Genomic DNA, 288,358 nt, shown 5'->3' with positions numbered 1-288,358 from the left:
GCCAAGAATGCGAATTGGTCCATGAATAAATAGTATCCTTTTCTTGTGTTTTTCAGGGTCTTCACAAGGACAGCAAATGTAACAGGGCATTCATGAGGACAGTTCCTCAGAGGAGCACATTCCTTCTGAGGGTGCACCATCCCAGAACCTATAGCCATGCACCAGTGCAAATACCTCCACAGTGGTGGGTTCACATAGACAATTTGTTGGGTTTTCACCTGTTGTTTCACACCTCAAAGTGAGCATGTGTAGAAACTGGTGGCAGGGACAGCTGTGGAGTGTCTGCTTGAGGGGAGTATAATCCTCTCCAAGCTCTGTTCAGCTAAACACAGGTATTAAACTCCAGGGGCAATCATTAAGAAGGAGAATGCTAGAGATGTATCAGCAACTTTACAAGTTACTGGCAGGCTTGCCACCAATACTCCCCTTAGTATTGTAGAAGATGCAGGAGTCCAACTCAATTACTGTGAATTGGTGGTGTAGGGAATTGTGAAAATATCTACTAAAGATAGTGCCATCCTCCACGGATCTTCAATGAAGTCTGTTAGATGAATCCATTTAGGCCTTGACCTCAGGCATGCAGGACATGTTTTCCACCTTAATAGGATGTTAAGATACCTCATCCATTGATTATAAAGAGTTAATGATATCCATCAAGCTGCTCTTCAGCAGAGTGGCATTTGTGTTAAAAGCAATAAACTGCGGATGCTGGAAATCCAAAACAAAAATAAAAATAAAAATACCTGGAAAAACTCAGCAGGTCTGGCAGCATCTGCAGAGAGGAACACAGTTACCGTTTCGAGTCCATATGACTCTTCAACAGAACTAAGTAAAAATAGAAGAGAGGTGAAATATAAGCTGGTTTAAGCGGGGGGGGGGGTGTGGGACAGCTAGAGCTGGATAGAGGGCCAGTGATAGGTGGAGATAGCCAAAAGAAGTCATAGACAAAAGGACAAAGAGGTGTTGAAGATGGTATGTGTGATGTTGTGCTAGCACAGGATAAGGATGATGGCAGAAGGGGACATGGAAATGGGAACTCCACTCAAAGCGCTCTCACTTCTCATTTGTTTTCTCCTTCTCAACCAATACCTGACATGTTGCCTCTTCTCCCAATGGCTGAGACGGCCCCTGCACAAATTCAGATAAAGCAGTCCTTGGCAGAGGCCAAAAGGGCTCCAGGAATCAGAGCTTCTTGGCTAAAAGCATCTCAGAAGTCAGGAGAGGTATCTGGGATGCCTGCCTTTATTTCTGCTGAAGCCACATGGAATATGCCACATAAAAGCAATAAGAAACGTAAGTTAAGTAAATTTAATTCACCATGGGTATGGACATGGTTGTTTTAAAAATGTTATGCTGGTAAGTTTCCTTTTTTTATAATGACACACAAAATTTATTGATTAGCACCACTTACATATCTTGCCCATTACTGTCTGATTGTCAACTCGCCCTTTTGCTTGCTTCATGATAAATGGCAATACATGACAGGATCCATTAGGTGCATTTGCGTTGGATGTATGTGTGATTGAAGGATCTTTATTTGCAAAGGGTGTGGGCAGATGAATCAGTGAGGACAATGAGAACGGGACAGAGGAATATAATTTTATATTTCTTCCTCTGTGAGCCAACACTAATAGGCCCTCCCTAGCATCATGGCACCAATGGACACTACCAGTGTGACACTGGGTGCCCCATCTTCATTGTCCTTGTTCTCCTCCTGTTCTTCAATGTTCTCCTATTCAAAATATGCTTAATGAGCACTCTAGTGGTCTTCCACATCTTATCCTCTCTGCTGACGCATACTGAAGGGCACTTCCAGACCTATCTGGGCACCGGAAACTCATCTTTAACATTCTGATGGCTTGCTTGATGATACATCTGGTGATCATGATGTGTATTGCTCTCACACCTCAGTGGTGGGTTCCTCACAAGTGTCATGAGCCAAGTTTGAAGGGCATACCCCTGTCTCCTATGAGTCAGCTATCAGTCTGTAGACTCTCTCACGTGACAGTATTTCCTACAACCTTGGTCCTCTGTTGCTTCCCACTCTGTTTTTCATATCCAAGTTATTCAAATCAGTTTTGCTCACTTCCCTCTTGTGTATTTCTCTTGTACATCTGCAGATAGCACCACAGCACAATGATTCTGCCACAGGTGGTGATTGTTTTCCTCCTTTGATGTCCTTGCAAAAACATCCATAGCACTCCATCACCACACATTCCACCCAACCCTGCCCTCTCATCCTACTGTTGCTCATTTGAAAGCCTACAAACATGTCAAAAACTTTTGTATTCACAAGAACCATTTGTTAAACATTTGCAAGAAGAAACAGACAAAGCAGCTGTAAGCACCTAGCCTCTATTGAGATCAGGCAACCTGCATTTTAAACACCCCCATGAGTTCCACCTAAATGGTACCTCTGTTTCACTGGTCCCAAGCACCAGGAAACCTGTGCTGGAGCTGTTAATTAAAATCCCTCTTTAAATAATTTGCTCCATCATCATGTCCTGACAATTGCAATGCTTGGCCTACTGATTGGCATGACTGAGCTAATGATGAACCAGCTACTGGTAAGCAGGTTGCTTGCATGTCTGCAGGCACTCCTGCTTTGAACCCAGAAATGGCCATGTTGGAGATGGATATCGGTCATGCTTGAAATCTATTGGGCCAGAACTTCTGAGGAGTGGCAACCACAGTTGGACTGCCACTTCTCTCCATTTAACTCACATTGGAATACAGCTGCACCTTTCCCGCCCGACCTTCTGGCTCGGGCTGGGTGAGAAAAGTGCAGTGCTGCGGGTTGCCAAGACCTTTGGTTGAGTGCAGCTGTGCCAGGGCAAAGGAAGCCATGTCCCCTTATAAGGTATTAGTTTCCGTAAAGCAGGAAAGTTTAAAGGTCCTGGCCACTTTGGGAAGACATGGAGGACATAAGTGTGTAAGGTAAGTGGGTAGGGTGGTTGGGGGTGGGGAGTTGTTGGGTGGTCAGGGGGTGGGGTAGGATGAATTGAGTGACCAGTGGGGGATGGGCCCGGGGGGGGTCAGGTAGTCAGCGAGGGTCTCGGATGGTCAGTGGCTGTAGGAAGGGTCAATGGGGTTCGGTGGTCAGTGGGGGGTCCAGGCTGGTGGGGGGGCTAGTTGGGGGAGGCTGAGAGGGTAGTAGATGGGGTGGGAGGTAGTGGGGGTGTCAGGAGGGTAGTTGCAGGGTGGGAGGGTAGTTTGGAGTGTTGTGAGGGCAATCGCGGGTGGGTGGTAATCGGGGTGGAGTGTGAAGATTGTCAAAGGGTGGGGAGGGTGGTCAGGGGGCCAGGAGAGGAGTCAGGGAATTTGTGGTGGGGGGGCAATTTTATAGTTATCAAAGAGTTAAAAGTGTTTTTAATTCTTCTGACTTTTCTTAGGTAACTATTCCGGTAAGACAGTCCGAACCGTTTGACCTCTCCAATTAAATCGGAGTATCAGATGGCTCGCAGTGCAGGGTAATTGCCCATCAGAAGTTTGAACTTCCCGGGCAATTACCTCCTTGCATGAGGACTTCTAGAGGGCTCGGCCAGCGCATCTTCTGTGGCACCTCCTGGGTATGACCCTCCAAAGATCAGAAGTTATGGGCCATTATATTTGCTTCCCTCCAACCAACCTCAACCCACCAATTCTTGGAGGTTAAAATTCTTCCCAAATATTGGCACGTATGGGCAACAATTGCAAAAGTACTGGCCATAATCTTCCAATCCTCCTTATATGCAGAGGTGGTGCCAGAGGACTGGAGAATTTCAAATGTTACATTCATGTTCAAAAAAGGGTGTAAGGATAAACCCAGCAACTATAGGCCAGTCAGTTTAACCCCAGTGCTGGGAAAGTTTTCAGAAACAATAATCCAGGACAAAACGAACAGCCACTTGAAAGGGCAGATTAATTAAGGAAAGTCAGCCGAGATCTGTTGAAATCAAACCATGTCTGACTAGACTCATAGATGTCTGCAGCACGGAAGGAGGCCATTCGGCCCATTGTGTCCATGCCAGTCAACAAAGATTTGACTACTCTAATCCCATTTTCCAGCACTTGGCCCATAGCCCTGGAGGCTATGGCGATGCAAGTGAATATCTAAATACTTCCTAAATGTTACGAGAGTTTCTGACTTAACCACCCTTTCAGGGAGTGAGTTCCAGACTCCCACTACCCACTGGGTGAAAACATTTCTCCTCAACTCCCCTCTTAGCCTTCTACCTCTTACTAACTTGGTTGAGTTTTTGATGAAGGAACAGGAAGGTTTAATGAGGGTAACGCGGTTGATCCACTGCATATGGACTTCCAAAAGGCATTAATGAAGTATCACATAATACGCCTGCTAGCAAAATTAAGGCCCATGGAGTAAAAGGGACAATGGCAGTATGGATATGAACGTGGCTCCTATAATCCTATATCTGTCCTGATTCTCTCTTGTACATCTCCTCTATGCACATGTCCTCAAAGCTAGGACAAATGAAACCCTGTCAGAAACAACGTCTGGCTCCAATATTAATTTTTTTGGGCCCTAGCACAGCTGCTAATTCTCATAGGGTATAACTTTAAAATATTTTACAACATTGTGCAGGTTCAAGCTGGTGTCCATCACATCACTGAAAAAATGTAAGATTAGTTTCAGCCCAGTGATTTCTGTATTCACACTCTGATCTGTGTTGCTGACCATAGATTTCTATAACTGACAGAGCCACAACTCAAGACAATGATCTCAAGTTCCCAGACTGTGTACATATATAGCATACATTCATCTCTACTATGAAAGGTTGATTTTTTTGTTAGAAGCATTTTTTTGTTTCCAAAGTTCCTTAAATGTGAATACAACATAAATTATACATTTATAATCTTGTTTGTAGGTTATTAGTAACTGTGTAAACATTGCAATTTGAAAATAAATCTAAATAAAAAGAGACTAAACTCAGGAAATCATTCATGGATTCATAATTTCTTTAAGGAACATCTTCACAATTGGTGCTTCCACACTTTTCCCCAGCTCTAGGCTTGTCCAGATATATTGATAAGGAAGGCCTCACATTTAATCTATCATATGTGCTGATATAATTTATATTAACATCAATGATGTATTACAGGTAACTTCAGAGATCTGGACGATGAAAGAAACAAACATCTTCCAATTAGTACCCAGTGAATCCTGTTGGAATTGTACATATTGATGCTAGGTCAGTAGCGTATTGGTTCATACTGCGTTGCTGCCTGTGTGTCAATACCTTAAGGTGACGAGTGACAAAAGAATATTGGTGGGGAGGCAACTTCAATTATGACTTGTTTTATAACAAAGTAGAAGATTTGTACAGATTAAATAATTGATATTTTCCAGAAGTCTTTAAATCATCCAGAGGAACTTTGGAAAGAAGTTCCTTAAAGCTGCTTCTGTTCCACTGCCAGAACACATTTTATTTGATCGTGGGCTGCGGGCATCACTGGCAAGGCCAGTGATTAATTGCCCATCTCTAATTACCCCTGAGAAAGTATTGGTGAGCTGCCTACTTAGACCACTGAAATACAGGTACAGTGCTGTTAGGTAGGGAGCTCCAGGATTTTGACTCAGCAATATTGAAGGAACAGCGATATACTGTATTTCCAACTTAGGATGATACATGACCTGGAAGGGAAAACTAAGGCTGTGGTGTTCCTATGCACCTGCTGCCCTTGTTCTTCTAGATGTTAGAGGTTGCATGTTTCGAAGTTGTTGAAGAAGACTTGGTGAGTTGCTGCAGTGCATCTTGTAATGGTACACTCTGTAGCCATTGTGTGCCTGTGGTGGAGGAAGTGAAGATTTAAGGTGGTGAATGAGGTGACAATCAAGTGGGCTGTTTTCCCTGGATGATATGGAGCTTCTTCAGTGTTGTTGGAGCTCCACTCATCCAATTGGTTGGATTGGATTTGTCCAGCTTTTTGTGGACAGGACATACCTGGGCAATTTTCCACATTGTCAGTTACATGCCAGTGTTGTAACTGCAGTGGAACAGCTTGAATAGAGGCACAGCTACTTCTGGAGCATAAATCTTCAGCACTACAACTGGGTGCTGCAGTGGGGGCCCATAGACTTTTCTGTATCCAGTGCACTCAGCTGTTTCTTGATATCATGCTGAGTGAATTGAATTGGCTGAAGAATTGTATCTATGATGGTAGGAACCTCAAGAAAAAGGCAAGATGGATCACCACTTGGCACTTCTGGCTGAAAATGCTGGCAAACACTTCAACCTTGTCTCTGGCACATTGCTGATCTCCCCATCATTGAGGACAGGAATGTTCATGGAGCCTCCTTTTCCAGTTAGTTGCTTAATTGCCCACCACAATTTATGACTGGATGTGACCACAGCAGAGCTTTCGTTTGATGGGTTGGTTGTGGGATCATCTAGCTCTAACACAAGCTGCTTTCGCTATTGAGCATACATGTGTTGTAACTTCACCAAGTTGGCATCTCATTTTTAGGTACATCTGGTGCTATGCCTGGCTGTCTGCCCCTCTCACTGAATCAGGGTTTGTCCCCTGGCTTAGTGGTAATGGTAAAGTGAAGGATATGCTGAACCATGAGGTTACCAATTGTGGAGGAACACATTTCTTTTGCTGCTGATGGCTCACAGCAATTCATAGATCCCCAATTTGAGCTGTCAGGTCAGTTCTGAATCTATGCATTTTGCCTGGTGGTAGTGCTGTGCAGCACATTGAAGGGTGTCCTCAATGTGAAAGTGGAGTTTGTCTCCGAAAGGATTCTATAGCTGTCACTCCTACCAATACTGCTGTGGATAGATGCATCTGCAACAGATAAACTGGTGAGGATGAGGTCAATTAAGTTTTTCCCTTGTGTTTGTTCTCTTACTACCTGCTGCAAGTCCAGTATGTCAGATGTGTCCTTTAGGTTTCAGCAGTCAATAGTGGTCTATGAAACCAATCTTGGTGATGCATATTGAAGTCCCCCCCAGAATGCATTCTACCTTGCTACCCTCAGTGCTTCTAACTGGTATTCAACATGGATTACATGCCTTTCAGCCAAGAAATAGATGGTCAACATGATCCCAAGTTGTTCCTGGGCTACCCCTAAGGAAATATACAAGAATAACAAGCTAACAAATTACTTTTTCATTGGGTCAGGAAGATACCATTCAATCTTTTTCTCCATTTCCTTTAATACCCTTATTTCCTAAGTAAATACGTTTTTTAAAAACCTCAATTAACTTTGCACCTATAGCCTTCCGGGACAGAACAGCCCTTTGTATGAAGAAGTAGTTTCTAGATTTGATTAACCGGTTTAGCTGGCCTCATAAAATCAACCCATATAGGATTAGTGCATGGATGTTTAATTTCATGAAGGTACAGTGCCAGCTGCAATTTCACAATGACTGACAAAAGCAATTATTTGTGACAGAACATCAGATAGAGGCTTTATCACTGATGAGATTGGAATAGTGGAAAGGATGTTACTGCACTTGTGGAAGCAGCTCATTCTCTGCCTTCAAACTGAAGCTGGACTTTGGTCCATCAGCCCTTTTGCAATCAATATGGCATTTCAGGCTTTCTTTAAGGACTTTAACAGTGTTCCATATATATAACTTTTATTTTTCTGAAGAAGCGTCTTTGAATTTCAAAACATTATCAAAGAAAGGCAGCTTTGTATAAAAGGCAAAAATGAAAGCTCTGAAGATCACTTTGTCAATTTGAAAAACAGGCAATTTACACTAGAAATGAAGCAGCACTAGTTCTTTGAATGCTTGTAGAATATTTGTCTCATTCGCCAATCTTTTGCAGTAATTTCATGACATGTCAATATAAAAAATGGGAAAAACATTCTGAAACATTCTTCCCCAAATCACGTCATAATAAGGGTAAATGTCAACAGCTTGACAAGATTTACAAGTAAAATAACTTTTGTATTCCATTACAAATGCAGTTTGCAAAGCAAATTGAAAGTTGAAGGCTGCCATGAAATGTTAATTCTCTTTGTTACAAACCAAAACTAAAATAATCATTTGATTTTTATTATGAACCAAAAGAGGTATAGTGATTTAATGTTGCTTCATAATGTGACTGAAGCAATGTGTCCTATCCAATTCTTTTCCACACAGTTCAGTAGTTACAGATAAAAGCAAAATACTGTGGATGCTGTAAATCTGAAATAAAAATAGAAAATGCTGGAAAAACTCAGCGGGTCTGGCAGCATTTGTGGAGAGAGAAACAAATAACATTTTGAGTCTGTATGACTTGCTACCCTCAGTGCTTCTAATCTGAAGAAGAGTCATACGGACTCGAAATGTTAACTCAGTAGTTAGAGAGACTGTTATTGAAGATATTAGATGGCAAATTTAATATTTTTAATGCTTTTAAAGTACTAACGTAACTCACTTGGTCTTGTACACAGATAATTTGGAATCTGGAGCATGGTTGCGATATTTAGTTGCTAAACTGACCTGTCCCTGAAAGAGCAGACTTTTCAGAGATTCTCTATAGGATTCCTAGACTGTTGTTCAGAATGGCTGGATGGGGGAGTACAAAGAAAAACATAGAGAAGCTGGTTCCTTTCTGGCCACAGCTCTTCCAGGGGTTATCTGTTGTGCAGAGATGAAATTTGTAGAGTTTAATAGGATGTGGAACATTCAATGTATGATCTTGAACTGTGCAGTTTGTTTTCCTTGGTACAGTAGTGTTGAGTATCTGAGATTCCATAGCTCTCGCCACTTCTCTTCCTTCAGATGGCCAAGATAATATTTTCAAATTTCTCCTAGATTTGCTGTCCTTTGTGTTAAGTCTTTCCAGTTTGTACTCTGTAGATACCTGGATTTGTTTGATACACGTCACCAGAAGTTCAATGGTTGGGATGAAGAGAAGGGAAGGTAAGGAGCATCCCTATGTTGTCACAAAAATAGAAAATGCTGGAAAACTCAGCAGGTTTAACAGCATCTGTGGAGAGAAAGGCAGAGTTAATGTTTCTGGTCCATATGACTCTTCTTCAGAGCTAAAGAGAAGTAATTATTATTTTACTTCTCTTTAGCTCTAAGGAAGAGTCATACGGACTCGAAACATTAACTCTGGGCAGAATTTTGCCCTTGGTGGGCGAGCGGGCCCCACCGGCTCAGCAGTGGGCGGGCAGCCGACCCCCGCTGCCAAAATAGGGCCCACCGCCATTTTGAGTGGGCGGGCCAATTAAGGCCCACTCAGCAGCCTGCCCGACAGGAAGCGCATGGTGGGGAGGGAATCCCCAACTGTCAAAGTGCGCTCTTTCATGCATGCACGCGAAAGAGCGCACTGCTGCCTGAAGCAAAGTATTGTCTCAGGGAGTTTACTGACAGGTAAGAAAAATCAAAAAATAGAGAAATATTAAAATTATTAAGATGTCCCCCTTATGTGACAATGTCACACGAGACGGGACATGTTAATATGAAACACATAAAGTTTATTAATTTTTTTAAAAACGGACATGAAACTTCATTCCGCCAGTGGATGAAGTTTCTTGAATAATCTGGAGCCCGCTGGGGCTCCTGGCCTGCCCGCCAGCCTTAAGCTTGAATGGGCAGGATCTTTAACAAAGTTAATTAGCCTGTCAATGGCCTTAATTGGCCATTGACAGGTCTGCCCGTCTTCCTGAAGATTTAAATGGACCGGGATGAAGTCAGGTGTTCCTCCCGATGTCATCCCGCATCATTTTCCCCTCGGTGAGCAGGCCCCGCCCCCAAATCACTGAGGGGGAAATCCTGGCGAGCTGTTAGACCTGCGGAGTTTTGCCACCATTTTCAGTTTTTGTTTCAGATTTCCAGCATCCACAGTATTTTGCTTTTACCTCTATGTTGTCCCTTGGTGGAAACGGAGATGAGACTATTGTTGAACACAATGGAAGTGAGGTGTGAGTGAAAGATTTTAGTGCACTTCCTGAATATGACATCAAAAGCCATTCACTTGAATGTCAGAAAGATTTTTACTCTAACCAACCGAGTGACATTGCCGTAGCTGGGGATAGTTTTGGTGTTATTACAGAGATGCGCTATACAGAACAGCTGCCTAATCTTGTCCTTCAAGAGGGAGCGCTACTTAGACAATATAGGTCATCACAGAAATAATTGCGTCTAGTATGGAAGCCAGGATTTCAGGTGTTACTTTGACTGTATGATGAGTACTGGGTTGAATATTTTGCTGGGAATTCCTATGAGTTGTTTAATTTTACACTTTACAGTGACTATCCATTTTTAAGCTGTCTTGAATCTGGATTTAATTGACACTTTTTACTTTTCTATTATAAAATCTGACTAAAATTTGGTGTGGAAAAACAATGCAAAGGATTGTTGTTTCACTTGGATGCCTCCTATGCTATTTCACAACTAACTTGAATGTTTCCTACATGTTGCTTTTGAGCTAAGTAAAATAATAATTTCACTTAAGAGAAAGCACTCCTCAATTTTTTTGGAAAACAGAATACAAAGGAGACAGCTGAGTTATGTTACTTGTTTTCCTTATTTTTGGTGTCAACAAAATAAACAAAATTTTAACATTTTCTATGGGCTGTGGTGTGGGCCAGGGTCTGGGAATTGTGGGCTAAGTAAATTATCTAGCCTAATCAGTTTAACCAAACACCCAGCTAAAATGAATCATGTCTCTTTGCTGGAAATGCTTTAAACTTGAACCTCAGGCCATGATGGCTATCCTGCTCAGTTTTGCATGATCTCTTGCGAGAGCTACCTTGTCTATAACTACAACTCCTCCACTATGTTGGAGACAAAGAACCTGCCAAACAACTTCAATGTTATCATGTTTGTTCATAGAAACAGTCAGGTATTTCCTAAGGGATTTGCCCTATTGACTATTGTAACTTTGGCAGACGATTGGTGGTACTTCTAAAAACACTTCCTTAAATATTGAATATAATTGTATTTTTGGTACTTTTTGTACGTCGTATTCGTGCCCCCATTTGTTCGTCTGTTTGTCTGTAAACAATAAATCTGTAGAACTAATGGACAGATGAATGGGAAACTATCTTCTAAAAGTAAATTTAAATGTGATTACATGAGTCGTGTGCACAACAGTTTTCATGACTCCGTGCAGATACTGCATATCGCTGTGCTGGGAGTATGTGATCTCATACATTTGTTTCTATCCAAATACAGGAGTATTAGCAGGATTGGGGAACACAGAGGTCCAGCACAGTCTAACAATTATTTGGAAAATTGCAATCTCAAATTAATAAATTAAGTTTACAAACACCTACTTCAATTAATTTAAAATGAAAAGTAGAGGAAATGCGTTCTATTCAGACAGAGACATAGCTCTGCATATCCTATTCTACTTTCATAGTTGAAAAGTATCTGCTTTTTACATGAAAGTTCATTTTTTGAGTCCACTTATATGGTACTCACACTGGGCCAAAATAATCACTGATTTTTGGACGGTCTAAGCTTTCTCTTAATCAGTATACTTTCCCTACTGTACATGTGTGTTGTAGCAAAAGTATGGAAGGGTGACCCATGACGTATTACAGAGCGAGTTCTGCCAGCTGTTCCCAGGAAATAGCATGAATGAGGATCAAAGATTGGAAAGTATGTAGCATTGCATGATAGATTTTTTACAAAACAGAGTATATGGGGAGAAACTATTATCATTGGCAGAAGGATCAAAAATCAAAGGACACCAACTTAAGTGACCGGCAAAAAAAGCGATGGTGACATGAGGAAAATCTTCTTCAATTTCTAATTTCTGATAGAAGTTGGGTACTTAAACCCTAGTTTGAAAGTGCTTCAATACCATCCCTAATTATTGTTTTATTAAGGAGTGAAAATACTTCCTGGAGATCATTATAGTGGTCTTATCCCTTAATAATTGGCTTGATTACTCATCTAATTTTGTATCCTTAATACTATAGCTGCATAGAGAGTAGGTATACAACTTCCCTCACTACTGTTAGATTTATTAAACTCAACATCCCGCCATATTGGTTGCACTAAATCCTGACTGACTGATTAGCTAGTGATAACTCTTAGCTGTCTTTCAAAGATTAAAATTAGTACACAACTCAATTATAGAGTAATGGGGCCATCCTAATGTGGTGCTGTAAATATCAACAGAAAGGAGATTCAAAGTAAGTGAGAACTTTACTCAAACACAAAGAGCTAATGTGAATAAAGACCCCTTTTTCCCCTCTTCCAAGTTAAACCTAAACATAATTCTAGAATAAGAGTGCTAAAATTTCAGCTTGTGAATGGACTCATATATCTGTGGTCCATATGGTTTTCACAAGTATTTTCTGTGCTTCTAACCTACATTCATGTTGTTCATATTAGCTGGAAATCAGCTGAAAATGGTTGGCATATATGTAAGATGCATTTGTGGCTGAAACTTCAGCCCCTTAAAATGTCTTTTAAATATAATGAAAGCAAGAGGTGGCTGCAAATTACTAGTTATCAAAACCACACAGAAGTTGTTAATTGTGTTTAATTGTACACGGGTCGTAGGTATTAACATGTGCTTCTATAAATAGGAACAGGATCAAATGAGGTATAAATAGCCATGATTGAATCTGCCTTCATGACACTCTCAGGCAGTGCATTCCAGATCCTAGCCGCTCACTGCGTTGAAAAGTTTTTCCTCATGTCACAATTGCTTCTTTTGCCTGTCACCTTAAGTTGGTGCCCTTTGATTTTTGATCCTTTTGCCAATGGGAATAGTTTCTCCCCATATACCCCGTCCAGATTCCTCATGATTTTGAACACTTCTATCAAATCTCATCTTAATCTTCCATTCTCAAAGAACAGCCCCACCTTCTCCAATCTATCCTCATAGCTGAAATTCTTCATCTCTGGAAGCATTTTTGTGAATCTTTTCTGCACACTCTCTATTGCCTTCACATCCTTCCTAACGTGTGGAGTCCAGAATTGGACACTATGCTCCAGCTGAGGGTGAAGCAGTGTTTTATACAGGTTAATCATACTTCCTTGCTTTTATACACTATGCCCGTATTTATAAAGCCCAGGATCCCAAATGCTTTATTAACCTCTTTCTCAATCTGCCCTGCCACTTTCAAGTGATTTGAGCAGATACCCTGAGATCTCTCTACCCCTGCACATGCTTTATTTTAAATTGCCTTCACTTGTTCTTCCTACCAAAACAAATCATTTCAGTGAATTAAATTTCAGCTGCCACTTATCCAATTATTCCACCAGCCTATGTCCTCTTGAAGTTCATCACTATTGTCCTCTCAGCTCACAATGGTGCCAATAACTGGATATTAACTTTCTGAGATTCGTGTACAAGGATACCCAGCCCCTCTGAATAAAACACCTGTTCCTATATTTTCTACTGATATTCTGTTGAGGTTATGTGCTCAAGACCTGGAGCAGGGTTTCAGCCAACCATCTTCTGCCTGACAGATGAGAGTAGTAGGCCAAGGTAGTGGAAGAGAGTTTGTTTGACATCCTTCCATCTACTGAAGACAATGGACATGCAGCAAATCAAATTCGTTGAGGTGGGTAGCTTCATCTGCTGCACTTTTGCTAATGGCTGGAAAGACCAATCCATGCGGGGCAGGTCTGCATATGAAGTGGGTATCAGGTCGTTGTAGGTTGTTGTTGTTGGCACCTATTGCAAAGTTGTTATAGCCACTGATATTTATGGTGAAGCATACCCCACTCACAGGTGATGCCACTGTTCTTCCTTGTCATCAGCTAATGTCTCACAGGTGCGAAAATCGATGTTACAGCCTTCATATTATGCTTATAAGTGAATCTTTGGGTGTCCTACTGGCTCCAGTTACCTTGCCATACAGAAAATCCTTGGGTATGTAAATATCTTCTATCCTGCAAACAAACCCAGGCCAGCAAAGTCACTTCTGCTTGATAAATGTCAACATATGTGGGAGATTTGCCTTTGAAAGGACTGCCACATTCATGATTTTATCCTTGCATGAGATGCCCAGAATGCATGAAGATGAAGTTGTTGAGTTTCCTTTCTTGATAGCTGTAAGTCATCTACGTTTCACCACCATATAAGGTGCTGAGAGCACGGGCTTCATAAACTAGCATCTTGGGCTTATGAATAGGGATCATGGACTGACCCACCTAGGTGGCAAGATTCACCATTGGAAACACCTCAGGAGGCAGCTTTCTATTGGTATTGTATTCCATTTTACTCATATCTACATGTTTGGTAATCCAGACTCTGCTGGATGGTGCCTTTAATAATAACAACATCATCAATAGTTAAAGGTTAAGGGAGTAAACTGAACCATCCATACAAATACTGTGGCTACAAGGGCAGGTCAGATGCTGGGAATTCTGTGGCAAGTAACTCACTTCCTGACTCCCCAAAGCCTGTCCAACATCTACAAGGCACAAGTCAGGAATACTCTCCGCTTGCCTGGATGAGTCCAGCTCTAACACTCAAGAAGCTCAACACCAAAGCAGCCTGCTTGATTGGTACCCCATCCACCACCTTCAACATTCACTCCCTCCACCAATGATGAATGGTAGCAGCAGTGTGTACCATCAACAAGATGTACTGCACCAATCCAGCAAAGCTCCTTCGACAGCGTCCTTCAAACTTGCAACCTCTGCCACCTAGAAGGACAAGGGCAGAAGGTGCATCAGAACACCATCACCTGCAAGTTCCCCTCCAAACCACATGCCATTCTGACTTGGAACTATATCGCCATTCTTTCACTGTTGCTAGGTCAAAATCCTGGAACTCCCTTTCCAACAGCAGTGAGGGTGTACCTACACCACATGAACTTCAGTGGCTCAAGAAGGCAGCTCATCACCACCTTCCCAAGGGCAATTAGGGATAGGCAATAAATGCTGGCCTAACCAGTGACGGTCACATCCCATGAAAGAATAAATAAGAAAACCCAACACCAAATCTGGAGCGAAGTCCCACAAAGCAGTGGGTGTTTCCTTCAATTAAGCACCTTGCAGCAACTCCTGCAACCGACTAGGCCACAGACATATAGGCTTTTGTCTTTTCTCTGAATATTAGTGTATGAGGTCAAGATGGGGGTGGAGGGGTGGAATTCAGGTGCTAAGCAAGTCTGAACCTCCTAAAACTGTGCGTAGGATAGGCAGCAAAGGAAGAAAGAGAAATTTTCCAGCTTGGAAACTGGAAGGTCAGGTCTACATGCCCTGGCATGAACATTGACTCACTTCCACAGCAAGTGTATGCCAAACAACACTGATTAACCATGACTTATGCAAGTCTGATGTTGGCATTGCTGCTCAACAGGAAAAGCAGATTAGTTGACTTAGCCTCATGTATTGAGCCTAACTATACCAAGGAGCTAATGGGAGGAAAGATTTTGTAACAGTCTCTATCAGTCTCTATTAGTATTTGACAAACTAATGGGACTAAAGGCAGACAAGTTGCCAGGACCTGATGACCTGCATCCAAGGGTTTTAAAGGAAGTCGCTGCAGAGATAGTGGAGGCATTGGTCAAAATATTCCAGAACTCACTGGATTCCAGGAGGGACCCAGCAGATTAGAAAACCATTAATGTGATGCCCCTGTTCAAGAAGGGAGTGATACAAAATGCAGGAAATGATAGGCCAGTCAGCCTAACATCTGTGGTTGGGAAGGTAGCAGAGTCCATTATTAAGGAAGAAATAGCAGGACATTTAGAAAAGTTTAACGCAATCAAATAGAGCCAACATGGTTTTGTGAAAGGGAAATCATGTTTGACAAATTTGCTAGAGATCTTTGAGGATATAACAAGCAGAGTTGATAAAGGGGAAATGGTAGATGTAGTTCACTTAGATTTCCAGGACGGATTCACTAAGGTCCCACATAAAAGGTTATTGCACAAGGTAGGAGCTCACGGTATTGGGGGTAATGTATTAGTGAAGGGTTCTCAAAATTCCTAAATTTTTCATATCATCAACAAGGATATGACTTTTGGATTTTTATGGCAGAGGACCCAATGGCTGAGTTAAGTGTAGAACCCTGCAGACAGGAGACTAGGAATAGAGGAGACATAATATGCATTCTTCCCTTTAAATCAATCAACCCAGAGAAAGACTTCATCTTACACGAAACTAAAGCCCATCAAAATCTTGCATAAATAATCGCTACTAACTACTAAGGCAGGAAGGCCGCAATCAATGCAATTATGCAACCCTATCAATACTCCACATATACAATGGCTTTCAGTTCAAGACTAGTTACGGGGGCAGGAAGACAATGATAAACGTCATGCGAGCCCATTAAAAACGATGAGACAAGAATTACCTGAAGAAGCCCAAATCAGACAAAGAACCTTGATTTGGTTTCAGATAAGAAATTTGAAAAAAACAGTATAACTGGGCCACCAGTTACGATGGTGAAGCTGTGACAGGAGGGTGAGCAGTTTTAAAAGCTGACACAGGAGGGTGAGCAGTTTTTGGAGTGGTTAAAAACAGAGTTTAAACAGGGAGAGGTAGCTCAGCCAAGTGGAGGGAGGAGATCTAGAGGTTTGCAGGCCCGCAGACAACATCACGGCAAGGGGAACGGGGTGGCAGGCTCAACCAAAGACAACAAGGCCACAACCACAGCCCTTCATAAAGATCGACCACCCACAACCGCGCCCTCCACCCAACTGAAGAACCTTCGCAGATTCCACAGACCAGGACCACGTGGGGACGGCAGGCCCCAGAGAACACAAAGAGCATACCCCAAAACTGCAACCAGCTTATCTAGCTGGATTTCGAACTGTCAAGGAACCCTGGTTGGTGAGCATGATCTCTGACATCTCCTAGTTCAATTTAGTTAGGTTTTGGGGGTGGGACAAGGGTAAGCGTGATTTTCCCTCATTACGCCGTGTGTTCCCCATTCTTAACTAAGTGTACTTTGTAGGTCTGTATAATCTCAGTGTAATCCTAATGTTATAAGTTCATTTGTGACTTCAATAAACCCAGTTTCTTTTCTTGCACCAAAACCAGTTGTCTGCTGCACTTTGTCACAACCCCCAAATAAGTCCAAGGTCTAGAACCCAGCGAGTGGAAGCGATTCGGATCGTTCAGAAGTCAGAGGTGAAGCTGACACACACCATCACCCCCTACATAATGGCGACCACGGCAGGATCTTGGCAAAAGGGATGCGATGCAGTGGACACTGATTTGGAAGAGAGAACTGTAATGGAAGAGAGGATTTCAAATTATGTGTTCAATAAGGTGAATATGGAAAAAAACTGGGTCACTAATCTGTTAAAGGCTAGGCACCCGGTAGATGCTGCAGCTAAATGGACAGAAGGGAAGGATCATAAAAAATCCATAGAAAAGGCCGTCTGGCTGATGTGCTTCAAGAAACAGATCCAGCTTTTGGACAGGCCCGTTGAAGCACAGGCAGCTGAGATTCGGGAGTCAGCCCTGGAAGTCCAAACAAAGGCCCTAGCAGGGGAGAAGTTACTGTTAGCATTGCAGGCTCTGAACCAGGAAAGGGTGCAGTTAGTAGGGGAGCATAAGACCCAGCAGGAATATTTACAGTGCCAGGTCACCGAGGCCAAGAACAATGAGCTGGGGTTGCGGGAAAAGAATGCCCACCTAGCAAGACAAGTAAGAGAGCAGGAGGAGAAACTAAAAGGCTTACAGGCAGCCCACAAGATAGTGAGCGCACAGGGATTTGAGGATGCTGACCATGGCCCTTGCCAGAAGCAGATAGAGAGTCTGAACTTTGCTCTAAGGACAGCAAAAGGCATGGTGTGCCTCATAAACCCTAGTGCAGCTCACATCGACTTCACAGTGAACCTGGGGAGGACAGTTCAGACACCACAGGTAGTGCCAAGGGACTACCCGGTTGAACGGCAGGAGGGCCCCACAACCACCACCCGTAGCGCCAAGCTTTAGCGAAATCTGGCGGGGTTGGGGGTGGTGGAATTCGGGGCAGACGCTGAGGAGGAAAACCCCCAGCAAGAGAGGCTGGGACTGGGGCCGATGTGCCCAGCCTGGCAGCAAAGGTTCAGCCCGTCTGCTGATAATGGGGATGAGGGACCCCTCCAAAACCAGTTCGTAGTTCCCCACGGCACCCAACGGCTTAGGGCCATGGTAAGCCATTTAACTAAACTTGCGGCAAATGGGGATCCCTTGGTCCACTTCAGGGAAGTGGAACAAGCAGCAAGCATCAGCGAGTGCAATAATGCTGAACAGGCCAAAATGCTGCTATTCTCCCTGCAGAGTAAACTCTTCCAGTCCCTCTCTGACCAATGTAAGGTGGGACATTGTGATTATGAGGAGCTCGAGGAGGAAGTTCTTGAGGCCATGGGGATGAATGAAGGAAGTCCTTTCTCCTGGGTGGAAGAAACAGTGCAGCTCATAGAAGAACCCCCGCAGGCTTTTGCAAACAGGTTGTGGCCAGTGTATAGGAGCACATGCAGTGGGACGCCTAAACGGGCTAACCTGGACCAGGATCAGCGGGCCCACTGGCTCCGTTGCCTGGTGGCAAACAGCTTGCCACAGGTCAGGGCCGCGGCAGGAATGTGGTTTGACCCTAAGAATCCCCTGACTACCGAACTCACAGTGATCAGACAATTGACCATAGCTTACCGTAATGGTAAAGGAACCGATGCACACCCAGCTAAAGGGAAAGTGCATGAAATGAAACCCGGCCAGGGTAGGAAGTAGTGGCATCAGGAAGGGAATAACTCTTCCAGCACAAGGCTCAACTGTTATGGGTGTGGGAAGAATGGACACTGGAGGAAGAAGTGTAAGAATCCTTGGAAAGATAACAAGGGAAAGAATTCCTCAACCCCGGCCCAAAAGGCAGAGACAGGAATCCATCCTGCCATGGTTGAGTCATTTTTGGACGCCATGAGAACCCTATTGTCTGGCCCAGGGAAGGCAGCAGCCACCACCAGCGCGCTGACCCCATCAGCCGCATCTAACCCACAACCCTGACTAGAGCCAGCAGCAGTGGGGGAGGAAGGGGAGGTTTACACACATAAGGTGAAAGCCCATTCCTCCGCAGAACCCCAGAGTGAGGGCAACTGGCAGGCCGACGTGCTAGCTAAGCAGGGTGCCCACACAGGCATTTTCTGGGACCCATTGGGTCCCGTCCTATAGCAGCAGCCACGGGTAGGAATGGGACATGGGGGAGTGCAGGGGTAGATTTAACCCCAGACCTTAAGATGGTCCAAACTCAAGACCTCGTCCTCAAGGCAGTCCTCAGTGCAGTGGCAGAAGGGAAAAGGGTAGGGGGCCCTTACAGCACAGCAGCCCTCTCTGTAAAGGGAGGCATGCTGTTTAAGGGAGAGCAATGGGTAGTACCTCAGCAGCACAGGAGGGAATTCCTTCAACTGGCCCATGAGGGTCCAGGAGTGGGGCATCCCAGACCTGAGACCACCTGGCAGTGGGTGGAACAGGCAGGATGGTGGCCAGGACTCAGGGAAGAAGTCCGCGAGTTCTGTGCCAGCTGTCTGGTGCGTGCTGCTAACAACGCTGACCCGCTCAAAAGCAAGGTACCTATGGGAGACATGAAGAGTGTAGAGAGACCATGGCAGTCGATCCAGGTCGACTACATCGGGCCCCTAGCCACCGCCCAGGGAGGCTATAAGTACTGCCTAGTCCTGGTGGATGTGCTCACAAAGTGGGTAGAAGCCTTCTCCTGCCGAACAGCCACGGCTCTGAGTGCAACCAGGATCCTGGTCAGGGAGGTGTTCTCACGATGGGGGCTACCACAGTACGTGGAGTCCGACCAAAGGAGCCACTTTACTGGGCAGGTCATGCAGAACACCCTTATGGTACTCGGCATAGAGGGGAAATGGCACATTGCACACAACCCACAGTCCTCAGGGGTTGTAGAGAGGATAAACAGAACCTTGAAAGAAAGGCTGAGGAAAGAGATGGTAGGCTGACCTAGAAAGTGGGTAGAATACCATTGGTCCTAATGTGGATCCGAGCCAGCCAGTCAAAAAGCACGGTGTATTCCCCACACGAGCTCATGACTGGTAGGGTTATGCGGACGCTCACCCATATGCTAGCCCCGGTGCTCACAGAGGGTCAGCTCAAAGAGGTGAATCGGGACAGCTTCGTCAGGAATCTTTTTGAATACCTTAAACATTTCACTGGCAGGCTGCTAGCAACATGGGAAAACAGCATCGGAGTAACCGACAGCTGCTAGAACCCCGTACGCACCACGAGTGGGAGATAGGTGATCAGGTTATGGTTAGGAATTTTGCTCAGGTAGGCAGTCTAGAACCATTATACATGCGGCCCTACAGCATTGTAGATAAGGCAAGCCCCATGGTATACGCCATAAAGCTGCCTCGGCGCACCAAATGGTTCCACATTAACCAATGTAAGTTGTTTAAATCCGAGAGAAGGGAACAGCCAGTTGGAGCAACTTCTGAGAATAAAAATCCTCAGCCTGCAGCAGGAGCAAACTCACAGACTGCACAAGCAGGTGCAGTGGCTTGTTTTAAGGGAAGGGCCATCCCACCCACCGTTTGGGACACTCCCCCACTCATCTGCGACTCAGACGAGGTGGGACCTGAGGGCAGAGAGTTACCTGCCCCTGACACAGGTTTAGAAGAGGTACAGCCTGAGCATAGAAATCCCCAGCCAGCGGCAGTGGAGATTCCACAGACCGCACAAGAGGGGACAGTGGCTTGGGTTGAAGATCCACCAGCCAGAAAATCCCCACCAGCCGGAGTCCCCAGAAGGTCCCCACGAATGCCACGGCCAAAGAAACCATGGTCACCACCTCCCCAGTTTAAAAGGGCAGCCCCTCAAGGCAGGGATCGATCTAAGGACAGAGGTCCTCAGTCAGCAGCCACATGCTGCGAGGGACCAAAGGTACAGGACAGGGCGGCCACACCAAAGGGAGTAGTGTGCTGTAGCCCAAATGGGGATTAACCTGGCCGCCTGGGGATGGGTGGTGGATGTACATAGCTTCTGTTATTTAATTTTGAGATTGTTAAGTTTGGGTGTTTTAGTTAAATTTTAAATAAGGTGTTTGGTAGTTTAAGTATTATTGTTTAAGAGTGTTTGTATTGAGTTGAGGTCGCAAGACACGACTATGCTTTACCCAAGCCAGCGAATCTGTTCAGGACCCGGCTATATGCTCTTACGTCTCCCTACAGAAAGGATTTCGATAGGATGGGGGGGTATACTCCTACTCGCCCTGATAGGAATGGTCGCTGGGAGGCGAGGTGACGTGGAGGACTCCTACATTTTTGGGTGTTCAGGGGCGAGAGCACCGGTTGTGACTGCGAAGGGCAGCAAAGGTAACGTGGAGGAGATCACTACCTATTCCCACGTGGGAAGATGACCAGGGTGTCTGGGATCTAACTCCACCTGATACTCCAGTCAAACTGGGTTCATCTACAGGGAGGCCTCCCTCCCCTGCCCCAGCGTACAGGTTGTGGCCACACGGGTTGGGGTCACTGATGGGAAACCTGCAAAGGACAGATTCCCCTGGGAAGGTGGTGGTGGCTCAGGAAGCTGAGCAGAGACATGGAGGATGGTGCAGCTGACTGGGAGCGACTGGGAAACGACACCCATTGGACCATTACCGGGAACCATGGAGGGGTGAGTGTGTGCTGGGACAAGTGGTGGAAATCGGAACAGGGAATCTATGTCTGCATGTGGGGATCACGGAAGACCTGTCCCACGGGCGTATCCATTATCTTTTCCGCTGCATGGCTGGACAAGGGGAAGGGAGTGGAATGGGATTCCCACCTAAACACTTGCATAACCCCATCCTCTCCAGCCTCAGTTAAGGCCACTGAACTCATGGCACGCACCCAAAAGCCCCTGCCCACGGCCCTGACAGTAAGGACACATATGGAGAAATGCCCTGTGACTACCAAAGGACCAGGGAATGAGCTGGTGCTAGTGCCGACCGAAAAGGTGCTATACCAGGGGGTACACTACGCCGTAGCTTCCATGATTCTAAACCTCAGAGAGGTACACTTACCTGAGTGGTGTCCCAAGGAGACAGAATAGCTATACCAGGCCCTGTTAAGAGAAATGTTCAGGAAATTCTATGAGTTCGATTTTGTCAAGTAGACAAAACAGTGTGTACACTACCCACACTGAATACTTTAGCAATGCGGGGAGACAAAGAAGGGGAACCCTGGAATGATGTTTTCACAGCGTATAATACAGGATCCTCTGTGATAAACAGTCTGGATGATATAGAATTGCAGACACAAATAAACGGTTTAAAAACACAATTAAGAAAAATCTTAACAGAGGAGAACACAGAGATAGGCTCAGAGCTACACGAGGACCAGGCCATGATGGTCCATTTAAAGGAGATTGTTGCTGAGTTGGAAAGGCACACCAAAACAGTGAATGCACTCATTCGAGAAGATAGGAATGCATCAGACCAGGCTGCACAGAATGAGGTGTGTGTGCTGTACGGGGCATGGTTGCTGGGTGAGGGCCGCAGCAACCTGGAGGATTTAAAGCAAGGTTTAGTCCCCTCCTGGATCGGCAACAAGCACCTCGCAGCCCTCCACCCATCTGTGAATTCATTAAGCCCGTGTCAGTTCCGCCTAGCCTCTGAAGCCTACCTTGTCCCAGTAGATTCCCCTGGGAAGGTGGTGGTGGGTCAGGAAGCTGAGCAGAGACATGGAGGATGGTGCAGCTGACTGGGAGCGACTGGGAAATGACACCCATTGGACCATTACCGGGAACCATGGAGGGGTGAGTGTGTGATGGGACAAGTGGTGGAAATCGGAACAGGGAATCTATGTCTGCATTTGGGGATCATGGAAGACCTGTCCCATGGGTGTATCCATTATCTTTTCCGCAGCATGGCTGGACAAGGGGAAGGGAGTGGAATGGGATTCCCACCTAAACACTTGCACAACCCCAGTGAGGATGCCGGTCATGGGTAGGACAGCCTGACCTGCACCAGTACATATGGTGAAGAACATTGGAGTCATTCAAGGGGGTGCACACGTCCGTTTTGCAGCAGTCCCACCTTACGTCATAAAGTGGGAGCACATGATGAAAGGTACAGACCTCTCTGGGTGCCGGAGCTGAGGTGCACACGTCGTACTGTGTCCCCAGCACTTGAACGCCTATTCCAGACCACAGTGTGGGTTTAAAACTGCTGGTGCATGGCCTATAAACTGTACCACGGAGGTAATGGCACAAGGCCATGTTCCCCCACAGGTAGCATATAAAGGGGGTGGGACATATTGTGTCACCACAAGTGCGCCCACTACCAGCGTGGACAGCACATCCGGTGTCCGGTAAGTGACAGCAGTTTTTGTTTTAATTCCGAGGCAGAAGTTCAAGTGGCCCAGGAACGGATTGTCCCCATTCCTGAACCCTCCACTATTCACCTCACTGTTAGGGAAAACATTACCAACCTGCAGAGCTCTGTCACACATTTCAGTTACGAAATTCCCCCTCTACCAGAACATCTTACTAAACTACTAAAAGCTGTGGAGTTATCACAAAAGTATTTCTATACTTTGGAACAGAAAACACACGAGATAGAGGGAGAGATTCAAGGTATCACAGTTCCACCCTGGTGGGACATTTTCGAAAACATAGAGGTCCCTTCAGGGTTCAGAATGGCTTCCCACAGCCTTGTGGTTTGCCAGCTGGGAATAGTGTTGTACCTGTGGTGCTCTCAGTGCAAGGGAAAAGGCAAAATCCTAGAGTTCCAAAATGAAAGGACCTGGAAGAAGCATTATGCTAAGGTAGAGAGAGATACACCTGTTTGAACCTTTCTTTTTTTTTTGTTCCTGAATAAAGATTGTTTTTTTTTGTGTTCGGTTATTTTTAAGAAAGACTTTTATGTGTTATTTTCTTTTTATAAAGATGTATGTGCACCAAGTTGTGTGTTGGACCCCCTAAATGTTTGGATGTATTAAATAACTGTATTTTGCCTATGCATGCTTACGTACACCATATTTTAAAGAATGGGGAATGTATGTGTCATGAGATCTTAGATAGGTAATTACATGGGAAGGTTGACTATGGAGGGTCGGGAATTTTGTTTTTTTTCCAGTATGATACTTGAAGCAAGGTTTAAGTATCATAGGGGTGTCTGAAGGGTTCTCAAAATTCCCACATTTTTCATATCACCAACAAGGATATGACATTTGGATTTTTATGGCAGAGGACCCAATGGCTGAGTTAAGTGTAGAACCCTGCAGACAGGAGGCTAGGATGAGAGGAGACAGAATACACATTCTTCCCTTTAAATCAATCAACCTAAAGACTTCATCTTACATGAAACTAAAGCCCATCAAAATCTTGCATAAATAATCGCTACTAACTACTAAGGCAGGAAGGCCGCAATCAATGCAATTATGCGGACCTATCAATACTCAACATATACAATGGCTTTCAGTTCAAGACTAGTTACGGGGGCAGGAAGACAATGATAAACATCATGCGAGCCCATTAAAAACAACAAGACAACAATCACCTGAAGAAGCCCAAATCAGACAAAGAACTAACCTTGATTTGGTTTCAGATAAGAAATTTGAAAAAAACAGTATAACTGGGCCACAACAAAAACAGAATTACCTGGAAAAACTCAGCAGGTCTGGCAGCATCCGCGGAGAAGAAAAGAGTTGACGTTTCAAGTCCTCATAACCCTTCAACAGAACTGAGTGAATATTAGGAGAGGGGTGAAATATAAGCTGGTTTAAGGTGGGGGGGGGCGGTTGTTGGGGGAAGAGAAGTGGGGAGGGTGTGGTTGTAGGGACAAGCAAGCAGTGATAGGAGCAGATAATCAAAAGATGTCACAGACAGAAGAACAAAGAGGTGTTGAATGTGGTGATATTATCTAAATGAATGTGCTAATTAAGAATGGATGGCAGGACATCAAGGTACAGCTCTAGTGGGAGTATAACTGGGCCACCAGTTATGAAGGTGAAGCTGTGACAGAAGCGTGAGCAGTTTTGAAATCTGACACAGGAGGGTGAGCAGTGGTCAAAAACAGAGTTTAAACAGGGAGAGGTAGCTCAGCCAAGCGGAGGGAGGAGATCTAGAGATTTGTAGGCCCGCAGGCAACATCACGGCAAGGGGAACGGGGTGGCAGGCTCAACCGAAGACAACAAGGCCGCAACCGCAGCCCTTCATAAAGATCGACCACCCACAACCGCGCCCTCCACCCAAATGAAGAACCTTCACAGATTCCACAGACCAGGCCTCAGAGGACACAAAGGGCATACCCCAAAACTGCAACCGGCCTATCTGGCTGGATTTCGAACTGTCAAAGAACCCTGGTTGGTGAGCATGATCTCTGACCTCTCCTAGTTCAATTTAGTTAGGTTTTGGGGGTGGGACAAGGGTAAGGGGGTTAGTAGCGTGATTTTCCCTCGTTATGCCGTGTGTTCCGCATTCTTAACTAAGTGTACTTTGTAGGTCTGTATAATCTCGGTGTAATCCTAATGTCATAAGTTTATTTGTGACTTCAATAAACCCAGTTTCTTTTCTTGCACCAAAACCAGTTGTCTGCTGCACTTTGTCACAACCCCCAAATAAGTCCAAGGTCTAGAACCCAGCGAGTGGAAGCAATTCGGACCGCTCAGAAGTCAGAAGTGAAGCTGATACACACCACCACCCCCTACATTAGCATGGAATGAGGATTGGTTAATACATAGAAGACAGAGAGTCGGGATTAATTGGTCTTTTTTCAGGCTGGAAAGACATAACTAGTGAAGTGCCAAAAGGATCAGTTCTAGGGCCGTAATTATTTACTATCTGTATTAATGACTTGGAGGAGGGGGCTGAGTGTAATGTATCCAAATTTGCTGACGATACAAAAATAGATGGGAACGCATGTTATAATGAGGACGTAAGGAATCTGCAAGGACATATAGATAGGTTGAGTAAGTAGGCAAAAACTTGGCAGATGGAGTTTAAAGTAATGGGGGGAAAAATTCAAAGGCAGACTATTATTTGAATGGAGTGAGGCTCCAAAAATGTGCAGCACAGAGGGATCTGGGTGTTCTTAGTGCATGAAACACAAAACGTTAGCATGCAGGTGCAGCAAGTAATTAAGAAAGCAAATGGAATTTTGGCCTGTATTGCTAGGGGGTTAGAGTTTAAAAACAGGGAAGCCTTGTTACAACTGTACAGGTGTTGGTGAGGCCGCACCTGGAGCACTGTGTACAGTTTTGGTCCCAGTATTCAAGAAAGGATATACTGGCATTGGATGCAGTTCAAAAGAGATTCACTAGGCTGATTCCTGGGATGAGGGGATTGACTAATCAAGAATGGCTAAACAGATTAGACCTTTATTCATTAGAATTTAGAAGAATGAGGGGTGATCTTATTGAAATGTACAAGATTCTGAGGGGGCTTGACAGGGTAGATGTTGAGAATATGTTTCCACTCGTTGGGGAATCTCAAACTAGGGGACATAGTTACAGAATAAGGGGAGATTCATTTAAAACTGAGATGCAAAGGAATTTCTTCTCTGAGGGTAGTGAATGTCTGGAATTCTCTGTCCCAGAGAGTTCTGGAGGCTAGATCACTGGAAGTATTTAAAGAGGGGATGGATAGAATTTTGAAATATCGGGAAATTGAGGGCAATGTGGAGCTGGCATGAAAGAGAAGTTGAGGCCTGGGGCAGATCAGCCATGATCTTATTGAATGGCGGGGCAGACTTGAGGGGTGGAATGGTCTACACCTGCTCCTATTTCTTATGTTCAGTTGTCATGTCAAGGGCCCAGACCAGCATCAGTATGGTGTAAGTTTCGCAGACAGCAACAAATTATCAGTCAATTGAGCCACCTGACTTCTAAATGCCTCATCTTTGACCGTATCAGTCATCAGACGCTGTGAATATAATCTGCGTTTATGCAGGAGCCTTGAATGTCAACGTCTCAAAGATCAGTTCTATGACTCTCTGCATAAGGTTCTGAGGCACGTATCAAATGGTGAGAAATTATTTGTTCTAGGCGATTTCGTGTTGGGTCAGACAGAGATTCATGGTCAACGTGCTTCGCAAGAAGACCTACAATAATTATAAACAAAACAAAATTACCTAGAAAAACTCAGCAGATCTGGCAGCATCTGCAGAGAGGAACACAGTTAACGTTTCGAGTCCAAATGACCCTTCAACAGAACTAAGTAAAAATAGAAAAGAGGTGAAATATAAGCTGGTTTAAGGGGAGGGGATGGGTGGGTCTATTTTTACTTAGTTCTGTTGAAGGGTCATTCGGACTCTAAACGTTAACTGTGCTCCTCTCTGCGGATGCTGCCAGATCTGCTGAGTTTTTCCAGGTATTTTTGTTTTAGTTTTGGATTTCCAACATCCGCAGTTTTGTGCTTTTATCTACAATAATTATATATGGATGAAGGTGGAGTGGGCTTGATGGCCTTTCCTCACCATGGAATTTACATTTGGTCCTGGCGGCCTAAGCACCAGAATACAATCGGGGCTTTGTGCCTCCAAACACTGTTTGTACGGATCAGAGTTCACGCACGAGAAAGAAGGCGAAAGGTCGGTTCCAGACAGCAGGCCCGTCGGTATGGTAACCCTCACTTCCGGTAGGAGACGTCAGCAGGAACGCGAGACCGGAGCAACCGGAGGCGGGGGCGGCGATTGGAGGCCGAGGCTGAGGCGGTGATTGGAAGGAAGTGGTTGGAGCCGTCGCCCCGCTTGTTTTGCGCAGTTGATTTGATTGCGGTGAGAAGAGGGAGGTCAGCGCATTGAGGCGATGGAGGTGAGTGGATGGCGTGAGGTGCCACTGGGCCTGGGCTCATACCTAGCGACTCTGTCAGAACGGTGTGAAATGGAAGCGGGTGCACGAGTCTGGGGTGAAATGAGTGAGAGCAGTGATAATTCATTCAGTTGTTTTTATTAAATTACGACGCAGTAAAGGGTTTGGGTGAGAAGAAGCCGAAAAACCAAACGCATCACTTGTCGATAAGGTTGATCTGCGGCAAAACCTCCCAGTTGAGCTTCCTTATTATGAAATCTAGTTTCCAAAGTTGCCGGTGAACAAAGTACATTTCAAGCTGTAAATTGAATCACTAGTAAATATTTAATTTGCAGTGGTTATTCGCTGTGCCAGCACCAAGCAGCATATTTACAAAGCAAATCCTATTGGATGCCTCATTCAGTCATTTGAGATCAGCAGTCGAGCATTGTACTAAATGGGACGGCATCACTATCTTGGTACCAGGGTAGTTTCTGTTGGGATGTCACAAGGTAGGTCTGTCTTTGGTAGCAAACTCCAGAGGCTGAAATTTCCTTTTCTGAGCTATGGGCTAAACACGTCTACAGTTCTGACTGTCTTATTTCCTGTTCAGTTCACATTTCCTGAGTCATTCAACTGCGTTAAACTGTAAAAATCGCTGTATCTAACAGGCTACATATAAGCAGTTTTTGTTGATGATGTGGAACTTGCTCCTGAAATATACGAACAAGGAGCAAGAGTTCCTATTCGGCCCCTCGAGCCTACACCACCATTTAATAAGATCATGGCTGAGCAAGTAACCTCAAATCTGCATCCCGTCTACCCCGGATAACCCATCGCCCCCTTGCTTACCAAGAGTCTATCCGCTTCTGCCTTAAAAATATTCAAAACCACTTTTCAGGAAGGGAGTTCCAAAAATTCATAACCCGAGAAAAATTTTCACCTCAGCACCGTTTTTAAATGGGATACCCTTTATTTTTAAACAGTGACCCCTAGTTCTAGATTCTCCCACAAGAGGAAACATCCTCTCCACACCTATCCTGTCAAGACCCCTTAAGATCTTATATGTTTCAATCAAATTGCTTCTTACTCTTCTAAACTCCAGCTTTCGGATGCCTCATTCAACAAGCCTAGCCTGTCTGACCTTTTCTCAGGTACTAGCCTGGTAAACCTTTTCTGAACGGCTTCCAGCACATTTACATCCTTCCTTAAATAATACTGTACATGGTACTCCAGATGTGGTCTCATTAGTGCACTGTGTAATTGAAGCATAACCTCCCTACTTTTGTATTCAATTTCCCTCGCAATAAATGATACCATTCTACTGGCTTTCCTAAATACTTGCTGTACCTGCATACTAGTCTTTTGTGATTTATGCACTAAGACACCCAAGTCCCTCTGCATCTCTGAGCTCTGCAATCTCTCTCCGTTTAGATAATATGCTTCTCTTTTATTCTCCCTGCCAAAATTGACAATTTCACATTTTCCCACATTTTGCTCCATTTGCCTGATCTTTGCCCACTCACTTTATCTATATCTTTTTGTAGCCTCCTTATGTCCTCTTCACAACTTACTTCCCTACCTATCTTTGTATCATCAACAAATCTGACAGCCATCCCATCCATCGCTTCAAGTCATTTATAAAAATTGTAAAAAGTTGAGGTCCCAGCACTGATCCCTTTGGCACACCACTCATTATATCTTGTCACCCTGAAAAAGCCTACTCTCTGCTTCCTGTTAGCAAGCCAGTCTTCTATCCATGCCAATGTTATTCCCTGTACCATGAGCTTTTATTTTCCGCAATAGCCTTTGATGTGCCACTTTATCAGATGCCTTCTGGAAATCTAAGTACAGTACATCCACCAATTCCCCTTTATCCACAGTACATGTTCTTCCTTAAAGAACTCCAATAAGTTGGCTAAATATGATCTCCCTTTCACAAAACCATGTTGACTCTGCGTGATTATCTTGAAGGTAGCAAGTGCCCGGCTATAGCTGCTCTAATAATAGCTTCTAACATTTTCCTATGACAGATGTTAAGCCAACTGGCCTGTAAATTCTTGCTTTCTGTCTCCCTTTTTGAATAATGGAGCTATGTTTGCTATCTTCCAGTCTAATGGGACCTTCCCTGAATCTAGGGAGTTTTGGAAAATTAAAAGCAATGCATCAAATATCTCATTGGCCACTTCTTTTAAGATCCTAGGATGAAGTTCATCAGGACCCGGGCACTTGTCAGCCCGTAGCTCCAACAATTTACTCGGTACCACTTTTCTTGTGACTAATTATCCTGAGTTCCTCCCTCCCTTCCATTTCCTGATTTATAGCTGTCTCAAGGATGTTACTTGTATCCTCTATAGTGAAGATTAATGAAAAATACCTGTTCAATTCATCTACCATCTCCTTGTTTTCCATTATCACTTCTCCAGACTAACTCTCTTTCGGATCAGCGCTCACTTTAACTCATTTTTAAAAATATTTATAGAAACTCTTACTATCTATTTTTATATTTCTGGCTAGCTTTCTCTTGCACTCTATTTTTCCCTCCTTATTAATCTTATAAACAATGCATTCCATATCTCTGGGGACCTAGGGTGATTCTGCAGTGTAAATCAAGCACTGAACCCACTATTGTGCATTATTGATATAGAGCTTGTTGTGATGTGATCTATAATTCCCCTAATCTATAATTTACATTATAGAATAAAGAGGGAATTTACTTGCATTTACATGGGACAGCACTTTATCTAACTAATTATCTTTGAAGTGCAGATTATTATGTGGGCAAATATAGCCACCAGTGTGGTGTTGCTTGAGGAAGGAATGTTCTGACGCTGGAAGAACTCCCTTCAGATCTTAGTACTATTTTCATGTGAAGGTCAATTCTTATAAAGTAATGTCTAGTTTACAATCCCTTCAATGTAACATTGCCCAACTTCTCCTGTCTCACTCCTCCACTTCTGCCTCAGTTCATCTGTTGCAGTGCAAACTGTTGTGACTCTATTCCCCCATGATGTTCCAGCATATTTCCAGGCCAGGTTCACACTGGTTTTTACTTTTTTGGCCAGTACTGATGAGATGAGACCAATAAGTTAGTTTGCCTGAGGTGACACCCAGGTATTTTATATGGTGGTCATGAGTAAGTTGCCTTCCACAGAAGGAAACACCGAGTTCTTTCCTGGTGGCATTGTTCAGATGGGATGTTGACACAACTGTCTTCTGAAGGTGTCACCTCTGGAAGTGGCATTTTAATAATGTCCTACCTGCTTCCTCTGGTGTCAATCCCTGCATCACCAGTGTTATGTCATTGGCATTGATGAACTTCCAGGATTTGGTGCAGGGCATGTACATCACAAACCTATTGAAAAGGGTCATTGCAAGAACCGACCCCTGTGGCAGACTATTATTGAATGTTTGTGTTCAGCTGGTCTTGCCACCAAGACAATGCAGAACTTATGGTTCCTTGTTAGAGTGTTGATAAGTGTTAAAGGTTTTACAGCAATGAATGATAGATGAAAACTTCAGTACCAGGCCTTTGCATTGGTGCTGTATGCCCATGCCCAGCTCCAGTCTCAGCTGCTTCTGGAACCCCGCCTCACTTTTGATAGTGAGTGCAAGGATCTGGTTGGAGCAGCTTTTTCCTTTTGCCCCTCTTCAAACCATATAATAGGAATTTGTACATCACCTGGAAAGGTAGGTGGGGCCTCACCTTAATATCTCATCTGAAAGGTGGCACCTCTTACAATGCAGCATTCCTTTAGTTGTACTCTCAGTCCGGATTGTGTTCAAATCCTGGAGTGGCAGTAATAAGACCACCAAATCTCGAGAGGCTTTTATAAAACTAAAACATTTATTAATACAAGAAAGATTGTATGCACATACATATGTCTATAAAATTACTACTATAATAATTACAAAAATCTCCTAATTAATCTGACTCTCAGTTAGACTCCTGGTAAGGCAACAGTAAAACACACCGATTTAAACAGACCCATGGCAAAGCTCACCCTGGACAATAGCATTCAAAATGAGTTTCTTTCAGATCTGGGTCCTTGCAGACAGACTTGAGGCTTACAGGCTGGAGGCTTTAGATCTTAGAATCCCTCCTCCTTTTACAAACAGCCTTCTCTTCCTTTTACGTATTTTCCTCTTTGAATGCAAATTCTCATTGTCACTAGGTTTTTTTTAACTTTAACTCTTCTAACAGTAAAACCCCTTTATAATACACACCTTACTAGTAAGCTTTTAAAAAAAATAAACACCTTGTTTCTGAGCTTTACCTGGTTAGTTATAATATTTCACCTGCTCTGAGCCTATCAGCAGCAAGTGTGTGTGTGTGTGTGTGTTGGGGGTGGGGGGGATGTCTGTGATTGGAGGAGCAGCAAGCAGTGGGAAGGTGAGTGATGGTGCATAAGCCTGAAACTGGAGCAGTGGAGGTGAGAGAGACTCCGGGGTGAGAGAACAGTTTTAAACCTGTAAAAGGAATACTCAACTAACTGCGAGCCAGGAAAAACTTGAAGTCGGAGGTAATAAATGCCTTGCAAATGAATGTGTGGAATCTCTAGCTTAAGGCTTCATGAGCTCAGGAGCTACTATATGGGGGAAAAATATAGTGGATGTTATTGTAATGAATACTTTGTTAATTGGATAATTTAATACGGAACAGTTTTATTTCATAACACAAGTGCAAATCTTTCTTATCACATCTCAAAGCTTTTCACATACTGTGAATTACTTGAGGTGCAGTAACTGTGTTAGAGACAAACATGCAATGATGTTGCATAAACTAAGATCTCAAAATATAATTTGATTTTTATATTAAATTTGAACTGTAGTTTTAGGATTTCTCAATTATCCGTTAGAGGCAAAAATGAGGTGTTGATTGCAAGATTGATATAGTTGTTTGTTAGTTGATAATGTTTTTTGCTTTTATATTATATTGATATAGTTGTTATTGGCGCGATGTGAGAACACTGCAACCAATTTCTCAGTTGTAAAGCTTCTGTTTCTGTTTAACAGGAGAGTAGTCGGGATGGTATGCTTTCACCAGCAACCCCTGGATCAGGGAAATCAAAGGTTTGAAAGAAAAAAAATTTTTGCTTAAAGATTAACTTATGATCCCCGTAGAGACTGATAACTTTTAAAAGATTTGAATTCCCAGTGACCAACTTCAAGGAATCACATGTCAATATTTCAAGTTTTAAAACATTTACTGTAACAAAAAAATTAAAATCAACATCTTCTAAACCTTACTTATTAGGCAGCTAACACTCACAACTGCAGAACAGATGACTCTTAACACAACAAATAACCCCATGCCGCATCTAAAAATAAGGTAAAGCACACTCGGCAGAATTGTAGTCTTTGCAGGAAACAGTCCAAAGTCACTCACAGTTTCCAATGAGTTCACTTCCTCCAGTTGCGGAGTTGTAATGTCCAGTAAGCATCAAAGGCCCTGTTCCTCAGATTTCCGAAAATTCCCAAACTGTCTTCCGGCAACAACATTCGCTTCTGTGTTTCCTTCTCTCAACCTTGCCAGGACACATCTTCCAGTGCCTTAAATTTCTGCAAGTTCCTTCTCTTCACCTGGAGGACATGCTTTCACTAGCATTCTGCCTGATAATTTGCGAAGAACTGCTGCTTGCAATGGCTGCTGTCTCCCTTTCTGCGTTCAGGATTTTTTTCAGACTGCCTGGGAGTCTGCACTAAGCATAAACAGCTGCCTCAGAGTGTGCAAGTTTATCCATGCTCTGTCCTTTGTTTTCAGGTGTTAAACCTGGCACATAGATTTCAATGAAGTTTAACCTGGGCCACCTGTACCCTGGTAACCAGGTCACACCAGCTTATCACCGGGCAAAACTAGCAGCAGGTTACATGACCTTTTCATTCCATCCTTTTACCATGAATTTAAGGAGATGGTCCAAAACATTACCATCTTATAAAAACCTTGCATTTGTAACAAACTGCACAGTTTTTCAGAACTTGTTTTTAAAAAGCATCTAACTATTAATTCTTTGTGAATTAATATTGCAATATGTTGAGTCCGTACTAACTGTTTTACTGTATTTACAGCTGGACACTCTACCAAAGGAAGACCTCATTAAATTCGCAAAGAAACAGGTTATGCTTTTACAGAAGGCAAAGTCGAAATGCACTGGTAATGTATATAGTTAAAACAGATCTTTGAACAGAAAATTCACTATTAGCACCCTTTTTTAAATAATTAAAATGTGCCTTGTTTTTTCTACTCACTAATATACTGAATGCTGATCCAGCACACTAAATAGGAAGGTCTACAACACCTGATCTCATGAAGAAGTTCAGAATTACAATAGTTGTTTTGTACTTTTATTCCTCTTCACTGAATAGTTTAATTCTTAGTAAGGAACTATTTACTTAGATTTGATGGTCCCACCTCATGCCATTCAAACTCTACAACACCTGGCATTGTGGATGCAGTAATAAATTCACTGACCTCTATAGTACAAGTTGCCTGTATAATGTGCTAAGGTTTTACATGATTAGGATCATATATTCTGATCAGCCTACTAAATACAAAATGACAACATTGCTTTGAGAATCGGTACTCCTCTCTTGAAAACTTGACCCTTTGTGAAGTTTAGTTTGCAGAGAGTGGCATCCATGCACTGGCTTCTTGCACTTCCTTTACTAAAACTGGCTACCTAATTCCAAACATTGTTCTGTAGAACTACTGTTAATATAGGAAGTTAATTTTAGCTATCTGTACCTAGAGTTTGTGTGTGGACATCACTTTTGGAAACTGAGCTGCAGCAATGATTTGCATTTATAGAACACCTTTAACATTTTTAAAACTCCCAAGGTACTTCAGAGGAACAATTAATGAATCAATCTCTTCCTTTCTAAGACAAAAACAGAATTACCTGGAAAAACTCAGCAGGTCTGGCAGCATCGGCGGAGAAGAAAAGAGTTGATGTTTCGAGTCCTCATGACCCTTCGACAGAACTTGAGTTCGAGTCCAAGAAAGAGTTGAAATATAAGCTGGTTTAAGGTGTGTGGGGGGGGCGGAGAGAGAGAGAGAGAAGTGGAGGGGGTTGGTGTGGTTGTAGGGACAAACAAGCAGTGATAGAAGCAGATCATCAAAAGATGTCACCAACAATAGAACAAAAGAACACAGAGGTGTTGAAGTTGGTGATATTATCTAAACAAATGTGCTAATTAAGAATGGATGGTAGGGCACTCAAGGTATAGCTCTAGTGGGGTGGGGAGAGCATAAAAGATTTTAAAATATTTAGAAATAATGGAAATAGGTGGGAAAAGAAAAATCTATATAATTTATTGGAAAAAAACAAAAGGAAGGGGGAAACAGAAAGGGGGTGGGGATGGGGGAGGGAGCTCAAGACCTAAAGTTGTTGAATTCAATATTCAGTCCGGAAGGCTGTAAAGTGCCTAGTCGGAAGATGAGGTGTTGTTCCTCCAGTTTGCGTTGGGCTTCACTGGAACAATGCAGCAAGCCAAGGACAGACATGTGGGCAAGAGAGCAGGGTGGAGTGTTAAAATGGCAAGCGACAGGGAGGTTTGGGTCATTCTTGCGGACAGACCGCAGGTGTTCTGCAAAGCGGTCGCCCAGTTTACGTTTGGTCTCTCCAATGTAGAGGAGACCACATTGGGAGCAGTGAATGCAGTAGACTAAGTTGGGGGAAATGCAAGTGAAATGCTGCTTCACTTGAAAGGAGTGTTTGGGCCCTTGGACGGTGAGGAGAGAGGAAGTGAAGGGGCAGGTGTTGCATCTTTTGCGTGGGCATGGGGTGGTGCCATAGGAGGGGGTTGAGGAGTAGGGGGTGATGGAGGAGTGGACCAGGGTGTCCCGGAGGGAACGATCCCTACGGAATGCCGATAGGAGGGGGGGTGAAGGGAAGATGTGTTTGATGGTGGCATCATGCTGGAGTTGGCGGAAATGGCGGAGGATGATCCTTTGAATGCGGAGGCTGGTGGGGTGATATGTGAGGACAAGGGGGACCCTATCATGTTTCTGGGAGGGAGGAGAAGGCGTGAGGGCGGATGCGCGGGAGATGGGCCAGACACGGTTGAGGGCCCTGTCAATCCACCGTGGGTGGAAAACCTCGGTTAAGGACGAAGGAGGACATGTCAGAGGAACTGTTTTTGAAAGTAGCATCATCGGAACAGATGCGACGGAGGCGAACGAACTGAAAGAATGGGATGGAGTCCTTACAGGAAGCGGGGTGTGAGGAGTTGTAGTTGAGGTAGCTGTGGGAGTCGGTGGGTTTGTAGTGGATATTGGTGGACAGTCTATCACCAGAGATTGAGACAGAGAGGTCAAGGAAGGGAAGGGAAATGTCAGAGATTGTCCACGTGAAAATGATGGAGGGTTGGAGATTGGAAGCAAAATTAATAAATTTTTCCAAGTCCCGACGAGAGCATGAAGCAGCACCTGAGTAATCATCGATGTACCGGAGAAAGAGTTGTGGAAGAGGGCCAGAGTAGGACTGGAACAAGGAATGTTCCACATACCCCATAAAGAGACAGGCATAGCTGGGGCCCATGCGGGTACCCATAGCCACACCTTTTATCTGGAGGAAGTGAGAGGAGTTGAAGGAGAAATTGTTCAGCGTGAGAACAAGTTCAGCCAGACGGAGGAGAGTAGCGGTGGATGGGGATTGTTCGGGCCTCTGTTCGAGGAAGAAGCTAAGGGCCCTCAGACCATCCTGGTGGGGGATGGAGGTGTAGAGGGATTGGACGTCCATGGTGAAGAGGAAGCGGTTGGGGCCAGGGAACTGGAAATTGTTGATGTGACGTAAGGTGTCAGAGGAATCACGGATGTAGGTGGGAAGGGACTGGACAAGGGGAGAGAGAAGGGAGTCAAGATAATGAGAAATGAGTTCTGTGGGGCAGGAGCAAGCTGAGACAATCGGTCTACCGGGGCAGTTCTGTTTGTGGATTTTGGGTAGGAGATAGAAGCGGGCCGTCCGAGGTTGGGCGACTATCAGGTTGGAAGCTGTGGGAGGAAGATCCCCAGAGGAGATGAGGTCAGTGACAGTCCTGGAAACAATGGCTTGATTTTCAGTGGTGGGGTCATGGTCCAGGGAGAGGTAGGAGGAAGTGTCTGCGAGTTGACGCTCAGCCTCCGCGAGGTAGAGGTCAGTGCACCAGAGAACAACAGCACCACCCTTGTCAGCGGGTTTGATGACAATGTCAGGGTTGGACCTGAGAGAATGGAGTGCAGTAAGTTCCCACCCCTGCCTGTCCCTCCGTCCCCACCCCAACTTCCAATCCCAGCCCCAGCCGTGTATTCACTATACCCCCTGACTTTTCCTTCTCCGATGCTGAACGTTCAGTGCTCAGCAAAAGACTTCGTTTCATACCCTTACGCCCTCACCTAAATGAATTTCGGGCTCGGCATGATGCTGAACTCTTCTTCCGCCGTCTTCGTCTCCGGGCTCACTTCTTTGGGCAGGAGTCCTCTCCCCATTCAACGGAACCTTTCACCCACCTCCAATATTCTCCCTCCACCTGGACCCCTCCCTCTGGATTCTTACCTTCTCTTGATCTTTTCATTGAGAACTGTCAGCACGACATTAGTTGTCTCAATTTCTCTGCTCCTCTCACCCATTCTAACCTGTCTCTCTCTGAACTTACTGCACTCCATTCTCTCAGGTCCAACCCTGACATTGTCATCAAACCAGCTGACAAGGGTGGCGCTGTTGTTGTCTGGCGCACTGACCTCTACCTCGCGGAGGCTGAGCGTCAACTCGCAGACACTTCCTCCTACCTCTCCCTGGACCATGACCCCACCACTGAACATCAAGCCATTGTTTCCAGGACTGTCATTGACCTCATCTCCTCTGGGGATCTTCCTCCCACAGCTTCCAACCTGATAGTCGCCCAACCTCGAACGGCCCGCTTCTATCTCCTACCCAAAATCCACAAACAGAACTGCCCCAGTAGACCGATCGTCTCAGCTTGCTCCTGCCCCACAGAACTCATTTCTCGTTATCCTGACTCCCTTCTCTCTGCCTTTGTCCAGCCCCTTCCTACCTACATCCGTAATTCCTCTGACACCTTATGTCTCATCAACAATTTCCAGTTCCCTGGCCCCAACCGCTTCCTCTTCACCATGGACGTCCAATCCCTCTACACCTCCATCCCCCACCAGGATGGTCTGAGGGCCCTTAGCTTCTTCCTCGAACAGAGGCCTGAACAATCCCCATCCACCACTACTCTCCTCCATCTGGCTGAACTTGTTCTCACGCTGAACAATTTCTCCTTTAACTCCTCTCACTTCCTCCAAATAAAAGGTGTGGCTATGGGTACCCGCATGGGCCCCAGCTATGCCTGTCTCTTTATGGGGTATGTGGAACATTTCTTGTTCCAGTCCTACTCCGGCCCCCTTCCACAACTCTTTCTCCGGTACATCGATGATTACTTTGGTGCTGCTTCATGCTCTCGTCGGGACTTGGAAAAATTTATTAATTTTGCTTCTAATCTCCACCCCTCCATCATTTTCACGTGGTCCATCTCTGACACTTCCCTTCCCTTCCTTGACCTCTCTGTCTCAATCTCTGGTGATAGACTGTCCACCAATATCCATTACAAACCCACCGACTCCCACAGCTATCTCGACTACAGCTTCTCACACCCCACTTCCTGTAAGGACTCCATCCCATTCTTTCAGTTCGTTCGCCTCCGTCGCATCTGTTCCGATGATGCTACTTTCAAAAACAGTTCCTCTGACATGTCCTCCTTCTTCCTTAACCGAGGTTTTCCACCCACGGTCGTTGACAGGGCCCTCAACCGTGTCTGGCCCATCTCCCGTGCATCCGCCCTCACGCCTTCTCCTCCCTCCCAGAAACATGATAGGGTCCCCCTTGTCCTCACATATCACCCCACCAGCCTCCGCATTCAAAGGATCATCCTCCGCCATTTCCGCCAACTCCAGCATGATGCCACCATCAAACACATCTTCCCTTCACCCCCCCTCCTATCGGCATTCCGTAGGGATCGTTCCCTCCGGGACACCCTGGTCCACTCCTCCATCACCCCCTACTCCTCAACCCCCTCCTATGGCACCACCCCATGCCCACGCAAAAGATGCAACACCTGCCCCTTCACTTCCTCTCTCCTCACCGTCCAAGGGCCCAAACACTCCTTTCAAGTGAAGCAGCATTTCATTTGCATTTCCCCCAACTTAGTCTACTGCATTCACTGCTCCCAATGTGGTCTCCTCTACATTGGAGAGACCAAACGTAAACTGGGCGACCGCTTTGCAGAACACCTGCGGTCTGTCCGCAAGAATGACCCAAACCTCCCTGTCGCTTGCCATTTTAACACTCCACCCTGCTCTCTTGCCCACATGTCTGTCCTTGGCTTGCTGCATTGTTCCAGTGAAGCCCAACGCAAACTGGAGGAACAACACCTCATCTTCCGACTAGGCACTTTACAGCCTTCCGGACTGAATATTGAATTCAACAACTTTAGGTCTTGAGCTCCCTCCCCCATCCCCACCCCCTTTCTGTTTCCCCCTTCCTTTTGTTTTTTTCCAATAAATTATATAGATTTTTCTTTTCCCACCTATTTCCATTATTTCTAAATATTTTAAAATCTTTTATGCTCTCCCCACCCCACTAGAGCTATACCTTGAGTGCCCTACCATCCATTCTTAATTAACATATTTGTTTAGATAATATCACCAACTTTAATACCTATGTGTCCTTTTGTTCTATTGTTGGTGACATCTTTTGATGATCTGCTTCTATCACTGCTTGTTTGTCCCTACAACCACACCAACCCCCTCCACTTCTCTCTCTCTCTCTCCGCCCCCCCCACACACCTTAAACCAGCTTATATTTCAACTCTTTCTTGGACTCGAACTCAAGTTCTGTCGAAGGGTCATGAGGACTCGAAACGTCAACTCTTTTCTTCTCCGCCGATGCTGCCAGACCTGCTGAGTTTTTCCAGGTAATTCTGTTTTTGTTTTGGATTTCCAGCATCCGTAGTTTTTTTGTTTTTATCTTCCTTTCTAAGGCTCTGCTTAGAATCCATGTGTTTAATAAACTTTTGGTTTGGTCACACCTCTTAATACCTTATTCTTTGTATTAGTGTGGGTTTTGTTCTGATAACTGCTCTGAAATATTTTGGGCACTACTACATCGAAAGCACAATATAAATGCTAGTTACTGTGTCTTAATGTATTGTACTCTGGCAGCAATAAACCTTTCAGTGTATCTGACTGAATTATAGACCTAAAAACTGTACCAATTAAAACGGGCGTGACTATTGTTTCCTGGCATTTTGTAGCACTTCCCTAATTTAAACTCAAATTATATTTGGTTATTTCATAAATTGTGTATACTGTATTTCATTACTGTTTATCCTATAAATATTCATTTATTGTTTAATTTTTGCTTTGGCAGATTTAGATCTAATCGAACAGTTTATTTTTTAAAGGTTTTACAATACATATAATATCATTTCAGCACTGGAAAATGAAATTGAACAACTCAAAACAAAACCAACTTTTGAAGCTAATGATGCAGTCATCCAGGTAATTACTCATGAAGCAGATTTCAATGATTGTAACTTTCTGAATGCTTTTACAGCCAATCCTGCTTGCATGCACTTTTCACTTGCTTGATTAAAACTGATATACAAGCAGGACTGAGTATACTTGTTTAAATTGTGGAAATGATTTTTAGGGCTCCATAGCACAAGCAGAGCTATATCATTTTAATTAGTGTGAGTGGTAATCATTTGTAGAAGAAATGGTTGGTTGTTACACAGATCCATCAAAAAGCAACATTTTTTTTGTCTTAAAAACAAAAAACTGCGGATGCTGGAAATCCAAAACAAAAACAGAATTACCTGGAAAAACTCAGCAGGTCAGGCAGCATCGGCGGAGAAGAAAGGAGTTGACGTTTCGAGTCCTCATGACCCTTCCACAGAACTGAGCGAATATAAGGAGAAGGGTGAAATATTAGCTGGTTTAAGGTTGGGGGCGTGGGAGAGAAGTTGCGGGGAGGATGTGGTGTGGTTGTAGAGACGAGCAAGCAGTGATAGGAGCAGATAATCAAAAGATGTCACAGACAAAAGAACACAGAGGTGTTGAAGGTAGTGATATTATCTAAACAAATGTGCTAATTAAGAATGGATGGTAGGGCACTCAAGGTACAGCTCTAGTGGGGGTTGGGTGGAAAGACTAGCGGGGCATGAAAGATTGAAAAATAATGGAAATAGGTGGGGAAAAAAATCTATATAACTATTGGAAAAAACAAAAGGAAGGGGAAGAAACAGAAAGGGGGTGGGGATGGAGGAGGAAGTTCAAGATCTAAAGTTGTTGAATTCAATATTCAGTCCAGAAGGCTGTAAAGTGCCTAGTTGGAAGATGAGGTGCTGTTCCTCCAGTTTGCGTTGTGCTTCACTGGAACAATGCAGCAAGCCAAGGACAGACATGTGGGCATGATGGCAAGCGACAGGGAGGTTTGGGTCATTCTTGCAGACAGTCCGCAGGTGTTCTGCAAAGTGGTCGCCCAGTTTACATTTGGTCTCTCCAATGTAGAGGAGACCGCATTGGGAGCAACGAATGCAATAAACTAAGTTGGAGGAAATGCAAGTGAGAGTAAGTGGTGGATGGGGATTGTTCACTCATTTCTCGTTATCTTGACTCAATTCTCTCTCCCCTTGTCCAGTCCCTTCCCACGTACATCCGTGATTCCTCTGACACCTTATGTCACATCAACAATTTCCAGTTCCCTGGCTCCAACCACTTCCTCTTCACCATGGACGTCCAATCCCTCTACACCTCCATCCCCCACCAGGATGGTCTGAGGGCCCTTAGCTTCTTCCTTGAACAGAGGCCCGAACAATCCCCATCCACCACTACTCTCCTCTGTCTGGCTGAACTTGTTCTCACACTGAACAATTTCTCCTTTAACTCCTCTCACTTCCTCCAAATAAAAGGTGTGGCTATGGGTACCCGCATGGGCCCCAGGTATCCCTGTCTCTTTATGGGGTATGTGGAACATTCCTTGTTCCAGTTCTACTTCGGCTCCCTTCCACAGCTCTTTCTCCGGTACATCGATGATTACTTTGGTGCTGCTTCATGCTCTTGTCGGGACTTGGAAAAATTTATTAATTTTGCTTCCAATCTCCACTCCTCCATCACTTTCACATGGTCCATCTCTGACACTTCCCTTCCCTTCCTTGACCTCTCTGTCTCAATCTCTGGTGATAGACTGTCCACCAATATCCGTTACAAGCCTACTGACTCCCACAGCTATCTCGACTACAGCTCCTCACACCCCACTTCCTGTAAGGACTCCATCCCATTCTCTCAGTTCCTTTGCCTCCGTCGCATCTGTTCCGATGATGCTACCTTCAAAAACAGTTCCTCTGACATGTCCTCCTCCTTCCTTAACCGAGGTTTTCCACCCACGATCGTTGACAGGGCCCTCAACCGTGTCTGGCCCAAGTCCTGTGCATCCACCCTCATGCCTTCTCCTCCCTCCCAGAAACATGATAGGGTCCCCCTTGTCCTCATTTATCATCCCACCAGCCTCCGCATTCAAAGGATCATCCTCCGCCATTTCCGCCAACTCCAGCATGATGCCACCACCAAACACATCTTCCCTTCACCCCCCCTCCTATCGGCATTCCGTAGGGATCGTTCCCTCCGGGACACCCTGGTCCACTCATCCATCACCCCCTACTCCTCAACCCTCACCTATGGCACCTCCCCATGCCCACGCAAAAGATGCAACACCTGCCCCTTCACTCGCTCTCTCATCGCCGTCCAAGGACCCAAACACTTCTTTCAAGTGAAGCAGCATTTCACTTGCGTTTCCCCCAACTTAGTCTATTATATTCGTTGCTCCAAATGAGGTCTCCTCTATAAACGTAAACTGGGTGACAGCTTTGCAGAACACCTGCGGTCTGTCCGCAAGAATGCCCAAACCTCCCTGTCGCTTGCCATTTTAACACTCCACCCTGCTCTCTTGCCCACATGTCTGTCCTTGGCTTGCTGCATTGTTCCAGTGAAGCCCAACGCAAACTGGAGGAACAGCACCTCATCTTCCGACTCAGCACTTTACAGCCTTCTGGACTGAATATTGAATTCAACAACTTTAGATCTTGAACTTCCTCCTCCATCCCCACCCTCTTTCTGTTTCTTCCCCCTTCCTTTTGTTTTTTCCAATAATTTATATAGATTTTTTTTCCCACCTATTTCCATTATTTTAAAATCTTTTATGCCCCGCTAGTCTTTCCACCCAACCCCCACTAGAGCTATACATTGAGTGCCCTACCATCCATTCTTAATTAGCACATTTGTTTAGATAATATCACTACCTTCAACACCTCTGTGTTCTTTTGTCCGTGACATCTTTTGATTATCTGCTCCTATCCCTACAACCACACCAACCCCCAAATTCTGTGTCTCTCCCCCCGCCCCACCCCACCTTAAACCAGCTTATATTTCACTCCTCCATATATTCGCTCAGTTCTGTGGAAGGTTCATGACGACTCGAAACGTCAACTCTTTCCTTCTCCGCCGATGCTGCCATTTTTGTTGTCTTTATGACTTTTTATGTAAAATTGTTTTGCTTGCAGTAAGTTGATGTTAATGATTAGTTGTAAGATGATGGGCTGTCCTAAATCTCTTGTCCTGGCCACTTCTTAGTGGAAGTGATCCTTCCTTTTCCTGACTTCTTGCATTTTATCAGCATTATTTTTCCAACATCGGTGTTTTGTGGCTATTTTCTTTCCTTGTTTCCTCTTCTTTCCTTCGGGCACCCTTGCCAAGATATGGTTCTCTGGTGTAGGTGGCCCTCGAGTACTTCATCTGGTTAGCCATTCTTATTTTTTGGGCTTAGATAGCGAATGTCATCGGAGGTTATTCAACTGTGAAGAACTTAAAGCCTGTTCTTGCCAAGTGTCCGCTTACAGAACAGGGGCCATTATATGGTGATCGGGAATGGGAACTGTGGCTGACTTATATACTATTGTAGCACAGAATACAGTATAATATACTCTGGTCCTTCTAGTCTGTATGACTTAGTGCCACATCACAACATGCATTTTCTCACATAGCCATCAAGGGAGTTTCATTCTTTGAGTTTTCAAAATGGCATCAAGACTTATTCAAGCTTTTGCTCATTATGCTGTGCTTTCTTGTGCCCAGAGGACCATAAATAGGCATAGATGTCCTTTGAATACTATATTGGCTGAAGGGCAGTAAGAGCTTAAATGCGGATGATATGAGAGAAATAATTAATCACATTGTGAGGGAAAAATTGTCTATTCTCTGTATCATGGTGTTAGCTGCTTTGTAAAGTTATAAAAGGGCTTTAATTACACTAAGTCTGAGTAAACAATATCATAGTTGGGTAATGTTAACATTTTTGTGTGCTGCTCAAATACATGTAAGTGCATATTCCATTTAAGAGCAACTGACTAATTGAAATACAATTAATCTTAGGGTTATATGTCCATTTATATTTTGAAGACTTTGTGTTATGGAACTATACGTGATCTTTATTTATACAGGGATTAGGAAATTACTTCTGTCTAGCTGAATAAAATAATAAATCAGAACTTATAACATTTTTATAACTTTTTTTATTGTTGTAATTTATACTATTCGGTTTTTTTGACCAGGAACTGACAACAAGGCTGGATTCAATACTTTTGGAAAAAGCAGAAGCTCAGCAAAGTACAGTTTCTCTTAGAAAGGAGATTGAAAAAAATAAAGAGGAATTGAAGGTAGTGACTGATGCTTGATCATGTTTGTTTAAAAAAAGTGATAATTGATAATCTGTGTCCAAAGCTCTGAATTCCATTCCTAATCCTCTCCATTTCTCTCTCATCCTTGAACGCCCTCCTTAAAATCTACTCCTTTGACCAACTTTTTAATTGTCCCTCGTAATATCAGCTCAAGCATATGATGCAGGGAACCCTGCCTTGTACATGCCTCCCTCCCTTTCTCCTATCCCATCTTTCTTTCATTATCCTTCCCTCTCAACTACTGGCAGACATTTTATGTCCCAAGCTGAGTGTTACCTCTAATGCAGCCAACTCATGCCTCCTGATCATTAGTCCAGGCCTCTGGATTACCAGCTCATTGTTCTTTATCGTTGTGAGTGGTTGGGGAAGGTGCTGGGGTGGGAATGGTGCACACTAGCCTGATAGCAGGTGATGTCCATAAAGCCCACTGTAAGGCCCCAGTTAATTGAAAGGACTTGGTTTCCCACTTGTCCAGAGCTATTACCTGGCCAGGAAGCAACAATGAGAATTTGGCAGCATCCGGAGGGGCCACACCTAGGGACCCATGAGAGTGGCCCCAGCTGTCAGTGTTAGATGAAAGAGCAGCTCCAGGGCAATTGTGTGTTGCCAATCATCGGGGAAGCAGGGGCTGCTTGCGGGATGATTTCTCTCGTGATGAAAGATGGGGGAGTTCCATCTCGATAAGGATGGGTGGGTAATCCTCTCATGAATGGCAAAGGTGTCAGTTCTTCCTAACACCATTCTGCTATGGGGCAGCCCCTGGCTTGACATTAATTTTATGTTGTGGTGTCAATGATGTCATCAGGCCATGACTTCAACAGCTTTTGTTGCCCCAGGCTGTTTTAGTGGGAGCCTTGTTGATTCCCTAAATCTCTCTTGTTAATATTATGGTGGCTGGGAATGTTGGAAGTTGCAGGCAGGATTTTGATTTTCAAGATTATAACTCCTCACTGAACCCTTTCTTTCCTGTGGGGTTGTGGGTGAATTAAAATCTACCTGTTTCAATGTTATTTTGTACTTTCAGCATCGTGACTGTACTTGCCCACAGATTCAGAAAGCTCTGCCTAGCAATTTTTTTTGTTTGTTCGTGGGATTTGAGCATCGCTGGCAAAGACGATGTTGCCCATTTGTTGCCTATCTCTAATTGCCCTTGAGAAGATGGTGAGTTTCTTCTTGAACTCCTGACGTCCATGGACTTTAGGTACACCCACAGCGTTGTTAGGAAGGAAGTTCCAGGATTTTGACCCAGCAACAGTGAAGAGTCAGCAGTATTGTTCCAAGTCAGGATGACGAGTGACTTCGAAGGGCATTTTCAGGTGTTGGTGTTCCCATGTCTGCTGCCCAGGTCCTTCTAGATGGTAGTGATCACAGGTTTGGAATGTGCTGTTGAAGGATCCTTAGTTTGTTGCAGTAGTGCATCTTGCAGATGGTGCACACTTCTGCCACTGTGCTCTGGTGGAGGGAATGAATGTTTAAATTGGTGGATTGCCTGCTGATCAAATGGGGTGCTTTGTCCTAGATGGTGTCAAGCTTCTTGAGTGTTACACTCATACATCACACTCCTGACTTGTGCCTTGTAGTTGATGGTCAGGCTCTGGGAAGTCAGAAGGTGAGTTCCTCGCCTCAGAATTCCCAGCCTCTGACCTGCCCTTGCAGCAGTAGTATTTCCATTCCTGGTCTAGCATTTCTACTGAATGGTGACCTCCAGGATGTTGATAGTGGAGGATTCAGCAATGTTAAAGTCGTTAAACGATGTTCAGAATTTCTCTTGCTGAGGATAGTCATTGCCTGGCACTTATGTGGCATGAATGTTATTTGCCACTTATCAGCCCAAGCCTGAATGTTGGTCAGGTCTTGCTGCATGTGGGCAGAGAGTAATTCAGTATCTGAGGAGTCTCAAATGGTGCTGCACATTGTACCATCATCAGTACATGATCCTATTTGTGACCTTATGATGGAGGGAAGGTGATTGGTGAAGCAACTGGAGATGGTTGGGCCTAGGACACTACCCTGAGGAACCCCTGTAGCGAAGTCCTGGGGCTGAGATCATAGGCCTCCAACAATCGCAGCTATCTTCCTTTGTCCTGGTTATGATGCCAACTTGTGGAGAGATTTCTCTGATTCCAATTGATTTCAATTTTGATAGAGCTCCTTGATGCTGCACTCATTAAACGCTGCCTTGACGTCAAGGCCAGTCACTCTCATCTCACCTCACCTCTAGAATTTCAACTCTCTTCTCTATGTTTGGACCAAGGCTCTAATGATGTCAGGAGCTGAGTGTCCCTGGCAGAAACCGAATTCAGCATTGGTGAGCAGGTTGTTGCTGAGTAAGTGCCACTTGGTAGCACTGTTGACAATACCTTCCATGGCTTTGTTGATATTAGAGAGTAGACTAATGGGGTAGTAATTGCCCTGATTGGATTTGTCCTGCTTTTTGTGAACAGGACATACCTGGGCAATTTTCCACAATTGTTGGGTAGATGCCAGTATTGTAGCTGTACTGGAGCAGCTAGTTCTGGAACACAGGTTTTCAGTGCCAGATTGTTTTCAGGACCTGTAGCCTTTGGAGTATCCAGTGCCTTCAGCCATTTTTGGATTTCACATGGAGTGAATTGAATTGGCTGAAGACTGGCACCTCTGATGTTGGCGACCTCAGGAGGAGGCCGAGGTGGATCATGCACTTAGCACTTCTGGCTGAAGATGGTTGCAAGTGCTCCAGCCTTGCCTTTTACAGTGATGTGCTAGGCTCCTGCATCCTTGAGGATGGGGATATCTTTGCAGCTTCCTCCTCCAATTAGTTGTTTAGTAAGACCATAAGACATAGGAGCAGAAGTAGGCCATTTGGTTCAACGAGTCTGCTCCGCCACTCAGAGATCATGGCTAATCTGATAATCCTCAACTCCACTTTCCTGCCTTTTCCCCATAACCCTTGATTCCCTTACTGATTAAAAATCTGCCTATCTCAGCCTTGAATATAACCTCCACCGTTCATGACTGAATGCGGCTGGATTGCAGAACTTTGATCTGACGCATTGCTTGTGACATGGCTTTACTTTGTTTATCACATGCTGCTTCCATTGTTTAGTGGAAGTGTAATCCTGTGATATAGCTTTACCTGGTTGACACTTCAGTTTTAGGCAACTCTGTTGCTGCTCCTGGCATGCTCTCCTGCATCCCTTATTGAATCAGGGCTGATCCTCTGGCTTGATGATAATGGTAGAGTGAAAGATATGTCAGGCAATGAGATTACAGATTGTGGTTGAATACAATTCTGCTACTGATGGCATACAGCAACTCATGGTGCCCAGTTTTGTGCAGCTTGATCTGTTCTGAATCTACCCCATTTAGCACGGTGGTAGTGCCATGCAACATGATGGAGGGTATCCTCCGTGTGAAGATGGACAAGGACTGTGCAATGGTCACCCATACCAACACTGTCATGGACAAATGTATTTATGACAGGTAGATTAATGGGGGCAAAGTCAAGTAGATTTTCCCCTCTTACTGGTTCCCTCACCACCCACTGCAGACTCAGTCTGGCAGATATGCCCTTTAGGACTCGGCCAGCTTGATCAGTACTGGTGCTATTGGGCCTCTCTTAATGATGGACAATGAAGTCCCCCACCCAGAGTACATTCTGTGCCCTTGCTCCCCCAGTGCTTCCTCCACATGTTGTTTAACATGGAGGAGTACTGATTCATCAGCTCACAGAGAATGGTACATGGTAATTAGGAGATTTTCTTGCCCATGATTGATCTGATGCCATGAGACTTCATGGGATCCAGAGTCAATGTTGAGAACTGTATACTACTGTGCCACCGTATCTGGTGGATCTGTCCTGCCTGTGGGACAGGATATATCTAGGAATGGTGATGGAGACATCTGGGACGTTGGTGACTGTGACTATGTCGGGCTGTCTGTGGGACTGCTCTGGAATTTTGGCACAAGTGCCCAGATGTTGGTGAGGAGGACACTGCAGGGTCAACAGGTTAGGTGTGTCGTTTCTGGTGTCTAGGTCGATGCCAAGTCACCCACTGGTTTTATTCTTCAACTTTTCTTTATCAATTTTGATACAACTAAGTGACTTGCATTTCAGAGGGCAGTTAAGAATCTACCACATTGCTGTAGGTCTGGAATTACGTGCAAGCCAGACCAGGAGCTCAGATTTCCTTCCCTGAAGGACTTGAGTGAGCTAGACAGGTTTTTATGACAGTCCTGTTGCTTTCTGGTCATCATAACTGAGATGAGTCTTTTATTCCAGATTATCATTAAGAATTTAAATTTCACCAGCTGCCATGGTAGTATTTGAGCCCTTGTCTCCAAAGCATTAGCCACGCCTCTGGATATTATTCTAGTAACTTTACCACCCTGCTACTGTTCCCAAAGTTTACCAGTGTACTTCCCCATTCTTAAAAAGTGCAACCGTAAGTCTGTTTGAAGCAAGAGAATTTTGTTATTGTAATTTATTTTTTTAAACAAGTAGAATTTTAAAACATTAATACCATTATTTGTTTTTCTGTCCTTCTGATCTAAGTTTTGTTAAAGTATTGTGTCCTTTTAGAAAATGCCACAAACATGCAGCCTGTCCATCAGCATCTGAAAAAGACAAAGATAGATTTATCTTTCAAAGAATCTAGACTCAATTTTAATCCATCTTTCTGCTTTGCAAGTGCTGGGACATCTATTCCAAGCATTTTTTTTACTATGTTGTTACCTCATTAGGCGAACTGATTTGGATGAATACTGCACCGAGAGTGTAGCTTGTTTTGGCTCAGTAGCTGCTTCCTATTTATGCTCTGATATGACTATCCCTGTTCAAACAGAAATATTCCACATTTAAATATCATAGATTGCCTTTGCGGGAGAAATGCATTGCCTTTTTGTTGGCATTTAGTAGCAAAATTTTATACTTAGACTTTTGAACACAAGCCCATTCTACAATGCTTACTGTTGTAGTGAAGTTTGTATACGCTAAGGTGCTTCAAATCTGTGAGGATCATTGTAGCTTCTGTGCAATATTTAAAAAAAACAATGGCTTCTCCATTAATCTTACTGAATATCATATTCTCCCATGTTTATAAATTGTTCAGATGAATATTAATATAACTTCAGTTTGAGGTGAATGCCATATTTCCATGAACTATGATTAAAATGTATTTTGTACTTTTAAGGATGCACTGTCAAGAGAAACAGAATTCCAGGAGGAGCTGAAATTGTTAAAAAACCAGCATTTAAACAAAATTGAAGCTTTGTATGGGGAATTGGAAGCTGCTCATGCAAAACACACTGAGGAAGTAACCAGGTTAGAAAATGAACTTCAAACATCAAATCTGAAGCATAGTACCTATATTGGACAACTTGAGCAACAACTTGAAGCCTACTCAGCTCAGCAAACTGAAGCAAAGAGATTGGGAGAAGAATTAAATGCAGTTAAAATTGCCTCTGCGGATCAGATATTACAATTGAAACAGCAATTAGAAACTACTGCTGAGAAGCAAAAGGGTGAAATTAGAAAGCTACAAGAAAGTAATGGGGATGCTGTTGCTGGAAAGGAAAATGAAATGAAGGAACTCCAGAAGGAGTTGCAAATAATCCAAGTCTCCCATCATGAAGAAGTGACAATGTTGAAGCAACAGTTTGAATCTACCGTCAAAGCACATGAGAGGGAACTTAAGAAGTTGGAACAAGATTTAACAGAGAAACATTCAATGAAAGAAAAAAGTCTGGAGAGTGAAGCGCTCACTAATAGGACCAACTATGAACATCAGTTGAATCAACTGAAGGAACATATAAGAAAAATTACAGAAGAGCAAAATGAGGTCCGAAAAGAAATCCCAAATGAAGCAGTTTTTGAATCGAATGAGAAGATGAAGTATCTTGAGAATTATGTGAAAAAATTAGAATTGCAGCAAAGTTTGTTACAAGATGAACTTTCCTATGTGAAAGATATAAAAGAGAAGCTAGAGATGGAGCTGCACCACACTAAAGAGGAGTTTTTCCATGAACAAGAGGACTGGGAGTTTAAGATAAATGAACTCCAGCTATCCAAAGAAGAATATATGAATGTGGTTACAAAATTGACAGATGAACTTCAATCTACTAATGACCGTTGTGAAATGGCAGTGGCCCAGCAATCCTGTGAAATGCAGATTATAACAGAGCAACATAAAAAAGACATTACAGTGCTCGAGCAAACTTTAGATGCTACAGCTGAAAAAGAGAAACTAGAATCACTTCTCGAAATAGACAATTTGAAGAGGAGGTGCCAAACATTATTGGAGGAGAAAGAAGAAACACAGTGTCAGTATGAAAATTTGCGTGAAACAATGGAAGTATTGCAGACTGAATTAGGAGAATCTGCTTCAAAGATCAGTTATGAGTTTGAAGTTATGAAGCAACAACAATCTGATGAAATTCATGACCTGCAGCAGAAACTGAGGAGAGTTTTTAATGAAAAGGATTCTCTTCTGGAAACTATCAACAGGCTGCAAACTGAATTTGCGGGGGTTAAAGAACTGAAGCAAACTGTAAGTAATTTTCAAGAGAAGAATCAAGAATTGACAAATTTAATGCAGAAGAAAGAGACAAACTTAAAGGACTTGCAAGAACAAATGGACACTTTAATCAGAGAGAAAGAGGAACTACTCACAGCAGTGAATGATTCTGAAGAGTCAATGAGTAGTTTGAAACAATCTCTTGTGGTGGAGCAGCATAAAGGTGCAGAATTTCAACAGCAAATGCAAGTATTGGACAAGGACAAATGTGAATTGCAGCAAAGATTGGATGAAATTGCACATCAGTTGGAAGAGGCAACTTCAGAAAAGGAGTCTACTTGTCAAAAACTAGGAGAGATGGAAAACAGACTAGGAGCTATTGTTACTGAGAAAGAATATTTGGACTCCCAAACAAAGAATCTGGGAAACTGTATTACAAAGTTAGAAAAAGAAAAGGAGGCTTTACAAAAAGATATAGCTATGTTCAATTTACAAAATGAAAATTTGGGAGCAAATGAAGAAAAACTTAAAGATCTCAATAAACAGCTACAAATTCTGACTCAGGAAAGAGACAAACTCCAACTAGCAGATGGAGCTGAAAAACAGAAACTTTGTGATGTTAAACTTGCAATAATTAAGATTCTTGAACAAGAAGTCTTCAGTTTTACAAGTGATACTCCTGAGTTAGACATAATTGAGGCAGTGCAAATACTGGAGGAATCTGTGAAAAAAATCATGGAGGAAAAGCATTCTGTGGTGCTGCAGTGCAATGAGCGTGTACAACAATTGCAACAAGAATTGGAATTACAAAGTAATGCAAATAGAGATCAGCAGACTGAACTCAGTTGTTTAATAGATGACCTCAGAAAAGAGAGAACTCTTGTGCAAAAGCATCTAGATGAAGCACTGTTAGATAAGGAAGGATTGCAAAGAGATTTGTTAGAGTTGCAGAACCTATGTGAAAAAATCACCCAGGAAAATGAAGATCTGCTCGTTCATATTCAGAATGTTACAGAGAAGCTTGAGAACTTGGATACAGAAAAACAGGAACAGAATGAGAAAGCTGAAAAAGAAGCAATAGAAGAAAAGGAGGAACAATTAAAGTGCCAGCTGAATGAAAAAGAGTCTGAGCTATCAAAGTTTAAAGAGGAGCTTCAAAAATTGAAGGTAACCATTTATATGAAAATTTAAATATATTAAATGAAACTGAAGTACATAATTAATGTGTCTGAACGGAGTGTGTTGTAATCCAATAGCCTTAGGAATTGTCACAGTCTTTTTTGTTACCTGAGAGTCTGGGTTTAAGCTGAGCTTCCAGGAAGTGTGTTGAATGCTTTTATCACCTGACTGAGAACTAGGAACTAGGAGTGATCAGCATGTATCTGTCACCCCAAGATGTCTCCCTCAGGTATGTTTATTAATATACTGAAGTAACTGTAGAAGATATGTGTTTAATTTCTCATTGTAATCTAGTTTATATGCTATGCATAAATTTCTTAGTGCTGAATACCTGCTTGGAAAGCAGGTTAACAAATTATTTCTGCACAACAGCCAAATTGATTTGTAAGTATTTTGTTCTTTCTAAAATCTTTCCAATCTGAAAGGAATTTGAATAGAACTTAAATCATTCATTTTAGATTCACAGCTCTTTTGTGGCTCTTTGTTGGTTTGCATTGTTCTGAAACTTTTTTTTATTTTAAACCTTTGCCCACCTCTGCCATGTCATGTCTGTGTACCATGATTAATTTTGCCAAAGAACTTAATTCCTTGAAAGATGCGGTCTGTATAGAATCTTTGAGGAATTATTTATTATGAGCAGTAGGCTTGACGAGAAGAAACTGCCTGCAACTGCCAGACAAAAACAATTGCAAATAAAATTGTTAATAAATGCAATATTTTATATCTATACTAAAATAAAAATTGGCCTTGTTGTAACTAATTGAACGTGGAATTAAGTTGGCTTTCTATCACTTCAACTGAGAATTTGAAGCTGTAGTTGGGGTACATATGAATAGTCAATTTTTTCACATTTGGAATCTAATATTGAGCAGTAAATTTTATATTTTGCAGAGGATAATGGTTGACAATCTTGCAGTTTGAAGGAAAAGGGTACTGGTATTTTGCTTGCTGTTTCAAGATACAGTATAATGTAAAAAATACTGAACAATGAAGAAGGGGGGTAACCTTTGTTTCCTTGCTTTCAATACAGGACTTGATGCAGAAAACATCCAATGAAGAGAATACCATACAAAGCACTGTTGTAGAACTGAATGACAAAATAGGTATGGTTTCCTTTCAGTTCCTATCACTTCTGTTGAAATTTAAAGTTCAAGTATTCAATATTGTATCAAATAGGAATTGAATAACTTTCCCAAAATATTTTTGACTATTAGTAGCTAAATTTGGCTCTGCTAAATTGTCCTACAACTTGGCTCTGTGAAATTGAACTGATTCTACTATATTGAACCACACCCAATATCCAATGTGCGTATTCTTGTTAAAGCAGTGTTATTTTACCCGTTTATGTGCATTTACTTTAACAGAAACTGTAATTGAAAATAAAACAAGTAAATTTAAGACTTTCACATGCACAAGTAGAACATAGTATTAAGCAATCTCCTATGCTTTGTTCCATTTATGTGTTACAAGTTCCTTGGTTTCACGTTTGTCTTTCAATTGTGACAGTTTAGTCAGTTATGAGGAAGTTTTACAAAAGCCATATACTACACGTGCTGGAAATCTGTGGAGAGACGGTGTTAAAAAGTTTCATAAGACCATAAAACATAGGAGCAGAAGTAGCCCATTCGGCTCATCAAATCTGTTCCGCCGTTCAGTGAGATCATGGCTGATCTGATAATCCTCAATTCTACTTTCCTGCCTTTTCCCCATAACCCTTGATTCCCTTACTGATTAAAAATCTGTCTATCTCAGCCTTGAATATAATTAACGACCCAGCCTCTACAGCCCTCTGCTGTAAAGAATTCCACAGATACATGACCCTTTGAGAGAAGCAATTCCCCTTCATCTCTGTCTTAAATGGGAAACCCCTTACTCTGAGATTATGCCCTCTGGTCCTAGACTCTCCCACAAGGGGAAACAACCTCTCAGCATCTACCATGTCAAGGCTCCTAAGAATCTTATGTTTCAATGATGTCGCCTCTCATTCTTATAAGCTCCAATGAGTACAGGCCCAACCTACTCAACCTCTCCTCATAAGAAAACCCCTCCGTACCTGGGATCAACCTAGTGAACCTTTTCTGGTCTGCCTCCATTGCCAATGTATCTTTCCTTAGATAAGGGGACCAAAACTGTTCACAGTATTCTAGGTGTGGTCTAACTAGTGCTTTGTATAGTTTTAGCAAGGCTTCCCTATTTTTATACTTCATTCCCTTTGGAATAAAGGCCAACATTCCATTTGCCTTCCCTATTGAACCTGCTGAGCTTATATGCTAGCTTTTTGTGATTCATGCATGAGGACCCCAAATCCCTCTGTGCTGTAGCTTTCTGCCGTCTTTCTCCATTTAAATAATATTCAGCTCCTCTATTCTTCTTGCCAAAATGCATAACCTCACATTTTCACACATAATATTCCGTCTGCCAAGTTTTGCCTACTCACTGTTTATATCCCTCTGTAGACTCTGTGTTATCCTCACCACTTGCTTCCCACCTATTTTTGTGTCAGCCGCAAGCTTGGTGATAGTACAATCACTTCCCTCATCCAAGTCATTAATATATATTGTAAACAATTGCGGCCCCAGTACTGATCCCTATGTCACTTCACTAGTTACATGTTGCCATCCTGAAACCTGTAATGGAGATCGAGTAACCTTTCATCAGAACTGAAGAAAGATAGAAATGTAAGAGCTTTTAAGCAGTGGAAGGGGTGAGAGATAAGAATAACAAAAGGAAAGCCCTGTGATAGGGTGGTGGGCAGAGGGGATTAAATAAAAGATTTCATGATGCAACAGCCAAAGGGAGTGTTAATAAATGTAGTAAAGAAACAAAGATTGTGTCCAAATGAGGCATAAATGGCTACATAAAAACCATCTGAACGCAACATGAATTGATACAGGATGAGACCAATCTAAGGAAAAAAAACAGAGCAAGATGGAGGCAGAGGATATGATTTAAAGTTGTGAATTAAATGTTTATCTAGAAGACTGTGGAGTGCCAAGTCAGAAGATAAAGTGCTGTTCCTCAAGGTTGCATTGAGCTTCTCTTGAAAACCAGCATTCCATGGGCAGAAAGGTTAGCGTGGGAGCAAGATGGAGAATTAAAATTAAAGTGACAAGTAACCCGAAGCTCATGTTTATGCTTGCGGACTGAAATGCAGTCACCCAGTCTGCATTTCGTTTCCCCAGTGTAGAGGAGACCACATCGTGAACAGAGAATACTGTATACTAAATTGAAAAAAGCAGAAGTAAATCTGTTTCACTTGGAAGGAGTGTTTGGGGGACAGTGAGAAGGGAGGAGGTAAAAGAATAGGTGTTGCATCTCCTGTGCTTGCATGAAAAGGTCCCCTAAGGAAGGAAGTGGTGTTAGGAGTGATTGAGGAATAGACTAAAGGTGTTGCAGAGGAAGCAGTCCCTTCGGAATGCTGAAAGGGGAGGGCAGGGGAAGATGCCTTTGGTGGTGGCATCATCCTGGAGCTGGCAGAAATGGCAGTGGATGATCCACCATACTCACTTTATTTCAGAGATTCAAGGTGGAGACTTCTACTGCAGACATGTTCATTTGGAACAATTTCACTGTCTGCAAGCTCCCACATACTACAGTTTAGACATGCAATGTGCTCTGCGATATTTTTGTCTAGATTCTTTTTATTTTTATATAATTTTTTTAATTTACATGCTTACTTAAACTAAGTTAAAACTCTGGACAAAAAATTTTACATACTGCCTCAAACTTACATTACAAGTATTAGAGGCTGTCATGAAGCTATTAATGTATATAATACTATTGGAAAATATTTTTCTTTTAAAATAGAGCTTTAGTCTGTGGGTGTGTCTTAATTGGATTAAAGCCAGCTAGTCTGGATGCTTTGAGGAATAGTTTGGATATGTAAACAGAGAAATAGAGGTGCATTTGCGTTTTGTTGAATAGAGCACTTAAGAAGTGGGGTGAAATCTGGCACCGAGATAGCAGAGACCAAGCAATGTTTATATTACTAAAAAAAATGGTACTATGAAAGGCGTTTCATTGTCAGATAGAGGCTGGTGATACAATGTGAATTTACATTCAATAAGATGTGCTGGATACAACGAATAGCAGCTTTTGTGTGTGCAGGAGCAGAGGCGATGTAAGGTCAAAGCAGCTGTAAGCCTCCAACTGTCTCCACAGGAACCAAAGTGAAAAGAACCTCATTTTGAATTCGTAAGATGATAATGTTTTGCCTGGTGTCTGGTTTTCGGTGCTGTTGCCTTATTGGAGACTGGGAATTTGTTAAAGATTATGATAGTAGTAATTTGTAGCCACATATATGTGTTTAATGTGTTGTAACTTAATCAAATGTTTCATTTAGTTTAATATAAAACCCCTAAAGAGCTGGTGGTCTGATCCCTTAATTTAGAGTTGCATCTCAAACATACCACTTAAAAATATAGGTTATGACAGTTATTTATAAGTTTTCCTCTGGGATTGTTAAATAACTCAGCTTTGCCAACAGCTGGGTCATAACAGAGGCAAAAAGCAATACTTCCCTCTTTGAATCAAATTCCACACTTGCCAAACTCCAAAATCTCTCATTTTCTTTTTTTTGTACTCCATTAGTGACCACTCTGTGTGACCCAAAGAGGAAACTCTTGGACAGCACCAATGTTTGCATTATTTTGAGAAACCCCATGAAAGTCATATTCTAAGAGCAATGCTCTTGAAAGAAAAATTGTGCTTTACTTGTAATGTTCTCATTTTAAACAGTCGCTCTAGAAAAAGTAAGCAATGACAAGGAAAACCGAATAAACAAGATTAAAGCTGTTGCTGTGAAAGCTAAAAAAGAACTTGATGCCAGTAAAAAACAGGTAAAGTACCAGTCAAAATTTTCAGTTTCCATTTAAAATTAGCGCCTACACAGTATGCTCTTTGATATAAAGAGATGTTTATTTCCAATTAGGTGCTACTGTTAACAGAAGAGATAGAGATTGTAAAGTCCGAGCGAGACAGATTGTCGTCTTCCATAAAAGAAATTATGCAAGGAGCAGAAAGCTACAAGGTACATTATTAAATACTTAAAATTGTGGGTGGGGAAAACAGCAATAGACAGAGAGAGTCTGATTTGTCTATAATTCATTTTTGATGAAGTGACATTCAAAGTGGTTATTGGAAAGCCCTATAATATACCTTTTCAGAAAGGCTTCAGTAAAGTTTCACATGAGGTGATGTTAAGTAAGCTTAGGGAAGTACATGAAGTAAAGCTTGGAGTTCGTTATGGAATTTACTGAAAAAGAGAAAGCACAGGTAGAAGTTCAACTGAGAAGACATATTGGGTAGGGTGCTCCTATTGCTTTTGACCTGGATAAATTAAGTAAATTTGAAAACTGGTGCATTGTGGTTGTTGTTATTCCCATGACACCCACTGTCTAAAAAAGAATGAAAATAAAAAACACTCCTACCAATTCCATTATTATAATTAACACAAGGGTATAATTTCTTTAGGTAATTTCTTCTCCAGAATTCAATGTTAGAGCTCACATTAGCTTTGATCTCTCAGATCGTATAGTAATTTGAACCAGACTATGAATTTCCTACTTCTAATCACTGCTAGACAGCTATTATTTACTGTATAGATATTGGTTCCAAAGATATTAAACTAGCCATAATTATAAGGTTAATTTTAACCTCGTCAATCGCTATAATTGTTACAAGAATATGTATTATGTTCATTAGAGCAACTTGGAAGATTGACTGGGCATAAAAATAGTCATAATTCGAAGACATTTCATTGAGCTGGGTCAATTCAGCATATTTATATTGCAGGATCTTCTGATTTCAGTTTCACCCTGAATCAGATTCCAGGTTGATGATTGATTGCAAGTTTTCAGAGTGAGATGTTTATAGTATCACAAGTGAGTTGAAGTTTGCTAATGGTAACACACATGGTCATATGCTGAGCTTTGTACTGCTGAGAAAGGTCTCTTCTCCATGTAAGAAAATGACACTTACTATTTTTCTTTCCTTTTTTTCACACATTTTTCTTCCCAAATGTTTTGATGGCATTCACTCTTTGTTGAGCTACGGTCCCACAGGTGCCACTTAGTTTCTGATGCCTCACCTGTATGGTTGTTAGCCGTGTATAAACCTTGAATGGCAGCCTACCTGGGGGCAGTAACAACCAAAAAGATTCTGTTCTCGACCAGCATATACACATGTGCATCCAGCTGCATAGAAATCAAGATTGGAAGATTTGCCTGATTTTATTTATTTATTTTGTTTGTATTTATTTTCCCAGCCTATGGCCTTAAGACATTCTTACCGCTGCCCCAACAGGAAACTGCTGAGTCAGGCGAGCATCAAGCCTTAGACCTGCCTTGTCTCAACAGCTGAGCTAATCAGTGGCAAAGCTTATTAAATCATTGTTTAAAATAACAGGCAACTAAATTGACAAAAAAGAATGTTTATAGTACAGAGTAACTGTTTAACAACTTTAAATGCTATAGTTTATTTAAGATCATGTTTCTTTGGCTCAGAACCTTTTGCTAGAATATGAGAAACAAGAAGAAAAACTGGATATGGAAAAGGAGCGAGCAAATAACTGTGAACGTCAGATGGAGGAACTTACACAACAGCTACATGCATGTCTTCACCAGGTGCGATGCGGTGTTCCTCTGCTGCTGCCTACTGAGCAATATTTTTTCATTGATAAAATAAAGAAGTTCACAATGCACCTTCGTCTGTTTCAACTGCGTAATTAAAATCTTTAAAGAACTATTTTGAAACCTTGTAACAGGATTTTGTAAGACCTAGTCAGTAGTGACAATAGCAATAATCTGTATTTCTATAGTCCCCTTAACATAGAAAACAGCCAATGATGCTTTACAAAGATGAAAACAGAGCGTGTGCAGCAATATGAATTAAGAAAGGTGTCAAAAAGCATGATTGGCATGCTAGGTTTTGCAAATAGTTGTAACTGCGGGGAGAAAAGTGGCAAGGTGAAAGGATTTAGGGAAGGAGTTAGAAATAGTGGGATTAAAGTTGCTGAAAACTCTGTCACAGTAGCAGAGCAGAGAACTTAGAGGGTGCACAGGAAGCTAGGTCACAAGCTGTGATGTGGGAGTGAAAGGTTGCAGTGGCAGAGTGGGATGAGGCAATGGAAGGACTTAATAAGGACAAGGATTTGTATACTCAGTGCAAACAAGGTAGTTCTGGATCATTTATGGGGGTTGAATCTTGGCAGCATAGTGTGGTCAGAGTTTTGGAGAAATGGAGTCTCCACATAATGAAAGCATGGATTAGGCTTTGAGCGGCAATGGGATGAGATAAGGACAGACACATGAAATCTTGCATACATGAAAATAAATGGTCTTGATGATGGGTAGCATCAGCTGCTTGAATCTTATTTCAGCAGACCAAGATTGTGTACCATGTGGTTAAGCCTAAGCAAGCAGCCAGAATGGGCGGTGGTGGGGAAACAGTTCTTCTAGAAAATCAATAAGATAGCTTTGGTTTTCCCAAATTCAATTAAAGGAAAGGTCTGCATTAATCATGACTCTATTCAACAGTAATCTGACAACACAAAAGCAGTCACTGAGTTGAGAATTTTATAGGGAGATAGAGCTGGGCGTCATCAACAGATGTATGGAAACCAGCCCAATCCCTATGGATAAATTTGCTCAGACAAGTGAGGAAACGGAGGGGACAGAGGGTGAAACCTTGGAGACCTCACAAGTTGCTTGAGAGCATGCAGAGATGCCGTTGATGGAGGTGTGTTAATTAAAATTGGAACGTGTAGGAGTGCAACCAAGGAATGGCAATTCTACCAATTATATCATTGAGAGGAGGTTTTGGAGCCAGAAAGAGTGGTCAACTATGCACATTGCTGCAGAGAGGAGGAGGAGAGGTAAGGTGCCATGAGTGAAACCGCAAAGAATCATTGTTGACTTTGTTCTTGATGGTCTCTGTGCTGTGGGCATGGTGAATGCCAGACTGAAAGGATTCTTGCAGAGTATCGTGGGAGAGGTGAGCACAGATTTGGTGGCAGTGACACTTAACAAATCAATTCAATGCTGCATGTTGCTGTGTGCAATTGAGCAAACCTTTCTGAATGGAAATTTTAATGAAGTGCATTTCTTTTACATAAAACTACTTTGTATAAATTGTTTTCAGTATATTACTTGAAAGTAATCTGTTGCAAATTATCATTGGTCAACATTATAAAATATATGGCTGGTATGTAGCTATAAATGACAATGTATTAAATAAGTTTTTTTTCAGTGCATTCAAATCCGCTGGGGGGGGGAGAAAGTGAAAATTGCTCTTTTTTGAAAAATAGTCCACTCGTGTCTTTAAGCCAAGGAAAATCATGGAAAACTCCTGCTGATTGCAAACTCTCCATCCCCAAACAACCTAACGTGCAAAAGGAAATGTTGAATATTGCTGAAAAGAAAAACATGTTGTCAGTTTTTCATCTTGCATTCATTAGGGTAAATGCAAGAATGCCAAATTTTGAACAATCACGACAATTTATGCTATAGGAGTGAAGGGTGCTGATTGTTGATCGCTTGAGGAGCCTATAGTTACCCATTGCTTTCTTTGATGCAAAACCTCAGCCAATCAGAATTGACTTGCCAACCAGTCAGCAGCCTTTGCTGCTGCAGTATAAATTGTTATGATCGTTTGAAATTTGACATTCTTGCATCTGTCCTGATGAGTGCAAGACAAGAAGCTTGGGCAACATGTCTCTCTTTTCAGCAATATTCAGGTTCTGCACTACCAAGTAGGAAAAAAAAAGTTGCTTCTCTGCATGAGGCACTGGAATGCTTTTTTAGCAATGCATACTTAAAGGTGTACTCACTGGAAGAAAAGTGCTTTGTTTATCACAGTTCTCAAAAATGATTTGCATTTTAAGTGAATGTGAGTACAATCAGTTGCCATTTCGTTTTGTTTGTTCACAAATGACTTAAGAATTATCTATTTCAAAATGCATGTAATGTTAAAATAGTGAAGAATATTGTCTCCTGAACTTGTATAAATTGTTCATCATATGTGAACAATAGCACATGAAAGTATTTTATATTTCCATGTTAATAACATCAGCTACAGCCAATGGAATTTTTGCCAGTTTCTATTCCTTGGTTTTTTTTTTCAAGTGGGGCAGGGTGCAAGCCTACTAATGTTGCCCAACTTTCTAGCATAAAATGAGTTAAATCATAGTCTTACCTATGCTTACCCTTGATTGTAGTTTAATTTGTTGTTCTTTGAAAGGTTGAGTAAATAAAAAGTAAAATTTCTGTATACCAGGGATGCAGGAGAGGTAGTTTAATGGATCTTTCAAAATGGATGAATTGAGGTAAACTAAGTGATCTTTCTGCAACAATCTTGTGAAGAGCTGGATTATATGACCTCCAGATTTTAAGAAAGATAGACGGTTCATTGTTTTGTTTCTCTTACCTACTGGAAGTAGGATATGCAGAGCAGCCTTCCTGAAATGTTCCATGAATAACACCCCTGCATTCTTTCTTTCTTAAGATCCATGTGGGATTGAGTTGCTTTGCTATGTCAAACTGCAAATTTAAACAAATTGCTGTTTGTAATGCAGTGAAATAAATCATCACTATTTAACTTTTTTTTCCATTTTTATTTTGTTTAAGGTGCAGTAATTTATAAAGTTAGGAATGTTAATGGAGTAGACAACCATTTTTGTTTCTGGGATTATATTGTAGTAGTGTACTGCCCATTATTAGGATTTTCAAGACTGCTCTGGAAAAAGAGGTGGATCCTGCCATGCAACAAATTGTATTTCATCCTTGCCGGACAATATCCTCTCTTACTCCAATGGATGTCAGTATCTGGATAAATTGCCTGGGTGCTATGGCACTACTTCATGGGTAAGAGAAGCAAAACAATGAACAGCCCATCTTGAATAAAGTTTGAGGCTATATAATCCAGCTCAAGTTCATTCTACTTCATCATTTGGCCCATTCTAATTCTTCCAAACGACCCATTAAACTATCTCACCTGCACCCTTGGTAGAATATACAGATTTTTAAAAATTTCTATTTACTCAACATTTGGGGAGAAAAACAACAAATTAATCTTGACAAGTTGACTTGAAGTAAGCGTTTGCAGTAGAGACAACATTAGAAAGGTGTAGTTGATCACTCTAGAATCTCCTGATTTAATACAATGCATAAAATGTTACCTGAGATACTTCTGTTTACATGTTAAGAGAAATGAGCTGCTGCCTTATTTCTGAATTAATCTAGTGTTATATTTCTAATGCCTTCTATTCAGCACAAACAGTTGGCTTCAGATAAGGAAGATATGTTTACTCATCTGGGAACTTTGCAGTCAAATGTCAGACAGCTGGAAGCACAAATATTAGAATCTGAGAAAGCTAAGGTAGCTGCTGAAAAGGAGCTCGAGGCCTTAAAGCTTCTTAAGGAGCAGACGTCCAAGGTAATGGAAGCATCATATGCCTTATGTTTTTAGATGCATTCTGTAGAACTGTCCAAACCGTTTTCTCAAGGATTTACTTTTTTTTCAAGTTGTCAATATATATAAAAAATGTATTCTTCAGGAGAATCATGTGCTGTCGAAAGAAGTTGAAGAACTTAAAAAGCAACTTCAAAATGAGAAACACCAGCTACAGCAAACAGCACAAGAACTGGCACTTGTGAGAAAGGTAGGAAACTTCAAAAGACCAAATACACTGCAGTTGGTGGACAGCATCATTTCAATTACTTGGCCTCTGCTTGGCTGGAGTTTAATTATCCTGTTTGGAAGTGAGCTTTATGCATGTCTGGATAAATGAATGTAGTTGTCACCCAAAAGTTAGAAATTTAAAGGTTAACAAGAATAGTGGGGGTGGAGGGGGCTGAAGGTGTATTTTTCCCCTCTACACAGCCAATAAATCACTTCTTTGAAGTGCAGTCGCTGCTTTTTGTAGATAGGCAATGAAATTAGATAGATAAAGAAAGAAGTAAGACTTGGATTTATATAAAGCGTTTCATGACCAGGGGACTTCCCAAGGTTTTTAACCAATGCAGTACTTTTTGGAGTGTAGTCACTGTTGTAATGTAGGGAAAGTGGTAAGACATTTGTAAATAATAAGCTCTCACAAACAGCAATGTTGTAATGACCAGGCAGTCTGTTTTTGTGATGTTGATTGAGCAATAAATATTGGGCAAGCAACCAGGCATAACTTACCTGCTACCCTTTAAAATATGGCTGTGGGATCTTTTACATCTTCCTGAGAGGACAGATGGGATCTCGGTTTAATGTCTCATCTGAAGACCTCCAACTGCTTCCTCAGTGCTGCACTGGAGTCTGAGCCTTGATTTTTTTTTTGTGCTCAAATCCTGGAGTGAGATCTGAGCCCAGAACCTTCTGACTTGGAGGCAAGAGTGCTACCAACTGAGCCACAGCCAAGATTTAATGGCCAGTTAATCTGCCCTTTTTGGTGGCATTGGTTAAATGATGTGAATTGATAGGACAATGGGTGACTGCCTGCTCAACTTCGGATAGTATCGTGGGATCTTTTAAGTCTGCTTAAACTGGCAGTTGACACCTTGGTTTAATAGTTCATCCACAAATTGGTACCTCTGGCACTCCCCTAGGCTGCACTGAAATGTCTATCTAGATTATGTGCTGAAACTCTTTAGTGGGACTTGATTTCATACTTGTGAAATAAATCCATCACTACATCACTAACAGTGCAATACACTATTTGAAATCTAAAAATGCAGTGCAGATAACTGTTACTCTGTTCAAATCAAACGCTTACTGTTCCAAATGTGGTACTAGGATGCTCAAAAAAGCACTCTAATGGACATGGAGATTGCAGACTATGAGCGTTTTGTGAAAGAACTGAACCAGAAAATTACTGATCGAGACAACCGGATTGTAGAAGTAGTAGAAGAAATGACATCATGCAAGCAGAAATTAGAAACCATGGAATATGAAATAAGTAAGTTCAGTAGTTTGAGTACTTGGTGCATTTTATTTTTTTGGTAATTAAACATGGAGAGTCAAAAAGAAACTTTGAATGACATGCTGCATTCCCACACTTTCCTGGTTTCCACTTTCATACCTTAAATATGCTGTAGCTTAATGGGGTAGTAGAATACTTTCCGGTCTTGAGCAATTCACAGGCCATTCCTAGGTTGTGGCTTGAAATGAATTGAATAGAACGACTTTACCTAGGTAAAGGCAGTTCCTCCTTGGCATTGATGTCACTTGAATCAAATAATAAAACCATAAAATGATCACAGCACAGAAGGAGCCCTATTGGCCTGTCATGTCCTTGCTGGCTCCCTGAAAGAGCTACATAGCGCCCACCCCCCAACGCCCCCCTTCTCTGCCTTTTCCCTATAGCCCTGCAATGGTTTTCTCTACAGACAATTATCCTGTTCCCTTTTGAAAATTGCGATGGAATTGCACACCACAAAACTATCAAGCAGTGCATTCCAGATCCTGACCACTCACTATGTTAAAAGAAGTTTTTCTTCATGTCGCTTCTGGTTCATTTGCCAGTCATCTTAAATTGGGGTCTCTGATTCCACCATTGAAAGAAGTTTCTCTCTAACTACTCTGCCCAGATCTCTTATGATTTTGTATATATCTGTTAAATCTCCTCTGGACCTTCTCTAAGGAGAACAGCCCCAGCTTCACCAATCTACCCATGTAACTGATGTGTCTCATCACCTGAAACATTCTCATAAATCTTTTCTGTACCCTCCCCACTGCCTTCACATCTTCCTAAAGTTGATGCCCAAAATTGGACATTATATTCCAGTTGAGGCTGAGCCAGTATTTTATAAAGGTTCACCATAGCATACTTACTTTTATACCCTGTGTATCTATAAAGCCCAGGATCCCTGTATGAATTACTAACTGCTTTTCTCAACCTGCCCTGCCACTTTCTGTGATTTTTGCACATATGGCCCCTGAACCCTCTGCTTCTGCACCCTCTTTAGAAATATATTCTTTAATTTATATTGCCTTTCCTCATTCATTCTGCTAAAATATATCACTTTACACTTCTCTGCATTAAATTTCATCCATCATGCGTCCATCTATTCCACCAGTCTGTCGGAGTCCTCTTGAAGTCTATCACTATCCTCCCCACAGTTCACAATACTTCCAAGTTTTGTGTCAGCTGCAAATTTTGAAATTGTGACCGGTACACCTAATTAAAATAATTAATATAGATCAAGAAAAGCAGCGGTCCTAATATTGGCCACGAGGGAACCCCACTATCTATCTCCCTCCGGCATGACAAACAAACATTCACCACTACTCTTTGTATCTGCCAACTTTGTATCCATGGTGCCACTGTCCCTTTTAGTCTGTTAAAGAGTCATGAGGACTCGAAACGTCAACTCATTTCTTCTCTGCCAATGCTGCCAGACCTGCTGAGTTTTTCCAGGTAATTCTGTTTTTGTTTTGTCCCTTTTAGTCCATGGACTTCAACTTTTTGGCACTTTATCAAACACCTTTTGGAAGTCCATGTATGGTAACCGTATTACCCTCATCAACACAGTCTTATCTCATTGAAAAATGTAATCAAATTAGTTAAACATGATTTGTCTTCAACAAATCCATATTTATTCATGTGACGGTTAATTTTATCCCGGGTTATTATTTTAAAAGCTTTCCCACCACCAAGGTTAAAATAACTGGCCTGTTTTTGCTGGATTTATTCCTACAACCATTTTTGAACAAAGGTGAAACTTTTGCAATTTTCTCATCCTCTGGTATCATACAGTATCTAAGCAGAATTGAAAGCTTATGGCCAGTGCCTCTACAATTTTCACCCCTGCTTCCCTCAGTATCCTCAGATACATCTGATCCAGTCTTGGTGACTTAACATTAAGTCCCATCAGCCATTCTAATTCCTACCTGCCTTTTCATAAGGGCTTTAGCAGCAGCACCTTCCCTGGTAAAGACAGACGCAAAGTACTCACTTTGTACCTCAGCCATGCCATCTACTTGGATTCGTAAATTCCCTTTATAGTTCCACATCACCTTTTAGTGGGAGAGGCAGTGGTATTATCACTGGAGTAGTATTCCAGAGACTTAGGGTAATGCTCTGGGGACCTGGGTTTGAATCCCACCACGGCAGATGGTGAAATTTGAATTCAATAAAAATCTGGAATTAAAAGTCTGATGATGATCATGAAACCTTTGCCAATTGTCATAAAAACCCATCTGGTTTCTTACCTGGTCCGGCCTGCATGTGACTCCAGACCCATAGCAATGTGGTTGACTCTTAAATGCCCTCTGAACAAGGGCAATTAGGGAACAACAATAAATGCTGGCTTAGCTAACGATGCCCACATCCCATAAATGAATTTTTTTTTTTAAATAAGTACCATTTTACTATATATATATATATATATATATATATATTTGCATATGGAAGACTTTTGGATTCCCTTTTCGATTTCTGCTTATACTCTCTCTTTGCTGCTTTTATATCATTTTCCACTTCCCCTCTGAGCTTGCTATATTTTCTATGTTCTAAAACAGCAGGTCCATATAAATGAGGAGAAATATACAGAGACTGAAATTAGTCTTTGGCAGTAGTGCAAACTGAGTGAGATCAATATAGAGGAAAACTCGTGGCACGTAAATTAGCTGCAGATTCATTATTGCTTATTTTGTACTACTATAAAATATCAATTTTACCACCACAGTGTTTTAATAGCTGAAGGGATTACTTAACTTTTCCATGTAGGCACTAGAGGGAGAAATTTACCCAGATTTGCATCGATTTGTTAGCAGACAGCACTGCGGGTCGCTTACCTGCACAGCTCTTCTTTATTCATAATTATTGAAGAACAGTGCACAGTCTACAGCTCTGCCTGCCGCACCCACCACCCCCCCCCCCCCCCCCCCCCGGAAATCGATGTAAGACTGCATAGCGCCACTAGAAACGATACTACAAGAACAAATTTCTCCCTGAGGACTTTGAATAATGCTGAATCTGGACATTTCTTCACCTTTAATACTTGTTATGAATTTAGTTTTATGCAACGTCTAGAATTTTAGTTTACTTTTAGAAAGGTGCTAAAACGCAATGTGCATGCAACTTGACAATATTTCTAATGCTTCTTCCAAAAATGCTGTTGGCTAGCAATTATTACGTAAGATAATAAATAAACTGTCATCCAAATGAAATTCTGTTTTCATCCTTTCAACAGATGACATAGTATGATCCCTGTAAGAGAAGTAACCTGATTATATGGTTATGTTGCAGAGTCTCTTCAGACAACCTTGGAAGAACACAAAGCGAAAAACACCAAGATGAAACAAATCCTAGTGAAAACAAAAAAGGAACTTGCTGAATCAAAGAGAGCTGTGAGTAACATGAGGTCCTACATGATCTTAATCACTGAAAATATATTTTGATTACAGACCTTTAATGTTTATAGATTTATTCATAATTAAGTGCAGTACATAAATGGCATCTTCATTTCCTATCAGCCACATTTCAGAAAGTGACTTGTATATCTGTGTAATGGTGTCTGATTGTGACAAAATGGTTGCTAACACTTGGAATATCTGCAGTTCTAAGGGAGGTTCTTACATATATGACAAGTATTCTTTTTACTTAAATGTGGGTGAAAGAAAGCAAGAAAAGTTTGCAGAGGGGAAAAGAAAAGGATAAGAGATAAACAAAGGAGGACCCAAAAGATCTCCAGATGAAACACTGGAGAGAACCACAGAAAAACCAATGCAAATGAGTATTACACATATTCAATTCAACCATTATTCTAAGATGGTAAACTGTTCAAGTTGACCATTTTTAAAATATAAACAGTTTCCCTGTGTGTAAAATAAATAAATTTGGGCAGGGTGTGGAGAGGAGATGGTAGAAAAACTTATACTGGATATTGTGATGAATGAAGTACTGTGGAATATTAAGTGCAGTATTACAGAATATTATACAAACTTTAATTGCATTCTTACTATTTAGCCCTTAAATTTGACTCATGTGGTTCAACAGACAATTATATAATTGACATGGTATTATGTTTTTAGGAAAGAGAACAATTGGCTCTCCATGCTTCTATTAAAGGAGAACTGGAAGCAAACCAGCAGCAATTGGAAAATTACAAGGTACCTTTTAATCAATGAATTTTCAATTAAATTCTTGGAAATGTATCCTTTCAAAACGGTTGTCATGAATAGTAATTAGTTTGGCCTTTATCAACCGTTTAACTTTCGTATTTTTGTGAAAAAGTTGATCTCCTGTTCTCTACATCAATAGCTTTTAAACGTCTGTGGGCTGAGATTTGTACAGATTTTTTTTGTTAGTGTTAGATAATGGGCCATACTTTGTATGTGCGTATGTAGATTTTTTATGGTATAAAATAGCACAGAAAGGGAGATCAAGAGAATTACAGGTCGAGTCTAAGATCTGATGTAGGAAAAGCATTCAAGGCACCTGAAAAAGAAAACAGAACACCTATATAGGTGCAGTGTGGTAAAAGGGTTGGAACTATGGGAAGAAGCCTTGCCTAGCAATTATTTTGAAGTTCCTGTAGAAGCCTTACTAACAGCAGAACTTTATTGGATTTGTTGGGTGGAATCTTCCGCTCCTGCCAGCAGCAGGAATTGTGGCGGATGGGAACACTTAATTTGGCATGAGGCAAAAAATCAGTTTCCCAATGGTGGGATAAACTGTTAAAATTTTGTTCTCCTGACTTAAAAGGTGGATTAAAGGTGGGTCAAGGTTCCTGACAATGTTGAGAACCCTATTCGCATGCATTAGAATGTCATAAATGCTTATTGAAAGGCCACCTTGCCGGAATCATGTTCCCCATCTAAATTAAGTTCCCTGCCAGCAGGCAGTTGGAATGTTCAGTTTTACGACTGTATCTAAGTGGTATTCACCTGGCGAGCTTCATTTCATCCATCACTTTGAAGTCAGTAGATGCTGCTTTCACCTTCCTGGTAACCATTCACTCTTTCATATCGGGTGCCAGTAGCATAAGCTGTGCCAAAGTTGGGCACGGGAAGCATGACCAGCAGCGAGGGGTGGGATGGATACAGGACCAGGTGGAGGGAGGACCAGTCGGGAAGGGTGAGGCACTGTCTGGGGGGTGGTGGGGGGGGCATGTTTAAGAGACTGTCTAGGGAATGAGGCCAGATTGTCTGGGGAGCAAAGTCAGACTGTCGGGCGCGTATTTAAGAGATTGACGGGAATTAAGCCGGACTTTCTAGGGCATCTTTTAGAGAGTGTCCGGGGAATGAGGCCAGACTGTTAGGGGCATGTTAGAGGGCTCAGCATGCCATATATGCCTTAGCCCCAGTCTTGAGAGGAGGGGAAGACCTCTCTGGGCAGTGACAGTCTCAGAAAAAGTGCGTAAAGGGCTTGGTTGACTTGGTCCTATGGGTTGGAAGAATGGTAGTGGAACGCAGAGGGCACAGTCACATTCAGGGGAGGTAGTTGGATCCGGTGCAGTGGAAGCTTGTCTCATGCAGGGGGTAGTGGATGGTCTCATGAAGAAGTTTGCTAAAACTAAGGCTGCAGCTGGCCTTGAATGGAAGGGGTCAGATTCACAAGGAGCATGGGGACGTAAACATTGAAGGGAACTATGGGGAAAGCAGGAATGCTGGCATAAATAACATGGGGTCAAGGTTAATGGGGGAGGCTGAATAACCACAATAGGGAGAGGAATTGGGAGCAGTGTCTGTAGACGAGGATGGGAGGAACTTGGTTGGTGATGGGGGAGATTGGAAGGTGCTGGAAGCACTCAAGTACTGAATATGAACCAACTTCTACTTGCGAAAGTAATGACACAGTTCGAAAAAGATTCAGAAAAACCAATATAGGAGGGGTCTCAAAGCAGCTGAGAGGAATTAATTACTCCTTGTTTTTTGGGCCAAGTGAAGGGGCACCCTGTTAATTAGTTGCTCAAGCCACGGCGAGCTAGGCTCAGCTGAGCGCTGCTGTTGAGAGTCAAATGCCCACTGAAGAAGCATTACTCCATGACTAATGGGTCAGATTCCTGAGAGAATCCATTAATGTTTGGAGCTGGAGTTGAGTAGGTGTGATTGGCCATCCATTCCTGACAGGGGCAGCAAAGAAGGGATGGAGGTGAATTCACCCAAGGGGTTCAGCAGCTAGAAGCACAGTTCAAATCTCCATAATCCCAGCTAAATGGTCATGGCTGACCAGGCATAATGCAGAAAATCTTTCCATCTTGCCAAGGCTGTGTTCTCTCTACAGAGGGCAGAATTTTCGATTCCAGGACTAGATCCTGTGCCCGGGACGGGAACAGGTAGAGTTTCCCATTGCGGAGGCCGGTGGGATTTTGTTCTGTATCACGTAACGCTGGCCTGATTAATTATGCTGTCAGGGATTTTCCAACGTTTTATGTGGTGGGGTGAGCGGGATGACTTGCACCCCGCCATCATATCCGGGTTCCAGGACATCAACTTACCCATTATTGAAGGAGAAGATACATCTCCTGGAAGCTCCTGCCCATAGAAGACCCACCTCCTGAAAGCTCCACCCACCTACTGCTGCACATGCTGTTCCAGGGTCCTCTCTCGCTGGAGGCCTCCATTTTCCCTTCCACTCATTGTAATCAGCCCCAGGCTGCCTTGCAAGTAAGTTCAACACATGCCAACCACGTTGATCTGGTGATATGTTCCGGGCCAGCTTGATACCGCTGGCAGCACAGAAAATCGGACAGAGGGGGACTATTCTGGTCGGGCCTTCATCTGCATCCATTAATAGGATGCAAAATGATTTTATGCCAGCCATTGGCAGGAATGGCGACCAGCCTTGATGGGCGAGAGCACACATTCCGGCCATCATTTTACACCAACTGGAAACGGATTTTTTAGCTCCTGCTGCATTGTCTGCCCGTCCGCCATTACATACACCACAGGGGGACTGAAAAATTCTGCCCAGTGTGTCTAGGGAGGCAAGCTGACAAGTGCATGCTGGAGGATTCTCGCACATGGCTGTTATCTGCAATATCTGCGTGTGCAGTCATATATGAATGGGAGGAACACCCATCTGTGGTCCTCCAGGATGCCTTTCACCAGAAACGGGTGGGCTGGGGATGTCATGTCTAGATGGAGACCGAGCTAACGACTTAGCACTGTCCTGCTGGCTTGGGGATGGAGGGAAATCTGTTGATGAAATGCTCAATAATTGTATCAAATCGAAGAGGCATTAAGAATGCAGGCTGTAGCCAACTCTGTTCTTGCTCTCATATGAATGAATAGAAGGGCCTGTTGTAGAATGGCACAGGTCCAGGAGGAGCAGCGTCCTGAGCAGCAATGGTGAGCAGGACCCCAAGAAGTCCAAGACGCTCTTGATAGCAGCAAATATAATGAAGATCAGGCGCCCAACCATAAGTATATCGCAGCCACTGCTCATAAATGGAAATGAGCGACATACGATGCTGCAGGTGCCATCACTTGTCTCAGAATGTGGTCGCTCATATTTGCCAAGTTCTCCAGGAAGAACTGCAGCCACAAGGACTTGAAGGGCACTCCATGTTGTTGGCATTAAAGGTCACCGCCGCACTGAACTTTTTTGCCAATGGTCCCTTCCAGGGCTGCACTGGGGAACCTGTGTGTCAAATCCTAATCGGCAACACAAATTCATATGGGAGGTGACAGATGCCCTGTTCACTAGAGCTCACCATATGCCCAGTTCTGCATGGCTGCTGAATTCCAAGCTGCTGGCACAATGGGATTCTCATTGATATCTGTTTTCCCATAAGTGCAGGGCGCCATTGACTGCACACATGACCTTGAGAGTTCCCTGGCAACAGTCTGAAAGATTCATCAATCAAAAAGGATTTCACTTATTGAATGTCCAGCTAGTTTCTGATCTCACAAGGCAAATTCTGCATGTTTGTGCTAGGTACCCAGGGAGCTCTGACGACTTACATTTTGACCCACTTCGCAGGTGTCACAGATCTTTGAAGGACCTAGGCGTTTAAAGGGCTAGCTCCTCGGGGACCAAGGGATATTCCTAGAAGATGTGGCTGGTAATGCCAGTTCACCGTCCACATAATGCTGCTGAAGAGAGGTACAATGCTGTACATGTCTCCACTGGGCTCTTGATAGAGCAGATGATAGGCCTTCTGAAGATGCGTTTCCAATGTTTAGACTACTCAGGTGGGGCTGTTCAATATCACCACTGTGTTCAGGATCATTGTTGTCTGCTGCTCCCTGTGCTGCAAAGGGCGGGCAGATGTAATGCCTGAGGGAGATGTGCAAGAGAAAGATCTCTGCTCCAACGAGGAGGACATTGAAGAGGATGGATTTGGCGAGGTCCACAATGTCAACGAGCCGTATGAAGAGGCCATAGCAGGGGTACAACTTGGCAGGCATGCCCGCGACAACCTGACAGCTACCAGATTTCAGGAGGAGTAATGTGCCAACACATTTTCACAATTATTTGTTTTATTCGCTTTTGCTGCTGGGAAGGCCCCAGCACCTTTTTGATCACAGACCTAATTTCTCTCAGAAGTTCCATGTTTTAGAGGTTAATGAAATATTAAGTACTCACTGTCTGCCCTGATGTTGGGTTGATCAATTAAATACACTAGCCACAGTTAAATGCTTGGCCCTGGCAGTACATAGTTGCTGTAGAACCTAAACAGCACTCCCTTCTCCCATGACCTTGGGCAACTTTAAATGGAATAGTAATTTCATCCATGCCCTCACCAAGTCATTGTGCATGGTAGCTTATCAGCAGTTTGAACTCATTTAGCTGGGGATGCACTCCTGTCACCCTGACATCTCCCAAAGAGGGGCCGACCAGACAGATCACTCGGGCATAAGCAAGTGGATGGCTCAACAAGGAGCAGCAGCATGAGAGCACCATATGTCCCCCCGCCACCTCTCCTCAGTGCAGATTGATGAGGCATGATCTTGCTCCTACTTGCGCCCCCTCAATCACCATTCGTACATAATAAACCCAGATTCTTCATGCAGTGAAGTTTCAAGGTTTATTTGTAGTGTCGTCCCTGGTGTGTACTTCCCCTTCAGTATGGATTGCTCAGGTGCAACCATTCGGGACCCTGCCATCATCCAAAACCTTAAGTCTCTTTCTAAGATGGCCTTTGCATCCAGGGGAGACAGTGACCCATCATTTTGGACACACCAGCCAAGGTCGAAGTGTTTCCTGCATGGACCCCCCAGAGGCTTGAGAGAGCTGGCTATGCATCACATTGATAGCATCACAGTCCTCAAGATGATATAGCACGTAAGCCCATTCTAGTCTTTCCTAAATCAAGAAAAGCCCTGTCATGTAATAATTTCCAACTTGATTTGAGAGCTACCCCTTTATCTACAACTACTGACACCCTTGATAAGTGGGGATAGATCTACCAATTGTCCATGTGAGGTCTGGCAACGGCTTTATTCAGATGCGCAAACTCACCTCCTAAATCCTACATTCAAACCCTTCTTGCACTCGAGGCTAATGTGCCCATTGTATACTTGCCTCGTTCAGCTGCATGGTCGCTGAAATTGACAAATCACCAAGGAAAGACATTCAGCATTGAATGTGCCCACCACACCTCCCTCCAGACAGTTAACCTAGTTTCTGGGTTTCGACTGTTATGATTACAGTGTCCAACTACGGGTTCTCACCCCTGAAACTGTGTTCATAATGAACCTTGGGATAAATGTAGCCGATATAAGTCGCCATGAGTAATTGTGCTGTCCACACACAACTGACATCAGTGCAACAACAGCAGTAAGTGCAATGAGCTTGATGGACACATCTCCTGAGGCCACAGCATAGTTAGTAGTAAAATTTGGTTAACAAGGGTATTGGCCAGGTAGCACACTGACAAATGAGGGCCATTACCTGATCTTTACATGTGGTATTATAGACTGCCCACTCTGATAATGTGAGAGAACTGAATCAGTAGAAGTTCTTGATTGAATTCAATTGTGACTCAACATTTTGAGCCTTATCTAACCACAGAACTTTGAAGCAATTATTAGAAAAGTGGAATCCATTAGACTTGGAAACAGGTAAATTCAATATATATTTACAAATGTGAAGACTATATGCAATGAGTGTACACTCATGCCGCCTGTGTGCATTCAATACTACTTAATCTTTCTTACTCCAACACTATGTCTTAGTGCAGCCTTGACATCCTCAGGTGGATGCAGCCTGCTGACTGGTACATTGAGATGACTTTGGCGGGAGCCCTCTGATGGCCTGAGGCCTAGAGGGCCTAGATATCCCTAGCATGCTAAGGATTTCCTGCTCAGGTGCAGGTGCACCCTCCTTGATCTGACCTGTTGGGAGGCCATGGGATCATTGGTGGAGGAAAGGTGGAGTGGCACGGCACTCTTGGTGTGACCTGGGTTGATGTCCCTGGGATGTCTGGCTGGTGCTCCTCCACCCTGTGGGTGCCTCCCTGTCTCCTTGAGGAGATGATGTACCTGGAGGGAGGTTGAAGTGCCCTGTCCCCCTCTTGCCTTGCCATTGCTGCACTGCACCCATGGCCAGACTCATAGAGTTGCAGTTCTGAGCGCACATCCGGTAGAAACTGTGTTCTGCTGGACATGGGTCTCCAAGGCGCCTGCCACCATTTCCATGGGACCTCCAAGTGCTCGCATGCCAGAGCCACAACCGCAGATGGAACGTGGACAGACTCCTCCAGCCTTCTGTCCAGTCTGTGCATGGCCCCTGGCAACACTGCCTGATGTTCCCCTGCCTGTCTCTGCACCTCCAAGAGGTGTCTCATGGCCATGTCCAGAGGCTCGTCATCAGAATCAGCTCAGCAGGGGTCTGTTCTGCAGCAGTTCTGAGTATCTTGGCTGTCATTGCCTCCGCCAGCTGTGGACCCATGTCTGTGAGGTGCTCACCAGATTGTGAATCCAAGTCTATTCTATAACTAGGATCCACAGAGGTGGGTGTATCTGCACTGGTGGAGGGTGCAAGTGAATGCAGTGACTGTGCTTCCTCAGAGGATACTGAGGCACCTTCCTGAGAGGTGGCCTGGGCTTGTGGCATGTCTGAGTTACTGTTTTTCCCCCACCCCCTTCTTTTCTGGTACCTGGAATAGAGAAAAGAGAGGTTTATTGATTGACTAAGCAGATTCTACGTTAATGATTACTCACAGTCAATACATGCATGTTGGAGATGGAGACTGGATGCATCCTCACTGGATTCTCGGGGGAGTTTGATCTCTGCGAAGGCATGGTCACGCTTCTTGCCTGAAAGCTCTGCGTCCTGCTCCTTGAAGATACTAAGGTGACGAAATTCAGCCGTTTCTTCTCAGGTCTTGGCCCGCTCATGTTTGTTATGCGCAATCTTGTCCTGCAGAAAGACAGAAGGATTGATTATGAGGCCATTGAGTAAATGAGCAGGTCAGAAGGATGCATGATTATTATCGATGCTGAGCCTTCCCCAGTAAATGAGTAAGAAGCCAATTGTTCTGGAATTTATATGAGATGGAGAGCATAAAGCGGCTGGCACACATACAGTGCTGATGTCCCATCTCCTGGTTGTGTGAGACATCCCTTTGCACTTTAGCTCTTATGTTGCCTAATGCCATTGAAAGTGAGAGTTGGCATTAAATAGATAGTGCACTTACCCTGGCAGACCGCAGCAGATCATTCATCCTTTTTCTGCACTGCAGACTGGTTCTTTTTGGACCCCATGGGCACTAACCTCCCCGGTGAAGACCTCCCAGGCTGCCACGGTCAGGTGGGAGGGCCTCCTGCTCCCAACCTGAGAAAACAAGACCTCCTGCCATTCTTGGATAGCCTGAAGGGGAATCTTCAGAGAGATATTGCTGAACCTTGGGGTCAAAGGCTGCTTTCTCATGGACATCTTGGTTTAAGCATAACCTGGAGCTCCTGGCTTTCAGTGATTGAATAGCTGTCCAGATACTCTTTAAATATGATGCCAGGAACTTCGACCCCAAGCGGTAATGGCAGGGCAGGTGACATCCTTCGTGCCTTGCCACAAGATTCGCCAAGCTGCTTGCAGATGCATAATTAATGAGCTGAACAGTGGAAGATGGCACGTGTTCAGCTGTCCCGCCACTCAGCTGGAATCACTCTGACTTTCCCACCTGGCACCAAACTTAGACTTCAGAGTGGAAGATTCCACCAGTTATCTTTAATCAATTTTATCTTATCAACAAAAGCTTTATTACTGAGCAACATAAGCTATGCCTATGCAAAGTAGTAAACACAGAAATTGAGCCTCTGAAGTGGATTAAAAATTGGCTTAATATAGTGAAGGATGATTGTGAATAGAGCTGTGCAGAAGAAACATTTTTTTTCTCTTTGGGTAAATGCAGGTTTAAAATCTGACTGATCATGAGATATCCTCCACAATGTGGTAGTGTTTTATTTTCAAATGTGATTTAATCGAAATTCCAACACTCTATCAGAAGCAGAGATCAATCACTCCAAAGATTCTTATCACAACCATTTGTTACTGCACTATTTTCTTCATCTCCACTGACTTGCACTGTGGAATAGATTTTGTTTGTAGTCCTTATCCAATTGGTCTATCGTGTCAGTGTGTTATTTCAAGAGGTACAGTAAAGTAGTCATCATGTTTCTGGACTATTAAGCCACTGCCTTTTAATAACAACCCCAAAAACATGGCCAGGATTTTATGCCCACCCCAAGAGCAAGCTGTGAGGTGGGGGGGGGCATAAAATATGGTGGGGGAAAGGGGTGCTGTGCTGTTCCTGTTGCCTTCCCACCACTGCAGAAGTTTTACCAGTGGCTGATGAGCACCTCACCATGTCAAGTAAATCATGGTGATCTCTCTGCGGGCCCTGGGGGAGGGTCCCTTGGTGGGTTACAGGTGCCCGATCACAATGCCCTTGCAAGTGCCTGTCTAGCTCTGGTGATCCCCCACCCTGCTTACCATCTGGGCCTCCTGGATCATCACTGTTCTTGGGGCCTGCTGCAGTGCCAGCTGTGGCCACTTTTCATGGGTGGCGCACTGCTGGGAGCAGCCCTCTGATTGGCTGGCAGCTCTTGAAGGCAGGCATTCCTGCCTTTAAGGGGCAGAAGCCAACGCTGCAAGAAACGTAAAATATAGTTGTAGCTTTCACGGCTGGCGGAAGGGGGTTGCCCTCGACTTTCTGGATGGTGGGCAGGGCTACCGCTGCCCCATGAAATCCAGGCCCATGTGCCCAAATACTACAATGACAGGTTGAGAATTTAAATTCAGTTTTTAAAAAAAAAAATCTATCCATAAGGAGATCTATCAGTAAAAGTAACATAAAGCTGTTGGATTGTCATAGAATGCCATTTGGTTTGCTAATATCGTTTGGGGAAGGAACGTCGTCATCAACTTACATTTATATAACACCTTTGTTGTAATAAAACATCTCAAGGAGGTTCACATTTTAAAATAACCGCATAAAGAGATACGGGTACCGTGTCTCAAGTCCAGCTATCCAAAAATTGACTGTCCAAAAATTAGACTTTTTTAAGCTGCCATACATGAATTTTTATTGTTGATAGGTATGTAAAAATACGTACCATCTTGATGGGCTTGGTGCTGCATTGGCACGGTGACCCTTGACTTCGCACTCTCGTCTTTTCCTGCGCCAGGAATGGTCTGAGCGACCCTCGACTTGACCTGATCTGGCACGAAAGACTTGACCCAAAAACTGGTTGGATCCAAAACTCGGCAGGGACTCGCTCCCATAGCCGCTGGTTTTAGACACTGTTTTAGGTTAGATGACCAAAAACTTAGTCAAAAAGGTAGGTTTTAAGGACTGTCTTAAGGAGGAAAGTGAAGTAGAGAGGCAGAGATGAGTAAGGTGGGTATTCCAGAGTTTGAGGCCTAGGCAACTGAAGACATGGCCACCAGTGATGGAGCAATTAAAACTGGAGAAGCACAAGAGGCCACAGTTAGAGGAATACAGATATCTAGGAGGCTTGTGGGACAGGAGAAGGTTACAGAGATAGGGAAGGGCAAGGCAGTGAAAGGATTTGTAAACAAAGATGCAAATTTTAAAATCAGGACATTACTTGACCAGGAATCAATGTAGGTCAGTGAACACTGATAGGGGAACAGGAGTTGTTAAAACACAAGCAGCAGAGTTTTGAATGACCTCCAGTTTATCAAAGATATTGTGTGGGAGACCAGCCAGAAATGCGTTGGAATAGTTGAACCTACAGGTAACAAAGGCATGAATGAGGGTCTCGGCAGCTGAGATGGGGGTGACATTGGGTGATGTTATTGAAGTAGAAATAGACGGTCTTAGTGATGGCAGGAGTGAGATTGGATGTTCATCACGGGATCAAATATAACACCAAGGTTGTGTACACAGGTCCCTGAAGGCAGCAGTTCAAGTAGACAAGGTTGTAAAGAAGGCATATGGAATGCTCACCTTCATTGGCATAGGTATAGAATATAAAAGTAAGGATATAATGTTGGAATTGTATAAAACACTGGTGAGGCCTCAACTGGAGTATTGTGTGCAGTTCTGGTCACCACATTACAGGAAGGACATAATAGCTCTGGAGAGAGAGTGCAGAGGAGGTTTACAAGAATGTTACCAGAGTTAGAAAAGTGTACCTACGAGGAGAGATTGGATAGGTTGGGGTTATTTTCCTTAGAACAAAGAAGGCTGAGAGGCGCCTTGATTGAGGTGTAGAAAATTATGAGGGGAATAGATAAAGTGGACAGGATAAAATTGTTTCCCTTGGTGGAGAATTCTAGAACCAGGGGACATAGATTCAAGATAAGTTGCAGAAGGTGTAGGGGGGACATGAGGGAAACTTTTTTACACAGAGGGTAGTGGGTGTCTGGAATTCGCTGCCCAAGTTGGTGGTAGAGGCAGAAACTCTAAACTCTTTTTAAAAAGTACCTGGATCTGCACCTTAAGTGCTGTAAGCTGCAGGGCTATGGGCTGGGTGCAGGAAGGTGGGATTAGAAAGGGCACCTGGGTGTCCTCGGGCTGGCATGGACAAGATGGGCCGAATAGCCTCCTTCTGTGCTGTAACTTTTCTATGGTTCTAACAGACTGGCTTCATCTCAGACCAGGGAGAGGGATAGAGTTGGTAGCTGGGGAATGGGGTTTGGAGCAGGGCTGAAAACGATGGCTTCAGTCTTCCCAATATTTAATTGCAGGAAATTTCTGCTCATCCAGTACTGGAAGTTGGATAAGCAGTCTGATAATTTAGCAACAGTGGAGGAATCGAAAGAGATGGTGGTAAGGCAGAACTGGGTGTTGTGAAAGCAAAGCACTGTACCATTAGATGACATTGTCAAGGGGCAGAATGTGGATGAAATATAGGAAGGGGGCAAGGATAGATCCTTAGGGGACACCAGAGGTAACGGTGCAGGAGAAGAAGAGAAGCCATTGCAAGCCTTTCTCTGGCTATGATTTGATAAATAATTTAACCAGGTGAGAGCAGTCCCACACAGTTGGGTGACAGTGGAGAGGCATTGGAGGAGGATGCTGTGGTTAACCATGTTAAAAGCTCAGACAGGTCGAGAAGGAAGAGGATGGATAGTTCATCTCTGTCACAGTCACATAGGATGTCATTTGTGACTTTGATAAGAGCTGTTTTGTGCTGTCACAGGGGCAGGAACTGATGGAGTTTCAGGAATGATGGGAAGGGATTTTGGAGAGGGAAAGGAGGTTGGAAATAAGACAGTAGTTTGCAAAGATGGTGGGGTCCAGGGTTGGCTCTTTTGTGGAAACCTGTCATCCTAATCCTGCCTGGCCTATATGTGAATTAGTCATACAATAATGTGATTGCATGACTTTTAACTGACTTGTAAAGAAGCTGAACAAATCACTGTATCAAAACTCTTGCAGCAGCTCAAAAAGACCCACTGCAACCCTCTGAGGGCAACAAGGATTGGAAAATAAACAATGTCTTACCAGCAATGCGCACAGACCACTGGAGCGACATTTCAACAAAGCATAATGCTCATTCATCCAATGTCGACATGTATGTGTTCTAAGCAGAAATTACTGAATAGGAGTGAAAATTTGGTGTTATTTTTCTCTGCCTAGCTAAGGAAACAGAATCTAATAATAGAAATCTCGCTATTGCTCCTTATCTGCCCCCCCCCCCCCCGCCCCCCCCAACCCACCCCGAGAGAGCATCAGCAAACTCAACAAATAGAAGGGATTTAACTTGAAAAGTCTGTCAGTTTTGGGTCAAGAATAAAACAGTAATCCATTAGGATAACACAATTCTTTGCAAAATCTGGTTTTGCATCTTCGTTTTATTTTTTTAACACAAAGCAATTAGGGCAGTGACTCTTGATAAAAATGTGGAAATGCTATCTTTTCTCAAGTTCCTGTGTGCATGTGCAATTCAGAACGCCAAAGCAGTAGTGATTGTAGAATGTAAAGACGGACTTGCAGAAAATCAGTAGACTATTATTGTTTAATGTTGCAGATTCAATTGGCAGAGTTAACTGCTGAAAACCACAAGTTTCAGGAACAATTACGTCAAATGAATGAGCAGAATCATCGTACAATGAGTGCATTTACACAAAAGATGGCAGCTCTTCAGGAAGAATGCGATATTGCTAAGGTACAATCTTGAGTGCATCCGGCGAAGTGTCTCACCAGATCTGAAACACTATCTTTGATACAGAATTGGACAATAACTTTAGATGTTTTTTGGCACAAACAAAGTGACTACAGCAGTGTCTCTTCACCCTGTGGTTTTGATACTCAAGCGGTATTTTTTTCCAGCCCTCAGTTGGTCTGTAGTTGCTATAATTACGTTACTATTTATGACTTTGATTCAGTCAGTGAATTTTAAGTTATTTCTAGTACCAAAGCTATAAAACATTCTGATTTTCTGAGAATAATGTGGTGAATTTTTCAAGTCGGATAGCGAGAATAAGAAAGAAAAGACAAGTTACGAGAAGATTTTATAAGTTTTAGGAAAATTAACAAGCGAAAAGTTAACATTCGCTGCTGAAGCCACTGCATGCCATTCATGTTAGTACAAGGGTTTTGCTGGGAGCAACTATATTTAATGTGGTGTTCACATTGATTAGTCATTCTTTTTGTTCACACCTACCCTGCCTGGTTAATTCTCATTTTTTGTGTAAGTTTTTTTCTCCCTTTTTTTTCCCTCCATTCCCTCTCTTTCTATTCCCCTGCCTTCCCTCTCTCTCTCCCCCCCGCCTTCCCTCTCTCTCTTCCCCCCGCCTTCCCTCTCTCTCTTCCCCCCGCCTTCCCTCTCTCTCTTTCTTCTCCCCCCTTCCTCCTCTTTCTTCTCCCCCTTCCCTCTCTTTCTTCTCCCCCTTCCCTCTCTTTCTTCTCCCCCTTCCCTCTCTTTCTTCTCCCCCTTCCCTCTCTTTCTTCCCCCCTTTACCTCTTTTTCTTCCCCTTCCCTCTCTTTCTTCCCCCTTCCTCATCTCTCTTTCTTTCCCCTGCACGCGGTCTCGTTGGGTTAAATATGTTCAGCATCCTAAGCATGACTACTATTTAATTTTGATATCCCTCCCTTTCTAAGCAAAGGAATGTATTTTCTACTTAATTTTGAGTGATAAGGGCATACTTAGCGAGGCTTTGTTCCCCAAGCAGAAACTTATTCAATGGCAGCATATGTCAAAGAATTTGACCTCCATTCCTGACTGAGTATTCAACACTTTCTGCTGAGTTAGAGTTCCTAATTCTCCAATGTGTGCTCCAGTCAAATAGGGCACTATGCTGGGAACCTCAAGTTACAAAATTAACCCTCATATGTTCACTACTTTTGGTAACAGGTCAGGAGATTTCTGGCATTACAAATAATGAAATAGCTAGAAATTAATTAATCCTGATTGGAGGGAGAAAAAATTTCAAAGTTATGAATTGATTTGTTATTCAATTTACTTACAAATGGTAGAGTTTAGTTTATTTGAAATTCATGTACTTCCATCAGAGTGATTTCATGTTGCCCTTACAGGCTGAGCAAACTGCAACTGCTGTGGATTTTGAAAGTTACAAAGTTCGTGTTCATAATGTTCTAAAACAGCAGAAGAGCCGGTCAGCTGCTCAGAATGAACATGAGTTGACCCAGCAAGAAAAGTAAGTTATAGAACCTAAGGGAATTTTCTCAATACAATCTTAATCACTGATGCATTTCTTGTGACTTGTAAAATTTACTTTTTTTAGTTGTTTACTTATAATTCCACACTTACTTAAAACTAGGGCAGTCGTTTATTCTAGGACCAGGGAACTATTAAGTACTGTATTAAATTTATAGTTCAACTAGCTAAACTAATTAATACAATTTCAATCGGGGGAAGTGATAACAGGAAGAGAATTAATATTAGAGTATTAAGCACAGAGCAGGTCTCGAGGCATTCATTAAAATTAATAGTTTATACCAGGTATTAACTAGAACTAAACGAAGGAATAGAGATGTGTTCTTAGATCATGGATGGGCATCTGAGACCTGTTGCTTGCAATTCCTGTGCCATTTGGGAACTTGATGTGTCATGGGGAGCCATGTGTGTAGGAAATGTTTCTAGCTGCTTCAGCTCAAGCTCAGGATTTCTGAGCTTGTTGGGATGCTGGAGTCACTGTAGGATCAGGGAGGATGAGTATTTCCTGGATGAGGCGTTCCAGGAGGTGGTCACCCACAAACAGTAAGAGTTCAGGATAGTAAATGGGTGGCTATCTGGAAGAGTAAAAAGAGGCTGGTGGTGCAGGAATCTTTGGGGTGCATGCCACTTTCAAACCTGTACTCAACAGCTGGGAGTGACAGCATCTTGAAGGAGGGAAGTTCAGACCATGGCATCACTGGGCAAGGGACTGCACAGGAGGGAACAGGAAAGAGTAAAAATACAGCTGTTATAGGACATTCCATAGTTAAGGGACAGACAAGCATTTCTGTAACTATTATCATGAGTTCCCGTAGTGTCTTGCCTCTCAGGTGCCAGGATAAAGGACATCATGGAGGGGGTGCAAAATATTCTGCAGGGGGAACAGAGCGAGCCAGAATCTGTGGTAACGTCGGTAACAATGGCACAGAGAAAGCGGATATTAAGTTCCAATGGTCAGATTCCTAGGGGCTAGGAAGGAAGTTTCAAAGGAGGACCTCGATGACAGTAACCTCTGGCTTACTCCCAATGCCACATACTAGCAAGAGTAGAAATAGGAAGATAGGGAGAATTGATGCATGGTTTGAAGCGTGGTGCAGGAGGGAGGGCTTCAGATTCTTAGAACATTGGGACTAGTTCTAGGTCAGGAGGCACCTATTCAAAAGGGACAGGTTGCAGCTCAGCAGGACTGGAACTAATGTCTTCATGGGGAGGTTGAGTAGTGTGATTGTGGCGTGTTTAAACCAAATTGGCAGGTGGATGGGCACCAGCATTTGGAAGTAGAAAAGAGGGGTAAGGTGCAGAAAGGAGTGTGTGTTGGTTAGCACTAGAGAAGGAGGTAGTATCATACTAAATAAGAGCCGACTACGAGGAACACAAAGATAGGTTTAGAATGCGTGTATCTAAACGCACAAAGTGTGATGAATAAGGTTGGTGAGCACAAGTAGCTGTGTGGGAATATGATAATGGCAATAATGGAGCATGGCTTAAAAATGTTGTGGAGCATAATATTCCAGAATACAGAGTGTTTCAGAAAAGATACGGAAGGTAAAAGAGTTTGCAGTACTGCTAGAGAAAACATTGTAGTGTTGGAAAGAAAAGATGTCCCTCGGGCAAAGACAGAATCCATTTTGTTAAAATCTCAGAATTTTAACAGCACAGAAGGAGGCCATCCATCCCATCATGTCTGCACAGCTCTCTAAAAGAGCATTATGACCTGGTGCCATTGCCTGCCTTTTCCCCATATCCCTGCACATTGTTTCTATTCAAATAATCATCTAATGCTCTTTTGAAAGCTGAGAAACAAAATTGGGATGATCATGATACTAGGGGTATTTTATAGACCTCCAAATAATGAGAAAGGGAGAGGCAACTCTGCAGGAAATCAAAGATGTGCAAAAAAAATAGTGGTTATATCGGGGGACTTCAATTACCCAAATATCAGTTGGGATAAGATTAGAGTAAAGGGTAAGGAAGAGGAAGTTTGGGGGATTTGTTTGAAATGTGTTTGGGGGGTCTTCCTTGACCATATTGCTCTCGGTCCAATTAAAAATGAGGCAATGCTGGATCTGGTGCTGGGGAATGAGGTGGACGAAGTTCCTGTGGGGGAACACTTGGGGAAGAGTGATCATGGTATCGTAAGGTTTAGATTAATAATGGAGAAGAGCAATGAACTATCTAAAGTAGAATTTCTAAATTGGAAGAGGGCTAAGTTCAATGGAATGAGGGGGTGTCTAGCTCCAGTAAAATGGAATCAAAGACTTACAGAAAAAATTATAATGGAACAGTGGATGATCTTTGAGGAGCTGTTTCAGGTACAGGTTAGATGCCTCCTAACAAGGGCGAAAGATAAGGGAACCATAGGTGGTGCTCCTTGGATGACAAGGGAGACCGAGAAAATGATGAAACAAATAAAGAGGATGTATGGTGCATGTCATGTGAGTTCTTTAAAGGAAAGCCAGGTCAAATATATATATTGAGAGGGGAAGTGAAGAGGAAAATAATACTGCAAAAGAGAGGTGATGAGAATAGAGTAGCAGTTAATATAAAAGATAATTAAAACTCTCTACATATACATGGTAAGTGAGCAGTAAAAGGTGGGTAGGCCCTATTGGGGAGAAAGAGGGTGATATATGCCTAGAGGGCAAGGCTAAAAGACTTAATGAGTACTTTGCATGTTGTTCACTAAGGATGCTGACAAAATATTGCTAGAAACAGATGGTGAAGCTAATGGATGAGTTGAAAATTGAAAGGAAGGATGCACGTGAAAGGCTGGCTGGCTTTTTATAATCCTCCAATCTTGTGACATCTTTATCCATGGAAAGGTGTAAGGACATTCCTAATAACTACATGCTGGTTAGATTAACATCAGTGGTGGGTAAGGTTTTAGATACAATAATCAGGGCAAATATCAACAGGCACTCAGAGGTTTGATTTAACTAAGGAGAGCCAGCATGGTTTTGTTAAAGGCAGGTTGTACTTGACTAATCTGATTGAATTTTCTGATGTAGTAGCAGAACAGGTTGATGAAAGGAATGCAATGTATGTTGTCTATCTGAATTTTAAGGAAGCATTTGAAAAAGTAGTACATAAAAGACTAGTTAACAAAATTGTGGTTCATGGAATAGAAGGGTCAGTGTCAGCTTGGATACAAAAATTGACTAATGGACAGACAACAGTGAGTCATAGTAAATGGTTGGTTCTCAGGCTGGAGATGTTCCCCAAGGGTTAGTGCTGGGACCAGTGCTTTTTTGTCATGTATAAATTATTTGGATATTGGAATACAGGGTAACATTTCAAAATTTGCTGATGATATTAAACTTAGAGGATTAGCAAACACTGAAGATGATACCAATCAGCTGCAACAAGATAAAGATAGGCTAGAAAAATGGGCAGACCAGTGCCAAGTGGAATTTCATACTGAAAAGTGTGAGGTGATGCATTTCATCAGAAGGGGTAGGGAGAGGCAATATAGACATAATGTCACAGTTCTAGAGCGAATGCAGGGACAGAGAGACTTAGGGGTTCATGTGCATGGATCTTTAAAAGTGGCAGGACATTCTGAGAGAGTAGTGAGCAATGCATATGGGATCTTGGGCTTCATAAATAGAGATATTGAGTACTTAAACTGAACCTTTATAGAGCTCCTAGTAGGCCACTATTAAATTATTGCATTCAGTCCTGATTGTCACAATTCAAGAAGGGTTTGAGGATCTTTGAGAATTTGCAGAAGAAATTTACTAGAATGGATCCAGGTGTGAGGGATTTTAGCTACTAGGTTAGGTTGGTGAAGCTGAGGGGGGCCGATGTGGGGTGCGCCGGGTGGGGGGGGTGCAACCCATGAAGCAAAGGAGATTATGGGGAGATTTGATAGAGATGTACAAGATTATGACAGATTTAGATAAAGTAGACAAGGAAAGTGCTCTCACTAGTTGATGGTACAAGGACTAGGGATTGCAGATTAAAAGTTTTGGGCAAGAGATGCAGCAGAGGTGTGAGAGAATTTTAGGCAGCAATATTTAATAACCTGGAACTCTCTTCCTATGAGGGTGGTAGAAGCAGTGACAATGATTCCAAAATTGGATGGTTATTTGAGGGAAATAAACTGGTAGGGCTATAAGGATACAGTGGGGAAATGGGACTGACTGGATTGATCTACAGAGAGCCTGCATGGACTCAGTGGGCTGAATGGCGTCTTTCTGCACTGTGACTTTCTCTGCCTATGAAGGTAGAACATTGAGTTCAGAATCACTGCATAGATACTTTATAATCATGTCAAGTTCAGCGGAGCTCCTATTCTGCTCATTGTTCTTATTAACACACCAGACTGGTACAAGTTAGGACTTTGGATGGGTATGGACGATTATCTGGAACACTGTTGTAGAACCCACCAGAAATAAGGCCTTACTACATTTAGTAATGATGACAAACCTTGACAATAGAAGTATGGCTTAAACGGGCTGGATGTAACTGTAGACTCATATCTGTCAATGTGGAGAAACAAATAGAATGTTGCGATACATATCTAAAATATTTTAAGTCACTGAAAGATTATCCTGAGACGATATAATGTCAGATCAACTTAGTGTTGTTTACAATTTTGATTTCTATGCTTCAAAAATGTACACTAGGGTGGGTCTGCAAAAAAACCCAACAAGGAATGACTCCAAATTTCTAGGGAAAACATGAGAAAGAAAAGTTTAAGCTGGGCAATAAAGAGAGAAGAAAGTTAAAGGATGCGTAGGGATGGCATCAAGGTGAACACAGAATATTGCTTCAGCGTAAATTAGACCTGTAAGATCAGAGAAGATAAATGTAATTTAAAGTAAATTTACAATGGATCTTATAAACATTTTCATTATTGAAAAACATTTGGAATAATCTGTTCCTTTTTTTCTCCTCTAAAATGTTTCATTAAAGGCACTAAATAAATACGTTCAATGTATGTTCAATATATGTAATATCTACTAGTAGCATATTGGATTCATACATTTGAGGATTCAAAATGCAGTAGGTTGTTCATTTGAATGAGTTTAAAATGCTTGAATGATAAGTTGTGATGGGCCGAATATCCATCTCTTGCCTTTGACTGATTTGTGCCATTGTCTGGTGTGAAATTCTGGTGTCTTTTTCTCTAGTCCGTAAATGTGGGGACGTGTTGTAGCAACCCCTGTTACAATCATTAACCTAGCAGGAAGTAAGGATTTGACTGCATTACTTTTTTGTGAAATTTCATTGTGTGTAATATAGGGTCGCATGGCCAATAGTATCCAAGGGATTTGTAAAACTCCAAGTAAGAATATTTTTGTTGAGGAATAACCACATTAGCAAAAAGGGCAACCACTAAAAATGCAAACTAACGAGGTCTATTGGACAATAAAGAACGATATGATTGATATGTAACATTACGTTAGTCAAGACATGGCACAGTACACAAATTCAACACTTATCTGTCTCTCTTTCCCATGGATCCAGGGACTTCTGGGCTTTTCCCTTCTTGCTTCCTTAAACCTGATCTTTTGACTCACGATGTCCTTTTGAGATTTTAGCTTAGCCAATTTAACTCTAACATACATACAGGTCTCTTTGCCGTTTTAAGACTTAAACTCCAGTGGATCATTTTTCAACTCCGCTTCCAGTCTTCCTTAACTGCTGAAGCTACACACTTCACAGCTGCCTGCTGAGTGTTTTCTTTCTCTCTCTCTTTTCTCTCTCTTTCTCTCTGGTGGATATAGCTTTCTAACAAAAACTATGGCTTTCCCAAAATGATTAAAACTGTACTTTATTACTGATTCTCCTAAGCTGGACTTTGAGCGATTCCTTGGGCAGCTAAGTGGTTATAGATTTTCTATTCACTCTCTCGAGGCTTTGACAATCCTGTCTATACTGGATCCACTGATCTCTAATACTGGATTCTTACAGCAGTCCTCAGCCCTGTGATAGTTACTTTAGTCACTATCTAGGCCTAATATTGGGTTCTTACAGCAACCTCTCAAAGTGACTAATACCCATTGACTGGCAATGTCCTATGCAAATGCTGATTTCCTAACAAGTGCCTTACTCCTAGAAAGTGCTTTCCTGGCAAGTGACCTACTCTACTCCTAACTCGGAATAAATGCCCACCAACAAGTATACTGTAGCAAATACTAACCCTCGGCAAGTGCAAAGATCTCAGTGATGCACCCCTATTTTTATATCCTTTTTGCATGTAGCTTTGCAACATTTAACCCAAATACATGCATCTGGATCAACACAACTGACAATTTCTAACCCAATATTTGCAGCTTTTGACCAATGGGAAGAATGCTCCTAGCATCCCCACAACAATCTATCTTTAATTTGTATCTCTACCTGGAGATCCTTGGAACATTCTAGGCCCAAGTCTATTCTAGCATATCAGTTTTAAAGCATTGGTGCCCCTTCTAACTGCTAAACTATAACTTGTATCTTTGACCAAAAGTCCTGGAACATCTTGTCCTCAAGCCACCTTCCTGGCCGATCAGCATTGTAGCCTTGGCTTCTCTTTACTGCTACGCTAAACTTGCTGGAGGCCAAAGCTGTCCTGGTTAAAACTTCAGTTCACTCCCAAAGGACCCACATGTTCTTTCTTAAAGCTACATTACAACATTTGGCAATTAAAGAGATGCCAAATTTAATTCCTTTTCTCGCCACAAATGCTGTCAGACCTGCTGAATTTTTCCAGCATTTTTTGTTTTTGTGCCAAATTTAAGACTTTCTTAACAATATTACCCAAACTTCACAAATTATCTTAACTTATCATCACTGAGCTTATGCTCTGTACAATTTGCTAATTTAAGCTTTATTAATTGCACAAATGTGCCAATGAGGTGAAATCTAACAAATGTGCCAAAAGCAATGGCTGTGCTGAATAAATGTAAACATTTCTTTTGCTTTAGAGAGCACCTCCAAAAGGTGGTTGACCAGCTGAAGGCCAAGTTACAGGAGTCTCAGTGCAACCTACAAGTCAGTGTGGGTGAGTTGCAGGCTCTACAGTTAGAGCATGATATGCTGCTGGAGCGACATAACAAGATTCTGCAGGAAACTGTGTCCAAGGAAGCTGAGATTAGAGAAAAGTATGTTTTTTTAAATTATTTTTCAAGCTCAAGTAGACATAATACAAGATGGTCAGTTTTTAAGTAGTTATAAGTACTGTAATTCATTTTCTTAAAGAAAATCTCTTGCTGAACTTGCTTGTATAACTTCATATACTTTATCATTTTGTTTGTACAGTTATAATTGATGTACTTTTCTGATATTGCATATTCTATACACACTATAACCAGGGGCTTTTCCATTAGTGACAAATAGAGCTGAAGTTTTGACATCATTCTTGAAGTTTGGGAATGAATTGATGTTTTTGCATGTCTGATATGAGATGAGTGCTAAATAGTTAAATATTTGGAAAATCTGGAAGTGCATTTAAAATACTGCAACAGCTATTTTTGTGTATTTTTAAGCATCGACGTGCTGCAACACAAGATTTTAAAATGTTAATTTAAACGTATTTGAAAGGAATATTTCACAAACTACTCAAATCCATACACGTAAACAAATTACAGGTAATATACTCAATTTTGCTCTTCACAAAACAAATATTGGATGTTCAGATCTGCTTCATGAAACTTAATTTTTGACCTTTTTTTTGTCCTCGTCCATTGTGTCCCACTGTAGTTTACAATCCTAATTATCATCATCTTTGTATTGCATATGAATAGCCTGCTGTTATTTGAAGTATGATGAAATATTTAATACCTTATCTCAAAGGTGAGATCCAGCAACATTTTGCATTAGCAACCTCTATTAAATACATTTGAAAGTCATTACAAGTGATCGTTTTACAGAAATATGTAGTTTTTAAAATGAAATCTCACCCAGAAATATATATTTATTATTGGTGTTTACCTGCAAGTGTACACATTTACATAAGGATTTCTTTTTGAAGCTTTGAGTTCATTTTAATCCAGGTTATAAATCAAATTATGACGCTTGATTTGAGATTTTTACAACCATATATTTAGCACTGCATGAACTAATACAGTATTTAATACTTATCCACTTACATAACAAATTACTTCACTAGTACTCTGGATTTATTTACACAGCACAAGAGTTTAATAATACCTCAGCATATATTGATAAATCCATATTTGATGAATTCCTCAATTCAACCCAAGTAATTCAACCAGAAAATATTTTTTAAGGCATAAAATTGAAAAATGTTGCCACTGTCTTGCATATCCTTAAACTAAGTATGGAGGAACAATGGCAGGAGCTAGGACAGTAGTCTCTTGCCTCTTAATGCATGGGGAGAGACCGGCACAAATTTTATAATGAAGTTTTATGTAACATGTCACAATTGTATTTTTAAACATTGCAGACTTTGCTGTGTGCAGTCTGAAAATGTACTGCTGAAATCAGAGCATGCTCAGACTGTGAGTCAGATGACTGCCCAGAATGAAGCAGCACATCAAAGCTTCCGTGAGCAAGTCCGGCACCTGCAAGAAGATCACAGAAAGACAGTTGAAATGTTGCAAAAACAATTAACCAAAATGGAGGCACAGATCTTCCAGTTTCAAGCTGAAAGCAGTTTAGCAAGTGAGTCTCAATTTAGAACTATAAAACAATCGTCTGTTAATGTGAGATCGCAGTAATTATACAGCATATCATTTTAGATGAATTTAGCGACAACACCCTGCTGATTTAAAGGGAGAGAATCAACTTCTTGTAATTATTTCAAAATGGTTCTAATGTAAGAAATGCTTTCTATTTTGTTATCATCTGCTACTTACAGAATATACTACTGATTTGTCTAAGTTGTGAAAATGGTACAGATCAGATAGATGTGCTTTTCTTTAAAAAGCTATTTGAAATGTATTATGTGCCTCTTTCTAGTGAGCTATAAATTGATATCAAATAATGAATTAATTTTTGCATGTTTTTCTGAGCATTATTTATCATTATTACTTGCGTTTTAAATTGACCCTTCTAACTGACAAATTTCTCCAAGACTAAAATATGTTTCATTGCCTTTATCCATTTCTTAAAGAATCCTTCCTCTTACAGTATTGTTTAAATGACAGCATCGTATAATCTATTTCAAAATTGTTCTTGTATTTAGGAGATTTTGTGTCTCTTTCTCTGGCTGATTTTATCTGATAGTAACCCCACTTGTTCTTGACTCCCAGTGTATAATGGGCTGGGTTTAACTGGACCAGAGTTAGGGAAGACTTGTACTAGAATATGCGTAAGAGCTCTTTTATTGTTTAAAAGTGGTCATGGTTATTCTTCAGGCGCATAGCAACTAAGCAGCAGGATGACCTGTTTATTTTTCTTACCATGAAGTATTTGATGTGGGAGGAAGGAAGGCTTGTTGGGTTAGACATATTTATCATACAAGCCATAAGGTGGTCAAAAGATCAAACAGCAGGAACAAAGCCAAAGTGAGAAGAAATGCCAAGAGGATTATATTACATGTGATGTAATTCCGTCCAATTGGCCCGTGCTAGTGTTTATGCTGCTCACAAGCCTCTTTCTACTTCATCTAACCAAATCCTTTCTCCTTTATATGATTATATGGCTTCCCCTTAAAGGCAGCTGTGCTATTTACCTGATATAGTCTGATTGAATGGAATAATTAAGCCTAGAGATGTAAATGTGAGGTGAGAGTGACTGCCCTTGGCATCAATGCAGCATTTAACCAAGTGTTACATCAAGGCGTCCTAGCAAAATTGAAGTCAGTGGGAAAAACACTCTATTAGTTGGAGTATTGTAGCAAAAAGGAAGATGATAGTGGTTGTTGGAGGCCAATCATATCAGCCCTAGGACATCATTGCAGGAGTTCCTCAAGGCAGTGTTCTAGGCCCAAACATCTTCAACTGCTTCATCAATGACCTTCCCTCTATCATTAGCTGAGAAGTGGGGATGTTCACAGATGATTGCCGTGTTCAGTACCATTCATGACTCCTCAGATAATGAAGCAATCCACCCCCACATGCAACAAGACCTGGTGCGCATTCAGGCTGGCGTTGATAAGTGGCAGATGTGTCAGGTGTCAGGCAATGACCATTTCCAACAAGAGAGAATCTAAACATCTCCCCTTTGACATTGATGGCATTATCATCATTGAATCCCACACTGCTTCCCCAAGACTAAGTTAGGCTGGTTGTTAGTAGTGACTTTACAACAGACCTAGCATGGTAGCTATGTTGTTAACTTTTTTTAACAAATATATTTGTTATATGCAATTGACATTAAAATATAAAAAGATTTGGGGCCACAAACTTATAGTTATTGCGTTTTCTTTCTTAGTTTCCATAAAATAATCACTATTTCACTATTTTCAGTTTATTTTATTTTTTAGTATAAAGAAGGGAAAATATCCTCAAGATGTACTGTTATGAGACAGTCTTTCGTTAAAACTGAGTTATTTAAAAATCCCAGAGGGAAACTTTAAACAACTGTCAAAACCTGTGTTTTTAAGTGGTATGTTCGAGATGCAACTCATAATTCAAGGATCAGACCAACATTTCTTGAGAGGTTTTATATTAAACTAAATGAAACATTTTATTAATTCAGACAAGTTAAATATATACATATGGCTATAAATTACTACTACCTTAACTTTAACAAATGCCCAAACTAATCTCCATTAAGGCAACAGCAACCCATAGATTTAACCAGACACCAGGCAAAGCATCTTCACCTTACAAATTCAAATGAGATTCCTTTCGCTTTGGTTCCTGTGGAGACAGTTGGAGGCTTACAGCTGTTTTGATCTTACATTGCCTCTGCATTGCACACATGAAAACTGCTGAAATTTTACCTAGTACAGCTCATTGAATGTAAATTCTCCTTGCATCACCAGCATCTTTGAACCCACTTCTTCTAACAATAAAACCCCTTTCATAGTACCAATTTTATTAGCAATATAAACATATTGCTTGGTCCCTGCTTGCTAGGTGCCAGATTTCACCCCATTTCTTGAATGGTCTGTTCAAAGAATGCAGATGCACTGTATCTCTCTTACATCTCAAAATTAACACACATCAAAGCACCCAGACCAGCTGTCTCTAAGCCAATTTAGACACACCCACAGCTAAACCTCTATTTTAAAAGAAAAATATTTTCCAATAATATCATAAACATTAATAGCTTCATGACAGTATTAAATGGTAGTTGTTTAAATCTTTAGAAAGGTGATTCTGTACATTTCTAAAAATAATTATAAAACTGAATTGCATATCTTAAAATTATCCTTTGAATATAAAAACTGCTATGAAACATCGTGGGGTTACCATTGATCAGAAACTTAATTGGACCGGCCACATAAATAGTGGGGCTACAAGAGCAGTTCAGATGCTGGGAATTCTGTGGAGAGTAACTCAGCTCCTGACTCCCCAAAGCCTGTCCACTATCTTACAAGGCACGAGTCAGGCGTGTGATGGAATACTCCCATTTGCATAGATCAGTGAAACTCAACAACACTCAAAAAGCTCAATATCATCCATTGCAAGCAGCAATGAATTGGCACCCCATCCACCTCTGTAAACATTAATTCCTTCCACCGCCAACATACTGTGGCACAATATGTATCATCTACAAGATGCACTGCAGCAACTCACCAAAACTCCTTTGACAGCACCTTCCAACCCTGTGAGCTCTACCATCTAGAAGAATGAGAACAGAAGGTGCATGGGAATATCACCATGTATAAGTTCTACCCCCACCTCCCATCTCTCCGCCATCCTGACTTGGAAATATATCACCTTTCCTTCACCATTGTTGGAACAAAAACCTGGAACTCCCTCCCAAACAGCATTGTGAGTGATCTACCGCAGGGACTGCAATGGTTCAAAAAGTCAGCTCACCACCACCTCGAAGGCAATTAGGGTTAGGCAGTAAATGTTGGCCTTGTCAGCTATGTCCACATCCCATGAACAAATAAAAATAATTCCCCATTCAGTGGCCAGAGCTTGCAACTAAATATTAGTTACTGCTAGAAACAGTACGGTGATAGGTGTTTAATATTTAACTTAATGTAAATAAGCACATTTACTCCATGATTGGTGTAATTTCTGATCAAAAACAAAGACTAACATATTCTGATTGTATACTATGCCACTTTGAGGAGATAAGAATGATTTTGATCTCATCCTTTACAACGTCACCCATCACATCTTGTATGAATTTCCATAGTGTCCATTTAGTGTTACAAGTAGCAATTCTTTTTCTCATGTTACACATCACCATGTGGAAGAACCAGTATGATTTTCCCCTTTTTTTTGCCTAAGATCCTCCACCACTTGAGCCACCAGGGAAGATTTTGCGTGACCGAAGAAATATGGACATATCCGTATTAGATTTAAATTCCATTGACCGTGGAGAAGGAGAAGGAATGGAGATGACTGAAACAGAGTCGGTATCTTCTACAAATACCCAAGTTGCATCTCTTGAGCAATTGCTCACTTCCCCTGAGACTGTGTTAGGTTGGTTGACAGTTGTGAATTTGCAACAGACCTAGAATTGTCATTAATATGTAAACTTGTCTTTTCAGACTACTATATTTGTACATGTCTGACATAAAAATGATCAAAAGATTTAAGGCCGTAAACTTAGTCTTGTACTTTCTGCCATAGCGATTAATTATTTTACAGAAAATTATTTCATTTTTAGTTTATTATATTTAATTACTTTTTTGGTATAAAGAAGGGCAACCATCCTTAAAACCTACTAAATGGTTCTTATTTGTCTGAAATAGTATTCTTTGCCTCTCAAAACTGCTATGGAAGGCAAACATTTTCTCAACAAAAGGAAAGGAAATAATAAGGATAAACCATTTGGGGCCCCACTTCTATGCTTCCTAAAGTTTAGATTGAGAACGGTATTAGTAGATGTCTAGAAACATGTCAACTGCTTTTGCTCTCAATCAACAACAGTGTAAGTTATGGAGGGAAGGAAATTGGGAGAAGTATAAAATTGTAAATTAAAAATACCTGCTAAACCTACTTGATTTGAATTGAGGAATTAGGAAAACTATTATTGGTTTTCTCTTGGGGAAAAAGGCTTAAGAAAAGCAACTAAAATATTTCTATATCTAGGTTAACTGGAAAATTGTCCTTACTGTTCCATTGATGATTTGCAGATGTTCCTCAATGGCAGCCAGAGCCAACCAAGGAGGAAATAACACAGAAATTAAGCACAGCTACTAAGAGTATTGACCATTTAAATGGGCTTCTACGTGAGACTGAAGCTACTAACGCCATCCTTATGGAACAAATTACGGTGGGTCCATGCACACAGTGGAATGGAGCACTAAAGTAACTGGCTAAATGGTGCAAGATCCATTTATTTTGAAGAATTTGTTCATGGAGTATAAAATGAAATGTGCTTCAGTTCTTTAATGAATCTGATATTTGTTTGAAGTTATCTTCATTTGATGCCAGGAGAGAGAATCATATGCAAGTAGGTTGACTTTTAAGATTATGTGGTCAGATGTGTATTCCTGTCTTGAAGTTAGTGTTTAAACCTAGAAGCTGCAGTCTGTTAGAATAGATATCTTCTGAAGAAGATAAGAATGAGAGAGGCCATTCACAAAACTAGATGGGAATGTGTGTTGTGTGGATGATGCAAAGAGGCTTCAAGGGGATTTGGACAGGCTTAGTGACTGGGCAAGAACATGGCAGATGGAATATAATGTGGATAAGTGTGAGGTTATCCACTTTGTTAGGTGGAACAGAGGTGCAGAATATTTCTTAAATGGTGAAATTGGGAAATCCAAAGAGTGTCTTTGTTCATAAGTCACTGAAAGCTAACATGCAGGTGCAGCAAGCAATTAGGAAGGCAAATAGTATGTTTGCCTTAATTGCAAGAGGATTTGAGTACAGGAGTAAAGATATCTTGCTTCAATTGTATAGGACCTTGGTTAAACTGCACCTGGAATATTGAGTACAGTTTTGGAACCTTCCTAAGGAAGGATATACTTGTCATAGAAGGAGTGCAGCAGAGCTTCATCAGACTAATTCCTGGCATGGTGGGAATGTCCTATAAGGAGCGATTGATGAGACTCTGCCTGTATTATCTAGAGTTTTGAAGAATGAGAGGTGACCTCATTGAAACTTACAAAATTCTTAAGGGGCTGGACAGGGTTGATGCAGAAAGGATGGCTCCCCTGGTTAGGTGGTTTAGAACCAGGGGAAACAGTCTCAGAATAAGGGGCAAGCCTTAGGACTAAGATGAGGAGTTATTTCTTCACTGAGAGGATTGTGAATTTTTGGAATTATCTGCCCCCGAGGGCTGTGGAATTTTAGTCATTTGAGTATGTGCAAGACAGAGATTGATAGACTTCTAGAGACTAATGATATCCATAGGGATATGGGGATAGTGTGGGAAAATGGTGTTGAGATGGATGATCAGCCATGATCTGGTTGATTGGCGGAGCAGGCATGAGGGGCTGAATGACTTACTCCTTCTCCTAAGCTTCTATTCCATCCACCTATAATTAGCCACAGTCCACAAGGGGTCATAATCATCTCTCTCTTTCTTCACTGAAATTCTGCATGCCGCTGTCATTCTGCCCTCCATCCAGTTTCTGATGATGTCCACCCAACCTGCCCTCTCCAACCTGGCCTCTTCTTTCCTGATGTTTCACCTTTGTTATGACACAGCAGTTGGTAAATGCTGAGTTGTTTAAATCTCAGAGGGAAACTTGAACAACTATCATAACCAATATTTTCAATTGGTATGTTTGAGAAGCAGCTCTGAATTCAGTAAAAAGACCACCAAGCCTCGAGGGTTTTTATATAAAACTAAATTAAACATTGTTTAAGTTATTGATAAATTAATAACATACGCATGTCTACAAATTACAACCATCATAACTTTTAAACTAACTCCCAAATTAATCACTCCCAGGTAAATCTTCACCAAGGCAACAATAATCCATAGACTTTAAACACACCAGGCAAAGCACATTTGACCTTATGAATTCAAAATGAGGTTCCTTGCAATTTGGTTCCTTTGCAGACAGTTGTTGGCTTTCAGACTGGTTATATCTTAAATGCCTCTGACTTACACACACAAACTCCTTTTTAAACCTAGCTTCCTCTTTGAAAGTACATTTTTAATATTACTAGGTTTTTTAATTTAACCTCTCCTAACAACAATACTTTCATTCCACCTATTTTATTAGTAATATAAACACATTGCTTGGCATCTCCCAACTAGGTGCAAGATTTTACACATTCTTTTGAATGGTTTATTCCACTAAAGCAAATTCACACTTTACCTTCTCCTCCTTAAGTTTATCTAATTAACATCTGAAACTTCTATACATCAAAGCACCCAGACTAGCTGGCTTTAATCCAGTTAAGACACACATAGACACAGACCCTACTATACCAATTTAAAAATAATTTCCAGTAACATTATAGACATTAATATTTCATCATGACACCTTCTTGTTGCCAACACCAGGCTCTCACTCCAGTTATCCTACAGACACATTCATTGGATCTTTGCTTTGTCCAGCTGATTCTAAGGACCTTTCACCTGAGCCACATGAAAGGCCTTTCATCTCAACTTAATTCATCCTGTGTTTCCTTTGTATCATGGTAGCCAGAACTGGACATAACACTGAAGGGTTCATGTCGTTAATAAACAAAAATATAAGTTTTTTTTTTCATGTTACCTCTAGTGCTTGGTAATTATTTTTATTATTAAGAACTTAAACTTCATACAAAGAAACATAGCTTTTTTATTGTCATGGACTTTGAATGAGGTAAAATTCTGAACCAATTTACACAAAATTCCACGTTTTCAAAGATTTCTTATTATTCTGCATAGGGTTGAATTATACACTGAGGGTGGGCTCCCCGCACCCCAGTGTAAAGTTTGGGGGTGAGCCCACCTCCATTTGGCCAGCTTGCCCCACTTTAATTTTTCAAAAACACCCTTAGATTGCTCTCCCCCAATGGCCCCATAAACCCTGGCAACCACCCCCCTCGCCAATCCCAAACATTTGCAAACTTTTGATCCATTTGCAGCGTGCCTCATCGCCTGACAGTAGCCGCCACTCCCCACTGGCGCCAAAGGTACATTGAGAGCTGCTGGCTTCTGACCCACAGCTCTCAGCAGGATATGCTGCTCAAAGGTAGCAACCCCACCTCCAGCCTATCAACATTGAATTGGTTATTAAATGACTGTGGGACAGCTGTTCCTTCCCTAGGTGAGCAACCCCCGCCCCACTGATTTTTTTTTAGCCGGGTGCACAGGGACCACAGCGCACCGCATAATTCAGCTCATGCCTGATCCTGCTCCAAACACTGGTGTACTCCCTGGATTGACGAATGGATGAGGTTTTGACAGTTTGAGAGCTTGTTTTGGCTGAGGTTAACCTGCATATCAGAAATGGATTTGCATTGGTGTCTTCAGACGTTTAGGAAGAGCACAGCAGTTAATTGATCTGACCTAACTTCTTTTAGCAATTGTTTGATACAATTTGGTAACATTTCTCTTGGTCATAAGCAAAGTCAATGAATTGGATGTTTCAACACCTCATATCCACACAGTACTTTCCACTAGGAGTCACAGGCTAGCAATTGGGCACAAATCCTGGCTGAGGTACTGAGGCCAATTACAATGCCCCAAATGCTGCCCTGACTGAGATGAGCTCATTCAATTACTTAGCATAAAAATTATTTTGTTTTAATTCAAACTTTGTCCTGAAAAATTGAATTACCCTTTAAAATGACAGTGCCAAATTCACAAGCAAAAAACCCATTATCTTTATTATAACTGGACTTCTGCCAATGTGAAAAAAGACAGCTGTGAAATCTGACCTGGGGCTTTGTGAAGTAACAGAAAATGTTATAACCCGTGGAATGCTCAAGTTCATTGGATGCTCCTTCCTGATTGTGTTCTGACTTGATATGCAATGTAAAGGAGTCTTCTTTTACCACATAGCTGCTGAAAAATGAAGTGAGGAGGCTAGAAAGGAACCAGGAACGTGAGAAGTCTATCGCAAACCTGGAGTATCTGAAGAATGTTATGTTAAAGTTCATATTCCTAAATGCAGGCAGTGAGAGGCAAAGCCTGCTCCCAGTAATTGACACCATGTTACAACTGAGCCCAGAGGAGAAAAGTAAGCTGGCTGCTATAGCTCAAGGTAAAGTTTGAAACTTAACGAAACTCCATGCTGCATGTTTCTATAAGTGAGGACTCCGAACAGCTTGTGAACAATCATTTGCATCTTAAATCGGTGGTTTTCAAACTTTTCTATGTGTAGTACCCTTGCAAATATTGGCCTGGATTTTCAGTGACAAACTGCATTAAGCATTCACTACACAAATGCTCACAGACATTCTTTGGGCTTTTGCACTAGAACTTGCAGTTGTTCAAGAGCCAAAACAGCTCTACAGTGGATCTAGTTGCTGCTTGAACAAGGCAAGCAACCGTGTATTTCCTTGGCCACCCCCAGCTCTTTCCCCATGACCCTGTAAATTGGTACGCTTCAAGTACATGCCCAATTTTGCCATTTGAAAATTCTTGTAGAATCTCCTTTCACCACCCTTTCAAATAATATGTTACAGTTCTACTACTTTATCAGTTATTTTGAAATATGACCTCTGGTTATTGACCCCTTGGCAGATGAAACAGTTACTTTCTATTTGTCCTATCATAGCCCCTTATTAGGCAGGATTTTGCAGTCAGCTCTCAGTAGTGAAAGAACAGCACCAGCCGTACATTACATTTACACATGCCCACAGACATTCTATGGGGTTTTGCACTCAAACTTGCTGTAATTAGAAAGCTGTTTGGGTGCAGGGCCCTCTACTGGGGATCTGGGACCTGTGTGAACATGGCAAGCAACTGTGTATCTCTTCAACCAATCAAATTTGAGAATTGTTACTGAGCACTGCAATGCCTGAATCAGGAAGTAAAAGTTAGGATCGTAAATTCAATGGCAAACCATGTACAAAAACCAAAAAAAAAACATTTGAGAGAGAGAGAAATAAGAACCAGAAAATATTTAGAAATTTACATTTCAATTTTTATAAATCTACAACTATTTTTAAAGCCTGAGAATATTAGACTCCATACTTATAAAAGTTCGTTTTCAGTGCCGGAGATGCTGTCTGGCAATAATCGAGACTTATCATAGTAAAATACACAAATTTGAATGACATTTTTAGTGAATAGATACCACAACTGGCCTGATGTTTTTACTCCAAATTTCGGACCGTTGACTCATCCCAGGGACCAATCCAAGCATTGTCTGCTACCCAAAATGCCATTATTGCAGAAAATCTATTTTTATTAATATGTATAGTACGGAAGGAACATAGTGCCAAAAATTCAGAAATTTCATCATCTGGAAGCACTTTCCCTAAAATTTGAGTTCACCAGTCTAAAGACTTAAAGAAGGAAGCTTTGTATCGAAGTATGCAATATTCTGTGCTTGGACAGGAAAAAGAAGGTTCACGCTTGTTTCTCACATAGTGAATTCTCAGTCTTTTGTGGGAGAGATGCTTTTTTCCAAATGGAAAATGATGAGAAGGCAAATCAGCCTACATCTCCCTCATCTACTGGCTGAAGGGCAAAATAACTAACTCATGGGAGATTTTTGTCGATGGTACAGGAGATTTAGCAGTCAGGGAAAAACTAACATTAAAATTTTACAATTTTATTTTGCTTGCTTATTGACTTCTCTGAAGTTAGCTTGTGCTGCCAAGGATAGTGAAGGATCAAGCAGAAACCCCGTGCTGCCCTTAAAGTGTGTGTGGTTGGTTGGTTGGACAGAGAAAGTCAGTGAGTCCTATATCTACCTGTAATTGTGCATTTCCAAAATTTGCAAGCAGCATTGGTTGTTTGCAAGTGTGTTACCCACTTGCTAGACCAAGGATTTTGCATGATGAGCAGTTTTTCCTGTTCAACCAAACAAAGCTACATGAAGTCATGCCATTTTCATTGTTTCCCTACCAACTTGCATAGTTTCCACCTCCTAATTTTAAGGTAGGCATCATTACATTCATTAATTTAGGTTTGTTTTATTTTTAGGAGAAGATGAAAGCACTTCACGATCATCAGGTTGGGCTTCATATTTTCATGGCTGGCCTGGACTGTGATAAAGATCGATGGGGCAAGATATTTAAGTTGACATTCCAGCCTTTTCATGAAGAGAAGACAGTTGTTGGCTTTGTGGAGAGGAAATCTGCCTTATGACCAACTTATTCTCAAAAGTTATTTGTCTACTGTGTTTCCTATTTGGCTTGTAAATACCTTTATTCACTATTTATTTTCTTCTACTTTTACAACACTTTTGGGAAGTACTTGCAACTGGAAGGAGAAATTTTAAGGTGACTTGCGCAGAAAGTTTATTGATCTTTAAGTTTGAATTCTTGATGAATTTTATTCCAATAATGTGAAAGCAATGTTACTATTCAGCTGATGACAGCTAAGCATGATGAGCTCACTTATATACTATTGTAAAAAGAGTCTAATGATGTTTGGAGTTGTCTTATATAAAATTATCTTATGGAAGTGATAATTTAGACAAAGCAAGAGCTATTCAACTAAAGTTGATTTCTGGAACTAAATATTTTGTGTTTAAAAGGTGAATGGAATGTAAAAATTGTTTATAGATATTCAAAATTAAGAGTTTACAAGAACTTCTTGACTTTGTACATATTATAAAAGTTGCAAATTTAAGTCTGGGCACTATATAGGTATAAAAGTATGGAATTCCATTGGTAATGGGATTATATATGTATATCATCACACCAGTATAAAGCTTCTTGGCAAATCAGTCTTGTCTTCATTGGGGTCAGCTGTATATTTGAAGTTGTTTAACTTCTATGAGCAAACGGTGATCTAAATGGAGTGAATCAACACCAATAGTAAACCATGTTGGAAAATGTAGAGAAATCAAAGTGATGCTCACCGAAAGGATTGAAGGATTTGCATACTATTGACAAGGTAAAGATTCAGTGGATTTCTGAAACCTCAAAAGGCTGTTGATTTATTTCGTAGTTGTATGAAACTTATACCAGTAAGTTTTGAGTTTTTCAGTCAAGGGATCAAATTAATTACTCGTAAATATATACCATGTACTTTATTCCTTTACATTTTCTGGAAATATACACCTATATGTTGCACAATTTGGGAAATGAAGATTCTTCTTTAAATTTTTATTGTTTATATCTATGAATACAAAACCTATCTGATTTCTCCATTTCCCAGATTTCCATTAGCCACTCACTAATGATGACCAAAAGGCCAGAAACTCATCTTGCTGCCTCAGCATCAAAGAACTAAAAAGTGTGAGAGAACAGCAAGGTGATAGGTCTCCTGATTTTCCCCTTTCATCGCCTAAATATATCTACAATTCCCTAGTTAAGTGAATTTTCAGCTCTGATGAGCTACTTTTTATTGTGGCACTGTATAGTCCCAATTGATTACCATGGCCTGTTAGAAACAATGTGCAGGGTTACAGGGAAAAGGCAGCAAATTGGCACTAAGTTAAAATGCTCAGGGAGCCTGTGCAGACACGATGGGCCTCCTACACCATAATTCTGTGATGAGCCACTGATCATCTCTCTCAACTAAACTGGGGAAGGGTGTACTGTTTGTACATATACAAATTAAGAAATTTGAACATTAATCTCAAAGGTTTTTAATTGCTTTTGCAAGCTTGTAAGTAGATTTTCAACTGTAGTCCACATACATTTTTGGCTCATACTAATTAAGCAATCTCCGTCACAGCTGTAATTTACCACTGACTATTGGGTTCTTTAATAAAACAAGAACAATTTTATTCTGGTGAATCAATATTTTTGCTATATAGATATTTTTGGAATGTTAGAACTAGAACACAGTTCTTTAGCTTGACAACTCCAATAGTATTCAATGTTTTGCCTATTTTCTTCATGATGAAATCTGCGCCTACATTGTAAGACCATTTAAAACCCGCTCAATCCTCATGCCAACGTAGTCTTTGAAAGCCAACTATTTGTGGACTTTGTGAATGTCCCATATAATATGAAAATTCCCAGGACTGTAATCAGTCTGCCTCGTGGTGCAGATAATATTCTTACAGCATGTTTATAATGAATTTTGTCTTGTGTATATAAAAGGGTACTAGGGAATGAAAATATTTGAGTTTCTTTTGATTCCGTTAATTTAAATTCCATCTTCATTGACAAATTGAGTAATACACTGTGTTTGCAATTTGTGAGATGACTAGTACTAAGGGAAGCTGCAATAAATGTAGAATCAACATGTAAAATGCTACAGCTTATGTGAACTCAAATAATAGCCTGTGAAGATTTTGGTGCATATTTTAGTTTCTTTTCATGAGGGTTGTTTTGTGTGTAATTTAAAGATTAGAGTTTTCTGATAAATTTCCCTTTCAAAATCATGCTCTGTTTTCCCAGAAGACTAATTTGCCAATCAGAGCCGATTATTAATTGCTATTATATAACTTTGTTCTACGTAATGGCTTTCCAGCTAATTCTGTAAAGCTAAAACTGCCTGTTCAATTCATTGCAGTCTTGTTGAGAAAAAAACTTTTTCATGCTTCAGCATTTTTCATTTTAATTTTTGAATGTTTTGCCTGTAATTTACAAATATTGTAACAAGCTGAACATTCTAGTTTGAGATCCCTGTTTTAAAGGTAGTAGTGGTGTGTTGATTAGTAAATGGTAATAGTCTGTCCACTTATACGTTTCGGGGACTGTGTTGTAATACTTATACCACTTATGAATTTTGGGTGCACTTTCTCAGATTTTCCAAGTTCGAATATAATGTATTTCTCTCTGGGAAAGGCTCCAGCAACTGACTAATTTATATGCTGCCGCTTAACTACATCATCTGCCAATATGAGGTCTACTTCCACATATACACATATACATGACAACCAGCACCAATTCTCAACCCTCTCACTGTTTGTTTGCTATCCATTCTTAAATGAGCCATAACTTGCTCCATGTAAAATGTCTGCACCCTCACTACCAACTACACCTCCCTGTGTACTGTCTCAGGCTGCACCATAATTGTCAGCCATGGTGCCTCGTCCCAAATTCAGACGTTCTTGTCACACTTGCATCTGTGACATTACCTACCTTAGCCTATCTCCTGCTGAAATCCTTCAGACTCCAATACTTTACAGACTAGTCTCCAAGCCATCAACTTCTACAAACTTCATGTCTCATAACTCTACTGCATCTATGCTATACAGCACCAAGTGCCATTCATCTGTATTCACTGGCCTACTCTAGTTCCCTGGCCTCCAAATTTAAAGACCAATTCTCCTGCTTAAATCTTTCCATGGCTTTACCTCTCCATAACCTCCACCAGCACCTGAATGTGCATTCCTCTGATGGAAGTTTCTATTGCATTTTCTACTAGAAGTGTGTATGTATATGTAATAATTAACCACTGATTTTTTACTCTGCCTTCATGGAGAAGCTGATGTGCAAATCATGAGACACAAATATTTGTGTATTATGGTGGAGACCTTTCAAAAAAATTAGTGTTTCTAAATTGTTGATCTTTATTAACCCCCCTATCTAAAATTAGAATTGAAGAGGCAACTTGACTCGAATTGAAAATGTCTTATTGTCTCTAGAATGAGCCAAGTAGTACAGCAGAAAGTTTAACATTTCCTTACCTTTTAATGGTTGTTATAATTTTATAGATTTTATGACCAACACCAGCCCAAATAACTGAGAGGATGGAGAAATGGAAAGTAGGTATCCTTAAAAAGACAGCCTGACATAATTTTACCAGTCTGGGCTGCTATGCCATCAAGGTAAAATGAAAATTTTCAGTTTGCACTTTCCACAATATCTGACTGGGGTATTGCTGAAAAAGGTGACATGCCATTAAAGTTTTCTCTTAGTATGATTCTTAGCACAATCAGTGTTGTTCAGCAAGTGCTGTCTAATCACGGAATCACTTCTCATGTTGGACGTGTTCTGAGTTTTAAAAGCACGTGTTGGTTGAGTACAGTCAGTATTCTGCCATTTGCGAACAGCCGAAGGCATGTGCTATTTGGTACAATCTGCCAGTCATCGGGATGTATGGCTGACGTACCAGGCATCGCACCGGCACTGAAATTCATATACCACATTGCTAATTTGTGTGGTAAGCAGAACATTTATTTGGCTTGATGGCAGCATCCTGTTAGTGGAAAATACCACGTGTTGCTACTGCATAGTTGCAGCGTGAAATGGCTTGTTTCACCTACTGCTCAAATTTTTGAGATACCTTATCCTTCTGCGGTAATTAGAAGTAAACTTGGGTCTGAAACTGGTGGCCTTGGGCCCATTTGTGAGTATGAGAGAGACACAGCGAAACGCACACCTGTTGCATTCTCTATCGTGACACCTTGACCAGAGTCAATTGCCAATCAATCAGCACCCTATTTTCATGCAGTATAAATTGATGCTACCTGTTAAATTTGGTATTCTTGCATCTGTCCTGATGAGTACAAGACAAAAAGTTCAACAGTGCCTTTTTTTTTCAGCAATGCTCAAGTTCTGTACTACCAACTGACCAATTAATACCTGATTAAAAAGATTGGCTTATAAACTCTGGGTACTGTACACAGTTCAGATTTGTGTTGTTGCATGAGGCTGTGTAGATTTGTAAAATGACTACAGGTAAGATTGATGCGCAATCATCCATTTTGTCAACAGCAAGTTACTTTTGATTTTTTAAAGAGATGGCCAGTTATACTACCATATCTATGCCTACCCTCATTATTACATCCTTCCTTGACAGGTTTTTTAAGCATTTCACAATTGCATTACACCACTTCATAAATTAGTCCTCATAACTATTATTTTTGGTGACTTGTGAACTAGATCCATCTGAGACTTAAACATATAGTAATACAAAAAATCCTTTATTTAAAAAAAACTGCAAACATAGTTTTTGTTTTTCCAATGTTCAGTCTCTCCTGAATACAGAAACCCATAGTTCCACAATCACTAGCAACTTCCAATAGCTCATGCAACTGGCCATTCTTTATTGGCGAGCCTAAGTTGTGAATGCCAGCAGTTTATTTGACGATGGGGATTTATTTTATTCATTCATGGGATGTGGGTATTGCTGGCTGGGTCAGCATCTATTGCTCATCCCTATTTGTCCTTGAGAAGTTGGTGGTAAGCTGCCTCCTTGAACTGCTGCAGCCTATGGTGTAGCTACATCCACATTGCTGTTAGGGAGGGAATTCCAGGATTTTGACCCAGCAACAGAAGGAACAGTGATATATTTCCAAGTCAAGATGGTGTGGCTTAAAGGGGAACTTCCAGGTAGTGGTGTTCCCATTCATCTGCTGCCCTTGTCCTTTGAGACCAGAGATCTTCACTATTTTTCAAGCAAGGGCCACTTTAGCAAAACGTTCTGCAATGTGAGAGCCACATCAACTACTATCATAATGGCTATTGCCGGATTTGCTCTCACGATAGCACAAAGGAAGAAAGGACATTAATTGAAAAGCAGAGTACATTGTTCTTTCGGGGGATTGCAGGCTTGAAGTGGACGGACTTGGCGATGCCTCAGAGCTAGGATGAGGGATTTACCAGCAGAGTGTGCTCTCTCCTGGTGAGCTGGTGGCGCACTCTTGTACACCACAAACTACTGCGATGACGGCTGCCCCTTGAACACTTCGGGTAGCCAACTGTATTGAAATGCCAAGTGGCGCCTGCCTAGGTGGAGGCAGATGTCCGTATCGGCTCACTCCTGTAGGAGCGGGCATGTTTCCAAGATACAAACGGATCTCACTGTCAGTCCCACACACGCTCACGCTCTCACTCTCACTCACTCACTCATTCCTGGGGACTCTCGCTCTCACTGCCACACACTAGCTCGTGGTCTCACTCTCACACACGCACACTCACTCACTCACACTCAGCAGTCAGCCGCTTGCTCACTGCCAACACCCCCCCTCCCCCAGCCCCCTTAACCATGACCCGGGGCCCTGCTCTACAGAGGCTCACTCCCAGACCTCTCAGCAGACTCTCCTCCCCAGGACCCCAGTACTCCGCTCCACTGCACTCTGCTCTCCTGGTTGGATGTGCCGGAGCTCCGTTTCAGCAGCACCACGCCACTGGTCGGGGAGCTGCTCTTAACATCGATGGGAGCTTGTAGGCTTTGCAATGAAGAACGCTTCTAGACGATAGCAATCGTGGGTTTGGAAGTTGCTGTCTAAGGAGCCTTGGTGAGTTCCTACTGTCTTTCTTGTAGATAGTACGCACTGCCACTCTGCAGTGGTGGTGGAGGGAGTCAATGTTCATAGATAGGGTGCCAATAAAGCAGGCTGCTTGTCCTGGATGGTGTTGAGCTTCTTGAGTGTTGTTGGAGCTGCATTCATCCAGGCAAGTGGAGACTATTCCATCACACTCCTGGTCATGTAGATGGTGGACAGGCTTTGGGGAGTCAAGAGGTGAGTTACTCATCGCAGGATTCCTAGCCTCTAAGTCTGCTCTTGTAGCCACAGCATTTATATGGCTAGTCCAGTTCAGTTTCTGGTCAATGAGAACCCTAGAATATTGATAGTGGGAGATTCAGCTGTGGTAATGCCATTGAATGTCATGGGGTAATGGTTAGATTCTCTATTGTTGAATACGATCATTGCTTGGCACTTGGGCACTTGTGTGATGCGAATGATACTTGCCATTTGTCAGCCCAAGCCTGGATTTTGTCTGGGTTTTGCTGAACTTGGACATGGACTGCTTCAGTATCTGAGGAGCTGCAAATGGTGCTGAACATTGTGCAATCGTCAGCAAACATCCTACTTCTGACCTTATGATGAAAGGAAGGTCATTGATGAAGCAGCTGAAGATGGTTGGGCCGAGGACATTACGCTGAGGAACTCCTGCAGTGATATCCTGAAACTGATAACACACACAACAACGTTCCTTTGTGCTAGGTTGGACTCCCACCAGTGGAGAGTGTTCCCCCGATTCCCATTGACTCCAGTTTTGCTAGGGCTCCTTGATGCAATGCTCAGTCAAATACGGCCTTAATGTCAAGTGCAGTCACTCTCACATTACCTCTGTAGTTCAGCCCTTTTGTCCATGTTTGAACCAAGGCTGTAATGATGTCAGGAGCAGAGTGATCCTGGCGGAACTGAAACTGAACATTAGTGAATGGCCTCTAGCAGATGAGCCCAATTCTGCATGTGTGTGTGAGTGAGTGAGTAAATACTAAGGTTTTCTAGCATACCTTAGATGATTAACAAGACATTGTAGTTGATTGAGTCAATCTCACAATAAACACTATTTCCTAACATGTCCTTCATGGGATTATGTATACAAATAAGCTAAGTGAACCCAGCCAAGAGACATGTTTCACTCTATGACACTGCCGGTTTTTTACCACTATTCAACTGCATTCTAATATTCTTTAAAGCTGGAATTGTGTTGACATTCAGTAAAACTCATCCAGATATGTGACAGGCAAGGTCACATTACTTAAAATCAAGCATCTGATCGGTTTAAGAAACACTTTTGAAATGGAATTTAGCCAATTGTTAACATTTAACATAATTAGATGAGGAAAAATGGCAGGTGAAACTCTGATGCAATGTTGCATGTCAGAAAATGGAATCATACTGAACTTGGGTGCTTTGTTCTAATTTTCCCATTTTCCTTATGTTTACCCAACCCTTTCTGGTTGATTGTTATTCTTTCCTCCACAGGAGTCAAAAACTAATTATTATCAAACATAATTTATTTCTATCAAAAATCAATTTGATTTTTAGATTATCTTTTAATGAATGAAATTGCAATTACTACAGCAAAGAGAAGAGCCTTGCTTCCTAAGCAGTAAGTAAACTCTAGCTCAGATCAGAACAAATTTCATGCAGTCAGTTGATCCTGGATTTAATCCACAGTCTGTGCTAAACTAGCTAATCCTTACTCTCACCTCACCGCTGGAGTTTAGCTCTTTCGGCCACGTTTGTTAAGAGTTCTACTTTTGGCCTCAGCACACCTGGCTTGTTCAGGTGAAATTGGTCAGAGTGCCTGCTTTTCAAATTATCCTGAAAGTATGTGAGGTGTGTTTGATGCCGACTGGGTGCAGCTTGGTCATGATGCTTCTCAGATTCAAAAGGCCTGATGACCAGGAAGCATCATAGAACAGTAGCCCAGGCACGGAATTATCTCCATCATGAGTAAGAGAGCAGAAAAAATTGACAAGAGAAGTATGTCATAAAATTAGATGATTAAAAAGTTAATTTTCTAAAAATGTAACACTTAGTATCAAAAATAATGCGGAAATGAAGTTGAATCTGAGGATGAACTAAAAAAGATGTACCAAATTATTATTTTCTGGAAATATCCACCAGTGAAAACTGGTGTCATCCTACATAGGAAGTTCCACAGAAATGTAATGGCTTGGTCAAAGCTCAGCACCATCCAGGACAAAGCAGTCCACTTGACTAGCATCCCACCCACCACCACAAACATTCACTCCCTCCACCACTGGCCCATAATGGCAGCAGTGTGTATTATCTTCAAGAAGCACTTCAGGAACTCATCATAGCTCCTTTGACAGTGCCTTCTAAACCTGTGACATTATTACCGAGCAGGACAAGGGCAGCAAACACATGGGAACACCACCACCTACACAAACCCCTCCAAGCCACCTGACTTAGAACTTTATCACCATCCTTACTTGTTGCTGGGTCAAAATCCTGAAACTCCCTAAAAGCACAGGGGGTGTACCTACACCACATGGACTTCACACTTCAAGAAGGCAGCTCACCACCACGTTCTCAAGTTCAATTAGAAATTGTCAACAAATACTGAGCTTGCCCGTGACACACACACTTTGAACCTACAAAAAATAAAATCACTTGTATTAACATACTATTGAGGCTTAAAGCAGGCTTGTTCAACCTGTGGGCTGGATTATGGTCCCCAAAACCATTCTATCTGGCTCCAGGAGTCACTGTTCAAAATGCCCGTCAAAGAGGTAAGTAAAGTTAAAGATTTTGCAAGGGCTGCTCCTCCAACCATAGGCTGTTACCCTCCCCTGTTTGCCTATCAGCAGCAAATGTAAACGAATAGTGATCACCGGTGGCAGCAAGTATGCTGCAGAGAGGATTTTGGGCAGGGGTGGGGGGCAGACAGAGAAGTTGCTGTGGGGCTGAGGGGAAAGAGGGAGGCTGTGGGGCCTGGGGAGAGAAGGTGCTGCAGGGCCCAGGGAGAGAAGGAGGCTATGGGGCCCGGGTGGGGAGTGAAGAGACTTGCTACCAGGGGTGTGAGGGAGAGGGACACAGTGAATGTGTAAGTGAGAGGGAGAGAATGAGTGTGTGCCTATGTGTGTGAGAAAGGGAGAGAGTGACTGTGTGTGAAGAGAGAGAGGGAGAGAGTGAGTATGTGTGTGTGTGTGAGAGAGTAAGTGTGTGTGAGAGACAAAGGGAGAAAGTGAGCGTGTGAGAGAGGGAGAGAGAGTGTGAGGGAGAGAATGAGTGTGTGAGACAGAGTATGTGTGAGTGAGAGAGTGTGTGTGTGTGTTATGGCACAGCTAATGATAAATGTTGAGCTGCCCAAATCCCAAAGGGAAGCTTGAAACAGCTTCCAAAATGTTTTTTGCAATTTGTATAGTATGAGGAGAGGTTCTGAAATCAGGAGATGATTTTATAGTAGAGTAAACATTTATTAAAATTAAACACATTTACACTTAAACACAGGAATGGTTTCACACAGTAAACAGCACTTTAAAACAGTTCCAAAAGATCTTAATTTAATTACCCTCAGAGCTAACCTTCTCCTTTTCTGTTCAGCAACTATCCTTCTTGATTTTAAAATCTATAGAATTCCAGTAATTTTTACCACAAAGTGCCTTTTACCTTGGGGTGTCCTCCGAGGCCGAGGCAACTGGCTCTCCAGGTCCGGCCTTGTTCATACTGTCTTCTAGGAGTTCTGACCAGCTATCCTGCTGTCTTCTGGGAGATCTAAACAGCCACCCCACATAGACTTCACTATTTCCTTAAATGTGCTCCTTCCCTTTGAACTCTCTATTGTCTCAACTGGTCTCTTTAGAAAAACTTTCTTCCCAGAAATGATTAAACTTGTTCCTTTACTCTAGCTCCTGGACATTAAAAAAATAAACTTACCCCATCTTTACCTTACACCTTTTATAACCTGCATATATGGCCCTTTGAACTAAAACAACTCAATTCAAAACTACTCCTGTACTCCTGTTATTGCTTAATGTAAAACCCTGATTGAATTTCCTCATGGTACATTAATATATCAAAACCACTTCCTACTGTTGGTTTTAGACTCTTGCAGTCACTCTGTCTCTTACTCCAGTTACCATACTTACAATCCCCAACAGCCTGTCTTCCAGTATATAAGAAATATGACAGTGATATTACCAACAGAAAAATATTAAAATTTCTTGTTTTCTTGGCTGTGTAAAAGAGGGGGAGTGTGTGTGTGTGAGAAAGTGAGAGAGGAAGAGAGTCAGTGTGTGTGTGTGTGTGAGGGAGATGGAGAGTGTGTGTGTGTGTCTGGCTCACTCCCAGGCTCAGGATTCTCAGCCACCCTCACTCCCACATACCAACACAAACTCTCACCCACTCTCACAATGGGTGAGGGTGACTGAGTGAGCACCCTGAGACTGGGAGTGAGCCAAACACATATTCTCACCCTCTTACACTTTAATGGTCATTTTTATTAATTACTCTTTTTTTGAAAATTATCAATTTATTGCTTTGACATTGCTTTATTTTTTTCTTTGTTTTTTTTCTTCATACTCAACTTTTTTTGAAATTCATGTATCTTTCTGAAATCTGCTCATCGGCCCCTTGAGTGAGAAAAAAAATGGAAATGTGGCTCCCCAAGCAAAAAGATTGGACAAGTCTGGCTTAAAGGTTTCCAAATTATAAATCCCCAATGATCCCCAATGCCACTGGATTGAAAGCAAGCTAACATCGTACCTATTTTCAAAAAAATCCATTAAAAAGAAGTTGGATAACTACAAATCTAGGTTTGCGAAATAATGGAACTCATCATTAGGAACAACATTGAGGAATGCTTATATTCCAACGTGGCTTCAGAAAGAACAAATCTCCCCTGACTGACCTCTGATATTTTGAGGAAGTAACATCCTAAGAAGGCATAGCATAGTCTAGTTATATATATAACTGGACCTAGAGGTCCAGAAAGCCTTTGATAAAGTTTCACGAGAAAGGTAGCTACACAAATTTAAAACAGTATGTGCCGGGTGAATCTTTGATGTAACAAGGAATTGACAGGGCAGAAGCATCAGGGCCTAATTAAGGAAACAATATTGGGCTGGGAAGATGTACCAGTGGAATGTACCAAAGATTGGTGTTACAGCCCCCACAGGTTCTAATCTACATTATTGACCTAGATTCAAAAATGCAAAGTATTTGCTCATATTTGCAAATTATTTTAAACGGTGACGTGGGGAGGCACTCAAGTCTGACTAAGCAGCTCAGGAATTACAGAGGCACAGCAGCTCAATGCAGTTAAGTGCAAGTTCTTACATATTAGGGAAAATAAGGGAACAAACTTAATGAATGGTATCAAATTAGATAGAAAATGTAGTATAAAGGGCTCATGTTAAATATGTAGTCTACATCATCAGATGTAAGATCTTGTGTCAACAGAGCATGGAGAGAGAGAATTCTATGTGCAGCCTCATGCTAAGCCTGTACTGTACGTAGTTAGAAGGTACAGTTTACCAACAGCAGTATCTGCAGGTCCAGATCCAGATCATAGACAACACCACTAAGACCTACAACGATGAGAGCAGAATTTTAAAAAATTCATTCAAGGTATGTGGGCATCACTGGCTTGGCCAGCATTCAGAGGGCATTCAAGAGTCAACCACATTGCTGTGGGTCTGGAGTCACACGTAGGCCAGACATCAGTAAACCAGATACAATGGTTTCACAGTCGTCGTTAGACTTTTAATTCATCCATCTGTCATGTTGGGATTCAAACCCAGGTCCCCAGAATTTCCGGGTTACTGATCTAGTGACAATATCACTATGCTACTGCCACTGTCTCCCGCTCATAGTGACAGTGGAAAAAATGAGGAAAGAAGCAACAAGTGAAAAGCCCAGTGACTGGAAGAAGTGGCAAGATAAACAACAACAGGACAAGTACAATGAAGAAATTCACCAACGAACTCCAGACACAACTACAGTAAAGGGGAGCTATGAATGAAATCCTGCTTTTACCGGAGTGCTTCCACCATGTGGAAGGCCTGGATCTTCTTTAAAATTCATTCATGGGGTGTGGGCTTCGCTGGCTGGGCCAGCATTTATTGCCCATCCCTAGTTGCCCTTGAGAAGGTGATGGTGAGTTACCTTCTTGAGCTGCTGCAGTCCATGTGGTGTAGATACACATACAGTGCTGTTAGGAAGGGAGTTCCAGGATTTTTACCCAGCGACAGTGAAGGAATGGCGATATATTTCCAAGTCAGGATGGTGAGTGACTTGGAGGGGACCTTCCAGGTGGTGGTGTTCCCATCTATCTGCTGCCCTTGTCCTTCTAGATGGTAGTGGTCATGGGTTTGGAAGGTGTTTTCTAAGGAGCCTTGGTGGATTCCTGCAGTGCATCTTGTAGATGGTACACACTGCTGCTACTGTGCGTCCGTAGTGGAGGGAATGAATGTTTGTGGACATGGTGCCAATCAAGCAGGCTGCTTTGTCCTGGATGGTGTCAAGCTTCTTGAGTGTTGTGGGAACTGCACTCATTCAGGCAAGTGGGGAATATTCCATCACACTCCTAACTTGTGCCTTGTAGATGGTGGACAGGCTTTCGGGAGTCAGGAGGTGAATTACTCATCACAGGATTCCTAGTCTCTGACCTGCTCTTGTAGCCACAGTATTTATATGGCTAGTCCAGTTCAGTTTCTTGTCAATGGTAACCCCCAGGATGTTGACAGTGGGGGATGCAGTGATGGTAATGCCACTGAACATTAAGGGGTGATGGTTAGATCCTCTCTTCTTGGAGATGGTCAAGCCTGGATATTGTCCAAGATTTGCTGCATTTGGACATGGACTGCTTCAGTATCTGAGGAGTTGTGTGTGGTGCTGAAAATTGTGCAATCATCAGCGAACATCCCCACTTCTGATCTTATGATGGAAGGAAGGTCATTGATGAAGCAGCTGAAGATGGTTGGGCTGAGGACACTACCCTGAGGAACTCCTGCAGTGATGTCCTGGAGCTGAGATGACTGACTTCCAACAACCACAACCATCTTACGATGTGCTAGATATGACTCCAGCCAGTGGAGAGTTTTCCCCCTGGTTCCCATTGACTCAAGTATTGCTAGGGCTCCTTGATGCCACACTTGGGTCAAATGTGGCCTTGATATCAAGGGCAATATTTCGGTCGGCGGGCAGGTGAGAGAGTCGACAGTGTGCCTGCTGACAATTAAAAAGCCTTTTTGAGGCCATTAACATGGTATTCAACTGTTATTTTTCACTGCCCCTCCAATGTTATGTTTGGTGGGTGGACGAATTGGGCTGGCTGCCTTTGCTTTTTTGAGGAAACCTCATCTAAGGGTGGGATGAGGTTTCTGATGCTAATTTAAAAAAAATGTTTGCACAGGATTTTCATCTTGTATGTGTTCAGATGACTGTTTCTGATGCGTGGGCATTTTTTCTGGATTTTAAAATCTGTTATTATTGGATTTGAATTCTTCAGCTCCCTGAGGGAACTGTCTGCCTTCAGGAAGCTTTCTGTGAACACGCTCCTGCGCCCATGCTGACCTCAGTGCTCGGCCTCCTCCTGCCCCCACCCTGGCAACACTGAGCTTTTCAGCGTGCCTTTCATGCTGGCTGGCTGTTAATTGGCCAGCCAGCATGAAATTGTGGCTAGGAGCCGACTGCGGGTTGTGGCCCATATCCCAGCCACTCTTGGGCCCCCCAACTGTGCCTGCATGCCGAACTCAAAATCCTGTTCACGTAGTTGCTGCTGCTGTCTTGTAAATAAAATTCAGTGTTTCCACCAAGAAAAGTTGCTTGGAAAATCAACTCTATAACAAACTGGTGACAAGCTTGGGATCAGATCCAGTACTGTCCCTCACCCAGCGATTGTGAGTATCTAAGATAATTAAAAAGAAAGGAAGATATACTCATCTGGGATGACAGTTTGGGAGAAGCGATTCTTCTGAGCCAGGCACAGATGGCTGGTCACAATATATAGAACGTCTTGCGTTCTACTTGCAAGCCAATGAAATTATGAGGGAGGAAAAGAGGAGAGCGATTCTCCTGGGTATTTGTGGGAGCAACACCTATAGTTCAATTTGAAGCCTGATGGCCCCCAGTGCCCGCGATTTGAAGGTCTTCAGTGAATTAGTAGACCTTGTTGTTGCCGGAGGTTCACCGGTAATGGTTGTTGGCTTAGTACAAAGAGGAGACGAGTCAATTCTCTCAACTCTAAATTCGCTTTATTCACGTCATTAGATCATCTACATATAGCTTATATGTCTGGCCAAATATAGACATGCAGTTTACAGCAGGTTATACAGTTTTATACCCAAAACTAGGATCTAACCGCACACCCACTAGGTTTCTCTGACACTCCCTGAGTGGTCACAGAATATAAAAGCTACTACCTGAAAATGAGAGCTGATGCTGGCCAGGTGTTCCATTCTCTCTCTCTTGCATCCCTACGTTGCTGACGTAGGTTCTTCTGCTTCTGCAATGGTTGGTCTCCGGAGTCTCGCTGCTTCCACATCCGAAATCCTTCGTTCTTATTCCGAAATCTTATCTCTCCAAGCAGTGATGTTTCTTTCCCATTGGTTTAGGCCTGCTTGCCTGATCTGTGGCATATTCTCATTGGCTCTCTTCCAAGACTTAGTCAGTATTACCTCGTTCCTCCTTTTCTAAATAAGGACTCATCACATTTCCTTTGTCTTCAAGACACACACTTACTTCAAAACCGGTTCTAGCCAGTTCAGACCAGTGATTGAGCTCAGGTTGTTTCAGGTCAAAAGTTGCTTTTGCCTGTGTCAGCAGTTCAGCTGCAGCACCTGGCCAACATTGTTAAGCGACATTTTCAATCTAAGCCTTCAGTCACAATGCAGAGGTTCAGGTTCAATTCACGGAATAGAGCTCTGGGGGAAACCATTGTTACCTACATGGCGAAATTAAAACAACTAACGGAATATTGTGATTTTGGTGAAACCTTGAATGATATGCTCAGGGATCGTTTGGTCTGTGGCAAGAGGTTTGCTGGCTGAATTAGATCTTGATTTTAAGAAAGCATTAGAAATAGCACTTGTGATGGAATGTATTGTAAGGGATTCACAAGCGATTCAAGGTGCACAAAATGGCACCATTCCCCTAGGTGGGGGGAACAGTCAGTTTAAAGTGGTGCAAAAAGCCGAGACTCCTCCGCAAAACAGTAAACAGCCCCCGCTAATCGAAAAATGAAGAAACAGCTTGGCAGCAAATTCAAAAACCAATTTTTATCGACGTAGAAACAATCATACTCCTAACAATTGGCAATTTAAAAAGGTGGAGTGTTATTTTTGCCACAAAAGTGGACACATATTGAAACATTGCAAAGAGAGATTAAAACAGGCTTCCACACAACAAATGAAGTCCAATGAAGCCCGAGTGTGAACGAGTCAGGAACAACCAATTCTGACATTTATTCCTTATTCAAGTTAGGAAGACAGAGCCAATTACTGTCACATTGCAAGTGAACGGTAAACCCTTAAAAATGGAAGTAGACTTGGGTGCTCCTACCACTGTAATAGGAGAACATACTTCCAGATATTTAAATAAAGGAGCTCAAGGATTAAATTTGGAACAAACCTCTGCCAAGTTGCAAAAACGTAAACAGGCGAAGAAATCTAGGTAAAATGTATCACCAGAGTAACTGTTTGTTATAGACACCAAACAGCACAACTACCATTGATGGCATTAGAAGGCAGAGGACCAAGTCTTCTAGGTTGAAATTGGTTGAAAGAAATTAATCTTGATTGGCCAGTGAGACTTCAAAAGGAAGCAGGAAGAGTTCTTGAGTTGGAAAAGGAACAAGGCAAGGTACTTCAGAAAGAGCCTGGAGAGTCAAACAACTACAACTGGATAAAAAAGGAATGTGTAGCCATTCAGCCCCTGAAGAAATTAAGACTCTTTTAAACAATGACATGGAAGAACAGCAGAAGAAACTCAAGGAGACTCTGCTGAATTACAGAATTCAAGAAGAAGCGAGAGCGCTTCGCAAAGAAAAGGAAAACCTGTTGAAAGACCTTCACACATTACAAGGATCCCTCAGGCCAAAGTTTGTGCCTCTGGAAAATTACGAAGAGAAACAGGAAGAATTTAATGTCACTCTAAACAAATTAACCAGTTGGCAGAGCAGAGGCAGCAATATTCAAGGTTCCAGGAGGAAGCAAACAGAAATAAGAAAGACACAGATGAGCTGAAGCATCAGCTGAATGAAACTAAAGAGGCTTTGAAAGCAAAAGTTGTAGAACTTTTCAAGGTGCGAGTAGATAATGAAGTCATGGGTAACTCAACTACCGAATTAAGACAAGTTGAGATTTCACCTGAGAGAAGTCTGGCTGACAGTGAAGTACGAAAAAAGGCTGAGACTAAATTCTGTGAAAGAAGACACATCGGAAGAGGATGCAGAATTACTGATAAGGTGCTGTCTTTGAACAAGCCTGATACTTCCCAATTTGGAGGGGAAGGTATAGAAAAGTCAAGGGAACCAAAAAGCTACTCATGATTGGCATAGTCATGGGCGATAATTTACTGTTGAAGAAGCATTATATGTAAGGAAATTTGGTGGAGGACCGAAGTGGTTACCTGATAAAGTAAGCTCTGTGACCGGACCATTGTTGTACCACGTGAAAGCGGAGGGCCGGATCACCTGTAAGCATGTGGATCATTTAAGAAGAAGGGAGATACCCCAACAAAATGATGAAATACATTATTACCCGTAACCATTACTGAACCTGTGGTTCCTGTTGAAGTTGCTGAACCAAGGATAGACAAACCCAAAACAAAAACAAAAATACCTGGAAAAACTCAGCAGGTCTGACAGCATCTGCGGAGAGGGATACAGTTGACATTTCGAGTCCGTATGACCCTTCATCAGAACTAAGACATATAGAAATGAGATGAAATATAAGCTGATAGAAGGGGGTGGGATAGGAGAGCTTGATAGGGGGCCAGTGATAGGTGGAGGCCAAGAAGAGATTGCCAAACATGTCATGGACAAAAGGACAAACAGGTGTTGACGGTGGTGATATTATCTAAAAGATGTGCTAATGGGGACATTAAGGGAAGCAAGCTAGTGGCAGATGGCCCTAGTGTGGGTAGGGTGGGTGGAAGGGATTGAAATGGGCTAAAAGGTGGAGATGAAACAATAGATCAAAATAAATTTAAAAATAGGAGGGTAGAGAAAAAAAAGTTGTAAAAATAAATGATAAATTATTGGAAAAAGGGAGATCGGAAAGGGTGTGGGGATGGAGGAGAGAGCTCATGATCCGAAATTGTTGAACTCAATATTAAGTCCGGAAGGCTGTAAAGTGCCTAGTCGGAAGATGAGGTGCTATTCCTCCAGTTTGCATTGAGCTTCACTGGAACATTGCAGCAGGCCAAGGACGGACATGTGGGCATGAGAGCAGGGTGGTGTGTTGAAATGACAAGCGACAGGGAGGTCTGGTTCATGCTTGCTGACAGACCGAAGGTGTTCCACAAAGCGTTCACCCAGTCTGCGTTTGGTCTCTCCAATGTAGAGGAGGCCGCATTGGGAGCAGCGAATGCAGTAGACTAAATTGAGGGAAGTGCAAGTGAAGCGCTGCTTCACTTGAAAGGAATGTTTGAGCCCTTGGACAGTGAGAGGGGGGAGCTAAAGGGGCAGGTGATGCACCTTCTGCGGTTGCATGGGAAGGTGCTGTGAGAGGGGGTTGAGGTGTAGGGGGTGATGGAGGAGTTGACCAGGGTGTTCTGGAGGGAACAATCCCTGCGGAAAGCTGCCAGGGGTGGTAAAGGGAAAATGTGTTTGGTACTGGCATCATGCAGGAGTTGGTGGAAATGGCGGAGGATGATCCTTTGAATGCGGAGGCTGGTGGGGTGATAAGTGAGGACAAGGGGGACCCTATCATGGTTCTGGGAGGGAGACGAAGGTGTGAGGGTGGATGCACGGGAGATGGGCCGGACACGTTTGAGGGCCCTGTCAACCATTGTGGGTGGAAAACCTCGGTTAAGGAAGACATGTCAGAGGAACTGTTTTTGAAAGTGGCATCATCAGAACAGATGCGACGGATGCGAAGGAACTGAGAGAATGGGATGGAATCCTTACAGGAAGAGGGGTGTGAGGAGCTGCAGTCTAGGTAACCGTGGGAGTCAGTAGGCTCGTAATGAATATTGGTGAACAGTCTATCACCAGAAATTGAGACTGAGAGGTCAAGGAAAGGAAGGGAAGTGTCAGTGATGGACCATGTGAAAATGATGGAGGGGTGGAAATTGGAAGCAAAATTAATAAATTTTTCCAGGTCCAGAAGACGGCATAAAGCTGCATCGATGCAGTCATCAATGTACCAGAGAAAGAGTTGTGGGAGGGGGCCTGAGTAGAACTGGAACAAGGAATGTTCCACATATCCCATAAAGAGACAGGTATAGCTGGTGCCCGTGCGGGTACCCATAGCCATACCTTTTATTTGGAGGAAGTGAGATGAGTTTAAAGAGAAATTGTTCAGTGTGAAAACAAGTTCAGCCAACCGGAGGAGAGTGGTGGTGGATGGGGATTGTTTAGGCCTCTGTTCGAGGAAGAAGCGGAGAGCCATCAGACCATCCCAGTGGGGGATGGAGGCATAGAGGGATTGGACTTCCATGGTAAAGAGGAGGCTGTTGGGGCCAGGGAACTGGAAATTGTTGATCTGATGTAGGGTGTGAGAGGAATCACGGATGTAGGTAGGAAGAGACTGGACATGGGGAGAGAGAATGGAGTCAAGATAGCAAGAAATGAGTTCCTGAGGAACAGGTTGACACGATTGGTCTGCCAGGACAGTCCTGTTTGTGGATTTTGGGTAGGAGGTAGAAGTGGGCCGTCCGAGGTTGGGAGACTATAAGGTTGGAAGCTGTGGAGGGAAGATCTCCAGAGAGATGAGGTCAGTGACAGTCCTGACAAACCCGATGTCTATGTCAGAGTGGAAGACACTGGACTGCCTGTGCCTAATGAGGTACCTGATGTTGATGTGTTTCCAGAGAATGTGGTTCCTGTCAAAGAATTGGAAGTTGTGGAGCTACAACATTCCACACAGATCAGGAAATCACCTGAAAGACTGAACTTGTAATTTCATGACCTGTGTAAATATTGTAATGTCATGAGATAAATCTCCTTGTAAATACAAAATGTACAGAAAAGTTAAAGGGAGGAATGTAATAATTATAGTTTTGATAAATGTAGGACTGTAGCTTTAAGAATAATCCAGTGTTGTATGATCACATGATCTGTGTAAACCAATGAGTGAGCAGGGTGGGGAACCACTAGGACAGAGTAATTTAGTTATAGAGTTAAATGCACACATGTAGTTGCTGTTTTGTAAATAAAGTTCAATGTTTCCACTGAGAAAGTTGCCTGGAAAATCAACTCTAACAGATTGCCACTTCTATATATAGTTTTTAACGTCCTTAATGTTTAGACAAATACTTAATATTTTGATAAATATGAATTGATATTGCATACCATCCATTATTACTAATACTACGCTGACATTCATTTTCCAGTCAGGTTAACCAATGTAAAAATAAAACTGCAACTTTTCTCACTATATATCAGTAGCACACTGCTGGTTCCTTGAAGTTCTCGCTCTGCATCAGTGTTCACATATAATACCCACTTATATGCCTGTATTAGTGATTTAGCTCATTGCTACTCCGCCTCCTGTGTTTGTTGGTGCGTACGGTCACAAGAATTTACCAATCGCAGTTTCTCTGCCATTCATTGACGATGCAAGCGGTGGGAGTAAGCGAGCCTGAGAATGAGTGAGTGAGTGATTGACAGAGGCCAGGTCCGGGAGAGAGCGAGCGGGAGCTGCAGCATCGCCATTGCCCCGGCCCCTCGCGGACAGCACTGACCACAGCAGCAGCAGCAGCTGAGTTAAATACTGCAGCGCTCAAGCGGGTGATGTTCGCCGTCGCTGGAATGACCGGAAGGTAAAAAAAATTGAAGGAACAACCAGCTTTTGTCTACCTCGATGTATTTTCACATTGCCTTGAGATTGTCTTTTTAAAAAAAAACAGCACATTCAAGCTACATCCACCCGCCAACCTCCGCGCTGCTCGATGACTTCATTTAATCCTCCTTGTTCGCAGTGTTTGTAGTTTGGTTCTCTTCATTCAATAAAAAGGGCGGAAAAAATAAGAAAATCTCCTTTCTTTTTAATATTAAACTACAAGTTCTCGTCCTGTTAGCTCGTTAGTTGAAATTAAAGTTAATGTTAGTGAGTTTATTAACTCTGCAGTCTGGGGATTGCTGAAAGTTGGCCCGAGCTGCTGAATTTAGTCACCCCACCCTTAAAATGAATATCCATTTTGACTTAAAAAGAGCTACAATGTATCAAATTCTGTAACTTGAGGCCTAAACTGGTGTAAACCTCGAGTGCAATGAACATCAGCAAGGGATCCGCGGTTATTTTCTGCAGAAGGTATCGACCAAACTACAGACGTAAAACTAGGAAGTGAATTCAGTAATGGGATATTTGGGGGGGGGGGGGGCGGGGGGAGACTGTGTGTGGAGCAGAATGGAAATGTCAGGCAAGGGGAAAAAAATTACACACCATGAAGCCAAGAAGTTACTCATCGAGTTACTAGCATGTAGTTACATTCAAGACTCTGAAATGAGAAAAAAAATCCTCACCATATAAGACCATTTCCATTTCCGGCTAAAATCTGGGATATGCCCCGTTTTGATGGGGGTGAGACCCCTCCCATGAACATTTTTAAATGTTAATCTATTCTCAAGGTGACCATGTGTAGGAAGAAGTTTTTAATTTATTTAACTTTCAGAAGTGTCATATATAATTCGCAAAGGATAAATTCCAATTGCAGCACCAAAACTTAAAATCAAATTAAAGTAAAACAATTTTATTATTGTCCATTTTTGTTTTAGGTTCAGTTTCAACAACAGTTTGTAATTCTTGAGTGTCTTTAATGGAGTAAAACATCTGGGGAGTGTAATGAGACAAAAGAAAATACACCAAGCCATAAAAGGAGACATTAGGATAGATGAGAAATAGATTTAAAGGAAGATCTTGCAGGAGACTGTTTTGTGGGGGAATTCCAGAGCTTAAAACCTAGAGGGGTGAAGGCACTGCAGTCAAGTGGGGAGTGCACAAAGGGCCAGAGTTGGAGGAATGCAGGGTCTTCCATTGATTTGTAGGGCTGGAGAAGCAAGGGCGTGGAGGGATTTGAACATGAAGATGAGTTTTAAAATCAGGAGCTGGTGGACCAAAGGCAGCAGGCACAGGGTTGATCTGTGAACATGATTTGGTGTGAGTTAAGATTTGGGTAGTAGCGTTTAAAATGAGCTTAAGATCATGGAGGATGGAATAATGCAAGGCCGATTAGCAGAGCTTGGTAACAAGGCATGAATGAGAGTTTCAGCAGAAGATAGGATGAGGCAAAGGCAGGTTTAGGTAATATTGAAGAGATGGAATTAACTAGAATTATATGCAATTTACAGCACAGATATGGTGGAGAGGATGATGAGTTAGAAGATTAGCTCTGGTCAAATAGAATGCTGAGACTCAATAATCTTCTCTAAGAATTAAAATTTTAGGACACTTTAACCCTTAAGTTTTGTTATTTTTCATTTATTGGGTACCAGCTGGTGACGCAAGGGTTTTTGACAGCCAAAGGGAGCAATAGGGTAAACTTGCTGGACTCATTAACTGGCTGATAGGAGAAGCCTCAGTTGTAAAATGGGTATTACATTCATAAACATTCTGATGCATTGGTTCCAAAATTTTAACCTTAATATGTCTCACTACTAAGAGCTGTATAATCAAAGTTTTTGGTCCTTGTGGAAGATTGGCCACCTTTGCAGCTCCCCCTCTAAAACTAAACATGACCATATTGCATTAATATCTGCTTCCCTCCATTAATTGAAAGATGTTCTGCCTTATGCCTTATTTGTCTTTACTTGAGCGCTTTTCTGTGTCCTTATTCTTTCCAAGAGCATCTTTCTAAAATCTTTGAACAATTACAGTATATTCCTGTGAGCCCAGTTTCCCTCTGCCCTCTCTCCAGTCCAGTGTGTGTGAACTACATGTTGATGAGCCAACGGTGTCCATCATTGTGACTTTGCTGGAAAATAGGTGTGACTCCACTAGGGTCACACAGCTTCAGTCCTCATTACAGCCTTGGTTCAAACATGGACAAAAGAGCTGAACTGCAGAGGTGAGGTGAGAGTGACTGCCCTTGACATCAAAGCAGTATTTGACCATGTGGGGCTTCAAGGAGCCCTAGCAAAAGTGGAGTCAGTGGGAATCATGGGGGAAATCTCTCCACTGGTTGGAGTCAAACCTAGCACAAAGGAGGATGGTTGTGGTTGTTAGAGGTCAGTCATCTCAACTCCAGGACATCACTGTGGGAGTTCCTCAGGATAGGCCCAACCATTTTCAGCTGCTTCATCAATGACCTTCCTTCCATCACAAGGCTAGAAGTGGTGATGTGCAATCAGCAGCGAACAATGTTCAGCACCAGTCGCGATGACTCAGACACTGAATGTCCAAATGCAGCAAGGCCTGGATAATATCCAGGTTTGGGCTGACAAGTAGCAAGTAATACTCGTGCCACACAAGTGCCAGACAATGACCATCTCCAACAAGAGAGAATCTAACTATCGCCCCTTGAAATTCAATGGCATTACCATCACTGAATCCCCCATTATCGACATCCTGGGGGTTAGCATTGACCAGAAACTGAACTGGTTGAGCCATATAAATACTGTGGCTACAAGAGCAGGTCAGAGGAATCCTGCAGCGAGTAACTCACCTCCTGATTTCCCAAAGTATGTCCACTATCTACAAGGCACAAGTCAGGAATGTGATGAAATACTCCCCACTTACCCGGATGAGTGCAGATCCAACAACACTCAAGAAGCTTCACACCATCCAGGACTTAGCAGCCTGTTTGATTGGCACCCCTTCCACAAACATTCACTCCCTCCAACACCAATACACAGTAACAGCAGTGTGCACCTTCGACAAGTTGCACTGCAGAAACTCACCAAGGCTCCTTAGGAGCACCTTTCAAACCCAAGACTGTTAACAGCTAAAAGAACAAGGGCAGCAGATACAGGGGATCAACACTGCCTGGAAGTTCCCCTCCGAGCCACTCATCATCCTGATTTGGAAATATTTCACTGTTCCTTCACTGTCACTGGGTCACAGTTCTGGAACTCCCTTGCTAACAGCAGTGTGGGGGTACTTGCAACACAAGGGACTGCAGTGATTCAAGAAGGCAGCTCACCACCACCTTCTCAAGGGCAATTAGGGATGGACAATAAATGCTGGCCTAGCCAGTGATGACACATCCCGTAAATATAAAAAAAGGCTGCATTAAGTGTGGTGACGTGTATAGCTGTAGTGTAGTCATCCAGTCCACTTCGAAAGTGCTTGTTTTTCCGGAGCAAAATGAACTCCATTTGCAATGTTTTATACTTGCATTCGGTAAGTTGTTGGTGAAATTATAATATGCAGCGTTCAGTTATAATATAATATTCAGTTCTGAAAACTGAACAGTTGAGTGGCACTAGTTTTATTCTTGAATGTCCTAAGTCTGTTATGTGAAAGTAATTTATTTTTGTAAACCACATTGCTTTGATATGCATTCTATTTAAACAATTGCTATGTGCATATGAAGTATTTTTATTTTAATTTGCTGTTGTTTTCACATATACTTCCCATTTTGGCATGCAGTAATCTATATACTAAGTGCAAATTTTTCTGCTGTTTGAAGCTGGACTTTAGAGGAGAGGCTATGTTTGTCAAAAGACTTGTGTCTCACTAGATCTTTGTGTGCATACGCTAATCTTGATTAACTTTCAAAAAATGTAGGAATTTGTTTTTAACATGAAGGTTAATTCTTCAATATAGTTGAATGTGCTAATTTTTTCTAACCACCCACGGACAACCAACATGTACTAACCAACCTGCTTTTGCTTGCCACCATAAAAAAATCATCAGAATTGATGGGAATAATGATACTGCTTTCGATGAGACACCAATGGGGATATATCAAAGCAAAATACTGTGGATTCCTGAAATCTGAAATAAAAACAGGAATTGTTGGAAATACTCAGGCCTGGCAGCATCTGTGGAGGCAGAAATAAAGTTAATGTTTTGAGTCAAATATGACTTCTTCAGAATTGAAGGAAGGTAGAAATGTGATGGGCTTCTTGCCATTAAAGGTTGGTGTAAGGATGAGGAAGAATAAAAGTCAAGGTTTGTGATAGGATAGTGGGCGAGAGACATTAAATAGCAAAGATGTCCCGGAGCAAATGCAAAGGGAGTGGTTATTGTTCTGGTAAAGGAACAAAGCATTTGTCCAGAGTGAGTGTGAATGGCAGAATAATGAATAGTTCTGCCCGAAAGCAAAAACATGAAAAACGAGATTAAGACTGGTACATGGCAAAAAAACAAAATCAAAATGAGGAATGGAGTTTCTTTTCTGAAATTGTTAAACTCAAATGTTGAGTCCAGAAGGCTGTTAAGTGCCTAATTGGAAGATGAGGTGTCATTCCTTGGGCTTGGATTGAGCTTCGCTGGAACACTGCAGCGATTCAAGAACAGAAATGTGAGCGTGAGGGCAAGATGATGAATGAAAATAGCAAGCAACCAGAGCTTGTGGTCATGCTTGCTAAGCGAGCAGAGGTGTTCTTCAAAGCATTCACCCAGTCTGTGCTTGGACACCCCAAGGTACAAGAGACCGCATTGTGAACAGCAAATACAGTATACTATATTAGAAGATGTACAGTAAATCACTGCTTCACCGAGACGGAGTGTTTGTGGCCTGGGCTGGTGAGGAGGGAGGAGGTAAAAGGTGATTCTACGGAAAGGTGCTGTGGGAAGAGGGTGAGATATTGGGTGTTGATTGAGTGGACCAAGGCGTTGCGAAGAGAACGGTCCCTTTGGAATGTTGACAGGGGAGTGGAGGGATAGATGTGTTTGGTGGTGACATCACGCAGGAGGTGGTGGATATGGCGGTGGGTGATCCTTTGAATGTGGAGGCTGGTGGGTGGAAAGTGTGGACGAGGGGAACCCTGTTAAAGTTCTGGGAGGGAGCAGAAATGTGAGAGCAGTTGTGTGGGAAATACCTATATAAAAATGTATCGAACCATGGAACTTTTATCAGGAGGGGAGTTCATTTGGTTCCCTTTGTTTTGCTGAATTCAGTCCCCTCAGGTCTACCTTCTCCCATGGCCACTGTATGTCATAGAGACTCAAAACGTTGACTCTGTTTCTCACTCCATAGATGCTGCCACTCCTGCTGAGTTTTACCAGCATTTTCTGTTTTTATTATAACCAGCCACATTGTGCCTTGCATTTGATCGCACTGACAACAATGTAAATGGGATAGATTTGAGTACCTACAATTTCAGCACATTGCCAAACTGTATCAGTAGAAAAAGCTCTGTAATATAAGTCCTCCCAAAGATCACATTCCACGTTCACAAATACTGTCATCCATGGAAGCTGGACTCTTCTGTGCATAGTATAAATGCAGAGGTAAGCAGTACCGTAGATGTGGGATACTATAGTGTACAGTAAATAGTGGACTTGCCAGTACAATTTAAGAAGAAACATGGTTTTAGTGCATTTGATAATCATTAACATGAGCTTCAAGACAAAAGTAATTGCTGTGTTGACCACGTTCTATTTTCCACGTAACAGTGTTACGGCCAAGATCAGGAGAGGACTGAAACCCTTGTGTCTTTTCCCTTAATGTTTGTAATGAGCATGCTTTTAGAAAAGGATGATGTATGTCTGTCTCTTGGTCCCCTGAGTCTGGAGTCAATTTTGATCACAGCAAGCAAGCTTTTGTGGGTTTAAATGAAGAGGGTTATTTATTCATGCATTCAACCCAAAAGTCTAAATGCTTCATCACACTCGCACGCAAACACATTTGAAAGATACAGTTAAAGAGACTAGTGCATTTTTATCGGTTGTAAGCAAAAGAACAGTTCATATTTCACAAGTTTGGTACATCATAGGAAAAACAGTCATTTTGGGCCCGGTAAAGAAACATTTCACTCCGAAAGAGCAGTCTAGGCAGTTTCAATAGCTGGAATGGTAATATCAGGATTATTTCAGGATATCCTTGAAGAGTTTTTGGTTCAGCAGGTTGCAAAGTTAGTCGCTTGTAGATTTTCTTACCAGGAAGTCAGGTTTCTTTCTAGGTGGACTTGGAGTATGAAGTAGGCTGAGAGGCTTTTAAGATACAACAGCCTCCAAGTTTAAAAAGGCTTAATTGTTATTGCCTTGATCTGCCACAGATATCCTGCAGTGGTGTTCTTTGCAGACTGCCTATTTCTCTCTGGTTCTTGGAGTAATACAGGATTTTGATATCAGAAGCCAGTTTTGGTCACATGACCAACTTCTGTTGCCCACCCAGAATGGTTTAAAGCTAAAATCCCCTGCTTTACAATGGAGAGAGATGATGGTTATTCACAGCTACTTGTGGTTAACTGATTTTCTGCAGTTGCCCTTTTGTTAAATTGCAGTTGTGGAGACGTGTTAGTGCCCGTTTTCAAAACTAAAGGATGGTTTATTTCCTGTGGGTGATAAAACATGATGCTGTGCTGCTTGAAGAGTTGATCTGTGCAAGATCCTGGTGTCTTTTTTCTCTGAGTTTTGTTACAAATTTTCTCTCCCCTCCTCAAAGTCATCGATTCCTTTATGGGCTAGAGGAGCCAGGTACACTGTGGTACTTCATCAAATGGTCTTTATTCATGAGTGAATAGAAAGATAAACGGATGCGCGGTGGACATGGTGCCTTTGACCAAGAATCTTCTTTCTCTATCCGGTCAGAGCATTCGTCAATTTGTAACAAGACAAGCTCACCACAAAACTGGTCTTGACTTTCATGACAAGTATGGAAATACAATCCTTGTTTGAGGATTAACATTCTGTGTTGCTGTCTGGAGTTATGTTGTGACGCAGGCTGGGCTCACATGGAACGTGCCTCCTATTGGCAAGACCACCCTTAATCCAGCACTTGGCAAATATGTGCACTGTGAGCAGGGCTAATTAGGCAGCAATTGCGAATGGGATGCCAATGGTTACTCTCCTGTTGACATTCCAGCTATGATTCACCAATTCAGCACCTGTTGGACCCTACTGATCATCCTTGCTTGGCCATGTGATAAATTTTGATATTAATTCTTCAATTTTTATTGATAGCTGAGGCATTTTAAAATTTATTTCTTACGTATTGAAGACATGCGTTTTGTAGTTATTTGTTTGAATAAGAATTTGAGCGCTTTGCTAAGCCTTTCATTAGTAGTATTTCAGAACTTTAACGAACAATGAACTATTTGTTAGCAAGGCAATAAATAAGACATTTCCAGCATTCCCATGTTGGTGTCTAAACAGTGGCCATTATTGTGGCCCTCTTGTCACATGTTTAGAATTTGGTCCTGCATTGTGATCCTTTGTGAACTTTTTGCGGAGTAAAACTTCATGGCATACTTTGTTGCAAAATATAGCAATCACGATCTTACTAAAGTTCATTAAACACGTTAAAAAGTTACTGCAGTGGAAATTGTGTGCTCAGCATTTCTGCAAATTGAAAATGACATGTTGAACATGGGATTGCTTTTGTGCTTTGTTTATGCAGTTTATATCTGCAGAAACTAATATTCAATTTATGCCCTGGGACATATTCATATTCATCCTGAATTTCAATCTAAATTAAATTAACTTTTTCTTCAATTTTTTTTAAATTACTGAATGATTTGCTTATTGGAAATCTTGTTTTGAAATGCATATGCACACAAAACGTTCACAGAACTGAAATGTCATAGTATTGTCGTTGGTTGCCTCTTGATTTGAAGATGTCCACTCGGGTGCGAGTTTCTGTTGTGGGTCTTAGAACAGACTGATTCTCAACCGGCATATGTTTGGGCACATGGAGCAGGATGTCCCAAGAGGGAGTGGGATCCAGAGTGCAGGATTTACTTCCTTTACTTTCCTTCTCTGCCGCTGCTCTGTTTCATCATTAAGACGTTGGGATTGAAAGAATGATGCAGCTTAATGAATAACTTGTGTGACTGCAAAGAGAAACTATGATGGTGGTAACTACGTTTTTCTTATTATTGAGAGTGGCTAGAGGAGCAATGAAAGACTTGGGGGTGCAGTATTGTGAGAATGAGGCGGGTTGCAAATATTAAAAGATGCTGAGGCAGCTAAAAATGAATATGTGCTGAAGCTTGTTATTATATTAACTGATTTATGCCATCATCTATTCACTAGTGAAGGCTTTGCGAACATGTCCTATTTAAGTATAAAGAATGTTGATATGCTGAACAGATTTTTAAAAAACTAGAAGCAGTAAAATCCTTAGAAATAATGGCTTTTATCTTAGATTGGAGAGCTAAATTGAGATTTAAGAGATATTGGCAGCTATGATGATTAAGTCACTGGACATTGGACCAGTAGAGCAATAAAGCAATTACAGATAGTGCAGTGAGTAGCATCCCTGCATCTGAACCAGAAGCTCTGGGTTTGAGTCCCAGCCGAGGACCTGATGGGCAAGGAAGTGCTTTCATAACAGCTTGATCCTTCTAACAAATGCCAATGGCATGCGCTAAGAATGGAAGAGAATCCTAGCAGCCATGTGATGGAAAGAACTTTGGAGCCTCTGCCATCACTATCCATAGCTCCAGACTACAATCTGCATATAAAAAATATGCTACCATAGCAATTTGGAACACCTCGGTGAACTGTAACACCACACACGAACGAACCAGTCTGACTTAAATACCAGATTAAAATAATGGAGTTTATTATTGGGAGTAAATCAAGAATTACCTGCCCAATAATGAGCAAGTATAAAGTAGAAGAGCGAAGATCCTATCTGACTAGCCTCTTGAATTTTTTTGTGGCTTGACATCTCAGATTTTAAAAAGCCCTAGGGGATCCTTATTTCCAAAAAAGCATTTGACAAAGTTTTGCATGATAGGCTATAAATTAGCTCAAAGGAGTGGTGGTTTAAAGTAAAATGGGTAAGAAATTTGCTACAATAATTATTAGATGAGTTGTGTCAGGGAGGATATACATAGGGTGCTCCTAGTATCAGTATTGGGTCCTTTTACTGTTTCTAACCAGCACCAATTATTTGGATTTAAAACCTGAATGCAAATTATATACCCAGCTAGGCGGAATAGATTTATGAAGGGGCAAATTAAGAATTACAAAATAAGTAGAGTTAAAAAATTCTACAGGTGAAATTTGATATGAACATATGTAAAATACAGTACACAGGAAGAAAAAAATGAATAGAATAAGTACCCTGTAACTTTCTGATTTTATTCAGAGGACATGGGCATTGCTGGGGAGACGAACATATTGCCCATCCCACATTGCCCTGAAAAGGTGGTGGTGAGCAGCCTTCTTGAACTACTCAGTCAATCTGGCGCAGGTGCTTGAAATGCTGTTAGTTAAGGAGTTTCAGGATTCTGATCCAGTGATGATAACAGCGATATATTTCCAAGTCAGGACTGTGTAACAGGATGATGGTAATGGTGGAGAAATAGCCACAGTTGGAATTGATAGTTACCGCAGGTTTCATTCAGAGTCTATGCTGAACGAGTCCACTGCAGAGTAGCAATCAAAATAAACAACAAAAATAGAATAAAATCATCACCCCCTACATCTCAACTCCCTCCCAAGGCACCTTCCCATGCAACCACAGAAGGTGCAACACCTGCTCCTTTACTTGCCCTCTCCTCACCGACCAAGGGCCTCAAACACTCCTTTCAAGTGAAGCAGCATTTCACTTGCACTTCCCTCAATTTAGTCTACTGCATTCGCTGCTCCCAATGCGGTCTCCTCTACATTGGAGAGACCAAACGCAGACTGGGGTGACCGCTTTGCAGAACACCTTCGGTCTGTCCGCAAGCATGACCTAGACTTCCCTGTCGCTTGCCATTTCAACACTCCACCCTGCTCTCTTGCCCACATGTCCGTCCTTGGTCTGCATGGGCATTATCATCTGTGTTTATCTGCTGCATTTGAGAAATCCAAGTGCCTAATAGCTATGGCTCTGTTAGAAAGTTGCAAAAAAGAGAGACGTAAACCAACAAGTGAAATGTAGTTTGGGTTTTCAATAATGTGCTTTAATTACCACATTTTTATTATGGTTCTGTTCATTTTGACATTGTAACAGTGATGAATTTTAAAATTTGTCCCTGCAAACAACCATAATTTGATGACTATAAAAATCCCATAAGCTAGACACTGGAATTGCAGGTGCTGTTTTATTGTCGCACCATGCCAACAAGGGAATCATGACATGCATTATTGTAACTTCACTTATTGAAATATTCAGTGCACCAAAACAAATGCTGAAATTGTTTACAAAGGTTTTTCTCCTGTGAGTTTCCACTGAGCATGAGAAAAAGAACAACAACTTAAATTACACTTTTAATGCAATTAAGCATTCAAAGGTGCTTCATAGGAGCTTTTAAAAAAAATCATGATTAGAGTTAGGAAGATTCCTTTTGGTGACAGAATAATGGACTGTAGGTTAATCTTTGATATTCAAAATTGCTGGCAGGGGGAAAAATGTATAATTCCTGATCCCAGTGCCTGTCGTCACATTAGGCATATCAGCTAAGATTCAACAATGTTTACTCTTTCTCTTCCCTAAAACAGTGCAAAGGGCCTAAGGCTGAAAGCATAGACAGTGAATACAACCTTTAAGCAACTATCTTGCACAGTTTCTGAATATATGTTGTTTTAATGTTGCCTCTAGTCTCCAGATCTGTCTTGTAGTATAAAAGGGCAAGTGTAAATAAGGTTTATAATCGAGACAAGTTGGAAAATGGCCATTTGGCCCAAATAACCCAACGCAAATTTACCTGTCCTGTTCCAATATCCCTTAACAACTTATTCTTCATTCTGTTATCCATTTTGCTCTTGAATGTTCTTTTCTTTTTTGCTTCAGCTGCTCACCTTGGAAGTTAGTTTCACAGGTTTGCAGCTTTCCATTTAAGGAAGTTTCTGTTGTTCTCCATTCTGAATCTCTTGCCTCGTTCTAGACTCAACTACTGGAAACAGTCTGTTTTCATCCACCCTATTACATCCTTTTATAATTTTAAACTCTTCTCTCATGTCATCCTGTAATCTCTATCATTCTAATGAAAAATGGAACATTTTTTCAAGTATGACTGTTTTTGTATTTAATAGGCAGCAACGTATCAAATCTTTGCTACATGTTCTCCAGAGCTTTAATATCCTCCCTATAGTGTGGAGCCCAATTCTGCACACAATGCTGTAAGGTTGTAATGCAGCTTTTTATAAGACTCATCATTAGCTCTTGGCTTTTATATTCTATATATCTTCTGATAAATTCTAGAATTTCATCATTTCTCTTTTCAACAATGTGCTGCCTTAATATCCTACGACCTGAACTCCCAAATCCCTTTGTTCTCCCAAAGTACTGAGCCAACTGACCTTTCAGAGTATACTGCTGTTTTTATTAAAATATATCACTTTATAACTGTCTTCTACTTTATAGCTCATTCCACTATCTTATAAGAAACCCTTTGCAGCTTCCATTGTTCTTTTAAAAATTATACCTCCTATTTTGGTATCTTCTGCAAATTTCAACACCATTCTCTTTCGGCCTATAGCCAAATTATTGATCAGTGAAAAGTAGCGGCTCCAGGACTGAATCTTTGTGGGACACCACAACCTACATCCAACCATTTTGAAAAAACTACCTGTTTTCTCCCTTCAAAACTATTTCTAGTCAAGTTTTTTTTTCTACATTCATTTTTCTTGACGATGACCTATATGGTACTTTGTCAAAGACTTTCTTGAAAGCCCACGTACCCTACATAACATTATAGTTTTCAACGTCTACCATGTTTTTGTTTTCTTCCCAGAGAGGTCTGTGTCAAGCACAATTGTTTCTTTTGAAATCCATGCTCGCAACTTCTAACTATTTTTCTGTAATTTAGATACATGGTAATTTTGTTCTTAATTAGAGACTCTAACATTTCTCTGGCAAAGATGTGAAGCTAATTGACATGTAATTATCTGGATTAGTTCTCTCCATTTTAAAAAGAAATGGATGCTACACTGGCCAAAATCCAATTCTTCAATTTGAAACTGAACTCCATACAGGGGAGGAACATATTTTATATCTTTTTGGTTTGTAGAAGGAAATCCAAACATTGTCTTGCTACCCTTTTACTATTCATATGCCTATAGAAAAGAGTGGGGCGATATAAGGAACAAAAATGGGAACTATACATGGAGGCAGAGGGCATGACTGAGATATTAAAGTAATACTTTGCATCTGTCTTTACCAAGGAAGAGAATAGTGAAATAGAAGGTAGTTGAGACACTAGCAGGGCTAAAAATTCATGAAGAGGTGATATTAGAAAGGTTGGCTTTACTTAAAGTTAATAAGTCATCAGGACCAGAGGATGGGATGTATCCAAGGATACCGATGGAAGCAAGGGAAGATATTGCAGAAGCCCTGCTCATAATCATCAATCTTCCTTGATACAGAGGTGGTGACAGAGGACAGGAAAATTTCACAAAAAGGGTGGTAAGGATAAACCCAGCAGCTACAGGCCAGTCAGTTTAACATTGATGATGGGAAGGCTTTTAGAAATGATAATTCGGGACAAAATTAATATTCATTTTGGTAAAGTGAGGTACCCTGTCTCTTTAAGAGAATGCAAGTGTACTGATCATGTGACAGCAATGACGAATCACTCTACAGCGTGGGAACTGTAAGTCTAGCTCTGGAGGTTTCTGAGTGAGCACGTATGATCTGGTGCTTTGCCCTATGTTTCAATAAACCTTCACTGTTTATTCTTACATCAGTCTCCCCATTATTGATTGCAAGCAGCAATTGATGAGAACATAGGAAGGCGTGCAGTTAGAGTTTGCTTGGCTAAGGAACTCACTTACCCAAGACATATAAGTGGCAACCAGGATAAAGAACAAAAAATAAATATCAAGACGAGTGAGCAAAGCATTGGAACGAGCACCTGTAGTTATCTTGTAAAATAGGCGACAGCCAGCAATTGGGGCAGAAAGCAGTGCTGCAGTTTAAAATAAAAAAAACTGCAGAATCGTGATTGCAGGGATCCCACCAAAACTCAAAGAACTTGAAACTCAGCAGAGAAAAGCTGACAGCTGCAGAGCCAGAGTTTTAAAAAAAAGTGTCCTTAAAGCAGCAATACATTTAAACTGGTAAATACATGAAAAATGGCTTTGGACAGAAAATTATAAGACACCCCGGAGAGAGGGCAACTCTGCGGAAGGCAAAACATGAATCGATCGACAACTGTCAAGAAAATGGAGGTAAGCCAAATACCTGAATTTGTCATTACCTGGAAAGCCTATCGGAAGTGGAGTCCCCTTGCATGTGTTCACGATGCTGCAGTTCGGGCGTGTTGATCCATTCGACCCCACTGCAGATGACTGGCCTCAGTATGTCGAACGCCTAGCATTCTTTTATACCACTAACAACATCACAGGGGAGGAGAAGAAGAGGGCAATTCTTTAGTCCTCATGTGGGAGCAAAACATCCAGGCTGGTCTGCAGCCCCAACTTGACACCCCTAACTTGAAGATTTTTGATGAATTAATAAAAATTGTACAAAGCCACCTGAGACCACAGCCCTCAGTGCAGTGCTTAAAGTTCAATTCAAGGAATAGGCTTCCAGGGAAGACAATACCTGACTACGTGGCCGTTTTAAAGGCATTAACTGAGCATTGTGAATGCGGAACGTCCATTAGTGATATTTTGAAAGACCAGCTGATATGCGGGATTGGAGATGATACTATCCAAAGGCGTTTGCTAGCCAAACCTAGTCTAGACTTCAATAAAGTATTAGAATTAGCTACTGCAATGGAGAGTGCTGTTAGTAATTCCAAAGTTATAAAACTTACACAAAATGGCACCATCCATCTGGTCAAGCGGGACAATCTGGCAACAGAAGGTGCGAAAACTTCAGACTCCACGGAAAGACGGGAAATGTTCTCTAGCTCTAGACCATTGGATAAACAGCGGTACTGCAGTGAAAATCCACAAAATGAATGAGAGAAATACATCCAGGCCTCCAGTGAGCCAACGACAACTCAAACAAGTCGAGTGCTTTTTCTGCCACTGCTATGGCCACATAAGGCGGCACTGCAGAGAAATGCTAAAACAACACTATAAAGGCAGAAAGAAAAATCGTGAAATATGCCTCATGGAAGAGCCAGGAGAAATAGAATCCAACTCCATTCGTTATATAACCTCAAAAGTGGGTAGAACTGAGCCAATCCAAGTAGTCATAACAGTTAACGGGCAACCCATTAAGATGGAAGTTGCTACAGGAGTGTCGACATCCATCATTGAAGAGCGTACATTTAGATATGAGTAAAGGAACCCAATCTTTGAAGTTCGAAATTTCGGACACACAGCTGAAGACATACATAGGCGAAGAAATAAACTTGAAAGGGGTATGTAAAGGTTCAGTATGAGGAACAAACTGCAAAATTACCCCTATTTGGAATGGTATGCAGGGGACCGAGTCTCCTTGGAAGGAACTGGCTGGGAGAGATAAACCTTGAGGGCCTGCTAAGTTCCCAATTTGAAACCAAAAGTGTTGTTGCAAGAAAAAATGAGCACGTAAAGGTCTAACAGGAGAAGCCCGTAGAAGTGTTATACCGGGACAGAGTTCAAGCTGAAGTCAGCATCCTTCGAAAGGAAATGGCAAATCTATTAAAGGACTTTTGTGAGCTACAAAACTGAATCAGCTCCCAATTTGTGCCATGAGAAAGATATGAAGAAGATAAGGAAGAGTTAAGCCTGTCTCTGGCCGGGTTAAGGAACGAATTAGCTGAGAAGGGGCAACGATATGTGATTCCCCAGAAACTATTAATGAGAATAGGGCTGTTTTCTAATTCTCCAAGCCACTAAATTGTGATTAACTGAAAGGAAGATTAGCACTAAACATGTTTTGAAACAAGATTTCTACCAATAAGGTAATTTTTAACATTGTTTTAAATCCTCACATTTGCTGTAGCAAATGGCATAGCTATAACTTACAGAATGTAGCATTCTAAAATCATGGGTACATTATCAGTAAACTAGCATTAGAAATGAGAAATTGATTAACCTGGGTTAATCTGAGACATGAGTAATTCTAATTGGAACCTGTTTTCACGTCTAATTTATTTTCTAATGAATATGTAGCACAGGTGGCTCTTGATGTAGGGAAATTGAAATATTTACAACAAAGAATATGTTCCCAAAATATGGGCCGTCTAAATGGAATAAAGATTAATTACTGGGGAGACTAATAAGATAAGGAAGAAAACGCAAAATAGATTTAAAACAAAAGTTTAAGCAACATCCATAGAGCTGTAAAATAGGTTAAAAAATTAAATGTTCATTTACATGCATTCAGATATCAAGAATAGCAGTTGACTTATTCTAGACCATACCATAATTATGAAAGTATTCATGTGAATAGATTTACCTATTGCAAAATTAAACTATTCATAAATTAATAAATCTAATAGAGGCCTTCTATTCTTCCCTGCCTTTTCCACATGACCCTGCAAATTTTCTTTCTTCCCTTCCAATTCTCTGATTAAATTTCCTTTCTTTAAACTCTAAAGTTGTACAATCCAGATTCTTACCACTTGTGGCATTTGAAAAAAACTTGTCCTCATGTCACCATTGGTTCTTTTGCCATTCGTCTTCTATTGGTTCACTTGTTCTTGACCCTTCCGTCAATGGGAACAGTTCTTCCTCATCTGCTCTGTCTAGGCTGCTCATGATTTTCAAAACCTTTATCAAATCTCCTTGCAACCTCTCTCCTTTTAAGAAGAACAATCCCTGCTTCTCCTGTCTATCCATGTAACTATCCCTCATCCGTGACACAATTCCCTTAAATCTCTTCTGCAACCTTTCCAAAGCTTTCACATCCTTCCTAAAGTGCAGTGCCCAAATTTGGACACAATATTCCAGTTGAGGCCGGAGCAATGATTTATAAAGATTCATAAGGACTTCCTTGCTTTTACAAAGGTATCTCTTGCCAGAATAAAAATATAGCCATTTCCTGGAGAAACAAAAGCTGTGTTTACAATCACCATGCTTCGTGCTTTTGTGGTCACAATTACACAGAACATAGCCTGAGGAAAGTAAAACATGGAGCTGACATTATTGCCTGGCTTATGGCTTACTGCCAGAATCAGATAATGAAGACATGGCAGTTTAAAGATGAAGATTTCAACTAAACAATAGATAGATATTGTACAGTGCGAAGTGACAACATTTCAACAGAATCTTTGTGAAACTGCCATTTATAAAGTTAAACTATTCAAATGACTCTCTTTAATCTATTTAGACTGTGAACCCTTTTCAAGGCTGCTTCTTTCATTCCATTTCAACATCCATCATTTTTAATAACTCTAAAAACCACAAATTGGAGTGAGTTTGATTTTTCTATATTTGAATAATGAAACACAATATGCAAAGTATCTTAGCCTGTTCTTGTACATAGTTAAATGGGAGGCATGATTAAACAGGTCAGTTACTGAGCAGTTTTTATGCAATGTTGGCACAAGGCAATCTATTTTCTACATTCGGCTTACTGCATGTTAATTTAGTGTATCTTGTTCATCCTTCAAGGCAAAGATGACCATGTTCATCATCTGTGCTGTTTGGTAGGGTCATTCCAATTGGAATGTAGGTGACTGCTATGGCTGATCTGTGCCTGGAGGGTTTTGCTGCAAAAAAGACAGGAAACTGCCGACAATTGCGTTTTAGACATGTTGATACTCAGGATTTCTTCTCCTTGTCTTTTCTGTTTGCTCTTGATATGCATCTACTTTTGAAGGAGGCCACACCACTTTTTATTTGGTTGCACCACGTGCAGCGATCTTGGGTAACTTTCTCCAGGACTCAAAAGTCGATACCAAAACTCCTAAGTGAAGCTCCTAGAGTGACTTTGTAGCACTTCCTTTGACCGCCATTAGAGCGCACCCCGACCCAAGTCCTCTACAGAAGATTGGTTTAGTAAGCTAATGTCAGGCATTCTCCTACATGACCAGCCCAACTCAGTTGTGACTGTCTCAATATGGTGTGGATGTTTGGTATGCCAGCTCAGGTGAGCACTTCAGTGTCTGGTGTTTTGTCCTGTCACCTGATCTTCTGAAACTTCCAAAGGCATCTTAAGTGGAAGTGGTTGAGCATCTTGGCATGGTGCTAGTACACAGTCCAAGTCTCTCATATGCAGAGCAGCGTGGGCACTATATTGCTTTGTTTGATAAGCAGACTTACTGCTCTTTGTTCCCAGACTGATGTTCAAAGTCTGTTTTGTCAATTCTTGCACATGCCTCGTCATTTAGTGTATAGTGAAGGAAATGTTACGAAAACCTATTTATTAGTGTGACTTAGTGATGCACTAGCCTCATGTTTTTGCACAAACTAATACCAGGTTTACCTGACACCATTTTTCCTTGCTTTATTGGATGACTAGTTGCTGCTAATCTATATTAGGTCAGTGAACAGTGTCAAATTGAAGTGAAGTTCTAAACCAATGAAATGAAGGGACTAGTAGTAGTGTCCCAGCAGTTTGCACTTGGGCACCTCCAGTACCTGAAAACTGGTCAAGTAGTGGCATTGGCACAAATTATAGAGATGGTCATTTAACCCTTCCAGCCTGTTCTGCCATTCAGTGAGATCATAGCTATTCTGCCATCTCCACATCCCTGCCTTAATACCTTTGGTTAACAAAAATCCATCAATCTCAGGTTTAAAGTTAACAATTGCCACACCATCAACTGCTGTTTGGTTAAGAGAGTTCCGGATGCCCCACACCCTTTGTGCAGAGAAGTGCTTCTTAATTTCACCATCTGAAAGGTTTGACTCTAATTTTTAGGCCATGCTCCCCCTTTATCTGTCTGTCATTTCACTGTTCCCCAGTTCTACACCCCCAAACAATAAGAACATAAGAAATAGGAGCAGGAGTCAGCCATTTGGCCCCTCAAGCCTGCCCTACCATTCAATAAGATCATGGCTGATCTGCCCCACGCCTCATTTCCTCTTTTGTGCCAACTTCTCATAACCCTCCACTCCCGATACTTCAAAAATCTATCTCCCTCCTCTTTAAATACTCTGTGATCTAGCTTCCACAACTCTAGGGTAGAGAATTCCAGACATTCACTACCCTCTGAGAGAAGAAATTCCTTTGCATCTCAGTTTTAAATGAGTGTCCCCTTATTCTGTAACTATGTCCCCTAGTTCGAGATTCCCTCACTAGTGGAAACATCATCCCAACATCCACCCTGTCAAGCCCCCTCAGAATCTTCTATATTTCAATAAGATCACCCCTCATTCTTCTAAACTCTAATGAATAAAGGCCTAAAAGCAAAAAACTGCAGTTGCTGGAAATCCAAAACAAAAACAGAAATACCTGGAAAAACTCAGCAAGTCTGGCAGCATCGGCAGAGGAGAGCACAGTTGACGTTTCGAGTCCTCATGACCCCTCATGTCCTCATAATCTGTTTAGCTGCTTTTGATAAGTCAACCCCTTCATCCCAGGAATCAACTTACTGAATCTCTTGAACTGCCTCCGATGCCAGTATAACCTTTCTTAAATACGGGGAACAAAAACTGTATACAGTACGCTAGGTGTGGCCTTACCAACGCCCTGTACAGTTGTAACAAGACTTCCCTATTTTTAAACTCCAACCCTTTAGCAATACAGGGCAAAAGTCCATTTGCTTTCTTAATTACTTGCTACACCTGCATGCTAACTTTGTGTTTCACGCACTAAGAACACTCAGATCCCTCTGTGCTGCACTTTTTTGGAGTCTCTCCATTTAAATAATAGTCTGCCTTTTGACTTTTCTTACCAAAGTGCATGACCTCACACTTTCCTACATTAAACTCCATCTGCCAAGTTTTTGCCCACTCACTCAACGTATCTGTATCCCCTTGCAGATTCCTTATGTCCTCATCACAACATGCCCTCCCACCTATTTTTGTATTGTTGGCAAATTTGGATACATTACACTCTGCCCCCTCCTCCAAATCATTAATATAGATAGTAAATAATTGAGGCCCTGGGACTGATCCTTGTGGCACTCCACTAGTTATGCCTTTCTGACCTGAAAAAGACCCATTAAACCTGACCCCTTCTCTACTGTGTTAACCATTCCTCATTCCATGCTAATACATTACCCCCAATACTGTGAGTTCCTATCTTGTGCACTATCCTTTTATGTGGGACCTTATCGAATGCCTTCTGGAAACCTAAATACACTACATCTATCTATTCCCCTTCATCAGCTCTGCTTGTTATATCCTCAAAGATCTCTAGTAAATTTGTTAAACATGATTTCCCTTTCACAAAACCATGTTGACTCTGTTTGATTGCGTTAAGCTCTTTTAAATGCCCTGCTATTTCTTTCTTAATAATGGACTCTAGCATTTCCCCAATGACAGACGTTAGGCTGACTGGCCTATAATTTCCTGCTTTTTATCTCCCTCCCTTCTTGAACAGGGACGCCACATTAGCGGTTTTTCAATCTGCTGGGACCTTTCGGAATCCAGTGAGTTCTGGAATATTTCGACCAATGCCTCCACGATCTCTGCAACCACTTCCTTTCAAACACTTGGATGCAGGCCATCAGGTCCTAGTGACTTGTTTACATGAGTCCCATTAGTTTGTCAAATGCTTTGTCCCACCTGATAGAGACTGCTCGAAGATCTTTCCTCCCAATAGCTCCTTGCTTATTTGATATCTTGGGGATGTTTATCGTGTCCTCCACCATGAAGACTGATGCTAAATATTGATTTAAACTATCTGCTGTTTCCCTGTTCCCTGTTATCAATTCTCCAGTTGCATCCTCCAAGGGCCCCACACTCACTTTAGCTACTCTCTTCCTCTTTATACAGCCGTAGAAGCTCTTGCTGTTTGTTTATATATTTCTTGCCAAGTTACTTTCATAATCAATTTTCTCCCTCTTTATTAGCTTTTTTAGTCATCTGCTGCTGGTTCCCCAAAAAAATTCCCAATCCTCTGGCTTACCACTAGTTTTCACCACTTTGTATGCCTTAGTTTTTGACTGGATACTCTCCTGACCACCTTTGTTAACCACGGGTGGTTCATCCTTCTCATTGAGTCCTTCTTTTTGACCGGGATAAATTTTTCCTGAGCGTTATGAAATATCTGCTTAAATGTCTGCCACTGCTCATCCACTGACTTCCCTTTAGTCTATTTTCCCAGCCCGCTTTAGACAACTCTTTCTTCATACCTCTGTAATTGCCCTTATTTAAGCTGAGGACACTGGTTTGAGACCCAAGTTGCTTGCCCTCAAACTGAATTTGAAATTCTATCATGTTGTGATCGCTACCTCCTGGAGGATCCTTAACTATGAGATCTCTTATTAATCCTACCTCATTACACATTACTAGATCTAAAATATCCTGTTCCCGGGTAGGTGCTGCAACGTATTGCTCTTAGAAATTTGTTTCTACATATTTACCTTCCATTTTACCCCTGCCAATCTGATTTGTCCAGTCAATATGCAGATTAAAATCACCCATGACAATTGTAGCACCCTTCTTACACGCCACCATTACTTCCCAATTTATACTTTGTCCTACAGTGAGGCAACTCTTCAGGGGCTTATAGACTTCTTCCCCTTGCCATTCCTTATTTCCGCCCAAACAGATTCCATATCGCGATCTATTGCACCTATATCACTACTCACCACTGTACTGATACCTTCCTTTATTAACGAAGCTACCCCACTTCCTTTTCCTTTTTGCCTATTTTTCTGGAACATTGAATACCCTTAAATATTGAGTTCCCAGTCTTGGTCACCCTGTAGGCATGTTTCTGTAAATTCTATCAAGTCATATTCATTTATTTCTATTTGTACCGTCAACTCTTATATCTTGTTAAAACTGCTGGGTGCATTCAGAAAAAGAGCCTTAAGCTTTGACTTTTTACCGTTATTACTCATTCTGGTTCTAATTTCTGCTGCACTCTTCTGCTTATATTTTCTGCCCTTTCCTGTCACACTTTGATTATCGTTTGCCCCTTCGATACCCTGCATCTTTGTTCTCTTGTTTCTTTTTGATTTTTTAAACATTCCTTCAGTTGAACCTTCCCCCCCCACTAATTAGTTTAAAGTCCTATCTACAAGCCTAGTTAAACGATTCACCAGGACACTGGTCCCATCACGGTTCAAATGAAGCCTGTCCCAATGGAGCAGCTCTCTCCTTCCTCAATACTGATGCCAGTGCCCCATGAATTGGAACACATTTCTCCCACACTAATCTTTGAGCCACACATTTACCTCTCTTGTTTTAATTACCCTATGCCAATTTGCACGTGGCTCAATTAGTAATCCGGAGATTATTGCCTTTGTGGTTCTGGTTTTTAATTTAGCCCCAAGCTGCTGGTAGTCCTTCAGCAGAACCTCTTTCCTAGCCCTACCTTTGTCATTGGTGCCTATTTGGACCACGACAACTGGATCCTCTCCCTCCCACTCCAAATTCCTCTCCAGTCCAGAAGAGATGTCCTTAACTTTGGCACCAGGTAGGCAACATGGCCTTCGGAACTCTCTGTCTTTGCTGCAGAGAACAGTATCTATTTCCCTAACAATGCTATCCCTTATTACTACATTTTTCTTTTCACCCCTCACTTGAATGGTGCTCTGTATCACGGTGCTGTGGTCAGTTCGCTCATCCTCCCTGTAGTCTGTGCCCTCGTCCACACCAGGAGCAAGATCCTCGTACCTATTGGACAAGGGCACTGGCTGAGGCTCCTCCAAAGCTAAATTGTGGATCCTCATACCTGCTTCACTCACAGTCATATCCTCCTTTCCATGACCACAGTTCAGATTTGGTGTAATTAATCTAAGGGGTGTGACTGTCTCCTGAAACACAGTGTCCAGCTAACCCCCCACCCACCCCCCACCCCCCGCAAACAATGTATCACAGCGTCCGCAGCTCAGACTCCAGCTCATCAACTCTGAGCTGAAGCTCCTTGAGCAGCCAACGCTTGCTGCAGATGTGATCACCGTGGATCGCACCGGCATCCACCAGCTCCCACATACTACAGCGGCAACATATCACCTGTCCAGCCACCTCTATTCTAATTAATTAATTAATTTGGATGTTAAATATCTTAAAAGTGAATTTCTTAACTGTACTCTTCAACTGTAATCACGTCTCCCGGGAATAGTTTTTTCTGTATCTACCCTACCTGTTCCCCTGAATATCTTAGAAACCTCAGTCAAAATATCCCTTAACCTTCTAAGTTCCAGGGAATATAATGCTAAATTGTGTAACTTTTCTTTGTAATTTAACCTGTAGAGTCCAGATATTATTCTGGCAAATTCACATTGCACTTCCTCCAAGGGCAATATATCCTCACAGTAGTACAGGTGTGGTCTAACCAGGACTTTATATGGCTGAAGCATATCTTCTGTCCCCATGTAATCTAATTTTCTAGTTATAAAGGCAAGCATTTTATTAGTCTTACCGATTATTTTCTGTACCTGTGCATGATATTTTAAAAATGTATGTATATGAACCCCAAGTCTCTTTGGACCTCCACTGTTTTTAGTTTTCCACCAATTAGGAAGTATTCTTTTTTGCCTTTGTAGGTCCAAAGTGGATAACCTCATCGTTGCTTACGTGCAAATCCAATGCCACACATCTACGCATTCACTTAATCTATTAATGTCTCTTTGGAATTTTGATTCTACCTGCACTGCTTGTAATGTAACCTATCTTTGTGTCATCAGCAAGTTTGGATATGTGGCTTTCTATTCCATCATCCATGTTGTAAGTAAACGTGAATAGTTGAGATCCCAACACAGATCTTTGCAAGACATGACCAGTTACATTCTGCCCATTGCCCCAAATCTTTGTTTGCTGCTCCTCAGCTAACCAGGTCATTAATTGGTCTTCAATTCCATGACCAGGTACCAGTCTCTTATGAGGATGATATCAAATGCCTTATGAAAGTCCATATAAACATCGATCGACATTCCCCTGTCCACTACTTCTGTCACCTACTCAAAAAAAAATCAGGCATGACCTATCCTTTACAACATCCATGCTAGCTTTCTTTGAAAATTCTGAAGCTGTTTAGTCACTCTGTCCTTAAATATAGATTCTAGGCATTTCCTGACAACAGATGTAAGGCTTAACTGGTCTATAAGTTCCTAGTTTCCGTCTCTTGTCTTCAAATAGTGTTCTAACCATATTAACAATATGGCTGTAAGAGCAGGTCATAGGCTAGGAATCCTGCAATGAGTAACTCACCTCCTGACTCCCCAAAGCCTGTCCACCATCTACAAGACACAAGTCAGAGATGTGATGGAATACTCTCCACTTGTCTGGATGAGTGCAGCTCCAACAACACTCAAGAAGCTTGACACCATCTGGGACAAAATTACCAGCTTGATTGGCACCCCATCCACAAATATTCACTCCCTCCAACACCGACGCACAGGACAGCAGTGTATACCATTTACAAGATGGTGTGCAGGAACACACCAAGCCTCCTTAGACAGGACCTGTGAAACCCACGTCCACGACCATCTAGGAGGACAAGGGCAGGAGACACATGGGAACATCACCACCTGGAAGTTCCTCTCCAAGCCACTCATCATCCTGACTTGGAAACATATTGTCGTTTCTTCACTGTTGCTGGGTCAATATCCTGGAACTCCTTCCCTAACAGTATTGTGGGTGTACTAACACCACATGGACCTCAGCGGTTCAAGTAGGCGCTCACTACCACCTTCTCGAGGGCAAAGAAAGAGGAATGAAACCGGACGGACCCAGCATCCACCTAGGCACCAGAAACAACACGGTTAACTCAGACCTGTCGACCCTGCAAAGTCCTGTTTACTAACATCTGGGGGCTAGTGCCAAAATTGGGAAAGCTGTCTCTCAGACTAGTCAAGCAACAGCCTGACATAGTCACCCTCGTGGAATCCTACTTTACAGACAATGTACCAGACACTACCATCACCATCCCTGGGTATGTCCTGTTCCACGAGCAAGACAGACCCAGCAGAGGTGGCGGTACAGCGGTTTACAGTTGGGAGGGAGTTGCCCTGGGACTCCTTAACATCGACTGCGGACCCGATGAAGTCGCATGGCATTAGGTCAAACATGAGCAAGGAAACCTCCTGCTGGTTACCACATACCGCCCTCCCTCAGCTGATGAATTCAATGCTGCTCCATGTTGAACACGACTTGGAAGAAGCAGTGAGGGCGACAGGGACACAGAAAGTACTCTAGGTGGAGGACTTCAATGTCCATCACCAAGAGTGGCTCGGTAGCACCATTACTGACTGAACTGGCCGAGTCCTAAAGGATAAAAACAAAAAAACTGCGGATGCTGGAAATCCAAAACAAAAACAGAATTACCTGGAAAAACTCAGCAGGTCTGGCAGCATCGGCGGAGAAGAAAAGAGTTGACGTTTCGAGTCCTCATGACCCTTCGACAGAACTTGAGTTCGAGTCCAAGAAAGAGTTGAAATATAAGCTGGTTTAAGGTGTGTGTGTGGGGGGCGGAGAGATAGAGAGAGAGAGAGGTGGGGGGGCGGTGTGGTTGTAGGGACAAACAAGCAGTGATAGAAGCAGATCATCAAAAGATGTCAACGACAATGGTACAATGGAACACATAGGTGTTAAAGTTAAAGTTGGTGATATTATCTAAACGAATGTGCTAATTAAGAATGGATGGTAGGGCACTCAAGGTATAGCTCTAGTGGGTTTTTTTTTTATATAATTATGTCCTAAAGGACATAACTGCTAGACTGGGTCTACGGCAGGTGGAGAGGGAACCAACAAGAGGGAAAACATAATTGACCACATCCTCACCAACTCGCCTGCAGCAGATGCATCTGTCACTGAGAGCATGGGTAGGAGTGACCAAAATGCAGTCGTTGTGGAGGTGAAGTCCTGCCTTCACATAGAGGATACCCTCCATTATGTTGTGTGGCACTACCACTGTGCTAAATGGATAGATTTGGAACAGAGCTAGGAACTCAAGACTGGGCATCCATGAGGTGCTATGGGCCATCAGCAGCAGCAGAATTGTACTCGAACACAATCTGTAACCTCATGGCCCAGCAATTCCGCCACTCTACCATTACCATCAAGCCCGGGGATCAACTCTGGTTCAATTAAGAGTGCAGGAGGGCATGGCAGGAGCAGCACCAGTCATACCTAAAAATGAGGTGTCAACCTGGTGAAGCTATAACGCAGGACTGCTTGCGTGCCAAGCAGCATAAGCAGCAAGTGATAGACAGAGCTAAATGATCCCACTACCAATAGATCAGATCTAGACTCTGCAATTTTGCCACATCCAGTCGTGACTTGTGGTGGACAGTTAAACAATTCGCTGGAGGAGGAGGCTCCACAAATACCCCCATCCTGAATGATGGTAGAGCCCAGCACATCAGTGCAAAAGACAAGGCTGAAGCATTTGCTAAAATCTTCAGCCAGAAGTGCGCATTGGATATCCATCTCGGCCTCCTCTGCAGTTCCCCAGCATCACAGATGCCAGTCATCAGCCAATTTGATTCACTCCGCATGACATCAAGAAACAGCTGAAGGCACTGGGTAGTGCAAAGGCTATGGGCCCTGGCCAATATTCCAGCAATAGTGCTGAAGACTTGTGCTCCAGAACTTGCCGCATCCCTAGCCAAGCTGTTCCATTACAGCTGGCATCTACCCAGCAATGTGGAAAAGTGCCCAGGTATGTCCTGTACACACAAAGCAGGACAAATCCAACCCGGCCAATTACCACCTCATCAGTTTCCTCTTGATCATCTGTAAAGTAATGGAAGAGGCATCAACAGTGCTATCAAGCAGCTTTTGCTTAGCAATAACCTGTTCACTGACCCCCAGTTTGGGTTCCACCGGGGCCACTCAGCTCCTGACCTCATTACAGCCTTGGTTCAAACATGGACAAAAGAGCTGAACTCCCAAGGTGAGGTGAGAGTGACTGCCCTTGACATCAAGGCAGCATTTGACTGAGTGTGGCATCAAGGAGCCCTAGCAAAACTGGAGTCAATGGGAATCAGGGAAGATCTCTCCACTAGTTGGAGTCATACCTAGCACAAAGGGTCAGTTATCTCAGCTCCAGGACACCACTGCAGAAGTTCCTCAGGGTAGGGTCCTCGCCCAACCATCTTCAGCTGCCTCACCAATAACCTTCCCTCTATCATAATGTCAGAAGTGGGGATGTTCGCTGCTGATTGCACAATGTTCAGCAGCATTCGCGACTCCTCAGGTGCTGAAGCTGTCCATGTTCAAATGCAGCAAGACCTGGACAATATTCAGGCTTGGGCTGACAAGTGGCAAGTAATATTCGTGCCACACAAGTGCCAGGCAATGATTATCTCCCGCAAGAGAGAATCTAACCATCGTCTGTTGACATTCAATGGCATTATCATCACTGAATTCCCCACTGACAACCTTCTTGGGGGGTTACCATTGACCAGAAATTGAACTGAACTAGTCATATAAATACTGTGGCTACAAGAGCATGTCATAGGCTAGGTATCCTGCAATAAGTAGCTCACCTCCTGTCTCCCCAAAGCCTGTCCTCCATCGACAAGACACAAGTCAAGTGTGTGGCTGGAATTTTCCCACTTGCCTGGATGAGTGCAGATCCCACAATACTGAAGAAGCTTGACACTGTCCAGGATAAAGCAGCCCATTTGATTGGCATCACATCAACAAACATTCACGCCCTCCACCACCATTGCACAGCAGCAGCAGTGTGTACCATCTACAAGGTGCACTGCAGGAATTCACCAAGGCTCCTTAGACAGCACCCTCCAAACCCATGACCACTACCATCTAGAAGGACAAGGGCAGCAGATAAGATGGGAGCACCACCACCTGGAAATTCCTCTCGAAGTCACTCACCATCCTGACTTGGAACTATATTGATGTTCCTTCACTGTTGCTGGGTAAAAATCCTGGAACTCCCTTCATAATAGCACTGTTGGTCTACCTATACCACATGGACTGCAGCAGTTCAAGAAGGCAGCTCACCACCACCTTCTAAAGGCCAGCTAGGGGTGGGTAATAAATGTTGGCCTAGTCAACGAAGCCCTCATCCCATGAATGAATAATAAAAAAAATTAGGGATGTGCAATAATTGCTGGCCCAGCCAGCGAGGCCCACATCCCGTGAATTAATTAAAAAAAAAATTTTTCAATCTAAAGTAATAGTTCCCAAACGTGCGGAACATCAGAACAGTGTATCTGCAATGCTCTCATCTACTCCCTTTAAATCCTGGGATGGAAATCATTTGATCCTGGGGATGGCTCCTGTTGACTGACAGTCCTCGTGCATGCATATTTCGGTGAGATCTTGGAGTCTGCAAAACGGGGTAAGTTCTTTTGACTCTACAATAGTGAACCCTGTCAAACTCCCATTTGAAGCTTTGTTTTGTGAGATCCTTTCTATTTGTTGGAAATATATGGTGTAAGTAATACTATGTGGCTGTATTATCTAAATAGGAATATCATCATGGTTTAAACTTCGAACTAATTATGATTTTAAACAGTTGGAAGTTTGGGCAATAAACACAGGTCTCCAATGTTCTGTGTTGATGCAGTTTTTGTTTCCTAACTGCACAGATAACTGCATCAATAAAAGTATACTGATAGGGCTGTATTAGATTTTAAGAAATTTCAATGATAATGAAAATTACCTTGATACTTCTGAAATCTAATTCTAAACAAAATATCATTGAATTTATTTTATGGACTTTTGTTATACCTATCAACTTGGTTGGATCACTGTACACTCACCTTTTATTATTTTTAAAATCTAGACATGTGGAATTTCAAGCTGAATTGCGTTTTAAAAGCCTTTGGGAAAGCTTTAGGAAACATTACAAAATTTTGTTCAGACCCTTTTGTTTCAAACTTTTGTGTTCCACTCTTAAATTCAGTATGCAATAATCATAATTAATGTTCAAGGCTGGCATGATGTCCAGGATTTATTGTGATTGTAACATGTTCATATAGGATATGAAAATACAAACACCAGACTAAGTAGCTGCAAGCATATACATACAAAGAAATATTTTTTCAAACATGGTTAGACACATTTTTTGGAAGCAAGAATATGATCTCTTAAATGTTCTCCTAAAATGTCATCAATAATTTACGTTATTAAGGATTCCCACAAAGTTTCTTTGACTGGATTGTGCTATGCTTCTCACAATGTGATTTAACAATGAGATTCTCATTCATTTCAGCGAAAGTTGGACCATGAGCATTGAAATTACATGGATGAATGTAAATCTGCTTGCGGACTTTTGTGAAATACCTGAAAAAAAGTCAACCTTCTCTCCCTTAACTGCTGTTGCATTGACAAGTCACACAACCCAATTGATGTCTAATTGACAAATAGTTATGTATACATAACATCAATGCTGTGCCAACTGCTGTGACAGCTGCAAAGTGATTCCTGTGTTTTGGCTTGGTTGTTTAGATCTAGTTCTGCAGAAGACACCTGAGTGTTGCAATAAAGCATGAACACCACCCTGTCTACAAATATCATCACTGGAACATAGACTTTGAGATCTGTCATGGAACCTCTTTTCTGCCTCGGATTAATGTGAGGAGATGTTTATCCTAATATTTGAAGGTGTAACCTGAATTCCCTCTGTCCATTCACAGCTCATTTTGGTTTCTGCTCTTGCAATTATCAACCCTCCACCACAACATCTGCCACTGCCACACACCCCCCCCCCCCCCCCCCCCCCCAACCCTCACCACACTGTGCCCATTCAGGCCCTTCTCTACTATTTCCTCCCCTTAATGCCAGCTTCCATTCCTTCCTTTTTGGGTATTTTGTTTCCTTCAACCATACCCCAAGTCATCATTGTTTCTTGGTACTCCTGCTGTCACCTCAGATTTGAGGTCCTCGCGGAAAAGCCCGCAGCTATCTTCTGTACCTGTTTCTGCTGTCAAACCCATCAAGGCATTGGTTACTGCTTCCTTATGAGCAGCAATCTCCAGCAGCCCCATGCTTCTCTCTTAAAGACCTTCCTGCCTTGTACAGAGATAAAAACAAAAACAAAAAACTGCGGATGCTGGAAATCCAAAACAAAAATAGAATTACCTGGAAAAACTCAGCAGGTCTGGCAGCATCGGCGGAGAAGAAAAGAGTTGACGTTTCATGAGGACTTTGAGATCTGTCATGGAACCTCTTTTCTGCCTCGGATTAATGTGAGGAGATGTTTATCCTAATATTTGAAGGTGTAACCTGAATTCCCTCTGTCCATTCACAGCTCATTTTGGTTTCCGCTCTCGCAATTATCAACCCTCCACCACAACATCTGCCACTGCCACCACACCCACCCCCCCCCCAACCCTCACCACACTGTGCCCATTCAGGCCCTTCTTCTCCGCCGATGCTGCCAGACCTGCTGAGTTTTTCCAGGTAATTCTGTTTTTGTTCCTGCCTTGTACCTTTGCTGCGGGGCTAATCTCACCAACCTCTTCCCACCCTACTCACTTTGCACACTGCTAATTCCTCAGATTCTGCAGCTGAACAATGGTCACTATGGACCTCCACATTTCCCTCCAGAATGTCTGTTCACTCACAATCTTATTTTGAATGATTACACTGATACTACGACTATAACTATGACTTTGACTGTAACTTGGCTCACAGGTGGTGGCTGCTTGCCTCTCACTGGCGCCACTTGTCTGCTTACACTTTCCAAAACCTTTCCTGACCAAAATACCATAGCATGGTGGCTTATCACTAAATCACACCTTGATCTCTCTCCTTACTGGCGCTTTCTCCTTCCAATACCTCACGTTTCTCCCTTTCCTCGTTACTGCTTCTGTGATGTTTGTCTGTTTATCCAACACCCAGGGCTGAATTTGACAGGTCACCCACAGGAAGGAAAATGGGTGGGTGGACCTATAAATTAGGGCACCTTGCCATTGGTGGCATGCCCACTCTAGGCCCGCCTGTCCTGCCATGATTTTACAGGTGGGTGGGCCACTAGCCCATAGCGCAATTAAGGCCCCAATTAAGGGTCTCACCCCACCGCTGTTCTGATTTAACGGGCGGTGGGAGAGGCCTGTGCCCAACATGTAGCGCAGCAGGTTTGACCCTGTGGGCTGCTGGTCATTGAAAGGGGGATGCCTCCTTTTCAGGCCTCCTGTGCCAGTTGGAGGTCCCTCCCCACTCCCCAAAATTTTGCCTCCCCACATCCTCCTATCCTCCCACATTGTTAACATGCTCCACCAGCACCATCACCGGGAACTGACAACCTGGCCCCAGTGAGATCACTGACGAGCCTGGGGTGGGAGGCATCCATGGTTCCTCTTCCTCCCAGGCCTCCTGGCCTCTCTAAGGTGAGGCAGGACTTTCTCCTAGAGATGGACGGAAGTCTTGTCTTATACTAATTAAAACTAGTACTTTTTTTTTTAGTGGTGCATAAAGCACACAGCACCAGCGTGTCATTATTTCTTAATTTCTAGCCTTGTAGTCTCAATGGTTCTGTTCATCAGTGTTGAATTTCAGCGTTGTTTTGTGCACTATTCCCCAGGAAACGGAGTTGCGAATACCCATTCTGGCTGTCAAAAAATTGGACTGAGCTTTGTGCTTGTCAGTATCAGTTTTTTGCACTTGTACTCAATTGCATATTGTTTTACATAGTTGCCTGTCAATTATCATTTATCTTGCAAGTTGTTGATGAATTTTTCACAACCTCGTTTTCACATTATTCCAATTTTGGTCCATATTTTTGAAATTCATTGTGGTTTCTGACTGATGGACTGATAAACTATAATTGAAAACATTTTAACTTTAAGCTGGAAGAAAACCTACAGCTGTTTATGAAATTTCCTTTTTTTTCAGCCATACCCTTGTATTACTTGTGTCTGTTTTACTTACAAATATTGGAATAGACCTGGTGCAATGTGTACTCCAGGGTTCCTGGTGCTGCCCACATGGTATGTAGGAAATATGTCTTTGTTTTTCTTTTTAATCGCCGGTTAGCATCTGGATTTCAGAGGGTAACTTGTCAACAACCAAACGAGGATAAATTTGTGATATGTGACTGTGGGAATGGGGGGTATTTAAGATCTGGTAGGAATGATTCTTTAGAGATTGTATGATGGAGGGAGTTACAGAGTGTACATTCTCATTTGGCTATAATTTGTTGTGGCAGTGACTTGCCCTTGCCCATTTCATCTCAATATTTTGCAGCACAGGTTTCTGGAAGTGCAAGCTGATAATGCAGCGAGGGAAACTGGCTATTTTGGATCTGAGTGAGCAGGGCGAGCATTTGAGTATCTCCTTAACCAATTATACAGAAAGACTGTGAAATAAAGGACTATGAGGAAGTATAGATTAGACTGGGTGAATTCAGTCAAATCATTGGAGAAGGAGAAATACAGAGAAGAAAAAAAAATAGATTGAGAGAAAAAAAAGACAAGTTTTTATAAACCAGTTTTCATTTTAAGTTTCAAACTTTTTAAAAAAAATCCAACTATAATTAAACCTTGCAGGAGTGAGATTCAACACTTGTAATAGTTCATTTTCAGATGCTAAAGAGGTTCATTGGTGCGAATTAAAATTACATTGTTAAAATAATCCGGTCTTAATTAATTATGTTTGCACCTTAAAATAGCTCCAAATCGGGCTCGCTCTCTGCATCACTTCAGTCGGCTCTAACTTTCCGTAATAAGTCTGATTTGTATCTACCATGCAAATACAGCACCTTCATATCACCCAATGGATTTTAATGGTGAAATGAAACTGAGACCGAGACAGCAAGATGCTTTTTTTGTAAATCGAATGTCAGAGCAGCGTATCTCAGAGAGAAACATTAGGATTTCCATTTTTGATCATGCCTTCACAGCCGCAGTAACATTTGTGCTATTAGTCTCGCCGTTATTTTGATAAATTATAAGCCAATGTGTTTCCCATTAGCTGCACTAGAATGTCATCCTCTTTCACCTTTTTCAACTTTTGTGTGTAGAATATGACATAATCATAAATGTTTTCAGAAACAGTGAGTCTCTTTGTATGTGACTTAAACCGATGATACCTCCCAGAACTTCACTAATCAGACCCTGCTTTCCCATCCTGTCCTGTATTTGAACTTGTTGCTTTCATGTGTTATCATATAAAATCTGTATTGATGGGTATCAGTATTATATTCCTTAGAAAATTATTTCTTTACAACATTAACCTTTACTTACTTGAATACGGCATCTATTCACAGCATTAGATAATTGTGTTTACACAAGTCCTATATTGGATAAGTTAATGTTTTGTCTTAGGCACACATGCACATACATGTATATGTTTTACTGCCAACATTACCACATTTCTCTTCATTGGCTAGGGAAGGGAGTGGATGTGTTTGTCAGGTGTGGGGCAGCATGTTATAAATCCCAATAGCTGAGCTGTATAATTGTTAAGGTTTTAAACTACATGCTAAGAGAAACAAATGATCAGAAATTTTATTACACCATTTGCTGATGTAGCAAAAGTGTTTAAATTCAAACCATTTGGCAGTTCTCCTTTCAAATTCATGTTCTTGTTGATTGTTTCTTGACAAAATTCTGGCTCATAGCAACCACCCACAAGAGGGCTATAAAGGACCTGGACTGAGTTTTAGTTTTGTTTGATATTTATTCTGCTCTCCCTTGGAGATTGAGGAGAATTGGGAGCTGGTTAAAATTGTATGTTTCCAGGAGGTTTTTTAACACCTGTGGACATTTCTGAACATTGCTTCATCCTGCCCATCTTTCCAAAATGTTGGTTTAGACTGTACTAGTTTTAAAATCCAAATTTTTAAAGTACAATATTTTTTCCTTCAATGCTTTTACAGCAAATGCTGTGAGTGGAACATGCCTGGGCATGATCCAGAAGCAATACTTGTTCATGAACTGAGAAAGAAGGGAGGGACATATTTGAATACCAGTGGCGATGCAAAGAAGAGTACACGAGCTGATGTATATAGTGTTGGCTCTCTGAATACGGAGAGATTTGAGTTTTTAGCCTGGAAAGGAAGTATCTGAAAGATGATCTTATAAAGACATCTAGATAATTTCTGTTCCCTTAATGATAAATCCAGAATACGAGCTGAAATTAAAATTGAGTAAGAGACAGGAAGACACAGGTTCAAAATAGTGAAAGGTAAATTTAAGATGTATATGAAGACGTTCCTATTCATGCACAACAATGATCAATATTTAGAATGTAGTAGTGAGGCAAAAACCCAAAACCATTTAAGAAATAATTGCAGCAATAGTTGGACGTTGGTGTTTGGGGTTGGAGCCGCCAGGCTCCTGGTCAGCCTCCTGGGATTCCATTCTCTAAGCTGGAGATGTGTGAGCCGTCCAACTGAGAATCCAAGTGGCCATGGGCCACTTCTGTGCTGGTGCCACTGTTGCTGTGGAACATGAGGAGCCCTCGATGCAGATCCAGCCAAACATGCTCTTGGCTGTCGGCAGGAGGAGTGGAGGCTGGAGACTTAGCGTGGGCTTGGGATGAGGAGTAGCCTGTGAGTCGAGGGAGGGAGGGACAACCTGCTACAGTGTAAAGGCGATGGTATCAGACAGCATGTTGTAAGGGGGTGGGGATGGGGGGAGGGAGTGGGAGATGAAACCTAAGCTGAATGTTCAGAGAATGGGAAACATCCTTTCACTGTTTCACCCAGCCGATAACTATGCAGATGGTTACAAAATAACTTTTGCACCCAGTTCCCAACAACTTTATCATGGGACAGTTATGAATAAATGAGTAGTCATTTGTTAACTACTGTATGATGAAACTACACTATGCAAAACAACTTAAAACCACATATGGGTATAATGTAGCCACTAATCTAAAAGGATTGGTGCATCTCAATAGTAAAATATCAAAATACAGAGCAAAGCCTTTACCAGCTAAAATAACATTTATTTATAAATTAAATTACATAACGAAGTATTAGAATTTGGCACTACAAAAACTGTACAATAATAGGTAGGAAGCCTCTGTAGAGTGTTACCTTAAACGATGGTCGTATCTCAAATTGATTGTAAGGCAAAAACCTTGTGATTGGCCCAAATGAGCACTTTCCATTAAGCTAACATACTTGTTCACTAAATGCAAAGCTATCAAAAACCACTTCTTTTCATTTTATTGGCTAGAAAATCTAACAGTCAGGCCATCCAATTGAACCTAGCAGTTTAGAGCTCCATTTTATTTTTTTTCTTGGATCCCTGCTACAAACTCCATTCCTTAGCCACTGACTACATCCCTCTCCCTAACCACTACCTGAAGCTGAACTAGACTGTTTACAACCTTTGAATTCTACTTGATTCTGAGCTGAGATTCTGACTTCTTCTTCTCACCAAGAATCATACAATAGCATATTCGATACTACAGCACAGAACAAGGCCATTTGACCCCTCAAGTGCATGTCGACTCTCCACATTCTTTCCCCTCAGATACCATGATTCAATCTGTTTCCACCGCTCTTTTAGGCAAAGTATTGCTGGTTGTAATCACTTGCTGTGTTTTTAAAGAAAAGTTCCTCATATTGCCTTTGGTTCTTTCACCATTCACTTCAATCCTGTGTCCTCTGGTTCACGACCCTCCTGCCAATTGGAACAGTCTGACTATTTTCAATTCCATAATGTTGCCCATCTTGGACCCTGCCTCAGTTCATCTGCTGCTGAAACTCTCACGCAAGCTGACAGCTCAGACAAAATTCTGCTGCCTGTATCCCAACTCATATAAAGTACCATTCACCCGTCATTCCTCTGCTCGCTGATCTACATTGGCTCCCGGTCTGACATCGCCTCGATTTTAAAAATTCTCATCTTTGTTTTCAAATCATCCGTGGACTCACCCCTCCCTATCTCTAACTTCCTTCAGCCCTGCAGTCTTTGCTCTTCAAATTCTAGCTTCTTGCGCATCTCTGATTTTCCCACTCCCACCATTGGTGGCCACATCTTCAGCTGCCTTGACATTGTGCTCTGGAATTGCCTTGCCAAACCTCTGCCTTTCTACCACTCTCTTCTCCTTTAAGGCCCTCCTTAAAACCCACCGTTTTGACTAAGCTTTTGGTCACCTGCCCTAACATTTCCTCATGTTGTTCGGTCAAATTTTATTTAATAATTCTCCTGCCCCAGGGGATATTTTACTACATTAAAGACATGATAATGCAAGTTATTAAAAAAGCTGAAGATAACTTTCATATAAAACGCAAAAGGAATCTGGTATATGAGGAAATCAGAGGAGTGGGATTAAATGGATTGCTGTTCTAAAGAGCCAGCGCAGACTTAGAACCATAGAAAAGTTACGGTGCTGAAAGAGGCCATTCAGCCCATCGTATCTACACCAGCCAGAAAAAGAGGAAAAAAGAAACTAGCTGCTCATTTTTAACCCCATTTCCAGCACCTGGTCCGTAGCCTTGCAGGCTATAACACTTCAGGTGTAGATCCACATACCTTTCAAATGAGTTGAGCGTTTTAGCCTCAACCACCAATTTAGGCAGTGAATTCCAGGTGCCCGCAACCTTCTGGGTGAAAAAGTTTCCCCTCTAAAACTTCTACCAATCACCTTAAATTTGTATCCCCAGGTAATTGACCCCTCAGCTATGGGAAACAGATCTTTCCTGTCTATCCTATCTAGGCCCCTCATAATTTTGTACACCTCAATTAGGTCACCCCTCAACCTTCTCTGTTCTAAGGAAAAGAACCCTAGCCTATCCAATCTTTCCTCATAGTTGCAATTTTCCAGCCCTGGCAACATTCTTGTAAATCTTGACCTGATGGGCTTAATGGCCTCCTTTAGTGCTATATTGTTGGTTGAATCATAATGCTTTAAACAAAATCTAAGCTTATCGATAATCATCACTTAATGTTAAAAATACTTGCAGTGAGTTTCCCCTGCACAGTCCTGGGGTTCATGTCTTGCATTCTCTTTCAGTCCCAAATTGGATTTGCATGTTAGAGACTTCCAGCTTCTGTTGATACATTCTGCAGGCAGAGATGCATGTTGAGAGTTGTAGCTTTCATCTTGCTTTGAGGATTATAGAATAAATTGTTATAATGTAGAAACAGACCTTGCAGCCTTTAGATTTGTACTGGTGACTTACCATAACTTTGTTATAAGCCATTTTGCGATGTGATTTGTTCTGTAAATAATGATTCTGGGCTAATGATGTTGGAATGAGAAGATTTTTTAACATCTGAAGAGATCTGATGGAGTTTACAGTGGTGCCATCAATTCACTAATTCCATGCTTACTGCTCAGTTCAAGTCAAAACAAAAACACTTGGCTCTGGATTTCTTCTTATCCTTGAACTGACATGGATACAAGAGCTGAATGTCTGAAGAGCCGTGAGACTTGCTGCCCTCAACATGAAGTCAGTACTCAACTGAGTGTGGCATCCAGTGGTTCTGACATTACTAAGGTCAATGATGGTGAAAAGGAAAACCCTCCAGCTGCTGAAGTCTAAACTTGACACAAAGAAAAGTGATTATGGTTATTGAAAGCCAGTCATTACACTCTCATTGCTGTAGGACTTAGCCAGATATGCGTCTTCAGGGCAGCTATCTTCAGCTTTACTAAATACCTCCCCTGTGTTTTATAGTCAAGAGGAGGCCTTTTCAGTGACACTTCTACAATGTTGAGCTCCATTCACAACTTTTGTGAAATGGCCAATGGTAACCTTTTGCAGGACTTGAACTGCATTCATTCTTGGGCTGATAAGCAATAAGTAACACTTGTATCACAACGGCAAGCCATGATTATCTCCAAAAAAAAAGGGCCAACCATCTTCCCATTGATCTTCAACTGCACCGGCATTAACAAATTTCTTTCCATCAGCACCTTGAGCTTCATAAGCTTGGCTAGACCAACCATTATTAATACTGGCTACAAGAACAAAGTAGAGGTCTGGAACTCTGCAACAGGGAGCCCACCTTCAACACCAGTGCATGCTGCCTGCAGTATGTACTACCCACAGGATGCACTGCAGCAATTCAGCCGGACCACTTCAACAACATCCACCTTTGTGACCGCTAACACTGAGAAGGAAAAAGATGCCAATGTTGTGGGAATGCCATCACCTTCAAGTCACACGTCATCCTGATGTGGACACATTATGCTAGATTTTGCTCTAAGCTCCTGTAAACACCTTCTTAATGTTTTAGGAAGTTAAAGGTGCTATGTGACTGTAAGTTGTTGTTGGTGTATGACCAGATACTTGGAGCAGTAAAGATTATCCCACCATACTCCACTCAATCAACCCCATATCAATTGATATCCATTACTTGAAATGTGGATGGATGTCGCCATAAACCTGCACTTTAATACTCTTCAGTGTATTGAAACTTCACTTTGCCAGGTTTCTTTTTCCCAAATTTATTTTTCCAATTAGCCTTGGGTCTTCACACACTCATCTTCAGTCAAGATGATAAACAGGTGACCAACCAGTTCAGATGCTGAATAGCATGCAGGCAGGTATACGAGAGCACCTGGATTAACTCCTTTCTGTGGGGTGAAGTGCTTCATATCTGTATGGTGCATCCAAATTATTTGGGTATAGATTAAGTCAAGATCAAGAGGTACAGGGGTTTTGAAACTATGGCAGCAGCCTCAGTGTGTCATTATTCTGCCAGAAATTGAATGCCACTGCCCATCACTTCTGTAGGTTCATAATTTTCTTTTGTACTGCATGTTTTACTGCATTTAATAAATAAGCATACATTTATGCAAGAAAACATTTACACTTGAAATAGTTTCTTGCAACAGTGGTGGTATACAAGAATAAATTGCAATAACTTTTTCCACAGAATTTAGAGAGCTGCTTTCGAAAGAATTGAGCCAAGGGACAGTTTATTATTCAACATTTTGCTGGCCATCAGTTGCAGTAAATTTTAATACAAGTGCTTGAATTTGAATAACTTACATGAAATGTGTTGCTCTTCCTCAAATTTATTGGTTTGTCTGTCATTAAATGACTGCTCTGTCAGCACTTGCCAGCTAATCAGTTCTGTGTTTGTGGAAATAGTGTCTGTACAAGCAGCTGCAACAAAACCAAACATGGAATTGCAGTTCTCTAAGAAGTATGTTACCGCCATAAAGAGAAATGGAGAAGTGTCTTCATACATTTGTTTAAATTGTGTCAAAGTTAGGGAATGTGAACCAAGACATAATTTTACAGAACCTCGTAAATCAGAATTATGAAATAAAAGCTTTTGAACTTTAAGCTTTAAATTAAAGAAGAACTTGTATGATCATTCCTGCAAAATGTTGGATGTGTTATTGTCCCACATTCAGACTAGGGCAAATGCAGAACAGGAAGATGATGTTGCTGTGGATAAGCATATTTATGATTAGAAGATTGATGTCCAGAAGGTAAAACATTATTAGATTAGCTTGTGTTCTTTGGCAGCAGCAATGTCACTTTTTAAGTAAATTTGAACTGAGGGTGGGGTTCAATTTTCATAAGTGGCTACAAGTTGACATTTTCCATATTAGGTGGCAGTGCTCAGTTAAATAGGAAGTGGTTTGACGTGTCATCAGTAAAGGTTTTTACAAAATAACTATATTAAGTCACAAGGTACAACATGCAAGTAGTTTTGCTGTTGTAAATATTGGTGCAATCATCATCCAGTGAGGAATTCTATTGATGAAACTTGAAGCTATTTGCATAGTAAGTAGTGCTAATTTTTTCCTCTGACATGTTTGTCCAATTAGTACAATAATCACATTAAATGTGCGCCAAAATGAGTGTTTGTAGTCTGTTTGTCTATTGGTGATCTTAATGTGCTTGGGTAGTATGAATGTATCAATTCTGGGTTCTCAGCCACCCTTCCCTGCTCCTGCCCACCCCCCCAATCCATTGGAACATTTTGGGAGTAATATAATTCTTGTGAGATGAGAATTCCTGTACCCCATGATTCTATGTTTCCAGTTTAATCAGCAGGAGGAACCAAGACAATGCCCTTTCCTGCAGGGTAGAAGGAACATTTAAGAGTGAGTCATCCTGGGCCACTTCCTTTTATGTCTTTCGATCATAGAAAGGAAGAAAGAGGTCTAGAAGCAAGCAGCTTTTGCCTTTTTGACTAGTATAAGGTGTATGTCTGGAGTGAATCCTAGGATAGCCTCTCAAGAAGAAGGATGTGTACTGTTTGAGTATTTTCAAGGTCTTTCCTAGTCGCTCTATTGCACTGTGAAAGATTCAATTTCTACTCATTACTTAAAACAGGAAGTTAATTTTATATCTAATTGGAAAAGCACCATGTCCTTGAGAGGAAATCCTCATTCAAAAAGATCAGTTTGATAAGATTTTAACTATTATTTGTTGATGTAACTTTTACGGTCAGTGTGGGTTTAAAATTCCCTTGTGCTGCAACTGCCTCATTAAATATTTTCTTAATTTATTCTGCACAACTGTTGGGTTTTCTGGCTGCAAATGCTCAACATCCAATGAAGAGCTTTCCCACATTTACTTTTTATTAGACCAGATTGCTGTTTCTCTTCACTGTTTTGTCTATTGTAGAATTCAGAATTTGCGCTTTATCTTTCTGTCATGTGCACTTCACCGTGCTGTTTCATTAATAATTTCTACCAAATGCAGTGTTGCGAAAGTCAATTTTTTGTTATACTGCCTAAATGTTTTTCTTGGCTTCCCTAAATATGGCAAAGAATCTTTACACCACCAAAACACATGGCCTTCACACACACACACTCCCTGGCATCCCAATACCAACAGATAGACCTCATTATCCTTTCAAATATCAGTGTACATTTCTCAGCAATATTTTCTTACCAAGCATCTCGTGTTTTTAACCATCCTTATCTTATGCTTTTGGGTATTGCCCAGGGTTTCTGGATGCCCACACTGCTCTTCTGAATTGATACTCCAGCAATGTCACTAAGGTGAGGGCCACAGATCTTCATTGCATCTCTACTTGTTGTCAGCTTCAAAGTTCCAGCTGATATGCAACCCAGCATGTAAGGAAATTTTAAGTCCCATGCTGATTTTTGCATCAGAATGCAAGGCCTCTTGCAAAGGGTCCAACTAGCAACAAATAATTGTGATCAATAAATATTGATTATTTGAACACCCTGCTCTGAATACTTGATACCTTACTACTTCTTAAAAAAAATGTGTTTAAACTAATCTTTGATTTCAGGGACTTTAGAAAGAGTAGATTCAGCCTGATTAATCTGATAGACATTGTTGTGGGAATGCTCTCCTAAATTGATTTCGGGGAGGAGGAAAGCCTTTTAATGAATATCTATAATTCCAAAAGGACGTGGGGTCATTAAGATACAGAAGGAGGCCATTCAGCAGATTCAGTCCATGCCAGCTCTCTGTTGAGTAATCCAGTGAGTTGCATTCCCATGCTGTATCCCCATGGTCCTGCAAGTTTATTTCCCTCAAATGTCCATCCAATTTCCTTTTAAAATCATTAATCTTTTCCACTTCCACAACCCTTGTAGACAGTGAATTCTTGATCATCGCCACTTCATGTGTAAAAGCGGTCTTCCATCCCCCTGTCTCTCTTGCCCAAACCTTTACATTTTCTTCACTGGTCCTTCTACCATCTGCTAATGGGAACAGCTTTTCTTTGTTTGCGTGTCTTAATCTTGTACACCTCTATCAGATTTCTCCTTAACTGCTAAGATAAAAGCAAAACCTTAACCTCCTTTGTTCAAGGAGAGCAACCCCATCTTCTCCAACCAACTGTGTAGTTAAATTCCTTCATCCTTGAACCATTCTGATAAATCTCCTCTGCACCCCCTCAAGGACCCTCACATTCTTCTGAAAGTGTGGTGGCCAGAATTGGAATGGATATTTCAGTTGTGGCCTAACCAGAGCTTAAGTATAATTTCCCTTTTTTTGTACTCAATTCTTCGATTCACGAAGCCCAAGACCCCATATACTTTGCAAACTACTCTCTCAATATGACCTGCTATCTTCAAAGAACTATGCACATGAACCTCTGGGCACCTCTGTCCCTGTACATTCTTTTGAATTATGCTATTAGATCAATATTGTTTCCTCCTATCCATTCTGCCAAAATGCATCACCTCACACTTCCCTGTATTAACTTTCACCTATTTGTCTTCCCGTTCTGTTAGATTATATATGTCCAGTTGCAGTTGATTGGTGTCACCGCTGTTTACTACATTTCTAAGTTTTCTATCATCAGCAGATATTGAAATTGTGCTCTGTATTCCAGCATCCATGTCGTGTGTATGTTAATACAGCAGCCCAACATTGAACCTTGGGGAATACCACTGTCTTCCATTCTCCAGTTTGAAAATCAACTGTTTACCATGACTCAGTCTTCTGTGATAAATGACTGATAAATGAGACCACAAACTAAATTATGCAGGGTAAATTCAGAACAGGAAATTTAACAATATGGAGCTGGTGAATTACTGAAAAATTAAACAAATATGTATAAATAGTTCTGGATAGTAACTTTTTAATTGGTTTTAGTCTTTGCTAAGGAGAGCACAAAAATGCTTTGTCTACTATAATTAACATTTTGACTAAATACACAAGCACAAGGTTTGGCTAAAGTATTCTGCACCATGCAATTCTTCGAACAATCCAAAAATACCTTAGTTCCAGAGAGATATAGGATAAAATTGACCATAGAAAGGCAGAAGAAATAAAACCTGAAAATGTAAACCTACTCTATACAATGCCTGCTGTATGATCATTGAGTAGTTCATTGTTTTTTTGATAATTAATGTAAGCTTGCTTCTACTACAGCAACAATTTATTATAATATTGTTACGAATGTAGGACTTTCAAAGTTATGTTTTAAAATGTATCCTTCAACTTGAGGTGAAATAGAATGTTTTGGATTGGAGGGTGGAGGGGTGTGGATGGAGGTCATACTAAGGCTCTGCCCGGAGACAACCAGGTATCATGGGCCTTTCATGGGAAAAGAAACCCAAAACAAAACCTTTGAAAATCAAATGACATTTTTTACATCTCGACACAGAAAAAGAGACATCTGTGTTTTGGACACAGACAGAGAGAGAGCGCGAGAGAGTATGCAGCTACTTCTGTGAAGAAGACTGCTAACACAAAAATATTCAGGTAGGATGTTGGTTCTCTGGACAGAAGATGATGGAACAGATGGGACTTTTGGAGATTTAAGGAACAAGGAATTGCCGAGGTGGGCTTTGCTGTTGGAAGTTGGACCTGGAATATTCGGGCTGAGTGGACACTGGAAGATTTGACCTGGAGTGGTAGGGAGAAGTGATCCTTTTGGAAAGTTGGGAGTAATTTGGGACTTGATCTTGTAATGCCATAGACTTATATGGGTATGTTGGCTTGCGAGAGGATGCTGATGTTGGACTGCCTTCCTTACAATCGAATTTGGAAGATATTGTGAAGGTACTACTGGTGGTGTTTCTCCAGTGCTTTGAGTGCCTGTTGTAGATTGCCCAAGTCTCTGAAGCATATGAGAGTGGGGGGGAATCACTGCTGTTCAGTAAATCATGATCTTGGTCTCAGTTTTGAGATCCTGATCCTCAAATACTCTTTTCCTCAAACAGCTGAAGGCTGAGCTGGCATTTTGAAAGTGGTGATGAATTTTGTCATGTATGCCTGGCTTTGTTGAGAGGAGGCTCCCAAGATACAGAAATTGGTCCACATTTTTCAGGATCTCACTGTTGACCTTAATCAACGAGGTAAGGGAAGGCGTTGTGCGGTGGGAGCTGATTGAAAGAAGATCTTAGTTTCCTGTGGTTAACAAAAGGTCCATTTGCTCAAATGCTAATTACTCAAAACCAGATCCACTAGGTTGGACATTTTGTTCATATGCCTGACACCAGACTCCCGAGGCAACTGTTCTACTCTGAACTCGGTCACGGCAAGAGACTCCTAGGAGGAGAGTGGAAATGCTTCAGGGATGGTTTGAGGTCATCCCTAAAGACATCAAACATCTCTGACTCTGGGAGTCCCTGTCTTATGAACGACCAAAATAGGAAAGATTATTTGGGAAGGCACCAAACACATCGAGAGACTTCCATCAGAAATGTGCAGAGGCAAAGTTGAAGTGTCGAAGAGCGTGCACAAACCTCCAAACACCACATCTTCCTGACCCTTCAAGCACCACCAGCACCATGTGCAGAAGAGTTTTAAGATTGCACTTATCAGCCATCTTAGAATCCATCAATCCGGAGTGGAAGCAAGTCATCCTGGATCCTGAAGAACTGCTTAAGAAGAATTTATATATCTGCCTGGAGTGCGATGCACAGTGAAAGAAGTTGTAAGACTGATCTCCATTGTGTTAGTACCTTTTCTTCAGTTGCCTGTTGTTATATTTGATTGAAGTTTATTTTAGTTGATTTTGTTACAATAAAAATCTTAAAACGTGAAATATTATATGGTATCACTGTGGATTGTATGGAAAATTTATCATTCTCTATGGGGATCATAACAATTTAGCACCTTGGAAAAAATAAAACATCCCCAGGCACTTTGCAGGAGAGTTATAAAACTTAGCCACGTAAATTGTAGATATCTCCCATTTAAAACGTGTTTTACTGGGATTTTTTGTTTTAGTGTGGCTTGTAAATTACAGAGCTTGTCCAATTAGCACTCCCTCCATTTTCCTCTTAGCGCGGTTACTGTGTATGCACCAAAAACCATGTTATAACGGCACATGCTCAGTGTGTTTTTTTTAACCACACCGCCTCTCCTGCTTGCCTCTCCAAAACCTGCTCACTGCTTTCACTCCCTCCCGCTCACCGCCTCTCTCTTCCTTTCTGCTTGCTGATTTCCTCACCTGACACCTTTGCTGCCTTCTGCTCACTGCCGCTCTCCAGAGCCATGCTGTGAGCCAGGGCTCAGGAGCAGGGTGGTGAGAGGGAGGAAGAGAGTGGAAAAGAGAGAGCAGGAGGGTTGGGCAGAGCGGAGAGCAGGAGAGTCAGGCAGGACGCAGAAAGTGGGAGGTAAGAAGAAAGAGTTTTAAATTAGTAAGAGGATTTTTGCACCAGTGAGGTTCAAGTCAGGCAGTAGGTTTTGAATATGGGAATTGCAGGTCAGGAACGTAACCCACCTTATTACACGTTTTCTTCCTGGAAAGTGATTTTCATTTAGTACATTGTAGATTAGTATGTTTTTTAGGAACACATTGGGAGTGCTAAACAAGGTATTAGGTCAAAAGACCAAAAACTTGGTCAAAGTGTTGGATTTTAAAGAGCTTCTTAATGGAGGAAAGTGAGGTAAAGAGGCAGAGAGGTATAGGGAGAGAATTCCACAACTCAGGGCCTAGGCAACTGAAAGCATGACCATCATTGGTGATTAAAATTGGGGATGCTCAAAAGGCCAAAATTAGATCAACACAGATCTCTTGGGAGGTTATGGGGCGAAGCCATGGAGGGATTTGAAAATAAGGATAAGAATTTTAAAATCAAGATTTTACTTGATTGGGAGCTAATATAGGTCAGCGAACACAGGTGATGGGTGAACAAGACTTGGTGTGAGTTAGGATGGACAGCAGAGTTTTGAATGACCTCAAGTTTACAGAGTGTGGAATGTGGGAGACCAGTCAGGAGTGCATTGGAATAGTTAAGTTGAGAGGTAACAATGGCCTGAAAAAGGGTTTCATCAATAGATGACCTGGTTGGGTGATGTTCTGGGGGGAGAAATAAGCTGTCTTAGTAATGGCGTGAATATGTGGGGGGTAGTAGCTCATTTCGTCAAATTTTGTTGTTATTCTTTCCTGGGATGTGGGAATTGCTGGCAAGCACAGCATTTGTTGTCAGTCTCTAATTTCCCTTGAGAAGATTGTGATGAACTGCTTTCCAGAACCGCTGGAGGCCATCTGGTGCAGGTACACCCATAGTGCTATTAGGGAGGGGTGCTTTAGTTCCCCTCCTTTCCTGACCTGCAACTATAAGGTGGTGGTGCTTCTATGCACCTGTTGCTCTTGTCCTCCTAGGTGGTAGAGATCATGGGATTTGAAGGTGCTTTCAAAGCAGCCTTGTTGAGTTGCTGCAATGCATCTTGTAGATGGTACACACTGCTCCCACTGTGCATCAGTGGTGGAGGGAGTGGATTTTTAAGATGGTGGATGCGGCGATCAAGCGGCTGCTTTGACCTGAATAGCGTTGGGCTTCTTGAGTGTAGTTGGGAGCCACATTTATCCAGGCATGGAAAGTATTCCACCACATTCCTGGCTTGTGCCTTGTACATGATGGACAGACTTTGTGGAGACAGAAGGTGAATTACTCACCACAGAGTTCTCAGACACTGACCTGTTCTTATAGTCACAGTAGTTATGTGGTTAGTCCAGTTCAATTTCTAGTTCATGGTAACCATCAGGATGTCATATTCAAAATGGATTTCTTTCAGCTCTGGGTCCTTGCGGACAACAGCTTGAAGCTTACAGGCTGGAGGCTTTAGATCTTAGAATCCCCCCCCTTTTTACCAACAGCCTTCTCTTTATACATATTTTCCTCTTTGAATGCAAATTCTCAATGTATCACTAGATTTTTTTGAACTTTATCTCTTCTAATAATAAAACCATTTCATGGCACCAATTTTATTAATAAGCTTTGGAAAAAATAAAAACACATTGTTTGGCTTCTTCTGGCTAGGGGTAATATTTCACCCATTCTTTTGAATGGTTTATTTAAAAATGTAAATTGCCCCCTTTACACTTCACATTCTAACTTCCTTATGTTTATCTAATTAACATTTCAAACCTACTTCTCTTCTATACATCAAAGCCTCTAGACCAGCTGGCTTTAATCCAATTAAAATACACACACACACACACACACACACACACACACACACACTAGACACAGCCACCACTAGAACACATTATAGACATTATATCTTTCCGACAGAGCAGTTTACGTGCTTTCAGTAGTGGCAGTTTGATATCAAGATTATTGAAGGATGCCACGATGAACTGGATGCTCAGCAGGTTGCAAAGTTAATTGCTTTGTAGATTTTCTTACCGGGAGGTCAGGTTTTTTTATAGGTGGACTTGGATTAGGAATCAGGTTGGGAGACTTTCCAGATACAGCAGCCTCTAAATTTAAAAAGGCTTTGGTGTTACTGCCTTGGTCTGCACCTGATATTCTGCAGTGGTATTCTTTGCAAACTGCCTTTTTCTCTCTGGCCTTTGGATAATAAAAGAATTTTGGTATCAGAAGCCAGTTTTAGTCACACGATGAACTGCTGTTCTCCACTCCGAATGGTTTAAAGCTAAAAGGAATTGCTATACAATGGTTAACTGATTTTCTGCTGTCCTCCTTTTGTTAAATTGCAAACTTGGAGATGCGAAGCCTGGCAGTCCATTAATTTTGACTTCAGAGTAAACCATAAACAATGGTAGGTAGAAATTCCATGGAGGGGTTCTGCCTGGGTAGGTGCATTCAAGGGAGAGGCTCCCTTGAACCAGGGTGGTTCAATTAAGAATTTTCCAGAAGATTGAAGTAGTCTGTGTTGAATTTGCAAAAGTCACCTAGCCCTTGGCAGCTATCTTAAGCCTCCTTGTTAGTGTCCATTTTCAAAACTAAAAAACAGTTCTGGAAGCTTGCGTACAAACATAGTCCTTGTCTGAAGTTATGAATAGAATATTCCTTCACTGGGCATAACACACTTATCTGCCCAAGCCTGAATGTTGTCCAGGTTGCTGCATGTGATTATGGAGTGCATCAGTATCTGAGGATCAGTGGACAGTACCTGACACTGTGCAATCATCAGCAAACATCACCACTTCTGGCCTTATGATGGAGGAAAGACCCATTGAAACAGCTGAAGTTGGTTGGGCCTGTAGCGATTTCCTCATGCTAAGAAGATTGGCTGCCAATAACCATAACCTACAATATAATACAAAAAAACACAACAAACCTCAATTTTGTGCTAGGTATGACTCCAACCAATGGAGAGTTTTCCCTCTTGATTCAGTTTTGCTAGAGCTCCTTGTTGTCACACTTGGTTAAATGCTGCCTTCATGTCAAGGACAGTCACACTCTCACCTCACGTCTGGAGTCCATCACTTTTGTCCATGTTTAGACCAATGCAGTTATGAGTACATGAGAAGAGTGGCCTTGACAAAATCCAAACTGAGCATTGATGAACAGGTCATTGCTGTGTAAGCGGCGCTCTATAGCACTGTCAGTGACACCTTCCATCACTTTGCTGATGATTGAAAGTATACTGGGGCGGTAATTGGCTGGATTGGATTTGTCCTGCTTGTGGACAGGACATACCTGGGAAATTTTCCATGTTATCAGCTACATGCCAGTGTTGTAGCTGTATTGGAACAGTTTTCCTACAGTCATGGCTAGTTCTGGAGCACAGGTTTTCAATCGTACTGTTGGGATGTTGTCAGGTTCCATAGACTTTACAGTATCCAGTGCCTTCATTCGTTCCTTGATGTCTTGTGGAGTGAATCAAAATGGCTGTTTTCTAGCATCTGTGATGCTATGGGTCTCAGGAGGAGGCCGATGTGGATCATCCGCTCAGCACTTCTGGCTGAAGATGGTTGCAAATGCTTCAGCCTTGTCTTTTGCACTGATATACTGGGCTCCTCTACTATTGAGGATGAAAATATTTGTGGAGTCTGCTCCTCTAGTTAGTTCTTTAATTGTCCACCTCCATACATGACTGGATGTCGCAGGACTGCAGAGTTTCGAATCTGATTTCATGGTTGTAGGATCGCATAGCTCTGCCTATTGCATGCTGCTTCCACTGTTTGGCATGCAGGTAGTCCTGCGTTATAGCTTCAGCAGGTGGACACCTCATTTTTAGTTACACCTGGTGTTGCTCCTGCCATGTTCTCCTGCCCTCCTCTTTGATTTAGATTTGATGTTTTGGCTTGATGCAAAAGGTAGAGTGAGGGATTTGCCAGACCATGAGGTTACATATTTTTGTTGAATATAATTATGCTCCTGATGTGTCTTAGTGCCTCATGAATGGCCAGTTGCTCTGAATGTATCCCATTTAGCATGGTAGTAGTACCACTTAAAATGATGGACGGTATCCCAAATGTGAATATGGGTCTTTGTCTTCACAAGAACTGTCTGATGGTCACTCCTGCCAACATTGTCATGGAAATATGCATCTATGACAGGTAGACTGGTAAGAATAAGGTCTAGTAGGTTTCTCCCTCTTGTTACCTCACGACCTGCTGCAGGCCCAGTCTGGGAGATACGTCCTTCCGGGCTTGGTCAGCTCAATCAGTAGTGGTGCTACTGTGCCCTTGTTACCCTCTGTGCTTCATCGAAGTGGTGCTCAACATGGAGGAGTACTGATTTATCAGCTGAGGGAGGCTGGTAGGTGGTAATTGGTCGGAGGTTTCCTTGCCCATATTTGACCTGATGCCATGAGACTTCACGGAGTCTGGAGTCAATGTTAAGGATTTCCAGAGCGGCTCCTTATCAACTGCATGCCCCTGTGCCGGCACTCTGGTGGATCAGTCCTGCCGTTGGGACAGGACATACCAGGGCTGGTAATGGTGGTGGTATCTGGGAGTAGTCTGTAAGGAATGGTTCAGTTATTATGACTTTGTCAGGCGGTTGCTTGACTAGCCTTTGGGAAAGCTGTCCCAATTTTGGCACAAGCCTACAAATGCTAGTAAGGAGGACTTTGGAGGGTCAACAAGATTGGGTGTGCCATTGTCATTGCCCGTGCCTAGTTTGATGCTGGGTGGTCCGTCTGACTTTTCTGTAGTGGCTTGGTACAGTTGAGTAGATTGCTAGATCATTTCAGAGGACAGTTAAGAGTCAACCACATTGCTGTGGGTTTGGAGTCAAATGTAGGCCAGAACAAGTAAGGACAGCTGTTTCCTTCCTTAAAGGACATTAGTAAACCAAGGTTGCGAACAGCCTAGTTTAGTCTCGGATAGTTGTCAGGGAGAAAAAAGAAGTTTGGACTGGGGACTGAAAACAATGGCTTCGGTCTTCACAATGTTTGATTGGAGGAAATTTCTGCTCATTGTTATAAAACCATGTTTTATATCAAAAATGACTTTATTTATTGAGAGGGATGAAACCACAGGATAAGTTTTAAGGAGACTGTCCACAATATTTTTAAGTGACCTAAAAAGCAGTTCCTAAATATTGCCGAACATTTGCATCACTTCATCTTGCAAATTGCAAAGCTATTCGAAATGAGATGTTCTGTTCGGAAGTAACCCACCAGGACAATTAGCTTAAACAAGTATGAATGGACCATCCACTGGAACTATTCACAGACATCCAGACAAAATCTGTCGATTCACGTGAGTGTGGACCATGCCATTAAACTCAAGTCACTTTGCACAATGGAGCCCAGCTGAGGAGAGGGCTCCACTGACCATTTAATGTAATTACTGTAAACCATGGACCTGGAATGAGTGTTCTGCAACTTTCTTTGACCATTTTTAGCAACTGGCTAGTTGCATGAATGGAGAATGTGATACCCAAGCTTACCATTTGAATTAAAAACAATACTACTTTCGCAGAACTAGTGACCATGAATGGAGTTGACCCCCCCCTCCCCCAACCATCTCCCTCCCCCGTCTCTTCTCCCTCTCTGTCTCTTCCTCTTTGTCTCACTCCTTCCTCTCTCTCTCACCACCCCCCCCCCCCCCCCCACCACTCTCTATCACCCCTTCCCCGCCCTCTCTGTCGCCCCTCCATCAAGACACTGAACAGAATCTGAAAAGTCTTCAAGCATGGTCTGACACTATCCAACGCATCAACCTGCAGGATCCCGATATGATTGGTTTTCTTTTGGGAACTCTTAAACAATTTAATCTACTCTCCCTCCCTGTAACTTACTTCTGTGAGAGTCTGGGTAACTTGAATGAATGTGGAGTGAGAGTTGGGAGCTTTTTTAAATTTTATCAATCAGGTGTTAAGGATGAAAACCTGTCTGTGAGTGTCTTTTACAATTACAGCACTTAAGCACTCTCTGGATTGACTAACACCTTTGTTTAAAACATGTTACAGCAACCGAGAGGGGGAAAGAGAGGGGAGCCATTCTACCACTTCTCACCTGGCTGTAACACAGGCTCATAATTTTACAACAGTGGAGGAGTTGAGAGAAATGGTGGTGAGCTAGAGATGGTTAACCTTAAATTACATGTGAAAACTAACACTGTGCTTTTGGATGATGCGGCAAGGGACATGATGTAGATGAGAAATAGGGGGTGACCTAGGATAGATCCTTGGGGGACACTGAAGGTAACGGTGCAGGAGAAGGAAGAAAAGCTATTGCAGGTGATTCTCTGGTTATGACTGGATAGATAATGGAACCAATCTTATCTAACTGGATGACAGTGGAGAAGGATGACATGGTCAACTGTGTCAAGAGTTGCAGACGTGTCAAGAAAGACAAGGAGAAATAGTCTATCTTTGCCATAGTCTTGGAGGATACCATTTATGACTTTAATCAGGACATTCTAGTGCTGTAGCAGTGGTGGAAACCTGATTGGAGAGATTCAAACATGGAATTCTTGGGATGAATATGGATTTGGTAGAAGCAACATGTTCAAGGTCTTTGGAGAGGAAAGGGAGGTTGGAGATGGGGCATCGATGGCAAGGTTGGTTGGTGAAGGGTTGCTTTGAGAAAAAGGCTGATGGTTGCAGATTTAAAGGAGAGTGGGACAACTCCTGAAGAGAGAGAACTGTTAACAAGATTAACTAACACGATGGGCCAGGAGGGGAAGTTGGATGGTCAGCAGTTTGGTGGGAGTAGGATAGAGGGAACAGGGTGTGGATCTCAAGGACAAGATGAACTTGGAGAGGGCATGAGGGGAAATAGGAGAAAAACTAGAGAAAGATGCGAGTTTAGGGCTAGGGTTGGGGTAGCTTTAGAGGATGTTTTGCCAAATGAACCAGTAGAAGGGAGGGGTTTCGGCACAAGCAACTGATTGTTGCTAAGGTCAAGAATATCCGAAGTCCGAGAGTTCCTCACACTTGTTGTTGGTATACACATTATTGTTGTACTACCACGTGCTTTCACAATTTTTACTGTGTGTCAAATTTAGAGAAAATTAAGTGCGGGAAGAGATAAAACCAGTAAAACAAAATAATCATTGAAATTGTGTTGTGTGCACTTTCTGACAGATCACTGGTATTTATATATAAGATGTTTCTCTATTTATGTGTGTTTTTCAATTAAAGCCTTTTAAAAACCCAAGACATAAGATAAGCATGTTCCACGCTCCCAAGTCCGAAAGGACATACCAGAGCAATATGGTTTCACCTAGTCTTTCACTGTGAGAATTGTCCTCTTCATTATGACCAGGGGTGGGAAAGGGAAACCGTGGCACAGTCTATTCGTATTCCAACTTATTGGACCTTGTTAGTCCCTGTATATTCCAAATTTCCCTTTTTAAACTTCCACTATGGTTTCTCATCTGTCCAATAGGTGGTAATTCGTCCCTATTATCCATCAAATAAAGAATCATATTCACATTTGTTTTGCAAACTGTCTTTGTTTTCAATTGCAGAATGCAATGATGCAAATATTTGTTTTTATTTTTTGCCTTGTTTGAAATAAAAACACGTTTCTTTGCCTTATTGCATCCTCGGTCCATCCCAAAATAGTTACTTTTTGAAGTGCAGTCACTATTGCTTCATTAGCTGTGATCCATAGTAAGTTTTTGACCTGTATTCATATTGGGCTGGATCTTGTTAGAGTGAAACATGTCACAATGTGTGTCATTCGACTTTTTCTGCACCTTTCAGCGCAAATTTTTTGCAGCATGGCTTGCTGGAAGTGCGTACTGATAATGTGAAGAAGGCAACAGAGCATCTGGGACCTCTGTGAATGGTGGGACCAATAATGTACCTCCTTAGCCAATGAGATTTAAGGAGACTACATGAAAAGCATGAGATTGAACACTTTAAATTGTTCCCATCTGGGCTAGAGGGGTTGATGTTTTAAGATTGCTTTTTCACGGGACGTGGCCGTCTCTGGCTTGGCTAGGCTAGCATTTATTCACCATCCCTAGTTGCCCTTGAGAAGATGGTCACGAGCCACCTTGAACCGCTGCAGTCCATGCGGTATAGGTACACACAAATAGAGCTGTTAGGAAGGGAATCCCAGAATTTTGATCCAGCAACAGTGAAGGAACGGTGATGTAGATTCAAGTCCAGATGGTACTTAACTTGGAGAGGAATTTGCAGTGGTGGCTGGTGTGTATTGAATGTCTTGTCTAGCTTGCTGTACTTTGCAAGCCAGTGCATTATGGGATTGCGGAATCTGTGTTGTTTTATTAGTTCTGTTACTGCAGTAGAATAAACGAGAGCTGCACTGTTCAATCACCTCCACCTCTCTGTAAACATTGATTAGTCTTAAAAAAGTCATCAGCTTTACCAATATTAAAACAGCATAAATTGGCGTCGAGGACGATGGACCCTTGTGGTAAGGCCACTTGAAAAGTGAAACAGCTGGTAAAATGTTTATTACTAGTTTTTTTAAAAAAAAGCACCCCTACTCTCCCGCAAGGCTCCCGAAGTTTAGGCAAAAGGGATCTGCAAGGCAAAGATAAAAAGACAAAAAGGGAAGAAATCACTGCTGTGCTTTTCTGAACAGGAAAGAAGTTTATTAAAAAAACGTGCAGAAAAAAGCAAAGCAGTCACGTTTGCAGAAAAAAAAGAAGCGACCCATGATCACTACAGGGCCGCCAGCTGCAGATAGCCTGCAAAGTTCCAAATATACCAGACATGCAGGATTCAAAAAGAAGATGCCAAGAGAAGGATATGCTGCAGTTTTAAAAAGTTTAGAAACTTAGAGAAAGGGAAGGTCCATGATTGCTACAGAGCTTGCCAAAACCTAAAAGCATAAGATAAACCACAGAGATGTAACTGGCAGCTGCTGACAGCCTGAGTTTTAAAAAAAAAATGGTTACCGTCTTAAAGCGGTAACAACATTTAAAGTGGTAACTACAAAAAGGAAGGAAATAACAGTAAACAAAAGTAACTGACGAAAAGAGAAAATAAAAAGGTGGAAACTGACTACACTTACCAGACCTATAGGACATTTCAATGAGACTGTGGAACAGTGGAGCTTCTACACTGAATGCTTTGTGTTTTCTGTCCTTGCAAATGGAATTGAAAATGATAGAAAGCTGGCAACTTTCTTAAGTGTGATGGGAGTTAAAACCTTTGGCTTATTAAGAAGTTTGGTGCAGCCTGACAAATCTGGCACAAAATCACATGAGGACATTGTAAAAGTCCTGGAGATGCATTTTTCCCCTAAACCACTTGTCATAGCAGAAAGATTTAGGTTTCACATAAGAAACCAACAATTGCACGATATGTTGCAGCACTTAAAAAGCTCACTGAACATTGCGAATTCAAGGAAGTACTGAATGATACCCTCTGTGGCAGGTTGGTCTGTGGCCTTCATGCAGAAGCAATCCAGAAACAACACCTGAGAAAGGCTAACCTCACTTTGCAGAAAGCCATAGAGATTGCAGTCTCCATGGGCCTGGCTGCAAAAGAAGCACAGGAGATGAGTACATCAACTCAAGTACATAATGTGACAGCTGAGTGTGCACATCAGATAGCAAGCAGCCAAAGATGTTACTATTATGGAAAGCCTGATCACCATCCATCTGAATGTTGATGCACTTTGATGAGAAGCCATAAGAATATCTTACTATCGCAACACAAAAGGGACTGCCACTTGTCTTTTGGAATAACATCAGCTTCAGCCTGTTTCAGAGGGCCATGGACAGAGCCTGAGTGGCTTGCCTGGAGTTCAGTGCTACCTCGACGACGTCTTGGTAATGGGCAGGACTGATGAGGAGCGTCTCAATAACTTGAATGCCACCCTACAAAGCCTGGAGGAGCATGGCTTAAGGATTCGCAAAGACAAATGCGAGTTTTTCAGCCCTCTGTGGAAGGTGAGGTGAGAGCGACTGCCTTTGCCATCAAGGAGCATTTGACCGAGTGTGGCATCAAGGAGCCCTAGCAAAACTGGAGTCAATGGAAATCAGGGAGAAAGCTCTCCATTGGTTGGAGGCATACTTATCACAAAGGAAGATGGTGTGGTTGTTGGCGGTCAGTCATCTCAGTTCCAGGACATCACTGCAGGAGTTCCTCAGGGTTGTGTCCTCAGCCCAACCATCTTCAGCTGCTTCATCAATGACCTTCCTTCCATCGTCAAGTCAGAAGTGCAGATGTTCGCACCCTTTGTGACTCAGATACTGATGCAGTCCATGTCCAAATGGAATAAGTCCTGGAAAATATCCAGGCTTGGTCTGACAAGTGACAAGTAACATTCACGCCACACAAGTGTCAGGCAATGACCACCTCCAACAAAAGAGAATCTTAACCATTGCCCCTTGACGTTCAATGGCATTACCGTCACTGAATCCCCCATTATCAACATCCTGGGGGTTATTATTGACCAGAAACTGAAATGGGCTAGCCGTATAAATACTGTGGCTACAAGAGCAGGTCAGAAGCTAGGAGTCCTGTGATGAGTAACTTGCCTCCTGACTCCCCAAAGCCTGCCCACCATCTACAAGGCAAAGGTCAGGAGTGTCATCCACTTGCTTGGATGAGTGCAGCTCCCACAACACTGAAGAAGCTTGACGACATCCCGGACAAAATAGTCTGCTTGGTTGGCACCACATCTACAAACATTCACTCCCTCCACCACTGATGCACAGTAGCAGCAGTGTGTACCATCTACGGGGTGCACTGCAGGAATTCACCAAGGCTCCTTAGACAGCACCTTCCAAACCCACTATCATCTAGAAGGATGAGGGCAGCAGATAGATGGGAACAACTGGAAGTTCCCCTCCAAGTTACTTACCATGGAAATATATCGTCATTCCTTCACTGTCACTGGGTTCAAATCCTGGAATTCTCTTCCTAACAGCACTGTGGGCATACCTACACCACATGGACTGCAGTGGTTTAAGAAAGCACCTCACCACCACCTTCTCAAGGGCAATTAGGGATGGGCAATAAACGCTGGCCCAGCCTGCGAAGCCCACATCCCATGAATAAATAAAATTAAATAAATAAAGTATTTGGGGCACGTCATTGATGCTGTTGGGCTTCACAAAGCACCCTCCAAGGTCAAGGCTATTGTGGATGCTCCAACTCCCGAGGATACCAGCTAGCTCTGCTTGTTCTTAGGGCTGCTGAACTATTACGGGAGATTTATTCGACAGCTGGCAACCCTGCTGAAACATCTGCATGAGCTTCTGTGTCAGAACAAAGCCTGGCAATGGACAGAAGCCTGTGATGCTGTGTTCATGAAGACTAAAGCAGCGTTGACAGATTCCGAGGTACTGATGCACTTTGATCATTTCTTTCAACTACAACTTGCGTGTGATACATCACTTTATGGAGTTGTGGCCTTTGTTTTACACATGCTTTCAGCTGTGGAGATGCCCAAAGCGTTTGCTCCATGGACTTTTAGCAAAGCAGAGAGCCAATACGCTCAAATTGAACGCGAAGCATTGGGAATCATTTTTGGAATGCAGAAATTTCACTAGCATCTGTTTGGATGGAAATTCACGCTGCAGACTGATCATCGACCACTCGCCTCAACATTCGGTCCACACAAAGGAAGCAGAATGCAGTGTTGGGCATTGATGTTGAGCGCTCACACATATGACATCAAATATGGAAAATCCACCTTGCATGGCAATGTGGATGGTGTTTCAAGGCTGCCCCTACAAGTCAGCTATGTGGACACACTACTCAAAAAGACATCTTCTACTTTGCACACGTGGAGAACACATCCATCACTTCAGTCCAAATCAAGAAGGCTGCTCAAGTGGACCCAACATTGTCCAAAGTCATGGACCTTGTGATGCATGGCAACTCTTCCCTGAACTTCCAAGTCTCACCTGATCTTCATCCTTACGTTTCCAGGAGGATGAAGTTATCAGTTACTTCAGCATGTTTGCTTTGGGGCATGTGAGTTATTATTCCACCAACATTGAGGAAACCAGTGTTGGACCAACTGAATCCCGGACACTGTGGAATAGTTCGCATGAAAAAGATTGCAAGAAGCTACTTTTGGTGGCCCGGCCTGGACCAAGGCATTGATGCCAAGGCAAGACCTTGTCCTTCCTGTCAGAGTGTCAGAAACATGCCTCAATTGGTACCCCTCCATCCATGGGATTGGCCGGAAAACCCTTGGTAGCACATCCACTTCAATTTTGCTGGCCCATTTGAAAGAACAATGTTCAAGGTGGTTGTGGATGCTCGTTCCAAAAGGCCGGAAGTTTCAGTGATGTCCTCGACTACAGCTGAAAGTACAATTCAAAGGCTGAGAAATGTTCAGTCATTATGGGTTCCCAGAACAACTTGTGACCGACAGTGGACCTCAGTTTGTCTCGCAGGAGTTTGAGAATTTTTTTTTGAGAAGTAACAGAATTCATCACTTCACTTTTAACACCATACCACCCATCCATCAATGGATTAGCAGAAAGATTTATTCAAACCATGAAACACACTTTAAGTTCGGCACAAGGACATTCATCCATTCAAAAGTGTCTGGACACATTTCTGCTAACATACCAAAACATGCCACATGCCATGACTAAAGCATTTCCAATATTCCTATTAATGGGACAGCAACTGTGCACTTGCTTTGATCTGCTGAGACCAACAAAAAAACACAAGTTATGCAAGATCAACAGCACAACCAAGTGGAGAGTAGAGCAGAAAGGTCAAAGCCAAGAATTTTCTGTTCTGGACAAGAAATTCTAGATCATAGCTATGCTACCAGAACTAAATGGATTTGTGCTACTGTGATTGCTTAGACAGGAATTGTTTTGTACACAGTCCAAACTGTGTATGATCTCTCCTGGCGGAGATATGTTGACCAACTGTTGCCAAGTCAAGCACCATCTAAGGATACACCTCTTATGGAAGAGCCATCTCCAAATCAAGGAATGCCGACTCCAGTCTCACATCCTCAGTCTAGCTCAACTGAAGTTAAAGTCGTCTCACCTTCACCTGCATTAGACACAACTTCAGATTCCACTACAAGTCCTAATTGCCATCAGTCTCTTATGAATATTACTCTGTAAAAGCACCGGAAGTCAGCCATTACCCACACCAGGAGAGAAAAGACCCCCTGAGTCTCTTAATTTATGAAGCCAGAGACGTGAGATGGGTTCAGCGGAAATGGAGGCAGTCTACCCTCTTCCCTAGGTCAGAAAATGTTTTGTTAAACTGACACTCCCTAGAAGGGGTGAGGAATATGTTATATATTGAATGTCTTGTTTAGCCTAAAAGCAAAAAACTGCAGATGCTGGAAATCCAAAACAAAAACCTGGAACAACTCAGCAGATCTGGCAGCATCTGTGGAGAGGAACACAGTTAACGTTTCGAGTCCGAATGACCCTTCAACAGAACTAAGTAAAATTAGAAGAGGTGAAATATAAGCTGGTTTAAGGGGTGGGGTGGGGGTGGGGGTGGTGGGGGTGGGACAGGTAGAGCTGGATAGAGGGCCAGTGATAGGTGGAGATAACCAAAAGATGCCACAGACAAAAGGACAAAGAGGTTGGTGATATTATCTAAGGAATGTGCTAATTAAAGGTAGAAAGCAGGACAAGCAAGGTACAGATAGATAAAAACAAAAAAACTGCGGATGCTGGAAATCCAAAACAAAAACAAAAACCCTAGTGGGTGTGGGGTGGGGTGAAGGAATCTAAAAAGGCTAAAAGGTAGAGATAAAACAATGGATGGAAATACATTTAAAAATAATGGAAATAGGTGGGAAAAGAAAAATCTATATAAGTTATTGGGAAAAAATGGGGGGGGATCAGAAAGGGGGTGGGGATGGAAGAGAGAGTTCATGATCTAAAATTGTTGAACTCAGTATTCAGTCTGGAAGGCTGTAAAGTGCCTAGTCGGAAGATGAGGTGCTGTTCCTCCAGTTTGCATCGAGTTTCACTGGAACAATGCAGCAGGCCAAGGACGGACATGTGGGCATGAGAGCAGAGTGGAGTGTTGAAATGGCAAGCGACAGGGAGGTCTGGGTAATGCTTGCAGGCAGACCGAAGGTGTTCAGCAAAGCGGTCACCCAGTCTGTGTTTGGGGTCTGTAGCCTGTCGTACTCTGCAAGCCAGCACATTATGGGATCACAGAATCCATGTTGTTTTGCTAGTTCTGTTACTGCAGTAGAATAAACGAGTGCTGCACTGTTCAATCACCTCTACACCTCTGTGAACATTGATTATTCTTTAAAAAGTTATTGGACGTACCACTATTAAAACATAATAGTGGTGTTCCCATATATTTGCTGCCCTCCACTTTCAAGGTGATACAGGTTGCATGTTTGGCATTGTGTTGACAATTGTCATGCTGTTAAAAGGGTATTTGCATTCTTAGTTACAGGACTTGTGGTGAATTTAATGGGAAATTCATGCGCAAATCTACCAAGTTCTTAAAAATAAGTGGAAAGCCAAGGACAAAATGTTGTGCGAGGCAAATGGTGGAGTAGCATAAATCAACCAGCATTTCTGGAGATTTACTACCTGCAAGGTATCTGTTTAACGCCCTGAACTTGTTGGCTGGTTTGCACATTGCTAACAGGGTGCATTGTTAAGATGGTGTTTTTTTTTTAAAAGCCTGGCCCATTGAATTTAAACATGGTGCACATTTACTAATTGGAATATTCTTGGGTAGAGAAATACTGTGCAATATACAGCAGAGGGCACCATGTCACACTAAGATAAAAGCAAAAAAACTGCGGATGCTGGAAATCCAAAACAGTCTATTATACAATGGCTTTCTAAAAAGTTTCCTGTTGATCAGGCCAAGTTTAAATAATGATAGCTGCCATTGTACACAGTTAAGTTATCTCTTCTCATAAATTGGTGGCTTGTACCTTAAGGATTATCGGGGGGAATTAAATTTGGGAGATGGTTGAAGGTCAAAATAGAGCTGAAGCCAAAGCAAAATGAGGATTGAGCTGCAGGAACTCCCAGTAGCGTGAGTAGGAAAATAGATTCTGTAGACAATTGTTCAGTTGTTAAGCTGTGAGGTCAGCCGTGGCTCAGGGTTTCTGAGCTAGAAGATTGTAGGTTCAAACCCCTCTTCAGATACTTGGGTATATAATCTAGGCTGATTGAGTACAAAAACAAGTATTATAAGTTGTATTATACCTTTAATAGATCACTAGTTAGGTCTGAACTGCAAGGAGAATTTACAGGTCTATGGGAAATGTCACCAGGGCTAATTGGATACTTCTTTCAAAGAACTGATGCAGGCACAATGAGCTGAATGGGCTACTTCTGTGCTGTTTGATTCTAGTCCAACACACCCGGTGCATGACTGAAGGTATCCTGCACTGTGGGAGGTGTGGTCTTTTGAATGAAACATTATATGAAGGCCCCCGTTTACCTTTTGGGTGGACGTTAACGATCTCAGCACTACCTTAAAGAAAAGCAGGTGAGTTCACCCCAGAGTCCTGGGAAATATTTCTTCCTAAACAAACATTCACAAAAGAAACAGATTATCTGGCTTTATCTCATTATTGTTTTTGGGGTCTTGTTGTGCACAAGTTGGCTGCCGTGTTTTCTACATTACAATGATTGGCTGCCGTTTCTACATTGTAACAGTGATTATGTTTCAAAAATCCTTAATTGGTCAGGAAAGGTGCTATATGAATGCAAATTCTTTATTTCCATAAGATATGAAGCAGTCATTATTTCTAAGTCATCTTTGAAGCTTTTTGGTTTTTAGGTTGCAAAAATCTGAAGTAATTCAGTTGTCCAGGGGTGGAGTAAAATGAGTTGAGATGGCCCTATGAATATGAATGCCCTGCTAAAGAGATTTTAAAATGAAGGGTGAAGGGGTGTGGAGGAAAGATAGCCTCATCATTTAATTATACTTAATGTTCTTTTTCATGACCTAACGGTATGTGAATTGTATTAATGCTTCTTTGACATTTTCTCATCCTAACTACTAAAATATTTTGTAAAACAAAAATAAAAATACCTGGAAAAACTCAGGTCTGGCAGCATCTGCGGAGAGGAACACAGTTAACGTTTCGAGTCCATATGACTCTTCAACAGAACTAAGTAAAAATAGAAAGTGGTGAACTATAAGCTGATTTGGGGAGGTGGGGGGGTAGAGCTGGATAGAGGGGCAGTGATAGGTGGAGATAGCTAAAAGATGTCATAGACAAAAGGACAAAGAGGTGTTGAAGGTGGTGATATTATGTAAGAAATGTGCTAATTAAGTGTAGAAAGCAGGACAAGCAAAGTACAGATAGCCCTAGTGGGGGTGGGGTGAAGGAAGCGATCGAAATAGGCTAAAAGGTAGAGATAAAACAATGGATGGAAATACATTTAAAAATAATGGAAATAGGTGGGAAAAGAAAAATCTATATAAATTATTGGAAAAAAAATGGGGGGGATCGGAAAGGGGGTGGGGATGGAGGAGAGAGTTCATGATCTGAAATTGTTGAACTCAATATTCATTCTGGAAGGCTGTAAAATGCCTAGTCGGAAGATGAGGTCCATACCATTGAGTATAAACCCAGAGCCTCAAACGTTCTTCATATGTTAAGCCTTTCATTCTTGGGATCATTCTCATGAACCTTCTCTGGACCCTCTCCAAGGCCAGAACATCCATCCTGAGATACGGGGCCCAAGATTGCTCACAATATTCTAAATGTGGTCTGACCAGAGCCTTATAAAGCCTCAGCAGCACATCCCTGCTTTTATATCCTAGTCCTCTCGAAATGAATGCCAACATTGCATTTGCCTTCCTAACTATCGACTCAACCAGCAAGTTAACCTTAAGAGAATCCTGGATTAGGACTCCCAAGTCCCTTTGCACTCCAGATTTCTGAATTCTCTCCCCATTTAGAAAATAGTCCAAGCCTCTATTCTTCCTACCAAAGTGCATAACTTCACACTTCCCCACATTGTATGCCATCTGCCACTTCTTTGCCCATTCTCCTAAGCTGTCTAAATCCTTCTGCAGCCTCCCCACCTCCTCAATACGACCTGTCCCTCCACCTATCTTTATATCATCTGCAAACGTAGCCCGAATGCCCTCAGTTCCTTCATCTAGATCATTAATGTATAAATTGAAAAGTTGTGGTCCCAACACTGACCCCTGCGGAACTCCACTAGTCACCGGCCGCCATCCTGAGAAGGACCCCCTTATCCCCACTCTCTGCCTCCTGCCAGTCAACCAATCTTCTATCCATGCTAGTACCTTGCCTCTAGCACCATGGGCTGTTATCTTACTGAGCAGCCTCCTGTGCGGCACCTTGTCAAAGGCCTTCTGGAAGTCCAAGTAAATAACATCCATTGGCTCTCGTTACCTCCTCAAAGAATTCTAACAGATTTGTCAGGCATGGCCTCCCCTTGATGAAACCATGATGACTTTGCCCAATTTTACCATGCACTTCCAAGTATTCTGAAATCTCATCCTTAATAATGGACTCTAAAATCTTACCAACGACCAAGGTCAGGCTAATCGGCCTCTAATTTCCCGTCATTTGCCTCACTCCCTTCTTAAAAGGGGTTGTTACATTAGTGATTTTCCAGTCCTCTGGGACCCTCCCTGACTCCAGTGATTTCTGAAAGATCACTGCTAATGCCTCCACTATCTCTTCAGCTATCTCCTTCAGAACTCTGGGGTGTAATCCATCTGGTCCAGGTGATTTATCCACCTTCAGACCTTTCAGTTTTCCTAGCACCTTCTCCTTGGTAATCGCCACCATACTGACCTCTGCCCCCCGATTCACTTGAACTTTGGGGATGTTACTTGTGTCTTCCACCGTGAAGACTGACGCAAAGTACCTATTCAGTTCCTCCGCCATTTCTTTGTTCCCCACTACTACTTCTCCAGCATAATTTTCCAGTGGCCCAATGTCCACTTTTGCCTCTCTCTTACCCTTTAAATCTAAAAAAAAAACTCTTGCAATCTTCTTTTATATTACTGGCTAGTTTACCCTCATATTTAATCTTCTCCCTCCTTATTTCTTTTTTAGTTGTCCTCTGTTGGTCTTTGTAGGCTTCCCAATCCCCTGGTTTCCCACTGCTCCTCGCCGCATTGGCTTTTATCTGTCCCTGTATTCCTTTGTCAGCCATGGTTGCCTCGTCCTCCCTTTAGTATGCTGCTTCTTCCTAGGGATGAATTTTTACTGTGTCTCCCAAATTACTCCCAGAAACTCCTGCCATTGCTGTTCCACTGTCTTTCCTGCTTGGCTCATCTCCCAGTCAATTCTGGCCATCTCCTCCCTCATGCCTCTGTAGTTGCCTTTATTCAACTGTAATACCTTTACATCTGATTCCAGCTTTTTCCTCTCAAATTGCAGGGTAAATTCTATCATGTTATGGTCACTTTCTCCTAAGGGTTCCTTCACCTTAAGCTCCCTTATCAAATCTGCCTCATTACACATCACTAAATCTAGAATTGCCTGTTCCCTAGTGGGCTCCACCACAAGCTGCTCCAAAAAGCAATCTCGTAGACATTCCACAAATTCCTTTTCTTGGGATCCACTACCAACCTGATTTTCTCAGTCTATCTGCATTTTGAAATCCCCAATGATCACTGTAACCTTCCTATCTTACACACGCCTTTTCTATCTCCTGGTGTATCTTGTGCCCCGCATCCTGACTACTGTTCGGAGGCCTGTACGTAACTCCCATTATGTTTTTTTTACGTTTGCAGTTCCTCAACTCTACCCACACAGATTCTACATCATCTGACCCTACGTTGTTTCTTGCTATCGATTTAATGTCATTTCTTACTAACAAAGCAACCCCACCCCCTCTGCCAACCTGCCTATCTTTTCGATAGGATGTATATCCTTGGATATTTAGCTCCCAGTCCTGATCCCCTTGCAGCCATGTCTCCACATGCTAACCCGCTGCTTTGTTTCCCATTAGTTATACTGCTTGGAGTGTTACCCTTCCCTTCCCCTCCACTTTCTAGTTTAAAGTCAAGTTGACCACCCTATTTACATTGGTCCCAGATCGGTTCAGATGGAGACCGTCCCAATGGTACAGATCCCTCCTGTTCCAATACTGATGCCAGTGCTCCACAAAAATGAACCCCTCTTTCCTGCACCACTCCTTTAGCCACGTGTTTACTTCCCCTATTCTTGTGTCCCTATGCCAATTTGCACATGGCTCGAGTAGTAATTTGGAGATTTTAACCCTTGAAGACCTGTTCTTTAATTTAGTTCCTAGTTCTTGATATTCCCCAAACAGGTCCTCTTTCCTAGTCTTACCTATGATATTTGTCCCGACGTGGACCACAACAACTGGATCCTCCCCTTCCCTCTCCAATATCCTTACAAGCCGGTCAGAGATGTCCCTCACCCTGGCACTGGGCAGGCAACATACCATGCGAGACTCTCAATCCTGTTTACAAAGGATGCTATCAATTCCCCTAATTATAGAATCCCCTACAACTACCACTTTTTGCTCCCCCCTCTTGAGTGACCTCCTGTGCCACGGTGCTGTGGTCAGCTGGCTCATCCTCCCTACAGCCCTGTGCCTCGTCCACATGGAGCAAGTACCTCATACCTGTTGGACAAGGTCAAGAACTGAGGCTCCTCCGTTCCTGAACACAGGATCCCTCTACCTCCCTCCCTTGCAGTCACACTCTGCTGATCCTGACCACTGACCGAATTTGAGGTACTTAATCTACCGGGTGTGACCGCCTCCTGAAACAAAGCTTCTAGGTAACTCTCCCCCACCTGGATGTGCCGTAGCGTCTGCAGCTCGGACTCCAGCTCATCAATTCTGAGCCGGATTTCCTCCAGCAACTAACCAGCAGATGTGGTCATTGCGGCTTGCAATGGGATCTGCCAGCTCTCACATCATACAGCTGCAGCACGTCGCCTGCCTAGCCATCTTTACTTAGTTAATTAATTTATTAATTAGCTTTGCATTGCTTTTTTTTTACAAATTGGTGCAGATTTTCTACCAACCAATCAGGCACTGCTTTCCTGTGACGTCACTTTTCCATTTTTGGCTTCAGTTATTCTCTGCCCTGAGGTCACCTCCCTCTGAGTCTGCTCCCTGGAGACAAGGCCGCGAATCCCTGAGGTAAGCTAGATTTATACTCACCGCTCCGGTGCTCCTCTCTCTGAGTCTGCTCCCAGGATTTACTCATCAATCAGCTGCTTTTTCTTTAAAATCCACTTTCAGAAGAGTGTCCCTCGCAGGTCTGGTGCACTCCTGAAGGCACTGCCTCTTCCTCTCTCTCTTTTTTTAGGTTTGAGGAAGAAGGAGGGATGGAAACACTACGGCAATGTAATGTTTGGGGCTATTCCGTTATTTGACAGTGGGTCCTCCTCGATTCCCTCCTGAGTTGTGGTGTCTGTGTTGACTTCTCCCTGAATGCTTCAGTCACTTCTCACCAGCGTCCTCTGTTGGACCGCCAAACTATCTCCTCCTTAAAGACTTCTCACTGTTCCATTACTTTACCTGTGAATTTGTGATTTCAGTTCCTTTGGACAAGATCCTTATTTAACTCAATGAAATTAACCTTCTTCCAGTTAAATATTTTTTATGATTAATTATTCTTTAGTCTTTGTCCATTTACGTATCTATTTTACCTCTAATGATGTTATGATCACTGTTCTGCAAATGCTTCTCTCAACCCTAGAAACATGTTCATATGTCCCACTTCATTTCCCAAAATTAGATCCAGCACTGTTTCGTTCTTCATTGGGCTGGAAACACACTGATCAATCAAGCTCTCTTCCACACATTTGCTCTCTTTGTCCTTTACAATGCCTTCACTGTTTACAAAGGAAGAAGACTTCGCCAAAGCTATGGTAAACCAGAAGTTTGCCAGGCTACTAGATGAGATAAAAATAGAGTAGGCAATAGGAAGGTTGGCAGTAGCTAAAGTAGACACCTCACCCAGTCCAATCTCGATTGTTGAGGGAAATAGGAGTAGAAATTGCTGAGGTATGATACACAACTTTCCAATTCTCCTAAGATGCAGGGGTAGTGCCAAAGGACTGGAGGATTGCAAATATTAAACCTGTGTTCAATAAAGTGGGGAAGAATAAACCTGGCAATTACAGGCCAGTCAGCTTAACATCGCTTGCTGGTGGGAAAGTTTTAGAAACAACAATTACACAATTAATAGCTACTTGGACAAAAGTGAACAAATAAAGGAGAGCCAGTATTTAATTTGCTAATCAAAAACAGAATTACCTGGAAAAACTCAGCAGGTCTGGCAGCATCGGCGGAGAAGAAAAGAGTTGAAGTTTCGAGTCCTCATGACCCTTCAAAGGTCATGAGGACTCGAAACGTCAACTCTTTTCTTCTCCGCCGATGCTGCCAGACCTGTTGAGTTTTTCCAGGTAATTCTGTTTTTGTTTTGGATTTCCAGCATCCGCAGTTTTTTTGTTTTTATCTCTTTGATTTGCTAATGTTTGACTAACTTGATTGAGGTTTGTAATGAGTAGGGTGGATGAGGGATTTGCAGTTTATGTTGTCAATCTGAACTTTCAAAAGATTTTTTTTCGCTCATGGGATGTGGGCTTTGCTGGCTGGGCCAGCATTTATTGCCCGTCCCTAGTTGCCCTTGAGAAGGGCAACAAAATACCACATGTTAGACTTGTTTGCGAAATTGGAGTCCATGGGATAAAAGGGGGAGTAACAGCACGGATACAAATTTAGCTGAGGGATAGAGGATGGAGTGTTATGCTGATTGGCTGTATTATGGACTGGTGGACCTTAAGGTTTTGTACTAGGACCACTATTGTATTTGATGTACGTCAATGGCTTGGAACCTGGTTTACAGGGCAAAACTTTAAAATTTGTAAACACTAAGGATGATAATAGACTTCAAGAAGACAAATTTCAGGCTGAAGCAATTGGTAGGCACATGACTGATGAACTTCAGTGCAGGAAAAATGTGAGACAGTGCACTTTGGTAGGAAAAATGAGGAGAGGCAGTATATGCTAAAATGATACAGTTTTAAAGGGGGTGCAAGAAGAGAGCGACCTGGCAATGGTCGTGCACAAAACTTTGAAGGTGGCAGGACAGGTTAACAAAGCAGTTAATAAAGCACATTGGATCTTCCACTTTATAAATAAAGGTAGCAAGTACAACAGCCAGGAAGTTGTGCTCAATCAGTATAAAACTCTAGTTCAGCCTAAGCCGTGGTATTGTGTCCAATTTTGGGCACTATACTTCAGGAAGTACATGAAGGCTTTGGAGAGAGTAAAGAAGAGATTTATAAGAATGATCCCGAGATAAGGGATTAAAGCCTCATGGATAGACTGGAGAAAGGAAAGTTGTTTTCTTTAGAGCAGAGCTCTAAGAGGACATCTGATCAGAGGGGTTAAAATCATGGAGCATTTAGATAGAGCAAATAAAGCAAAACTTTCCAATGGCTGAAGGGTCAATAACCAGAGGAAACAGATTATGGAAATTAGCAGACGTAAGGAAAATTGTTTTTATGCAATGCGTAATTAGGATTTGAAATGCTCTGCTTGACAGGGTGGTAGATGCCGATTTAACAGTATTCTTCAAAAGGGAATTGGATAAATATTTGAAGAAGAAAAAAATTGCAGGTGTACGAGGAAAGCAGGGAACTGGGACTAAATGGATTGCTGTTCATGAGAGCGGGCACAGACTCGATGGGCCTAATGGCCTCCTTTTATGCTGCTTTATTCTTTTGATTCTGTGATTCTTGCAAGCTAAAAAGGATGGTGTTATATGGAAATTTGATTAAAATTAAATCAATACTAAAGGAGGCAGAATTAAACTTTAGGATAGCCATAGTATTGATGAGGAACGTAGAAAGTTTGATAAGGTGAAAAGAAAGATTACAGAAGATAAGGGAATATGAAAAAATGCGAGGTAATATAAATGGAAGTATTAATTATAAATATATTAAGGTAAAAACAGTTTACAATTGTCGGAACATTCAGATGAAGGAAGGAGTTTAATATCTCTTTTAAAGGAAAATTGGGTCAAGATTTGAAGCAAAAGATGGTGGGCTATAAAGAAAGGACAGTGCAGTGAGATCAGTCTTGAATTGCTCCAGCAATGAATCAGTGCATACACAATAAGCCAAAGAGTCCACAGAGCTCTGAGCATTGAAGAAGGATCATGCGGACTCGAAACGTTAACTCTGTTTCTCTCTCCACGGATGCTGTCAGACCTGCAGAGCTTTTCCAGCATATTCTGTTTTTATTTTATATTAGAGGGATTTGGTGGCTCAGGTTTTCAGGACCTTAAATGCACAAACTCAAACTGGTTAGGCTGCCATTTGATAGAGGCTTTTAAAATTATGAAAGGGTGGGATAGTCAATAGAAACAGACTGTCCCAGTGAGGATCTAGAATGAGGGGATATAGATATAAGATTGAATAAAAGTGCTTTTGGATGGGGAGGAAGGGAAAAATAAAATTTCACGGAGTGTTCTGAAGCTGTGGAATGCACTTAATTAGTAATTGAAGCAGTGATCATATCAACATTTAATACTGTATTATAGGTGGCCAAAGGAGAGGGGGGGGAAAAGGATATGGGAATAGCATTGGTACAGGGATTATGATTATTGCTCATGTGGAGGATAAGCACCAGCACAGACTGGTTTAATCTGATTGGCCTGTTTCTATGTTGTAATTTTTGTGTAACTGTATGACTCAGGTGGCTGTGCTAAAGTTATTGTTCAGTAATAGTTAGCTACAACATTCCTTTCTGTTGAAAATAAGATCCTCAGATCTTGATAGGAGGATAGGATGACATGGATGTTCCTGATTCTTTGAGGGGTTGCAAATACTCAAATTCTTGACCATACATGGCTTTGTCTCAAGTTACAGATGATGTGATGATTGTTTTAGGGCTTGAGCACAAAGTCAAGCTGACAGTCCCCTCACTGTTGGAGGTACCAACTTTCCTGAGAGGTTAAACCTCAGCCCTATTTGCCTGCTTGGATGGATGTAGAAGATCCCATGGCACTATTTTGAAGAAGACCAAGGAGTCCTCCCTGGTGTCCTGGCTAATATTTATCCCTCAATCAACATTACAAAAACAGATTAACTGGTCATGATCACATTGCTCTTTGTGGGAGTTTGCTGTATGCAAATTGGCTGCTTTGTTTCCTGCATTATTAAGGTGACTACACTTCAAAAGTGCTTCATCGAATGTAATCTGCTTTGGGACATGAGATGGTCATCAGAAGTGCTATATACGTTCAAGTCCTTCGTTCCAGCTTCCTTCTGTTCTTCCAGCTTCCTTTATTTCTGCCTGTCCAATCTGTCTGATGTTGAGTGGCATTTGCCAACAGAAGTTTAGGGGCAGGATTTTTAGGTCATCAGTCGGGAGTGGCCAGGAAACAGTCCGTCGCCCGTGATCGGCCCCCGACCACGGTTTCATGCTGGCTGGCCAATTAACGGCCAGCCAGTGTTAAAGGCGCGCCGATAAGCTCAGTGCTGCCAGAGTGGGGGTGGGAATGGGAGAAGTGTGAGTGCAGAAGTCTGTGCATGTGCAGGGGAGCGCGCACTGAAAGCTTCCTGAAGGCACAGAGCTGCCTCGGAGCTGAAGAATTTTTAAATCAAAAATAAAGACTTATAAAATGTGAAATAATGTCCCCACATTGGACTCACTCATGAACATAAATGTCATAAAAATTATGTCAAAACATTTTTATTTATTTTAAAATTTATGTTGGAAATCTCATCCCACCTGTGGATGAGGTTTCCTAAAAAATCCAAAGGCCGCCTGGCTGACTTGTCCGCCGCCAACCATAAGGTTGGACGGGCAGTGAAAAATAGCTTCAAATTAATTGATTGATGGCCTTAATAGGCCTCTTAATTGTTGGTGGGTGCACTGCCGACTCTCACGTGGCCCGCCGACTGAAATATCTCACGAGCGTGCGATGACGTCGGGACACACTCCAGACGTCATCAACCAGTATATTAGGCCTGATCGGGTCAGACACCTGAGGGATGTAAAATCCTGCCCTAGGATTTTACTGCTTTTCATGAAGACATGATACACAAAAACACTGCAAAATGAATACTATCCAATAGTATCTGCCAAAAATCAGATGATGGTTGAGTCAAGTTTTGCTGTGAGTGCCCTGTGATAGGACTCATTGTTGAGGCATTCACAGGAATGCACATGGTACCAGAAGGTAACTAATTCCTGTGGAACTATTAACCACCCATGAGTCAGTGCCTTCTGGACAGGAAGGGAGGAAATTGTTAATCATCAGTGAAATGCTGTAATTAGATTTTAAAAGCTGGATAATATCTTGCAAATTCTAACACTCATACCAGTGTACCATATATACACGAGTAGTAGTGGATCATGTGTAAAAGTCGACCCCTCACTTGACCAAAAAGGCCTTCATTTTTCATATATCTCATGCGTAAGTCAACCCTAGTTTTTGTGTGATAATGGAAGTGTTTTTTTTTGGTGTACAATGCTACACCAAACCACAAGTTAGTACCAGTAATTATAAAATCCTGATGTTATTGTCATACTACTAATAATATCAGATTAGCTACACATTAATCACAATATTCTTTGGTACCATGCTTCATACTTCATCTTATAAAGATATTTGAGATGAAAATACTTTCAGTTATGAATCCATTAAGAGGCGGGACACCACAAAACAACAACAAACAATACCAACAGCGTTGCCAGGTCAGAAACTGCGTTTCTGCCAATCCCACCGCCTAAACCAGCCAGTACTACTGTTAATATTAATCTCCTGATGAAATGATCGTACCTACTAATTCTTTTGGATTATGTACATGTTTCTCACATTTTCCTCTGCCACAAGAGACAATGTTGAGGATGGCATTGCAATTAAAGTAAATTAAAATGTGAGATAAATTTTTATTTGTATACTTGAAGTAGATTATGGTGATTGAATGCAATTTTGCCCTCAACATACCCAAGAAGAAGCCCAGGCTACGGCTCCCGCTGCTTAGCCTAGTGAAAGCACGGTATAGCTTACTTGTAATTGGTAAATACTTTTCATGTTTTAAGATAACAGTTGTCTCTCCAACATGCATGGACTTCAACCTTTCAAATGTTACTCATGTTTAAGTATAGCCACAAATTTTGACTTTTACATGAGTATATACGGTAACTTTATCTATTGGTGCAGCGACTGTATTTTCATACAAAATGTACTTGCTCTCTGTACATTGCAATCTGCAAAAGGGTATGATGTAAAAGTTAGTATGTTTAGTGATGGCCAAGTTTTAACAGACTGAAATGCGTCATGGTGAAAGTGACGATGAATTGCATCTTGCATATCTTTATGTAATTTCTCTTGTACAAGTACATACTTTATCCTAATATATCTAAAATTTAATTACACTAACCTTTCCTGTAAATATATTGAACATATTGGGTTTATGAACTGACGGTTTATGTCTTGTCAGTTATGTGTTCGCACTTGTTTTGGAATGAAACTGACAAATTTGGGCACAGGCAATATCTTTGAATTTATTAAGTTGTTTTATGTTCTTTAGTATGTTAAATAAAATTGTACAGTTTTACATAAGTATTTTAACATGTTCATTCTTTTAATTGCGAGTTACCGTGCAGGCAACCATATCTTAATTGGACCAGAACCTCGCTTCAGCTTCTTCTGCTTTGGTTGTGTCAGCATCACAGACTAACATCTGTATTCTGCCAACATTTATATGGTTAATGCTAGTTAAACCGGACATGATCTGCTGACATAGTAGTCCTGATAACGAAAGACTTGTAAATGGAAATGTCTAAAAGATGGTTTTTGAAATGTGATGGAGTTGTGACCATTTCTTCTGGCAGCTTGTTCCACTGTGGGATTGCTCTTGGGAAGAAAGATTGTTGATGCACTGTCTTGGGAACAAATGGTCTTTGGTAGTTTATGTGGATGGCTACTTCGTGTTTTATCATGGTTAAAGGGTGCTTGATAGTTGTTCCTTTCAATTCTCATCAGTCCGTTCTATATTTTATGGAACATGGCCAGTCTACTTTTCTCACTCCCTACTGTAGTGATTCCCATTCCAAATCTTTGATCCATGTTGTGACACTGGTGTATTTCCCATACTGATTCATGGAGAATCATGCAGCTTGTCTTTGGATCACTTCAATTTTATTTGTGTATCTCCTCGTTTAAGGATCCCACACACATTTTGCATACTCCAGAATTGGACAAACAAAATGTTTGGTTAGGTATAACACTGATGTTTTTGTTATAATATCAAAAATTCCTCCTCAATAATCCAAGAACCCTGTTTCCTTTGGTGGTTATTTGCTGAATGCGAAATCCCCACTGAGATTAGTTTTAAGATGGAACCCTAGGTTTGGTTGTGTACCTACTTGTTGGAGAATTTGATTGCAGAATTTAAAGTTCTCTTTTGGTAAATCCTTTTTGTTGGTAATACACATGATATAGTACTTTTTGGCACTGAATATCGTCTCCCATTGGTCCTGTCAATTTTGTAATTCCAGAAGATCATCATGCAGTGAATTGATGAGTTTTCCACGCAGTCTTCTGCAAATAGACATGTTTTTTAACCAGATGGGAAGGCCGTTTCTGTATGTCAAGAAGAGTAAAGATCACAATGCAGTTCTCTGAGGCACTCTAGAGAGGGCATCTTTAGCAGAGGATGATTCTTCATCATATACCACCCTCTGTCTTCCTTTGGTTAAGAAGTGCCAGATCCAATTTAATAATGTTCCCCTGATTTCACAGTAGTGAAGTTCGGACAAGAGCATTTCGTGAGGAACTTTCTCAAAGGCTTTTTGAGAAATACAGTATTGCCTTGTGAGTAGTTGTATCTTTTTTGACATTTGAAGCTGGGTCATTGACAGTCTGTAAAAGCTGTGTTACAGTAGGTGTTTTTGACCATAAACCATGCTGACTGTCTACCAGGATATTGTGAGCTTCAAAGTGCTTTATGGACATGAGAATGAACAACATGTTCAAGCAAATAGCAAATGACGCTGGTGAGAGATATCGATCTGTACACTTTTGCCTGACATTTTACCCCCTTTTTATGAATTTGTGACAGATGTTAGCTTGTCTCCACTGGTCTTGTAAGTAGTTGGTGTTGATTGACCCTTGGAAGAGATTGGTTTTTATTGGAGCCAGTTCTTCAACTGCTAACTTTAATGTCCAGAGAGGTATTTCATCCAGACCCGGAGCTTTACTTGGGTTTATTTCTTGCAATAATTTCATAATACTCTCTTTACTTATTATGAGTTTTAGTATGTCTAGTACGTGGTCATTGTCTGTTGGGTACCTGTGTTAAATCTTCTCTTGTAAATAAACTGAAACTTTGATCACTTAGCACTTCTGCTTACGTTGAGGATCACATATAACTTTACAGTATTGTTTATTTGGATATCTGAAAAACACACTTCTTCCTTTTTGATTTTTTTCATGAATGACCAGAGGCTTATCGGATTCTCCTTAATAAAGGTTGTAAGATGGTCAAAAACATAATCTTTCCTTGCTTTGTTGAGAGCTTTCTTTACTTTGGTCATGCCCAGTGAAGGCATGTCATATTCATAACTTCAGTATTGCTAAAAAAAAGACAGGTTGTTGAAACTTTTCATCTTGCACTTATCAGGACAATTCACAAGGATACCAAATCTAAAAGGAACAAGAATTAAAAAAAGAACACTTGTTCGACTTGTTTAAGAGCAACAAGCTGCCAGGTGATATATATGGTAGGATTGGTCATCACATCTCACTGCTTTCACATTATCTCTGGGTTGCCCAAGACGTTGATGTCCTTTTATGCCCTATCTTATCTATGACAGGTTCTGCATAACATGAATTGGCCAAATGGTCAGACAAGTTACTATATCCAGTTTTGAACAAGTTTTCCACATAGACGGTGAAAGATTCCTTCACACTTAGGAAGACCATACAGGGCTTGCATATTGATGGCGATGCAATGTCCATGTGCTTATTTGACATTGCTAGTCTATTCACCAATGTACTGCTCAAGGAACCTATAGATATTTGCTCCGCAGCATGATATCATAGCAATCTAGAACTAGCACCATTGTGTGAAATCAGTATTCATTGAACTTATGAACTCAGCAACTCGCACAGTTGAGATCAGTTTTAACAACACCACGGATGCCCAAATAGATGGTGTTGCCATGGGATCCCCTCTAGACCTGGCTCTTACAAATATCTTTGTTGGATTCCGCAAGAAATGCGTCTTCGATGGAATGACACCTAATTTCCTACCCCTTGCACAGTTCCAATTTGGGGATGATACATTTGCTATATTTGAATCCACAACTGCATGTAAGAATTTCCTTAATAGGCTCCATCCTGTGCTCAAATTCACCTTTGAAATAGAGCAGTCAAATGAGCTTCCTTTCCTTGGCGGGCTAGTTGAGAAATCTGCCAGAGGATTCTTTATTTTCGTCTACCGCAAGCCTATCTTCACTGGTCAGCACACCAGTTCCTATAGTTACACAAGCTATAGAATTGGCCTTATTGGCAACCTTGTACATAGAGCCTGAGCTATTTACTCACTGTGCAATCTTGATGCTGAAATAGGGTGCATCAAAGCTATCCTGCGAGTTAATGCTACCCTGACCAGATCATTGTTCTCTGTATATAGTACAAACTCATGAATGGGCCTAAGGCCACCACTTTCAGTCCTGAAAAGAGCCCAGTCTACTGCAGATCACCCTGGAAAGGCAAGGTATATCAAAAATTTGAATAACAGGCAAAGCTAGCTATTTCATACTGCTACGGTGCAGTAGCAACACAAGTAGTGTTCGCCACTAATAGGATGCTGCCATTTAGCCAAATGGATGTTCTGCTTACCTCACAAATGAGTAATGCAATATTTGAATTTCAGTGCTGGTGTGATGCTAGGAATGTAGGCCACAGTTCCAAAATCTGGCAGATCATATCAAACAGCAGGTCCCTTCTGCAGCAGGTAAAGTACTGACCAGACCCAACCAGGCCATGCTTGCAAAACTCAAAACATAGTGTCCAGCGTTAGATGTGATTCCACGATTGGATAACATTTGCTAAACAATCCTGAATGTGCTAAGAATTACACTGACAACCAATTTAAGGTTATCAATCAGGTTCACAGTGTGGCTCACTTAAGGGTGCAAGAAGCTACATATATTAATACACAGGGTCCCGTCCTTTGCAGGCAGAGAGAACGTACACACGTTGCACCTTGTCCAACTAAACAAAATAGACGACAACCATACTCTGGTTCATTCCTCAGGGCAGTGCCTTGACCAATTAGAGTAAATCTGCCTGGTTTGAATTTAAACACAGCTTGGCAGTTAACTGTCAGTCATCATTTAGCTGGTGCATTCTCCATGACAACGCCTCAACCAATCAGTTCACTTGCCAACCAATTGACATTTTCTTCTCATGCAGTATAAATTGTTGTTCCATAGAGCCACCATAGAAAATTTACGGCACAAAGAAAGGCCATTCAGCCTATTGTGTCTGCGTCTTTACATTTGGTATTCTTGTAAATTGCCCTGATGAGGCAAGACAAAAGGCTTTGATGACATGTCTTTTATCTGTACTACCAAACAATTATTTATATTCAAAACTTTTAAGATAGAAACTTGATGCAACTTGAAGTCTGAAATGAACCTTTTTTAAAATGAACAACATGCTGCTGCAAAGATGGGCTCTGAAGGGCAGCTGATCTGTCTTGTGTATTCAAAAACTGGCTCACTGTCTTAACAAAGGGTACATCCCAGGTGAAAAGGTGTCAACTACACATATCCTGAGACCATTAGAAGATATTCCTGAAGTGATTTTGTCTTTTTTGAAAGAAAGGAGGTGATTGTCTTAACCAACCCTACCCACCCCCAGCCCCTCTGGATGAATGTCTGAAAACAGCAAATGAGGTGTGGCTCATCAACCTGAGACAACCATCATATTTGGAACAGGAACTGTGAAGAGTCACATGGTAGGACAGCCATGTCCTCCTCATCCCCTGACTTCTTAGCCTTATTGTAAAGGTGCTGTTTCTTTCTCCATAGCCTACAATGTCCTCTATGGAACCATGGCAGGCTTCTCCTGTTGGATGAAAATTTGGATGGTACATATTTATCCATGGCTTCTGTCAAGGCATTTTGCAGTTTGTCCCATTTTTCTTGCACTGACAGTGAAACTAAATTAGTAATCTAACAATTACTAAAATTCTGGAGATATTTTCTTATTCCTTCCTTATCGGCTTTTCTCTAATGAAGATTTTCTTTTGGCCTTTTTCTTATATTTACATAAGAGACGCAGGTCAGATATGATGATGAGTGATTTCTAATTCTAATTCCTGGTACTTCAGACATTCTTGTGAATAAACTTGTATTGTTGGGGAGTATGTGGTCCTTCCTTGATTCTCTTCACCTCTCCAGATAACCCTACTAAAACAGTGATTTTTCATCCCTCCTAACATTGCCGCCTTTTGCTCGGCATCCATTTTTGTCTGATTATACTTCTCTGGAGCGCTGTGGGACCTTTTCTACATGAAAAGTGCTGTCTTAATGCTCGTTATTGTAAAGGACATTTTTTTTATATTTCATGTTTCTAAAGGGCTGACAGTGATGCTGGTAAACCAGTGAGGTGAGAGTGACTGTCCTGGACCTCGAGGCCTCATTTGACCGAGTGTGGCATCAAGGATCCCTAGCAAAACTGGAATCAATGGGAATCAGGGAGAAAACACTCTGCTGGCTGGAGTCATACCCAGAACAAAGGAAGATGGCTGTGGCAGGTCAATCATCTCTGTTCCAGGACATTACTGCAGGAGTTTCTAATGGTAGTCTTCTCGGCCCAACCATCTTCAGGTGCTTCATCAATGACTTTCCTTCCATTATAATGTTAAGTGGGCATGTTTGCTGATAATTGCACAATAGTCAGCATCATTTGCAGCTCCTCAAATACTGAAGCAGTCCATGCACAAATACAGCAAGGCCTGGTGTCAGTCTCTGTGGCGCAATCGGTTAGCACGTTCAGCTATTAACTGAAAAGTTGGTGGTTCGAGGCCATCCAGGGACGAAGCTGTCGCTGTTTTGCTTGGCCTAAATAGCCAAGTGGTTATGGTACTGGGCTTGCAACCCCAAGCTCAAGAGTTCAAATCTCACAATGGCAAACTATGAAACAATGTAACTTCATCTGAATAAGAACAGATGGAAACATGTTTACTTGAAAGAGTTACAGCAAGGCCTGAACAATATCCAGGCTTCGGCTGAACAATGGCAAGTAACATTCGTGCCACACAAGTGCTAGGCAATGACCATCTCCAACAAGAGAGAATCTAATCATCGCCCCTTGACGTTCAATGGCATTACCGTTGTTGAGACCCCTACTATCAACATCCTGGGGGTTATCATTCACCAGAAACTGAACTGGACTAGCCATATAAATATTGTGGCTACAAGAGCAGGTTAAAGGGTAGGAGCCCTGCAGCGAGTAACTCATCTCCTGACTCCCCAAAGTCTGTCCTCCATCTCCAGGGCACAAGTCAGGAGTGTAATGGAATACTCTCCATTTGTCTGGATGAGTGCAGCTCCAACAACACTCAAGAAGCTTGACACCATCCAGAACAAAGCAGCCTGTTTGATTGGCACTACATCCACAAACATTCACTCCCTCCATCACTGATGCGCAGTGGCAACAAGGTGTACCATCTACGAGATGCACTGCAGAAACTCACCGAGGCTCCTTAGACAGCACCTTCCAAACCCTACCATCTCGAAGGACAAAGGCAGCAGACACACGGGAACACCACCACCTGAAAGTTCCACTCCAAGCCACTCACCATTCTGCCTTGGAAATATATTCTCCTCATCCTTCACTGTCGCTGGGTAAAAGTCCTGGAACACTCTCTTCCTAACAGCATTGTGGGTGTATCTACACCACATGGACTGCAGCGGTTCAAGAAGGCAGCTCAATACCACCAATTAGGTATGGGCAATAAATGCTGGCCTAGCCAGTGATGTCTGCATCCCATGAATGAGTAATAAAAACAACCAGAAATGAGGAGGTTGAAGGGAACTTTTGAAGTTGGTGAAATCCACTTTCTACCATTTTCTCCCTCTTTACTGATGTTGATATGTTGATAACAATCCCCTGTTAATTGTTTGAAATTTTTAAATTGGAATTGTTGTTAGATAAGAGGCACAATTTTCTCTTATCCTTCTCAGCGTGCAGCTTGTCAGGATTGCTGCGAACTTATCTTTAAATGTAGGTTGCTAGGTATTATTGAAATATGATTCCAGTATGCTTACACTTAATTTGAGGCATCTTATGTTCTATTGAATTTAACCATAAGCAGTGTGTGGCAGTGGGGGAAGGTGGTGTGGTTGAGGGGAAAGTGAGGAAAGGTTATATAAATATAGAATTTTTAAAGAAACTTTAAATCTAAGTTGAAACACAAACACAAGTCCCCAGTGATAGTTTAATTGAATAGCCGAAATAAGCATGAGATCCTACAGCACAGACAGCTTAACTGAGTGATGTGGAGTGGGTTTTGGTGTCCATTTGAATAGGTTGGCTTCAAATATGACACATTGGACTCCTGCTTAACTACTTTGCTTGCGCATGCGTCGTGTAATATGACTATTGAGTAGCAAGGCAAGTGACAAATAATTTCTGTGTATTGATGCACCTTAAACTGTAGAGAGAAGTCATTCCAACCGTTGCTAATGTATTCTGTGCAGCACAAACTATGAAGTGGTAGGACACAAGGGGTCACGATTCACCACTTACATTTCGGGTCTTAACTGTATTGTTTCAGGAGAGGAGCTGAGCAGAATTATAAGAAGAGTTGCCATTTGTTTTGGTCACTTCCAAGTGTCATGTTCCAGAGTTGCATTGACAAAATGTTGTGATGCGACCAGGCAATTTTCTCATTTCTTTAACAAGGGAATCATGCACGTACAAAAAAGAAATGGGAAGCAATTGGGTAATTGTATTTCCTCCTAACAATCATCCTAGAAGTTGGTCTAGATGGATGGGTGTTGCACTCAATTGTCTGATGGATTCTCATGTTGCTTCAATGGGTAAGTATTCAGCAAGGAGACCAGTTTGTCACCATCTAGGTTGGTGAAATCTTATATGGTGATATCTTATAATAAAATCTTGATTTGCAGATCTGATTGCAAGTATCACATATGATTTCACTGTTAGAGGGGTGGGTGAAGGCACTGGCTTTGTGACATGCTTGCTTATCCTGTAGCGATCTGACTCTGTTCTCTTCAAATGTTGAGATTGCTTAATGACAGAGATTTCTCCACTTTGTTAGGAAATAGAGATTGTTTAAGTTATATTGGTATTTGTGGATGTTAGGAATGAGTTTTAGCTTTAATGTTTAAGTTTGACTTGTATTTCTTGGATCCGTGTATTAAGAAAAGGTCAAATTGAGTTTTAGTTTCAATTTAAAAGGTGCTTGCATTTCTAATGCGAGTTTATGACTGTAAGAGAAGTTAAGCAAACACAAGGGTAGAAAAACTGGGCTGTTACCTAGCAACAGGGGTCCAGAGAGCCAGATTTGTCCCATAGACACACAGAAGAAACTAGAAACAGAGATTTGATCTGGAATCTGTTTGAGTTTAGTTAGTTATGAAGACAGCTGCCAAGCAGAAGCAACCTAGAAGGGGCAGATAGCTAGTTCCCAAGGTAAAGTTGATTGAAAGTAGCTGCCAGCGAAAGACCTGGAGCAAAGGGGAAAGATAGTAAGTCCCAAGCTAAAGAAGGAATTCCCCAAGAATCCAGGGGCGTGGAACATGAGAAAGTCCCAAGCAGGCCTTCTAGCCAAAGGAAGGACAGGAGCCTGGAAAAATGCCCTGTTATGTGGAAGTGAAAGTAAGGAACAGTGAGGCTTCAAGCTTAAAGAGATAATGGCTTGGGAAAAGTCAGAAGGCCCAAAGAGACAACTGAAGGTCTGTAACTCTTTGCTATGGGCATGTGAAGCAGTGGTGTACAGCTGACAGCTGAGTCGGTGAGAGAGAGTGCGTGGAAGAAAGCTTGAATGCATGTGATGATCCAGGGGAGAGGAACATTGGAAGGTGAGTTCAAAACCCTGGAGGTAAACTCTGCGGAAGGCATCTGAGAGAAAATCTCGGTTTGGGAGAAGATTCCAGGGCGAGTTCTTGGAAAGTGGAGATTGGAAACCCTCGTGTGAAAGATTGAGTTCAGTGAGACTGGTTGGCTCATGGTGTGATAAGCGTCTGGTGGGGAGTTGAGAAGAGATCCGTAGCATCTCTTCGGGATGGCATCTGTCACTTGGTTTCAGAGTGTGATGTTTCTGCCCACATGTTATCAATTGGTTTACATGGACTGTACTCACTATGAACATTAGAGTATAACATAGGTTTTGTAACTTCTGTTATCCTTACAAATCTGTATATATCTCTAAAGGTATATTTGTGGGTGAAAGAGTATTGTAATAGTCCATTGTTTCTTGTTTAATAAATGATCAATGCTTTTGTTAAAAGTTCATTAGCTGACTCTGGTGACTCTCTTCACTAGCTGCACCCCCCCCCCCCCCCCCCCCGCCTCACTCCGGCATATCTAACAAACAAACAAATAAAAGTTAGGATCTATCAAGCTGGGTTCTGAGATTGGCTTTCAGAATGTCTTTCTGTCTAAGTTTGGGCCCTTCTATAGTGCGGATTCCCATGCTTGGCTGACTGTAGAATACTGCCCTCAGTATGCTGGAACCTTGAACACAATTGGGGTCACAGCCGACCCAGTGAAGCCAAGCTCCGAGCATGCTCTCAATAGCAGGTATGCAGCACCTTAAGAACTTTAGTGTCAGGAGTTTTGTCTTGACAGTTGATGTTGCAGGTCGATCTTAAAAAACTGGGATGGAATGCAGCTAGATGCTTTGTGACACCCGTAGGTGGTCCGCTGTTTACAACTATAGGGAAGTAATGTGAGAACCGCTGGCAGGCAGACTTTGATCTTTGTTTTCAGACAAACTCTTTGCTGTCTCCAAAGCCTGATAGTGAGCCTGCCGAATGCCGTGCTTAACTCAATTATCTACCGTGACGCTGAACAGCATTGACTGATGGAATGAAATTCCATCTATTCACTGGAAGGGTGCTGTGTGAAATGTGTTTAGCCAATCTCACTCAGTTTCAGCTAATTGTGCAAGCAAATAACCTATTTCATAGACTAGCAATGCTAGAAAAGCCGCATCCTTTGCTGGTAACCAGTGAAAGGTTAGTTAGTTAAACTGTAGCTCAGTGGTTCCCAAATTGTGGACCTTGAATACAATTGGGGTCACAGAAACAGCAAATGGGGTGCAGATATTTCTGTGATTTATCAAGTTAACATGAAAAATAAAAACAACCTTTCTTTTAATGAAATGGTTGTTTCCTGTACTGGAATTTGCAGTTTCCTGTACTGAAATTGATGAAAAATTAAAGATCAGTCAATTTATTTTTATTCATTTATGGGATGTGGCCTTCGCTGGCTGGGCAAGCATTTATTGCCCATCTCTAATTGCCCTTGAGAAGGTGGTGAGCTGCCTCTTGAACCGCTGCAGTCCATGTGGTGTATGGACACCCACAGTGCTGTCAGGAAGAGAGTTCCAGGATTTTGACTCAGCGACAGTGAAGGAACAGTGATATATTTCCAAGTCAGGATGGTGAGTGACTTGGAGGGGAACTGCGAATAGTTTCCAGTGTTATGGTTCTTCATCACAGTTTGGTTTAAATCTGCCTGATTTCAGCCAATTACTGCCCAAGGTGGTTCCTGACAGACTGTCCCAGCAGAACACCGGCAAAGGGAAGAAGCCTTATTGTTATAGGCCTGGCACTTTGTCTCTGAGGGAGAGCTGCAGCATCGAGAAACCCACTGAGTGGCTCACCCACAAAATGCCCTTCCAGCACCTGGCACAAGAGATCACTCAGTACTTCAAGGCTGACCTGTGCTTTCAGAGCACAGCTATTATGGCTTTTTAGGAGGCCAGTGAGGCTTACCTGATGGGGCTTTTTGAAGACATAAACCTGTGTGCGATCCACGCCAAGCGAGTCACCATCATGCCCAACCAGCAGGTTTGCCACGTCCCTGGGGAGAGAGTTTAAAACCTGACCAGCAGCAACTAGAACAACAGCTCTTTTAAGAATTGTCAAATTGACAAAGGAAAGAGCTGTGACCCCATATAACCAGTGATCTCTGTTGTCTGATACCAATTGTACTGCAGAACTTAAGGTTGCAAGTTTGATATCCAATCTAGGATTCATAAAACAGCATTTCCAGTAACCAGGTTCACATGCTTTCTTAGATTAATATATGGTGCTGCTAATTTATTAAGAATAGTTGATTTCGGATATACTTTATTCATTGTTAGCAGAAGAGGAAATGTGTCAGAAAGGGTTAGGAAACAAATGTGGGTAAATAGAATTAAAGGACAGGGAGTTGATTGTGGATTGTTTTGTATTGACTGGGTGGAGAAATGGGGCCGTGGGGGTAGCTTTGGTTGCATCTTTTGAGAGTTATCCTTTGGATTGATGGTGCTGCTGGTTTTCCTGTGGGAATTTGGCACTGCTGGATCATGGGGTGGCATTCAAGGGGGCAGACAGTTGCATTGTTGGATTGTTTGCATGAGAGAGGTCTTGCCGGTTACCAAGGGCCTGAGATTTTCATTTCAGATCTTCCTGTTTGTGATAAATGTTAATTTATAATATGCGAACTTAAATATCGTCAACTTTCCAACCAATAGGCATGCTTTTCTCCTATAGTATAAATTGTTGAGGTCATTTGAAATTTTGCATTCCTGTGTTTGACCTGATGAGTGCAAGAAGAAAAGCTTTGGCAACATCTCTCTTCTCAGCGATATTCAATTTTTGTACTACCAAGTGACTGTATGCAAACTTCAATAATTAGATATTGAATGTTACAAAGCTGCTTGATTTCTGTTTTGGTTTTGTTGGCATCTCGGGTTGCATTAATTTAGTTTTGGAAGCACTGATCTAGCTGCTCCAGCTCGTCATGCTTCGTAGGGAGGGATACTGCTGTCTCTTGACAACTTGTACCTAGGTTCTCCTCTTTAGCATTGTCCTTGTCCTGGAAATAATTGAAATTTAATTTCAGTTTTGCCTCTAAATTTTAATCTTACAGATTTTAGACAAATTTAGAACTCACTTTTTAGTCTAGTCTTTTGAATCTCTAAGCTTATGCGCATTTTCATTTAATGTAAGAAAAATATATTATTGCTTTCCATATTTCTGTTATAGTCTTAAGAATTTTTCAAAATTTGTTTCCAAAATTGATTTTAAGCCATGTTGAAGAGTAATAAAATTCTGCTTCAATGACATGATTTGTCCATTTGAATTTCCAGCAGCAATTACAAAAGTTGTGCACCAATGTCTGTCATCTGAGAGATCATTTCAATTTTGATTAGTCTCCACTTGGAATTTTAATCTTTAGTCTTTACATATTAAAAAAAAGTTCTAATTTTAGTCAATGGCTATGTTACTTTTTATTGAAACAAATTTATCAAATAAGATGTGGCCCATTTGGTAGCACTCTCCCCTCTGAGTTGCAAAGTTCCCACTCTAGTCCCACTTTAGGAGTCGGGCAAAAAAAGTCAAGGCTGACTCTCCAGTGGAGCTCTGAGGAGTTTCTGTACTGTCGGAAGTGCCATCTTTTGGATGAGATGTTAAGCTGGGGCACCCTGCCCTTTCAGATGGATGTAAAAGATCCCATGGCACTTTTTCAGAAGAAGAGCAGCTGAGGAATATCCTTGGTGTGCTGGCTAATATTTATTCTTCAATCAGTATCAAAAAGCAGATTATCTGGTTATTCTCACATTCCAGTTTTTGTAGGGGCTTGCCGTGTGTAAAATTGGCTGCTGTGTTTCCTACATTACAACAGTGACAACGCTATCAATAGCTGTGAAACACTTTGGGATATCTGGTAAATTAAATGCTTGTCAGCCATGAGTTTGAGAGGTTTGATGGGGTCATAGATAAAGCAAATCCAAGTACTTCTGCTGTGTCTACAAATTGCTCCCTTCAGAGAAGATTTTTTGCAGGTGTGGTCTTTTGGACCTGGAAGGGCCTTGGAGGCAAAGCCACCTTGTCTCACTATAGTAGACTTTGGCAAGTGCCACTGCAATGCCCTCATGGATACCCACCTTGAACATGAATAAACCCAGAGAGTGGGATGGGGTTTGTGCCGTTGTGTTTGAGCAAGCATGGGTTCTAACCTCCAACACACTGCTGGTATATTTGGACCTCTTGAATTTGAGGCCCAGTATGTTTGCTATTATATGTCCAGAAATCTTCTTGAATGTGAAATGCAATGGTTTCTTCAACATACAACTCATGAACTTTTAACCTATTCAAACTTGGAATACGGGCAGCCTCGGCAAGGTCAACATTTATTGCCCATCCCTGGTTGCCTTTGAGAAAATGGCAGCCCACCTTCTCAAGCTATTAGTGAAGGTACTCCCCAACAGTGCCATTATATAGGGAATTCCAGAACTTTGACCCAGCAACAATATGTCCAAGGGCAGTATTTTATGGTTCCCCGCTAGTGGGTTTGCAGGCCTTCACAATGCTCTCCTGCCTGCCCGACCTTTCCACAATCTGAGACTGGACATCTGCCTGAGTGAGGGACAGAAGCTCCGTCTCCAGCTAATTAATGCTCCTTGGAGCATTAAATGGCTGTGGGGCTGCTGTGACTCTTTGGATGGTGGAGTAGGAACTCCCCCCCCCAATCTGAAAAATACAGCCTCAAGTGTCTGATTTGGAGTGATAGTGTTTCCATACAAATGAGCCCTTTTCTATTAGCTGGTGGAAGGTGCACAATTGGGAGAAGTTGCTGAGGAAACATTGGTGAGTTACTGCAGTGCATCCTATAGATAACACATCCTGCAGATACAGTACACCAGTGATGCAGGGAGTGGATATTTTAGCCATGGGTAGGTTGTTGATCCTGGGTGTCAGTCAATTACAATGCAGTGTCCTGGATATAGTTGCAGTTCTTGAGTGTTTGCAGCTGCATTCATCCAAGCAAGTGAAGAGTATTTTATCACAGTCATGATGTGCTGGTGGTGGAGAGACCTTGGAGATGTTCATGGCTGGCACGTGTTACATTAATGCACTAATCAATACATACCTGGATATTGTCTGCTTCCATCATGTGAAGAATTGCAGTTGGAGCTGAACACTGAGCAATTATGAGACTAATTCTGGATCACAAGTCTTTAGTACTACAGCTAGGGGCTCCATAGCCTTTGTTGTGTCCAATGCACTCAGCCAGTTCTTGATAAGTGGAGTGAATCACATTTTCTGAAGATGGCCATCTGTAATGGTGGGAACCTTGGGGAAGTGGCTGAGGAAGATCATCCATTTGACATCTCTGGATGAAGCTCTATAAATGCTTACTCATACCATTAGTTGGGTACTTAACTATCATTGATGTGATGTAGCAAGACTGTGGAGCTGTGACCTAATCCGTTGCTTGTAGCTGTGTCTATAGCATGCTGCTTCCACTGTTTAGCATACATGTAATCTTTTAGCTACATTGGGTGGGCACCTCATTTTCGGGTATGCCTGGTGCTGCTCCTTGCATGTTCTTCACTACTCTTCTTCAAACCAGGGTGGTCATCTGGCCTGACTGTGATGGAGCAATGAGGGATAGGTCAAACTACGAAGTTACAGCTTGTGGTGGAATACAGAACTGCAGCAAATAGTCCACAGCAGCTCATGAAAGCTAGATTTTGAACTGTTCTGTGCTAAATCTAACCCATTCAGCATGGAGGTAGTGTCAAACATGAGGTAGTGTCCTCAATGCGGAAATGGGATTTTATCTCCACAAGCACAAGAACTATGAGGCAGTCACTTCAACCAATACTATTGTGGACGGACACAACTGTGACAGGTAGCCTGGTGAGGATAAGGGCAGGTAGATTATTACCTTATGGTCTTTGGCTCATCACTTGCCATAAGCCTACTTTCGCAATCATGTCCTTCAGGATTCAGCCAGTGTGGTCAGTGGTGGTACAACCAAGCCACTCTTGATGAAGAGCATTGAAGTCCACACCCAGAGGCATTCTGTGCCCTGGCTACTCCCAGTGCCTCTGCCAAGTGATGCTCAACATGGAGGGTCATTGATTTATCTGATTTAGCTGAGAGCAGTGATCAGTACATGCCCATGCTTGACATGAAGTCGTAATATTTCATGGGGTCCTGAGTCAAGAACACTCAAGGTCATTCCCATTGAGCTGTATGCCATTGGGCTCCTACTTCTGGTGGGTCTGCCTTGCTGGTACAACAGGACATACTTAGTGATGGTGATGGAGGAGTCTGGGGAATTGGCTGGTGGGTGTGATTCTAGATATATGACTGTTAGGCTGTGGCTGAACTGTAGGGCAGCTCTTCCAATTTTAGCACCAGTCTCATTGTCTAAAAGGTTATATTTGGATTGTTGAAAGCATTATCAGCAAAACTGCCTAAATAATTATTCCTCTCACCATCCCCCTTGATTGCAAATAAGCAAATATATTTTTTAATGTGTACTGCTTGAATTTACTTGACTCTCAGCTTAGTTTTTAAAAACTTTTTTGAGTACAGCATGAAATTCATAAAGGTTTAGAAACTCTAACTTTATGTTTGGCTTTAAACACTTGAAGAATGTGTTAGTATGTCAGAACTGAAGTAAATTTTCTTAAATGCTGAAAATTCCTCTTGGTGAGCAAAGAGTTAAACAGGACGAACAACATACCTTGGAGAAGTGTAGGTATGTAAATTCAAGGATTAACCTGTTCAGTCTTGTGTGTTATCTTAATTCAGTTGGTTTTACCTTGCTAAGACGAACATAGAAGAGCTGTAAAACAGGATCTAGAGGAACTTAAAAGTTGCAAAATGGTCTTGCGCAAAGGTGTTCTTCCAAGACTGTTTACAGAGCAAATGCCTGCCAATTGTGACGCATTCAAACTTATACTCCTCCATTCGGGAAGGGACGGGGAAGAGAACTATGTACTGATAGGTAACTTGTAGCGAGGGTGGAGACTTACGTTCTTTGTAACTTTACTGGGATTGGGAGAGAGAGGGGAAGTCACTGAATGGGACTATGTGATTTATAATTCAGTAGAGTTATCTACTTTTTGTGCAGATGACAGATTGCCCTCATTTGCATTCATTAGTTAAATTGATACTACTGTGCTCATGCAGTTAGAAAAAAAACTGCCTTTTAGAAGGGTGTGTTCGTATGACAATTGGGAAACAACCCAGCAGCAGATTGTACTGTAAAGTGTGCCAACAGTACTGCAGGTGTCGACATTGATTAGGAGTTACTTTGTGATAGGTAATTAGCTCATCAGCTGCTGGGCTGGGCTACTATACCTGGTGGTTGTTTCAAAATCTCACGGAAATCTGCCATAACTGCTGTACACCTCACACACCGCAGACCTGACTATGAATTTGCTGCAGTTGAAGGAACTTTCTCAGTCTGATCTGTATCGACGGCGCCAAGAGCGTCATGACAGCTTTGGATTTGCAGATTTAGAGAAGAAGAGGTTAAGGTACGTATTTTGAGTTGATTATTAACTGCACCTGGCATGTCTGAACTATATAAAGGAATTCCTCAAAATACTCCTTGCATTGATGCAGCTAATCAGGAATTGCTGGAATTCTTGCCTTGAGCAGACTTATAAAATGTGCAAAAGGCACTTGAATGTAAAGCAAATGCAGGTGTATATGCTTTTTGAAAGGTGTACAGGTTTTGAAATATGTTAGTTCTTATAATCGGAATGCTATCAGGCAGCAAGGACTAATGTGACATCTGAATAAGCTGATTTGACTGGCAGTAAACTTACACAGATTAGTTCAAGCAGCAATGCCTCTTGTCGATGTTAGTGAAGTATTTAATTTGCACATGACTTAATTCTCTTACTTAAAATTAAATGTAAGTGATTGGTATAAATTTAGATTTTCCATTATAGTTTTCATTTACTTCTGTTGTGGAGTGATGGGGCTTAGTGAGCTAAAAATTATTTTGTGGACATTAGCAGAATGGAAATCTACCTCATGCCTTTTAAAGGAGCACTGCATTGAGACTAAGAGATAGAAATCTCTCTGGCAGGAGTGTTTTCAGTATTCTGAGAGAACTTCTTTTGAGTCTCTCAGCCTTTGTCATTCACTTAGTTTTTATTTATAAATGCTACTCAGCGTCTACCTGGAGACACTTATTGAGAATGCTATATTCTGCAGATGTTACTATTTGAATCTTACTGTGGAGTGTGCCTGCAGGAACGGTGGAGTTGTGTGCAGTTTTTATTTCAATGCATACATTAAGAAGTCACTGTTTGTTTCATAAGCCAGAGTTAGTACTTGGTGCGACTCAGTAGTCATTAGAGAAGAGCAGAGATTTCCTTTTGCATGAGTTTAAAAGTGACCATTAGTGGAAGGTTCTTTTTTACAACCAGGTGTAGGTTTATGAAGATAAGTTGTAGGAAATGTAACAGTGGCTTCAAATTCAAAGTACTCCTATTATTTCCCTAACCTCCTTCAATGTGGGATTATTTGACTTGAAAGTATCCCCCTTGAAATAATTTACTCTTTAATAAAATAAAGATTTTCTGGAATCAATTGTAATTAGCTGACCACTGTCTGATAATTTCTTCCAATCAAGGAGCAGGGGTTACGTAGAGATGTTTATAATGTAAAGAATTTGCTTAATATTTGTGGCAATGAATAAATAAAATTGACAAATTGCTGAGAATGCAAAACACAGTCCAGATTTTGAATTTTTTTTTATATCTGTGAGTATCATTCACTCATTTGAGGATCCTAGATATTTGTGTCCTTCCCATTAAAGTAGAAATGATATAGTTATGATTGTCCTTTTCTTATGTGCAATATAATGGAGGCAAAGTTAATCATAAATGATTTTTACCAACATTCTGTGGATTTTTACAAATGAGCAGTTTGCATGTCCATTCCTATACTTCTTGGTTCATAAGGAATATGGTCAAATTCAACTTGAATTTCAACAACAGGGGACTAAATTCTTGGAAAAAAACAATTAATGGAAGACATTTATAAAGGAGATTGAAGTAAAAAAAAATCCTTAAATTAGACAGTGAGAACAATAAGAACAACTTTTATTTATATAATGCCTTTAGCATAATGAAATTTCCCAAAGGGCTTCACAGGAGCATTATAAGACAAAGTATGACTCTGATCCACATAAGGAGATATTCGGTCAGATGACCAAAAACTTGATCAAAGAGGTAGGTTTTAAGGAGGGTCTTACATGAGGAAAGTGAGGTAGAGATGTGTAGGGAGGGAATTCCAGAGCACAGAGCCTAGGCAACTGAAGGCACGGCTACAGTGGTAGAGCAATTATACCTGGGAATGCACGAGGCCAGAATTAGAGGAGCGCAGATATCTCAGAGGGTTATGGGATTGCAGGACATTACAGAGATGGGGTGGGGCAAGGCTGTGGAGGGATTTAAAAACAAGGATGAGAATTTTAAAGTCAAGGCATAGCTTGACTGGGAGTCAAAGTAGATCAGCAAGCACATGGGTTGATGTGGAATGGGACTTTGTGTGAATTAAGACATCAGGGTGGATTTTACATGGTGGGGGAGGGAGGAGCCACGTACTCTCCACATCCCTGACTGAAAAAGTCTGTAGTCAGCCTGTCCACCTGAAATCCAGCTGCCCCGCAGTGATATTACATTGGGAACAGCCTTAATTGAGTCAGTGTGGCACTTCCACTCCCATCTGAGAGGAAGTCCCACCCTAAATAGCTGTTGGCTAATCTGATTGGCCGTCAGATCTTTTGTTCCAGCTGTGCTAGATCCAGTAGTGGCCACTGCTGGGACTACAAGCAGCCCCCGAAGAAGGGAACTGATGGATCGTGGACTGGTTCAGGGAACTTGGACGGGCTTGCCAGGCAGACCTCAGTGAGGAGGAGGTTGGGGTTGTGTTTTAGAGGCTAAGGGGGAGGTTTATGGTTGGGGGGGAGGGGAGGGGATTGTGATCTTGTTGAGGGAATGTGATGGGGTGGGGGTGCCTCCAATGGGTACTGCCCAACAGCAGCCTCCACAGTGAAAGCTGCTGGGCTGCCTGCCTTGCTTTTGCCTTCCCGTGCCACGCACGTTATTGTGGCAGAGGCGGAATGAGGCCCTTAACTCACCATTAATTGGCCACAAAAGGGCCGTAATAGGCCCAAGGACGCCTTACCCGCTCACCAGTTTTATTTTATGAGCCCCCCTTGACTTCAAATATGCCAGCGGGGGCCATAAACTTAGCCCATGGGCACTTAAATTTTAGATGGCGTCAATTTTATGGAGGGTAGAATGTGGATTTTTTTGGAATAATCAAGTCTGGACATGAATGAGAGTTTTGTCTGAAGCATTATTGAAATAAAATGATTAAAGAGTGCTTTTGCATACATTCTCCCAAATTTATGAATAGGTCCCTGAGATGATAACCCTCGCTAATTATAATGTTGGATTTTATAACTTTTTATCTTTCTATTAGTGAAAGTAATGCTGTGAGTGTTTTGAACATTCAACTTAATCTTAATCTTAATCTGTTTCAATAAAAACAACTTTATAACTGGCAGAACGGTACTGTAAGAAATGCTGCTGTGGCAGCATCTGGAGGGAGAGGAAGAGTTAATATTCTGGATTGATGACCGTTCTTCAGAACTGGCTTTAAGCAAATGCAGAGTGGGTAGGAGGCAGTTGATGCTCCTAGTCGGTGAAAACAAAAGAGGAAGTTTGATGGGGTGGGAGGCAAGAGAGATTAAATGTCCAGAGGGGTGATGGTGCAAGACTAAAGTAGATGGTAATGGGACAAGTAACAATAATGAGACTAGAGGAGGTGTAAATGGTAAAAGTGGATTCGTTACCATCAACTGCTGTCCAAAAACACAATAATTAGTGGCAGAGATTATGTTGATTCTCTTGTTGAGTTTGAAAGGCTGTAAAGTGCCTCATCGAAAGAAAGAATGCTGTTCTTACAGCTTATGATGAGCTTCATTGGAACAATATAAGAGGCTAAGGTTGGAGTGGGTGGAAAATTAAAATAACAGGAGACCAGAGGTTTAGCCTCCCATGCACTGAACAGAGTTGTTTGCAAAGCACTTACCCAAACTGCATTTGGACTTCCCAACATAGAGGAGACAACATTGTGAGCAGTCAATACAGCTTACTAAATTAAAAGGGCGGGCTGCCCCGATACACAGAGGGCACACCCGAAGGTAGTACCCTCTTTCCTTTCTGCCCTTTCAAAAGCTTTTTTAAAAAGATGGCCTGCCCACTCCGACTGTCCAAGCCAACTCTTTGAATGCGTGGGACATGTATTATCGGGATCAATTGGCTTGTTAACAAGCTCAATTGACCTTTGATTATTTATTTAAATATACCGAGACAGGGTTCAATTGGCCTTGGACCGGTGGCATTCGTATCCGCTGGTGTTTTGGTCCACTCGCGAGGCTCTCAAGGCTCCCGAGTTGGATAGGAACGCTCGGCGGAGGGTCTAAACATTTCTCGCTGGGCTCCTGAAGGAGAGGAAAGACTAAAAGTCCTCTCCTTTTTATTTAAGGTGAAGGTGTTATGTACCTTTGACAATGAAGACAACTTAATTTAAATATGGCAGGTGGGCTGCCGATTTGGTGCCCCTTCCCCCTCATATATTATGGGGGTGAGCTTGGGGGTAGGCAGTAAGGTGGTGGGATTGACACCCACCCTGTTTTAAGTACCCCCCCCCCCCCCCGGCGAAAAAATTCCGGCAGGGGCACACAAAATCCAGCCCATTAACTCTTTCCACAAATGCTGCCTGATCTGCTAGGTATTTCCAACATATTCCATTTTTATTTCATCGTCTGCAGTTCTTAGTTATCAATATTAGTGATATAAGATGACTTGAAAGTTGGTGCCTGCATTAGCTAATATAAAAATTAAACGTACTCAGAATCTATGCTCCATATTCACTTGCTCCCATTATGGATTCTTACAGAATGTTCAGGTACTTTTGCTTTACAAATGGTGTTCCATTCAGGGTTACACATCACAGAATTGTATTATTAATTTGGTTAAAATTTGTTGTAGAGCTTAATGTCAGTTTTCATTGGGGTGGGAGAAACAGAATCATTGTGCAACATTTTTATTATCTGAAGGTCTGAACCATGAAATTATATTTTGTAGTGGAGCAAGAGATGCTTTTTCCCCTCTCCCACTCCACACCTTAACTTTGTATTTCCTTTCTCATGGCAAAGAAACTATGAGGCCCATCATATTGCTGATGCTGAATACAAACATCAGTGGAGAATGTGTTAAATTTCCCAGCCTGATGGACCTGGAATCCACAAAACAGTCTGCATCTGCTCATTCTGAAAAAAAAAATGATCCTACCAGTCATCAAGGAACTCACTGTAAAAAAAAAAAGATCATGCTCTGGCTATCTTCGATATTGATGGGCAAACAATGACTTCCCTTAAGACCAGGAAGAAGCTTCATAGTGATTAAAGATCAGAGGACATCTGTGTTGCATCTTTCAGTCACAGTAAGAGGCACAACCAGGTTTCAAAGTACATGGGAGTGGCAGGCAAATTTGGCCTGGAAACCTCACAAATTGCCCCAGAAAACTCAATGACGGGAACAAAAAATTCAAGAAAGGTCTCCCCTGTGTATTTTGATTGGGGAAGCAACAAGAGCGGGAGACAGAATCTGTGACGAGCTGCTTCTCCAATCACAGACTGTCTCTCCCATGTTGCTGCACCAGCTTCTCCAATCACAGGTCCCCTCCCTTTTTTTTCTGATCTTGTTGTTTTACCTTGCTGGGGTGTCTGGTTTTCTTGGGCCTGGATTTTGGGCAGGACCCTGCCCAAGGCTATGGTGAGTCCTCCCAGCAGCTTGTTGAACTCATCATTGCAGGTGATGGGGAATGATGCTGGTCATCTTGCTGTCCTGGGTGCTTTGCCAGCCAGCTCTAAGTTCTGGCGGCTGTTAGATAGGCAGGGACTGCAATTTTGACGCACTCTGCATAGTGACCTTTGTGCACTGTGCAGTAGAAGTTGGATGTGGCTGATCGGGAACTGGAGACTGACTCTAGAGAGCGGACCTTGGCTTTGGCCTGAGCAGGTACCAGCTACCGGGGCTGCTGCCTGTCAGTGGGGAGCCACCACGGGCTCTGGGCTTTCTGTCCTACACTTGTTCCCCTGCTGGTGGAGGTTTGCTAGGCAAAAACAGAATTATCTGGAAAAACTCAGCAGGTCTGGCAGCATCGGCGGAGAAGAAAAGAGTTGACATTTCGAGTCCTCATGACCTTTCAACAGAACTGAGTGAATATTAGGAGGGGGTAAAATATAAGCTGGTTTAAGGTGGGTGGGGGTGGGTTTGGGGGGAGAGAAGTATGGGGGGTGTGGTTGTAGGGACAAGCAAGCAGTGATAGGAGCAGATAATCAAAAGATGTCACAGACAAAGGAACAAAGAGGTGTTGAAGGTGGTGATATTATCTAAACGAATGTGCTAATTAAGAATGGATGGCAGGACACTCAAGGTACAGCTCTAGTGGGGGTGGGGTGGAAAGGCTAACAGGGCAGAAAAGATATAGATTTAAAAATAATGGAAATAGGAAGGAAAAGAAAAATCTATATAAATATTGGAAAAAACAAAAGAAAAGGGGAAGAAACGGAAAGGGGGTGGGGACGGAGGAGGGAGTTCAAGATCTAAAGTTGTTGAATTCAATATTCAGTCCGGAAGGCTGTAAAGCGCCCAGTCGGAAGGTGAGGTGCTGTTCCTCCAGTTTGCATTGGGCTTCACTGGAACAATGCAGCAAGCCAAGGACAGACATGTGGGCAAGAGAGCAGGGCCGAGTGTTAAAATGGCAAGCGACAGGGAGGTTTGGGTCTTTCTTGCAGACAGACTGCAGGCCCTAGGCTCGGGGCCATGGGGGATCCGCCTGTAACTTCAGGCCTGGCTTCAACTGAGGGGGGTTTTGCACCTTGGGAGCAGTTGGCACTGGTGGGCAGCAGCCCAGACTGTGCTGTGTCTCCTTCCCAACCCTGTGGGCGTTGAGAGAGGTGGCAGAGCATTATCATGTGGTTCTGTTTTGACCCCTGGGCCTAACACTTTGAAAATTCAAATTTTTAATAATCTTTTAAAGAGATAATTTGGCAGACAACATTTTGCTATAGGAGACATTGAAATTCCTATCTCTCTAATTCTCATTTTCCTTACTGGCAAATTTTAAGAGTTGCAATTTGTCTAATCTCCTGGTAAAATGTTTCATCCACTCTCCTATCCCTCTGTTCAAGCCTGTGATTATCTGTGATGATGTGGCTGCTAGTCACATATATATGTGATATATATATAACTCTTATATTATTTGGACTTGTATTGGAATGTTTGTGGTGAGTTTGGAGCCACTGCAAAAGTACCCAAAGTATTCCTGAGGTGTAGGTTGGTTTCCACATCAATAAGGGATGAGAACATTTGCAATACTTTGGAAAATATTACTTAAAATAATCAGAACTCACTTTATTCAATGGAATTAAATCCTTAATATTTAGTAATTGATGCAAAATAGAATCTGTCAGTGCCTTTAAAATATTGGATGTGCAGTACAAGTACACAGCAGAACAAGTCCAGTATCCATCTTTCTAATGATTAAAGGTACATTTTTTCCATTGTCCAATGATGTCCCTTACCCATATTTTCAGTATTCAACTTGTCAGATCATGTTACAGTATTCATAGTTCCCTTTCATATTTCTGCAATTTTTAATGCAGAATGTGGAATGTAATGCAACTACTTTGAATGGACTCTGTATATTAACTGTGCATGTGCTAATGATTGGAAAATTGTTGATAAACATAACCATGTAGGTTCCTCTAGGTTATTAGAAAGCTTAATTTATAATTTAAGTATGTTAACTGAAAAATGCATTTTTCTAAAGCAAGTAGTGTCTTGTACTTTCAGCGCTTGTTCGATTGTATGAGTACGTTGTATATGATCCTTACAAAGCAGAATCCTTAGGCTGTGGATACCAATCTAAATTCTGTCATAGGAATGTATTTGGGATGGAGCACTGAGCTGTGGAATTTTCCCTCATGAATGGCCCTCATTTTTAAAGATAATTGTTATTTTAGCAGGAGCCTGATGGTTATCACCAGGGCTAAAAGAACTGAATTGTTCTCATCGCTTGTTAGCTTTTCACTGTAATGACTACGTCTGTTTGGAATGAGGCTGAGTATTGGGAAATGTATGCTGGGTGTGCCCTGAGGGGAGAATTGTTCCCTTTTTTTGAGTGATGCTGCTGGTGTCTATTTGTTTCTTGATGTTAAAAAAAAAATTGTTTGGATTTTTATTACTGTAAAGATGAGCATTGTAAAGACCACTCTTGGAAGCTCAAACAACTTTAGCTCTTAACTCCAATCCATATTGTCTGATATTCATTGCTGTCCTAGTTGGATAGGAGTTTTGTTTGTTCTTGGCCACATTGTTTTCACGCAGAATTCCATGTGCAGTGACAGAGAGGAAGTAGCTGATGTCATCAGACACACAGGTATCAACTGTGGATTGGAACAATGATTCAGTCCTCTCACCTCTAAAGGGTGGCACGCAGCCTGCAGGAAGAGGGCAATAAATTGTTAGATTAATGTTGACCTGTTCCAAGTTAATAATCAGTTAAAGTGCAGATACTGTTTTTGCAGAATGTTGTACCCTCTGAAAACTAATGAAAGAGAGGGTACAGGCAGGCAGCACGCTTTCAGACCTATGTCACTGCTACACTTAATTTAGTTACTTAAAGCACATAGTTAGTTAGTTTTTAACTCACCTATTCTCTATTTAGATTTACCAACTTTCTGTGTACCCCTACAGGCAATTTCTTTTATAACTACCCCATTACTGACATGTTAAGTGAATTATTCTAATTACACATTACAGGTAAACATATGTCTATAATAATTTTTACTTATCATTCAGCAGCCCCTCTTCCCAAAACCCCTCCCCGCAATCACTCTTATGTACCTTCGTGAGACAGTTTCCACCAGGGTGATCATCTCAGCCAGGCATGCCTTGTCAGCCCAGCAGTCCGCTGAACTGTGGGTCAAACAGCCACCTCTCCTACATGAACAGTGTTTGAACCAGTAGCTGCTGCTACCACCTGAGTGAGCTACCATGAGCCTGAGCAATTTGTCGCCACTTACTTGTTCGCAGCTCCTCCAATCAGAGGTTGTTTCTGTCCTGTGCTTGCTACTAATAGGCACACTAGTGAGATGCTTCTTTTTCTTAGGCAGTCCCTCAGGGTCAAGGATGACTCGCTTCCACCCTAAAAATGAGCTCTCAGGTGACTGAAGAGTCCAATGTGTGACCTACAGTCTCTGTCGCATGTGGGGTAGATGGTGGTAGGGAGAACAGATGGGTGGGGTGTCCAGGTTGCCACACGCTCCTTTCACTGTTGATACTTGGCTTTAGCTAGCCCTTAGCGATGAGACTTGAGATGTTCAGTTCCTTCCCGGATGCTTTCCCTAAACTTTGGGTGGTCTTGGGCCAGGGATTTTCAGATGTCGGTGGGATGTTGCACTTTTTCAAGGAGGCTTTGAGGGTGCCCTTGAAGTGTTTCCTCTGCCCTCCTAGAAGCTCGCTGGCCATGTCGAAGCTCTGAGTAGAGCGCTTATTTCAGGAGTCTCGTGTCAGGCATGCGGACAATGTGGCCCGCCCAGTGGAGCTGATCGAGCGTGATCAATGCTTTGATGCTCGGGATGTTGGCCTGAGCTAGAACACTGTTATTGGTGAGCCTATCCTGCCAGTGGATTTGCAGGATCTTGTGGAGGCAACGCTAGTGGTACTTGTCCAGAGTTTTGAGGTGTCTGCTGTACATAGTCCACGTCTCTGAGTCATAAAGAAGGACAGTTATCACTACTGTTCTGTAGACCATGAGCTTGGTGCCAGGTTTGAGGTCCTAGCCTTCAAACACTCTCTCTCTCAGGTGACTTAAGGCTGCGCTGGCGCACTGAAGGTGGTGTTGAACCTTGTCATGATGGCTACCCTTGTTGACAGTAAGCATCCCAAGGAATGGAAAATCATCCATGTTGTCCAAGGTCTCGTTGTGGATTTTGATAACAGGGGAGTGGTGCAGTTTGAAGGGGGCAGGTTGATAGAGGACCTTTGTCTTATGCATATTTAGCATAAGGCTCATGCTTTTGTATGCCTCGGTGAAGGTGTTGACGATTGGTTGGAGCTTGGACTCCAAGTGTGCGCAAACACAAGCATCGGCTGCATACTGTAGTTTAATGACAGAGGATAGGACGACCTTGGATCTGGCCTGGAGGCGGCAAAGGTTGAACAGGTTCCCGCTTGTTCTGTCGTTTAGCTCCACTCCAGTGGGGAGCTGCTGAGGGTGAGATGGAACATTGTGGCAAGGAAGATCGAGAAGAGCGTCGGCGCGATGACCCAGCCTTGCTTGACCCCGGTCTGAAAGTGGATTGGGTCTGTGGTGGTTCCGTTGATCAGGATCACAGCTTGCATGTCATCATGGAGCAGGTGGAGGATGGTGACAAATTTTTGGGAGCAGCTAAAACACAGGAGGATGCTCCATAATCCTTTGCTGTTGACAGCGTGAAGGTTTTTGAGATGTCAAAGAAGGCCATGTACGAGGGTTAGTGCTGTTCCCTGCATTTCTTTTGCAGTTGCTGCACGGTGAAGACCATGTCCAATGTGCCCCTTAGTGGGTGGAATCTGCATTGTGACTCTGGGAGGAGCTCTTCAGCCACAAGGAAAAGGCAACTGAGGAGGATTCTTGCAATGACCTTCCTTGTGGCCGACTGCAGGGAGATTCCTCTATAGTTACTGTAGTCGGACTTATCACCTTTCTTGAAGATGGTCACGATTATAGCATATCTCAGATCTCCTGGCACGCTCTCTTTCCAGATAAGGGAGATGAGGCTATGTATTCGAGCTAATAGTGTTTCTCTGCTTTGCTTCCATCCATTCCTGATGCCTTGTTGCTCTTTAGCTGTCAAATGACCTTTCCTACCTCATGCCAGCTTGGGGTTGTGCTGAGATGGTAACTACAGGATGGAGTCAAGGACACTCACGTTAAAGACGGAGTCTCTGTTAAGAAGATCTTCGAGTGCTCCTTCCAGCAGGCGCTGACTGCCTCTCTGTCCTTGATGAGCATCTCTCCATTCTTGGCCAGCACAAGAGTGGGTGCTTGGGCCGTAGCTGCTCTTGACTACGTGAAAGAAACCTCACATGTCATGGCTGTTGGTTTCTTTACAGTGAGATGCACTAGTAAGCGTGAGGATGGTAGCCAGGGTATGGGGCAGAAGGGAACCTAACAATCGAGAAAGAGATTAAGATAAGATTAGAAATATTGACTCCTGACCAGATGAGTTAAGTGCTGGGAGAGGAGGTTGAAAGTAGCTAAAATGGATGATTGGAAAGACTGTTATTTTGGAATGGATGTGAACAAGTGCTTTGATTGTAGCAGATTAAGACTGTGAGCATGCCTGTTTTTTTAAAAATGGGAAGCTTTGGCTGTAGCAAACCAAGAGCTCAGTTAGATAGAAATACTAGTTGCATGTGAGATTGACAAAGGGCATATTGCCCTGAATCAAGCACAGGGAATATTAATAGAGGCGTTCAAAGGGAGGCTGAAGATATGATAGGGAAGTAAAATGTGGCAACGGCTAAAAGGACAAGTGGCTCAGTGGAACACACAATTTGCACACAACTGAACAAAGAATGAACCAGTAACAAAAACAAAAATACCTGGAAAAACTCAGGTCTGGCAGCATCTGTGGAGAGGAGCACAGTTAACGTTTCGAGTCCGCATGACTCTTCAACTGTTGAAGGGTCATTCGGACTTGAAACATTAACTGTGTTCCTCTCCACGGATGCTGCCAGAACTGCTGAGTTTTTCCAGGTATTTTTGTTTTTGTTTTCGATTTCCAGCATCCGCAGTTTTTTGCTTTTATATAAGAGTGAACCAGTAGTTACTATTGCAACTGATTTCAATTTGGGAATATCAGCAGATTTCCAAAGCTTTGCTTTGGTGGCCAACTGAGGATTGGTTATAATTTGCCTGCAAGTTGGAAATTTGGGGCCTGTCTTAGTTTCAATTTCGAGGTCATCTGTTCAGGACTGGCCTGCACGTTTTAAAACTATGCTTGTATCAGTTGTTACAAGCTGCAGCTCAATCAAGAACAATAGAGGAAATTATTATAAGAAAATCTTGTAATTGCTAGGGAAATATCCTTTCTTTTGGACGCTATTTTTCCAATCTCTGAAAATCAAGTACTTCTAGATTATTTCTGAAATGACTTTGATGAGGTTAAGTTCATATTTGGAGCTTTGATGGGCCATTGCCCAGATCTCTCAACTATGTTGAAGTTGACTCCTTCAAACCAGATGAGTGCTTTGGGATGATTTAAGGAAGGAGTGGACTGGTCAGGGAGAAGTAATTTTTGGCTTTATCTTTTTTGAAGAGAGAAGATCCGAGGGAACAATTATTTTGCATTGGAGATAGCTGCAGACTGTAAATTTCAGTTTATAGCCCGGATGTGGTATGAAAGCTTGCCAGAATAGATCCAAGTAGCACAAGACACAACATCAGTAGATCATAATACCCCTGTTAAATGTAGATTGCTCAAGATATTAGTGGGGATCTGTAGTAATCTAATGTGTAATATACCTTTAAGACGGATGTTGTAATAGATCATCACATGATCTTGGTATCCAATAGCCGAGTAGCGCGGGCTACCTCTAGTCAGTAGCCTTGAGTTAGAGTCTGAAGTGTAAAGACAGAGTTTTGAGTTACAAGCACACAAGTGTAGCTGCTGAGCTCCTTTTGTATAAATAAACAGAATGTGTTTCTTCTAAGAACAATCTACTGATCTTCTCTGCCTATGGTACCAACTCAGTCATCTTGAAACAAGGGTGCAACCTGGATCCTTAAGTCCCAGCAAAGCAGAATACAGGATCCAACAGGATCACAGATCAAGGATATTTATTACATTCATAATTTTCCTGGGATAGTTTTGGTGCAGCAAAAGTTATAACCTTTGTGTAAGCCTTTATATGGACGTGCAATTATGTTGTCTGTTTAACTAACATTTTATATATTTGAGTCCATTTTTCCCATGATTTTACAATTATATGCATAGTGACTCATGACCTCTCAAACCTGTTAATTCTATGATTCTTTTTAGCAATGAACAATTTTCGCAGAAGTAACATAAACCTTGCTCCCAATGATTGAGTTTAGCTTTACCTTCCCAAAATCTAGATAAATATTATTAGCCTGAGGTGGATCCTTTATCACTAAAAAAAAACTAAACTCATGGTTTCTTTTGTCTTTGACAATGTTTCAAAGATTTGATTGTAATCATCAGCTGTCAGTATACTGGTACTGATGGGAGTACTAGTACACTGACTGGTACTCAGTTACAGGTAATTCATTTTGTGACTCATTGAGACCACATTTGAAATGTTTTGTAAACTTTCAGTTATCATAAACTTTGAAAGGACCTCAATGCATTGACGAGGAGTCAAGGAAGAGTGAGTACAAAATTATGAGCATAATCTGATTAAAATTGAACATGTTCTCTCAGTTGAAGAAATGAAAATTTAGAGGTTGGGGTCGAATTCTGAAACTATTTGTTTATGCTCACATTTTCCATTTGCTTTAGCACATTAAATTTGGAATTGTACTCTCAGGCTCAGAGGATATGTGAAAATGTATTAAGCCTCCATTAACCAAACTCCATGAATGAGATATGAAAATAAGCTGATATGTTGAGTGAACACACTGACACCAGTTGATGATGGTAAAACACAGTTGCTGCTGAGCCTCGCTTAGCTGCACACTGGGAGCTGATAAATTGGACAGCAGAATATTCTTACTGGTTCACTCTAATTTGAGGAGTTTCACAATTCAGCAATTGTTTTTACAGAGAGAATATTAAAAATAGGTGTGATAAGGTTAGATACAGTAGGAATTGTGGTTATAATTTTGATGACTTGCTCTTTTAATTATATTGCGAGGTGGGGTTATGATATTTCTTTGCGAGGTGGGGTTATGATATTTCTATCAATTGCCTGCCTGGTGGTCTCTGGTCCATGGACTTGGGTGTTCAGCAGGGATTGTCTGGCACAGCCCAGCCCTTGGGTTGTGAACATGAAGATAAAAAACGGAGCAAATTAGGTTTTTAAAATGGAAAGCTGCAACAGCAGCAGAATTAACAAAAGCTGTGAGAATATTAAAATACAGGGGCGTAGTTATAAGTTATTTTGCATAAGGCAAAAAAGGTTGATATGGGGAAGGGTAGTGTGTTTGTTATTTTGCAATGTCAAGTTGTAATTATTAAACTGTGACTGATCATAACTATTTTCCTGAATCTTCACTTACTGCAGTGTAAATCTGTTGTTAATTCATAACCAACCTGATCTGAGCATGTGTTTAATGGGCCTAATTATGCATGTGCCAACTCTTTGAAGAGCTATACAATTAGTCCCACCCTCCTGCTCTTTTCCACAGCCCTGCAAAATGATCGCTATATTTGAGAAGATTGAAAAAGCTTGGGGGGTGCATTTAGTGCTGGATTTAGAGCCCAGAAATGGGGAGGGAGGCTGCAAACATCCTTTGGCAGTCAGCGAGCAGGGCCACATTTAGTCAATGAGGAGAGCTGCTTCCCCACTTGCTCCCAAGAGCTGTTGACCAATCAGAGGGTCAGCAGCCTCAGCAGTGCTACCAGGTGTGGCAGCCATTGCTGGTGCTGCACCTAGAGGAGGGGGGCGCATCGATGGACTTGCGCCCTCGCAAACCAGGTAAGTATGGTCTGGGGTCATTGGGGCCAGTTAGGCAAGCTGTAGCGAAGGGTTGGGGGCAGGGGTTGGTGAGGGCAGGATGCACTGTTGCAATGGGGATAGCCATGGCAATTGGGATCCAGTGTTGTGTAGAATTTTGGTCACCACATTATGGGAGAGGTGTGATTGCACTCGAGGGCACAGAGATTTACAGGAATGCTGCCAGGATTTGGAAAATGTTTTCACCCCAAGGGTGGTGTTGGTCTGAAACTCACTGCCTGAAAGGCTGATAGAAGTTGAAACCCTCATCACATTTTTAAAAGTATTTGAATAAGCACTTGAAATGTGTTATGATCCCTGTAGAGACCATTAATGTTTCTAGAGAAATTCGAACACCTACTGATTAAATGAAAAATCACATCAGAAGATTTCACGTTTTTAAACAAAAACCAAACTTTCTTATTTAAATATAAATATATATATATATAGATATGAAGAAAGCAAGCACTAATAACTTAGCACTATAGTTTATAACTATGTCTTATAACTGCGTATGCTATGAATCCAGTTTTACATTTACTTGCCCCCATCCCCCTCCAAAGAGTTCACATCTAATGAAATCTTGAAGATTCATTCACATTTCCTGGGACCAACCAAAAGTGTCACAGCTCTCAGGAATTCATCGATTCTCCTCTGCCTTCCTGCTATCCTCTGCGGTATGAGCTTCCTCAGGGTCCCTTCCATTAAAATATAGCTAAGCCACCCTCGCCACTCCTTAAGCACTTCATGATTGTGGACACTCCAGTTCAAGTGTGGACTTCACTGCACTCTTACTTAGTGTCTCCACCTACTTCCATTATTTTTAAGTGTACATTGTTTTATCTCTACCTTTTAGCCTATTTCAATCCCTTCCCCCACCTCACCCCCACGAGGGCCATCTGTACCTTGCTCGTCCTGCTTTCAACCCTTAATTAACACAAACCTTTAGATAATATCACCACCTTCAACACCTCTTTGTCCTCTTATCTGTGACATCTTTTGGTTATCTCCACCTATCACTGGCCCTCTATCCAGCTCTTCTTGTCCCCCCACCCCCTTAAACCAGCTTATATTTCACCTCTCTTCTATTTTTACTTAGTTCTGTTGAAGGGCTCGAAACGTTAACTGTGCTCCTATCCGCAGATGCTGCCAGACCTGCTGAGTTTTTCCAGGTATTTTTGTTTTTGTTTTGGATGTCCAGCATCCGAAGTTTTTTGCTTTCATCAGAAATAACCTCTATTGATGGCAATCTTACTCCTGGTCTACAGCTATCTTTCAGCTCTTTCTTCTTCTGCTTGCTGAACTCGGGGCTTACCATAAGATAAAGGAGCAGAAATTAGGCCATTCGGCCCATCGAGTCTGCTCCACCATTCAATCATGGCTGATAAGTTTCTCAACCCCATTCTCCCGCCTTCTCCCCGTAACCTTTGATCCCCTTACCAATCAAGAACCTAGCTATCTCAGTCTTAAATACACTCAATGACCTGGCCTCCACAGCCTTCTGTGACAATGAATTCCATAGATTCACCACTCTCTGGCTAAAGAAGTTTCTCCTCATCTCTGTTCTAAAAAGTCTTCCCTTTACTCTGAGGCTGTGCCCTCGGGTCCTAGTTTCTCCTACTAATGGAAACATCTTCTCCACGTCCACTCTATCCAGGCCTTTCAGTATTCTGTAAGTTTCAATCAGATCCCCCCTCATCCTTCTAAACGCCACCCAGAGTCCTCAAATGTTCCTCATATGTTAAGCCTTTCATTCCTGGGATCATTCTCGTGAACCTCCTCTGGACCCTCTCCAGGGCCAGCACATCCTTCCTGAGATACGGGGCCCAAGATTGCTCTCAATATTCTAAATGTGGTCTGACCAGAGCCTTATAAAGCCTCAACAGCACATCCCTGCTTTTATATTCTAGTCCTCTTGAAATAAATGCTAACATTGCATTTGCCTTCCTAACTACCGCGTCAACCTGCAAGTTAACCTTAAGAGAATTCTGGACTAGGACTCCCAAGTCCCTTTGGACTCCAGATTTCTGAATTCTCTCCCCATTTAGAAAATAGTCTATGCCTCTATTCTTCCTACCAAAGTGTATGACATCACACTTCCCCACATTGTATTCCATCTGCCACTTCTTTGCCCATTCTTCTAACCTGTCCAAATCCTTCTGCAGCCTCCCCGCCTCCTCAATACTACCTGTCCCTCCACCTATCTTTGTATCATCTGCAGACTTAGCCAGGATGCCCTCAGTTCCTTCATTTAGATTATTAATGTATAAAGTGAAAAGTTGTGGTCCCAACACTGACCCCTGCGGAACTCCACTAGTCACCGGCCGCAGTCCTGAGAAGGACCCCCTTATCTCCCCACTCTGCTTCCTGCCAGACAGCCAATCTTCTATCCATGCTAGTACCTTGCCTCTAACACCATGGGCTCTTATCTTACTGATAAGCCTCCTGTGCGGCACCTTGTCAAAGGCCTTCTGGAAGTCCAAGTAGATAACACCCGTTGGCTCTCCTTTGTCTAAGCTACTTGGTACCTCAAAGAATTCTAACAGATTTGTCAGGCATGACCTCCCCTTGATGAAACCATGCTGACTTTGCCCTATTTTACCATGCGCTTCCAAGTATTCTGAAATCTCATCCTTAATAATGGACTCTTAAAATCTTACCAACGACTGAGGTCAGGCTAATCGGCCTGTAATTTCACGTCATTTGCCTCACTCCCTTTTTAAACAAGGTGGTTACATTAGCGATTTTCCTCTGGGACCCTCCTCGACTCGAGTGATTCCTGAAAGATCACCACTAACGCCTCCACTATCTCTTCAGCTATCTCCTTCAGAACTCTGGGGTGTAATCCATTTGGTCCAGGTGATTTATCCATCTTCAGACCTTTCAGTTTTCCTTGCACCTTCTTCTTGGTAATGGCCACCATACTCGCCTCTGGCCCCCCGATTCTCTTGAACTTTGGGGATGTCACTCGTGTCTTCCACTGTGAAGACTGACGCAAAGTACCTATTCAGTTCCTCCGCTATTTCTTTGTTCCCCACTACTACTTCTCCAGCGTCATTTTCCAGCGGTCCAATGTCCATTTTTGCATCTTTCTTACCCTTTATATATCTAAAGAAAGCTCTTGCAATCTTCTTTTATATTACTGGCTAGTTTACCCTCATATTTAATCTTCTCCCTCCTTATTTCTTTTTTAGTTGTCCTCTGTTGGTCTTTGTAGGCTTCCCAATCCCCTGGTTTCCCACTGCTCTTCGCCGCATTGTATGCTTTCTCTTTAGCTTTTATGCTGTCCCTGACTTCCCTTGTCAGCCATGGTTGCCTCGTCCTCCCTTTAGTATGCTTCTTCCTAGGGATGAACTTTTGCTGTGTCTCCCAAATTACTCCCAGAAACTCCTGCCATTGCTGTTCCACTGTCTTTCCTGCTTGGCTCATCTCCCAGTCAATTCTGGCCATCTCCTCCCTCATGCCTCTGTAGTTGCCTTTATTCAACTGTAATACCGTTACATCTGATTCCAGCTTTTTCCTCTCAAATTGCAGGGTAAATTCTATCATGTTATGATCACTTCCTCCTAAGGGTTCCTTCACCTTAAGCTCCCTTATCAAATTTGCCTCATTACACATCACTAAATCTAGAATTGCCTGTTCCCTAGTGGGCTCCACCACAAGCTGCTCCAAAAAGCCATCTCGTAGACATTCCACAAATTCCTTTTCTTGGGATCCACTACCAACCTGATTTTCTCAGTCTATCTGCATATTGAAATCCCCCATGATCACTGTAACCTTGCTTTTCTTACACACGCCTTTTCTATCTCCTGGTGTATCTTGTGCCCCACATCCTGACTACTGTTCAGAGGCCTGTACATAACTCCCATTATGGTTTTTTTACCTTTGCGGTTCCTCAACTCTACCCGCACAGATTCTACATCATCTGACCCTACGTTGTTTCTTGCTATCGATTTAATTTCATTTCTCACTAACAAAGCAACCCCACCCCCTCTGCCAACCTGCCTATCTTTTCGATAGGATGTATATCCTTGGATATTTAGCTCCCAGTCCTGATCCCCTTGCAGCCATGTCTCCGTAATGCCCACCACATCATACCTGCAATTTCAATCTGTGCCACAAGCTCATTTACCTTATTTCGTGTACTGCGTGCATTCAGATATAACACCTTTAGTCCTGTATTTCCCGTCCCCTTTCTCATTGTTGTCCCTTTATCTGATGTGCTTGAAGTTAGATTCCTAGCCCTTTCCAAACATGCTGTCCTATTTTGTGTTCTGGAAACTTTAATAGCCTCTCCTGGGCTCTCCTTTTCAGTTTTTTCATAATTTTCCATGAAGTTGAATCCCCCCCCTCCGCCCCCACATGCTAACCTGCTGCTTTGTTTCCCATTAGTCATACATCTTGGAGTTTTACCCTTCCCTTCCTTACACCCACCAACTTGGGTGTTTTCAGCTCCAACCGCAAAGTCCTTCTGGAAAAATCCCACAGACAACTTCCCAGCATTCCAACCAAGGCTCCACCCTGAGTTGCTCATCTCTATGGCAACAGAGGTGAGTTGAGATATCCAATAGATATTTACATTAATTAACCTTTTGGTTTCAAAACCAAATCTCTTGACTCTCAGGTTGCATGAATAATTCAACCTTTGAATGAAGTAAGGGCTATTCTTCTCAGCCTTAATGTCTGCAGTTCCCCAGCTAAATGAAGGCTACCTGCTGTTTATGGCTTCCACCCTCCTAACTCTCACCTCATAAGCAGACATGGAACCCTTTGAACAGCAACTACTTAAGGTGAAAAAAAACCAGAACTACCTGGAAAAACTTAGCAGGTCTGGCAGCATCGGCGAAGAAGAGCAAAGTTGACGTTTTGAATCCTCATGTCAGGACTGGAAACATCAACTTTGCTCTTCTCCGCCGATGCTGCCAGACCTGCTGAGTTTTTCCAGGTATTTCTGTTTTTGTTTTGGATTTCCAGCATCCGCAGTTTTTTGTTTTTATCACTACTTAAGGTGTTCTGGCAATTTCTAAAACCCAGCATTTTAATTACCTTACCCTTACAACTTTAAACTTCCCAAAACTAAAAATTACTCTAAAATATTAATATGAACCATGGACTAGATGATTATGACAAGTGCCATAACCTATAAGGCTATGGACCAAGAGTTGGAAAGTGCGTTATGGCTACATCATACTAATTTAATTATTACTACTAAACAGCCTCACTAACCTTGAAAGAGTAATTTTATATTGCTGAATGTCAGGTTTCTCCATTAATATAAATAAATTCCACTTCTTTAAAGTAATTCTTTAAAAGTTTGATATTTTAGCTTTTACTGTATGTCTCTGTATTTATTTTTTTAAATAAAGGTAAAGGGATTCAGTGGGTTTGTGTTTGTGAGAATAGTGATTGGCTCTTTACCCTTCTTGATGTTGTCACTTTTCCTGGACACCTGGAGATCTCCTTGACTTCACACCAACGACAATGTTGGGAAAACGGCACAGAAAATTGAGAGATATTTGTAGACAGCTTTTTCAGGGTCAGCAATGAGTGTGTTGCTTCACTGCTGAGCTCCAAACCCAACCATGTGGGACTACCTGGCTTGAGTTGCAAGTGCATGTAAGTCAAAAGTTCCCCTTCCCAGAGAATTTATGTAAACGTGCTACAAGATGGATATGTAAAGCAATCAGAAGCTGCAGCAAACCTCCAAACTGAGTGCCATTCCTGCATTGACCTCTTAAAATCAGAATATTCATTGTAAATTTCATCATTGGAAATGCAATCTAGTGTTTGATCAGGCAGGTTTGCAAACTCTGGCTGGACTCGACCTTGTTGGGGGTTGATCATGTTACACCAATTACTGCAAATATTGTTGCCGCCTTTCAAAAGTCACTTTGCTTTTGCTTGCAAATTCTTTCTGTTTGATATACATAAACAGAGCAATAGAAAGGTTGGGGTGGGAACCAAGTACACAAGGAAAGAACGAACCATGATTATGAAATTGATTATGCACATAACAGGAGGTGGTTGCCAGGTTCCCATTCCAGCCTCTTCTAATTTAGCTAACATGTTTAAAAACGCATTCTCTTCATCCCGTATATCTTTTATTTCTTAATCTCTCTTTACATGTAATTGTCTTATGCCATTCTAAATTCTGATGATCATCTTCACTTTTCTATCCAATTTACTTTATTTTTTGTGTGTGCTTGCTGCACCACCCCCCCCCCCCCCCCCCCCACTCCTTTCAATAGCACCATTTTTAAAAAAAATCCATCCCAAGTTTGGAGTCTAAGTGGCTCAGTTGATCACGATCTTGCCTCTGAACCGGAAGGCTGTGGTTTTGAGGCCAACTTCAAGTTGTCTTGACCACGGAAGGATCGTTCACCCAACTCATATTTGCGGAGCAGGCTTGGGTCAAATGGCCTACTCCTCCCATTTCTTATGATCTTACAGATAATCATAGTGAACCTGTAAAAGGCACAAGATAGATAGGTATTTACCCTTTGGACCAGCTCCATTATACGTGTAATGCACAGATTTTTTTTCTACTTTCTGGAAGTTGCAAACACTCCCAGCTGAGGTCCTTGAAATCCTTATCAAAATCTTTCAGCCTCCACTCCAGTCCATCCTCCCACTCTTCATTCCAGAGCAGCTCTTTCGTCACCAATTCTTGTGCCTTAACTTTTCCTGGCTTATGCACATCCAGTAGTTCCCTCCAATACCAGTGTAGCTTCACTGGAAGTGCGGCAAGTGGCTGGTGTGCAAGAGCTCTTGGCTACAAGCAAACCTTCTGGGATATGTATATGTGTGAGCTGTGCACACAACAAGCTTTTCTTGCAGGTTTCCCACAGTAGCTCCTCGCAGATGGATAGTTGGTTTAGAGAGGCTTCCGGGTAAGCTGAAAGGGGTGACTGGACGAGTAGCTCAATTTTCTACTTATGGATAGCTTTCCAACATTAGAGAAAGTCCTAAGATACTGCACATTTTTGATAGAGAAATGGTGGTAATCAAACTTTAATCAGCATACTGTTGTCATGTGCAGTTTTTTGAACACAACAGTCCAGGCAATTGTTATGGCAGCGCGTAAGTCAGGGGTTCCCAAAATGTGTATTGTGTCTCCCACTGGGGTCGTGGGTGAATCATTTGGGATTGAGAGCCCCAAGACTGTCAATCAGAGGCTCTGGCCAGATAGCCCTAGGATCGGCGCCATTACATGCACACGCAGAAGTCTTAGCTCTGAGGCCCCATTGGAGCATTCAAAACAATTGTGGACAAAATCATCGGGACCTGCTCCAACAACAATTGCTACTCCACCCCCTTGCTTTATAGCTTCCCCCCTCCCTTGATTTGCTGCCATGCTATATGTAACATTGATTAGAGGTTCTTAAATTGTTGTTCTTGAACGATTAATTACGATTGAAATTACGAATTATAGTATGACTGAATGCGGGGATTGGCATATGCAAGTAGAGAACATAGATGAATAGTTAACCTTCACAAAACATATATACTGCAAGGAAGTAAAGGCCCAGCTCTGGTAAAGTATGCGCCGTTGAATCACTACCTATGTCTAAGGTGGTTGAATCAGATGTTTTTTATTTATTGTATTAAGATGGCTATTTTGTCATGTATGTATGTGTGCATGCATAAGTATATGGATCTGTGTGTCTTGCATTATCTCTAACTGTATGCATGTACATAACTTTGCAAGACATAATTAACTATAATTTTTATGAAATACCATTGAACTAGTTGAGGAATTAATACCTATATAGAAGATGTTACAAGTACACTTATTGCCCTTAGGAATGAAATAACTTAAATTTATACAGCATGCCTTTCACAAAGTTTGTTTACTTCTGAGAGGGAGACAGGCCTCCATGTAAAGTTTCATTTGAACGACAGCATCTGTGATATTACAGCACTGCTTTAGTAAGCACCAGTACGATCTGTTGTGCAATGAAACTAATAATGTTAGGGAGGAGGGAAACTACTAATTCATAATGTATATTTCACTATAATTAGTTCATCGCAGATAGATTACTATTGTCTATTGTATGCCCATGGCTTTTGCAAAGAGTCCGAATTGATAAACAGAACTTCACAGTAACCAATCCTTGGATTAGTATTGTACAGTAATTCTATTCTGGTTAAGACTATAATGACGCTATATCTGTAAATATCCTCATTAAATCAGATCAGTAGGCAGAGTATTTCCAAATTAAACCATTTCAAGCAGCTGTTGTCTTCAAACACCTAGTTTGGAAATGTGACTACCATGTGTGCCTATTTGTGGAATTGGAGAATATATTCAGAAGGCACCACTGCTAATGTGGTTTACTGTGTAAAAGTCCTCCTCTAGTAGAGTTTATAAATGTGTGTAAAGCCAATATTTGGAGGCCAAATAATAGCTTTTTTAACTTTATGCTATGTTGGTGATTAAAGGGAGCTGTGTTTACCTGCAAAACTTTTCTTCATATCAAAAGAGATTACATTAAATTTGTAATGTAGATATGGCTTTTTATAATTTCATTTACATTTTATTATTACAGAATTGTTATGGTACAGAAGGAGGCCATTCAGCCCACTGTGTCTGCACCGGCTCACGAATGAGCATCATGATTTAGTGCTCCTGCCTTTTTCCTGTAATCCTGCCCATTGTTTCTATTCAAATAATCACCTAATGCCCTCTTGAATCCCTCGATTGAATCTGCCTCCAACACACTATCAGGCAGTGTGTTCCAGACCCAAACCACTCGCTGTGTTAAAAAGATTTTTCTTGCATTGCATTTGCTTCTTTTGCAAATCACTTTAAATCTGTGCCCTATTATCATTATTGTTGTCTGATAACATTTTAATTAGCTATCCAGTTTTGTTAAATCACCAAGCTCCCTGTGTAAAAATTATGTTCATTTCTTGCTAGAGTCAAATTTATTTACGTCCTTAATTTTCTACAGATTTTTGAATTATTTTATCTCCTTTATATCAATCCCAAATTAACATTTCAGCCTTGTTGATGAATAGTTCAGCGAAGATGAAACAAAATCTCTCCACTTTGGAGAATGGAATACAACATGGCCGGAATTTTCCAGCCGCTTGTGCTGGTGGGATCTTCTGGTCCTGCTGATGTGAATGGAGATTTCAAAGGCTTGCTGGTCCTGTCGTGGGGGGTGGGGGTGGGTGGGGGAGGTTAGTGTTAGGAAATTTCCGGCCTGTGACTTTGAAGGTAGATCGGTCTGTATTTTGTGGTCTGAGGCGAAGCAAGAGTGCTTTCCAATGACCTCAGAGGGAGTTGCCCACAAAGACCTAGCAATCTCTAAGGCATGGATTTCCTCTTTCTTGACATCAGTTTGAATCCTCCACCAAGACAAGGGGATGTCTTGCCATGCAGCGGTGGTGTTGTCACCAAGCAGATAATGAGTCAATCACGTCAAAGTATTCACAACATCAAACAAGAACGTTAAAAGCATTTAATATCCTTGACTTTTCATTAAAATTTTCAGATAATGAAATAAATGATTATTGGATTACGATGGAAGTTAAAGTAAACAAACTTTGGGCAAAAGGGAAAAGAAAATGTTTTTTTATTATTATGGGGAAGTTTTGACATTCCACAAATATAAAATTAGCTTCTGAGGGCCAGTAAGAGCATTTAGCAATAAGTCTGAAGTTAGTGGACCGTTAAAAATCCACCCACCCCTCATTCAACAAGGTGTACATTTTCACAGTTTTTTTACAGCAAGATTAACTGTCAAAGTTTTTGTCAAATCATGATTGAAATGGAGTTTGCACCCTGTGGAGTAGCATAGACCCACTGACAGCTACTTCTGGATTTCTGCATTATTCTGCACATAGCAGACCCTGGAAGTTGCTGTCAGTTACAGTGGAATACTCACCATTATTATCATGGAAAAATCCAGGCCATTATTTCTGTGAATATATATATCTTCAGAAAATACTTCTGTATATGTTGTGTGCAATTAGAGAAAAAAGTGTAGTCATATTTTATTCGCTGCACTTTGAGTAAGTTAAAATTAGAGCTATTTTTGTACTGAAATGCTGCCTTAGTTATCAAAGGGATGATGAATATTGATGATGACAAAAACGATAGTTTTTCTACATTTTTGTGGATTAAGAATTCATTTGTAAGATCTTCTGAATGACTAGTGAATGTATGTAATAATCATTTTTTCGTAAAATTTCTAAAACAGCTATACCAGACTTAGCAGTGCAACTTCACATCTATGCTATGAAATCCCATGAATCACATCAATGGCATTCTGACCTTGGCAGAACTCTTAATTTGAAGCTGTAACATATCCCCAGAAGGTTATGCTGACTCTCCTCTCTCTCAGAGTTGGAAATGTTTACACAGCTTCGGAAGAACGTGTTACAGTAATTATCAGGCAACTTTTTGTAAATTGCACAGCACATTGTGTTTGTTCAGATTGTCTTCAGCATCGGAGAGTGTTAGCTTTTGGACCGTTTTAACAGTGTACAATGGATCCTGAAGGAAAAACATTGACCTATATAATTCCAGGGGCAGAAGTAGTCCTCCACACTACCATCAATGGTGGCCCAGAAACTGTTGAAAGCAATGAAAATCAGAAAGCTGTGGCTAAATTACAGAGAAGACGAAGTGATATAAAAATATATAAGGAGTTCTGTGATTTTTACGCCAGATTGTAAGTTGTTTTCCTCATTTATAGCTTTTGATGTCCCGTTATCTTTTGCTGTGTTTTTGCATTGATGAATTTTTTTGATGGCTGCTCTTCAATACAACATTGTATTGAAATTTTTATGCAACCTGGCAAACTCTCATATCACATCAGCAATAAGCTTGATAATTGAGTGCAGTAACACAAGGTTCGCACTGGAGCACGCTATCAATTGTTCTGTATATGCTGCTGTATTTGCTATAAACATTACAATTCAGATATGGCTGTTCGAATTGTCTTGAAATGAACACTGCCATAATTAATAAGAGACTAGAGACATCTGAAAATAATTTAATCAAATAAACTAAAGTTCTTGGCCTGGGTAATAGTCTGCTGTGTTTGGGAGCCTTTTGAGACTCTTGCAACTTTGAGGAAGTGCAGGGATTTGGTTAAGTGGTTGGAATTTTGGATCTCTTCCACCGTGTACTGCTGATTCTTCTAATATTGTTGCTATGCTGATATCTGATTAATACAAAACCAAAGCAATGTCTGTGTGATACTTTGTCACAACTCACTGGGGCTAGTGTGCAGTAATATCAAGCCCCACTGTTCCCTGAGCTGCGACAAATGTGAAAGGTTTGATCAAACCACCAGATTGCCCCAATTCTACCTAACTGTTTAATTTAGGCTAACAGAATACAAGCACCAGATTTGTAAACTTAATAAGTAAATAACTGTTTATTAAACAAATTGTCTTTAACTAGTGGCAAAACAAAGAAATATGAGCTGCTAACTTCTAACACTATAACTTAAACTCTACCCCCTTAAATACACACACACACACACACACACACACACACACACACACACACACACGATGGATTTTAAGGGTGGGATAAAAAAAATTCCCTTCAGTTCTTGTTGATGACATGCGGTGGTCTTTCAGCACTTTCAGTATTTAGTTCACTGGTTGAGAACACACTTTTTTGTGTCTCTAACAGTGGTTTTCCCCTTTTCCTTTTTACAGGGCTTTCGTCAGAGAGGGCAGGTTACAGAGATATGAGGAAAAGAGATTTTAGATGTTTTCTCTTTGTCTGCCAGGAGCTTTCTTCTGCCTTGCTACCACACAAAAACCCTGGTCAGTAGCCAATTTAAAATGCTATTGTTGGGCAGCTCCCATGGTCCAGGACTCCTTTCTGGCACCATCCTGTCTTTCATGGCATTCTCTGTTCCGGGTCTGCAACATTGTATTTATCTCTCATCCTGTTCCAGTGTACATGTCCTTTAAACTGCAGCCATTGTAATTCCAATTCACAGTCTACAGGAAATAAAAAGTTAAGTTCTTTACAACATCCAATAGAAATTAAAAGATATGTTCCTTACATGCCTCCATCCTTTAAGCAAATGAAATGTCATTTTAAAAATGCATTTTGTCACACAAGACTTACTTTCATTCATCCTTCCACCCCTTTATACAATCTTCAGCGTTTCTTACCCCTTTAACTTATTTTAATATTTTACACCTGGACTATGCATCTGTGATCACATTATCTTTACTGGAAATGTGAACAACCTTTACATTGAATGATTGAAACAATAGACTCCACCTGAACAGTTTTGCATTTTGAGTTTTAAACTTTTCAATGAATGCCAGTGGATTATGGTCAGTGTAGATTATTGTTTCTTAGTTATCATGTCGGACATAAACTTTAAAGTGTTGAAGAGTTAACAACAATGCTAGAGTTTCTTTTTCTACTGTAGAGTACTTCCTTGGATATGAGAACACAGTGTCTAACTGTCTAGTATTTCCATATTGGCTAGTTGAATTGTAGGACGCTCGCTTTGAGCACTGTCTATTTCTCCTTTCTACCTTGCCCTTACTGCCTCTGTCATCCTCCATTACTCCTACCACCTGGCACACTTGCTCTGTCTTGTCATCTTCTCTGTGGTGATATTGCTTATGTTTATGTGACATAACCGTGTCTTCTTCCTACGCTCAAGAGTATCTATCAGATAAGTCACTTTACTAACTCTCCTGACTATCGTATAGGGGCCACTGAATTTCGCTTTCAGGGGTTCACCCTGCAAAGGTAATGATACCAATATTTCATCTGTTTGGAACATTCTAGTTGTATCATGTTGGCCTGCCCATTCTTTTGTTTTGGCTTAGGAAATTTTTAAGTATTCTCGTGTTACTTTACATGCTCCTGTGAGTCTTTCTAGAAACTTGGAAATGTGATCCAACATAGAGGATTCACCTTTCTACCTTAAGAACTTTTCCTTAATCACATTTAATGGACCTCTTATTTCATGACCATAGATCAATTTGAATGGATTAAATCCAGTAGATTCATTCGGAGAATCATTGGTAGCAAATAGTAAAAAACCTAATCCTTTGTCCCAATTGTTTTTGGGTATTCATGGCAATAGGTCTTAATCATCTAAAACTCCCTGTGTCTGTGGGCGGTATGCGGTAGACTTTATTTGTTTGATACCCAAATTGCTGATTATGTCCTGGAAAATTTTAGCCATGAAATTAGAACCTTGGTCAGATTTTATTTCAATTGTAGGCCATAATGAATGAAAAACTGAGTTAACTTTTCCACTACCACCTTAGTTGTAATTGTCCTTTAAGGAATAGCTTCTGGAAATCGGGCTGTCATATCCATGATTGTAAGAATATACTGATGTCCTGCTTTTGTTTTGGGTAATGGTACTGCACAATCTAGTAATACCCGACCGAATGTTTCTGCAAAAACTGGGATGGGTATTAAAGGTGCTGATTTGATTGAATGTTGAGATTTACCTACTATCTGACATGAATGACACATTTTACAAAATTGCACTACATCCTTATGAAGCCTTGGCTAGGTAAAATGCTTGTTTATTGATGCTTGGGTTTTCCGTATTCCTACATGTCCTGCCATAGGGATTTTGTGTGCTACTTGCAATATCGCCTTACAGTATTTGGGTGATACCACCATCTGATGAACACCCGCCCATTCCTCATCTGCAGGCCTGTGAGGATGTCCCACTTCCTCATCAGAAATCCGTTTTTAATGTAATAGTACTCTGGAACTCCTCCTGCTCAGATTCAGTGTAAGCTGACTGTGCTAACTTGTTTGACTCTGGATCTGCTTTCTGAGCCTCAATTAATGAAGACCTGCCAAACCCTTCCTTTGAGTTATCCTCAACCTTAAAAAAAAAATTCGGCTACTCTAACATCTGCTCATGATGTTACTTTGACTTCTGGTGATGGACTTTGTTTAGCCATTGCTCTGGTCACCACACGATGGAAAAATACCGGGAACTTGTTCTTGTAACCGCTCTGTATCTTTAGCCTCTCTCAGACTTTCCGTAATTATGGGCGAAGCTATAACCTTCACTCCTACCAAATCCCCATTCCCCAGGAGTAAATCAACTCCAATGGGTAATTTCTTGACCATTCCTGCAACCACCAATCCAGGCAACAAATCACGCTCCAATTGCATTTTGTACAATGGAACTGTGATATACTCTCCATTTATCCCATTTACCAATGCTCTGGCTTTCGTTGAACTCTCTGGAGGGAAAACTAGGTCCTTTTCCAGCAAAAGAGTTTGAGTAGCTCCTGTGTCCCTTAATATAGTATGGGTTTAGCTGCATCAGTTGATGAAAAAGGGGTTATCTTTCCTTTGGACAAAAACCTTCTATGTCTCTCATCCACCTTATTCACTTCACCTGCATTCACATCAGTGGTTACCTCCGAACCCTTATTTGTAGCTAAAGCTACAATTTGATCTGTGGCATTTTCTTTGAGTTCCCTTTTCGGACTCTCTCTTATGAACTCCAATAAGTCCCATGGGCTTCCTTTGCAACTTCCAACATTCTGAACGAATGTGTCCCACTTTATTACAGTGGAAACACTTAAGCCTTCGAGTTTCACCTCCACCTTCAGTACCTTCCTTCCTGATATGGGGAGGAGATCTCAAGGTATTCCCAGCTATCCATTCCTGACCCAGGCTACTTGCCATCCTTTCACACTCCTCCTTTCTATCCTTTTCAAATTTATGTGGGTGATAGAAAATAGGTTTAGTTTTATGGATCAGCTCATAATCATCAGCCACTACTGCTGTCTGTCTAGCAGCGCAACCCTTTGGTCTTCACCACGAGTTTCTTATTACAGAAGGTAAGGAGTTTTTAACTTCCAAGAGAATGGTCTCTCTCAGAACTTCATCGGTGGTTTCAACTCCTAATGCTCGTATCCACCTGTCAAAACTACTTTGCCTAATCCTTTCAAATTCAATGTTAGTTTGCCCAGTCTGTTTCCTTAAATATCAAAACTTCTGTATGCTTCAGGGACCAACTCATATGCACTCAAAATGGCCTTTTTCACCACATCATAATCCCTAGAAACCTCCTGTGACAGTGAAGCATAAATTTCCCTGTGCTCCACCTGTCAATTTGTTGTGCTTGGGCAATGTCCATTTTTCCTTTTGCCAGTTCATCTGTTTAGCTATCTTCTCAAATGAAATAAAGAATGCTTCACCATCCCTTTTCTCAAACCTAGGAAGAACATGTACAAATTTAAACATCTCCCCACTGTGTTCTGATCTGGAAATAAGTCCTGCCTCATCTGCTGCTGCCTATTTTTTAACCGCCAGCATTCTAAGCTGGAATTCTCTCTCATTTTTTCTCTTTCCTCCTTTTCTAACTTTGCCATTTATAACTCCCTTTGAAATGCTCTCTCTTTCCTTTTTATTTCTCTACCCTTTCTGCCTGTTTCCTTTGCAATGCCCTTTCTCTTTCCTTTTCTTTCTCTTCTGCCTCTAGTTCCATTTTTTTTATTTGCAACTGAATTTGAGCCCTTTCCAATGAACCAGTCCTTGGAGAACTCGGTCTCTTGGGTATTCCTTCCAATTTCAAATGTTGTGCCGTCTGTTCGATTATCTCTGCCTTCCCAGCTTTGGCAGACAACCCTACACTTAGTTTACATGCCAATTCGATTAAACTGGCTTCTGGGATCCCTTGTAAAATTATCAGGGACATCTCTCCTGCTTGCAGGAAAGCTTTAGCAGTTTCCATTGCCATCTTATTTTTGACAGTACAAACCTGGTGTTTCCTTTTAGCTTTTATTACCTACTAAATCTACACCCAAATCGTTGTTGTCTTTTGTTCCAGAATAGCCCAGACGAGCCCCCAAACCTTGTCACAACTCACTGGAGATAGTGTGCTATAATATCAAGCCCCACTGTTCCCTGAGCCGCAACAAATGTGAAAAGTTTGATCAAACCACCAGATTCTCAATTCTACCTACCTTTAATTTAGGCTAACAGAATACAAGCACCAGGTTTGTAAACTTAATAAGTAAATAACTGTTTATTGAACAAATTGTCTTTAACTAGTGGCAAAACAAAGAAATATGAACTGCTAACTTCTAACACTATAACTTAAACTCTACATCCATCTTAAATCCCTGTGTGTGCGCGTGCGCATACACACACGTACATGACACACACGCACACACAAAACATGGATTTTAAGGGTGGGATAAAACAGTTCAACAGCACCAATCTGGAGTACAGGATTCGATGGGTTGATTTTGATCAATGTCTTCCAAATTCCTTTCAGTTCTTGTTGATGACATGAAGTTGTCTTCCAGCACTTTCAGTATTTAGTTCACTGGTTGAGTACTTGCTTTTCAGCGTCTCTTAACAGTGGTTTTCCCCTTTTCCTTTTTACAGGGGTTTCATCAGAGAGAGAGCAAGTTTTAGAGATATGAGGAAAAGAGATTTAGATGTTTTCTCTTTGCAGGCCAGGAGCTTTCTGCTTCATTGCTACCACACAAAAACCCTGGTTACCTGGTCAGGAACAAATTAAAATGCTGTTGTCAGGCAGCTCCCTTGGCCCAGGACTCTTTTTTGACACCACCCTGTCTTTCATGGCATACTCTTCTATATTGTATATATCTCTCATCCTGTTCCAGTGGACATGTCCTTTAAACTGCAGCAGTTGTAATTCTAGTCCACAGTCAAACGTAAAATAAAGAGTTAAGTTCTTTACAACATCCAACAGAAATAAAAAGATATGTTCCTTACATACTTGAGTTTACATGTATTTTCAGTACTGCTCTGAACTAGAGTTGTGACTTTATTGTATTGAGAATGGCAACAATTTGTTTATGTGGCACCTTCAATGTAAAAAAAACTTAGTGCTGCCCGGAGGGGTATAAAGGAGCAAATGGCTGCAAATTAGAAAGGAAGAAGTAAGGAAAAGGTGACTGAAGAGTGTATTTTGAGAGCATTTTTGATGAAGGAGTGAGAGGTGTTAGATAAATTCCTACAAGTAGGACTCTGGCAGCTGGAGGCTCTATTTCCAGAAGCAGGACAAAGCATAATGAAATCCATGCACAGCTTTAATAGATTTCATTCATTCTAAACAATAAAAATTGACATACTTCTTCACTTCATCCATTTACCTTATCGCCTCAGTCACATTTTCATCAATTTTGATGGGTATTTTTCCCTCAAGATACTGGAGGAGAATTTTATTTTTACTGCCTGGTTTTGCGCATTTCCTGGCAAACTGCAGGAAAGAAAATTTGACAGGGAGGATCGCACACTGGAAGTACAACAGATCCGATTTTCCTTGCATTAAAATGAATGGAAAGAAAATCCGGTGAGTTCTATAAGGTGCTATCCTCCCTACTGTGTTATCCTTCTTGTGCTCTGCCCAAGTGTAACTAAATGTCCTGATGATAAAGGCCAAAAATGACCTCAGTGCCTTTCGGAAAAAGTCATCTGCAAGGGCTTCCATGGCAGAATCTGTAGAACGTCTTCATTTCTTCCCTCCTGTGTTTACTTTCCCATTATACTGTTATTTCTATCATGTATGGCTGTATTTAAAAAAAAAAATGAAATATCCATCTCATTCCGGACATCACATGCAATTCACATGTGATTTATTGGTTGTTTTATACCATCTTATATCAAAGTGCACAAAAGAAAGACTCTTAATTATTTTATTATTTTTTTCTTGAATTTTCAAGTGACAGATAAGCAGTCCTCCCTCAGAGGGAAGCCAAACATTTGCCAATTTGCTAAACTCCAGTGACAACGATTAGCCTCTAATTCACCTGAAAACCTATTTAGACTAATAGCCCAAATGGTGAGAGCTTGGCCAGTGATCTTATCCATGTTAGGAGTTAAATATTAGAGCCATACTCAAAACCTCAACCTACATGTAAACAATGTTACAGGAGATCAGATGTTTTGTGTTTATTAGATTTTGATCTAATAATTTGCATCATGGAGCTTTAGGAATTGATTCTTTAGATGCAGGGCTATGTCCAGAATTTATGCCTGCTCACCAATTCATCAATTGTGTTAAACCACCAATGCAGTATGCTACTGCAACATTAAAGGCAATTCCTTTAAAAATGTATAAATTCCTGGATCCTGGCTTGTTTCTGAGGGGAGGGGTGAAATGAAGGAATAACTTAAATACGAACGTAGGTCATTCAGATTCAATTCTAAACCTATTTGAAAATCACATGCTTGACAAGTTAATGCATATCAGCATAGTGGTGCACTATGTCAGTCAGACTCTTAATGTGTATTATCTTGTTCTTTTATTGCAGCAACATGGCAAATGCTCTGGCTAATGCCATGTGCGAGCGATGCAAAAGTGGCTTTGCACCTGCTGAGAGAATTGTGAACAGTAATGGAGAGCTGTATCATGAACAGTGTTTTGTCTGCGCTCAATGCTTCCAACAATTCCCAGAAGGGCTCTTCTATGAGGTGAGTTGACACGTGGGACAGCTGCACAGTCCATTAAATCTTTGATAAATGAGTTTCTCAATGCTGAAGATTATTTCTTGCTTCATAACCATGTTTGCAGTTGATGACTTGGCTCTAATGGTTTCCCCATTTTTTGAGACTCAGCAAAGCTATCTCAGCAGCTCAAAAAAGCTCTATAAACCTGCATTTCTGTTTGCATTCCTTTGAACTGGCACTGATACAATAATATTGAGTGGTGAAGCCTAAGAAGCTTAGAGAAAAATATTATTTGGAGGAGATAAATTGTATGGTTGGTATCAGAACATGTATGCACATATGGCAAGGGCTACGATTTTTGTCAAAGAAAATATTTGGGGAAAATTCTGGATTAATCACGGTAAAAGCATCAAAATACAAGGAAGTGACAAAAATCAAAAAAGACACATTTGGGGTGTCCAAGCTACTTTTCATTTGTTATATATTTCCTCTTCCCCTGACCTCTGTTCCTTTAAAAGTCTTTCCTTCTTTCCCTTTTACTTTTGACTCTCTTGCCTCACCCCACCCCCTTCGGCATTCTTACTATCTTACCTGCAGAGTTCACGGTGGGCTAGGGAGGGCGCAGGCTGCTAAAGGCAGTCAATGAATAAACCTATCGGAGGAAGTGGAGATTGGTGTCAAAGACAAGAAAAATAACTCTCATTATTTCTCCAAACACAACAACTTTGTATTTATATAGCATCTTTAACATACTAAAATATCCCAGAATGCTTCCCAGGAACATTATCGTGGGGAGGCGATGGCATTGTGGTATTGTCGCTGGACTAGTAATCCAGAGAACCAGGGTAATGTTCTGGGGATCGTGTTCAAATCCACCATCGCAAATGTTGGACCTTAAATCTAATAAAAATCTGGAATTAAAAGTCTGATAATGACCATGAAACCACTGTTGATTGTCGTAAAAACTCATCTGGTTCACTAATACTCTTTAAGGAAGGAAATCTGTCTGGCCTACATGTGACTTCAGAACCACAGCAATGTGGTTGACTCTTAAATGCCCTCTAAAATGGCCGAGCAAGCCACTCTGCTAATACAAACCACTACAAAGTCAGATAAAAGGAATGAGCCTGGCATCGACCTAGGCACCGGAAACGACAACGACAATCACAGCCCTGTTGACCCTGCAAAGTCCTCCTTACTATCACCTGAGGGCTAGTGCCAAAATTGGGAGAGCTGTCTCACAGACTAGTCACGCAACATCCTGACATAGTCATCCTCACAGAATCATACATAATGCCCCAGACACCACTATCACCATCCCTGAGTATGTCCTGTCCCACTGGCAGGACAGACCCAGCAGAAGTGGCGGCACAGTGGTATACAGTCGGGAAGGAGTTGCCCTGGGGGTCGTCAACATTGACTCCGGACCCATGAAGTTTCGTGGCTTCAGATCAGACATGGGCAAGGAAACCTCCTGTTGATTACCACGTACTGCCCTTCCTCGGCTGATGAATCGGTTCTCCTTCATGTTGAACATGACTTGGAGAAAGCACTGAAGGTGGCAAGGGTGCAGAATGTACTCTGACTGAGAAACTTCAATGTCCATCACCTGGAGTAGCTGGATAGCACCACTACTGACCGAGCTGGCTGAGTCCTAAATGACATAGTTTCTAGATTGGGTCTGTGGCAGGAGGTGAGGGAATCAACAAGAGGGAAAAACATAGTTGACCTCGTCCTCACCAACCTGCCTGCCGCAGATGCATCTGTCCGTGACAGTGTCAGTAGGAGTGACCACCGCATAGTCATTGTGGAGACGAAATCCAGCCTCCACATTGAGGATACCCTCCATCATGTTGTGTGGCACTACCACCGTGCTAAATGGGTTAGATTTCGAACAGATCTAGCAACCCAAGACTGGGAATCCATGAGGCGCTGTGGGCCATCAGCCTCAGCAGAATTGTACTCAAACACAATCTGTAACCTCATGGCCTGGCATATCCCCTACTCTACCATTACCATCAAGCCAGGGGATCAACCCTGGTTCAATCAAGACTGCAGGAGGGCATGCCAGGAGCAGCACCAGGCATACCTAAAAATGAAATGTCAACCTGGTGAAGCTATAAAACAGGACAACTTGCATGCCAAACAGCATGAGCAGCAAGCGATAGACAGGGCTAAGCAATCACACAACCAACAGATCATATCTAAGCTCTGCAGTCTTGCCACATCCAGCTGTGAATGGTGGAGGACAATTAAACAACTCACTGGAGGAGGAGGCTGCACACATATCCCCAACCTCAATGATAGAGGATCTCAGCACATCAGTGCGAAAGATAAGGCTGAAGCATTTGCTACAATCTTCAGCCAGAAGTGCCGAGTGAATGATTCTTCTTGGCCTCCTCCAGAGGTCTCCAGCATCACAGATGCCAGTCTCTAGCCAATTCCATTCACTCCACGTGATATCAAGAAATGGCTGAAGGCACTGGATATTGCAAAAGCTTTGGGCCCTGACAATTTTCCAGCAATAGTGCTGAAGACTTGTGCTCCAGAACTTGCCGCGCCCCTAGCCAAATTGTTCCAGTACAGCTACAACACAGGCATCTACCCGGCTATGTGGAAAATTGCCCAGGTGTGTCCGATACACAAAAAGCAGGACAAATCCAACCTGGCCAACTGCCGCCCCATCAGTCCACTCTCGATCATCAGTCAGTTAATGGAAGGGGTCATCAACAGTGCTGTCAAGCAGTACTTGCTTAGCAATAACCTGCTGACTAATGCTCAGTTTGGGTTCCGCCAGAGCCAGTCAGCTCCTGACCTCATTACAGTCTTGTTTGAAACATGGACAAAAGAGCTGAACTCGTGAGGTGAGAGTGACTGCCCTTGACATCAAGGCAGCATTTGACAGAGTGGCATCAAGGAGCCCTAGCAAAGGAATTAATGGGAATCAGGGGAAAAACTCTCTGCTGGTTGGAGTCATATCTAGCACAAAGGAAGGTGGTTGTGGTTGTTGCAGGTCAGTCATCTCAGCTCCAGGTCATCACTGCAGGAGTTCCTCAGGGTAGTGTCCTCGGCCCAACCATTTTCAGCTGCTTCATCAATGACCTTCCTTCCATCATAAGGTCAGAGATGGGAATGTTCGCTGAAGATTGGACAATGTTCAGCACCATTTACGACTTCTCAAATACTGATGCAGTCCATGTCCAAATGCAGCAAGACCTGGACAATATCCAGGCTTGTGCTGACAAGTGGCAAGTAACATTCGCGCCATACAAGTGTCAGGCAATGACCATCTCCAACAAGAGGGAATCCAACCATCGCCCCTTGATGTTCAATGGCATTACTGTCACTGAATCCCCCACTAGCAACATCCTGTGGGTTACCATTAACCAGAAACTGAACTGGACTAGCCACATAAATACTGTGGCTACAAGAGCAGGTCAGAGGCAACGAGTAACTCACCTCCTGACTCCCCAATGCCTATCCTCCATCTACAAGGCACAAGTCAGGCATGTGGATGGAATACTCCCCACTTGCCTGAATGAGTCCAGTTCCCACAGCATTCAAGAAGCTTGACATTGTCCAGGACAAATCGGCCCGCTTGATTGGCACCACGTCCACAAGCATTCACTCCCTCCACCACCGACACACTGTAGCAGCAGTATGTACCATTTACAAGATGCACTTCAGGAATTCACAAAGGCTCCTTCGACGGCACCTTTCAAACCCACGACCGCTACCATCTAGAAGGACAAGGGCATCAGATAAATGGAAACATCACCACCTGGAGGTTCCCCTCCAAGTCACTCACCACCCTGACTTGGAAATATATTGCCGTTCCTCACTGTCGCTGGGTCAAAATCCTGGAACACCCTGCCTAACAGCACTGTGGTGTACCTACACCACATGGACTGCAGCAGTTCAAGAAGGCAGCTCACCACCACCTTCTCAATGACAACTAGGGTTGGGCAATAAATGCTGGCCCAGCCAGTGAACCCCACATCCTATGAATGAATTAAAAAAAAATTGACACCAGACTACTCTCACCTAATGCCTTGAAATTGTTTCTAAAGTGTTGTACCTGGAATTGAACACAGCATTCCAGCTGAGACCAAACAAGTGTCTTATAAAGATATAGAATAACCAACTTGCTTTTTTTATTTTATGCCTCCATTGTTAAAGCCAAGGATCCTTTTGGCTTTTTTTAACAGCCATCTCAAGTTGTCGTGTCACCTTCAAAGATTTGTGTACTAAAATGCCCAGACCTTTGTTCCTGCACCTCCTTTAAAATTGTGTCATTTAATTTATCTTGCCTCCCCTCATTAGTCTTGCCAAAATACATCACATCGCAAGTATCTGCCCATTTCACTGGTCTGCCTATGTCCTCCTGAAACCTGTTACCATGTTCATCATTGTTTATTGCATTTTCTAAAGGTTTGTGTAAGTTTGCAACTTACACTATACCTAAGTCCATGTCATTAATATATTTTGAAAACAGCAGTGCTCTGAATACATTCCCTTGGGGAATGCCACTGTATACTTCCATCCCATCTGATTTAAATTCAATAAAGATCTGGAATTAAAGTCTAATGGTGACCATCAAACCATTGTTGATTGTTATGGAAACCCATTTCGATCACCAAAAACTGTAGGGAAGGAAATCTACTCTCCTTACCTGGTCTGGCCTACATGTGACTCCAGACCCACAGCAATGTTGGTGACTATAAAAATGCCCTCTGAACAAGGGCAGTTAGGGTTGGGCAATACATGCTGTCCTAACCAGCGACGGCCACATCCTATGAACGAATAAAACAAAGCAACCATTTGCCGTTACTTTCTGTTCTCTGTACCTTAGCCAGTTTCATATTCACAGTGCTACTGCCCTTTCAATCCCAAAATTTTAATCTTACTAACGTGTATTTCTGTGCTACTTTATTGAATATTTCTTGAAAATCCATATACACAACACCAACTTCAACGCTCTCATCAGTCTTTTCCAGTAATTCACAAAAGGGGTCAATCAAGTTTGCCAAAAATAATTTGAGCTTACTAACATTTATTCGAACCTGGATTCCCAGAGTATTACCCTGGGTCTCTGGAATACAATTCTAGTGACAATACCACTTGCCTGGATGAGTACAGCTCCTACAATACTCAAGCTTAACACCATCCAGGTGTCACTTTCTAATTCCCCAAAGTCTGTCCACCATCTACAAGGCACAAGTCAGGAGTGTGATGGAATATGCTCCACTTGAGGGTAGCTCCAACAGCACAAGAAACTTGACACCATCCCCGACAAAGCAGTCCACTTGATTGGCACCCATCCACCAGGTTAAACATTCACTTTGTCCAACTCCGATGCACAGTGGCAGCAGTGTTTACCATATACAAGATGCACCACAGCAACTCACGAAACACCTTCAACAGCACCTTCCAAACCCGCAACCTAAAAGGACAAGGACAGCAGGCAGATGGGAACACCACAATCTGCAAGTTCCCCTCCAACCACGCACCATCCTAGCCTAGAACTGTATTGCCGTTCCTCCACTGTCACTGAATCAAAATCCTGGAATTCTCTTCGAAACAGCACTGTAGGTGTACGTACGATAGACAAACTGCAACATTCTCATGGGCAGTTAGGGATGGGCAATAAATGCTGACCTTGTCAGCATTGCCAACACCCCATAGAAGAATTTAAAAAAAAAAACTACATGTGTACTTACTAGTTCAGAAAAGGGTTTTGGTGCCATTTTATGACTTTTAGTGTCAGCTGTGGCTCAGTGGGTAGCACTCTTGCCTCAGAGTTGGAAGGTTGTGGGATCAAGAGCCACTCCAGGACTTGAGCACAACAATCTTTGCTGAAGCTCCAGTGCTGTGCTGTCAAATCAGACATTACACGGAGGCCTACCTGCTCTTGCAGATCCTGTGGCCACTGTTTTGAAGAAGAGCAGGGTAGTTATCCCTGGAGTCCGGACCATTATTTTTCCCTCAATTAGCATCACAAAAACAGGTTACCTGGTCGTTATTGCATTATTGTCTGTAGGATATTGCTGTTTGCAAGTTGGCTGTTGCATTTCTCTCATTACATCAGTGACTACACTTTGAAAGTACTTCATTGACTGTAAAGCACTTTGGGACATCTGGTGTCCATAAAAGGCACTATATAATTGGAAACCTTTTTGTTTTTTTCTTCCAATGTTTTCTCATAAACTTGCCACCTGTGTCAGTAAAACAATCAGACTAACGTTTTTTTTTTCAAATTACTAAATGTGCTTTTAAAATTAGTAAATTGACACAATGCTATGGTGTAAAATAATTAGTTAAGGGTCATTGCTTTTTTTCTTGCAGTTTGAAGGGCGAAAATACTGTGAGCATGATTTTCAGATGCTTTTTGCCCCCTGTTGTCATCAATGTGGTGAGTGTTCAACATTAACAAAACAAATCGTATACTTTTGTCCAAGAATGAACTCTTTTTTTAATTCTCATTTTTTGTAGTTCTAACTCTTAAGTTGCTTGCTCACTTGCTCTCTCTTACTTTAATCCTCGCTTTATTACAATATCTGTTATATTTCCGTTACATTACATTACTGATCTTTAGCTTGTAGCTGCAGTGTAATCTTCAATCAGCAACACTGAGCTAATGTGGCTGTAGATTTTTAACTTTTGAAAGTGCTTTCATTTTCTCAACATTCACCTCAGAAAAATGTGCACAAAAGATCTGAGAGACTGCTTGGGTATTTTTTTAAACCTAGTGCTACAACAATGAAAATCTTTTACTTCTATTAGACTTACAAATTCCTTTTACTACCAGTAACATTGCCTGAGGGGCTATAAATGCAGGTCCGCACATCCAGTTATTTTAAATATACAGCAGCTAAAGTTGGATCAGTTATCTACATAGTGGGGGATATAGTTGTACATTAGCACATCTCCATATGTGTTCACCACTAGATACTGGGTTTAATATATTAATTGTTCAAATAGCTAGGCTTTTCAATTCAAAGCCTTTGCACAAAAGAATATATGAGGTTTGTTCCTCAAATATTGTCTGTCTACTTAGAATGAACTGTCAACCAAACTAGTAATCACATAAGGTTAATTTGTTGATGTCTATTGTTATAACATGCCATCATAGGACCGAGAAACATGTAATTGAAATCCTTTGACACAGATCAAATCAGTTAGAGGTTATGGAATGGTAGAATTGATTGGACAGCTGTGTCCGAGATCCATGAGGAGGTAAAGATGCAATTTGGCTTTAGTCCTTTTGATAGCTCTGCAGCAAGTAGCCCTCATACAGGTCGTGTTTAACTACATAAAAGTGCATCTATTTTCAGTGTTCTGGGATGAATACCTGGTTTTAATGTAGAGCACAATCCTGTTTATACTGTACTGAATATTGTTCGTCCAGTTTTACCATATAAATTATCATTAACAATAGTACCCCAGCCACATCTTCCATTGAAAAATTATATGTAAACTCGCCTTCCATATGGAATTTCCCATTTAAAATGTATTGCACATACCAGTTATGTATATAACCTTCCTGTCTGTGATGCCTGTAATATTTCAATAGTATTAAAAATGTATTTTTGTAATAACATGACAGAGACTGCGGCTCCTTGTCTTAGAGATAAGAACCCGAGACGTAGGATCAAAACGGTTGCTGTTTATTGCTTACATATTGATGGCAAATTTGAAGGAGTGTAGGGATCTCGGAGAGCTGGAGGAGGTTAGAGATTGAGAAGGGTAAAGCCACGGAGGAGTTTGATCATTAGGATTTTACAGAGAATTTAAACCTAGATGCATTGGTGAGAAGAATAGAATTATGCAAGGCCGTTTTATATGGTGTCAGTTACAATCTTACAGACTTGTTGATGTTCCACATTTATTGTTTATTGGCTACATTCTTGGGCTTTTTAGTTTATGCTTTCAACTATAGAGCTTGACATAGAATGGACCCTGTGGGGCAGCCTATGTCTGAACCAGTTTGTTAAACAGCAGCCGGTTTTCAGTCATTAAAGGAGATGAATAGTTAGTATTAAAGTAAATATTTCAGTAAAAAGAAATGTTGCATTCTTATAGCTGTTGTTTACTTCCTACCACTGACATTTCTATGTTCCAGCAAACACCCACAGGAAACCTAATCTCACCCTGCCTGCTGTCTTGCTTGTTTGCTTGCTCCCCAGACAAGCTTGCTTGCATACCTGCCTGTTAACGCACCTGTCAATTTTGTCGCATCTGGTGCATGCCCACTGCTGAGCAGTTTTCTAGCCTTTACCTTTCCCTGTCTGACAGTGAGCAGTTTTACAACCCTTGCTCAATCGCCCACTCCCATAGCTGAACAGAAAATTAACCCTTGCACGGTTATCCCAGACCATCAAAGCCCTGGAAAATCAATTGTTTCTTCCACCCCCCCCACCTCCCAACGCACTCACGTGTTAATCAATCATAAACCATCATTAACATTGATTAACATCCTCCGTTCTTTCTGCCCCATAATCTTCCTCTCTTTTTCTTCTTGTTACTTCCCTGTTCTTCCCTGCACACCCCAGTTAAGTAACTCCTCTGCATTTCTCTTTCTTGCCCTGTCTCTGTGAACTCTGTGATTTTCTCCTGCTCCTTCTTTCCCTTTCTCGCTCGCTCTCTTTTTCTCTCTCTCTCTTTTCCACCCCCCGCTCCCACACTCTGTTTCTTCCCCATTCTCTCACCCTGGGGATCTCTCCGATGTGCTCTCTTGCGTTCTCTCCGCACCCTCTCACCTCCTCTCCGTTGCACATTCTGTTGAATGTTTTTTCTGTGTCGCGCCCTCTTCATTGCATTCTCTCTCGCACTCTAATCATTGTGCTCCCTCCCATGCTCTCTCCAGCACACGCTGTCTCCGGTGCATGCTCATTCCCTTATGTGCACTCCCACTCTTCCTCGTGCTCTTTCATGCGCTCTCCCTGTCTCTTTTCCTCTCTCCCTCACACATTCCCTCCCTCTCTCTTTTCCTCTCTCTCTTGCGCACGTGTTCTGCTGCCATCTCTCTCATACGCGGTCTCCTGGTCTCACTTGCCTGTGCATTCTTTCCCGTGCTCTCACTCATCCACACATCCTCTCCTCCTTTCCTTCTCTTGTGTTCTCTCCCACATGCACTTTTCACTCTCGTGTTCTCATTCTTGGGTGTTCTCATGCTCTCTCAGGCTCTTGCTTTGTGATCAACTGGTTTGTATGAAATCTACATTGATTAATGACAAGTGATCCTCTTAGACACATTTTGCCTTTTGTACTTTCCTCATTCTGACATGCTCACCCATATTACTGCTTTTTCATTTGCAGTGCATTGTAATATATCCCATTAGTGGACCCACAAAAGTTACAGGATTTCCGATGGCCCAAGACAATCCAGTTTGCCACAAGTTCAGGTCCCCAGCTGCTAATTTGCTGCTACACTGCCCTTCCCAGCCCAGGAATTTTGTCTCTATCATAACCACAGAAGCCTGCTAACGATGATTAATTTTCCAGTTGCCACACCAGCTATTATGGGTTCTCAAAAATTGTACCTGATCAATTATAATCTATTTTTTCTCATGTTCAACTGAAAGATTTGAATTCTTGGCATAATTGCTTTGAATTCTGCAATTTTTATTAGTTTTTATTCGTAGCTATACTTTCCAAGATGGTGACTTAGAGGGCAGGAACTAGGCAACCAAACCCGAAATCTTCTAACCCTATTACGATGGTAAAAAGTTTGACACAAGCAAATACTGTAGATGCTGGAAACCTGAAACATCATAAATGCTGAAAATACTCAGCAGGGAAGGCAGCATCTGTGGACAGAGAAACAGAGTTAATGTTGCAGGCCGCTCTTTCCTCAAAACTGTAATAAAGTTTGATATATGTACCTTTTTTAACAATATTGGCTGTCCAACAAACTGGATCACACCAAGATCTTATATTTCTAAAACCTTAATGATGCTTATGTTCTTATAGACATGGCCAGTTCAGTCACCAACACCATTAGTATAGTCTATGTAGTTGCAACCAAAAATCAAGGTTGAAGTGAGGGAAGAATATTGTCTGAGAATACATTTTAAAAAAAAAATCTATTTCATTGCAGGTGAGTTCATCATTGGCCGAGTGATTAAAGCTATGAACAATAGCTGGCACCCAGAATGTTTTTGCTGTGATCTCTGCCAGCAGATTCTTGCGGATATTGGATTTGTGAAGAATGCTGGCAGGTTGGTATATTTGATAGCCCCTTTATTATGAATTCAGAAATGTATGCTTACATGAGATTCTGCTGTGTATAACTGATATACATGTGGTTGTGATAGAGCTACAATATTTTATAAGAGAAAGTAATTTGGCTCATTTTGTCTGTATTTGCTAGGACATTCTAAAAGTAATCTTGTTGATTTGTACTCATTACATACTTTGTACCTTCCCTCCTTTAAATAGTTAACAGCCTTAGCTCAGAAGTAGCACATTCACCTCTGAGTCAGAAGATCATAATTGTTCTATTCCGGAGAGCCAGATGGTGAAAAATAGAACTGGAGCCAATCATTACACACCTTACTAAGCATTAATTTTCAGAAATACACATTACAAACATATACCTCCTAACCCAACTGCCACAATTTTAATTTGTTCCTATTTGTATGAACAGAAGTGAATCTACAGTTGATGACCATTGCCTGAATACAATTAACGTGCATTTAACAATAGATTTATGTCCCACACCAGAGACTTAGCGCATATAATCTAGGCTAACACTTTAGTGCACTGCTGAGGGAGTGCTTCATTGTCAAAGGAGCTTTTATCCAGATCCAATGTTAAATCAAAATCATGTTTGCTCCTATACAATATTCCATGGCACTATTTGAAGAAATGTATGGGAGTACTCCTGGTGTCTTGGCCAATTCAACCAATTCAGCTCCTGACCTCATTACAGTTTTGGGTCCAAACATGAACAAAAGAGCTGGGCTCAAGAGGTGAAGAGAGAGTGACTGCTCTTGAACAAAGCAGCATTTGATCAACTGTGGCATCAAGGAGCCTTTGCAAACCCTGAAGTCAATGGGAATTGGGGGAAAACTCTCCACTGGTTGGAATCATACCTAGCACAAAGGAAGACGGCCCAAGACATCACTGCAGGAATCCCTCAAGGTAGTGTCCTAGACCCAAATATCTTCAGCTGTTTCATTAATGACCGTCCCTCCATCATAAGATCAGAAATGGGGATGTTCTCTGTGACTGCACAATGTTCAGCACCATTTGTAACTCCTCTGCAGTCCTGAAGCAGCCCGTATCCATATACAGCAAGACCTGGACAACATTCAGGCTTGGGCTGATGTGCGGCATGAATGTTATTTGCTGTTTAAGTGCCAGGCAATGGCCATCTCCAAACAAAGAATCTAACCATCTCCCCATGACGTTCAATGGCATTACCATCGCTGAATCCCCCACTGTCAACATACTGGGGGGTTACCATTGACCAGAAACTGAATGGGACCAGTCATATAAATATTGTGGCTACAAGAGCAAGTCAAGAGTTGTGAATTCCAGTAACTCACCTCCTAACTCTGCAAAGCCTGTTCATCATCATTGGCATAAGTCGGGAGTGTGATGGAACATTCTCCACTTGCCCGGATGAGTGCAGTTCCAACAACACTCAGGAAGCTCGACACCATCCAGGACAAAGCAGGCTGCTTTTTTGGCACCCCATCCACCACCTTAAAAATCCACCCCCTCCACCATCAATGTAAAATGGCAGCAGCGTGTACCATCTACAAGATGCACTGCAGCAACTCACCAAGACTTCTTTGATAGCACCTTCCAAACGTGCAACCTCTACCACCTAGAAGGACAAGGGCAACAAATGCATGGAAACACCATCACCTGCAAGTTCCCCCCCACTGAGCCATATACCATCCTGACTTGGAACTATATCACTCTTCTTCATTGTCACTGTGTCAGAAACCTGGAACTCCCTCCCTAACAGCACTGTGGGTGTGCCTACACTCCATAGACTGCAGCGGTTCAAGAAGGTGGCCCACTACCTTCTCAAGGGCAGTTAGGGATGGGCAATAAATGCTGGCCTAGCCAGAAATGCCCACGCACCATGAAAGAATAATTTTTTTTAAAAATGCTGCAATCCACATGGCGTAGGTACACTGCTTTTTGGGAGGGAGTTCCAGGATTTTGACTCAATGGCAGTGAAGGAACGGCAATATAGTTCCAAGTCAGGATGGTGCTTGGCTTGGAAAGGGAGCTTGCAGGTGGTGGCATTCCCATGGACTTGTCCTGTTAGATAGTATAGGTTGAGGGTTTGGAACGTGCTGTTGAAGGAGACATGACGAGTTGCTGCAGTGTATCTTGTAGATGTTACACACTACTGCCACTGCGCATTGGTAGTGAATGTATAAGGTGGTGGATGGGGTGCCAACTAAGTGGCTGCTTTGTCTTGGATGGTGCCCAGATTCTTGAGTGTTGTTGGAGCTGCACTCATCCAGACAATTGGAGGGTATTCCATCACACTCCTGATTTGTTGATGGTGGACTGGCTTCAGGGAGTCAGGCGGTGAGTTACTGGCTGCAGAATTCTCAGCCTCTGACCTGCTCTTGTAGCCACAGTATTTATGCATCTTGTCCAGTTAAGTTTCTTGTGAATGGTTACCCAAGGGTGTTAATAGAGGGGGATTCAGCGATGGTAATGCCATTAAATGTCAAGGGAAAATGGTTAAATTCACTTTTGTTGGAGATGGTCATTGCCTGGCACTTGTGTGGTGCCCATGTTACTTGCTACCAAGTCCAAGCCTGAATGTTGTTCAGGTCTTGCTGCATATGGACACGGACTCCTTCAGTATCTGAGGAGTTGGAATGGTGCTGAACATTGTGCAATCTTGAGTGAACATCCTGGATGATATTCAGTTTCTTGAGTGTTTTTGGAGCTGCATTCATTGAGGCAAGTGTGGAAACTCTGTCACATGCATAATTTGTGCCTTCTAGATGGTGGACAGGCTTTGGGGAGTCACAAAATGAGTACTTGCCACAGAATTCCAAGCCTCTAACCTGCTCTTGTAGCCATAATTTTTATATGGGTTGTCCAGTTAAGTTTCTGGTCAATGGAAACTCCTAGGCTGTTGATAGTGGGGGATTAATTCAATTATTGTAATGTTGTTGAATGTCAAGGGCAGATGGTTAGCTTCTCTCTTGTTGAAGATGATCATTGCTTGGCACTTGTTTTGTGCCAATTTTACTTGCTACTTATTAGCTCAAGCCTGGATGTTGTCCAGTTCTTGGTGCATGTGAACACAGTTTGCTTCAGTGTATGAGGAGTTGGAATTGTGTATTTTGGAGGGAAGGTCATTGCAAAAACAGCTGAAGATGGTTGAGCTCAGGACACTGCCCTGAGGAACTCCTGCAACGATGATTGGACCTCAACAACCACAGCCATCTTCCCTTTTGCTAGGTATGACTCCAACCAGTGGAGAGTTTTCCTGATTTCCATTGACTTCAATTCTGGAATTCAACTCTTTTGTCCATGTTTGGCCCAAGGTTGTAATGAGGCTTGGACTTGACTGGCCCTGGCGGAACGTAAATTGTGCATCGATGAGCGAGTTATTGTTAAGTTCTTCCTGCTAGTACCGTCGACAATGTCTTCCATCACTTTGCTTTACTTTTTCTTCTTGTGTATGACATCTTGCAGATTTACAAGTCTGTCCAAGTTGGACAGCCAAGTCTCAGCACTGAGTATTGTTAGGGAGAGCCAGGTGACCACAGTTGCATGCTGTGCTGTCCTTGAAATTCTATTTGTGGTTGAAGTATAATGCCCTTGCATGGAGAGTGTGGATCCTATTGAGCGTAGACCACACTTGTACCCAGAGTACTGCGTACAGTTTTAGTCTCCTTACTTAAGGAGGATGTACTTACATTGGAGACAGTTTAGAGAAGGATTGCTAGATTGATTCCTGGGCTAAAGGGGTTGTCTTATGAGGAAGTTTGAGCAGGTTGGGCCTGTTCTTATTTGAGTTTCAAAGAATGAGAGCTAATCTTATTGAAACATTTTAAGAACCTGAGAGGGCTTGATAAGGTAGATGCTGGGAAGATGTTTCCCCTCTTGGGGGAATCTAAAACTAGGGGAGGGAGGGCATAGTTTCAAAATAAGAGTCTCCCATTTAAGATGGAGATGTGGAGGAATTTCTTCTGAGGTTCATGAATCTTTGCAATTCCCTGCCTCAGAGCAGTGAAGGCTGAGTCACTTCTGGCTGAAGATTATTACAAATGATTCAGCCTTGTCTTTTGCACTGACGGGCTTGTCTCCACCATTGTTGAGGATTTGGTGTTTGTGGAGCAGCTGCCTCCCATTAGTTGTTTAATTGTCCACCATCATGCATGACTGGATGTAACAGGACTGTAGAGCTTTGATCGGTTGTGGGATCATTTAGCTCTGTCTATAGTATGCTGCTTCCAATGTCTAGCATAGATGTAGTTTCATGTTGTGGCTTCACCAGGTTGACATCTTGATTTTAGATATGCTTGGTGCTGCTCTTGTCCTGCTCTCTTACACTCAATGAACCAGGGTTTATCCCCTAGCTTGATGGTATTGGTAGAGTGACGAACACATCAGGTCATGAGGTTACAGATTGTGGTTGAATACAATTTTGCTGCAGCTGAGCCTCATGGATACTCATTTTTGAGCTGCTAGATCTGTTCTGAATCTATCCCATTTATTTTGGGGGAAGTGCCACACAACACTTTGGAGGGTGTCATCAGTGTGAAGACAGATTTGGTCGCCACAAGAACTGTACAGTGGTTATTCCTACCAATACTGTCTGGGACAGATGCAGCTGCAACAGGTAGATTGGTAAGTCCGAGGTCAGGTATGTTTTGCCCTCTTGTTATTTCTCTCACTGCCTGCCACAGGCCCAGATACATCCTTCAGGACTTAGTCAGCTAGATCAGTGGTGGCCCCAACCAGCCACTCTTGGTGATGGGCATTGAAGTCCCCTACCCAGAGTACATTGTGTCCTTGTTACCCTCAGTACTACTTCCATGTGATGTTCAACATGAGCATCGATTCATCAGCTGATGGAGGGCCATAGGTAGTAATGAGCAGGAGGTTTCCTTCCTCCTATTTTTACCTGATGTCATGAAACTTTATAATTTATCTAGAGTCAGTGTTGACGACTCCCAGGACCATTCTGGCCTTGCTGTAGACCACTGTGCCAGCACCTCCCGTAGTCCTGCCCTAATGGAGGAGTCTGGAACATGGGCTGTAATGTTTGATTCATTGAGTATGATACTGTTTGTGGGACAGCTCCACCAATTTTGTTACAGGTTCTCAGATGTTAATGAGAAGAACTTTGCAGGGTATGCTGTTGTTGTTTCCAGTGCCTGTTGTTATGATCCTAGACCAGACCCCCAGCTTTTTGGTAAGACCTGTACGGGACCAATAACATTTTGTTTAAAGTAGACAAAGTTTGAGATTCAAGATACCTAGGGAATAAAGCCACAAGATTCCAAGGGTTTTGAATAAACACAAATAAGCTTTACTATACAAGGTCAGAAGATAAAACGATTTACAATATTTATCTTTTACCTTAACGTTCAAGGTTAATATAAAGTACATATGAATTAACAGGCATACTGCGGTTGAACGTACCACACTGCACAATAAATGTCAAATATGACTGAGACAGATCCATGGATTTCTCAGCAACCCGCCCAGAGGTCAATAAGCACTGTGAGTGAAACAATCTCATTGGAACTCTGTCTGTCTCATGAGGCATTCCAGTCTTTGCCTTCGAAGATCTCACCTTGGAATTGTCTCATTTTTGCTCCAACTCTGATGGCCTCAACACCAGCCCACCTTGCAAGGTTTCAACCTCGACTCCCGAGAACCCCTTGGGTTCCCGAGTCTGCATTCAAGCACCAACTCACAACCATAACTGCTTCAGCTCTTTGGCTGCTCCGAGCAGAATACTGCTATTCTAAAGGGATACCTTTGCCCCAACAGCTCGCAGCATGGAGTCACCAATCTTCTGCTGTCTTCTTAGAATGCTAGGGCTTCTCCCAAGCCCTCGTTAATTGTCCAGACTTCTCTTGATCCCTCTTTAATTGTCAGGGCTTCTTTTGATCCCTCTTTAATTGTCAGGGCTTCTCCTGAACCATCAGCACTTACAGCCTGCTAGCCAAAGCCCCTTTTGTGCTTGGAGCCACTTTCTCTCCTCTTTCTTTTTAATTAACTGGGACCTCTTTCTGACCCTGACCCAGGTCTGGAACTCTTCATTTGGGACCTCTCCCTGTCCCCTGTCTAGGACACTTCTCTGCACTGGCACTCCATTTCCGGCCATATGACCAGGGTTTTTGTGCCATTTCTTTCATTTTGCGTTGACATGCTCAGTCTGTCCTCTTCTTGAACGCTTTATTCAAAAAATGCAAATGCAAGCTATCTCTCTTGCATATTAAAACTAGTACCCATCAAAGCACCCAGATTAGCTGTCTTTAATCCAATTAAGACACCTGCAGATTAAACCTCTATTTTAAAAGAAAAATATTTTCCAAAATATTATATACATTAATAGCTTCATGACACCACCGAGAGCCTAGAAGACAGGCATCCTAATGTTTTCTTAAATTTTTGCAACTGCAAATATTACAAAGGAGTGTAGTGGCTTCAAAGTTCTTATTGTCAGTGAAGTCACTTTTGTAAAATGTCCATACCCTGCCACATCTCGATGTGTTGGAGAAATGCTTTTTTTGTGGTTTGAGCATGTAGATTTTATTGGAGTAGCCCAGTAATGAACTAATGTATTGCAGTGTAAATCTCTAGCCCAGTCTGTAATTGTCTTATGAATTTTATTTGAAAGGCAGTTGGCCCTGGTTTGTAGATTGTGCCTTGCCTTTTAGAACTTTTATACTACCTGCAAAAAAGCCTTTAATTTAAGGATTCTCTGCGGGTTGCACTCCCCCTTGTAAGTCATAGGATGACCATAAGCTCTGAGGCAGTGGAGACTCTGATGGGACAGTCCTGGGCTGAGGCTCCCTTACACACATGCACAATTCTTATTTCTGAGGGCCCATCAGAGCCTTCAGAATGGTTGTGCGCAAAATGATTGGGCCCTGCTCAACAACTACCCTTCAGGTTGCATTGTGAGAATTGTAATGCAGCACTTTTGCCCTGAATCAGCTAAAAATTTGCTGCAGCATTAAACAGGATTAGCTCTGTGTAGTAGTTCTGGTGCGCATAGGCTGTCCCTGATTTTTTTTCAAAGTAATGAATAACTTTTTTATGAAAGGCAATCAAATGCATTTTACTTTTACCTCTTTCCCAGTTTTGCCATTCTATTTTGCTGAAACAGCCACGCTTGCTGGAATATGGTTCTGGTTATCACTGACAGTGCTTTGCTTCTTCGCCCATGTATCTTTCTTTATCTGTGAACCTATTTGATGAGTGTTGGCAAGCTATTTGACAGTGTAGGTGTCTTAACTGAACCCAGTGTTATAACTCATTGCTCATTCACTGGGTAAAGGATGCATCTGGAAGCCAGCCTTATCATGGATTTATTCACAAAACCCGGAGATCACAGGTACATACTCCCTTTACCTCGCCCCCTCTCCTCCTCCTCCACAGGTGATAACCGGTTAACAGCTGCTCTTACATACAACTAGAGCATGCACTACATTGTGACAGGATTGAAACATTAACACCTAGTTCTGTACTTGTCTGGTGTCCAACATTTAAATTATCTAAAATGAGTTACTGGGTAGTGAACATGAACAGGAGCTGTTGTTACAATTATAAGGTTTATAAGAATATTATGTTTTGGGAATGTTGTCTTTGAATTTAGGATAAAATAAGTTGGCTCATGTGACCTATTCTGAAGTCTGCCTGACAACAAGCCTGGGTGGTTTATTTGATAGAGATTAAATGGGACCCAGATTGGTTCACCGGGAGGAGTTGCAAGGTGTTTGTTTGGAGACAATGGCAGCAGTCTGTGTGCTAACAGTGGATTGACAGTGAGTCTCCAAAGTCCCAGACAGGTGTTGAGAATGTCAGGTTGTAAACAGTTGTGCTTTATACTGTGCATTTTGTTTGAAGATAAAAGAGAGTTGGGCTCTTGATAGTAACTAATCAGCATCTCTACCTGGATATGAGGCCCATGTGATTCATGTTGCACGGTGATGTGCTTTAAGATGGGAAGGGTACAGAAGGAAGCCATCATTTTCCTAAAGCATCACTGAATATTACAGAAATATTAGCCTGCCAGGGTCCGGGAGAGAGAGTAATTTATAGGCCAAATGTCTCTTGGTTCACCGTGCCAGAATGCATGTTGAAGCTCATCCTCTGATTGAAAAGGCTAAATTTGTGGGGAGGTAAAACAAGGCTGGAGGATTTGCCCAGCTTTAGCTAGAGGGTGAAGTCTCCTGTAATACTCTCTGGCGCTTAGAATTACCAGGCTGGGAAAGGAAAAGGACAAAAATACATCCTCGGAAGCTAAGAATCATTTTGATCTGATGCTGGGAGAATAGATAGTCTCCTTAAAGGATGGTGTATCTGATGAAGTGGCCTTTTTTGTTTGTGTTAAAAGTGTCATTCTGCAGTTTAACATATAAGTTGCCTACAAAAATTGTATTCAGTCAATAGTGCTTTTAGTCTGTTTGTTACAGTAAAAGTCTTAAAATGTAAAATATTGTCGTATCATCCATTCAGTTATTAACTGGAAATTCAAATTTCTTTTTAAAAGTTATCACTCTCTCTTGGGATCATAACACCGTGAATTTCTTCTGCAATGAGGCTAATCAAAGAACACTAATTTAACTGCCTAACCATACAAATTGGAAAATAAACCTGGGACTCTATTCCGTGGCTTAGTATCACAATAGACAGTGCACCGTTGGGAGGAAAACAATTTTTATACTTTTCAAATGTGTTTCTGAGTTCAAAGTGAACTTAGTATAAAACCAGATTATCCATGTCAATTTATATCATTTTTATTCATTCATGGGATATGGGCGTTGCTGCCTAGGCTAGCATTTATTGTCCATCCCTAATTGCCCTTGAGAAAGGTGTTGGTGAGATGCCACCTTGAACCTCTGTAGTCCATGTGCTGTCGATACACCCACAATGCTGTTAAGCAGGGTGTTCCAGGATTTTGACCCAACAGCAGTGAAGGAACGGCAATATAGTTCCAAGTCATGATGGTGAGTAGTTTGGGGGGGAACTTGGGTGGTGGTGTTCTCATGTGTCTGCTGCCCTCGTCCTTCTAGATGGTAGCGGTCATGGGTTTGGAAGGTGCTGTCTAAAGAACCTTGGTAAGTTCCTGCAGTGCATCTTTTAGTTGGTACACACTGCTGCCACTGTGCATTGGTGGTGGAGGGATTGAATGTTTAAGAATCTGGTGCCAGTCAAGCGGGTCGCTTTGTTCTGGATGGTGTTGAGCTTCTTGAGTGTTATTGGAGCTGCACTCATCCAGGTAAGCGGGGAGTATTCCATCATACTCCTGATTTCTGCCTTGTAGATGATGGACAGGCTTTGGGGAGTCAGGAACTGAGTTACTTACTGCAGGATTCTTAGCCTCTGACCTGCTCTTGTAACCACAGTATTTATATGCCTAGTCCACTTCAGTTTCTGGTCACTGCTAACCCCTGGGAGGTTGATAGTGGGGGTTTTAGCGATGGCAATGCCAATGGATGGTTAGATTCTCTCTCGTTGGAGATGGTAATTGTCTGACACTTGTGTGACATGAATGTTACTTGCCACTTGTCAGCCCTAGCCTGGATATTGTCCAGGTCTTGCTGCATTTGGGCATGGACTGTTCAGTATCTGAGGAGTTGTGAATGAACATTAAGAATCATCAGCGAGCATCCCCACTTCTGACCTTATGATGGGAAAAAGGTCACTAATAAAGCAGCTAAAGATGGTTGGGCGGAGGTCACTACCCCAAGGAACTTTTGCAGTGATGTCCTGGAACTGAGGATGATTGGCCTCCAACAACCACAACCATCTTCCTTTGTGTTAGTTATGACTCCTCCCAGCAGAGAGCTTTCTTCCTGATTCCCATTGACTCCAGTTTTGCTAGGGCTCCTTGATGCCACAGTTGGTCAAATGCTGCCTTGACGTCAAGAGCAGTCACTCTCGCCTCACCTCTGGAGTTCAGCTGTTTTGTCCAGATCTTTAGTTTACATTTCTGATTCAATTTTCGTTTTCATTTTAATTTTTGTCAGTATTCTGGCTATTTTCTGCAAACCATTTATGTTTCTAATCTGTAAGTCCTGCTAACTATTACACAAGTCAAAATCTCAAAACTCCATGATAAACATGGCATGTACTAACAAATTACCACAGAGTTGATCACTAAATGTACAAGGACTGAAAGTGAATATCAGAAAATTTTGTTTTAATGGTAACCTTTTAAGCAGTACAAGAGCATTCTTCATAGTTCAGCAAAAATAAATAAGGATATAAACAAAACCAAAGCGCTCTCTTCCTATTATCCTAAGATTCATTCGGAATATAGTCTTCTGTTCCCTTTTGAAAGACATTTTGAAAGTTAGTTCATGTTTATTGTGCTACTAAATGTGTAGGACGCAGTTCAGAATTTTGACCATGCCATCAATAAAAGCTGCAGAAATATTAGGCACTTCCTCTACAGCGAGGAAGGTTGAGGAGCAGGTTCATCTGCTTGATCATTTGATTGACAAGTGGATGGAAGGAATCTCAAGAAAGAAAATCATTTGGAGGGGGGGAAAAAAATTACTGATGATTTTACTTTAGGGGGAGGTTGGCATTGTGGTATTGTCACTGGTTGAGTAATCTAGAGACCCAGAGTAATACTCCGGCGACCCGGGTTTGAATCCCACCACGGCAGTTAGTGAAATTTGAATTCAATAAAAAAAATCTGAATTGACCATGAAACTACTGTCAACTGTCATAAAAACCCACCTGGTTCGGTAATGTCCTTTAGGGAAGGAAATCTGTTGTTCTTACCTGGTCTGACCTACATGTGACTCCCACAGCAATGTGGTTGTCTCTTAAATACCCTCTGAAATGGCCCAGCAAGCCCACTCAGTTCTTAAGGGCAATTAGGGGTGGGCAATAAATGCTGGCCTAGTCAGCAATGCCCCCATGAACGAATAGAAAAACATTTTTAGTGATTATGTTTATGGTTATTTCAGTGGTTATTTTTTGGCAAGACCGCAGCTGTAATAGAAATAAGTATAGTTTTGGGCGAGGTCACAAAAGAGAAAAAATTCCTGAAAACAACTTCATAATTATATAGCTGCCACTGGTTTCTTCATTCCTGATCAAATACTGTACTTTATATACCATCTATTGTAGTAGTGTTAACACTGGTGTGAGTTTCTTGGCCATTACATCCAGGTGTAGTCTTCCACACTCTCTCTCTGCAGAGGGACTCCTTAAAATTCTCTCCTACAAAAAAGTAAACCACTGGATCCAAGCAGCAGTTAATGCTGGCCAGACAAAAGAATGCACGGTTGATGATGGCAAGGCTCTGAATTGTGGGCGTAGACTCCAATTGTTGATTTGCCATAATAATGTACAGTAAACGGGCAACATGATATGGTAAGAAGCAAACCAGAAAGACAGTTAACACTGTGAAAATCATTCTGGAGGCTTTGTGCTTGTGGTCAAGTCGCCTGTATGACTGAAGATGTCTGATTATGCATACATAGCAACAGATAATGACTAGAAATGGAAAAAGAAATCCAACTATCAGAGCACCAGAAGCATAGAGTGATGGTTTCTCCCTATACAATTGCAAGCACACAGTATTGTTCTCTTGTGCCTGTACAGTCTGAGTGGTCACCGCAAGCTGAAAGGTTCCTAATACAGCGGTCACCCACACAGTTGCACTGATTATTTTTGCATAGCGAACTTTTCGAAAGCTGAGAGATCGAACTGGGTGCACTATTGCCAGGTAACGATCAATACTGATGCAAGTAAGAAAGTAGACACTGCTGTACAAGTCAAGGTGAAAAAGAAAGCCAGTGATTCTACAGGCTATCTCCCCAAACGGCCAGTGGCTTTGAAGTATATGGTAGGTAATGCGTAACGGTAAAGTCAGAATGAGGCAGAGATCAGCAACTGCAAGATTTAACATGTAAATGCTGGTTATGGTCTTGGTTTTCATGCGACTGCAGAAGACCCATACAGAGATGCTATTCTGAATTAACCCAGCTGTAAAAACAGTGCTGTAGATAACTATGTAAATCAGTCTTTCGGCTGTTGCAACAGTTAGGTTGAAATTGGGTTCCGTTATCAGCTGTAACTTTGTAGTTGCTGTAGTTGTGTTCATCCAGTGAAGAGAATCGTGAGCCATGATTCTTTCTAACTGTTGTAGACTGCAATTAAGAACAAGGTTATTTTTACACCTGAAAATTCTAAAAAATTTGTGCATTTTCATTTTTTTTAAACTTAAAGAACTCTCTTCCTCTAGTACCTTACGCGAGTGTTAAATACTGGAAGAAATGGGAAAAGAAAATAGAAGAACTAAACGCAGATTAAAGACATATTTATTATAATCATTTCTGTTCACATTTTCATATGAATAGCTATTGAAAATCTATAGCTGGATACAAAATATATTATTGATGACTTAAGAACAAAAGTTACGTTTCACATAATTGACAATAGGCAGACTTAGAGAGAATTTTCCCAGTTGCAGCATGTGGTACTTACAGTTTGTTGAGGTGTAGTCTGCAACTGTTTGCAGAGCAATCATTCCAGTAGTGCACAATTCCTGCCCTGTTTTGTGAAAATAACTCTGTTCCTTTATGCAGCAGTGCCAAGGTACGTAGCAGCTGTGAGTTGTTGCGTTGACAACGTATTCCGCCTATTATAACAAGGAAGCAGTTTCAATACCACTTTTTAAAAGCTGCTTTACAACAACAGTGTTGATTATGCAGGAAGCACTTCCTCTGGGAACACCATTTCATGTAGTACACTTGGTGTCTTCCCGTAAGAAAATAGCACCTCTGTCGAAATCCCAAATAGAAACTTCCTTTTCCTAACTATAGACTATATCCTTTAGTAATTTGAGACCATGCATTTTACAATATATTTCCTTTCTTTTCTTTTTCCTGTGGTACCAAACAAAGCTTTGGAATAAACTAGTGCTTCTGTTGACTAAAATAGATATTAATTATATATATTTATGTTCATTAAGATGAACATTTGGAATTTGTTTTTAATAAAGACTATAACTAAAGCAAGATTCAAATTCTGACAAACCAAGTTCTGATTGTTAACCCCTCATAATTTCTTCTGGCTTTGTGAATTTTGAGAAATGAAACTGGGAAAAGGGTCCTGAAAATATTAAAATGCCAGTCAGAACACACGAACCAAACTTCAATTAAGATAAAAGCAAAATACTGGGGATGCTGGAAATCTGAAACCAAAACAGAAAATGCTGGAAAAACTCAGCAAGTCTAATAACATCTGTGGAGAGAAAAACAGAGCTAACGTTTCGAGTCCATATGACTCTTCTTCAGAGCTACAGAGAAGTAAAATTGTGATGAAATTTATACTGCTTAAGGGGGGTGGAGCAGGTGAAGCTGGATTGAAGGCCACCGATAGGTGAGGGCCTATTCCCCCACCTCATCCCCACAAGAACCATCTGTCACTTGTTTATGTTGTTGTTTTAGATTATTTACCCTTGTCCTGTTATTATCACATTCTGCTTTCTTACCTTAATGCCACCATCAGCACCTCCTTTAGTCCTTACCATTAACCATTAGTACCATGAACACCCCCTTTGCCTTTTTTTTGTGTCATCTTTGTCAATCCCTCCTTTGCCCCCACCTATTGCTGACCTGCTGAGATTTTCCAGTATTTTCTGGTTTTGTTTTAAACTACAATTGAACTGTTTCTCAAAACTATGATTTGGGAGGAAAACAAACTAGACCAAAACTAAGATTATTTCTCAAACAATCCTGGAATATACTTGTATATTTGGTAGATGTAACTTAATTAACTCAAGAGTAATTTATTTAAGATGTATGCCCTAATCTGTATCTTGGGCTATCAGGCATGATTGAAGTATTAATGTATGGTGTTAATGTTATAAGACTTTGCTCCAGTCATATGGCATCTTTCAGTAGGTGTACAGATCAGAGAATTAGGCGTGCACATCAGCTCACCTAATTCATGTGTCTGTAAAATTGGATCACCAAAAGTTGGGCTCAATGACCTCTGCACCAATTCTTTGATTTGTGTGGTTTCCCATCAGCAAGCTGCTGCATCAAGAAAGCCTCTCAAAATTTACCCTTTAATATTCTTTTGAACAAACAAAATTTTGAATTTCACAGTAACTTTACAGTGCAGAAGGAGACTATTCGGCTCATCGAGTCTGCACTGGCTCTCTGAAAGAGCATTCCACCTAGTCCCACTTTCTTGCCTTATCCCCATAATCTTGCACATTCTGTCTTTTCAGGTAGCAATCTAATTCCCTTTTGAATACCTCGATTGAACTTGCCTCCACCACCCTTTCAGGAAGTTTGTTCCAGACTCCAACCACCCTCTGGGTGGAAAATTTTTCCTCACATCACATTTACTCCTTTTGCCAATTACTTTGAATCTGGGCTCTCTAGTTCTTGATGTTCTCTTGAGTAGGAACAGTTTCTCACTATTTACCCTGACGGTACCCCTCAGGATCTCTATCAAGTCTCCTCCCAAGGAAAACAGTCCCAACCTCCAATCTGTCCTCATAGCTACAGTTCCTCATCCCAGGAATCATTCTTGTAAATCATCTCTGTACTCTTTCCAATGCCTTCACATTCTTCCTCAAGTATGGCGCCCAGAACTGCGCCCAGTACTCCGGATGAAGTCTAACTAGTGTCTTATACAAATTCAGCATGACCTCCTTACTCTTGTGTACAAATGCCCCTATTAATAAATCCTAAGATACTATATGCTTTATTAACTGCTCTGTCAACATGCCCTGCCATCTTTAGTGACCTATGTATGTATATGTACACTGAGGTTCCTCTGTTCCGGCACCCCCTTTAGAGGTTCTCCCTTTATTTTACACTGTCTCACCATATCTTTCCTGCCAAAATGAATCGCCTCATACTTCTCTGCATTGAACTTCATCTGCCCAAACCATCAGCATGTCTATGTCCTTTTGAAGTTCAAGACTATCCCCATCACAGTTGACAACATTTACAATCTTCGTATCACCTGCAAATTTTGAAATCATGCCCTGCACAGCACAGCCTAGGTCATTAATATATATCAGGAAGAGCAAGGATCCCAACACTGACCCCTGAGGGACTCCACTACAAACCTTCCTCTAATATGAAAAACAACCATTTATCACTACTCTCTGTTTCCTGTCACTCAGCCAATTTCTTATCCAAGTGCCTACTTTCCCCTTTATAATGGTCAGGGGTAAAAACCTTGACCTTTCTTCCCCCACTCCTCCCCATCACCCAGTCTTCATGTAACACCTTGATCACAGCCTTGGTGGAGATCAACTAACCCAGTACAGACTGGGTTCTTACTGATCTGTACGCTTCCGCCCCTCACTAAATTACTGAAGCATTAGGGGACCACAGTATAAATGTTTTAAAGACTTCCTGCTCCAAACTAGATATTACAGCACACCATTTTATTCCATTTTAAAAATACACATTTGTTTTTGAAGAATGAGTAGAAAATGTTTTGTTCCATGAATAATTCTTTTTAATTTTCTACTTCTAGGCACCTCTGCCGTCCTTGCCATAACCGTGAAAAGGCCAGAGGTCTGGGGAAATATATCTGCCAGAAATGTCATGCCATCATTGATGAACAGCCTCTTATATTTAAGAATGATCCCTACCACCCTGATCATTTCAACTGTGCAAACTGTGGGTGAGGAATGTTCTAGTTACTAAGTTACTTTCATTCAGTATATGTGCATAAAAGTGGATTTAAACCACAGGTTTTGGGGAAATTATCATTCATGATGGAAATTATTTAAGTTTTAGTGCTAGGAAGTAGGATATTCAATTGTTTTGGTAAATATACTGTTCATATTTATTAAATCAGCAATGAATATTTGTCTCCCTTTCAATCCATCTTGGTCTATCTCTCTCATCTCTTTCTTCCTCTTCATTTTTCTCATAGCTTTTATTTTCCCCCCCTTTTTTAATCTTCTTTCCCTCTTTCTCCCTTTCCGCTTTCTCTGCTTTTGTTTCTTCCTCTGTGTATATGTGTATTTCAATCTTTCTCTCTCTCTCTCTCTCCTTTCACCCACTATCTTCACTAGCCCCAACCAATTGACGCATTACAGTTTTGGCATTTGGTTAAATAGCCTTTCTTATGTGAACGTGTTCATTGATTATTGACTGGCTATTCCATCATGGAGTGAGCATCACAGCTGCTGATCTTTACTTATCTGTGGTCCAAAAGTTTGTTGGATAATCAGAAAATGGTGACTAATGTGCACTTGCGTTGCCTGTGCTGCTGCGGCTAATTGTGGCATTCTTGCTGCTAACTCAGCTGATTTTGTTTAGTTTATCATACAACTCGTAGATTTTCCAAAACTATTAAGTTCATTCTATGCAGCTGATATAATTATCTGAATGTGTTGCATATCCTATATTAGTGCAACAGAGGTCAATGATGGCAAGATAAAACAGGATTACTGCATTATTTATGATTTTCATTAAAAGCTACATGTGAGTCAGGTTTGTACTTTAGGAAGCATAAACTTGCTAATATTCAGTGTTACTTAAGCAGTATGTCACTTGTATGAAACACCAAGAGCCCCTATTGCCCTCATAACTGTACGCCTGCAGGGAGGATGCGGGTGTGGGTAAAGATGAATTAATTAAAATTCCATGTCTTTTTAAATGCACAGTTATAATGTTTTTCTTCTAATCCAAATATTAAAATTTATATTACATGATGCTTTATTTTATGGGGGAAAATGGCTTTTTTGTGCTGTAATCAGATGACTTTCAATTTCAGGACCCAGTTACGAGATCTCTGGTTCCAAATGTTTTGATACTGTTTAGGGGAGGCCAAAAGGAAGAAATTTTACCTATTATTTCCCTTCTTGCTATTTCTTTACTGCTAACTAAATTACCGCCATGAACTTTAACTAAAATTTCAATAATATCTGTTTTACAAATCTCCATGTGCTTGCTTTTCAATACAACTTACATTTTAAAACACAAATAGAAGATCTGTAAACAGTGTACATTTGTTTTCTGTCCTGAGGTGATATTAAACAAAAAACAAAGTCTATCTAAAAATATATCTTAATTAAATGGAATGGTTTGTAGTTGGAACTATAAGCACCATTATAATGCATTTGAACAGCAAGCACCATATCTCGTTAAACATGGTATAATGTGGGAATGCTAAAATACAGTTGTAAAAGGATAATGCAAAGCTCAAGTCTAAATACAGGCTTGTTTCAAAACTTATATTTTCAAAGCTATTGGGCCATATAAGTCTGTTCTTCATGTTTAAGAGGATATTTGGAGGTCACTTTGCAATAAGTCATAGTTATTCTACGCATTCTTAGTGAATCATTGCCTGCTTAAGCAGGCATCATCTGAAACATCAAGGGAGCAGTGTAAGCTGTAGACTCTGGTGAAAAGTTACTCCCTAGATGGGTATTATCTCCTTTGGTCTAGCCTTATCCTGTGCACCTCTGTTATTTCAACTTTTTCCTGATCCTGTCCTACCTCTGTCGTAAGGAAAAATAGGGAAATGACCACAGTTAACCCCATGGTAAAGGATCCATGATAGAAGGGCGGAGAGCAAAAGCTTTTCCTGTCTGAATCTGCTGAATGGCTATTTTCAGAATGTTTTATTAGGAACACAGCTAAGAAAACATTTTTTTAAATCACTTCAGTTAAACCTAATGATCCAGATATAGTTTGTAGACATTCAGAGCCTGTGAATGCAGCCACTTTGTGGTTTGACAAGTTGTACAGGTAACTTACATCCTACAACTAAAATTGAACACAACTCTGATGTAAATGGCAGGATTTCTATGACAGCAGCTTTTGCCCTCATTATCCTCTGATTTGCTTTCATTATCCTGTTATTTGCATACACGCAGCACTTGGGGTGGGTAGGTATAGGGGGCGAATGTGCACATAATCTGGAAGCGCTCACTGCCACTGGAACTTCACGCGCATTTTAGAATGACTGTAACCCTGGCTTATGCCTCAAATCCCAGTCCCCATGTGCCATTATTGCATCTCTTTTGCACCCCAAAGAAATTGAATTTCAAGCCCAACATCAGTTTTACATATCGAAAAGTTTAAACCATATAATGTATTAAATATTGGGACCCAAAAATGTTTTTTCATGTATTTTCATACAGTAAATTAGATTATAATCTGTCGATCTTTCAAAACGTTAGTGCATTTCTGAAGGGTTAATTTTCACAAACAGTCCAAGGGTGAATTTTACCAGGGGAGGGCAACAAATAACCCACCCCCATCCCCAGTCAAAGAGCCAGCCACCACATGCTGACTTTACGTCTGGCTGCCCCGCAGTGATAATATACTGGGATAACCTTAATGAGGTAAGATTGGGACTTCTGCCCCTCGTCCAAGGACAGCAAGTTTCGCCCTCGAGTGTGGCTGAGCAATTTTATTGGCCAGCATCTCTTGTACTCCCAGCAGTGCCAGAATACAGAGAAGAACTAAAGCTGGGTACGAGACTTCAGGTGAGTCCAGGCATTTTGGTTGGGCACGTTTTTGTGTTCCCAGTGAGGGGTGGGGGATCGTGTTTTAGAAGCTAGGGGAGAAGGCACAAATGTGAGGGGGGTATCATCTTGGAAGTTGCTGATGGACACACAATATCACTCAAAAGAGGATTCCCCTCCCTTCCACTTCCAACCTTTAGCCTGAACTGTCAAAGCTGCGGGCTGCCCTCCCGCCTTTGCCTGCCCGATGTATTATTGTGGTGGAGGCTGAATGAGGTACTTAAATGGCCATTAATTGGCCACTTACGGACCTCAAAAGGCCTAAGGTCAGGTGGGCTGCCTGATGCCATACCCACCCCTCAGGACACAATGGGAATGGGAGGAAAGGGGGTGGGCTGGCCAACTCCTTTTCTTACGTGCAACACCATCTTCAAATATGCCAGTATGGGGGCTGTAAAATTCACCCCATGGTTCATTCACGTTCTATCCTAGTTTAGTTTCATTCTGTGCATTGTATGGCATGTGGGTATTTTGGGAGCTGATGGTTATTCAGGATATGTTCCAAATGACAGGAAGATGAGGTTAACTCTATTTGGTTAATTAGTAACAAAAATATCCAATTTGTAGCAAATTGCAATGCAGAATTACAAAGCTACTTGGAAAATTTTAACAATTCTCATACTCACTAAAATATTTTGTATGATTGTAAGTTAAGTTTTATAATATTTGTTATGACCACAGCTGATGTTAATTGTTAGACAAATCAAATCCCAGAGGGAAACTTGGCTTACAGGCCATACCCATTTTTTTTGTATTTTGAAAACGAGAAGAAAACGTACTGACCTCAGCTGCAAGAAGTCCAGTAACACTTCTGGGATTTTGTTAATTAAACATTTACTTTTAATTTTTAAGAATAAAAGGAAATTTAAGCCCACAAGAGTACAGTTATACAGTTAAAATTAGTCTTCCAAACATTCCCCAAAATAAAACCATACCTGGTCAGTCCAAGAAGTAAACGCCTCCAGGTGTATAGATGTTCAACTATAAAAATCCAGTAATATTACCCAAGGCAAACTGTTGTAGCTTTAATAAAAGCATACTGCATTCTGCATGACCTCTTAAACTGTCTCCCATTCTGCTGGGGAAATTTAAAACTTCAGAACAAGACTGCTTGTTGCAGCGCAAGACTTTTTTGGCTTGACTGGATGGCTGATTCGAACTGCATCTTCTCTCAGCCTAGAGCTATTTCCAAGAGATCTTCCTCACACAGCCAATAGCCCACAGCTATAGCTACCAGCTACAGCTTGCAGCTACCAACTGCCAGCTGGCAGATGGTAGCTGCAAGCTGCAGCTCTCTTAAGCTTTCCACAGTAACTCTAAAATACCTTTTACTCCCTTTCATCTCACGTTCCATTGTTCTCACACCTCTTTGAAACTCAAATCCTTCCAAACATAAAATCTTTAATGTTTCTATTTTGTTTGTGCTTTCGGGTCAATAAAATGTAATATACCCTCTTCTGTTTACCCATGGAACTGGTGCAAGAGGCAAACATGTTTCTTGTCGCCTCTGACTTCCCTTTGATAGTCAAACAAACTCTCAACTTATCTAAAAATGCAAATGTTGGATCCAACCTATTCACTTGTGCCCCAAACCCAATGCCTCTATCATTTCATGTTTTAAATCCCCAGACAATCTGTCTTCAAGTAACCTTCCCCCAGCTTAATTAAATCATTTACAACACACACAGACATGCAACCTTCTTCACAGAATAATATAATATTCCCCTATTCCCCAAATGTATTTTAAAAATTACATCCATTCTCACATATTACAAAAAACTTAATAGATTTAAGCATAGGTTGTCTGCGCATGGACAAATAACTAACAGTTCATTTTAAAGTAATAATTATGAATGCAGATTTCGTTCTGACAAAAGGAGCAGCTTCGGTCTTTTAAGTACAGATGTAATGGTTATATATCACTCACTGAAAAACAGCCCCTACCCTCATCTCCATATCACTAACTGAGTTTTTAAAAATGCACACAAGTGGACTTGTATCACAAAGTCCCAAAACCTTTGCTTGTATTTTACATTTCACCCACTGAGCACAAATATTAAGCACTTTCTTGCTTAGGAAATTAATGTAAAAACCTGAAATGAGGAGGAAGTGTAATTTGTCCTTTCTTCAAAACAAGCCTTCTCATTACCTGTGTCGGAGATTATACACACAGATGGTTATTTAGTATGTTTTTGATATTTCTTTCTAACCAGAAAAGAGTTGACTGCTGAAGCTCGTGAGCTGAAAGGAGAATTATATTGCTTGCCTTGCCACGATAAAATGGGTGTTCCTATTTGTGGTGCCTGCCGACGGCCAATTGAAGGACGTGTAGTTAATGCAATGGGCAAGCAGTGGCATGTGGAGGTAAACTAATTAATATCTCGCCAAGTTTGTTGTTTTAAGTTTATCATCTTTGTTCTTCAAAGTACAATGATTGCAAATAAGTTTGCTACTGAAAATTTGTAGCTCTTTACTGGTATTCTAGCATGTCACTTTATCTGATTACCTAAGATGAAGAAAACAGTTTTTTTTTGGTATTAATATATTGCAGTACAGTCATTTTCAGCTCTGGCAGATGGATTTAAATTAACCCAGAGGGGTGGGGATTAAGGTTGCCTCAGTGCAGCTGATGAATGAGCTAACTTTGGCCTGCATCTCTCCATTACCAGTAAATACAAATGTTTAACACAAACATGCCCTTAACAAGCGTTCAACAGAGACAATATGATTATGCGAGAAATTGAAAAGTCAGCTTTACCAGTGAGTTTTCTTCTGACAAAAGTGTCACCCTGGATTGATGTTGAAATTAGGTACAGAGTGGTAGGAAGTACCTCTTGAGCACATGTAAATCTGATTCTCTAACCAATGCAATTTTTGTGTCTGACCACTGGGCGTCCAACAAATGTGGAAACCTTCCACAATATTTAAGATTCTCCAAGTTACCGAAAAATCTACAGTCACCACTACGGTTTTGAATCATTCAATGTGGAATGCACATAATTTCACTATTGAGACATGTCCATTGATTCAAGTCCAGTCTAAGCTTAATGATGCCTGTGTGTGTTAGAATAGTGATGGAATTTCACCAGCCAAATCAGCAAACCTTTCCAAAGCATATAACTGATATGCTTTACACTATGTTGTCCATCAAAGACCATTAGGCTTTAGCAGGAAGAATCTCCTGGACTTGAATGGGAAAAAGCCACTCCAGGTTCCATGAGGCAAACTGGCTAGTCAAATGTCAACAATACCCTGATTCAAGTGCCTGCCACACAGCCTGGATTTGTTTCCAGACTCTATGCCTAGAGATACCCTTTTAAGCCCAAAGAGACTCTTTCATGCAGTATCTTTTGTTACCCCATTACCAGAGGAAGACAGTGGCTAGTTGGCTATTTGACAACTGACAGATGTAGGCTTGAGCACAGCAGTTGCTGAATCCTCACAAGTAGCATGGCCAGCAGCACAACAAATCATAAAATGGGCAAGTATATTGCCACCATATTCCTGACAGTATAAATACAAACAAACCCGATCGACTGGTTGGCCTCTCTGATCGGTGTTGACCACTAGATACATGAGTGTGTGTTGCCATACCTGGCCACTAAGTGAGAGCACTCAGAAGCTTTCATTCCAAGTCTGAACTTCCTCATCAGCTGTGTGCCTGACATCTGACCAATTTAAGGCAGCTTGCATTGTACCAGGCAGCTTGGTATTCTAGACATTCTAGACTGTTATTTAATTGTTCTTGGTTTGTGGATGACGTGGACAAGACTCTTGCCCTAGTTGCCCTGAGTGCATTTGGAGTTGAATGTAGGCTAGACCAGATTGCAGTGGCAAGCTTCCTTTCTGGTTGGGCTTTTCGAACGTGGCGTCCTTCAGAGTTATTTTTCTGATTATAAACTATATGTTTAATTACATTTCACAACTTGCTATACTGGAAATTGAATTCTTAACCTCTGAACTATTAGCCCAGTATCATTACCACTGCTATACCAGACCAAATACCGTATCACAAACTGCTTTGCCCTGATGTAAGGGCATTAGTTAAAAAGTGTGCATTTTGTGATGATGATTAGGTACCCACTCTTGGCCTGGAAACCTCCCTTGTTGCAGCCATTTCCCATCAAGATTGTCATAGATTTATTCCACAGATTGATCCTGGATTTTGCACATGGACCTCGATACATTTTTTAAAAAATTATTTAATGGGATGTGGCATTGCTGGCTAGGCCAGCATTTGTTGTTCATCCTTAACATATGAACATACTATCTTGTTCGATCAGATGTCAGTTCACTGTAATACTCCCTCAAATCCTTGAGGTTTCTCTGATAGCACCAGACTTTACAGGCATTAGCACTGCCCCAGTGGAACTCCTTTTAACTATTGATTGATAACCCAATTTTATCAACAGAAAAGCTATTTTGGCTCATTTTCTATGTAATTGCAGTCCCCTGTTCAATGGGTTGAACAGAACCCATTGTTCCCATTTTATTTCTTGTAACCCTCCTGACCTCACAACATGCTGCATCACAATCTAGCTTTGCAGCAGCTCTTGATTGCTTCAAAAAGGCTTAAAATATGTTGCAGGCCCTTTGTTTTCACAGACAGTTTTCCTTCCTTTTTCAGTTATCTTAATAGGGTGCTGCTTAGACAGCAGTTGACATGTCCAGTGATTTCCTTAACTCCGCAGCTGAGGTCATAACAAAGTGTTAGCCTGATTTGAAAAGTGGCATTAATTGAACGTTAAAGACAAAAAACTGCAGATGCTGGAAATCCAAAACAAAAACAGAATTACCTGGAAAAACTCAGCAGGTCTGGCAGCATCGGCGGAGAAGAAAAGAGTTGACGTTTTGAGTCCTCATGACCCTTCAACAGAACAATTGAATGTTGTTGTTTGGTCTGGGTAGAAGTCTATTTTAAGCCATTCCTTTTATTCCTTGACAGTAAGGTATTTTGAGGATATTAAATTAAATTTTTACAGAATATTGTCTTTTTTCAGTTTTTTCGCCTGTAATTAATTGATTAATACTGTCCTCGTTTGTACAGAAGAGAACTGCATCATCTGAAAGGTTAATTTTTGTGAAAGTACACTATTTGATTATGCTTTTCCCATCAATTTTTAAAAAAAATCTCCGACTGCTGCTTTCAATGAACACACTTTGATCATGTGGCAATAATGAAGTTTGTGCACCAAACACTGATACCAATTGAGGTCCCACAAGAATGGCTAGAATGCTTACTATCTGATATTTTGCTTGTCAGGAATCAAAAAAGTGAAGGATGCAGGGACCTCTGAGTTTCTTTCTGACCAATATGTAAATATATTTTGCTGTGCCATAAGTCTATAGTACAGAGAGTTTGTAAAAGAGGATATATTTGGATCTAAATACGTGTTGTTATGTTTTATGCTGCTTTTACTTTTGAATCACAGAATTGTTACAGCGCACAAGGAGGCCATTTTGCCCAACGTGTCTGCACTGGTTCTCCGAATGAGCAACTCACTTAGTACCATTCCCCCGCCTTCTCCCCGTAACCCTGCACATTCTACCCTTCAGATAACAGCCTAATTTCCTTTTGAATGCTTCAGTTGAACCTGCCTCCACTGCACTCTCCAGCAGTATGTTCCAACCCCAAACCACTCATTGCATAAAAAAGTTTCACATCCTATCTGTTTTGCTTCTTTTACTAATTACTTTAAATCTGTGCCCTCTCATTCTTGATCCTTTCATGAGTGGGAACAGTTTCTCCCTATCTACTCTGTCAAGACCCCTCATGATTTTGAACACTTCTATAAAATCCCCCTTCAGCCTTCTTTTCCCTAAGAAAAAAATCCTAACTTTTCCAATCTATCTTCATTACTGAAGTTTCTCATCCTTGGAACCATTCTCATGAATCTCTTCTGCACCATCTCTAATGTGTTCACATCCTTCTTAAAGTGCGGTGCCTAGAACTGGACACATAAATACCGCATCAACAGCATTGCCCTCATCAATCCTCTCTGTTACCACCTCAAAAAATTCCAGCAAGTTAATCAAGCTTGATTTTCCCTTAATAAATCCATGCTAACTTTCGTTAATTAATCAACATTTGTTGATAAGACCATTAATTTTGTCCAGAATTATTGTTTCTAGAAGATTCCCCACCACTGAAGTTAAACTGATTGGCTTGTAGTTGCTGGGTTTATCTTTACACCCTTTATTGAATAAGGATATAACACTTGCAATCCTTCAGTTCTCTGGGACCACCCAGTCTAAGGAAGACTGAAAAATTATGGCCAGTGCCTTTGCAATTTCCATTCTCTCTTCCCTCTGTATCCTTGGGTGCGTCTCATCCTGTCCCAGTGCCTTATCAACTTTAAGTATAGGTAATCTATCTAATACCACCTCTTTTTCAATTTTAGACCCATCTAGTATCTGAATTACCTCATTTTTTACCATGGCCTGGGTAGCATCTTCTTCCTTCATAAAGACAGATGCAAAGTATCCATTTAGTACCCCAGTTCTGTCCTTTGCCTCTATGTATAAATATTGTTTTTGGTCCCTATTTGCCCTACTTTTTTTACCACCCTTTTACTATTCATATGCCTATAGAAGACATTGAAATTCTCTTTCATGCTAGCTGCCAGTCTCTTTTTATGCTCCCTCTTTGTTTCTCTTTTTTACTTCTTCACCTCTCCTCTGAATTCAGCCTGGTTCTCAACTATATTTTCTACCTGATGCCAGTCATTAGCAGACTTTTTCTTTTCTTTTCTTAATTTCTATCTCCTTTGTCATCTAGGGAGCTCTGGATTTGTTTACCCTACCTTTTCCACTCAAGGGAATATACCTTGACTGTGCCCAAATCATCTCTTCTTTGTTCAGCTACCATTTTTCCTGCCAACCTTTGACTCCAATTTATTCAGTCCAGACCTGTTTTTATCCCATTGAAGCTGGCTTTCCCCCAGTTAATTTTTTTCACTCTGAACTGTTCTTTGTCCTTTTCCACAGTCAGCCTAAAACATCCCCTAAATGTTCTCCTATTGACACTTGATCTACTTGCCTCATCTCATTCCCATGAACCAGGTTTATCAGTGCCTCCTTTCTTGTTGGACTGGACAAATACTGTTGTACAAAATTTTCCTGAACACACATTAGGAACTCTTTCCCTTGTTTGCCCTTTACACTACTACTATCCCAGTGTATATTTGAATAGTTAAAGTCCTCCCATTGCAAATACTCTATAATTTTTGCACCTTTCTGTAATTCTTTTGCAAAGTTGTTCCTCTACATGCTTCCCACTAGTTGGTGGCCTGTTGACTGCGCCAAGCAATGTATTTGCACCATTTTTGTTCCTGAGGTCTAGCCAAATTGATTCTATCCTTGATCCCTCTAGGATTTCCTCTTTCTCCAGCACTGCAATACTTTCCTTTATCAATAAAACTGCCCCAACCCTTTTCTTCCTTGCCTATCTTTCCTGAACACCTTGTATCCAGGAATATTTAACACCCAGTCCTGTCCTTTGAGCCGGGTCTCTGATATTATAGCCACAACATCATATTTCTGCATGGCAGTTTGCGCTTGTAACTCACCAGTCTTATTTACCACACTCCATGCATTCACATACATGCATAATAATCCTGATTTAGATTCTCTTACTGTCTCCATTACTTTGGCCCCACCTAGTAACTTATTATTTCCTACTCTAGTGCTATCTATCTCTCCAATATTCTGTGCACCTTGGTATTCCTCTCTCATATTTTCCCCTGGTCCCCCCACCCCTACCAAGTTGGTTTAAACCCTTCCCATCAGCACTAACAAAATGACCCTCAAAGAATTCTATCCTGGCTCTGTTCAGGTGCAGCCTGTCTGGCCTGTACAAGTCCTATGTCCCCCAGAGCTGGGCCCAATGTCCCAAGAATCTAAAGCCCTCCATCTTGCATCACTTTTACAGCCATAATTCATCTATTTCTGTACTCACTTGCACCTGGCACAGGGAGTAATCCAGAAATTATTATTTTTGGGGTCCTGTCTATTACTTTTCTATCTAGCCCCCTAAATTCAGTTTGAAGGACCACATCCCTCTTTCTGCCTATGTCATTGATGCCAATGTAGATCATGATTGCTGGCTGTTCCCCCTCCCTACTCAGGATGCTTTGCAACTGCTCGGTGACATCCTTGACCCTGGCACCTGGGAGGCAACAAACCATCCTGGATTCATGTCTGTGGCCACACAGAAATGCATATCTATTCTCTTAACTATCAAATCACCTATCACTATTGTTCTTCCAGACTTCCTTGTACCCTCTCCTTGTACAGCTGAGCCGCCCCATGTACTTGGCTTTGGCTGCACTCCCCAGATGAACTAGAACTGAATACAGGTTGGAGAGTGGGATGTACTCAGGGGACTCCTGCTGTACCTGCCTGTTCCTTTTTGACGGTCTGGCGGTGACCTCTTCTTTCTCTCCCCTGCATGCATGTGGGATGACCACATCTATAAATCGGCTATCCATGTAACACTCAACCTCAGGGATGAGTGATGCCAACTGCTGCTCAAGTTTCATAACCTAGAGCGCAAGCTGCTGCAATTTATGACACTTCCTGCAGAAATGGTTATCTAGGACATGGGAGGTTTCCTGGAGTCCGCACATGGCACCAGATGGGCATTCTCAAGGTTGGAGCATTCCTGCCATTTCTCTATTTATTAACTGATAAACTTGTCACTGTGATTAAACCTTCCTAATGGTATTAAACATTACCATACTAATAAAACTTACTACAGTTAATAAACCTTAGCAGTATTGATAAACCCTACCAATACTTACTACACCCTACTGGTGGTAATAAGTCTTATTATCAATAAATCTTACCAATACCAGTAAATGTTACCAATATTTATGATTCCTACCAATATGTAATACAACTTACAAGTAGTAATAAACTCTACTTTATAAAAAAAAGACGTACTCAATTATTCCCTAGTTTAGATCAGAAATTCTCACCAATCACCTGTCTGTGTCCCTATGATGTCACACCTCAATTTTTTTTCCGAATCCAAGTTCTGACTGGAAACTCCCAGACCCGCTGCTCTCACTGATTCCCTCCTCTCAGACTGAGCTCTTGCCTTCCCCCTCGGCTGTTTATAGCCCTTTGCTCTTGCTGTTTCTTGCCTTTCCTCTCCGCTCTTTATATCCCTGCTGCTCTCGCTGTCTCTCCCTGTTCGGATTTGTTTTTCTCTGTTCTCCCCAAACCTTTGGGCTACAACGACTGAACAGATGATCTGCTGTTGTATCTCCCCCACAATCCTGAACTAGCCACTAGGGAGTATGCAAAAGCAGTTTGTTGATGATGCCCTATTGAAGTTTTAAAAATAATGTTCCTTTTCCTGCGAGCCATGCCTGGCATCCAGTATGCACTTTCCCATGATAATGTGGCCAGGGCTGTGGGGAATTGATGTGCCTTACATCTCCATGGCACCACTTGTTGATGAACCTAGCATGTTGCATTACTTCAATCCTATTGTACTTTTGTTCAATGATAGAACATGAGGGTGTAATGATCCCAGCTGAGGTTATTCCTGGACAAGCCTGATCCCAGAGTGGAACACAGCTTGATATATCCTAACTTTTAATTTGTTTAGATATGTGGAGAGTCACTGGAGTCAGCTAATGTATTTTTAACAGAAGAATAAAACATTTATTAAACAAGAAAAGATGAACTATATTACAATACTTCTTCACCCACAACTAATCCTTTATAGATATATACAGATTTGTAAGGATAACAAAAGTTACAAAAGCTGTCTTATACTTTAATGTTCACAGTAGGTACACAGTCCCTGTAAACCTATAGGCATCCTGTGGTCAGACACACTATACTCTGAAACCAAGTGACAGATGCCACCTCAACCAGATGCTATGAATCTCTCCTCAACTCCCCCACCCCTCTAGACGTTTGTCACACTGTGAGCCAACCAATCTCACTGAATTCTGTCTTTCACACAAGGGTTCCTACTCCACACTGTAAGAACTTGCTTTGGAATCTTCTCCCAAACTGACGCTTTCTCTCAGATGTCTTCCGTAAGGGTTCATCTCCAAGGTTTCGAACTCTCCTTTTGATGTTCCTCTTCCCTGGGTCACCACATGCATTCAAGCTGTCTTCCATGCGCTCTCTCTCTTTGACTCAGCCCTCAACAGTACCACTGCTTCACATGCCCATAACAAAGGGTTACAGACCTTCAGCCAATGCTGTGGATCTTCTTGCCTCTTGCAAGCTGTTCTCGCTTTAAATCTGCTTCCTGCAGTTTTTGTCTCTTTAAATCTAAAGCTTGATGCCTTTCTCTCTGCCCCTCACTCTTAACTTCACTTAACAGGACTTTTTCCAGGTTCTTGTCCTTCCTTTTGACTAGAACTTCTGGTTGGGACTTTCCCCTGTTTCACGCCCCTGGAGTTTGAGTTTTTTTCTTTAGCTTGGGACTGGCTATCTGTCCCCTGTGCTCCAGTTTCTCTGACAGCTATTTTTGAAATCACTTTTAGCTTGAGACTGACTATCTGTTCCTTCTAGGTGGCTTCTGTTTGGCAGCAGTCTTCAGACTGAATTCAAAACTGCTGTTTCTTTAGTTTTTGTGTGTGTGTGTGTGTCAGTGTGAGGGATCTGCCTCTCTGGACCCCTGTTAGGCAACAGCCCCTCTCTTGTTTGCTTACCTTAGCTGCAGCAGTCGTAACCTCATTAGAAATGCAGGCACCTTTTTAAAGTGAAACTAAAACTCCATTTGACCTTTCTTAATACGCAGATGCAGAAATACAAATCAAACTTAAACTTCAAAGCTAAAATTCATTCCTAACCCTGACAAAATACAAATATAACTTACTTAAATTGTTTCTATTTCCTAACAAGGGATATAAATTTAATACACACTGCAGATTATAAAAGGATTCCTCTTACACATTTCCGCAAAATGCATGAATTATGTTTTTTAATGTATTAAAATGGTATTCAAAGCTTTGCGTCTCTGAGCATTCTTTGGGTTAGCTTTGAAAGTGGTGACTCAGATTGGGATGTTTGGTGTTGCCTGACTAAACATTAAATGTAATTGTTTTAAATATGCTATTTTGATTTTTTTAAGAAATATATCTCAGCACTGTTTTTGTTTTCATAACTGCACATATCTCAATTTGCTACTATGAACTGAGCTTTTAGTTCTGATTTAAATTTGATCCACAACTTAGGCAAGAGTGCTTAAAACTGACACCTGTCTAAAGCCTTAAGTTTCAAAATGGGCAACTAGCCATTAGATACAGGGACAGGGTGGGATGGATGGCAGGCAGCATTTTTGCTTCTGATGTCTTCCTTTCCCACCCACCCCTCAATACAGATGATTCTAGAGATCTGAGAGCAGTTTGCCTGCATATTGTCCTAAGGAACCAAATGAAAAGGCAAAGTTAACAATGAAAGTTTAAAGTGTCTATTTGCAGTTTAGTGTGTTTCCTTGCATTACTCAGAAAAGAACTGATAATTGAAATCAGAAGTAATCAGCACCCTATCTTCTAAAAACCTGTATCTTCCAACTCAAATCAATTGGGAGTTTTTTTTGCCCATTGTTTTTCCTAATGTATATTTGTCCCTGTCCAACCGTTTTCATGTAGGTTTGTAAAATTACATTTCTGACTGTTGCTTTGTAAGAATGAGAATTATTGGATACAGGGTAAAGAAAATACAACATATATCTTTGGCTGTGCTTTGCTCTGAATAATTCATGCCCTTTTTAGTTCTTTTTCCTGAAATTTTGATCTTGCACTGACTGAACAGTGACAATGGTTGCCGTTAATGACTTATTTGTGGAAGTATCAATTATCAAACTGAAACTGTTACAATTCTAATTGCAGCATTTTGTATGCGCCAAGTGTGAGAAACCTTTTCTGGGTCATCGTCACTATGAAAGGAAGGGATTGGCTTACTGTGAAACTCACTATAATCAGGTAATGCTGCAATATTCTTAACACCTAATTTAGTAACAACTTATTTTCTGTTTTAGCCAAGGATGGAAGCATTATTTGATTTTGCATTTCATACTAATCTGGCGTTTTTAATTTCAGTAGTAAGAATATCATAACTTTTTTGCTGCCTGACTGCTTTTTGTCAACATGTTCATAATGTTGAGTCCAACCGTCTTATAAAAAGTAGGTTAATAACTTTGAAATAGCCAGCCTTTTATGTGTTGCTTGTTCATGTTTTGTCTTGAATCAAAAAGTTTGTTTTTTACTATTGCATATTTTAAAATTGTTGTACGGAATATTTGTATCAGCTAGTTTTAAATATTTTGTTGCAATCCAGCATTTATTCGGAATAGATGTGCTGGAAAGAAAGGACTTCTATTTATAGAAAGCCTTTCATGGAGCAAAATTATATTGAAGTGCAGTCACTGTTCTTGTAACTATACTTCGCAAGAAACTTGCAGATAGCAATGTCCCACAAACTGCAATGAGATAAAGAAGAGTTAATCAGCTTTTGGAGGCTTTGATTGAGAAATGAATATTGGCCAGGATACTGGGAGAACTCTTCAAATATTGCCATGGGATCTTCCTTGCCCACAAGAACAGGCAGAATTTGCCTCAGTTTAATTAAGTCCCAGAGATGAGTCCTAATTTGCAACCTTCTGACTTGGAGGTGAGAATGCTACCAGTTGAGCCAAGTTGATTCTTTAACAATAGTTTAGAACCCTGTTGTAAACTTAAAAAAATGCATTGAAAAGATTTCTGAAGGAAAAGTTTTTATCTTGAATTTATAACTTTTGACATGTACAGGTACATAACATACTTTGCACATAATCTTACAATTATCTATTTTTTCAGCTGTTTGGTGATGTTTGCTACCACTGTAATCGTGTGATTGAAGGAGATGGTAAGTTTTGAAGTACTTCTATGATTGGAATGTTTGTGACAGAATGTATATAACATTTATATATAAGGAAGAAGCACCAGGATTTTTTTCTCTCTTGACAGTTTCCGTGAAACAACACCATCCTGAAACAGGAATTTGCTTATTTTAAGTGTAGCAAATAAAATAGTTTCAAACATTTTCTACATGATATTAACTCTTTTTCCTTCCTTGCTCACGCACCCCCCCCAACCAAACAAACCAATCACCCTTTAAAAGTTTGGCAGAATTTTAGAATGTATACCTCCCTCATTCATGCCTTTGAATTTTGCAATTTACTGTTAAATGTTGAAAAATTCATTTTAAACCTGAACTTAAACAATCTCTAATGAACCAAGTGGATAAATACAGATGAGGAAGATATTAGTGCTGTGGTTAACTGTATTTCAACATATTTTTCTTGTACAGTTGTATCTGCTTTGAACAAGGCCTGGTGTGTTAACTGCTTTGCCTGTTCAACTTGCAACACCAAGCTGACACTCAAGTAAGTAGTTTAAGACCTGTCACTCCACAATGTGTTTTCAAATCATAAGCTTTTAATGTGTTTAGTTTCTTTCTGTGGCTGAGCCCTGGTTATTTTCTTCTCTAAACAAAAACTGTCAGAAGGCAACTCTCAATTTTTTACTGTGGTTCTATACTTTCCATGCTTCATGTCTGTGTTCTATCCTTTTCTATCCACTATTCATTCTGTGAAGAGACAAATTTGTTGAAATTGATCTGAAACCAGTCTGTAAACACTGTTACGAGCGATTGCCTGAAGATTTAAAACGGCGACTTGCTAAACGGGAAAGAGATGCAAAAGATAAACAGAAAAAGAAAAAATTGATGGATATCTGCCTGTAAGGAATGCCTATCTCTTCTCTTCTGTCCTTGGTTAGTATCTTTGATTACCATGTGTCTTGTGCTTTAATCAACTCATTCTCTATTGTTGCATCCTTGTTTTCTTTGACCTACTTCCATCTATGTGTATCATCCATCTCTGCTTCCTGCCTCTACCCGTCTGCTGGTTCAATCCTCATTCACATTTTGTTACATCCAGACATGGCTGATCTAATGCTGTCCTGGCCGGCCTCCCATGTTCCACTCTCGATAAACTTGAGCTCAGCCAAAACTCTGTTGCCCCATACATTATCTCACACAAGGTTTTGCTCACCCCTCAGCCCTGTACTTGCTTACCTACATTAGCTCCCCTTCCAACAACAGCTCAAATTTAAAATTCTCATCCTTATTTTCAAAACTCTCCATAGGCTTGCCCCCTCCACCACCTGGAAGTTCCCCTCGAAGTTATTCACCATTCTGACTTGGAAATATATCGCATTTCCTTCACTGTCGCTGGGTAAAAATCCTGGAATTCCCTTCCTAACAGCCCTGTGGGTGTACCTACACCACTTGAATTGCAGCAGTTCAAGAAGGCAGCTCACCACCACCTTCTCAACAACAATTAGGGATAGGCAATAAATGCTGGCCCAGCCAGTGAAGCCCACATCCCATGAACGAATAAAAAAAATCTCCAGAACTTCCTTCAACCCCACAATCTTCCAAGACCATGAACACTCTCCTCCATCTTTACCCCCTTTTAAATCCAGTTTTAAAATTTCTTATTAATTTATTCATTTTTTTTATTCCCTGACCTCCCCCTGCCCCTCCACACACCTCCATCTGTCACTTGTTTTTATGTTTTGCTTTCACAGAGTGTTGACCCTTGTTCTATTAACACATTCTGCTTTCTTACCTTTATGCCACTATCAGCACCTTCTTTAGCCTTTAGCACTACCATTAACACTCCTTGTCCTCTGTCCATGACATCTTTGTGAAATTCCTCCTCAGCTCCCACCTATCCCTGTCCCTCCATTTTGCTCCACCCCTCTTAAACAGTATAAAATCCATCACATTTCTACTTTTCAGCTCTGAAGAGTCATACGGACTCGAAACATTAACTCTGTTTCTCTCTCCACAGATGCTGCCAGATCTGCTGAGTTTTACCAGCATTTTCTGTTTTTATTTCACCCTTCCAAGATCTCTGCACTCCCCCAGTTCTGACCGCACACATCCCAAATTTTCATCACAGTGTCATTGGCGGCCACGCCTTCAGCTGCCTAGGCTGCAAGCACTGGAATTCCATCCATAAATGTTTCCATTTCGCTGTTACCCCTCTTTAAGGCACACCTTTAAAATGATCTCTTTGACCAAACTGTTGGCCACCTATCCTAATATTTCTTTATGTGCCTCAGTGTCAGATTTTGTCTGATAACTCTCCAGTGAAGTGTCTTGGAACATATTACCGCTTTAAAGGCGATGTTTAAATGTAAGTTGTTATCAACTCAGAAATTTCAGAATCTAAGATGATTATTCCCTTACTAGTTTCGCACCATCATTAGCGACTTGGTGTATATGATAATAAGTGTTCCATTCCCTCAGCAAGTCAAAAGACTTTTATTATGGCAGAGGTATATTTGCAAAGAATTTTTTGAATTTTTTGAAAATTGAGTTGGTAAGTCTCAAGCCATATTCAAGTCAATGCAACAGTCTCTAATTATATCACCTGTCTAAATGACTCCTTTGGCTATGCATCAATTTTTCTGATTACACTCCGTGAAGCATATTTTAGGGGATCTTATGATGTTAAAGACTTTATATAAATGCAAGTTATTGTTTTTGTCATGACATAAAAGCATTAACTAATGACGATACAAAAGATGCAGTAAAGTTCAGGAGCCACATCATCAATCTGACTGTGGACGAGATAGAAATCTTCTCTAGTTGTAGTCTCACATCACTTGGGCTTTGTGTGCATTTGAATGCAATATTTTAGCAACATGCAGGAAACTCAACACCATCCAGAAAAGAGCAGTTCACTTGACTTTGCACATTTAATTTCATGTTTGGGTTCATTGTCTTAAAGTCACTTTTGTTTATTGGCAATGTGAAGTACTCATAGTAAAAAACTAAATCAGGTGCTTAAATAATGAAAATTAGTCTATTGAAACACTCCTGATTTTTCGTTGCCATGCTCATCTCAGTTGTATCAAAGGGTTTCCTTTTACCATGTTAACTGACATTTCATGTTACAACAGAATTTAATGATTACGTTTTGGTAATGTTTCCTGTTGAATTCTCATTTGCTTTGGATTTTTTTTTAATACAGTTTATAACTTCCTTCATGGATTTCATAGAAAATATTTAAAACCACTGTCCAAAACTGTATGATGCTCCATTCCTTCTTTTACGGCTGCATTTAAAAACTAAAATTGGGTGGAAAGTGTCTATATGATAAAACATACGCACTGACCTTGTTCATTGAACGGAAGTAAGAAATTTTTCTTCTTTTGTCCTACAGAAACAAGTTTGTAGAGTTTGATATGAAGCCGGTCTGTAAGAAATGCTATGAGAAATTTCCTCTGGAGCTGAAGAAAAGACTGAAGAAACTGGCTGAAAGTGCAGGACGGAAATAAGGAATCTACCTGTGTTTTATTCTCAATTTGTAAACTAGCTCTTCTAAATTCAAACTTTTTTTCAAATAACAAGCCAGCTGAGTACATTTGGAGCAATATTCTCAATGCAAGTGATTTAAATCCAAAAGTTATCACTAAAAATTCATTTTGGAAAAAAGAAATCTAGATTAACCTTACAGGGGCAGATCCATTTGTTCAACTTTATATTAAAAAAAGTAATTCATATTTGAAAATATTTACCCCCTCACCTTGTGATGCCACATAAATATAACTTGGCCAGCTAAGTCCATAGATGACTTATTTCCTTATTGTCCTTTTGTTGCTCTCAAGAGCTCTCTAGGAGTTATGCAAGAGCAGTATTTTGGGCTGGCATGATCCAGCTGCAAACTATTTTTTTGTACACTGTACTCTCCCCCTTCCAAAGGGGAAATGCCTTATCAATGGCCTGACAGAGTTTGTGCATTCATTTGGAGAACCTGAATCACTACTCTGACAGCATGTTGGTAAGCTAACATGCTATAGCAGAGTGCTATCTAAAAGTGGTGAAATGTATTAATTTTTTTCTCTAAAATGGTACTACTTTATTGCATTTTCAGAAATGTTTTGATACATGCTTTTAAGTCACCATGTGCACACCTAACAAATGAAAATATGAAGTGACAATGATTTTGTTCAAATCCATTACAACAGATGGAATTAATATCTAATGTGCTCACTCATGTAGTAACTAAGAGTTTGCCAAATCATATCGTTATCAGCTTAATACTATCAAAAATGCTCTGATTAGAGGTATCCCTGAATGCTTAATATTACAATATATTTTACTTAATCTACACTCCAAGCATACAATACATAAAATATTCAAGTCAATGCTTCTTTCTGTCTCCCATTGTAAGTTATTGTATGGAGTTACAGACACCTACAAGAGATTCAAATTAAACCAAAATTCACAGTTCCACATTCCTTCACAGTAATTCCAATGATCAATTTATTCAGTATATATTCTAATGATATATGCATAAACCTTTACTATTTTGTACAGTTTGTAACTGCTATAAGGTGTTGATTATAAGCTCTATTATTGACATAAAGTACATTATGTAGTAAAATTGCTTATAAATAACCAGCTTCCAAATTAAAAAAACATAGATCATAGACTTAGAGGATTTAATTTTTAAAAATACTGTGATAAAGTAAAACAACACCTAGTGAGGTAAAGGAGGAGAAGGTTACACCAAATGCCAGAAACTGGCTTATTTATGCATTTGTCCTTGAATATTCACCCTTATTCATGTTCCTAATAGGAAGACGCTGTAACAGCTGCAGTAATGGTTTTGACAGAAATAACTTTTGTTTGCATGACCTATTTTTAAAATCTTGTAAATCAATTTAAGTACGTATTGCTTTTCCTAATATATTTAGCATGGTAGATGCTGTAATGCAACACTTAAAGAGTATATGCTTTAATTTCCCTACATGTACTTGAAAACAAAATTGATCAATTGTTACATTTATCATTTTAATGCTTTGTGGAAAGTATAACAAATTGTCTGGAGAAACTTCTTAATTGCTAAAGAAACATGTGGACTGCCATGTCTTGAGGACATCTATGACCAGATGATGGCATTCTTGCACCTTATAGTTCAACATAGATGGTACTTTACAAACCATGAGAAAAGAGGCAAGTTTTGTAGTATTTTATAAAGTTTAATTTAATGTAAGTACCAAAACTCCTGGACATACTAATAGTATTTAGTAGCTTTCTTTACTATCAGTTTTGTTGCAGTTGAGCATTTTTCTTAATTCATGTAATGAATGCTGGTGCTAAGTATTGAGATGCGGTAAAATCTGAAAACAAGTTCATCTCAAATGTCATTTCTGCAATTACCCACTTGTGTGTTCCAGTGAAGTAGCTATACAGTGAAGTGACATCCACATCAATACTTTAATTTCTTGAAAACTAATGATATTTTTACAGCCCAGTGTAATGGGAAACACATACTGAATTTGTGTTATTTTTTCATTAAAGAATGTATTTTCCTCCTGTGTATTACACCTATACATTACTCCAGTATTATGTAATAAAATTTACACATCATTAAATATCCCACTTGGTCATACTTACAGCTTTGTATTTTCTTATCATAGAACTGATTTTTCAAAATAAGTATAGTATGGTCAATACTTTAATATTCAGCGGTTAGTAGTAGTAATGCCTGTATAAGGTACTGTCCTTTCTTACATGTATGTGTTGCATTATTTTGTCCATCCTTTGCGTTCAGAATGTACATTTATTTCACAGGAAGGATTGAGCACTTCCTTTCCATTACAAGTATGTCTAATTGCAATGAATGTATTTCAGGAATCTATTTACTGCCCTTTTCACTGCTGTCCTTGTGCATGTGAATCTGTTGAATGAGATTACTTTCTAGCTGTTTTGTCAAAATTTAAAAAGGATTGCAGATTGGTTACATTTGTGCAGTTAGAGGGTGAATATTAATGATAGCGGCTGTCCAAGGATATACAAATGGATGAAATAATGTTAGTTTAAAAGTTGTTGCCACATTGCTAGCAGCTATGTTGAATGTCTTGTAGTGTTCCATTGTAGCACATTTGCTCTTAACTAACCTATCATGATTCTGATGAAGGAATTAATAATACAGTCCTTAGATTTGCTGATAACATTAAGATGAGAGATTGAGTGAGTTAGGAGTTTAGACAAAGTAGATTTGTGAGCTGTCAGATAAAGAGGACACTACCCTTTGGATTTCACTGTCAAATT

The 288,358-nt window shown here is 41.6% G+C and overlaps 2 protein-coding genes across 13 annotated transcripts; both read left to right on the top strand.

The window, feature by feature from the left end:
* Positions 1–27,445: 27,445 nt before the first annotated feature.
* On the top strand, positions 27,446–105,664 carry LOC121284040 (GRIP and coiled-coil domain-containing protein 2). The gene is made up of 23 exons (XM_041199003.1): positions 27,446–27,610; positions 32,603–32,659; positions 33,656–33,740; positions 40,057–40,124; positions 44,231–44,335; positions 49,528–52,017; positions 53,060–53,132; positions 56,767–56,867; positions 56,960–57,058; positions 58,533–58,652; positions 62,296–62,460; positions 62,582–62,686; positions 63,808–63,970; positions 67,265–67,365; positions 68,050–68,127; positions 80,410–80,547; positions 81,919–82,040; positions 88,975–89,151; positions 90,456–90,673; positions 94,369–94,563; positions 95,220–95,359; positions 99,038–99,239; positions 101,132–105,664. The coding sequence occupies exons 1-23, from the start codon at positions 27,605–27,607 to the stop codon at positions 101,197–101,199; spliced, it is 5,076 nt and encodes a 1,691-aa protein (XP_041054937.1). The 5' UTR covers positions 27,446–27,604; the 3' UTR covers positions 101,200–105,664.
* A 15,337-nt stretch (positions 105,665–121,001) lies between these two features.
* Positions 121,002–287,696, top strand: LOC121284075 (LIM and senescent cell antigen-like-containing domain protein 1). 12 transcript variants are annotated; one of them, XM_041199114.1, is made up of 12 exons: positions 121,002–121,253; positions 149,843–149,968; positions 240,363–240,522; positions 246,844–246,910; positions 250,598–250,718; positions 266,203–266,352; positions 271,426–271,576; positions 281,074–281,166; positions 282,040–282,088; positions 282,533–282,608; positions 282,820–282,997; positions 285,462–287,696. In XM_041199114.1, the coding sequence occupies exons 2-11, from the start codon at positions 149,940–149,942 to the stop codon at positions 282,965–282,967; spliced, it is 1,044 nt and encodes a 347-aa protein (XP_041055048.1). In that variant the 5' UTR covers positions 121,002–121,253; positions 149,843–149,939; the 3' UTR covers positions 282,968–282,997; positions 285,462–287,696. The 12 variants fall into 12 exon arrangements, with proteins under 12 accessions (XP_041055048.1, XP_041055046.1, XP_041055049.1 ...); XM_041199112.1 differs by lacking the exon at positions 149,843–149,968 and having other exon boundaries at positions 121,003–121,253; XM_041199115.1 differs by lacking the exons at positions 121,002–121,253; positions 149,843–149,968 and adding an exon at positions 150,547–150,582.
* The last annotated feature ends 662 nt before the right edge of the window (positions 287,697–288,358 follow it).

This window comes from Carcharodon carcharias, chromosome 11 (genome assembly GCF_017639515.1).
Source record: "Carcharodon carcharias isolate sCarCar2 chromosome 11, sCarCar2.pri, whole genome shotgun sequence".
NCBI lineage: Eukaryota > Metazoa > Chordata > Chondrichthyes > Lamniformes > Lamnidae > Carcharodon > Carcharodon carcharias.
This window is presented reverse-complemented; position numbering and strand designations above follow the sequence as displayed.

Bases quoted from the DNA above. Each gene is read 5' to 3' on its own strand.
- LOC121284040 (XM_041199003.1), top strand. The intron at 33,741-40,056 runs GTAATGTATATA...ATATCATTTCAG, and splicing joins GGCAAAGTCGAAATGCACTG to CACTGGAAAATGAAATTGAA. The intron at 90,674-94,368 runs GTGAGTCTCAAT...TTTTTGCCTAAG, and splicing joins AGCTGAAAGCAGTTTAGCAA to ATCCTCCACCACTTGAGCCA.
- LOC121284075 (XM_041199107.1), top strand. From the start codon at position 232,587: ATGGATCCTGAAGGAAAAACATTGACCTATATAATTCCAGGGGCAGAA. The intron at 232,772-240,362 runs GTAAGTTGTTTT...CTTTTATTGCAG, and splicing joins TGTGATTTTTACGCCAGATT to CAACATGGCAAATGCTCTGG. The intron at 282,089-282,532 runs GTAAGTTTTGAA...TTTCTTGTACAG, and splicing joins TCGTGTGATTGAAGGAGATG to TTGTATCTGCTTTGAACAAG.